The sequence below is a fragment of the Amphibalanus amphitrite genome, unplaced genomic scaffold, assembly GCF_019059575.1.
Source record: "Amphibalanus amphitrite isolate SeventyFive unplaced genomic scaffold, NRLGWU_Aamphi_draft 000679F_arrow, whole genome shotgun sequence".
NCBI lineage: Eukaryota > Metazoa > Arthropoda > Thecostraca > Balanomorpha > Balanidae > Amphibalanus > Amphibalanus amphitrite.
This window is the reverse complement of record NW_024882173.1, coordinates 25,661-308,506: the sequence shown is the minus strand read 5'-3', so window position 1 is coordinate 308,506 and position 282,846 is coordinate 25,661. Positions and strand designations below refer to the sequence as shown.

The 282,846-nt window shown below is 49.9% G+C and overlaps 16 protein-coding genes and 1 long non-coding RNA gene across 43 annotated transcripts in view; 8 read left to right on the top strand and 9 right to left on the bottom strand.

The window, feature by feature from the left end:
* LOC122364498 (collagen alpha-1(I) chain-like) overlaps window positions 1-14,714 on the bottom strand; it is a 15,841-nt gene extending 1,127 nt beyond the window's left edge. Inside the window, exons 1-3 of the mRNA XM_043334917.1 lie at window positions 14,619-14,714; window positions 13,183-13,291; window positions 1-2,855 (exon numbers count right to left, since the gene is read on the bottom strand). The exon at window positions 1-2,855 is cut by the window's left edge and continues 1,127 nt beyond it. Coding sequence (XP_043190852.1) covers window positions 10-2,855; window positions 13,183-13,291; window positions 14,619-14,621 — 2,958 coding nt within the window. The 5' untranslated portion in view covers window positions 14,622-14,714 and the 3' untranslated portion in view covers window positions 1-9. The remainder of the gene's footprint in view (window positions 2,856-13,182; window positions 13,292-14,618) is intronic.
* Window positions 14,715-16,605: 1,891 nt separating this feature from the next.
* LOC122364481 lies at window positions 16,606-56,153 on the bottom strand. 6 transcript variants are annotated; one of them, XM_043334878.1, is made up of 18 exons: window positions 55,857-56,042; window positions 33,592-33,691; window positions 33,095-33,227; window positions 32,126-32,262; window positions 29,671-29,792; window positions 28,403-28,547; window positions 26,170-26,282; window positions 25,602-25,827; window positions 24,528-24,647; window positions 22,581-22,688; window positions 22,029-22,265; window positions 21,469-21,644; window positions 20,806-20,939; window positions 20,064-20,141; window positions 18,851-18,990; window positions 18,392-18,618; window positions 17,949-18,210; window positions 16,606-17,632 (listed from the first exon to the last, which is right to left on the bottom strand). In XM_043334878.1, the coding sequence occupies exons 2-18, from the start codon at window positions 33,677-33,679 to the stop codon at window positions 17,463-17,465; spliced, it is 2,616 nt and encodes an 871-aa protein (XP_043190813.1). In that variant the 5' UTR covers window positions 33,680-33,691; window positions 55,857-56,042; the 3' UTR covers window positions 16,606-17,462. The 6 variants fall into 6 exon arrangements, with proteins under 6 accessions (XP_043190813.1, XP_043190811.1, XP_043190814.1 ...); XM_043334876.1 differs by lacking the exon at window positions 24,528-24,647 and adding an exon at window positions 23,389-24,054; XM_043334879.1 differs by lacking the exon at window positions 20,064-20,141.
* Window positions 40,863-48,708, top strand: LOC122364475. The gene is made up of 4 exons (XM_043334867.1): window positions 40,863-41,082; window positions 41,957-43,497; window positions 44,327-44,485; window positions 48,625-48,708. Exons 1-4 carry the CDS (start codon window positions 40,863-40,865, stop codon window positions 48,706-48,708), a joined length of 2,004 nt encoding a protein of 667 aa, XP_043190802.1.
* Window positions 56,154-68,626: 12,473 nt separating the features above from the next.
* Window positions 68,627-70,615, bottom strand: LOC122364483. Its single transcript, XR_006253554.1, has 2 exons — window positions 70,553-70,615; window positions 68,627-69,642 (listed from the first exon to the last, which is right to left on the bottom strand). It is a non-coding gene; the product is annotated as an uncharacterized LOC122364483 (long non-coding RNA).
* Window positions 70,616-88,329: 17,714 nt separating this feature from the next.
* Window positions 88,330-95,302, bottom strand: LOC122364479 (60S ribosomal protein L11-like). 3 transcript variants are annotated; one of them, XM_043334873.1, is made up of 5 exons: window positions 95,079-95,302; window positions 94,195-94,274; window positions 92,978-93,146; window positions 91,857-92,004; window positions 88,330-88,500 (listed from the first exon to the last, which is right to left on the bottom strand). In XM_043334873.1, the coding sequence occupies exons 1-5, from the start codon at window positions 95,082-95,084 to the stop codon at window positions 88,373-88,375; spliced, it is 531 nt and encodes a 176-aa protein (XP_043190808.1). In that variant the 5' UTR covers window positions 95,085-95,302; the 3' UTR covers window positions 88,330-88,372. The 3 variants fall into 3 exon arrangements, with proteins under 3 accessions (XP_043190808.1, XP_043190809.1, XP_043190806.1); XM_043334874.1 differs by lacking the exon at window positions 95,079-95,302 and adding an exon at window positions 94,700-94,896; XM_043334871.1 differs by lacking the exon at window positions 95,079-95,302 and adding an exon at window positions 94,778-94,804.
* Window positions 95,303-95,987: 685 nt separating this feature from the next.
* On the top strand, window positions 95,988-104,338 carry LOC122364478 (39S ribosomal protein L43, mitochondrial-like). The gene is made up of 4 exons (XM_043334870.1): window positions 95,988-96,328; window positions 103,091-103,197; window positions 103,466-103,668; window positions 104,040-104,338. Exons 1-4 carry the CDS (start codon window positions 96,192-96,194, stop codon window positions 104,154-104,156), a joined length of 564 nt encoding a protein of 187 aa, XP_043190805.1. The 5' UTR covers window positions 95,988-96,191; the 3' UTR covers window positions 104,157-104,338.
* Window positions 104,339-104,457: 119 nt separating this feature from the next.
* Window positions 104,458-119,679, bottom strand: LOC122364476. Of its 2 annotated transcripts, none has more exons than XM_043334869.1 (6): window positions 119,634-119,679; window positions 116,304-116,413; window positions 115,632-115,751; window positions 115,015-115,124; window positions 113,480-114,404; window positions 104,458-105,080 (listed from the first exon to the last, which is right to left on the bottom strand). In XM_043334869.1, exons 5-6 carry the CDS (start codon window positions 114,185-114,187, stop codon window positions 104,808-104,810), a joined length of 981 nt encoding a protein of 326 aa, XP_043190804.1. In that variant the 5' UTR covers window positions 114,188-114,404; window positions 115,015-115,124; window positions 115,632-115,751; window positions 116,304-116,413; window positions 119,634-119,679; the 3' UTR covers window positions 104,458-104,807. The 2 variants fall into 2 exon arrangements, with proteins under 2 accessions (XP_043190804.1, XP_043190803.1); XM_043334868.1 differs by lacking the exon at window positions 119,634-119,679 and adding an exon at window positions 118,408-118,595.
* A 40,644-nt stretch (window positions 119,680-160,323) lies between these two features.
* On the top strand, window positions 160,324-165,565 carry LOC122364494 (protein RFT1 homolog). Its single transcript, XM_043334912.1, has 8 exons — window positions 160,324-160,333; window positions 161,540-161,630; window positions 161,748-161,937; window positions 162,233-162,460; window positions 162,815-163,054; window positions 163,519-163,769; window positions 164,009-164,137; window positions 164,578-165,565. Exons 3-8 carry the CDS (start codon window positions 161,866-161,868, stop codon window positions 164,849-164,851), a joined length of 1,194 nt encoding a protein of 397 aa, XP_043190847.1. The 5' UTR covers window positions 160,324-160,333; window positions 161,540-161,630; window positions 161,748-161,865; the 3' UTR covers window positions 164,852-165,565.
* A 2,218-nt stretch (window positions 165,566-167,783) lies between these two features.
* On the bottom strand, window positions 167,784-183,049 carry LOC122364493 (WD40 repeat-containing protein SMU1-like). The gene is made up of 12 exons (XM_043334911.1): window positions 182,876-183,049; window positions 180,511-180,577; window positions 176,394-176,537; window positions 176,153-176,267; window positions 172,420-172,608; window positions 172,081-172,197; window positions 171,004-171,113; window positions 170,491-170,714; window positions 169,977-170,078; window positions 169,610-169,802; window positions 168,313-168,465; window positions 167,784-168,035 (listed from the first exon to the last, which is right to left on the bottom strand). The coding sequence occupies exons 1-12, from the start codon at window positions 182,899-182,901 to the stop codon at window positions 167,937-167,939; spliced, it is 1,539 nt and encodes a 512-aa protein (XP_043190846.1). The 5' UTR covers window positions 182,902-183,049; the 3' UTR covers window positions 167,784-167,936.
* A 1,615-nt stretch (window positions 183,050-184,664) lies between these two features.
* LOC122364485 (calcium-activated chloride channel regulator 4A-like) lies at window positions 184,665-211,148 on the top strand. The gene is made up of 10 exons (XM_043334885.1): window positions 184,665-185,430; window positions 202,348-202,645; window positions 202,938-203,097; window positions 204,057-204,162; window positions 206,062-206,652; window positions 206,859-207,272; window positions 207,957-208,139; window positions 208,373-208,478; window positions 208,816-209,193; window positions 209,514-211,148. Exons 1-10 carry the CDS (start codon window positions 185,257-185,259, stop codon window positions 210,527-210,529), a joined length of 3,426 nt encoding a protein of 1,141 aa, XP_043190820.1. The 5' UTR covers window positions 184,665-185,256; the 3' UTR covers window positions 210,530-211,148.
* A 107-nt stretch (window positions 211,149-211,255) lies between these two features.
* Window positions 211,256-214,416, bottom strand: LOC122364492 (UPF0587 protein v1g245604-like). Of its 6 annotated transcripts, none has more exons than XM_043334908.1 (3): window positions 214,366-214,380; window positions 213,986-214,036; window positions 211,256-212,084 (listed from the first exon to the last, which is right to left on the bottom strand). In XM_043334908.1, the coding sequence occupies exon 3, from the start codon at window positions 212,054-212,056 to the stop codon at window positions 211,568-211,570; it is 489 nt and encodes a 162-aa protein (XP_043190843.1). In that variant the 5' UTR covers window positions 212,057-212,084; window positions 213,986-214,036; window positions 214,366-214,380; the 3' UTR covers window positions 211,256-211,567. The 6 variants fall into 6 exon arrangements, with proteins under 6 accessions (XP_043190843.1, XP_043190842.1, XP_043190841.1 ...); XM_043334907.1 differs by lacking the exon at window positions 214,366-214,380 and adding an exon at window positions 214,335-214,357; XM_043334906.1 differs by lacking the exon at window positions 213,986-214,036 and having other exon boundaries at window positions 214,335-214,416.
* Window positions 214,417-214,607: 191 nt separating this feature from the next.
* LOC122364488 (trypsin-1-like) lies at window positions 214,608-215,997 on the top strand. Its single transcript, XM_043334898.1, has one exon. It carries the CDS (start codon window positions 214,950-214,952, stop codon window positions 215,949-215,951), a length of 1,002 nt encoding a protein of 333 aa, XP_043190833.1. The 5' UTR covers window positions 214,608-214,949; the 3' UTR covers window positions 215,952-215,997.
* Window positions 215,998-216,155: 158 nt separating this feature from the next.
* LOC122364487 (prefoldin subunit 3-like) lies at window positions 216,156-228,669 on the bottom strand. 5 transcript variants are annotated; one of them, XM_043334893.1, is made up of 5 exons: window positions 227,916-228,669; window positions 227,416-227,614; window positions 227,061-227,185; window positions 225,604-226,314; window positions 216,156-217,059 (listed from the first exon to the last, which is right to left on the bottom strand). In XM_043334893.1, exons 1-4 carry the CDS (start codon window positions 228,426-228,428, stop codon window positions 225,637-225,639), a joined length of 1,515 nt encoding a protein of 504 aa, XP_043190828.1. In that variant the 5' UTR covers window positions 228,429-228,669; the 3' UTR covers window positions 216,156-217,059; window positions 225,604-225,636. The 5 variants fall into 5 exon arrangements, with proteins under 5 accessions (XP_043190828.1, XP_043190830.1, XP_043190829.1 ...); XM_043334895.1 differs by lacking the exons at window positions 227,061-227,185; window positions 227,416-227,614; window positions 227,916-228,669 and having other exon boundaries at window positions 225,604-225,740; XM_043334894.1 differs by lacking the exons at window positions 225,604-226,314; window positions 227,061-227,185; window positions 227,416-227,614; window positions 227,916-228,669 and adding an exon at window positions 221,710-221,876.
* Window positions 223,243-225,368, top strand: LOC122364491 (coiled-coil domain-containing protein 42 homolog). The gene has a single exon (XM_043334903.1). It carries the CDS (start codon window positions 224,257-224,259, stop codon window positions 225,244-225,246), a length of 990 nt encoding a protein of 329 aa, XP_043190838.1. The 5' UTR covers window positions 223,243-224,256; the 3' UTR covers window positions 225,247-225,368.
* Window positions 228,670-228,972: 303 nt separating the features above from the next.
* LOC122364486 (arginyl-tRNA--protein transferase 1-like) lies at window positions 228,973-253,680 on the bottom strand. Of its 6 annotated transcripts, none has more exons than XM_043334892.1 (10): window positions 253,636-253,680; window positions 237,638-237,771; window positions 236,646-236,772; window positions 235,882-236,009; window positions 235,363-235,485; window positions 234,045-234,182; window positions 233,627-233,805; window positions 233,021-233,182; window positions 232,537-232,697; window positions 228,973-231,245 (listed from the first exon to the last, which is right to left on the bottom strand). In XM_043334892.1, exons 2-10 carry the CDS (start codon window positions 237,729-237,731, stop codon window positions 230,858-230,860), a joined length of 1,500 nt encoding a protein of 499 aa, XP_043190827.1. In that variant the 5' UTR covers window positions 237,732-237,771; window positions 253,636-253,680; the 3' UTR covers window positions 228,973-230,857. The 6 variants fall into 6 exon arrangements, with proteins under 6 accessions (XP_043190827.1, XP_043190821.1, XP_043190823.1 ...); XM_043334886.1 differs by lacking the exon at window positions 253,636-253,680 and adding an exon at window positions 253,502-253,579; XM_043334888.1 differs by lacking the exon at window positions 253,636-253,680 and adding an exon at window positions 253,485-253,570.
* On the top strand, window positions 245,388-250,758 carry LOC122364489 (protein RFT1 homolog). 4 transcript variants are annotated; one of them, XM_043334901.1, is made up of 8 exons: window positions 245,719-245,730; window positions 247,259-247,261; window positions 247,542-247,728; window positions 248,024-248,257; window positions 248,612-248,851; window positions 249,322-249,572; window positions 249,823-249,951; window positions 250,390-250,758. In XM_043334901.1, the coding sequence occupies exons 5-8, from the start codon at window positions 248,705-248,707 to the stop codon at window positions 250,661-250,663; spliced, it is 801 nt and encodes a 266-aa protein (XP_043190836.1). In that variant the 5' UTR covers window positions 245,719-245,730; window positions 247,259-247,261; window positions 247,542-247,728; window positions 248,024-248,257; window positions 248,612-248,704; the 3' UTR covers window positions 250,664-250,758. The 4 variants fall into 4 exon arrangements, with proteins under 4 accessions (XP_043190837.1, XP_043190834.1, XP_043190836.1 ...); XM_043334902.1 differs by lacking the exons at window positions 245,719-245,730; window positions 247,259-247,261; window positions 247,542-247,728 and adding exons at window positions 245,388-245,519; window positions 246,255-246,340; XM_043334900.1 differs by lacking the exon at window positions 245,719-245,730 and having other exon boundaries at window positions 247,045-247,261.
* Window positions 253,681-261,469: 7,789 nt separating the features above from the next.
* LOC122364497 (galactoside alpha-(1,2)-fucosyltransferase 1-like) lies at window positions 261,470-276,851 on the top strand. Of its 2 annotated transcripts, XR_006253555.1 has the most exons (9): window positions 261,470-261,695; window positions 268,319-268,497; window positions 271,221-271,449; window positions 271,994-272,098; window positions 272,381-272,472; window positions 273,099-273,191; window positions 273,523-273,685; window positions 274,766-275,777; window positions 276,278-276,851. XR_006253555.1 is itself a non-coding variant. In XM_043334916.1 (8 exons), the coding sequence occupies exons 1-8, from the start codon at window positions 261,551-261,553 to the stop codon at window positions 274,969-274,971; spliced, it is 1,212 nt and encodes a 403-aa protein (XP_043190851.1). In that variant the 5' UTR covers window positions 261,470-261,550; the 3' UTR covers window positions 274,972-276,851. The 2 variants fall into 2 exon arrangements, 1 of the variants encoding a protein (XP_043190851.1); XM_043334916.1 differs by having other exon boundaries at window positions 274,766-276,851.
* The last annotated feature ends 5,995 nt before the right edge of the window (window positions 276,852-282,846 follow it).

Here is a 282,846-nt window from a genome sequence, read left to right as displayed (position 1 = left end):
ACACACTCCTCAGACCATCATCCGGAGGAGGGTGGCCGTTAACAGCGCCAGAGAGGTGCCCGCCAGACTGGAGGCCGACGAAGCCTGTCTAAGACGCTCGTCACTGAGCGCCGCCTGACGACCCGGAGGCTCAAAGTACCGTACTTCCTCTTCAAAGTCCTGCGGGAAGTCTTCGGTGGCTCGCCTGCGACCGGGCATCGTCGGACCCGCGCGCGTCACGCCGCGGTCGAGGTCAGAGAAGCCAGACGGAGTGGATGGACGGAACCGGTTCGAGCGAGTGGGGACGGATTGAGAGGTGGGGAAGGCGCCACGAGAGGTGGAGCGACCGGAGGGCGTGAACAGTCCGCGCTGAGAGGACGGCGTCGTGGGGAAGAATCCGCGGTTGTTAGGAAGGCGGGTCGGGGATGTGAAGAAGTTTCCTCTGCCCTGCAGGGTTGGGTTGGTGGAGAACGGGTTGAGTGTTGTCGAAGGAGAGGTCAGTGACGGCAACAGACCGTTGGTGCTGCGGCCAGAGGGAGTTGTAGAGAATGGGTTCAGAGAGCCGGAAGGAGTAGACGCTGAGCCAAAGGCGTTATTAACTCCCCGGTTTGAGAATGTGGTCGGAAACACATTGAGGGGACTGGAAGGACTGGTCAATGACGGGAACAGACCGTTCCTGTTCGCAGCAGTTTGTGTCGCAGGGAACAGACCCCGCCTGGTGGAGGGTCCCGTAGGTGAGGAAAAGGCGCCGTTGCCGCCACGGCCCGCTGGGAACTGCCCGCGGTTGTTGAATGCGCCGGCGGTCGTGGGGAAGCCGTTGTTGCGACCGCCAATGCCGGAGGGTGAGTTGAACAAACTCCTGCCTCGGGTGCCAGCCGTCGGGAAGAGACCCTGATTCACTGCGCCCTGACCACGTCCCAGACCAAGCTGATTTTGGAACCCTCCTGTCGCACCAAACGCAGTTGGTTGCTGCGTGTTGCCAGTAAGGAATGCATCAGTTCCGAAAGCGGCAGCAAACTCCTGTTCCAGCGTCCTCCCCAGCCCCAGTCCTGAGTTGGGTTGGAAGCCGCGGCGGACACGAGGGTCGAACTGATTCTGGAACGGAGGTCGAACGGCACCGAATGTCTGCTGACTGCCGGCGGCCGGGGGGCTCTCAAAAGGCAGCGCTGGTCCCGCCACCCTGCCCTGACCGTGTCGGCTCGGTCTCAGACTGTCTCGCGACATGAAGTCGGGCAGACGAGGTCCTGCGGGAATGGGTGAGCGGGGTGGGCTGAGAGAAGTTTGACCGTTGAACGAGCGACCTCCTGCTCCCAGTTGTCTCTGCGTGGCCACAGGGGGGAACCCGAAGCCCTGAGAGCCACCACCGAAGGCGCTGGGGAACGAGAGCTGTCCGCTCGGAAGTGAGAACGCCGTGGGACCTTGTGTCAGAGCGGCGGTGGTGCCGAAAGGGCCGGCCGTGAACGGGGCAGCAGACGGTGAGGTGAACTGCAGGAGCGGGTGGGGAGTGGGCGGGCTGGCGGTCAGGGCCTGGGCGACGCCGAGTCCCGCCGGAGTGACGCTTTTGGAGCGTCCGGGGAGGAACGGTAGTCCGGTGGGTCCAGCGGTGACCGGGGGACGTCTCGAGGAGGGCATCTTCCTCGACCTGCCATGCGATGTCGTGGGGGACGGTCGTCTAGAGGTGCTGCTGCCACTGCTCGACCTTACAGACGCGCTAGGGCTGGTGCCCAGGAATCCAGGGGCCGTCGGACCGGCTGTGCGGATCTGGGAGACGATACCGTGACCTCCGGCAGGGGTTACGCTGATCGGCGGTCGACCTGGCAGACCGGGACCTCCCAGAGTGAGACTCAGGCTGTCTGTGAAGCGTACAGCACCGCTCGGCGCGATTGAAGAGATCTCTGCCGGCTCCATGGTTGATGCAGCGATCTGCAGCGGGGCTGGAGCGGACGGCGGAGTCGGAGGAAAGCCGAGCACGCCGGCGGCGAACCCGTTCAGCAGCCGGCCATGTCTCTGACCAGCTCCCGGCGGCCGCTGCACGCGCGACACGGTGTGCACGTTGGTCAGCTGCATGGTTCCGCCGTCCAGCGGGCCGCGCGCCGTCAGCCGGCCACCGGACACGGGCGTCTCGGAGACCCCGATCGGCCGCTCCGTGCGGTCAGAAACCTCCACCAGGGCCAGGTGCGGCCGCTCGCCGACGGCGTTCACCGCCACCTCCTCAGCCAGCAGGCCGCGACGGTTCGGGTTGTCGCGACCCTGAACGAAAAACGGGCCTTCCGGCTTGGGTCGGTACACCTCGCGCAGTCCGCCGTTGGGCGGGGGACGGTACGGCGGCCCGGTTACTGTCTCGGGGAACGGCGGGCTCGTCGGCGGGTTGTCGCGGATGACGAAGCCAGGACGCACCACGGGCCTTGGTCGGCTGGGGAACCGATTACCGGGCCGGCCACCAGACGGTCGGCCAAACGATCCTCCTCCGCTGAACGATCCTCCACTGCTGAACGAGTTGAACGAGCCTGGACCTGGTCCAAACACGTCTTCAGGTCGCTTGAAGCCGTTGATGGAACCCTGGAAGGGTCTCGATGGACTCGGGACGGGGTGTGGCAGCGCCGCCGAAGCCGCTCCCAGCGGCCTCTCCACCTGCGGCAGCGGGGCGTACGGGCGCGGGCTCACTTTGACCACAATCGGCTGCTTGCCGGCCGCGTAGTTGATCTGGGTGCGCACGCGCTCGCCGATGCGCGGCTCTCGTACGAGCTCCGCCAGCGCCACCTGTGTGGGGTCGGCGCCGAGCAGTCCGTCTGGGGTGAGCTCGGAGGAGGCCGGCGCGTGGCGCTCCAGTCGACCCAGGCGCCGCTCGAGCACCGGCGGCCCGAACACCAGCTCGCCTGGAACGGAGGACGGCGCTGTTAGAGAGCTGTACGCGCTTCCGGGCGCGAGAGTGAGGGGCTGGTGTAATGATGAGTGGTGAGTATATCGAGTAACGACAGTCCATATATTTAATAAACAAGACTTGGGTGGATTTAGAAACTTTATGCTCGCATACTTTTACACAGCGCTGCAGCGCGCTTGTCAGTCGATATTGTACGGTAAAGGAAATACATCAGAGATAAACACTTCAACAAATTTTCGTAGAAGTCATACATAGATCAAGCCCATATCTTTTGCGATTGGAGCAGGCCATTGGGTAACCGACAGAGTAAAAGTGGCTAAACAAGGAAGGAGACTAGCAAGGGAAATCTGATTTGTTGGAATTCATAGGCAGTGACGGGGTCATGAGGCCAGCACAGTCTATAAGTGTCGGACAACTTTTAACAATGGACACACTAAAAATACTATACGACGTACCTAACCAGATTTTGCTAACATATGGGGCGTTCCACGACAAATCGACAAGTGCCCTGCACCCTCATATTTTGTTTTTTGCTTAAAATTGGTCTAATGGGTTGTGATGGGCGGAGAAGCCAGCTGTGGCAAGGATTTTTTTCTTCGAACAACGGTTTCCGAGATATAGCCTCGGGCAATTCCTGGAGTTCGCGCTGCAGCCCTATGTTTGGCGGCCTATAACTCAGCAACTATTGGTTTTTTACGATACAAACTTGATATGGTTCAACTCACAATCAACCAACAAACATTTTGGCTATCTCGGATTTTAAATTTTTGAAAATTTTGATCACGTGACCTTTTGTCCTATTTTTCGAAGAGTGACCTTGATATTTTCCCCACTGAAAGTTGCAATTTTGTCTGATGACGATTAAAGCCTTATCAATTGTCATTCATATGCGATAATAAAAAAGTGGTTATCGCCCTGCGTTGACCTGACCATTTTCAGGTCAGGTCAAAGATGACGTCACAGGAGCTAAAAGGAAGTCAAAATAGCGGCACTATACATATATATGAAGTTTTTCTCGAATAACTTTCAAGGTATCCCACCTAAGAACAAACTAATAGCACCATCGTGATCCTCTCGTCGATCCGCATCGAAACATATGTATGTTGACCTTGAAAGATCGAAAGGTCAAAAGTTGACCTTAGATCACGTGACCTAGGGTCAACTTTTGACCTTTCGACCTTTCGAGGTCAACATACATATGTTTCGATGCGGATCGACGAGAGGATCACGATGGTGCTATCAGTTTGTTCCTAGCTGGGATACCTTGAAAGTTATTCGAGAAAAACCTCATATATATGTATAGTGCCGCTATTTTGACTTCCTTTTAGCTCCTGTGACGTCATCTTTGACCTGACCTGAAAATGACCTCAATAAAAATTATAGACCTTATCCGTGTGTACCCTTTACCGTTTACCGCTTGTCAAGTTATCTTGCTTTATTCTCGAGATCTCGCTGTCGCTCCCGCTCGTAATAATGGACAGGTCATAAAAATGACCTGACCTGAGGTCAACGCAGGGCGAAAACCACTTTTTTTTATTATGGCATATGAATGACAATTGATAAGGCTTTAATCATCATCAGACAAAATTGCAACTTTCAGTGGGGAAAATATCAAGGTCACTCTTCGAAAAATAGGACAAAAGGTCACGTGATCAAAATTTTCAAAAATTGAAAATCCGAGATAGCCAAAATGTTTGTTGATTGATTGTGTGTTGAACCATATGAAGTTTTTATCGTAAAAAAAACAATAGTTTCTGAGTTATAGGCCGCCAAACATAGGGCTGCAGCGCGAACTCCAGGAATTGCCCGAGGCTATATTTCGGAAACCGTTGTTCGAAGAAAAAAATCCTTGCCACAGCTGGCTTCCCCGCCCATCAAAACCCCTTACACCAGTTTTCAACGAAGAATAAAATATGAGGGTGCAAATTTAATTTTTTATTTGTCGATTTGTCGTGGAACGCCCCATATGTAAGGAATCGGCATTGCTGAAACATGTCGCATTTCATCCAAATCTCTTTTCTCAAAGAACAGCAAAGCGCAATAATTTTCAACGAACACGGTCTGCCACCGGTCGTGACTTGTCATTGAATGCCTGGTGTGTGTGGTGACAGTCTCTGTTCCTGATTTCTGACTGCATATTGCAAAACTGGGAAGTGTGCACAGTAGCAGATAAATCATATGGACGCACAAAGCCTGGTCTAATAACACAGTTCGGAGGAAATCTGGACCTGCGGCTTGCACCAGCCCACATTCCAGCATGCAGACCGGGATAATAAAACTGCACAAATTCGAAACCATTGTTATGTCGTCAGCATTAGCTTCTGTATAGGAGCTCACTATAACGAGCAGTATTCTACAGGGTGGACCAAAAAGGATGGAAACATTTTAAACTCGTATAAAACATGTATCATTGCATGCATGTGACTGGGAATGATACCAAACAAGAGTACATTTCGTGGAAATTCATAATGGCATCACTCTCATACGCTTTCTCTCGTTTTCAGTCTCTCACAGCAGATGTTCGAAGTGACCACCTTCGCGAGACAGGCACAGAGCGACCAGCCTGGCTGCTGACACGCATAGCCCGCTTGTATGGCTCACACAGCCTTGCTGATCGCTCTCTTCAGTTCAGAGGCTTTCTGGACCTTCCTTGTAGACCTGGCCCTTGAGATGACCCCACAGTAAAACATCCATAGGAGTCAGGTCGGATGAGCAGGTAGGCCAGTTCCGACTGGCACCGCGGGATATCAGCCGGTCACCGAAGTGGTTTTCGATGCACTTGGGCGTTGTTTTTGCGATGTGAGGAGTCGTACCGTCTTGCTGGAACCACATAAGGTCTATAATGAGGCTGCCATGCTTCGTTTGGACTCGCTCTCAGAACTTCCTCAGCGCCGCCTGGTATGCGCTGTTGATTGACGGTCACGGTGTCGCCGCTCCCTTCCTCGAACCAAAGTGGACCCACGATTCCTTTTCCGCTGAGGGCACACCATTTCGGTGACCTTGCTGCTGTACAGTGACTTCTTTATCATCTTATCTCAAGGGCCAGGTCTACAAGGAAGGTCTCTGTGACCTGAAGAGAGCGATCACCAAGACTGTGTGAGCCATACCAGCGAACATGTGTGGTCGGGCTATCGCGTCAGCCACCAGACCGGCCGCTCTGTGCCTGTCTCGCGAAGGCGGTCTCTTCGAACACTTCCTGTGAGAGACTGAAAACGAGAGAAAGCAGATGAGAGTGATGCCGTTATGAATTTCCACGAAATGTACCCTCGTTTGGTACCATTTTCAGTCACATGCATGCAATAATGCATGTTTTATGCGAGTTCAAAATGTTTCCATCCTTTTTGGTCCACCCTGTAGGTATGCGATTTACAATTTAGCTATATTCTTGGGAAAATATATATAGCTAAATGTCAAATTTTGTGTGCTGCTGTCAGAACAAAATAATCAATTTTAATTTAATTGACGACTTTGACGGCAACAATTCAATTAACCCTCGCCGGACCTATTGGTTTTCTACATACGCGCCGGCCGAGGGGGGGGGGGCGGGTACGACCCCCCCCCCCTCGCCGTTTCGCCCCTGGTGGAGCTAGCGCGTCGCGGAAAAAACGAGCGTGTGCGCCGTTACGAGACGCAGAGATTGGTACCCGATTTTAAGGTCCTAGGTCAACCGGTGACCTCTGAGGTCAGGTCAAGTGCCCCAAGGTACGGTTCCGTTTTTGGTGAATAACTTCGCAAAAAACGGCCGCAGAGCGCCGATTTTGGCAGCATCGTGTTCGCCTCGCTCAGGCGCGTCGAATGATATACTTTTTGTCTGGGTCAGGTCAACTTGGGGTGTTGACCTCAGGTCAAGGTCAGGTCAGCACCCCCAGGTCACGAGGTTGGTCGAAAGAGGTCATGTCGCATATCATTCGATTCGGCAAGTCTTTCTGAGTCCATTGGTGGCTTTCCCGACTCGCTAGCTCAATTTGATCAAGAGTTATTGACGAAAAACTAATATGACCTTGATGACGTCATAAATGACGTCACGAAAGGTCAACATTGCAAAAGTGACGCATCTAACCTTGCAAGGAGTGCATCAAATCACGATTCTGTGTGCTTGAGATAGTTGGAGATCGTTCCCGGCGCCAGAATAGCAGTTTTCATTTTTCCCCATTGACTTATAATGGTGAGGTCACGAAAATGACCTGACCTCATATGACCTTTAGGAAAAATCCGAGATATACAAGTTGTGGGACTCATAATGGATACTAGATCCTGCAAGTTTCATTTCCCTGTGACATCTCCTCTGGCAGTGAGGGCGTTGCGAAGTTGCGACATCTGAAGACCGTGCAGAGGTTCACTTATGACGTCATAGGTCAGTGACCTGACCTGACCCAAAAATGCGGTTGGTGTCAAAAGATGCGGCTTGGATCAAAGGTCAGGTATGCCAAGTTTCAGCTCTCTATCGCCAGCGTGTTCGGAGCTATCGCGAAAAAACCCTATGGGGGGGGGGCGGCACCCGCCCCCCCCTCGGCCGGCGAGGGTTAAACAACACTAAAGTCACTCCATTTGAATTCGTGTAGAACATAGTCGTTGACAAGCTGCCCGTTCAAAGGCTGTTTTGACATTTTTCAGTGCGCATAACGTTGCTAAGTGTGAATTTTGAGCGGTAGATTCATGAATCTTTTCTACTAATTTTGTCATGTAACGTCATACATGACCAAATTAATTTAATTAAATTGACGGCTTTGAGATGCATGTATGCAACGTCATGCATGAGGTTGCAAAAGTACTAGATATTGCTCTGTCTTTTTTTAGTAGTTTGTCATTCATCCATATTTTTTATTCCTTCTGGATTTATCAGTCCTACCCACTGTTAAACATAGTCGCACCATAAGCCGTTTTCACGACGGCCATCTGGTACACATTTGGTGCACATCTGGTGCAGATTAGGTGCAGATTTGGTCAAATCAGATTCAGCGTGTCTCTTAGTAGCTATCAGTTAGGGCTGCACTAATTGCTCATATGCCTGCTTTGTTATATTATCATAGAGCATCATCGATTAATACACTGAAATAAATTCCTAAAATAAAGATATTTGCCGTAAAAAGATTAGTTGCAGACTTGGTCAAATTAGGTGCACTCGCCGGATAGCCCGTCGTGAAAACGGCTATAGAGTGCCAATTCAACTCCTTCACAAATGGCCGGGCAGTGATTAATGGAATCTGAATAACGAGCTCAGGGCCAGTGCATATCAATTCCACAGCCGCCAATTGGCGTCCTACAACCGGAAGCCGCCACCGCGAACCGGTTTAGCGTCCGCTCGGTAATTTGGCCCGGGTCGCCGGGTCGCAGCGACCACCCGAGGCCCACTTTCCTGACCTGGGGCGGCCACTGCTCGGCACTCCGCGCGCCACGGCGCCACGCAGGCACTCATCAGCCACGTCGCTAGCGCGCGAAAGTTGACGAGAGACGTAATGCTGGGTGCCGAGAGGCCAGCAAGGCTCGCCCTTAGAAAGCCCGCGGTGATTAAGGCGCTTTTCCCACGCGTTTTCTCCGCAGGAATACGAGCCATGATATAATTCGGGTGGGTCTTATGTTTATAAGGAAGTTTACGTTCGGGTGTCTCCAATAAAGCATGATGGTCTCGTTGAATTTGAGTTCTCAGCTCTCACCAAGTAAGCGCGAACAATGACAATTGTAATTTGTTTGTGGCTGTTTCACCCCGTTTGTTTGATGCCAGTCATCCGGACTCTTCTCCTTTATACAACGAAGAAAGAAGAAAGTACTGGTGATTATCATGCTACGCTTGTGTTCATTTGCTTCACACTTCATCCATCAATTCAATAAAAACGAACTTCAACCCGTAGGCCAGGCCCAGCGCGAGCGGGAAGTTGGCCGCGGCGGGATCTTGCTCGCGTTTCCCGCCTCTGGCATGTGAAGATCAAATCACGGAACCCAACACCTCGTTACTGACACGGCCGTTCCCGCCCGGGGCGCACTCTCCCTTTCCTCTCTGCCAGGCAACTGTATCATGGGAAAGCCTTCCGCTTGAAAAGCGAAAGCGGCTCTGCCCACCACAACAAACACTACGAGCAATGGGGCGCGTTGAAAAAGCCGGCCAGGTCGGCTAGGAAGGCGAAACCGTGTCGGTTCGGTTAGCATTGTCGCGCAAACGGCCGTCGAGCACGCCTCATGGGCTCCGACTCTGTCGTGAGGGGTCGACATGGGGTTGACAGGCGCCAGGGGCTGTGTAAGCCAGGAGGTAAGCATAGGCTAATAAAATACAAAAACGATATGTTTGAAGCCGTTTCAATTTAAAAATAAGCCACCCCATTGTCTAAGGAGATATTTATTTACTGAAAGCATAGGAATTTTTATTCATTTTAGCAAATTGCTGGAATAATAAACAACAGAAGCGTTATGGCAAACAGCCATTCATGACACTTTATTGGCAAGCATACGAATTCCAAAGTAATACAGTTTTATATATAGCGAAAATACATTTTGAAGTTGACCTATGCAGCGGAGTTCGCGTGCCGTTTTTCAGTTTTCCTTGCTGTTTCCGCCACTGTAGTATTGCGATATTGTCGAGCTCTGCTATCAGCGCGTTTTCAGGAACAACTTGGGCTGTTTCTCAGAACATATAATCTGGTCTGAGCTACGACGTAAATGGATACAGCAAAGCCAAAGAGTTACATTTCCCCTCTAAATCACGAAGGCTAACAAGCGCTGAATGTAGGAAAATATACCAATCAACACTTTTTTGGTTAGATTTCTCGTTGCAACCAACCAGCACAAAACCGATTCAAGCAGCCACAGCTGCATTGTATCGGTGTTCAAATGCGGAGGGAGATACCAAGATGCGTGACTCATATCACTGTGAGCTGTAAAAAGTGACAAGACCATCAAGAACGGTTATTATCTATCATGGTGGCTATCACCCTGATAAACATGTTCATCATTCCCTCATATCTAAAGTTGCATTACTGCTAATGGTTGATCATTGCATTGGCTGATTTGATAATAAAATGCTATTGTTGACCATTGACCATTGACCATTGACGACAAATGAATTAAATTTCTTCTTTCTTTTATATCCTGTAGCCATTCATCAATGTAGTTCCAACAGGTAATGTGATATCCAATCCTACCGGCTACCACACTGCATTCAGCATTGATAACGGTTCTGCGACACCTGAGCGAGCGTCATTTCAGCGAACGACACTTGAGCGAAGCCTTTCCAGCGATTATCAATTTAAGCGATTGACTCTTTCAGCGATTGTCAAGTCGGCGAATTCAATCACAGCGATTATCAACTCAAGCGATGACCAGAATCAGCGAAACCAGATTGAGCGAATATGTGGAGGTCAATGGGGGACCAATTGAGCGAACACAGTTACAGCGAAACCGAACGCGACGGAAGTCAATCATTTGCTACTTTTCGGAAATTCTTGCCCTTGGAATACCCGCTTGGTATGTGTCATGCTTCAAGCTGCGCGCGGCAAATTAAAAATTTGCTTTTAAGAATGGAAACCACAAAAATATCTGGCCTCATTCTGCAACCTTGATCCACCTTGATCTGGAAATGTGGAACGTGATAGGACGATGTAAGGAATGCCAAGGACCAATAATAAACTCGAGAGACGGCACAGGGGGATCTAGTCTATGTTTCAGGGACCTCACCCAAATATCTGGAAATTCGTACGTTGCTTGGGGCAAGAACAAATTGTACAACATGGGGAACTGATCCAAATTCAAGTGGGGGAATTTCGCGAAAAACAGCACAAGCAATATGAATCTCTGAACATACGTTTGGTCATCATTTTTGGCAAACAGCAGGGGGGGCTGAAATCGAACCGCTGGAATTTTTGAGAAAAGATGTCGCTGAAACATAGCTTTCATTGGTAATCGCTATATTTGATAATCGCTTAATTTGATATTCGCTAAGCTGCCAGTCGCTGAAAATGGTTCTCTCAAATGACGTTCGCTCAACTATGAAACTCGCTAAAGTCGCTCGCATTGATTGATAACGTTGTACGTGACCTGTCCCCCCCCCCCCACGGCTGCGCATCGGCATTATACGAGTATGTGAACAACAGAAGGCGATCCGTTAACTTGTTTCCTGGTTCCCAGTTTCTACAAGTGACTCGAGCCTCACGCACCGAACTTGGGAAATAAAATCCCACGCTCTCACGATTTTGCGTCTTCCGATTGGTAAAAGTGTGTCAGATTTGATCTAAGAAATATCCCGCGCAGTGCTGTCATGATTTTGCAGTCGATCGCGAACAGTCGGGCAGATTTTCTCGCTGGCGTACACGCGGAACGGGAAGGAACAGGCCCTGGAAACTCGTGCTCTGCTTGTGAACAGGAGGTGGACCGGTGACACACCCTCCCAGGCATCCGCGCGCCCCGTCAGGACTGGTGCAGGGCTTGGCACTATGTGCCTCTCCCGCTACTGCAGAGATATCTCGGTCAGTGAGTCACTCAGTCACATAGCAGGTGTCTATGCAATCCGTATTCCGTATAGGTATAATATCTATAGACACACATAAGCTTCTTCTTAGTACCATTTCTCCGGTTGGAGGTGTCTTCTCAACTTCGCAAATGCGCGCATTCCACAGCGTCCGCTCATAAAAGGGGATATTTTCTAGGTTTCCCTGACTGGGAGAAACCAGTGCCCTTAGAGCTGTTGTCCAAAGCGGCGACAGACCAGCACCGTTTCGCCTGTAGAGCTGCAACAATGATGCGATCTGTGTGGCGCTTCTGCCGGCCCAGCCATTGTTGTGAAAGTCGCGACCACAAGCCACCGTGGTGGTGGGTCAGATAAGAGATTCTTGAGGTACAGTTCAGCCTTGAAACTCAAGGTCGAACCGCTTCTTTGCGGCATTACTTCTTTGATTGTTTTGTAGGTCTCTGATTGTTTTGATCCTCTTTGTCTTGACGATATCTGGCCCACATTTAGGAGGAAATGATATTGCGCAAATGTTGGCACGCAGGCCCTGACCGGTTTAAGTTAAGAGACTAAAAAGATCACCAATAAAAAACAGCCATTATGAACACTTCGATAATGGCACTTCGATTACAGGAACATGCCTATTACCTCGCCGCACTTTACAGTGGGATATTTTTGTGTTGACCAAATCGTGGTTCGTGTTTGACTGGGAAGTCATTTACAAAGCTCTTTCTGTTTTTTTTTTCTGCAATATCTTCTGAATCACTGGACCTATCGTTACCAACCTTTCATTGCCTTCTTATGATTTAACATCTTGCGTCGAATAAACGGTAGCTCAATAAGGTTGGCTTGAAAAGACGTCGAAGCTACCTCTCAATTCCCGCCACGGGTAATCATATGAATAATAACATGCGCAATTTAATGAACACTTGGAGACTAGGTACATAATCACAGCCTTTCAACCTTGTGAATCGCAATTCGGGCAAGAACGATCGGCTGCAAGTCAAAAGATGTCCCGTTATGTCAGGAAATGTATGTAGATTTCGGCGTGAGAAATTCAGCCTGCGATTCATTTCACTGCAGTTAATTCAGGGTTAGATCCTGACAACCCTCGGATTCATGACAACCATAATCACAGCCTTTCAACCTTGTGAATTGCGAATTGCGTGAGTATGATTTAGCCGCTGACGATGGTCTATCTGAGGTGCATTACCTTGAGATTTATCGGTTTGCAGATAGTGCCTCGAATCATCTTGCTTTGCTCAACAGGCTCAGTTGCTTGGTAACAGCAGCCATTGACCACATCCTCACCGCTCAAAAATATTTCGGTCTTAGCCCATATATATAGACCATGAATTGACCCAAAAACTCTGCTTGATCTAGATTCTGTATCCTACACATTCACTACAAATAATTAAGTATAGCAAGGAAACATAAAACTGATTAATATCCTCTGAAGGCTATTAAAACCAGCTGTTTTCAGTTCGTTCGTGCGGAGGTCACGGCAGGAGCTCGATAGGTCACCGGGTCACCGGATCTGACCGATACCCAGGACGGCTGCGTCACAGGACGCGCCGACGGGGTCGCCGGGGGGTCAGAGGTCACGTGTTCCGCTACCGACCTGCGTGTGTGAGGCGCCGCGTGCCGCGCGACCTGCACCGGTGGGCCAGTCTGCACAGGAAGGAGCAGGTGGTGTTGACAGGATGGAAGGATATGGGTGGAGTTTTTGTCACGTGATGTTGCAGCCCAGCAGCCAAGCATCGGCCGCTTCAGGGTCAGCAGAGAAGAACCCACTGCTCAGCATTGAAACAGTCAAGGTAGGTCGTATTTAGGTACGATTAAGGCATGATTAATGTGGATATGGCGTGATCCGTACCGGATAACTCACCATCAAGTGGCCTGCCGTCGAAGAAGACAGGCTCGAAGGGAGGTCCCGCGAAACAGGCCACCAGAGGCACCAAGCCAAACAGTGGCAGCACGCGAGTCCTCAGCATTATCTGGGGAAGAGAGATACATGTGTTGAATAACGCTTATATCACGTTTAGCACATTTATCTCGAGAGTTGAACGTTCCTCAGCCATAATATAATGTCATTATGCTATTTTTGTCTCATTTGGCGTTAACGTTTTTCTGATCTGTAGCATTCCCAACTTCTAAAGCATCGTGTCGCACTTGTCTGTCCCGTAGCTCAGTTGGTAGAGCATTGGACTCCCGGACCCGGTAGTGAGAGCCCTAGTTCGAGACGCTCCGGCGCTCGATATTTGAGACTCCTGACGGGGATGGTCTGCGTTTGGTGGGAGCAGCCGCAGCCAGTTGAAGCCAGTTGAGTGGGACAGGCCGTGTCCGGCTTTGGAGGGCACGTTAAACTCTGTCGGCTAAATTCCCCCGTTACCCGGAATTGCGTGATCGGATGGTAGGGGTCGGGTTCTACGCAACAAGCTCTGCTTAGCGTGGGCTCCGGCTCTGTCAATCCGTCCATTCAAACCTTCGAGCTAAATTTTTTTTTTTAAATCTTGTGTCTTTCGTTTTTGTTTGCTTTCAGTGACCATCTCAAGTTTTCGTTTTGTGCCTGAAACTCCAGTTTGTAATTTGTTTCCACACTGAAAGCACTGACGACGTTCTTTTGGAGCATCTATGATGAATTTAAAACATTATTGCATGATTTTGTATAGAAAGCCGATCCATCCACATAGTATTCGGTTTAGAATAAACAATAGGAACATCATGTATGATTTAAGCTTTTACGACTAGACATATTCATTCAACGTGCGCTTTCCGGCTACTAAATACTTGTTAATTGGTTTAGGTTTCGCTTCCAGAAACGGAAACAATTTACGAGTGGTGGCTGAAAAGCGTACGTTTAATTAAAAGTAACCCTATGTGCAAAAGTTCAAACGCTATTTCGTGGATTTGATCAGTTATGACAAAACCAAAACTTTCTGTTACGTCAATAGGAAGTCACATAGAAGTTCAGAAAAGGCACAAAATCATTCAAAAAAAAAAAAAAACAATAAAGAAAGAAAGGGGCAAACAAATACGAAAAGGATACGAACATGACAAATTGCATGTACCTAACAGTATGTAGAGTCACATTGCGGTGCCTATAAATTCGCAATACGATCCGTGTTACTCGTTGGTCCTTGCAAGTTGCAGTCTCGTATGCAATAATTGAAAAATTAAAGTGAATCAAAAGCATAACTATAATGACATGATAATTGCTTCAAATATTTTCTTTTTAACTGCTTTATCTTTATAGCCGCTGTTATATCGACAACTCATCGTTGGAATCAATCCCTCACAATATCTATTAGCAGCTGGACTTACCATTGTGGCTGATCAGTAGGGTGCCCAGAAGATCTACACTCGTCGGAGAGAGCGCAGAGAAAGCCGCCCTCCCTCGGCCGGCGCTGCCGACGCACTGCCTCCACCCCCGTCCGTCGCTACCGCCGTCACTGCCGGCCCCGCCTCACAATGTGCTGTCGGCCCCGTAACCAGCGCCGTGCACTAGCCGCAGCCTTTTCCGCATAGGAGGAGATACCTGAGATGTTCGCTATGCCAGTTATTTGTTAGGTACAGAAGGGCCAGCTCGCGTGTTTCGTCTAAACAGGACACTGTTATTCACCCCGTGTTCAGCATTGGTGCTGGTGTTATGTGAAAGGGACATGTTCATGTCTAACATGGCGAATGGAGTTGAGATAGCAGTTTTGCTCGTCATATGCTAAAACCACATAATCTGCAGCCATTCGTCTAAAAAATATAGATTGACAGCGCTAGAGAGCAATTTCGTTCACCTTCTCCTTCATCAATTGTCAAATTCTTGACGTCTTTTGTCAAATTCTTATGCAAATTTACTTTTTGAGATATCTCTATTTTATTGATGTAACTACATGTTTTTTCGTCAAAAATGGTATTTGTTGAAAAATTCACCAAAAATCAAGCTTTTACCTTCCAGGCGGTGGGGGGGGGGGGCATTTTTTGCCCCCCTCCCCTTTAGTTTTTTTTTTCGATATATCTCCAGAACCGCTTCGCCGATCGTCACCAAACTTTCAGTACCCTCCCGTGAATAGCTATTGCACATTGTGATCAAACATTTTTCCAAAGGCTATGATAGGTGGGCCGCTAATGACATCAGAGTGACGTCATTTCTGCTATTTTCGGCCCAAAAAAGGTTTTGCGGGAAGAGCTGTCAGGCCTACAGCTTTAGAGATACAGAAAAATGTTGTTGACATAAAAGGTGTAGAATTAAGAGGGCTACAAAACTGTAATCTCGGATTTTTGAAATTGTTGGCTTTGGACCCCAAAAATTAAAAAATAGTTTTTTTGAATAAAATAGCCGAAAAATTAAAAAAATTGAATTTCGGAAAAAACGAAATCTATGTGATAGTTCCCACCCCTTCTATCTACATACCAAATTTGAGATTGATACCTCTTTGTTGCCAAAGTTATAGCGAAAAAACTTCAAAATTGATGACGTCAAATTTTCAAACTCAATTTTTTAGCAATTCTAGACCTCGTGGCGCAAAACAAAGCTCACCATTAGACTCCCCGTGACGAGCTACATCGAATCAATACCCATTTTATGCAAAACTAACAACTTTGAAATTTGACCTTTTTTGACCTGACCTTGACCTGACCTCAACCAGGAAGTGACCTAAACCGTACCTGATGGTCTTATAACCAGCACCATCGAGTTGGAAATGAAAAATTGGCCATAAAACATGCATCGCACAACCTTAGTAAAGTTGGGTTCATGTGGTGACACCTGGTGACCTGACCTATGACCTGACCTGGTATGACCAGTGACCTCTACTAGCAACATATGTAGTAGACAACTGACGCCCTATCGCTGATTTCCGACAAAATGCGTTTTACTCGATGTTATAGCGCTTTCCCTAGAAGACACGTGAACGGTGAAACATTTTATCTTTGACCTGACCTCTGACGTCATCGGAGACCCCGAGGTCAATGAAATTTGGTTTCCCTCGACAAATTTGACAGGGCTATCGAACGCCGTTTGAATTTTCCGTATCCGTCCGGTAGTTTTGGAGATACGGGGGGGGGAATGCCCCCCCCCCCCACCGCGCGGATGTAGCCGGGAGGCCCACTGCCTGCCGGGTTAAAGAAAATTACAAATAAAGGACATGGATAGACGCAGCTTAATGAATTCTTCAAAAGGGCCGTCTCGGATTTCCCATAAAATACGTTTTTTTACGGTGGTGCTCATGCAGAGACGATGTTCGTTTGGTGCCCTTGATCATCTTCATGCAATCCGTGCCTTCAGCTGTACTCACATAATTCACAAACTATTTGGTTTTATTATAAATATCATTTATTGACCATGTTTCGTGATATCCTTACATCACACTTGCACTAGAAAGGCGAGCACAAAGAAACTCAGCCACTGCAGAATATAGACAAAAGTCGACACATCTGTAAAAGGCTGTCTGTTGAAAAAAAACGTCAAGATATCGTTTCTAGAGTATTTACTGAACATGTGATCACGCTATAGATGATTTCTGTTTTATGACACACCAATCTCAACAAAAACCTTGTTTGTTTCAAACCCCTTCCGATACAGGCATCTCAAACTAGTGCATGTTGAATAAAGAACATCACAAAAGGTCAAAATATCGACACTAGGTACTCATTAACAATCGACACTGGCATATGTTACACAAAGATGCAAAGACACACGTCTACATCCGATACGTATTCTCAAAACAACTGCTTATGCCCACAATAAATATCGCCCAGACTCGTGTGAGAAGAATGCCTTTGTTCAGTTACAGACGACAAATCGTCTCAGGTCTCAGAAACAACACTAAAAGAACCGCTCTCCAAGGAAGCTTCTTAACAATCACCAGATGCAAGTTACTGTCAAAGCTCTAAGGCACTCATCCATCGCATCATTCTTATAAAAAAAACGGAGACGCGGGACATCAACAATAACTTGCACCTAAATGCTCCCCTTGCGTCCTCTGTACATACAAATGCGATCACTGCGTAAAAGCACAGTTGTAATGCCACGAGAGCCCACCACTATTTGTCGGGATCAGGCTCGTTCGGACTGCCCTGGCCGCGGCGAGTCGGGTCGGCTCTTCTGCCGTCTTCTCGAATCGGTAGACGGCGAGTCAGACCGGCCGGCGATCGGCTGGCGCCGTCTCCATTCTATAGGACCTTGTTGTTGCGGGTCATCCACCGCTTCATGAAGAGGTAGAAGATGCTGCAGACGTAGATGAGCACCAGCAGAGCGCAGGTGACGGAGAGAGCCAGAACGGAGGTCTTCGTGGGGCACTTCTCCAGCATTTCGACACTCTCGTTCGTGAAGCTGAAGTGGTCTGGAAATTGGAAACAAACGTCAATGCCATGCCTGAAGTAAAAACAAATAAACGGAGTTGCAATGAAAATACGGCTTACATGTAACAGAGAAATGATACGGTAAATGTATGATAACTGTATCACGCATTTATCTGGCTCCATCTTAAAAAGTGGCCCACACAACTCTAATGACATTGTTGTTGTTTGAAATGCTGGTTTACTGCCGTTAATTCACATCGGTCAACTGCATCACGCCAGACAGAAAACGCGCAAAGAGCACCTCTACACACCACGTCCGACGTCAATAGTCGCTCCCCTCACGGGGTCACCACTCACCGGCGGCGCTGGCAGCGGCCGGGGCTCCGAAGGTGGCCTCCTGAGTGACATACGGCGGCAGCTGCACCTCCGGCCGACTGGTCTGCTGCTGCCGCTGCACACCCACGCCCTCCTCGTCTCCAAAGTCCAGCACCATGATCTCCTGGCTGAGAGTCATCGACTCGGGGTCGCGAGGATCCTCCGACAACATGGTGGGCTTCAGCGCGCGGCGCCGGCGGCGGCCCCACGACGGGAACTGCTTGCCATTGTAGTCACACTGTGCCTGAGGGGGGTGAGGGGGTGGGCGGGGGGTCAGTGAAGCACAGCCGAGAGGATCGCTGCAGCTATCGCGTTGTATTTTGTGCCAAGGGAGCAAGAAGGCATATTTGGTCAGGCATGCCACTTACACGTCACCGTAAGGAATCCTGGATAAGCAGCTTTTTGTGATCAACTACCCCACTCACCGGTTCGCACTCTCCGAGGCAGTATTTGACGTTGCACTGGAAGATGACGCCGTAGGATTCGGTGAAGCGGAACGCCTCGTACATCGACTCCAGGGAGTAGACCTTGGACGTGAACCGGGGGAAGATGTTGGGGTCCACCGGGCACCCGTTCTCGTCGATTATCTGGAAAGTGCTCTTGGCGTCCTTGGCCATAGCCACACAGTTGCGAGCGAAAATGCCGTAAGGCGCTGAAACAGAGCGGCAAGGTTTGTAAACACACGCCATTGTGAAGCACATGTGCCATCTTAGCATCATTTTTGATGACCCCATTGATCAGTAGTTAGGACGATGGGCGAGTACGTTATCATACAGTCAAAATAAGATGGTTTGGTGCTAGCATCGTCAGCGCCAAACAGCCAATCATTGTTCACAGGAGACCCTCCATTCGCCCCTGGCGCGTGCAGGCAGTGCCCGACTCACTGTTGGACGGAATCTCGATGCGGAAGGTGAGCTTGTCGCCAATTCGGACAGTCTCCACCACCTGACCGGTCTTGTCCAGAATGGAGATACGAGGCGGAGGCGCGGCTGGCGCAGACGTGATCGAAATCATGTCCGGGTCCCTGGGAAATGGACAAGGTCTCGTCATGGTATTGCACTTTGAGGTACTGTGAATTTATGGGAAGTCGTACTAGCGGTGCACTGTTGAGAGTGATGAGTGTTGGGTGTGATGCTGCAAGATCGGTGAATTAATATCGGAGGCATCACATAAGCGCGGCAATGGAAATGAGCCAGCATACCGTCAAGTATTATTTTCTTCTCATGATTTCAAACGATGAAAGACAGAAATTTACAGGCATGAAATTAATTGCTTTTTAATTTATCACTGTTGTTGTTTAAATCACAAATATACCTAAATTTGGAAGAACTATGGAGGTAAATGTGTTACCACATAAATTGCCAATTGTTTGTAAGTCAGAATAAAATGGATATTCGTTGCACGAGAAGCTATATTTTTAGATACGTCCAATCAGTATCAGGTGACATATTTATTTTGTCACTCAGTCTGTTTGATGAAATATACATTACTGATCCGGAGTTCGCATATATTTACAAGTATCATGCATTCAACGTTTTGATATAATACAGAAGGAAATATATGTGCATACAAAGCTAGTCCAATAATGAGCAATGATACGCTACTTTTTTCTGGAAGGGGCGCTTATTTTGTTAAGTACATATGCTACCTCTCAAGGTCGAGAATGGGGGGTAATATGTAGATTGTGGAATACAAAATATTTCCTCTTGTTGCTGGAATGGCAGCATACTCCCAAGAGCATAGTTCTTGAGGCACTTCAGTAATGGATTCATTACAGGTTTTTAGTAGAGAGGTACAAACACAGACACAGACGAGCGTCCATACTTTACCTCGAACATAAATTGTCAGTCAAGCGTTAGTCACAATGGTTCGATCTCAGCGTGCTCAGCTAGCTACCACCTCACCTCTCACGACATCTCCGTCTCACCACTGTTTCGACGCCTGAGTTTCTCTCCCTTTCCCCCCGTGCAGCGCGCACTCATATCATCGTCTCTTACTTCCCTCCCGCTCCCTTTCGCTCTCTCACCCGGTGCCCACAAAACGTGCGTGTCAGTCACAGCGGGGTTAACACACAGGGGTCACATGACCGGCTCTTACCGAATCAGCAGCTGCCCCATCGACTCAGCGTCAAAGTTAGGGTCATAAAACTCTGAGTTGGGATCTTGAGCCGCTTGACTGGAAGGGGAGACGTGTGGTGTAACTACACTACACTATAGCTAAGTGCCCGGGGGTCTAGTGCTACACTCACAATGGTCAGTCACAAAGGTCCACATGTTCTTCGTACATGAGAATAACATAAACGGCAGTAACGGCATATTAGCCGAATGTATACGTCGTTTGACTGTTGTTATTCTCATGTGAAAAGAACGTTACTGCTATTGTCTACGGCGGACTTTCTAAGCACACAAACTTTAAAACAAACAAAATTTTATGTTTTTAGTCACATACTATGCTTTCTAACAACCAGGATAGTCACTTCAAAGCATGGGGAGGCACAAAGAATGGTAGATAAGCTGAGTTATTCATCCATATCTAGGAACGCGAGGGCTGGCAAATTATCCTCTAGACGTTGCGTCAGAGTCGATTTTTTTCTGTATAGTTATTTTAGCTGGATATTCGTAAAGAACAACTTTAAACGGAAGGAAGACGCTAAGTGTTGTTCGAATTCTCGTTCAAATCATTTTCTTCCAAAGGTCCTCCCAGAATCTATATTTTTCTTCTCAATTTATGTCTGGGGTCACTGGATCACTGCATTCTCAAGGAAACATGACGAAGTTCAAACATGTTGAGTGCCTAAAGAAGATCATGGAGATGCTCCAACAATGCACTGGGGACTGACCTGATGGGCATCATGCCGAAGGTGATGTTGCGTGAGGACATGTCGTAGGTGCAGCGCACCTTGTAGATCTTGTCCGTCTTGGTCATCACCACCGAGTGGTGCTGAACCACCACTGTGTTGGAGTAGACGGTGCCCTGGGAAACGGCCGGGTGGTATTTAAGTAATAGCGTTATCATGACTTAACGAGTGTTTCTCGCCTAGCCCGCCACGAACCTTTTGCTGTAGCGTGTTAACATAACGTTCAATTACGCTTCACGTAAAAATTGCCATTGATAGTGTCGCACTGTAAAACTCACAGTTGACCAATTTTACAGTGTTGAACGGAATGTTGCGGCATTAAACTTACGAGGGACTGAGTGTTACAGCGTTAAACTCACGATAGACCGAGTGTTGTAACTTGTAGCGTTACACTCACGATGGACTGAGTGTTGTAGCATTACACTCACGATGGACCGAGCGTCACAACATTACACTCACGATAGAATGAGTGTTGTAGCGTTACACTCACGATGGACTGAGTGTTGTAGCGTTACACTCACGATGGACTGAGTGTTGTAGCGTTACACTCACGATGGACTGAGCGTTACGGAGTTAGACTTACGATGGACTGAGTGTCACAACGTTAGACTCACGATGGACTGAGCGTTACAGAGCTAGACTCACGATGGACTGAGTGTTGCAGTCCTGTCCGGAGAGGCTGAGGTCCAGTCGGAACCGATCAGAGTTCACCACGGCCACGTTGCAGGTCTCAGAGCGGCCCAGCGCGTAGATACGGCCGTTGAAGGGACGGTTGGTGCCCACTTGGACGACGATCCGGGTGTCCTTGCACTGTACAGACACTGGGAAAGTAGGCAGACTCTCTTAGAACAGCTACCTGAGACGCCTTACATGGTCTCTTAGTACAGCTGGCAGGGGCATTGCAAAAGTTCTCATCTAAACGTTATAGCTTAGCTGTCTGGGAACTTGTCATAATGATTCTTTAAATTTTAGTACCAAGCCACGGGCCACCGAAGCTAGTTTGAACTGCAATCAATACCACTGACACAGAGGATTTGAACCAGAGACTGCAACATGTCACATAACAGTATCCTTGAAGACTGCAGTCTCGCACATAACACTAACACGGCGACTGCAGCGCCGCACAGCAGCATAACACCACATAATACCGGGCAACACTGACATGGTTGATGAAATGGCACGCGGTGGAGCGACTGATTACTGACCATCATAGCAGGTGCCGCTGGAGTCACAGTTAAGATCGTTGCCCTCGCCGGCAGTCTGACTCGAGCCATCGCCTCCATCAGGAATGGCAGGGTTGCCGCCGTCTCCGCCGGTGGCGCCGCCTGCTGGGTCTCCGGTGGCGCCACCTGGACTGCTGCCGCCGCCGCCAGAGATTGGCAGGTCGGGAATGGTGACGATCTCGGCACCGTCATCGCCATCACCGCCGTCACCCTCACCGGCTGCGAATGGGAGGGGAAATGAACGTTAGAGAAGCTCAGCTAGAGGCGATGCAACGAGTAAAACTTGCCTACTAAGTCGTGGCGTAAGATTCCCTCAACGTAGAACTTGTCGTTTTATTTAGTTCGAGAATGTGTAGCTTGGCTTATTCCGCCCAGCTGATCCCCTTCTCATTCCTTTCCCCTAGTTCATCTAGGCCCTAATTCTCCAACCACGCCCATTTCCATCCGTCCCTGGTCCTCCCGTTTCCTTCCCGTCCCCTTCCCGTCCCCTCCCCGTTCCCTTCCCGTCTCCCTCCCGTTCTCTCCCCGGTATACCTGTGTCCGATCCGGCACCCTCCGTGTCTCCGGTGGGGAAGGGAATCTGAGGCTCGGTGGGGTCCACCGCCGGCAGTGGACCCGGCTCCGGGCCGCCGTCCAAAGATCCTGGTACACAAACAGACACAGTTAGAGAGGAACCCAGTCAGGTGCATTTTGAAAGCTCCGGTCAGAATATCATTTCACTTAGCTAGCAATAATTTTATTCAATCAAATTTGTTACCAAGTCAAATTTTAGATGAGGAAATAAAAAGGCAAAAATATACTCGACGTATATTTTGTACAAAGTGATGGACTGTAAAGAGCTTCGTAAAACATTTATTGCATTGATATATTCAGCTCTAAATAGCCATGATTGCAATCACCATTCGATCAAACGAAATACAAATGTGCGGCTATATTCAAAAGCAAGAACCAGCAACATCTCACGAAAATGACTCCGTTATATATACAGGTGAACACATAATCACACCATCAGTCAATCAGTGTGTTAGTCAGTCACCAGTTTCATTGGTCAGTCCAGTCCCAGTCTGTTTCCCAGCAGTCAGCAGAGGCGTCAGTCACAGCCGGGAAGCGTTGCCATGGAAACTAGTTCCCTCCGTCAGCCATCAACCATACTATGCAGAAACCATTGGTAATATGGTCCGACATAAGCTTTTTCTGCATGGCTGGTGGCTGACGAGATGCAACCGGCTTCCTCAGCAGCTAGTGTACAGGTTAGCGTTGCACCTGGGTGAGGCTCCTTTACCACATGCCCTGGAGCGCACAAGAAGCGACAGCTGGACTCCAACAGGACACAGAGGCGTACCTAGTTGTTCAGCGGACTCGCTGGTCGGGACGGCTGGGCTCCCGGGTTGACCAGGGGCGGACGGAAGGGGGCTGCTGGGTCCATTAGGGGCGGACGGGAGGGGGCTCACGGGCTTGCTAGGAGCCGACGGGAGGGGGCTGCCGGGTCTGTTAGGAACGGACGGCAGGGGACTATTGGATTCACTAGCCACGGACGGGAGAGGATTCTCTGGTTCGGTGGGGTTGGGGTCAGATGAGACAGAGGGAGGCGCGGGACTCCCGGGCTCAGTGAGGGCAGCTAGAGGAGATAACTGCGGGACAAAGCTCCCCACCGCCGGAGAGATGACCTCGACGGTGGAGCCTTCAGCTGAGGGAGGAGGATCGGACTCCGAGGTCTGTTCTGCCACACTGGGGGAGAACCCGGTGCTGGGCGGGATGTAGTAGCCCGGGGCGGAAGCACCAACCACAGTCGGCGCTCCGGAGCCCGTCAAAGGACCGGCGCTGAGTGGACCACTCGGGACCTCGGCAGGATCGCTGCTGGAGCCCGGGATAGTCTCGTCCGAGGAGGCCGCAATGGTGAGGGGGCTGGAGCTGGGGCCCTGGGAGAGGCTGGAAGAGATGAGCTCCGCGAGAGCGGCCGTTTGAGGCCCGTCAGAGAGAGCCGCACCAGCAGACACCACCGGTGATCCTGTGTGAGAAGGTGTGAATGTGTCACATGCGTGTGGTCATGCGTGCACTCGTGTCTCCAGTTGATGACCGCGACAGCCTGAGGGAATGTAAATTGTCATGCTAAGAAAAGGTCAGGCATGCTTGTCAGAAGAACATAATATCGTTCCGTAATCGTCGGGACACGGACAAGGTTGGTTAGCTGAACTCATTTGTCGTGCAAAGGTCTTTCTAGCCAGAGTGGGTAAAAGTCACATGTCATGCCATTCCTTCAGTAACGACAGACAATAGATGGAATGACAGTAAATAGCCATGTTCGCCTTCTGATTTAGGATGTTCGCCGATGAAGAAGTATGTTTCGCCAGTCAAAGAGACAGTTTAGGGACGTAAAAAGAATCTCCAAGAGTCTCCACTATTCATGCGTTAGCGGTTGGTTCGAAAGAGATAGGGCTCTGACGGAAACTTTATTTGTAATGTAGGTGTTTCGTCATTTACCTGCCCCGAAGTTAAACACTCCAGTCTGTCTACTTTTGGGTTTCTCATAGCACATGATTTGGGTGATGTAGCGTTTATTCTTGGTCACTACTTGGCGACAGATCATGTTGTCAGTCGGCTCTAAAACGTCAAGAGCGTCACAAATCAGTCATCAGTCGGGGCCGCGCATGGGAACAGGTGGAAGGGAGTGGCTGAATTCACGGGTTCCAACGAGGGCATGTCATCTTCCTTCTTGACGAGGTGGATTTTGTTGGACTATGGCTGTAGCATTTTTGTAAAAAAGAGATCACGGTCTTATAAAAACTATGCTTTGGGAAAGAGTGGTGTCTAATAAAACTACTTCAATCATCTTCCAAGAAACGGAAAGACAGTCTCCAATAGATAGGAAGTAGCAGGAATGAGTGTGTGCATATTCAAAGGCTCAGTAAAAGAGGCAAGGATACGAAGCACCTGGGTCTTAACTCAAACTGTCAAGTCTAGGAAGTCACACACACGTACACAGACACAACCTGAACACAAGGTGCACACAAGATGATGTCAAGTACCGGTGATCCAGCAGTTTATTCCAAGCTGTGAAAAGGCTGTGCCAGCTACACTCTCTAAGTTACTTGGAGGGTGAACAAGAGTGCATAGCGTGACTATAACTACAAACGTGACTATGTACCGGCCAAGTGCCTCGAACCGGGTGCACAAGCTACACATTAACGGCACGTTATTGGACAGTTCATGTGGCCTGCACATCTGTCAGACGCCACTTCTAGCTCGTCAAATTGTGGGATTTCCACTTGAAGTCGTTTGTTACACATGACTTGCTCTTATTCTTCTAAGCATGTTGCATGATAAAATGCTAGCGTTTATTGTTCCATTTATCAAAACGTAATTACAGCATGCCAATATTATTTTTCTTTAAAGCTACACAGCAATAAGATAAGTATTTTAGGAGACTCGAAACTTAGAAAGAAACGGATGAGTCATGACTCATGAGTGAATTATTACGAATTAAACCTAGAAATATCGTATTTGCTATGCGGCTTTGCATCATTTTAACATCACCTCCCCCGCGCTCTGACTCACTCTTGCAGACGTTCTCGTAGTAGATGCCCGGGTCGCTGCCGGTGTCGATCAGAGGCCGGTCCTTGTCCAGGAAGGTCTCGGCGCCGTCCGGCAGGGTGACGTGGTCCATGTGGAACAGCTGGCAGTTGTACGTGGTGCCGGTCGGGGGGCCGCGGTACAGGAATGACCGGCACAGGATCTCGTTCTCGATCTCACAGGCGCGCCGACAGGCCTCCACATTGTTAGCCTGGGGATGAAAGTGGCGTCAAACGGTGAGTTTTGATGTGTGCTGAACGTAGCGTCGCAGGAGCAAACGATACATATGTGAGGGCAGGAGTTTTGCGATATGATGAGTGCTCGAAACGTGATAGATAGCACTTGGTTAGGTCTGTTTCCTAGACTCCTTCGGGCATCGGTAGCTCTGAAGCTATCCATTGGCTAGGATCTTGAAAGAGCTACGTTAATCAGCTTAATTAATTAAATACATCACTTTAACGACACTGAAAACATAAATGTTCACCACATCAGCACAGTCCTTGGGTCTTGTGTTCCATCCTGCCACTGCACGCTCGCACAGCGCCCGGCTCACCATCAGCTCCAGGTCAACGTAGTAGTGTGTGTCCACGTAACGGTTGATGATGGCGTTCGGCACCCCGATCTCCGGCGTGGGGAACTCGCGGTCTCCCTTGCACGCCTGTGCACCTGCCGTGGCACATTCAGGTGTCAGCGCTAGCGGTCCGGGGCGTCGGCGCGGCGGTCGGTAATAGGAAATGGGCAGGTGAAGAGCGAAGCAAGAGGTTTCAGTTTGAGAGATATTCTATCTATGGCAGAGTTGCTGTAAGAGTTGGAGTTAGGGATGATGCTGGTACCTTGCTGTGGAGATCTGCAATTGCCGCGCGAACAAAGAACAGAGCACCAAATCGGTCCACTGATGAAACTAGCGCAGTTACGAATGGGCCGTTTGAGAGCAGGGACCAGCTATTCAATCAGAGCGTTCGTGGTAAGGCGAAATTGGTCACGAAACATCAGGTCATGCCGGGGTGCTCTGATGGCCGGGAAATGGAGTGTTTAAATGCTCCGGATAAATGTCTCTGCATTGTTCTCGGCAAACGAAACCGTTTAAACATAATGGCCGCAGCCGCGCTGCAAGGAGGCCGTTCCCGAGGAGATTGAGGCTCATTTCGGAGGGACATTGATCCCTCCCCGACGGATAAAAGAGCACTTGGCTGGTGCTGATGGAGCTCGCTGTAATTTACTGAAGGATGTAGCACGACGGTTAGTATGGCTAGAAAACGAATGAGTTTTTTTACGAAAGCCTCCCGGACATGAGTTTCAAATGCTCTTTACAATAGAAAAAAAGAAGACGAAACAATGAATGTTTAAGCTCGAGACTTCATAGCACCTTCGAGGGGTCATTTTTAACATGAAAGGGATAAATTAAGGCCGAAGTCAAGTCAATAAAGTTTTAAAGATTAATAAAAAGAAACAAATTAAGCTTCGTAAAAATGTCGTAAGAGTTCCAGGTAATTTGAGGATAATCTTTGGTCAAAATTGTAAACTCGCGTTTCATATCCACATATATTTTGATGCCCCTCAAAAACCAATCCAATGTTTTTGTTTTTAGTTGATTTTATTCCCCTTTTCTAGTAATATAACAGCATGTTTTTTATTTCACTTCGCCATTACATCTGTTCAGCTTCAAATTATCTGAGTAGACGAGAGGACCGCCAGTGTGGCTCAAACCCCACTACTGTGTCCGGTTGGGAGCGTTGGCAGAGCTGCCGACATATGGTAGTCCTCGCGCGGCAGACACCACGTGAGGCCGCGGTGAGCCGCGCACGGCACGCCACGAGGCTCACCATCTGGCGACAGGTGCCTGGCTCACCGGTGACAGACATTTCTTCATCCCACCGGCCCAGCGCCGCCGCTGTTCCTTCTAAGCTTGAGGGGAATAGCTGCGCTACTGAGAGCTATCGCACTGCACAGGCATAGCCGCATAGCTACTTGCCGTCTGATTGAATACTGCATGCCGCCAGGCCTTAGGCTGAGAGTAAATTGGCCCTAAAACGGGCACGATAGATGAGGTGTATGCTATTCCATCAGGCGAGAACATTCCATAGGGTAACGGGATCCAGCACCAGCCATGAGAGCTACCAATGATGGGTGGGATGTACCACAAACAACGGCATAAAATGCTAATTAGCCGTCCGGCACACACGGCGTGCGCCCCCGTCCACCCGAGGTCAGCCGAAATGAATCGAGATCAACCACCTCGTGGGCCATAACAGACCGCTATAGCCGGCTTATTGCAGCAAATAAGAGGTGTCGATGGCTGTAAACGTGACGCCTGCGTTTTGTCTCAGGATTCAGTTTATGGGCAGCGCAAGACGACTTGATAACCAAAGAAAGAATAATAACCGTCTAATTGGGATAGCTTACCTGCCAAGCCTTCTGTTCAAGATTGAAGGAATGTCTATCTATAAAATACCAGCATCCAGCTAGCTGCCCTTGATGTTATGAGCGTGATTCCGCATCGATGTCACTTCTAATCTGTAATCACCTTTGCCGTGATTATACAGATCCATGTCTCTCATAACTGAAATCATATGACGTTCTCACTTCCCATGGCTGTCCCCAGTCATTCCCACAATCACTGAGATCGATTTTGTTCTCTCTCCCTCACTCTCTCTCTCTCTCTCTCTCTCTCTCTCTCTCTCTCTCTCTCTCTCTCTCTCTCTCTCTCTCTCTCTCTCTCTATCTCTCTCTCTCCCCCCCCCTCTCTCTCTCTCTCTCTCTCTCTCTCTCTCTCTCTCTGCACTCACCGGAGAGGCAGAGGTTCTCGAAGTAGTCCACCTGGTCGGCCTCCACCATCTCTATGGTCTCGTCCACCGAGCGACGGTCGTGCTCGGAGAGATGACACTGCAGTGTCAGATAGCTGTACTCGGCAGAGCGACAGATGAAACGCTCCTGGAATAGAACGCACAGTGGTGAGACGCATGGAGATAAGATATAGAGACGGACGTCGGACGGACGGGGAGGGGCAATATGGTGGATGCTGACTTCATCCATGTCACTGCAGAGTCGTAACAAATGTAATGTGTTTCAGGATGCATTTTTACGACTCCATAATTGAGTTTGACACTAAACGTCAGTTTGAGATCGTAATGGATCGTTTGTGGCAGGTTATCGCCACGAGTATCGGTAATAAACGAACACCACAAAGACAGGAGCTTCTGTCAAACACGGTCATTTTTACGGAGATCCCGTCACCAGCGGCGCCGTGGCCGAACAAGCTCGTGACAAAGTGTTCCTATAGCCGCTCCGTCGACTCTAAAGCCCGGCTCCCACCGGGCGGTCCGGCCTTGCCCCGTCCCGCTATCATGGCGCGGGCTCTCACGGGCCGGTGTGAACACATGCCACCGGTAACGGGACTGGCGCTGGATTGGAGAGACGCGGCTTCCGTCGGAAACTGACGGGCGGCGACCGAGGGCTGGTCGGAGGGGCGCCCGGGGTCAGGGAGCTCGTGGGGATTCGAAGGGGTGGCTCCCGTCGGGAAACAAAATTAGCGTCCATTATGAGGCGCCTTTCAAGATGGAGCACTTATGTGTCAAGTAGCCCGTTATTAAGCGAATAAGAAGAAGTGAATAATTGATGCTCTTGGGCTTCAATTTTAAGGATCACTGAGGACGAGTAAAAGTCTTTTATAACTTTGAGAATGACAAGGCTTCTTGAAACGAGTCTAATTATCTGTTGGTTCGTTTCGGCATCAGACAAATAGTCGACAAACAATTGGATAGAGGGGGATACAAAGCTGCCTCGCGGTCGGAACAGAGGATGGACACCGGACACTGGGCAGTGACGTTGCGAAACGAGGGGTCGGTGACACTGGGATGTCCGACACCTGATACAGTTTTAATGGCCCGCGAAGAGATTATAAACAGTTATAATGTCATCACATACAGCTATTTGTAGGACATTAAGCTAGGGAAATTGGCAAAATGGAGCTAAATTAGGGATCATGAGAAAATTGTCCTCTTGCCGAATAAGACAGAGCCATTTTACGGTGCTTGTTCAAAGCAGACCTGCGTACCTCGTTCAGACATGCCGCCAGGCACGCTTCCTTGGTGGAGACAAACATGAGAGCATTGTCCAGCCCCCTCAGCATTTTCTTCGGTAGACGCTCAAACGTCCATGGCCGGTTACAGACCTTGTCTGAAAAAAACGGAGAAGAGTTAGAAATGTTAAAAGCTGCCTTTCTGCTCATGAACGAGCTGAAGATGTAAGGAACTGGTTAAATGCCAAATAAGCAATATGCTGACACGGTTAAACAAGCGGCTAAATAAACTGGTTAAATACACAAAATGCTAATAAACGTTAAATGCTAATAAACCCATCGGTGTTTTCGCGCATTGCTTTCAGCTGATAGATGTTCATCTTTTAAACACTGGCACTGATGTGACGCAATAATTATGTACACTTTGCAGACTACGTATCTGAAATATGGGCACGAATGTTATGATCATGAGTCGAGCCGTTTCCGGTTTCGTGGGAGCCGATGCCGGCATGCGTTTAGCCTGTGACCAATGTCTGTATTCTGACCGATGTCAGTCGGAGTCAATGACCTGACCACGTCTGACACGAAGTAAGTAATTTTAGGTCCTTGGACACGACACCTTGCTTGGCGTTATATCAGGCCGGCTGTAGGGCGGCGCCCCTGCATGGATATTGGACACCCTGCCCGGCGCCCCAGAACCTCCGTTCGAAGCCCCTGGACCACCGTCCGGCGCCCCGGCCGTCACGGGCCGACGGCACCCGGTCCGTTACCAATTCAGAGCCACAGCACCGCGGACAAAACCACCCAGCTGCCACGAGTATCTACCGCCACACCGAGCCACGGCAGTGGCCAGCGTGGCCGGCCAAACCACGGCCTGTGACTACATGCCGCACAGCCGCACGTTGGGGAGCGAGAGCGGCGGAAAACTGGGAGACTGCAGCTCAGCACACGAAGGTAACACCGGAGACTGCATTTCAGAACATAGCGCTGGCACGAGGTTTGACAAAGTGTGCGATATCAGCACCGGACATGAAAGTGGGTGTAACAAGACTAGCTGTACATCTACTTTGAACACTAATTTCTGATTACAGATATGTCATTAGGTATATAAGAGCAAAACATTTCACAATGTGTTATTTTACAGAAATATCTTTCCACCTCAGTTGTATAACACCCTAGTGAACAAAACGTCGCGTCTCAAAAGTCTCTTTTGCTCTCAGTTAGCGTTCATTTTCGTCACCACCCACAGAGACCGATTAATATTTACAGAGCGGTCTGCCATCTGCTGATGTGCCGCCACTGGGACCACCGCCGGTCATTGTTAACTGTATGTCGGCTCGGCGGTGCGCGGGGTGGGGCCGCGGGCGGAGTTCGGGTGGTACTGAGAGGCCACCTAGTGTAACAACGGCAGGCACATGCCGGCCAACGCTTAACGGCACCGCTTTACGACCCCTATTATAACGTGATGATGAGAGGCTTTCAGGACAGGCGTTTAACCGCTCACAAGCATGTCTTTCAGTATTTAAGCGGTCGTGTCTTTAGATGGGAGACATTTGACGATGAGTCGGCAGAAGACATCCGGCACGCACCGCGGCACAAAGTGAATCGCACAAAAATGACGCAGCCACCTGTGTCTTTTTACGATTGTACGCATGATTCACGTGTTTTCTGCAAGGCCTCCGGAGGGCAATGCCCCGGGGTGTTAGGCCGACGTGCGGCCGGTGGCTGGCCGCGAAGCCACGACGTCGAACTGTTCGTGAATCGAGAGAACCAGCGAGGGGCTCGGAACGGAAACGGGCCGGTCCGGAACATCTCCGAACCAAACGGACCGCACCGGCAGCCGAGTGCGGAGTCACGATCTGATTGGTCTCCAACGAGCTTGTGATTAGGAAGAACTGGTTTGTGATTGTAGGAAGTCGTGCGTGGTCTGTAGGAAAAACTTGTATTCTCCATGAGAATTCCAGTGTGACGACTCCCAATCTAGGTCAATGTATTCATGACCTGGGCCAAAATTGCATGTTCGAAGTCACGCAATCATTATGAATGATAGGTAGTAATGGTTGTGGTGAAAATGGAGCGTTTTGCGGGCACTAGCAATGTGCAATCATGTGAAACCCACAACCGTCAACCACGTAATTCATTCTTCTAGTCATAAGTCATTTCATTGAAGTGGTGTTTGTAGCTTCCCACCACAACAAGTCTAACCATTTCCATAACCTGCATTCTTCCGTTATTTGTGTATCTTATTTCAGCAGGCGTGTAGCTACAATGCCAACAGGTGCTGTACCATGCCAACATTATGCATAAAACCAGTCCCGGTACGAACTGAGCGATAAAAAACCTGCACTGTCACCCAACACGAGTCATATCTGATGAATTTCTTGCGGTGGCTCATTAGGCCACCGGGGAGTCACGATATCGCTCTGAAGTCCCACCCGTGACTGATAAAACGAGTGCAGCCCCCGTCTGTGATGATAACGGCCCCACTTACCTGAGTTGATGCGTAGTTTGATCATGTAGTAGGTACTGATGGCCGGCTTGGGCACCGCTGACGGGTTGTTGGCAGCCGTCTCGTTCTGTAGTAGACAGACCGTCTCCTGGACCGGCGTCAGCGGGTTGGAGACGAAACTGAAACGACAACGTCACGACACGGTCACGGTGGAGTCACGGCGGGTCATGAACGTTTCGTGAAGTGTCGCTGACACTGCTACCTTTCAGCTTCTGCCGTTACGGGAACGAAGAGCAGCGTGCAATGATAAGCCGGCGCATACATTTTTAAATTGCGGTCCAGGTGCAAAATTACTAAACCTGGCGTAACTGGAATAACAAATCAAAGAGAGCACACGGAAAAACAGCGGATAACTCATAATGATGTGTAATTGCTTCTGAACAAAACAAAACAACAATTATCGATTCGAATTAAAGTATCTGTGGTTTTTCCACTCGCGCCTGTGGGCGGGCCACCGCTGCGCGCCTCTGAGCGTGCCCTTGTCGGTACTGCTTTAGTGACGACTGTTCCGCAGTGCAGTGAACTCTGTGTCACGTGGACAGCACTGATAAATGACCGGCATGAACGCTTCCTGTCGTAACAGCCCGTCTGCCACACCAGCGCCAGAGTGGCTACAAATTCAGCGGACAGCTACTCCCAGCGAAGGGATTGGACGCTATTGTGAACGTGGAAAAATAATTACTGAAGAAATTAAGCCGTCACGCACTAGAAGAGCCTCCGTTCCCACATTTTAGCACGTCTTGAAGAAGACGTGTTAGCCTCCTATACGGCTTAACAGGTGCGTAATACTGCCACTTTGCTTGGTACGAGTTTCCACTTGTCAGTCAAAGTGACATCGAGCAAGATGAACAGATTACGATGAGTGAGTCTTCCTGTATTCTGTCAATCAACACACACGCGTGTAAAACGTCCAGTGTGTCGCCCTCGCGCCGCTGCCGTTCGGGCACTGACCTGAAGGAAGCCGCCTGACACTCGGGCTCCTCGCGGCACCAGCCTTGGCACTCGTACAGGGTCAGGTTACGGATCGTGTAGTACGTGGTGCCTCGGTAGTCCATATCTGTCAGCTTCTCAAAGGCTACCTCCGCTGTCGGATCATAGACATACGTCAGTTGATGTGGAGGTTAGTGGGAGGTTTATGACACACTTTCACGGTGAAACGTTCTTCCTCGTTTAAAAATGAACAAAGGTGCTTATGTGCTAATGTGTGCTAAAATGCATGCAGCTACATGTGGGTGTCATGCAAATATCATTATAGAAGCTATCCACAAATTCCCACATCTTATACCGAGAGGATATTTCGGGCGAAAGTTTTGCATAAATCTCACGTTGGTGACATGCCTGACTGGCCTGAAAGTGACCTACAAAGTTACTGGAGTTGTCTGAGCACCCCGATAATACACCGCCGAGAGTTGTGCCATTTCTGCGATCCTGTGAATTGTACTACTTACCAGAACATGCTGAGAACGAGGCCAATAGAAGAACACAAGTGAGGACAATATTCTGGAGCCGCAGGCCCCATAGTGTTTGCCGCTCCATCTTCTGAAGTATCTGTGAAATAAAAGAAAAAGGGCACTGTGTAAATAGACGTAGGTCAAAGCTTTAAGAGTGTTTTTCTGCTAGTGATGTTATCTTTGCCCCTATAAACACATCTAAGTATCTTGCGGTCAGATAAAATATATAAGATTGGTTTGGAAATGAAATAACATTCTATGCTTAGGTATTTGACGCATTACCTCTCAGCGCCAAATAGTCCGACAGGACAGCGGCATGGGCTGTAAGGTACCGATGCCGTGATCGGGCCAAATAAGCGGGTACGTTCGCGCAGACACCATGAAAAGTGTGGGAACCAGCGCTGTCCGGGGCGGGGTGGGACGCAGGACCAGTGGGTACTTATCGCGCCTGGATGGGGTGAGAGTCGTCCCAATCGGCACTGGAGCCGGATAATGCGGTCAAATTCGGACATGCTGGATAGCGCCGAAACTCGCATCTAATCATGACAAATTCGATGCAATCAGAGACGCGCTCAGTCGCTCTGAGTGTGAGAAGCTGTTTGAAAAGGCAAAATATAGCCATATTGCTAAGGAGTACGTTGCAGCAGTAAGCTGATATCGCATTCGCGAGTTTAGACGATGCTGGAGGCAGCGTTGAGCGTTTTTGTTTGGTTTCGGACGATATTTATGAGTTCCAAACTGAGGGTTGTCGCTGTCTGACGGCCCAATTTGGCGCGTCTCGCGCCGCTAATTGCCGTCGCCCGTCGACCTCAGCTCGCCGTGAGAACTCGTCCAGTGGCGCCACCGATCAGCTGCCGCGCGCGTGCAGTGGCGCATTACGCGCCGTTTTTGTCCTCACGCCGTCCCGCCCTCCTCGCTGGGACGTTCCCGGCCCGTCGGACCCACAATACACAGGGCGGCGCGGCCGATTTGTATCAGCTCAGTCCGTCCACCGCCAAACAATGCTCCAGACTGACCGGGTCGGCACGGACCGGTCCCGGCCTCTCTCAGGCCGTCCAGACCCGCCTCTAAGGCTGGTACGCGTGGCCAGAACGCACAGTCAGCCAGTGCCCGAGCGGCGTCTTTTGTCCGACGGAGGCTTTTTGCGCGTGAGTGCGGCAGACTTGGCGCGTTAATGTGCGTGTCTGCCGCACGTTTCTCGCGCCTGTCTCATGGTCCGGTGATGGGTGTGTTGGGAAAACGCTTGTGATAGATATCGCGCTCCGCGGCGCTTTTGTTGGAGGATATAGAGTGCTTCATGGTGTTAAATAAACCCTTTCAATGGCTGGATACACTGTGGTTCTCACGTGAGGGTAGGATGAAGAACGATCTTGTTGTTTGGCGCTATTTAGATGGAAGGCACGGATAAGAAGGCATGAATGCCGAACCAGGAAGACGCTGGTCAAAATGCCTTCTTCGTGGGAAGCTGATTAATCCCAGCGTGCCTTCGAACGCCGTGGGTGGAACCAGCTCCGATCTCCGATACCTCATCTCCAGCCGCGGGGCACCGTCGACCACCCAGCCGTCTCGGTTTCCGAGGCGCCGGGTCCCGCTGGCTCGAACGCGACCCCCGCCGCGCCGAGCTCACCCCCCGCGGCTCGGGCGTGCTGTCGGCTCACGGCGCGGCCGGGAGCTCTCGGCCTCCCTCCCAGAGACCGCCGTGTGCTCGGCTGACGGGACGCCGCGGGGAGCCGGCTTTTTACCCGGACTCCCCGACCACTGGAGGATTTACTGGCGCCGCCAAACGAACCGCCGCCGCCTGCCCGCGTCCGGTGCCTCCGCCGCACTCTGCGTGACTGTTACAATTACAGTGCTGATATCTCATGCCGGAGACCATTAGCTCCAGACGAACCGTTTGCCTTCGAGCGCCGAGCAAAAGCCCTAACTACTGCGGCAGTGATCTCAGATCGGGACCTCAGCAATCTCGCCCACTCCTGAAGCTCCTGAGCTCCTGAAGCTCCCATTGCTCCTGAGACTCGCATGTCTCCCATAGCTTCTCCACGGCTCCCGTGCCTCTCTCTGCCTCCGTCTGGCTCCCACTGCTCCGCGGCTCCCGTAGCTCCGATGGCTCCTGCGGGAGCGCCGGCGGCGGTGTCGCCAGGAAGCGGGCTGACGGTGCCGGACGGCTGCGCGCGCGGCGTTACCTAGTTCTGGAAATGTGCCACGCTCGGCGGCGTCTCTCATACAGCTGCTTTGCCGAGGAACGCTGGCTCCATGTGCCGACCACCATCTGACTGGATATTGCCATGGAGACACAGTTCTTGCTGACCAGGCTGCATGTAGATTGTTGAAGAAAAGCAAGCAAACATGGTTCCTAAAACTAAAATGTGATTTGACAATCTGCTTAGATGAATACTAAACAGTGTATGAAATGTTTGATGGGCAGAGTCGTACGATCATGCACGTCGTATCGACTGGTCACTGACATTCCCCCTCATTCCTTCAATCACTCATATATGGTACCGAAATCAGGTTTGATAAGAACGGTCACGGTGCATACGGGCTGCTCGCGTATCCGGGATTCATTGTCCGAGCCGGAAGCTCGAGTTGCGCCAACGATACATTCTTTTTGCAGCCGACAACGCACAGGCATGATTCCCAATGTGATCATCGTGCCAATTAATTATGCGCTGTGCAATATAATCGTCATTCCATTCAGTGGATCACCATTACAGTAATTATGTTCTGCGAAGTCAAAATATTATCTCATACAAGCAGCATTATTGTCGCCCTAAGCATTGCATTTTCCGGCCCGAAGCACCGCTAGTCGGTATGTCGGTATTCTTTCTGTGTCGGCGCGCTAATTAGCAGTTAGCAGATGCCTTTTTGGTGTTTATGGGTCTCCAAGTGTCCCAGTTTCTGGAGTGGCACGGCTCGCACCGGACTGGCGAACGGATGGACCGTAGCCGCCCGGTGGACTGGAACGGAGTCGCCGCTCCCCAGTCGGCCCAGCCGGAGCCGCGGCCGGCCGAGCGGCGGCCTGCGGAGTTCAATGAGCCACGCACGCCACAATTAGCCGTCACCAAACGCCGCCGTCGCCGCCCAGAGCCGTGTCGAGTCGTGGTCGGCGGCGGCGCGGCGGGGAACGTGACCGACGCACTGACAACAGGCACCCCCGAGCGACCCGCTCTGTTGCCATTCTCTGCCCTGACCGATGGCTACACGCCCATTGACTGATGTCGATTCGCTCGCTGATCGATACAGCGGCTCACGGAAGCTTGCGGCGTGGCAGCAGCGGCGTGGCAGTGGCAGCGGCAGCGCCGGCGGCGGCGGACGCGCTGCGTGTGAAGCGCACGCACAGTGCGTGCGGCCGGTGACCGCACAGGCTACGCTCCGCCACCGCCGCCGCGCCGTAACGGTCCCAGGAACGCACAGCGCGTGCGCCCCCGGCGGAGTCCTGATGGCCAGTACCACGAAAGACATTTTGAGTGCAGCGTATAACTACCGTGGCTTTGAGAGTCACTGTGCAATGAACTTTCGTTTCTCGTCGTTAACCCGCGCGGGGCTGGGGGGGGGTAAATTTTACCCCCCCTCGCGAATTTTTGCGATATCTCAAAAACGGCGGCGCGCAGCGCCGCCAAACTTTCAGTACCTTTTCTTACATCAATTTGACACATTCCCTGAAAATTTGAGCGAAATCCGTCGTAAAATTTTTGAGAAATTGACGTTTTAGTGACGTCATGTTCGCCATTTTCGCCTCAAAAACGGCAAAAGTTCAAACGCCGCTAACATCTTCATTTTTAAAGGAATCAAGACGTAACAAAAAAGTTTATACGTAATTTTACTTTGTCTATCAAATGGCTATCTCGGTTTTTTGAAAATTTTGGATTTTGGCCTAAATTTTTTCAAAAAACTGACTTTTTTGGGAAAATCATTATAAAATCCAAAATTTTGAGTCTATCGAAAAAACCGGAATATATGTCAGAGAAGTGGTCTATGTGCACCTACATACCAAATTTTAGAAGAATCGGTTCAAAAATGTGGGAGTTATTTAAAATTTTATGACGTCACGACACACAAATTTTTTGAAAAATGACTTTTTTGGAAGTTCTAGACCTCGTACGGAAACAAAAATAGCACCATTCGATTCGCCGTGAAAAACTGCATCAGATAGACACCTTTGTAGGCCTTAACAACCAACTTCAAAATTTGACCTCACTTGACCTGACCTTGACCTGACCTCGACCTGAAATTCATCCAGAGGTGGTCCATATCACTTATTGAGTGTGCCTATTGAATTCTATGAGTAAAATGACCCATAAAACATGTGTCGCACATGCCCTTTTCTATATTTTGTTTTTTGGTGACCTGACCTGACCTAACCTGACCTTGACCTTGACCTCTGAATGATATTGTATGCAACGAATATTGTCTTGGTAGCCTAAGAACACGTTTTGGGCGATCAGTCTCAGTCCATGACTCCATTCTTCGGCAACTACGGTGCAAGGCCGATACTGTAGAAACTTGCAATTTGTACCCTTGACCTGACCTTGACCTTGACCTCAAACTTTAAATTAAGTACATGTTTTTAGTAGTTCGTGATGAGAGCTTTCGATTGGCGTTTGAATTTTCCAAATCGGACCATTAGTTTGGGAGATAACAGGGGGGGGTAAAATTTACCCCCCCCAGCCCCGCGCGTTCGGCTGGAGACCCCAGCCCCGCGCGGGTTAAAATTTAAGGACTCATTTAGGACCGAGTAAAGCAATGACCTCATTAGTAGCACCGGTAGATGAGTTATTTTCAGAGTATGACACCTTTTCCTAAGGTTCCCATGTATAACATAATTTACCAAGTGAGTCACCATAGCTCCCTTTGTTTCAACTAGATAAAACCCTTATTCGAGAACAGGAGCTGAAGGTCAGCGCGATGCGATACCTGCGTGATCATCACCCGCACGACCCCATGGCCTCCACAAAGAGCTATGCGGGTCCTTCCTATACGTGCGCACGGTACCAGGAAATGTCACATGAAGACGAGGTCAGACTTGGACAACGATATTCACCACAATGAGCTCCATGATTAATGCACCAGCTAAAACAAAGCAAAGCGGATTCAGTTCAGTTGTGAGCTCGATCTTCTGCCGCTTATTTTCTGTGTGAGGCTGCCGGACGGTGAGAAAGAGTAATTGCTGCCTGATTGCCGTCTTGAGGGCCCGGTCCTGACCCGGTTCGATCCAGCTTTGGTCAATGAAAAACAGGCATCGGCTGGAGTTTTACCTGACCCAGTCTGGTCGCTAGAGGTAACGGTTGAAGTCCGAGTCAAAAATTGGCACGAGAGCCCATCGTGGCGACCTCTCGAGTCTCGGCGTTCAAATCGTGCATGACTCGAGTCACGTGCGTTCCAGAGCGGAGCGAGCCATTGCGCCTTCAGACTAGCAAGAGAGCATGAATGGTGACAGGTAGGTACTATTTTTATGTCGAAGCTGAATCAAAAAGCTACAACTGTCGACCAACACTCGTGAGAGTAAAGAGCGTTTGTTGCAAAGATGCGAGACAGGATTTATTCTTATTTGATAACTTGCTTCAACACCATACAGCAAAATAAAAATGGCTTTTCACCATTCCTATGCTCTCTGCGACACATGACAGAATCAGAGCAAGCATCTGACGGAAGTTCAAGAGTCAGCCCTTGCGTGGTGAGTGCGATAGTCCTTGCCAGGGATGCGGAGCCGGAGCCGGAGTCGGAGCCGGAGCCGCCGGAGCCGGCATATTTTGCCCGGAGCCGGAGCCGGAGCCGGAGCCGGAGCCGTGAAACAATATAGACCGGAGCCGGAGCCGGAGCCGGAGCCGCCAAAAAAGGGGGCGACTCCGGCTCCTTTTTATTTTTTGAAGAGGCAAAAAAAATAATTGACCTAGTTCGGTTTGACAGTACAAGGCAGTGAAACATATGGTATGTACTTACGTCATGGGCCATCAAGTGAATGAAAAAAGCCGAATATCCCCAGTATCCCACAGTACGCATCAACTTCCTGTCTGCTCCTCCCCCCCCCCCCACGTCTACTGCATCCCCAGAACATGAGGACCGGTCATCAGGTGACGGCCATTGTTTTCAAGCCAGTGCAGTGGACTGCGACTCCCAGCACCGTCTCTGCCGAGACGGGTGTCAGCTTACGATGGTTCAGTGAACTCCGATTCGCGGCGACTGCGTTTCCAATGCCATCGCTTCCTAGTCCTTTGTTCTGCCAGTTCTCTCCGAGGTGCGTTTGCGCGGGGACGCGGTCATGAGCCGGTCATGGCAAAGAGTAACGCGTATAACCAATCCAATTTTTCTTCCACCCGTATTTAATTGATTGCATAGGGGATGTACTGAGTCGGAGCCGGAGCCGCCGGAGCCGGACCATTTTACTCGGAGCCGGAGCCGGAGCCGGAGCCGCCATAACATTTCACCCGGAGCCGGAGCCGGAGCCGGAGCCGATTTTTTTCTCCGGAGCCGGAGCCGGAGCCGGAGCCGTCTGAAATTTCCACGGCTCCGCATCCCTGGTCCTTGCATTCCGAATGCTTGGACACGGTTCGCTCCGCTCAGTGATACCCGACCTTGAGTGCGCCCGATGGCGTCGACCGCAGGATATCTCCCACAGGAGCTCAAACCATGAGCACTGGGCGACTCGACTGCCTAAACATGGGCCCAGGCAGGCTCATCACCACCTCGCAAGGATCTGCAGTATATATGAGGTGTCACACTCCAACACAGACCGGGCCTACTCATGCGTTACGCAATAGTGTAAAGCTCAGGAGCCGAGTGCTTGTGCCTTTTATTTTGAGCAAACTCCTTGGAACTAACAATATTTGTTTGGAACTAAATTTCAGGTCTACGGCACCGGCCAATCCGCATGTAGTAAAATGTAGTGGTGCAGCGGAGCGAGCGCTGGCTGGCCGGACCTGGCCGCTGGACGCTGCCCTGGGTACGGGCGGCCGTCACGCGCCCGCCGACGGTGAACCTGACACCGCAGGGGAATGGGGTCGGTGAACTGACGCCGCAGGGGAGGGGGCGGAGGGCACGCCCGGCCATTGTTCGGGATTAAGAGGCTGAGTCAGTCGGGAGTCAGGGCTGAGACTGGAAGGTGTTGTTGAGCGTTCTGTGGTGTGGCCGAGGTGGTGCAGAAGACCGTGCTTTGTCTGACTTTGTAAGTTCGGAATACTCACTTTTTTCTTGAGACCTTTGGATTTGCCGGGCGGACGAACTGTGGTGATCAGAGACAACTCCTACAAGCTATTTCGGCACCTAATATCATGGCCAGTTTTGATGTCAAATTAATTCCGGAATTCGACGGCTCCGGTGACGTGCTCGACTGGCTGGAGAAGGTCGAGCTAGTGTGCGGGCTGCAGGAGCCGCCAGTGAGGCAGACGCTGGTGATACCCCTGCGGCTGAAAGGAGGAGCATCTGCTGTGTACCGGCAGCTGGTGGAGGCTGACAGGAAGGACGTGGTGAAGCTCAAGGATGCGCTGAAGCGTGCGTTTGCGGTGGATAAATACGCTGCGTATGAGCAGTTCAGCACCCGCCGTCTCCGCCCCGGGGAAACAGTTGATGTTTTCTTGGCGGAGCTGCAGCAGCTTGCGACGCTGTTCGGAGGAATGTCGGACGAGGGCCTGGGGTGTGCCTTTGTGGCAGGTCTGCCGGACTCTACCAGGCAGATACTGCGAGCTGGAGCGCGCATGGAGTCGTTAAAGCTCTCGGAGGTTGTGGACAGGGCTCGCGCCATCTTGCGAGAGGAGAACGGCGCATCGGAGGTGGCAGCCGCGCTGGTCAAAGACTCACCAGGCCACCAGGCGGTCGGGATCGCGGCCGAACCGTTAGTAGCGGCAGGAGAGAGCGCGGACCTTGCTTTACGTGCGGCCGCCTGGGGCATCTCGCCCGTGAATGTTCGGCCCGCACTGGCCCCCGCGAAATCCGGTGTTTCCGGTGCGACAAGACTGGTCACATCGCAGCTCGGTGTCCGGAAAACGCGGAGAGAGAGGAGGATCGTGTGCCGGCCTCCTCTCGGGATTAAGATGGAGCGGCGCACTACCAACGAGACACCTGAATGTGAACGGGGTGTTGTGTGAGGTGTTGATCGACACGGGATGTACCAGAACGGTGGTTCATTCGTCGCTCTGCGCCGAGTGGAAGAGGCATTCTGTGTCCATGGTGACAGTTAGTGGTCAGAGAGTGGACTGTGCGGGCACGGCTGAAACCGATGTTGGGGTACCTGGGGGTGATGCTGTGGTGCTTGATGCGTTGGTTGTAGCGGTGAAGCCGCTGGGTTTCGGTGCAATTTTAGGAATGGATGGTGTGAAAGCTCTTGGGGGTGTGACCGTGCGTTCTTCTACTGATGTGCGATTTGCAGGCGAGGGAGACGTGTGCGCCGGAGCAGGAGGCTCCGTGGACCTAGCGGTGGAAAAGGAGGACTTTCGAGTCGTGTTCGATGCGAGGGAAAGGCGCTGGACTGTCGAGTGGAAGTGGTCGGGAAAGAAACCGCCAGATCAACTGAAAAACGGAGTGAGCGAGTACCATGTGACGGATGAAGCGAGAGAGGACTATGAGAGAGAGCTGGAGACGTGGATCGAGAACGGGTGGCTGCTGGAGTACGACGAAGAAAAGCATGGCGCCCCCAAAGGGCTGATACCGTTAATGGCGGTGGTTCAAGAGAACAAGGCGAAAGTGCGGCCGGTCCTTGACTTCCGGGAAATGAACACTCACGTCGACACGTTCACGGCGGACGTTGACGTGTGCAGTGAGAAACTTCGTGAATGGCGCCGGACGGGTGAGAAAGTGGCACTCCTGGATCTGAAGAAGGCGTACCTTCAGATACATGTGGAGGAGTCACTGTGGCCCTATCAGACAATCGAGTTCAAAAACAAAAGGTACTGTCTGACGAGACTTGGGTATGGTCTTAATGTGGCACCCCGAGTCATGAAGACGGTTCTGGAGACAGTGGCGAAGCAGGACAAGAACGTGGAGAAGGCAGTATCGTCGTATGTCGATGACGTTCTGGTCAACGAGGAGGTAATGTCGGCCGAGAAGGTGGCCGAGCACCTTCAAGCCTTCGGTCTCGAGTGTAAGGACCCCGCTCGCGCACAGGAAGGCGCTCGGATTCTCGGCCTCCGAGTCTGGGGGGAGCAAGGCGCACTCATGTGGAAGAGAGACAACGATGTCCGAGAAGTTGCCGGACCGGTGACAAAGCGGAAAGTGTTCTCCCTCTGCGGGCAGCTGACGGGGCACCTTCCGGTGTGCGGCTGGCTGCGGCCGGCGACCTCGCTCCTCAAACGACGTGCGAACAGAGCAGCAAGTGGCTGGGACGACGAGATTGACGACCCGGACGTGGAGCGTCTGATGGACGAAATTATGAAGCGGGTCAGAGCAGAGGATCCTGCCAGGGGACGGTGGGATGTGAAGGGCGACAGAATCACAGTGTGGACGGATGCCAGTGCTCTGGCCATGGGAGTAGTTGTTGAAGTGGGTGACGAAGTAGTGGAAGACGGGAGCTGGCTTCGCCCCGACAATGGAGTACAACACATCAACATGGCAGAGCTAGACGCGGCCCTGAAAGGCGTGAACATGGCCATCCTGTGGGGCGCGGAAAGAGTCCGGTTGATGACTGACTCGCGGACGGTGTACCACTGGATGACCGACCTCCTCAGTGGCAGGGCCCGACTGAAGACGAAAGCTGCCTCTGAAATGTTGATAAGAAGAAGGCTAAGCACCCTCAGGATGCTCGTGGACGAGTACGAGCTGGACGTGAATGTTCAGTGTGTCTCGTCGGCTGAGAACAAAGCGGACGCACTGACGAGAGTGCCGGACGCCTGGCAACAGGTGCTTATGTGCAAAGAGGAGGCTGCAGCATGCGCTGTGGGAGACGGAGACGACCCCGACAGGCTGGTGAAAGAGGTGACCCAAATTCACCACGCTTCTGGTCATCCTGGTGTCCGGAGGACGCTATACTTCGCTAGGAGGGCGAACAAGCTCGCTACGAGACGACTTGCGCAGGCCGTGGTGTCGGCCTGTCAGACGTGCAAGTCTGTTGATCCCGCTCCTGAAAAGTGGCGCGAAGGCCGCCTGGAGGTCGACACCACGTGGGACAGAGTCGCCGTCGACGTGACTCACCATCATGGGTGTCTGTACCTAACAGTGGTGGATTGCGGCCCATCCAGGTTTGCGATCTGGCGTCTCCTGCGCTACGAGACCGCCGCATGCGTCATTGCGGAGCTGGCGGCGATATTCTGCGAGCGGGGACCGCCGGCAGAAATGTTGCTGGACAATGCCACCACCTTCCACAGCAGGGCGTTTAGAGCTTTCGCCAACGACTGGAACGTCGCAGTGCGATACAGGGCGGCGCATGTGCCGTCAGGGAACGGAGTCGTCGAAAGGAACCATCGCTCCATAAAGGTGATTGCGACGAGAGCGAAATGTGGGGTGGCAGAGGCAGTATACAGGTACAATACAACGCCGAAGGACGATGTCACTGAAGCTACGACACCTGCTGGTATGGTGTATCGGTACGACGTCCGAGTGAAAGACGTCGACCCCGTTCCGACAGTGAGGGACGATGGACAGCAGGAGAGCCGCTACCACGTCGGAGATGCTGTCTGGGTGAAATCACCGAGAGCACGCTGTGACGAGCAGTATGGCAGGGGAGTGGTGACTGGTGTGGTGTCACCGCAAACTGTCGAAGTTGACGGTGTACCAAGGCATGTCCGTCATCTGCGTCCGCGTGCAGACGAGGCAGAGCAACCAGTTTCCGCAGAGGCAGAGCAACCAGTTTCTGGGGATGAGGAGCCCTGCTTTGTACGGTGTCCCATCGACCGGCATGACCGAGACGACCAGCAAGACCAACAGGAGGAAGCTGCGAGTGACACAGAGGCTGGGCCGAGGCGAGGTACGCGGGCTCGGCCTGTCACGCAGTTGTACGGAGACCCCGTGCCGAGCGATGTCTTAGATACCTACGTATGAGCGTTGTTAGCGTGTGATGTGAGCACTAGCGTCTGTTGGTTGCGATCAGGATCGGGGGGGAGTGTAGTAAAATGTAGTGGTGCAGCGGAGCGAGCGCTGGCTGGCCGGACCTGGCCGCTGGACGCTGCCCTGGGTACGGGCGGCCGTCACGCGCCCGCCGACGGTGAACCTGACACCGCAGGGGAATGGGGTCGGTGAACTGACGCCGCAGGGGAGGGGGCGGAGGGCACGCCCGGCCATTGTTCGGGATTAAGAGGCTGAGTCAGTCGGGAGTCAGGGCTGAGACTGGAAGGTGTTGTTGAGCGTTCTGTGGTGTGGCCGAGGTGGTGCAGAAGACCGTGCTTTGTCTGACTTTGTAAGTTCGGAATACTCACTTTTTTCTTGAGACCTTTGGATTTGCCGGGCGGACGAACTGTGGTGATCAGAGACAACTCCTACACCGCACATCCGTGACATGGTTCTAGAATGGCGAACATAGCGAAGGTATTAATTTCGGACTGGCCGCATTCAGGGGCCGTTAAGAACAGCGATGATTCTATTCCACGCATGAGGATTTGCCCTCGATCAATGCAGAGTAATGTGGAGCATCGCGGCTTACTTGGCTTCGTCACAGTGGTGTAGTCAAATGGAGCACCATGTGTTGCAATCATGTCTCACGGTGGAATGAATGGGCTCTTATGTCACAGACAAAAGTGACGCTAATTCCAGAGGCTCTATTATAGTCTCCTGAGCATGATATACAGAATGATAAATAGTTTAGATTACCCGTGATATCCAGCCAGGATCACACTCTTTATCACGGCTTAGATATCAAGACAGTTTGATAATTAATTACTTCTATCGAACAACCAGACATAATAAAGTGCGGCGAAAAGGCGGGAGGAAGACGGAAACCCAGTGAGAGGGCGCACGCGGAGGCGGGGAGACGCGTGGTGACGACGCTAACCACCCAGTTCCGGTGGGAGCGGACCGACGAACGGCCGACACGATCCGGCGGAGACTCGCTCCGTTCCGGCCACTGACCGCCGAACGAACAGTGCTCGACACAAACGGATGACAGGCAGAAACAATGGTCTGAAAAATACCCGAGCAGCTGCTAAAGTCCCTGGTCGTGAGAAGTTGCTGAGATCCACAGCCGTGTACAGCTGCCTCATACCTCCAGTAAGCCGTACTGATTCGCATGTTGACCGTCACGACTCCCTGCACTAACCGATCATACGGATCGGTTCAGGCTCAGGTATACTCTGCATGGAAACCGATCATGCATTGTCGATGATATGGAAATCGCCCGGACCTGGGCAGGAACTAGCCGTTATTGATGACTATCATCCATTCCTTGGGTTTGCAGAAATTCAGTTTAGGACATCAAAGGTCGTTGACAGGAGTGACGCAACGCGTCCACAGTTTCAAGTCCAAGTTCAGAGGTGCTTTCCTGCACAGGGTGCACAGATTGTGAGGCGCCTGCAAACAGCGCGGGTGTGGGAGCTGGGACCGGCATGCGGCGTCCAGTCACCGTCAGTAATCAGAGATCAAATACGTCAGAGGGTTTGGCCGGAAATGGGCAGTCCCGTATGGCGTTATCTTCTCACGCTCACCGATAGTTCATGGCACGAACCGTAACCAGTCGCTGGTCACTAAACGGCAGTGGACCACCAGTGCTTTTGAGTCATCAGCAATCTGCATTGTTACCAATGACCAAGCACCAAATCCGAGCATCAGGTAGTACCCATAGCCATGTACCGTTCGCCGTTCATAGGTCACCAGGCTCCAGCTCATTTCCATAAACCCAGTGACCGGTGACATGTCACCAGTGACTTGATAGGTCAACAAGGGCGTCAAAGGTCGGCGGTCGGCATTCAAAGCTCCTGTTCGATATCACTGACCCACGCTGTACCCAACAAGAAGTGCTAGACCAGACTTCAATGGCCACCCGACTCGGCTTGTGCCAGGGAGGGTAATAGCCGCACTTGCGTTGAACGGTCCGTTACTTAATGTGCGTTCAATGGCGCCCCTCGGGCGGCCAGCGGCTAAGTACGAACCCTTCCACAACGGCGGCGATTAGTGGACCTAATGCCGGCCATTAGTTGCCGCGCCGGGCGAGCTTCGATGATATCTGGACAGTGCTGGAGGACTGATATGACCGGGGGCGCCGGACCGGCCGGCTGTACAGAGCCCCGCACTCAGAAATGATTGATGACACCCAGGAGGACAGCGTTGCACGCTTCAGAGAAGATAGCAAATGGGCGCTTCCGTTGCTTTTTTAAAGCGCTTTTGCTTCGCATCATGCACAAAACGGTAACTGGTGTCAGGGGTAGCTCTGAGAATAAATGGGTTGTGAGCCTTGAAACCATTTTGGCATTGCTGCATGGGTGTTTGTTACCTAACGGGATACCAGAACCGGCTCCATTGGCAAATGTTTGTGATTTAAATAACGGTGCCAAACAGCACTGTTTGGTGACTACTCTGTATTCACTCTAAATGTAGGTTTTCAAGCCAACAAGCTTGTTGACTTAATGCAATGCGATGACATTCTAGCTATTTCATGTAATTGGATGCTACAGGTTTTTCTAGTATGCATATCAGCGAAATAATGATTAGAAAACATGAGCCTTGTTTTCAGTCTGCCGTAAAAGAACTGCTATACTTGGTAACTAAGCCAATGTAACATCGACTTATTGACAAATATGAATTATGCACAAACATATGTGCCAAATAAGGCAAGTTCAAAAACCACAAAGCATCGCATGTCACGTCATGACCTTAATACGTGACCTCTTGACAAATAATGCCACAACCCTACCCCTCAGACCCAGCTCTCTCTTGGCACTCGGAGCAGAGCTGGCCACCCTGAGCTGCCCAAAAGCAGAGGGCCGATGACCCATGACTGGCGACTCGCTACTGACCGTGTCGGCCAACTCCGGTCATGGAGGCCGGTGTGGCGGCCGGGGGAGCACGCGGCGCCCCACCACCCACCGGGGCCGGTTCCGGCGGCAGATTACGGCCGCTGAGGTGCCGACCGGCCTTGCCAGCTCATCTGGCGCTGACCCAGAGAGCCGGCGGCGGCCTCGGAACAGGGACGCGCCGGCCCGCGTCAGCTGCAGCCGCGCGTCAGACATCTGCCGCCGCCGGCTGCCGGGGTAAACGGAGCACGTCCCGTACCGCGGCGGCCCCAAGGAGCACGTCCCGTACCGTGGCCCCAAGGAGCACGTCCCTACAACGGTCGTGCTGCCGCCGCTGCCGCCGCCGCTGCTGGCGCTGCTGATGACGACGATGATGACCGCGCCATGTTGCAGGCCTCGTCAGCCATCTGGCCCTCCAGAGGTCACGGACCGGACTGCTGTGAACGCGGAACTTCCACTGACGACCGTGCAAAAAGTGCTTCCGAGTCATGGTCATCGCGACAAAATTACCTGCAATTTATTATATGAAATACTTTTCTGCGCAAGACATGGAATATAGCAGTGGCAGGACTCTGATTTTTTAAACAAAACCCATTCCCTATTGTTTTGCAAGCTTTATATCCAGTGCAGTGCATCATGTCTCACGATTTATATTCACTTCTTCACACGCTCTTTGACTGCAAAACAAAATTTTACGACGCCCGCTCTTAGTCATGAGTCGTTTTGGCAGAAAACAAGGCGGAACGCCGGGATCCAGCGTCCCTAGGCGTGGGACGTTTGTGCAATAAGCCCATGGCAATGGCTTCTTGTTCCAGTCTCACCGTAACATTATGTAAGAGGATACAAGGTTTAATTCTCTTCCATCAAGACTTAAATGGGCACTGTGTGAATGTTTCTTAGGCTAGGTACCCAAACGCAATCGGGCTGCACGAAGAAGCACGAGGCATTCCATATCGCTCTCGATTGGCGGTAGCTGACGGCTGTCTCTGACCGAAGGCAGAGCCGGTGGCCTCTTTATAGCTGTGCCGTTGAATAAATCGGCAAACGTCTGACGTCAGGCGGTGCCAGGTGGTGTCTCTGAACGCCAGACGGTGGCCCGGAGAGGAGCGCGGCCGGCCGGGCGCCCGTTAGCCGGTCGGCGCCACCTTTCCGGTTCACTGCTCAGGCAGCGGTGCAGTCGAGGACCCGGCAGTACAGCTGTGCCGCCCCGAGGACCCGGCAGCACGCGGCGACCGGTGACCTGGACTGACCGCCGCAGTCGCCGACGGTTCAGTGGGAGCCGTCACTGTATACCGCCGGGAGATACTGGATAGATGATGATTCTTATGCTCAGAGGCACCATCCAACGCTCGCTGATAGTCACGGGTACTGGTGGCTACACTGTGCAGTCGGCACCGCCACTGAGCCTGCAAGGGCAGCACCGGCGTCCGCGCATATCGGCCGACATCGCTCCCGAGGCAGGCGCCTGGCCAGACCAGAGACCGGTCGGGGCAAGTTCAGGGCTGCTTGGTTAGTCCTGAGCTACCTCTGGTGCTAAGGTCGCTGAGGTTAGTGAACTATGCAGCGAGCAAGACGCCTTAGGAGGCAGCTTGCTTGCTACAGGCACTCATAAATGCGAAAGTTTGCCTCTGGTACAGCCTACGGGAGGCCATAAATGAGCCTCAACAAGATAGGATGGCCAACAGTCGCTTATCTAAATTGAAGTTCGGATATCGGGCCACATGAGGTGCCTCCGGACCGTGTTCGGTAAGCTCATGCAAGCTTATATGGTGTTGCTGGAGGATTTGACGGATACACATCAAAAAGTGCGTTGTTAACGTCGGATTTGAGGTGTAACCTGTCAATTATCGTAGAGCTATAAGATTACAACGGCGAGTCACTAAGCTATCTATGAATGGAATCCAGTTCTGCTCAACGTTGTGTTTTTGGTAGCACTGGCAGCATATGTGCTAAGGCTCTGAGGCTTCAAAAGAATAAATATGTTCCTACAACATAAAACATGTTGCATATCAAGTTGCAGAAAAAGATATGTACATTTTGGGCAACGGCAGTGCTCTGAAAAATCACGACGATGTTGCATTTGAGAAGTGGAGTTTCCAGCAAAATGCATTGGATGTAGGGTGGAAAGAAAAATATGTTCTGATTTTAACAGCCCGTGACATCAAATCGAGTAGTAATATCTCAAAATGAATTAGTGCATTTGAATCACCTTTTCTGGAAGTTTTATACCTGGTGTCATTCACACTCTTTCTCGCTCCTGGGCGTCCCCCACAGCACGTGTTCTGAGTAACCTCTTTTTCGCAGAATTTAGAGATATGTGTACCGCGCAACCTCCGAGATGAATTCAGCGCACAAATCGGGTGGATTCTACGTACGACCTTCCAAATCGTCTTCATCACGTTCGGGAGACTCGCTGGGCTCATGGCTGGCACCTGTGATTTCATTAAACCCCACAGATAAAAACCAGGGGCGTCGGGCCTGAGAAGAGGGCTGGCCATGAAATTTCGGCTTTTTTGACTGGTCACGTGCCCTCTAAAGTGTTCCTCCGGCCAGGAGAGGCCCGCTCTTTACGTGCTAGGTGGAGCCCCGTCTTTTTTTGGAAACAATTTACTCAGTTAAAACCTTCAGGGCTGCCACTATTTAACGCTAGAGCCTCTCCAGCACCCGAGCGTAGCGTTCCTTATTGACGGTGGCCGTGGTGCCTTTCGATGTTTCGAGGGAAACGGTCCGAATGAGCGGTAAAATCAACCCAGAACTGTCAAGTTTGGGCTTCATTCCCTCTGGGCACAACGTTATAGAGCCCTCTGCACAGTCTCACATTGACGTAATGATGTGTTATGTCCACCGCCTGTCTCATCGGACCGTTTTCCCTCGAAACACCGAAAGGCACCACGGTCACCGTCAACAAGGAACGCTACGCTCGGGTGCTGAGAAGGCTCGGGCGTTAGATAGTGACAGCTCTGGAGGGTGTAACTGAGTACACTGTTTCCAAAAAAGACGGGGCTCCATCTAGCACATAAAGAGCGAGGCTCTCCTGGCTGGAGGAACACTTTAGAGGGCACGTGACCAGTCAAAAAAGCCGAAATTTCATGGCCAGCCCTCTTCTCAGGCCCGACGCCCCTGGTTTTTATCTGTGGGGTTTAATGAAATCACAGGTGCCAGCCATGAGCCCAGAGAGTCTCCCGAACGTGATGAAGACGATTTGGAAGGTCGCACGTAGAATCCAACCGATTTGTGCGCTGAATTCATCTCGCGAGGTTGCGCGGTACACATATCTCTAAATTCTGCGAAAAAGGGGTTACTCAGAACACGCGCTATGGGGGACGCCCAGGAGCGAGAAAGAGTGTGAATGACACCAGGTATAAAACTTCCAGAAAAGGTGATTCAAATGCACTAATTCATTTTGAGCTATTACTACTCGCTTTGATGTCACGGGCTGTTAAAATCAAAACATATTTTTCTTTCCACCCTGTAAGCTTAATGAGTGCGTTTGCATGTTTGGCAAGAAACCCTTCTTTTTTATGCTTATGCATGTGGGCAAACTTTAGATATTAAATTTTCTCATGAAAATGACCCTCGATAGAGGAAAGATAAGAATAACTTGACAATTCCAGATATATGCTTTATGTTTACACCAAGGGAGCCGGGATTTCTAGTGTTTCTTCTATTGCCCGTGAATATCGCTTTTCCACTGGCCGCCCTCTTCACTCCACTCCTAGGCGCTCTGCCAACGACCCGTGACGCTCCAAGAGAATAACAACAGCCCTCACCTGGCGAAATTGTCCCGTAATGGAAGTAAATAAAGCCGCATTAGGGCGGACAGTTGCAGGTGACATTGTCTCTGGATAGTACCGAAATAATTGCCGAGTCTGTGCGGGGACGGTCACGGTACAGACGGCCGGGTTCGACCCACCGAGACCCACCTAACGGGACGGGGCGGGGGCGGGGGCGGGGCGGGGTGGCGCGTCCCCTCCCACCCTGACCGCCGGTCCCGCCGACCGACCCGCGGTCACAGGGCGCCACGCACCAATTACCGACCAGCAGTTCCCAGAGGGCACACAATTACTGTCGGGGCGGCCGGCGCGAATGTGACGAAATTGAGCCGTTCCACGGCACCGGGCGTCTGAGCCGTGACCGATCGCCCCGCGACGGTAGCCACTCCATTCCTGAGGCGAGGTGGGAATCCGAGATGGCTGATAGTTGGATTGGTATACAGCACATCTATGATTGGTATTATACGGCACACCTATCTTGGAACAGCGAACAAAGTTCACTGTCCGTGGCTTGCCGACATAATGAACGCAACAGGAGCTCGAGAATACTGATAGCCATGCGAAACCTATGACGAAAAGCTGTAATTTGTTATTACGCCCTCCATGTTCATACCATATCTATTTTGCTCTCCCTCATTTACCTCATGACGGTTAAAGGGACTATCCCACCTTCTAAAATGTTGTTAAAACCAGTTCAATTGTGCCCGACTTTATAGATTGGATGACCAGGAACACGGTTCTGGCATTTATTTTTCATTAAACATCTTAGGCTTCCCATATTCCAAACACAAACTTTCAAATATGTGACGTCACAGCCCAAAATTACCTCCTTCCCCAGGCCACATTACTGTCATAAAGCTAATTCTTTTTACTCTGTAGGCACCACAACAAAGTTTAGACCAAGTTTTAAGCGATTTTTCAACGAACAAACCCATTTAAATCAGAATGACTAAACGAGGTGACGTCACACTAACGGTCGCTCCATGTTGAAGATAGGGCCTTGTACAAGGTCCATTTTCAAATGAAGGGAACGAATTTCTTCAACACCAAGAGGCCGCGGGGGTTGCAACCTAGATAGATAGTGGTTTCTGAACCTCGCCGCAAACTTGGCTATCTCAACTCAAACCCCATGTTAAAGGTGGGATAGTCCCTTTAATGGGCCGCAGTATAGCAGTCTCTGATCTAAGAACCAATGTGGAGGTGTCCAGAAATCAAAGACCACTTCACCAGTGCCATTTGACATATTCCAACCGCCTCCAATACGGTCACCTCATTTGACTGTATGATACGCTCTATCGGGGATCAGCTGATGTCACGGGGAATATCCGTCTGGTGACTCTGCACCGGGGCCGGACCGCATGGCGCTCCCAGGATGTGCAGACCGGGTCTCTGACCGCCCCGTGGCAGTCGTGGGGGTAAGTCAGGTCAGCACAGCAGGCACTGGGACCCTCGTGAGGCGGTCGGGCGCCGCATGACTTGGCTCACCGGCAGCTGTATTGACTGTGTCTTTTTGTGACGCCGCTCTTTTGTCTTGTTTCCGAATGTTTTGCGGCACGTGTGCTGTGGCGTGTGACATGACATTTCTGGCTCCACTGGTCATCCGTAAAGCTTCTCAGGTCATCTGCTAGAGACATAATCGGCGGTGGGACAGCGCAGGCAGCGCTATGAAAAACGAACCGAATCCGTGGAAAACCAGGCCCGAACTATGGGTTTATCGAACGGCGAAGCTGGAATACGTTTGTTCGCCTCCCGCTCAAGCTATTAAGGTGTGTACTAAGCAACTTTGACTTCACTGCTCTCTGCTTCATGAACTGGCCGATGTAGGGGAAACATTGACCTTTTCCTAAATCATGGCATGATATTTTAGGGCTCAAAAGTCATAGTATAGGTATAACAATGCGCTCTCACCGCCTGATTCTAGCGCGTCCCAGAACTTACTCCCCGCTGATATACATAATTGCGGCCGCGATGGGTAATTAAATAGACTCACATGGCAGTGCAGCCTGTGAGACGGCAATTTAGCGATGTCTCGCTGACCGGAAGTGCCCAGCTAGGTGCCTTTGGCGCCGTCACGGTGGCTGTCGCGCTATAACTGGAGCCGGCGCGCCGGGGGCGGCTGCGTATTCCGTCAGCGTGCTGCAGTCGGCGCTCCTGCTCCCCACAGACCGACCACAGACGCCGGAAGTGAGCGGTGGTTCCAGCCTGATAGTCGGAGAGCCGCCCGTCGCGCCGGCGGAGACTCCGCTCTGAGTGTGCAGCGTCGCGCGCCGTCGGGCGGTAAGACGAGCCGGATCAGCCGCGCCGACTAGTGGGTCAGGGGTGACGCGCGGGGCGGCGGCCGTGACGCCGAGGTCGGTCACCGCCCCCGCCCCCGCCGCCGCCCCCGCCGCGCCGCCACGGGATCCTCGCAGACCTGACTCACCGCCAAGGGGAGGAGGGGAGGATGGGGGGGGAATAACTGGAGTGTTTCAGGAGCCAAATGTGTTTGGCCACCAGTCAAGTAACGGTGGATCAGCTCAAACCAAAATCATACCTTACACGTTTGGGTAACGGTCTTAATCCTGAAATTGCCCACACCATGGAGGCGATGAACGCAGAATTTCGATGGTGATTTGGCTGCGTTACCGTTTGATGATCCGTTTCGTAATCACTGTCGAACATTAATGTTATTTGCTGAAAGTATTTGAACTTTGTTTCTTTCAAAGATTTATGATTTTTACACTCAAATTTAACTTTTTCCTTCTTTTCGTGCTTGGGTATATCTATCCTGTCTAGAACTTCAATCTTAACAACATTTCTTTGATAAGAATATTCGCGCTTTCTACGCTATTTTGCCCTCAGTTTAAAGGGCAAAGCTGGGTATGTAATTACGTGACGCTGTTAAACGCGCAAGTTTTTAGCAGCTTTGTTCTTAATTTGCGCAGTACTTGACACTTAAAATAGTATTGGCAGAAAATGGTAGATTTGGTGGCTGACGTCGCGCTTATGTGAAACAGCCTTATACAGCAGAATTTGCTTACATAGCTAAAATTTGACAAAGATGGAGCTAGCTTTGAAGATGACAGACTAAATACACATTTGTACGGCCAAATATAGACATAGTTAGTGCACACAGCTCAGTAAAAGTGCAACCGATTTTGACTTCGACATATGCCGTACTTACTGTCGAATTCGTCTGCACTTTTACTGTGCATTGCCGCCTAAATTGGACGTAAAAATATGTAATGATTATATTACTTAACGTCGGTTAGACTTCATAGACAGCCTTCTAAGACCATCAGGCTAATGTTTCCCCTCTTTTCCTTTTGGGTACACGGATGTAGTTGTTACAAAAAAACACGTTGGTTTCATAGATTATCCTTGTTCACTGCACTGAATTTTCTCCTTGTTCCTCTCTGTAGCCTGAAGGAAGAAGCAGAAAAACATAATTTTACCTAGGAAGGATGTAATGATAATGCTTCGTCAGCATCTGATTATTTTGAACAAATTCTGGAGCTTGTTAGTAAGAATCTAACTATGCAAAACAAATTCTTATAGGACACTGTAAAAGTCCGCGACTGCAATGCTTTTTTTTCTTTTACTTGCATGGATTGAACGCATTGAAACAGTTGAGAGATCTCATATCGATATCGATAATCAAATAACAAGTCAATCGTATGACGTTCCCGCCAACGATTTCATGAGCATTATCATTACATTGATAGGTAGTTACATATGAATTTGAGGAATAAATGAAAAATGCAGCGCATACCGTCCAACATAACTGGTGCATGTATCCGAAGACTATCTATCGTTCTGCATTACAAACAAACGGGATTCGGATTGCAGAGGTCCCGCAATTCGTAGTGCTCACAGCTCTTCATTTCCCTGATAGGGCCTCAAACCGATCTCGAGGAGCCGTTCCCGTGCGAGCTCACTTGTCGTTCTCAGACGGCCCACACTTGTCGCTGAGGGCCCATGCTAGTTTAAAAGAATATCGTGCCGGTCGGAGAGGGCGCAAGAAAGTTATTAATTACCTGCATTTTAGTTGCTGCAGTGGGTTAAAGGGACCCTCCCACCTTAACATTAGTTTTGAGTTGAGATAGCCAAGTTTGCGGCCAGGCTCAGAAACCACCATTTATCCTGGTCGCAACCCCCGCAGCTTTATGGTGTTCAAGAAATTTCTTCCCTTTACTTGCAGGGTGGGACCAGCGTGGTCCCTATCTCTTAACCATTACGGGAATCTGATGACGTCATCAGGTTTTCGAACGTCCGTTAAATGTTTGACTAAAACGTTCTGTAGCACGCGGTGGTATATGCTGCTTTGCGCGCAACAAATGCCGCACTTTCAAATAAAGTCGCTAGGAACAGCGGAGATCCCAAAAAGTAAACAAAAGTAAAAGTCTAATATCTTGAAAACCGGTGAATATTTTTCGATGAAATTTGGTAGATATTCGTTTTTGCTCTTTCTGAACCGAGCGACATCACTTTCATGCCAATTCATTAACTTTTTTGAAGGTGGGATGGTCCCTTTAACGCTTACGGGGTCCAAATTCCCAATAACCCACAATATCTCCATTCCTGAAGTATCCTATTCAATGTCCACAGCCTCCGACCAGACGCCGGCGCTGCTCCACCAACTCACCTGTATCCCGGCGCGCCGGTCACAGGTCAGCCGAGTTCAGCTCAGGTGTCCGTCTGCCCGGGGCGGTCGCTGGAGGTGCCGCGAGCCGAGCCGGTGCCGAGACTGTGCTGGCCGCCGCTACCACCGTCGGGAGCGCCGCTCCAGAGCTCTTCACGGCCCGGGTCGCCGCCGCCGACTGCCGACGCGACGCCGCCAGTCCGGCAGTACACCGTGTGACCGGTCGGCGCGACAGGTGCCGTCGGCGCGACGACGTAAACGAACTCGACCGGCGCGGGCGGCGGGCGGGCGGCCGATCTGTCACGGCACCGGGGGGCCACGGGTCAATGTTCTGGGTCAACACGGAGACGGACTGGTCGGTGACGGCTTTTTTCGTGTTTGCAACATCTGCAACTTCTTTGTCCTCCGAAAGTATAGCGATGGTTCTCAGTGGTGCTGGAATGGCTGTCTTGGAACGCGACGGCTGGCCATGCGATTTCGGTGATGGTCGTTACCGATTCTGTAACTTCGTCGTAAAACAGTTTTCTGTTCTCAAGATGAATTTTGACGGGCAATGAACGTCATAACTGGTGTTTGGTTGATGTCATCAACATGCAATAATCCAAAACATTGCTTCTGATAGTGAAGTTATATGAATTCTCGGCCGCTGACCGGCAAATTGTGAACGACGTCCCCTCAATTTCTCCGGGCATTCCATGATGTCTCCACCAAATGATATCAAGCAAATAGGGAAAATGAAAAGAGAAAGGGAAGAAATGGTGAGAGGCGCACATGCAAGCATTTTCAAGTTGAGCTTGGCAATGGTAACCTTTTCCGTTCTTTATCTTTATCATCTGCAATTTGTGCGGAATCCCACGCATCAATGTTTGCATTGATCGAATAGAATTGATTTAGATAAAAAACGTTGTTTAAAAAGGAGATGTCGACAGAACCTTCTAATTTCGACTAAAACGAGAAGCCGACGTTTGAGCTGTTTGCCTACTCCCTTGCCATTTGCTCCTGACACAGAAATCCCTTTCAATCTGTAGCATGAATGATGTTTATGTCAGAAATACTCAGGTGGGATACTGACCACGTTTCCATGGGCACTCGTGATCCGGATCAGTAAATTTAAATCGTATAATATTTCTCGAACTCTTTGTTACGGGTTATAATTCAGAGTGGATTAGGCTTATATAATCAGTTAATCCCTTATTCTAATTTTCAATTATTGGCTAACTATAAAGGATTAGCTAATCCACTTTTGCTTATCCGGATCACAGATGCCCATGGAAACCGGGCTACTGATTACGCTATGCACTTGTAGATATGACCAACGTTTAACCCGCGCCCCGTTGGGCTCTGCCGAGCAACGCGCCCGGTTGGGGGGGGGGGCATTTTGGCCCCCCTAAGATCTCGAGAACCACGCAACCTAGCGACAAGCGGCAAACGGTTTTGGATAGCCCTATCAAGGAACTACCTTGTGACCCAATTTTATTGACCTAAGTCAAACCGATGACGCCACAGGTCAGGTCAAAGGTCCAATTTTCACCGTTTACAGGCATTTCAAGAAATGCGTTGTAAAATCGAGTAAAATGCATTTCATTGAAAATCATCGATGGGGAAATGTTCTTCAAACACATATTTTGCTATTTGAGGTCACTGATACCAGGTCAGGTCACAGAGGTCAGGCCACGGGGGGGGGGGGTCAAAATATGAAAGTGTCGTGTGATACATGTTTTATGGTCCATTTTACATGACAAATGCGATTATGTGGGTCAAGCAGCCTTTGGGGCCAGCTTAGGTCACGTTTTGGTCAAGGTCAGGTCAAGGTCAGGTCAAGGTCAGGTCAAATTAGGTCAAATTTCAAGGTTAATATTTTTGCATAAAATGGGTATCGAATCGATGCGGCTCGTCACGGGGAGTTCAATAGTGGTCTTTGTTTTACCGTACGTGGTCTAGAATCGCTAAAAATTGAGTTCAAAAATTTGACGTCATCATTTTTGAACAGTTTTTTCGCTATAACTTGGCCAAAAAATGAGATATCGATCTGAAATTTGGTATGTATATAGAAGAGCGCAGGGACTATCAGATATATACCGTTTTTTCGAAATTCGGAATACTTTTGGATTTTTTAGTTTTTCTAAAAAAAATCAATTTTTTTTGAATTTTTTTGGGTCAAAAACCCAAAATTTTGAAAATCCCAGATAGCAGTTTTGTAGCACCGCTTTTTGTCTACTAGACCATATAAAGAACTTTGAAATTGCTTGATAACTGTAGATTTGGTTAGCGTTTCAAGATTGCATGTTTTTTGCTCATTTTTGCTCGAACATGACCTCAGTTTGACCTCAATAACTCCTGACCTAAGGTGAGCTAAGACTTGAAATTTAGAGTGAAGGTGTCGAATTGATGCCCGGGAAGGTACTGAAAATTTGGCGGCGCTGCGCGCCGCCGTTTTCTTGCTATTCAGGAAAACCACAGGGGGGGGGGGGGGCAAAATGGCCCCCAACGGGGCGAGGGTTAACATGGTCTCACTTACGCTAAACGTCTAACGATGGATGAGTCTTCTAGCTGTCTTATTGCCGGTAATGACGGACGCCTGACCTCCAGCTCTTGACGGGTGGCCAGCCTGAGATTGCCACCTGCCTTGTCATGTAACCTTAGGCTTATCCGAGCTTACAGTGCTATAACATCGGTTTTATCCCTCATCTTTCAAATGTCGATCGCGCCAAATTTAAAAGTATGTTGTTACAGAGCAACATTACTCAAACCTAAGAACTTGTAGGGATTCCTTACAAAGCCATGTGTTATTATATCGAACTGGTAGGGCCAGCCCACTGAACAAGTGGCTAGTGAACTGGAAACCCGAATGTTGGTAACGGTATGATACCAATTACGCTGCCAAATCGGTCGGCGAGTGCAGTGACCCTCGAACTCCAGCTCTACGCAGCCAATGACTCATACCAACAGGGGCAGAACCTTATCGAGATGGTAAAGTGCTTATAAATATGAGTATACCTACTCGCAAAAATGTTTGAATATTTTTTACAGGCGGATGTACAGAATGAAATATGTATAGCGATGCATATTGATTAAATAGGCTCTGTAAAAATATGTTAATAAAGAAACCCTTGAAACCCGATCTTTGTTACAAGCAAGCTGTCTGTTGTTTTTTATCCATCAAATTGGAGCCAGCCCAATAAAATCCCTCTAACTAAACTATGATACCTCTGACCTTGAACAATTGATCATACGATCGATGTCTTTAAATATATAACTAAACATCTCCTTTATTTTGAGGTAGGTATGTCAGAGTCGTGAGGCACATCAAAGCGCGACAGAGCGAGCACATTGAGTCACTGCTCGGATGAATGATCAAGCCGTGTGCTGGAACTGGTGCATGTCTAATCCTATACCACAGAACAGCAGAGGAGCACACTGGGCGGTTGTTACGTGACGAGAGAGAGAGAGAGAGAGCGAGAGAGAGAGAGAGAGAGAGAGAGAGAGAGAGAGAGAGAGAGAGAGAGAGAGAGAGAGAGAGAGAGAGAGAGAGAGAGAGAGAGAGAGATAGAGAGAGAGGGAGAGAGAGAGAGAAAGAGAGAGAGAGAGAGAGAGAGAGAGAGAGAGAGAGAGAGAGAGAGAGAGAGAGAGAGAGAGAGAGAGAGAGAGAGAGAGAGAGAGAGAGAGAGAGAGAGAGAGAGAGAGAGAGAGAGAGAGAGAGAGAGAGAGAGAGAGAGAGAGAGAGAGAGAAGGAAGGAGAAAATGAGAGAAGAATTATAATACGCGGTATACCGAACTAAGTGCAAAGAAATAGAACAAAAGGTAAGGGAATTGTATACTCGTACGTACAACACATTTAACGTGCAACGTGCGAAGACAGCTGCAGAAACCCGAGAAGAATGGAAGCATAGAACAGCTGATAGTTCAGATCAGATTAGACAGAGACGCGAGTCTATAGACCGAAGGTGGGACGAGGCGGACTGTCAGTTGTAACATGATGGAGAGAAGCTCCCCAGTGCCGCTCTGAGCAGCGGTATACTGTCCAGAGTCCCACAGGCGAGAGCTAACGGGGCGTGGCTGTGGGAGCTGCATGGTCCGACCCAGTGAGGAGCCTCATCCGACCCAGTCCGCAGCTGTAGCCGAGTGCCGATCCAGTCTGCAGCTGTGTCCCACCTAGTCCGGAGCTGTGTCTGATTCAGTCAAGAATTGGGTCTGACGTAGTCAGGAGGAGAGTCACACCCAGTCCAGAGCTGTGTCACTTCCAGTCCAGAGAGCTGTGTCACTCCCGAGTCTGCAGAGCTGGAGCCATCCTCCTCCGACCCAGTCAAGAACTGTGTCCGACATTGTCCGAATCTAGAACCGAGGCCCAGTCCGGACAGCTGGATCCATCCTCGTCCGACCCAGTCCGGAGCTCAGCCGATATATACATAAATTCTGCACTAAGCCGACCAGCTGACAACTCAGTTCGGGACTAAGCCGGCCAGACGACGTGCTAGTCCAGGACTCAGCACACACGCACACACTAAAAAAATACGTCACGGCTTAGCGCAATGCAGATAATCAAATTAAATATATTGAGCGCTAATTATGTCTTCATTAACTTCATTTACCTTTAACGCGGAATTTGTTTGCCCCTGTTCCAAGGTAATACAAAGTCGACTAGCATACCAGTCATCAGAATGCGTTTCGCTGTTCATTATTTACTCTTTATCTCCAAGTTCAGTAGCTGCTGTAATTTGTTTATCGGATTGCGGTGCAAAGCTGGGTCAGCATAACGGCATTAGCACAACATATGCAGTTGCATTCATACGTCAGGGCGCATCAGGCAGGAACTTCTTCCGGCTCTGACGTGCCTGAGCGATAATCCTTCCTGATTCCCAGCACCGCCACTCATGGCTCCGAGCTAGGTCTGCACGCCGTTCTGGCTACCGGTTTTCTAGTCCAGCATTGTGACCGTCACTACCCCGTATCATCAGATAAGACAGCTAAGTGGAACTAAGGAAGCCGACAAGTTATGCCGGCGTCTAATTAAAACCCACCTCTGTGGGACCTGGCCGCCAGTGCAGCTTCACGGGCGCAGCCTTCTGTGGGACGGGGACACATCACTGGGAGAAGCCCCGGGGGCGGACACCCGCGGGGCAGGACGACGACCCCGACCGGCCTCGCTCTGACGTGAGACGGCGACCCAGGCCCATCGAGCAGGAAGCCGCCAAAGACGCGAGACCATATCTGGAGCTGCTGAGAGGTCGCTATCGGTGCGGTCATCTCGGTCGCCTGCAGAGTCAGTGACATGCAGGCAGCGATTTACCGGAAAACGTACATGGTCGTCTGCCAAACCCAACTGGCTAAACGGGTCGCGCTGAAGTGAACACAATTGAGAGGGTTGACGGGTGGCGCGTGTCGATACATTGGGTGGCCCTGCCAGAGCAGAGGACAGCTATTTCAAGGCGGATGGTTCCTTTGAACTACGAACAGGATGATCGCATGTATTTCGGCTGACTTGGCCTGAGTTCGGAGAATTACGTAATCGATTGGTGAGCGTTGAACTCAGCAGTTGTTAGGGCCCTGGATATTTTCTGTTGACATGTCACGTTCAATTACAAGTAATTTATATTCAAGCCACTGCAGGCAAAATATGTTAGCTTTGCAAGTATGAATGACATCAATAGTGTTTCAGGATTTTTCCATGTTCACGTACCTAGTTATTTGTTTCATTATTCGGGCTAAGAATACTAGTTTCGGCTAATTCGTCTCTCGGCCAAGGCTCTATTGATCTGGTGGTGCAGCGGCTATTGGGCAAACTGGCAGCAGGGCCAGAGACTAAACCCCAGATTCGTGCGGAAAAATTAGGCCCACAAACACAATGTGACTGAAAGGCTCATGCATTGCTTAGCTAGAATACGTGCAAATACGCCTCATTGTTTTCCACTATTTTTAAAAGAAATGCTTCATCAATCTTGCATTTATCTCTGTGTATGAATGCTTAATTGCTTAGATGCATGCATCGGTAATTGGATACGAGTATTTCTCGGTTTTATGACTGGCTTCCTTGCAAGCAATCCTTCAACCGGTTTCACCTATCGCACTCCTGGCACAATTCATTTCTGTTTTTCTTTAAGAAGTGTCCAAGTGGACACCACGACCAGCATTACAGAAGAAGTTAAATCTAATTATATAAAACTGCACTTGATTGTCGGTCGTCTTTCATACAGCTTTCAGCGTTCCTGCAAAATACCGCCTAATCAATCTTTAAATGTTTGTGATCTTCGGAACAATTTCAAGTGTTCGCTCTCTTGTGTTTTTCAGTCTGGACACAAAAGTCGGTCAGCAAGGTGCCACGTGTCGTCTTTCTTTGTAAGGGTGATTGACACAGGCTTACCTCCGCGCCACATGGTCGATGATGACTGTTTTTCCTGTAGGACAGGTTATAATGGATGCTGCTGGTAATCGGGTATGATATGATAGATTGTTTTATGGGACAGCCATCGTCTATCGAGTGACCAAAAGCGCACACCACAGTTCAATTTTAATGTTCTAACTGTCATGAAATGCAGTCACAGTATCATGGCAGTAATCTGTGCAGATGCATTACTATTCCTGATATCCGGTGGGTCACTGGCAACAAAAGAGTTATGCAGAGCTGCAAGTACCGGAGTTGCTTCATCAAGGACAGATTTCTCATAAAAAAATATATTTTTACGTTGTAGGATAATGGTGATAGAATCTGTAATCCCTAAATGATGTGGAGATTATGAGTGGTATATTACTGTTTTTGATGTTTTAAAGTCAGTGGTGAGATACATAGAAGATAGGAAGGTTAACTTGCCCATGATCTGTGCTTTATGCTGCGTGCTGAGTTATGGCAATTATGAGAAGCGTCGGTTTCTGTAAAGGAATGAATGGCTGGGAAAACAGGTGCCATGTTTTCGTTGAATTCACATATATTAATTGTAAACGTCGCTTTTGATTTTTTTCGCACTAAACAATCCAGTGTAGGTATTCAGGCAACGTTGATCTATTTCCGTCCTATGCGTAGCTTCTATTGATTGACGAGATACTAATGTGACTGAACAATTTTCTAAAACTTTACTGTCACCCAATTAACCTGTGAATTATAATCTACCGACGTATCGACTTATGCCGACTGCATCATTGTTTTACTGCCAGCATTATTCATCTATGACGCGTTTATCGTTTTGTTTCGCAACTGCGGCGATAATGGCGCTGAGCCGTGGCGTTTGCGTCGGTCGCCGACCTGCGTGGCTTTGTCCACGCGTGTATCGACGATAAAACTCAGCCGCAATGCTGTTCGGTGACTACACGTGCTCACGATTGGTCGTCAGTTACGCGCGCCGTAAATCGGATATGTGACCGAAGCGCGAGGAAGAAATAGCAATGCAGATTGGAATAGAAAATACTCAGCTTGGGCGTATCTGTTAAGACGTTTGCTGTAATATTTCCGCATATAAAGCTGCTTAAACCAAAACAATATCAACGGCATCAAAGCGATGCTCCAGTTCAACTCGTTTATATCGCTATTACTTTGAGATCCATTGATATTTGATAGCACCATGCGATGTGTGTTTAGAAGAGGCTATTTGTAGAGTCCTTGCTGCATGTACCCAACAGGCAAGTTAAAACAGAAACTTTTACTAGGGATACCTTGCCAGACTATTTTTAGCATCTGACGCAACTATTCGTAGGATTCACCTAAGTTGGACCTAAGGTGGATTCAGCCTATATCAATACAGTTGAGCAGTGAGCACTTATGACCAAGTGACCTAATAGCAAAAAAAAGAGCTGCACAAAGCTGCAGCCATTGGGAGGTGGCACACTAAGAATGCGTTTACATAGGAACTTCCCATAGTTATTGAATGAAAATAGGATGTAGTTTGTAGGTTCATCATTTCGTATTTGCGATGCATGTATCTGTAAATGGATAAATTCAAAAGTATTGCAATGAACGACTCTGAATATGTAACTTGATTAGATGGAAAATGAATGATTTACATAAATCGGTACTATTTCGCGTCGAATGCGTTCAAAGACATGTATGTCTTATTAGATGCATAAAGGAAGAACAATCGTGTAACTCTTGCCGTAACAGACGGCCGGAATCTATAGGTTCTGCTTTAGCAATGGTTATCTGATCAATGACCTCTCCAGCACGTCTTCCATTCAGGTCACTGAATCCTGGACTTCTCGTACGTCGGTGGTGTTCGGGCCTCCTTGTCAATGTCTGTGGTTTTTCGTGTTTCGGACAGGTTCTATCCAAGAAAGGCCGGCAGTCGGTCAGCAGAGTGGTTTGTATAAGTCTGATAGTTTGGGATGATCGCACAAGATACACTGACAAGTGCTGGCGCCTGTCCAAAGAGCTGGACAATCCCGCAGTCATTAGCAGGCTCTGCCACACGTCTCAGCTAAAGATACCCGAATACGGAGGGGACCGCGGACGGTTTCCATTGATAGCCTCTCTTACTTTTGTAAAAACGTCATTATATGATTGGTGGTTTCTTTTTCACGAACAAAAACGCCAGACTCGTCGGATAGTTAGGTGACAATACTGATTCGTCACGTCTTTTCTAAAAAGCTTCTTTTCCTGTACAGTTTTCCCGTTCTTTAGGTACTCGTCTTGATAATAAAACATATTCTACCTAGCCCGACTCTGCTATAGTCCTCATATCTGGTCAGTTCCCTCTTATGACATACTTGTTTTACTATAAAATGAAATGTAAAATATCTGTAATATAATAAAATATAAAATATAAAATATGTTATGGCTGCAAGTAGAATGACCATTGCAGTCAACCAGCCTATACCTTCAATTGAGAATTTTTTCATACCATAGCAATGTATTACTAATGACATAAACATTGACATTAATGTGTACGTTTGTGAGGCATCGGACTACGAAAAGTGGTTTTACATAGCTATGCAAATCACAGTTCAGATTTCTATCGCTTCCCAGAAACACACGGTACGGACGCAGCGTTGCTGGACCCAATCGCTCGAGCTCCATTCTATAACAAGATGGTTTGGTATACGGCGAGCGTCAACTGTAATACACAATTAAGGCCAAGCACCAGGGCATCAATGTCATCTGGATGAGATCTCGGTGCCTATCATATGCTATGCCTATCATATGCTATGGGCAAATGATCCTGATACTGAAAGTTTCACGATTCTTCTACGTAAATAAGGCTAAATTATACGCCTCCTTGAATTTTACTTGCCGTTACGTCATCGTCACCTTCATAGCAGGATAATGAATCATTGAACGTTAGTTTAATCCGCGCCCCGTAGGGATATCGGCGGACCCTACCACCCGTAGGGAGGGGGGAGCGTTTCGCCCCCTCCCCTAAATCTTGGAAATTTACCCCCCAGGGGGTCCTCGGAAATTTATCAGCCGATTTTCAACATTCAAACGGCGTTCGATAGCCTACCGGGGAACTACCCTGTGACCAAATTTCATTGAACTCGGTCCAACCGTTGACGTCACAGGTCAGGTCAAAGGTCGCATTTTCACCGTTCACAGGCATTTCAAGAAATGTGTTGTGAACTCGAGTAAATTGGTAAGTCATTGAAAATCATCAATGGTTAATTGTTCGTCAAGCATATATTTTGCTATCTAAGGTCACTGATACCAGGTCAGGTCACAGAGGTCAGGTCACTGAGGGTCACTGGAAGTGTCGTGTGATACATGTTTTATGGTCCATTTTACATGACAAATGCGATTATGTGGGTCAGGCAACCTTTGGGGCCAGCTAAGGTTACGTTCTGGTGAAGGTCAGGTCAAGGTCAGGAAAAATTAGATCAAATTTCAAAGTTGATATTTTGCGTGAAACGGGTATCGATTCGATGCAGCTCGTCACGGGGAGTCTGATGTGGTCTTTGTTTTGCGCTACGTGACCTAGAATTGCCAAAAAAAAAATGAGTTTGAAAATTTCAGGCCATCATTTTGAACAGTTTGTTCGCTATAAGCTGGCCAAAAAAAAAAGAGATATTGGTCTGAAATTTGGTATGCAGATAGAAGACGGTAGCTACTAGAACATCTGTTCCGTTTTTTGGAAATTCAAAGAACTTTTTTGGATATTTTGGCTAATAGGTACACCAAAAAAGATTGGGGTCAAAATCCTAAAATTTTAAAAATCCGAGATCCCAGTTTTGTAGCCCATTTAATTCTACATCTTTTATGCCCGATCATTTTTTTGTAGCTTCAAAGCTGCAGGCCTGACAGTTCTTCTCGCGAAACCTTTAATTGGGTCGAAAATGGCAGAACATGACGTCGACGTTATTTGTGGTCAACCTGTCATAGCCTCTGAAAATTGTTGGTCATAATTTGTAAAATTGATGTCAGGAGGGGTCCTGAAAGTTTGGTAGTGATATCTGCAGTCGTTTAGGAGCTACCCACGAAAAGGACAGGGGGGGGGGGCGTTTCGGCCCCACTTCGGGGCGCGGGTTAACCCGCGCCCCGAAGTGGGGCCGAAGTGGGAAGTGGGGCCCCGAAGTTAACCCGCGCACCGACGGGGGGCGGTTAACCGCTCACCCCCTGAGGCTCTTCGCAAATAGCGGAAAAACCACTACGCGTAGCGCCGCGAAATTTAGCATGACTTTTTCCTATCAGTTTTACACATTGTGTTCAAGTTTGAACCTCTTACGTTTCAAGGTCAGGTCACCAGGTCACTTCAAATGACCCAGCCTCAAAACACTTTTTCAACTTTGTCACCGTGTCAGAGCTACAGTAGATGACCGGGGGATTTGCAAGTCGCAGAATGTAATAAGGTCATTGATAGCTACAATTTGTATGTCTCGGAATTTTGATGCCTACGACCTAAGGTCACGTCAATTTCTTGACTTTCCCATTATAAGTCAAGGGGGAAATCGACGCCCTGTTTTTTTTTTTTTTTTTACTAAAACGCGTCGGAATGGCCCAATATACCATGCATGACTTCAGATACGATCAACCTTGTTTATTTTGAGGCCTTTTTGCTCTTGGGCAGCTGTATGGTCATGCGACGTCATCAAGGGTCACCAAAGGTTGTTTGCTAATACACGTAACAGGAACGAGATACAGTCTTGCGGATGGTCCTACTGTGTTCAGCTCGTCAAAGCACATTTGATGATATACATACATACATACATACATAAAGGTTTATTTGACCACGTGACAGTCAACGACTGGTAAAAAGGCCGTACATGAGGCGAGCTGTGCAATGGTGGCACCACATGAAGAAGTGAAAAGCATCACAAAAATTAAAAACACAGTGCATTTCAAAAGAGCTCCGAACATATCTACGTGGGGATCACATCTTGTTCATTAGATCTATGAGTACAGGCACAGTGGACTTTTTGTACCGCTCAGTTTTGGCCCGCGGTACGACAAACTTTCGCTGCCGGCGCAGAGGGCGCCTCACATTTGCCAGCTGCTCGCCCGGGTACAGTGGGTGGGCGGGGTTGGCGAGGATGTCGGTCGCCAGCTTGCAGAGGACAGAATCGCGACGCTCGCTCAGAGTCTCGAGGTTGAGGAGCTGGCAGGCAGAGGCGTAGTCGGTGTAGTTTTCGTATCCTATCATGATTTTGCAAGCTCTTTTCTGAACTTGCTCGATTGCTTGTGCTTGTTGCTGTGTCAGTCCCGTGTGCCACAGTTGAGAGCAGTATTCCAGACATGGACGAATGAAGCTGATGTAGACGGCGCGGATATCGCTCAGATCTGCATGGAACTGACGGAGGACTGTGAGCATGAACAGCCTGCGAGAGGCGTTTTTGTGATATGATTTGTATTTGCCGTCCACTTTAGGTCAGAAGTAATATGGACTCCGAGAAGTTTCATGGTAGAGACGACAGGTACTGGTTCGTTGTTAATGATTACTGCGCCGTCCATATCCGTGTTGTGAGAGAAGTTGCAGATGAGTATATGACACTTTTTTCCGTTGATCTTCATGAGATTGTTCTCTGACCATGTTTCCAGAGTGGATGCGGCCGTCTGGGCTTTCTGAAGGACAATGTTTGCATCTCTTGCAGGAGACAGGATGCCGATACTGAGGTCGTCCACATACTTCCATCGATGATCTTCGGTAACTGCGCAGTCATTTATATGAGCCAAAAATGCAATCGGGGCGATTTTTGTCCCTTGGGGCGTTCCACACGTGGTAGTGAGCTCTGATGAGACAGGATTCGAGCCACCAAGTCGAACGACCTGTTTCCGCTCGTTGAGGAAGCTGGCTACTGTAGGCACGATGGAGGGACGAACTTGCTGGTCCAGTAGTTTCCTGAGCACGACATCATGGCTAACCAGGTCGAAGGCCTTGGAAAAATCGATCGCCAGGATGGCCGCAGCGTTTGAAGAGCTGTCTGTGTTCTTAGCCAGGAAGTCATATAGCGAGATCAGGTAATGTACCGTAGAGTAGCCTGGCCTGTTTCCGAACTGGTGTGGGTCAAGTGATGGGGAATATACATTATGACCTTGAGTTCATGTGACATGAGGTCAACATTTGACCTTGACCTTTCGAGGTCAACACATATACGATTCGATGCAGATTGACGAGAGTTGATCACGATGGTGCCATTAGTTAGTTCCTAGCTTGGCTACTTCGAAAGTTATTCGAGAAAAACTCTTCATTTCTAGCGCCGCCATTTTGACTTTTTGACCCCTCTGACGTTATCTTTAACCTGACCTGAAAATGGCCTGTGTAAAAATTGTAGATCTTTCTTCGTTCTCGAGATCTCAGGGGGAGAGCGGTCAACCCCCCCCCCCCGTCGGTTCTAAGGTGGGGTGCGCCGGTTAAGATATGACATGCGACAGAATCAACAATTTTATTGCAAGACTTAACACTGAAAGAACAGCAGAGACACATGCATACTATAGAGTGCAAGCGCACGGCGCTTTAACTCACACACATACGCACAGTTCCGACAACAAAGTCGGCTGTAAATAAATTGCAGTCGACATATTGACGGGCAATATTTTCAAGTTATCCGGATGTTAGAATTATTACAAGCCATATCCTCCGCGCCTGCCTGTCAGCCCACCACGGAACAGGCCACCTGATCCGAAAACTCCGCCGATGCCTCCAAGGCGGTTGAAGCCTCCAACTCCTCCAAGCTGGCTGAAAGCTCCACCGCCTCCAAAGCGACGTCCGTATCCTCCTCCGAAAACTCCACCAATGCCTCCAAGGCGGTTGAAACCTCCAACTCCTCCAAGCTGGCTGAAAGCTCCACCGCCTCCGAAGCGACGTCCGTATCCTCCTCCGAAAACTCCACCAATGCCTCCAAGGCGGTTGAAACCTCCAACTCCTCCAAGCTGGCTGAAAGCTCCACCGCCTCCGAAGCGACGACCGTATCCTCCTCCGAAAACTCCACCAATGCCTCCAAGGCGGTTGAAACCTCCTACTCCTCCAAGGTGGTTAAAACCTCCAACTCCTCCAAGCTGGCTGAAAGCTCCACCGCCTCCAAAGCGACGTCCGTATCCTCCTCCGAAAACTCCACCAATGCCTCCAAGGCGGTTGAAACCTCCAACTCCTCCAAGCTGGCTGAAAGCTCCACCGCCTCCGAAGCGACGTCCGTATCCTCCTCCGAAAACTCCACCAATGCCTCCAAGGCGGCTGAAACCTCCAACTCCTCCAAGCTGGCTGAAAGCTCCACCGCCTCCGAAGCGACGTCCGTATCCTCCATAATGGCTGCCTCCGAAAGCTGAGCCGATGCCTCCGAGGCGGCTGAAGCCAGAGGCACCGAAGGCGCCTCCTCCGAAAGCTCCACCGATTCCTCCGCCGGAGGCAGCAGCCGCAGCCACCAGACAAGTGAGGAGAATCAGCTGCAAAAAAAACGCACGCAGGTGTTATGAGTTGACACCAAATAGTCGTTCACTCAAGTTATCAGAAATAATTTGGTTCTACTTTGTGAATGTTGTTGTTTGAAATGCAAAAAAATGCAAACAATGGTATTACATGGAAAGAGATTAATTAATTATCAGCTAAATATCTTATACATTAGATTCTGTAGATTCTGAGCTGTGACATAAAAGTTGTCGCAATCCTTTTGCCCAGTTGAAGTCAGCTTTTCACATTGGGTCGGTATGTTTTCAAATTTTGCATTAGCTTAGATAAAGCGCAAAATAAAATCACTACTTTTTGTGCATTTACCTAACTCATATAGTATCATATCCCTAGAAGACTTGAAGGTACCCAATATATATGTTAGGCTGGGTTAAAATATGTTTCAACAGCACTGAACTCCAAGCCAAAAAAGACGAAATCTCATAAAATTATATGCTCCTCTGAACAAAGATAAGCTGAAGATTTTTTCTAAGCAATAAGGTTAAATATAGGTACGTTAGACTCATCACTCACGAAACACATCCTGTAAACAATTTCTATTTTTTTAACCATAGCACTTATATGGGTGCTGCACAGGACGTCGGTACATACACATAACTAACGTTGGGTCATTTTGCTTGATTAGGCAATGGGTGCACTCTGTAGTATATCCGTATAACCCAGAAGCTTTTGATTACAGAAGGTTCAGTTTAATGATTCAGTATTTGACCTATTCTATGGTCAAACGGAATTGGTCAGATTATTCAATTGTTTACTACGTCAACTATGTATCACTTATCTAGCGATTTCTTTGCCATGAGATAAGTAAGTTCATGTATTTCCAGCCTTCGAATATCGTCACTAAGAAGTGGCACCAAAATCGGCTGTAATCAGCAAGGAAAGGCTTACCTTCATATCGGTGGCTTTGGAGTTCAGTTCACTGGAGGGAGCTCAGCTGAATGTGAGGTAGAGTCACACAACACTTTCCCTTAAGTATTGTTTGCAGTGAGCAATAAGCAAGGTCACAATTTGATCTCGCTGCAGTATCCCGTATGGCCCCGCCCTTCACTTCTGCGTAAATCCCCACTCGTCGATCACGAGTTGTCTAAAAATCGTGATGATAAATTTCAGATCGGATGTTGCAGGCATGACCTGGTGACACTGCTGCCAGTTTTATGCCGGCTCTGTTTCCAGTGGCAGCGCGGTCGGTGGAAGCCGCCTCACATGAACATGTCATAAGTCGGAGGGTGGGACCGCTGCCGAGTCGATGAGGGGGCGGGGAGGGACTGCAACGCCGCCGCGCTGGGTGCAAAGTGCCGCTGCTACCTCACAAAAAGTGAAGCAATACAATATCGTGCGGTAGCTCAAAGCTCTGCGGCCGGAACCATCGTTTGTCATATGTCTTTTTCGCCTTCTAGATGTGAAATTCAAAAATATATGCTGATAATTATCACGTAAGCCGCACACCATTTCGCAGAAAATGGACGCTTATGTGCGCCTTAACCTTTGCTGAAGTGTACCTGCCATGTTTTAAGAATAAAATATTTTGCCTGAGGTAAATTGTTAAGAAAAATGTGCAACAATATCGTACAATCTTTCAGCCGACCTAAATATGATATCACGCACTGGACTCTGTGACTGCCGTGTCGAAACTCGGACTGATTCATGTCGTCACCGCCCCCGTGTACCGAGACTGCCGGGAGCACGATCGGAGGAACTTCCTGCGCCGCCCGAGTCTGGCTAGCCGGGACCGGCTCTTATTCACACGGCGGCTGGCCGCTGTGACCGCTGGCCATGCGTCAGAGTCAATTGAGCATCGACTGGGTTGATAGAGGCGGTGCACGGAGCAGGAGGGCCCGGCGCAATTGCAGAGCAGCGGTGACGGGGAAGGGGGCTAGGGAGTGGGAGGTTAACACTAGAGACTGCGATAGGAAGTGGGAGGTTAACACTAGAGACTGCGATAGGGAGTGGGAGGTTAACACTAGAGACTGCGATAGGGAGTGGGAGGTTAACACTAGAGACTGCGATAGGGAGTGGGAGGTTATCACTAGAGACTGCGATAGGGAGTGGGAGGGTAACACTAGAGACTGCGATAGGGAGTGGGAGGGTAACACTAGAGACTGCGATAGGGAGTGGAAGGTTAACACTAGAGACTGCGATAGGGAGTGGGAGGTTAACACTATGTAGAGACTGCGATGGGGAGTGGGAGTTTAACACTAGAGACTGCGATAGGGAGTTCAGAGATAGCACTGAGGACTGCGATAGGAAATGTAGATGGTGGAGACAATGATTTGCATGTAGTGTTCCACTCCATAGTTCCGTTTGTCGTGAGAACAGTCGGCGACATTCAATTCAGAGCCAATGAGTCTCTGCTTTTGTCGTGCGAACAGGGCACCGGTTGGTCGTTCTTGCGCGTCAGACATCGAAACAAATGGAGACCGTAGCGGCCCTGTGGGAGCCCACTGGATGCATGCATTCAACAAAAAGCGACAATCACGTTAGGTGTCTCTGTTTTCGACCAGGACGGTCGTATCCATTGACTATTTCGACAGCCACCGACTCAACTGGATTGAGTCTCAACTAATGGAACTATATTAAATCGCTAGCTTAAATCAACATAGGTACTGAACTTAAACGCTTCCTACGTAAGCGCTTTTAGCACTACAGTACATATTTGACCTTTTTTACCCTTCTTCGAGCTTCTCCAAAACGATCACCCTCTCCAAGTACAGCCGAACTCCTTTTCAGTTTCGAGCAGTGCGTGGATTTTCCGTTGGCCGTCACAGCCGCTCGGCAGCTCCCACGCGTGGCGGACTGAGCGAGCGTCGTCCCAGCACACTGGCCCCCTTCTCGCGCCAGCGGCCCCAAAAGCCGCCACCGCACCGCGGATGCTGGACTAGCGGACCGCATCGGCCGCGATGGAGGTATGCATGGGACACTTGTCACCTATCCGACGGTGGAGTGGACGGTGGGGGTCTATCCGAATATAAGCCTGTAGCCTGTAGCCTGTAACCTTTCCGACGGTAGAGGTCTGTGGAGGTCCATACGGCCTCCCAGAGGGCTAAATTAATCAGGTTGTGACCGCCAAAACTGTCCTGTCGCCCGTCTCGCGAGCAGGATGGCGGGCGGCCGGTGGGTCAGCCGAGCGGGCCGCCGCGCCGTCCCCCCCCCCCCCCGCCCCAGTGGGGGTGTTTTGCGCGCACCTGTGTGTGCCGGACCTGACCCCTCTCGCGGCGACGCCCGTCGATAGCTTTGTTCACGGGGAACGTGGTCGGCGCGGCGGGCCCGGTTACGTTTGTTTAGCGCGCTGCGTCCGTCTCGGCGGCCGCTGGCGCGCTGCGTCGCGCCCTATCTCTTTCTTTATCTCCGGTTCGTCGCGTCCAGTTAGTTTGCCTAATACCGTTTGCTTTGCTCCCTCGCTATCTCCCCTGTGTGTGACCCCATTGCCAGTCATATTTAAACCTGCTGTAAACACCTCCCGCTCTCTGTTCTCTCCCAGTCTTCGCGCCGTGAGGTTGTTCGCTCCGCTCGGCTCAACCTCCACGCAGTGTGGTGGTTTTCTGCCGGCTCTTTGTTCATCGCAACATAGACTGTGAATCAGTGCAGTGGTGTGTCCAAGGAAGTGGTCACCTGGAGCGATTGAGCAAAAGACTTCAAGTTAGCGGCACAGTATACTCAAGTTTCTCTCTGTTCTCTCTCAGTCTTCGCGCCGTGCGGTTGTTCGCTCCGCTCGGCTCAGCCTCCACGCAGTGTGGTGGTTTCCTGCCGGCTCTTTGCTCATCGCAACATAGACTGTGAATAAGTGCAGTGGTGTGTCCAAGGAAGTGGTCACCTGGAGCGATTGAGCAAAAGACTTCAAGTTAGCGGCACAGTATACTCAAGTTACTCTCTGTTCTGCCTCAGTCGTCGAGCCGGGCGGTTGTTCGTTCCGCTCGTCGTAGCCTTCAAGCAGTGTAATTGGTTTGCCGGATCTTGCTCTTTGCAATACAGACTGTGAAATCAGTGCAGTGGTGTGACAAAGGAAGTGATCACCGAGAGCGAGGAGTGAGAGAATCAAGATAGCGGCACAGTATACATTCCAGTTACACTTCACTTCACTTACACTTCAAACGCAGAATTACCCTCCTCCCTATACCTCGCCCGATCGTGCCATCACGGTCTCTATTCCTCACCTCTGTTCACGCCATCGTGGACTCTGTCCTTACTAGCCCCTGTTGCGCCAGCGCGACTCTTTAACTTTCCCCGTGTCACGCCATCGTGGCCTCTATCCTTATCTCTTTTAAAGGTAGGTCGGCACAGCCCAAACCTCGCCCGATCGTGCCATCACGGTCTCTATTCCTCCCCTCCGTCCACGCCATCGTGTACTCTGTCCTTACTAGCCCTTGTTGCGCCAGCGCGACTCTTTAACCTTCCCCGTGTCACGCCATCGTGGCCTCTATCCTTATCTCTTTTAAAGGTAGGCCGGCACAGCCCCAACCTCGCCCGATCGTGCCATCACGGTCTCTATTCCTCACCTCTGTTCACGCCATCGTGGACTCTGTCCTACGAACCCCCGTTGCGCCAGCGCGACTCTTTAACCTCCCCTCGAGTCACGCCATCGTGGCCTCTATCCCTACTCATCCTTGTACCTGTTATGAGGGTCTGCGTTTCAGTCACCTAAATGCCATGGACCAGTAGCCAAGCCCAGTCACACAGAAACAAGATACAGTCCACTATACATAGAGCGCTCGTGACGCACAGGCACAAACGTCACCGAGTCGGCGCCGGCTGCTGCGTCTGCGACATTTAACTGGTCCTCCGGGCCGGATAGAGCCCGCATCATGTCAGAAACAGAAGGTACAGATCAGCCCGGCGCAGCCGAGCAAGAAGAGAGCGTCCAGGAAGAAGCTCGTCAGGAAGCAGCCAATGAAAACTTGAAACTGCTGCGCCGAAAACGGGGGCAAAAATTGGCAGCATTCTCACGGGCGTGTCACCGAGCGGAAGCGATCATCGCCGCTCGTGGGAGTCGGTCGCGCCTAGTAGGTTTGTTGGAAACCATTGACTCGTCCCTGGAAGGTGTCATCGCAGCAAATGAAGCTTTAGAAGCCTGCCTGACATCTCAAACTGAAAGGGCTGAGGCAGAAGCGTATTGCGCAAAAGCTGAGCACGACAGAGAGGAAATTGGGGAGAAAATCACTCAGCACCTCGCTGAGCGCAGAGATGAGGCGCCATCAGAAGCCGGCTCTCATGTATCTGTCGCCCAAAGAAGCAACACAAGTGACGCTTCGAAAGCTTTGCAAGTTGAAGCAGAAGTCGCTGCAAAGGTGAAGTCTTTACGCCTACAGCAGCTGAAGCGCAAGCAAGAAGAGGAGCGGCTTCAGGAGAAGCAAGAAGAGGAGAGACGACGAATTCAGGAGAAGCAAGAAGAGGAGAGACAGCGTCAAGAAAGGGAAGCTCAGAGGAGAAGACAGCTACAAGACGCTGAAGATGAAGCTGAAGCCGCCCAGCTAGAAGCCAACCTGCGCAAAGAGCTCAGCGATGACCTCCAAATGGAAAGAAGAAATGATTTTGAGGATGAGCTGTTCGGAGCCGAAGAAGTTGTGACAAGGAACCGTCAGCTTGAAGTGCAACCAGTGTGTGAAGGAGCGATCACCAGAGCGGTCCGTCGAGTGGGAGCGCATCTTGAAGAGCCAGTTGAAAGATCGGAATCACGCAAGGTGGGAAACGCGACGTCATGGATACAAGGACTGCAAGGCCCCCAGCAGGCGCCGCGCACAGATGGAGCGACCGCGTTTTCTGCCTTCACAAAGAGTATTCCAAGACTAACTCTCCCCACCTTCAGCGGAAAGGCATCAGAATGGCCGAGGTGGGTTGGGTTATTCAAGGCGCTGGTTCATGACCAGCCATCCCTCTCCGACACTGAGAAAATCGCCCACCTACAATCATCTGTAAGTGGTCTGGCACAGCAGACTATATCTGGCATGTTATACGACGGAACTCTCTACCACCAAGCTCTAAAGGCGCTTGAAGAGCGTTTCGGCCAGGACGATGACGTCATTCAGCACAACCTCAACAGCATCTTCGACGCTCCGGACCCACGTGAAGACGACACAGACTCACTGGAAATGTTTCAAGCAACCGTGCACTGTGCGGTCACTATTCTGCAGAACATAGGAGCGAACGCAGACCTGCACAGCAGCAATAGCTTGCAGCGAACAGTGGAGAAACTACCAAGAGAGCTGAGGCGCGAGTGGGGCAAGTTCTCTTTGGAGCTGAAACCTAGAAAACCGTCGCTATTGGATGTAGATGCGTGGCTGCAGACTCAAGTTAAGATAAGCAGAAGCTGCCCAAAGGGAAAACAGAGCTCTGAAGAAGCCAGCCGTAAGCACAGGAAGGAGAGCGCCGTTGAGACTGTCAGCAGACAGGCCTTTGCCACAGCTGCAAGGCCCATTCAGAAACAGGAATGTTCTCTCTGCGGAGAACATCACAATCTGGATCAGTGCAAGCTGTTCACTGCAAAATCTCCCGACGCCCGGTTGAAGCACGTGTTTGGTGAGCAACGATGTTTCCGGTGCCTGAAGAAGGGCCATCGCGTGAAAGACTGCCGGAAGGCAAAACGCTGTGGGAAGAACGGCTGCAAGTACCGGCACCACGCTCTCCTCCACGGCGGCCAGCCAGTCAGGCCTCAGCCACCCGAAGTGTCAACCGCGGAAACGATGAGAGAGACTGGTGAAGCAGTTTCGAGGACACGTCTCGCAACCAAGCAGAAGAGGGTCGTGACAGCCTCGGGACACCATCAAGAGGACGAAGGCAATGTTACGCTGCTGCAAGTAGTCTCAGTCCGAGTCTTTGGAAGGACAGGGACCAGAGACACGCTGGCTCTACTAGACCCTGGCGCCCAAACATCCCTATGCAGTCAGAAATTAGCAGACAAGCTGGGCATCTCAGGCGAGCCGCAGGAACTATGCATGCAGACGATTCAAGGTACCGGAAGGGGGCAAGTGGCCAGGAAGCTGGTAATGGAAGTGCAAGGTCTGTCCCCTGAGGCCAGCGAGAAGCGGATAACATTATCCGAGGTGTGGGCCGTACCGAAGATGAACATCTCTGTGCCACGAATCAGCGAACGGCACCGACAAACATGGCGTCACCTGGAGAACCTAGATGTGCCAGACTGCTCCAGAGGCGAAGTGCAGCTGCTTCTGGGTGCCAACGTTCTCGAAGCTGTGATCCAGCACGAGGTGAGAGCTGGACCACCAGGGCAGCCAGTCGCCATCCGAACCGACTTCGGCTGGGCCCTTACGGGGGCGGTGCATGCCCTCGTCCAAGAGCCCGCGCAACAGGAAGCATCAGCGGCAGCAGCAGCACCGGGGGCGGTGCATGCTCTCGTCCCAAAGTCTACGCGACAAGCAGCAGCAGCAGCAGCATCAGCGGCAGCAGCAGCACCGGGGGCGGTGCATACTCTCGTCCCAGAGTCAACGCGACAAGCAGCAGCAGCAGCACCGCGAGCGGTGCATGCCCTCGCCCAGCCACGCAACAGACGGAGGGGCACAAAGAGCGTGTTCGCCGGAGCTCCAGCGCTCCTCGCCGACTCCAACACACCGCCGGCTACGCGGCCGCTCGCCCGCATGACCCAGGCGTTCCCGGGACCAGATCGAAGAGTCCGTTCTGTCTAGATCAAGACAGCGGGAGGATAAGCGGGTAGATGGTCGTCGCCCAGATCGCGGTGATGGGAGAACAGTGAGCAAGTGCTGTGAACAGTAATGTAAATATGTGTAAATATGTGGGAACTGCCGATTGCTCGCCCGGTCCGGACTCCGCCCCGTCGAGGCCTTCTACCAGCCGATATATCAGTGGCGGTACAGAGTTTAGTGTTCTCATAGCGTCGAACACGGGGGGCGGGATGTGACCGCCAAAACTGTCCTGTCGCCCGTCTCGCGAGCAGGATGGCGGGCGGCCGGTGGGTCAGCCGAGCGGGCCGCCGCGCCGTCCCCCCCCCGCCCCAGTGGGGGTGTTTTGCGCGCACCTGTGTGTGCCGGACCTGACCCCTCTCGCGGCGACGCCCGTCGATAGCTTTGTTCACGGGGAACGTGGTCGGCGCGGCGGGCCCGGTTACGTTTGTTTAGCGCGCTGCGTCCGTCTCGGCGGCCGCTGGCGCGCTGCGTCGCGCCCTATCTCTTTCTTTATCTCCGGTTCGTCGCGTCCAGTTAGTTTGCCTAATACCGTTTGCTTTGCTCCCTCGCTATCTCCCCTGTGTGTGACCCCATTGCCAGTCATATTTAAACCTGCTGTAAACACCTCCCGCTCTCTGTTCTCTCCCAGTCTTCGCGCCGTGAGGTTGTTCGCTCCGCTCGGCTCAACCTCCACGCAGTGTGGTGGTTTTCTGCCGGCTCTTTGTTCATCGCAACATAGACTGTGAATCAGTGCAGTGGTGTGTCCAAGGAAGTGGTCACCTGGAGCGATTGAGCAAAAGACTTCAAGTTAGCGGCACAGTATACTCAAGTTTCTCTCTGTTCTCTCTCAGTCTTCGCGCCATGCGGTTGTTCGCTCCGCTCGGCTCAGCCTCCACGCAGTGTGGTGGTTTCCTGCCGGCTCTTTGCTCATCGCAACATAGACTGTGAATAAGTGCAGTGGTGTGTCCAAGGAAGTGGTCACCTGGAGCGATTGAGCAAAAGACTTCAAGTTAGCGGCACAGTATACTCAAGTTACTCTCTGTTCTGCCTCAGTCGTCGAGCCGGGCGGTTGTTCGTTCCGCTCGTCGTAGCCTTCAAGCAGTGTAATTGGTTTGCCGGATCTTGCTCTTTGCAATACAGACTGTGAAATCAGTGCAGTGGTGTGACAAAGGAAGTGATCACCGAGAGCGAGGAGTGAGAGAATCAAGATAGCGGCACAGTATACATTCCAGTTACACTTCACTTCACTTACACTTCAAACGCAGAATTACCCTCCTCCCTATACCTCGCCCGATCGTGCCATCACGGTCTCTATTCCTCACCTCTGTTCACGCCATCGTGGACTCTGTCCTTACTAGCCCCTGTTGCGCCAGCGCGACTCTTTAACTTTCCCCGTGTCACGCCATCGTGGCCTCTATCCTTATCTCTTTTAAAGGTAGGTCGGCACAGCCCAAACCTCGCCCGATCGTGCCATCACGGTCTCTATTCCTCCCCTCCGTCCACGCCATCGTGGACTCTGTCCTTACTAGCCCTTGTTGCGCCAGCGCGACTCTTTAACCTTCCCCGTGTCACGCCATCGTGGCCTCTATCCTTATCTCTTTTAAAGGTAGGCCGGCACAGCCCCAACCTCGCCCGATCGTGCCATCACGGTCTCTATTCCTCACCTCTGTTCACGCCATCGTGGACTCTGTCCTACGAACCCCCGTTGCGCCAGCGCGACTCTTTAACCTCCCCTCGAGTCACGCCATCGTGGCCTCTATCCCTACTCATCCTTGTACCTGTTATGAGGGTCTGCGTTTCAGTCACCTAAATGCCATGGACCAGTAGCCAAGCCCCGTCACACAGAAACAAGATACAGTCCACTATACATAGAGCGCTCGTGACGCACAGGCACAAACGTCACCGAGTCGGCGCCGGCTGCTGCGTCTGCGACACAGGTGCATCAGAAACTCATGCCGTTGAGCTTCCAAAACCGATAAAAAACCAGTACAAAATATTAAAAGCATAAAGAATCAATAATAAAATAAATGTATGCACTGACAGGGAAGCGCATTACGCCATTGGTGAATATTCAGGTATGTTGCTTTTCGACTTTTGGAACTTACGTACGTACCTCTTTAATCTTGCAAGCCTTGTTGGCCTTCCAGTGATAGTTCTCAATGAGCCTGTGGGCAGACGCCTGTGCTCATTACTATTGACCACGCCGTCGGCGGCCATCTGATGGAGTCATCTGATGCCACGCGGTACTGCGGCCCCTGCGGCTCTCAGTCTTCATGCAGGGACTGGGGCTATGATCCGTGACGGTCGGAGCATTGATCCCAGACGGCCATCCTGAGATCCGCGCCGTCTGCATGCAGCATACCGCGCAACACTGGCTGCTACACTGGCTGAGGTCGACACGACCTTGGGCTGGCTGAGCTATTTCATCGTCACTCTATTGATGACTTTATCAGCGCCGGTTTACGCTAACATTGTGTATGTATTTGCAAATTCGTTTGTGAAACTGTTGATCACTGATCAGGTGATGCTCGTGAATAGGTTTATATGGTCCGTATCCCTACCTATATCATTTTATTTACTGACTTTTAGGGAAAAGTAGCCCAGAGATATGTTCAGCCTTTAGTCCAGTGATACTAATGCTAGAGCTAAAATTTACCGACAGATGGCATGACTGTAAACATGTGAAAAAGGAAGCAGTGCTTTCCTAATGGCGACCCGTTTGCATGCAAGGCGTCCTACGCTCCTTCAGAATGTTAATTGCTAATGACGAAGAACGTTCATGCGTATATGATGACAAATGTCTGCAGTCCTTTTGCGTTTGTTATGAATCCTAGCAATGCCCAGGCACAATGTTATGTAACGACTCAAAATATTCATTGAGTTCATTACTATTGAGCAGTTTCTTCGAGTACTTTTTTGTCATCATCGGCCCTTCGATCATTTGGCTCTGCTTTGTTCAGGTAGGTTAATGCATCGCTTTCGTAGTGATTTTATAATCATGCCTTGATGATTGGCACGTTGATATTCAATATGATGATCGATCAAATCAATAGGTTTCCATTCAGTTTTCCCACTGGTCTACCGTTACCAAAAATGCCATCATAATTCAGCTGTTTTATGAAGTGTTGGATCTTGAATGAACCTATCCTGATGAAACTTTTCAGAAAGAGTTCAAGTCTTAAAACCTAAGATGTAACCTCTGTATCAGAAAATCTGATCACGACCACAACTGACATAAAAATAAGCGTTTATAACTCAAGAATCAGAGCACTTAGTGCCGTTTCATCACCCTAATAGTCCTATCATATTTTCGTTTTTAATCGAATGAGGATCGTTCTCCGAACCGGTATGGTGTGACAGGAAAGCACCTGCACGTGACGCGTGAGAAATGTTTGTGAAAATGACCTGGCTGTATCTCGGGATAGTCCAGGTCTTCTGAGATCTGACAATGTTATTATTAGGCGAAGACATTACATTGATGAAAGGTAAACTTCAAATAATATGAACAATATATTTCTACAGTCCCAGCCATGACAGTGCAATGGCAGTCGTGTTTGCCCGTGCCCTCGGGACCAGACGGTTGCTCGCCTGTCACGAAGCAGTATACGAGCCCGGCGCCACTGTCAGACGGCCGGTCCTGTTATTTTCTGGCCCCCATCACAGCGCCATGTCCGGTGCCGTGGGGTGCCGGCGGCAGTTCTGAGCGGCGTCCCCCACTCGCTCCCACCAGCACCACTGGAGTGCGGACATCAGGCCCGCCTCCGTGCCGTCACAGCCGCTCAACAATGTCCGGCCGGCAGCCCGACGCCTCCCCACCGGCGCCCAGAACGGTCCGCCCTCTGCAACACTGCGCGGAAGCGACGACCGCACACCGGAAAGACGGAATTTCTCGCGGTCCGAGTCTGAAATGGTGCGCTCTGGGTGCGCAGCGAAGCGCTGTGCGCGGTCAGAGCACCCCGGCAGAACCGTGTTCCCACCGCGCGCGCGCGTGTCGCGTACACGGCTCGTCCGTTCAGCAGCGTCTTCGCTGCCACCGGCGTCTCCCACGCACCGACCTGGGGCTCTGCACGAGGGAGTACTGACCCGTCCGCCCGCGCCACCGGGGCCGGGGCCGGGACGGGGGCGTCTGTCCACCCTGCAGCTGTCACCGCTGACCCATGGGTCACCGGCCGAGCTGCGGGGTCGATGACCTGACCTGCTCTGCAGACCGGCAGCCGTCACCGTGCATGCCATGTACGGGACGCTGATGATGGCTCCCACGCCAAGTCACGCGGATGTCACCGCCGCCGACCTGCCGCTGTCCATGTGTCACATTGTCGGCGATATAGATATATCTATTGTCGTCGTCTCTGCCACCATCATAGATGTCTCTGTCGTCTCTGTTGCCATCGTCTCTCGTCTCTAGTTGCGTCTCTAAAGCCGTCATATTGGCCACCAGTCATCACCATCTCTCATCCTACCGTCATCTCCATCGATATATCTACCACCATCTCCCGCCACCAACGAACCCTTCTGTGCGGCCATTTCAGACATTTCCGTTACCGCCCTCGAGTTTCTGTGAGCGGTACTTCGCTACCCAGCCATCTCAACTCTGCCGAGTGGGCTGGTCCGTGACTGAAAGACCGTGGGATGGCACACCGTCCACGTAGCGGCTGGCACATCTGTTTCGTCACTGACACGCCATTCTGCCGACAGAGTGGGTGACACGGTCTTCCCAAGAGTGTGCTATAAAATCGCGTGGCGTGCTGTTTTGTAGGTTTAACAGCAGATGGCGTATCGGTCAGATGCTTTTTGAAAGCAAGACGTTTGTGTGAACGATTCTGATCGGCGATCCTGTCTGAATGTGAAGCTATTGTAGATAAAATATTTGAGAAAATAAATTCATGAAATTTAATGCGCCAGTGCAGGTTACATCACGATCATTCATAGATTGGGAGATTCGGTTTCCAGTAGGCTTGCTGGGTTAGCGATAAGCGCCCGCAGTTGCCCACTGTCAATGACCAGATAACATCGGATTATGACGTTTCCAGACCACATAAGGCCTCCGAGCTCCGGACCACGTCTCATCGTGCGATCATCCGGACAGGTGAGATGTCATAACCAACAGATGTCGTCCGAGATTAGGCTGACCGGTGGCGGCCGGCTCTTTAGTAATCGCCGACAAAGCCGTGCCGCGTGTGCCCGAGGGCTGCTGCTGCTGCTGTTGTAAGAATTCTCCGCAATTTCGATTTTTTGCGAAGTGCTGTATCTGTTTACGAAATGCTGTCTTTACATGCGGACCTCATCATAGGCACATGTTTTCGAGAAGGCTGATGTAATATTGCCCGAAACATTTTTTTTTTTACTCGAGACGTTTTTCATCGCCTGTATGACGACCCGTCGGTGGAGACTTATCTCACATTTTTACATTTTCACTTGCCACTGGAGAGTCTCTTATAGATGGTGTGGCGTTGGAATTCTTGCCTCTCGGTGTGCGGTGCCGTGTTGGGTTCCTCCTAGTACCGGGCGGTGACGAGGCTGTGGGTAGACAACTGGCGTCAGCTGCCGCGTCGGCCGCAACAGCTGCCTCCGACCGAACTGAGACTGCCTGAGATGGAGCCGAGATACGCCGGGGAGGGATATTGGAACGGGCTGACTACAGGGACACTCAAAGTAGAAAGAATTCGGCACTATCCAAGCCTGCACCCTGCAAATGTAGTGCTTCAAAGGCAGATCATTGCAACGACGTTTATCAGAATGTATGCATGATGTCATGTATTGATTTTCCAAGTTTAGGAGACTATTCAGATTTTCAGTGACATAAGCCCCGTTTCCATAAACTGCACGGTACAAAAAGCTTGCTGACCATGCTCACTGCGATACACACTGTCACCGTCACCGGCGGCGCTACAGCGGATCACCTGACCGTCACACCACGACTCAGTCCCAGAGCTGCCGCTGGCGGTCACCGTCACAACTCCCGGCAGCGCGGCCCGGTCACGGCGGCTCCGTGAAAACGGTACCGGACAGCTCACCAGCCGACCGGCGACGGTTACGTCATCTGTGCCTGGGTCAAACGTCTCAGGCAGCCGGCGCTGATGTATCTGTCTCCGCTGCTTCGTCTGCGTTATCTCGCGTTATTAGTGCGTTATCTAGGTATAACATGGTGACAAAAACACAGACTGTGACAAAAACACATGATGGGTCATTGTAAGAACCTGAGACCGATCCCTCAGAAAAACCGTGCTGAACATTTATGACTGTTGAACTGCAGTAGAACGGCAAACCGCCTTCCGATTCCGAACAGTCTGTTTATGCTGTATCCGTCCTCAGACGGCAGGGAGACAGTCCGCCGTAGAGTCGACAAACTGTGTCGTAACAGCAACGGCATTTTACGCCAGAACTGCGTGCTGATGTATTGATAGATAAGCGGTACATTTAAAGCGTAAAAATAGAGACAGAGCGGAGCAATTACTCATCAGAACAATGCTTTGTGGTATGTCAACGCGCGCAGGTTCGAGCACATATGCTGTATTTATAAGTGAGTATTTAAAAAAGTAACGCTAAGTGATGTCATATCAGGGATCGTAAGACAATATGCAATGCTTGAATTATGACTACCTACCACAGCTACATAATACCTAAAAACGCCTCAATTTCAGTCGGACTCAAAACAAGGCAAACAGTAGGTAGATCAGATATCAAGGTATCATAATGCGTCTAATAAAGCTAAAGAAATCGGTGATCAGCAAGCACGAATCGCGTTCGACAGCGAAAACAACTTTATTGGCAAGCTTTCCGTAACAACAAAACTATCATGCTGTTTCGTCAAGAGGAATGAATGACCTTACATAAAAGTTCTTGCTTTTCGATGTAAAGTAAGTACATACCTGGTGCAATCCTGAAATGAATGAAATATGTTTTGTTAACAATTGAGGCTTCAATTTTACTTCCTTTGAGCGAGAGGTGTGAGTTCCTTATTCAAATGAGATAAAGACGTACACGCGAAGCGTGACGACTCGTGCTTCAGCTCTGGGAACCCAGCTCTAAAACGGCACGTTGCCAAATTGTTGGTAACTGATGACTTTGTGCCGTAGAAGAATACATCAAGCCATCGAGTCATGTCGGAACCGTCTGCCATCGTCATGTCATCAAACCATTCAGCATCAGCGACTTCCGTCCGGACAAAATAACGGCAAAAACTCATGGGATGTTTACCGTAACCGTCACGGCTTAGTATGGTGGAATCCAGCTTACAGAACAAAAACTGGAGCCTCTTTGCCTTCAGTCATAAAATATATCTAAATTAATAAGGACGATCCTTCACTGCAAACAATGGGTTTTCGTAAATGTATGAAATGTGTGATCAGCAGTGGGAGATCCGCAGTAGGTGGGGCCCGCCCTGAGCGTAGTCACTTTCCTACGCTGACCTCTGCAGATAATGGCTCCACGATGTGCCGATGGGCGCTGTGACCGGGCCACCACAGGTCAGCACACATGTGGCACGACAGGAGGCGCCCACTATTGGCCACCGGATCTGTTACGACACACTGCACGTATCTGATTGTAGTACTATGTCAGAGATCGGCAGACGGCCATTAGTGGTGGTCCGAGTTTGCAACAGATTGGGTGACGGGTCACGGGCGACTAGACGACGGTGGTCGGTGACAGAAACACGGCATATTCCGCTAAAAATCGACGATCCATTTGGCACCTGACATATGATCGTTTCGTGTAGCATGCCTTGACGGTGCTCCATCAAGAGTGATCAGTGTAGCACGCGATAGAAATAATTATAAACTGTTGAAAACATTATCGCGCTACTCGTTATGAGAAAAAGTGCAAAATGATATACCTACTCCCATGAGCATAGTGCCGTGTGCCCGTCGGCGCCGAACCGCTTCACTATTAGCGGTGCCCCGTCCCGTGGTATCACTGCTGAAGGTACTTAGGTAGCTGCGTCGCGCCCCAGGCCTATACGGTCGCTCAATGTCCGTCTGGTGACTATGGTCATCCGGCGGGGACCGGTGTCAGACGTGAGAACGATGACCGCAGGTCCCACGGGTCAAGGACAGATCGCGGACGGCTGGAAGAGCCCGACTGTCGTGAGAGCAGCGTCGGATCAGTTTTGTACTGGATGGGGTGCCGTGACTTGCTGGTTTGAGTCCCGGTGTGTCACATAATTCACGCGTTTCTGACACTATCTGAGAAGGATCCCGGGACTGTGCTGGACGGAGTGAGTGGAGACATTCCAGCGCCGTGGCCAGTGAACTGTATCGCTTGTGACTGGAGACTCTCCGGTAAGACGGCTCTGTCTGTTCATAAGAATCAGCCAGTCTTGGAGCCCCGAGGGACCGATTTACTATAGCATATGTGTTCGCAGTCAATTTAACGTAAAAACACGATTTAATTGATATCACACAAATGGCCACAGCCCTGAATACATGAAATTGCCTTCTCAGCAGTAAATCGGAGCGATGCAACTTGACGTGCGATAACCACACATGATGGAACATTTTATCAGCATCTCAATCTGTGGCCCCATGAAGGCTTCATGCAGCCACGCGGTTCCGACTCTCGAGCCGAGTGTATCTGTACTCTGTAGGCATTGGACATGCATCGCTGACCACTGAAAGCTGCACTGGAGGACAGGTGCGCTTCTAAATTGGAATTTATCCTTCTTTATTCTTATTACCCAAATCAACCGGTTTCGATCTGAGGCGTCGGAAAAAGTACTTCTGTCGCGTTGAGGGAATATTTACGAGTTATCACCTATGAATTTTCTTTGCGTACCAATTATCCGCTATTACGCAAAATCGCCAGGCCGGCTAAAAGCTCAAGCGCTTGTCGTTCCGATCATAGCAATCCTCAATTGATGCTATTTCCAAATGAGTTTGAAAAGACGATTCAGTCACCAATTGAATATCATTGCGCGTAACCACCCCGCGGCCCGTTCCTGGCTGGCCCACCCAGCCCCGTCCCGTGTCGGCGCTCCGGTCACGACCCAGTCGTCGTGTTCGGGCGCACAATCGACAATGCAGCCGCCGCGGCCCGCTAACACCGCCGCGTCTGTTGACTGAAGCAAACACACACTGCACCGTTAGCGCACGTATGTACCGCGCTCTGTGGGCCGCCCTGGTCGGGCCGGACGGGGTCCCGACCCCTGCGCCGCCGTGACGAATGGAATCACGTGCAGCGGGAGGCGACGTGCACGGCTCCTACATTGAGCCCACTGCGGCTAATGTCCCCGGCGGTACTCAGACGCTGATGGGTTGTGAGTTTGTCAGGGCTCGGCTCTGTTTCGCCAACAGCCGCCAGCGAGCGCGACGCATTCACTCGAGTTCCGGCATGTTTATACACTCTCTTTCAGAGCCCCGGCCCTGACCGTTAGGTTAAACGGAGTTCATTTACCAGGGTTGTTCGTAGAGCTGTTTCCGGTATGAAGACAAGCAGCGCCCTCCGACAATCACGTGCCGTAAGTGGGTGGTAATTTTGTGTCCGGCTGGGCTATCAGCCCCAAGTGAGGAGGAGCTCGGGGCGCTGCTACCGGCAATGCCGTCTGGGAGGCCGCCGAAACACAAACGTGAATCCGCAGACTCTGGGGGCAGCGGGGGTTGGAGAGTTGCGAGTTCCCGAAAGTGCCAGCATCACCACCGTTCCGCCGGAGGGCAGTGACCGAGCCCTGGGGAGAGCTGTGGGGCGGTAGCGGTTACACGGGAATTTCCTGAAATCATCAGTAGCAGAAAGGTAGCCGCACCAAGATTACTACTCAGCCGCACCGCCCGCAGCAATGTCGGGCGAAGGACCCGGAGTGCCCGGCGGGTCTGTTTGCAGCTAGACTTCTGCAGCGGGGTACCGTCCCAGCACCACCAGACGTCACCAGCGGCGGCACCATCACCAGACATCACCACCACCACCGGCTGCACCAGTGGCGGCCGCTGAGGCTCCTCAGGGACCATCGGCTGGGTCGGCGTCACGGCTCAGTGGCCAGGACGGCCCGGAGACGGACAGCGCCTCAGACAGGTCGGTGCACCCGGCCCCGCACCCCGTCCGGCAGGAGCGACTGTGGTGAGGACCTAACACGATTACCTGCGGTGTTAGAGGGAGGTGTGAGACTGTGGGATAACGAAACACGATGTCGGTACTGGCGGTGTGTGAACGGGAGGTGAATGATGGCAAACTGCGTGCGTTGATAATGACAATGACATCCAGACCTTTCGGCCGTCATAGCTACACTAGGGTTGAGCTGAGCCAAGACTACACGTTCCGCTTTTATATCCCAAAACTTATGCTGGGGAGCTGTGGTTTGTAGAGTATCGATTAGCGAGCCTCACCGACCGGTATGCCACAACTTAGTTAGGGCTAGTTCTCAGAAGCGTCACAGTAACATTTATTCTGAAATGAAACCGCTTCCGGGTGTTGCTTTCTCCAAATATCATTAGTAAATGATACCAGCCACTTGGACGAAACACGGTCTGCTGCGGGATCGAATGTCGCCATCCTGCAGCATCTCGTCGCCTAAGTTCAGCCTCATTCATTCCACCTACTTCTACACATAGGTGCACACTACAACCGTGAAAATAAGGCGGCTTGCGTCTGGATGTAATGCTAAGTGTCGGGAGACTCTTTAGTGCCCTAAACGTCTCCAGTAGTTAAGATTTTCAGGTGTGTATGCTGCCATCTAGGAGCTAACATCTTATCAGCAAAGCCCTTCACCCGAGTTGATAGGGGCGCCATCTACGAGCTAACGCCTTCTCCGCGACGGAGCTCTATACGCTCGCTCGAGTGGGGACCGAGGGCGCCCTCTGCTGTCTGGGAGTCACCGCCCCTCAGCAATACAGCTCCCCTCGTATTCCATATGACAGGGACGCTATCTTCCTGAAAGAAAGTCAGCAATCGGATCTCTACGTCCAGTGTTGCGCTAGCGGTAGTGGTAGAGTGCCTTCATAGTGCTTTAAAATCCAACTTCATGGTGAGTGGTGACGGTACCAATCGGTTTGCCCCAAGGCCCTAAAACTTTGCCCCATCCCACAGTAACACACCTTGTTCCTTTTTTGATGTATTTTTTTTTTGTTGATGGTCATCGCACTACATCGGGTGATCACTTCTTGGTGGGGAGGATGATTCCATCGTATTTCTGCTGGAACCACTTCATGGAGTCCTCCTTGGTCACCCGGTGCTGAATGCCGACGCGGCTCTTCCGACGCCGGCGGGTCGAGATGTTGAACCCTGCCGACGACACGCAAAGAATTGTCAGCGAGAGAGCCGAACGTCACGGTAGAGAGGATAATTCCCGGGGCGAAGCGCATGAGACACGAGGGATATTTAACAGTCATGAAACAAACTGCGATGAAAACAAAACAACACTTTTGCATGGCCTCAAACACAGAGTACTATCGATCACCAGCACGATCAAAACCGAATCAGGTCAAACTTGAACGCAAGTGAGCTTCAAAATGGCCTCTGCCGTCAACACAGTACACAGTAACAAAAACAAAAAGGTTCGGAACTTCGGGAGAATTCCGAAAAAAAAACTAATTACACACTACGGCGTAAAATGCAGATAAATCCAAAAAGCATGGTTAGGTACCAAAGACAGTCACAAATTCAGTACAATGGTTGGCAGTTGGGGCATTCCACGATAGATCGACCAAAGCCGTACACCCTCATATTTTATTTTTTGCTTAAAATTGGTCTAATGGGTTGTGATGGGCGGGGAAGCCAGCTGTGCCAAGGATTTTTTTCTTCGAACAACAGTTTCCGAGATATAGCCTCAGGCAATTCCTGGAGGTCACGCTGCAACCCTATGTTTGGCGGCTTATAACTCAGAAACTATTGGTTTTCTATGGTAAAAACTTTATATGGTTCAACTCGCAATCAACCAACAAACGTTTTGGCTATCTCGGATTTTTGATTTTTGAAAATTTTGATCACTTGACATCTTGACCTTTTTTTCGAAGAGTGACCTTGATATTTTCCCAACTGAAAGTCGCAATTATGTCTGATGACGATTAAAGCCTTATCAATTGTCATTCATATGCGCAAATAAAAAAAGTGGCTTTCGGCCTGCGTTGACCTCAGGTCAGCTCATTTTTATGACCTGTCCATTATTACGAGCGGGAGCGACGCGAGATCTCGAGAATAAAGCAAGATAGCGACAAGCGGTAAACGGTACAGGATTCACACGGATAAGGTCTACAATTTTTACGGAGGTCATTTTCAGGTCAGGTCAAAGATGACGTCACAGGGGTAAAAAGGAAGTCAAAATAGTTTTGGCTGTACCTTTTGATCTAATAAAGAAAGAGACGTGGAACAGGCACCATTGTGTTTGCTTTCGCCTAGCGCCAGTTCGTTTTGAATTTCAATACCGATGACCTAAGATCAGGTCAATTTCTTGACCACCCCATTATAAGTCAATTGGGGAAAAATCAGCTCCATTGTTTTTACACTAAAACGCGTCGGAATTGCCTAATATACCATGAGTGACTTCATATACGACTAACTTTGACTACCTTGAGACCTTTTTTGCTCTTGGTCAACTGTGACGTTGCTCTTGGTCATGTGACGTCATTAACCCTCGCCCGCACATGCCATTTTCCCATCCTAGAACGCACATGGGGGGGGGGGGGGTGGTTGCCACCCCCCCCGCGCCATTTCGTTCCTGTTGGAGATAGAGCTTAGCAGTACAGACCAAAAAGATTCTTTGGGAAGAGACGAATCCAATGATACCCAGTTTTACCTTCTCAGGTCAGTCATTGACCTTCCAGGTCAGGTCAAACTAAAAAATGTTGCTGTTTTGGGTCACCGTTGGATATCAAGTGCGCTGCTTAGCAAATACCGATGACGATGCTGTTTTCTGGTGCCAAGCCAGCTAGAACCTCTTTGTCACACTATCCGACCAGAATTTTGCTGCTGAGGTCATTTCAGGTCAAGTTAGGTCAAGGTCAATTATATGTGTTTGTATGTCTGTGTGTGTCTGTGTGTATACTGATGTGTGCACCGATTGTTTTTGGGTCTATATCACATGAAATCATGATCTGAGAAGCTCTTACCAAAAATGCAGTCAAAAAACTTCACAAAAAGTAAATTCAGCTTGCCTAAAACGCAATTATCTTAGATGACCTAGGTTGACCTTGACCCCTGTACATCGTCGAACAACATGTTCCATGATAGGTGGGAGGTAAGACTGGCAAAAAAGGCCGAAATCAGGGTGTCAAAAGCTCACAAGGCCCATGGCAAACGCAAGATGTTGAGAATTGGCCATTTGGGTTATGACATGACCTGAAAAACAAGGTCATATCTCCGAAACCAAAAATCACAGAAACTTGAAATTTTCAGTAGACATCGAGAAAGGATAGAAGAGCAGCTATACGAAAAATCAGCCTTCTAGCTCTAAAAATGTTGAGTGCAGAGCAGAAAGACTGCCTGGGGGGGGTGGCAACCACCCCCCCCCCCCCCATGTGCGGGCGAGGGTTAAAGGTCACCAAATGTTTTTTGCTAATAACTCCTTACAGGTTTGAGATACAGCCGCGCGGATAGGCTCATTGAGTTTAGCTCGTCAAGGCCCATCGAATGATATATATGATGACCTTAAGGTCACGTGACCTAAGGTCAACTTTTGACCTTGACCTTTCGAGGTCAACATATACATGTTTCGATGCGGATCGACGAGAGGATCACGATGGTGCTATTAGTTTGTTCATAGCTGGGATACTTTGAAAGTTATTCGAGAAAAACTTCATATATATGTAGTGCCGCCATATAGACTTTCTTTTTACCCCTGTGACGTCATCTTTGACCTGACCTGAAAATGACCTGAGTAAAAATTGTAGACCTTATCCATGTGTACTTTGTGCCGTTTACCACTTGTCGCTATCTTGCTTTGTTCTCGAGATCTCGCTGTCGCTCCCGCTCGTAATAATGGGAAGGTCATAAAAATGACCTGGCCTGAGGTCAACGCAGGCCGAAAGCCACTTTTTTATTTGCGCATATGAATGACAATTGATAAGGCTTTAATCGTCATCAGACATAATTGTGACTTTCAGTTGGGAAAATATCAAGGTCGCTCTTCGAAAAAAAGGTCAAGATGTCACGTGATCAAAATTTTCAAAAATCGAAAATCCGAGATAGCCAAAACGTTTGTTGGTTGATTGCGAGTTGAACCATATAAAGTTTTTACCATAGAAAACCAATAGTTTCTGAGTTATAAGCCGCCAAACATAGGGTTGCAGTGTGACCTCCAGGAACTGCCCGAGGCTATATCTCGGAAACCGTTGTTCGAAGAAAAAATCCTTGCCACAGCTGGGTTCCCCGCCCATCACAACCCATTAGACAAATTTTAAGCAAAAAATAAAATATGAGGGTGTAAATTTTATTTATTTTTGGTCGATCTATCGTGGAATGCCCCAGTTGAGAGCAAATGCCGACCAGTTGAAAGCATAGCTGAACAACAGACAACCTAATTGATGCAGCTATTACACTATCTACTGCGCTGCCGTGCGCAGTAGACACTAGCCAGCAGCAACTACTGCTGGTAAGCGCCAACCGCCCGTCCCAGTCTTTCAGACAGCCCCTCGCACACTCACCAGGCCGACCGAGCACGACGTAGAAGTCGAGGCCGTAGATACCGATGCTGGGGTCGTACTTGATGCCCAGGTCGATGTGCTCCTTGATGCCGAAGCCGAAGTTGCCAGTGTCGGAGAAGTTGCCCTTGCGCAGCTCGTACTCGCACACCTGTGTGGGGACGTCGGACGGCCGTCAGTGCCGGGGAGATGACACACCAGACGGGCGGACAACGGGCTAGGGCTGGACGCAGAGAGTACGAGATTGGACCATGAAACAGACATGTGCATGGATCCGAGAAAATGGATCTGAGGTCCGATCCCATGGATCTAGATCTGGGATCCACTCGGATCATAGATCCAGCCCCTCAATTTTGTCGAGAAATCCACATTCCACTCAAATCATAGATCCGCCTCTCCGATCCATGCACATGTCTGCCATGAAATCACACATTACAACATGAAGCTCTAACATGGGTGGGCATGTAAGCATAGCGTGCGGGAGAGATCTGAATTAGGATCCAATTACATCCTAAATGTGGTCACTTTATGGCTGATGCGCAATGAAAATCAAGCAAGCATTTTCGACAAATCGTATAAGACGGGAGCAAGTTACAAAAGGTGAGCAATATGCTGGAAACGCGAAATTTTTACCGGAAGACGGTGCCATCATCTGCCGCCATTTCAAAGACGGTTTAGTGACTCGTCCCGGTCACAAAGTCTACGCATGGGTGAAGTAATACTCATGGTGGTATCTCATCCATGGTTTATGCGAATCAAAGCGCGATAGTCCACAGCAAACGGGGTCGGAGGAGGAACTCCATTAACTCGGCATTGGTGCCTGGCGCAAAAAGATCGTTACACGCAACACGTTCTAACGAAACATGGCACAGGCACAAGACCTCGACTTTCTCCCTAGTCCTGACATAACCACTAAACAATAATGTCACCAAAGCAATAATTATCCAACAAACCATCCACCATAGCAATGATTTTTTGGTCCTCTCTAAATCACCTCACAGTTCACACCAGTCCAGTTATTACCTCAAATTGACAGCATCATCTTTTCTAGCCAAAATACGCAACAAATCTGGCTATTCAAATTGCCACCAATCTCCCCAGCAGCAGCAGCAGTGGCGACTCACCTTGAGGCCCTGCTCGAGGATCTCCTCGGCCTTGGGTCCGCGCACGGTGCAGTGGACGGCGATCTTCTCGTTACGGCGGATGCCGAAGCTGCGCACGGTGTAGCGCGCCTTGGAGAACACCGGCGACTGGCCGGTCAGCTGCTCCAGCACCTTGGCAGCGCGGGTCAGCCTGGAATAGAGGATAGGCATGTCACATTGGGCATGCCACGTGACTGCATATTCATGAAATAATTTATAGCTGTAGGATGAACTGAAATGAGTAATGATACTGACCAGATATCAACTTGGGATAGGATGATGATAATCTTTGTTTCAATGACAGTGTCACTCTCTTCATAGCACATTTTGACTAACAAGCATCTCAGAGGCTTAGCTTCAGCCAAGACACCTTATCTTTCCTGAGAAATCTATGTGCAGAAAACAAGTATGGCTGCTACACAAATACCTATCTTAGAATAAATTGACTTATATGACAACTTTTAACAGCCACTTCTAAGCATGCTACTCTCATTGTGCATTCAACTGTAAGAAAATTATCCTACATAAGATCCAGAGCAGAATCTACCATCAACTTACTGATAACCACATAAGCCCAGCATTGCATTGAATATTGCTCACTCTTGTATGCAACAAGTTACCCTAGAGTAGCAATCTTGAAATACAGCTTACAGGGTATCACTTTTTAGCAAATTTTCCACTAATGTAATGTAACAAACTGTCTTGGTGTGAGGGTTCACTGTTACCTTTCTAGAAACGGACCACTTTGTTTATATAAGGATCAACTATTTCCATACTACTGGACTGGCTTCATTGTTATACTAATTACACAAAATATCACAATACATAAGCATACAAATGCAACAAGCGATTTAATAACAGATTAGCCCATGGGAGCAAAGTTCAAAACAAAGATATAGTGCAATGCTAAAAAGAAAAAGAAATCATTGAACAGCAACTCAACCTGTCAGAAATTTTACAAACAGGTGACAATCTGTCACCTTCTGGCTGGCCCCACTCAGTGACCTATGCTAAATTGCAAGGCTTAACATGGAAAACTTTTGACTGAAAACAAAAGCAAAAGATAAGTGTGAGACAGATGGACTTAATGTCTTAAAATAAACATCCCACCATAAAGATACTATACACGAGGTACTATCTACTAAGTACAAAAATAACCTTTTTAAAATGCTGTAGAACTAATGAAAAATAGTACTTACTTGTCACCCGATTCACCAACACAGATGTTCAGGCATAGCTTAAGGATCCGAAGATCCCGCATGGGGTTCTTTGACTTGTCCTGAAAGAGACAAGCAGGTATGTCAAAAATGGTTCTACAAATCACGTAACATAAAATAACACAGGCTGCAACTAACAAGAGTCAATTAAAATATTTTACACAATGCCAGGACAATCCATGGCAATCATATGACAATGTCATGGCAATCATACAGCACGCCTCTCAGATGCTGCCACCAGTTTGTAAAAAGTGGCTACCCTCCAACTCTCGAGATATTTAAAAACTTTGCTGAAGGCTGCACATTAGTAAGTTGTAACTTTGTAGCTTGTAGGTTAGTGGGAATGGTTAGGTCAGCTTCCAGTGCGTTTTTTCTGTAAGACTATTTGATTGGAGACTTAAAACCAAAATTTGTGTACATGTATGAAGAAAACAAGTATGAGTGGCCGCATGTGAGATGCCTGCTACATGAATACCCAATCCCTCACCTTCATATGCTGTTTCAAGCCAAAATTGCTGGGTATTATTACAGAGCATAACATAACCTAAGCTGACAGTCTCACTGCCTGAATCATCATCTTGCCTTGTTTAAAAACCTGTTGTAATTCAAAGGTGAATCTGACCTATATTTGGCACAACATAAATTTATCCAGCTAAATTTGGCACAGTGAAACACTAAAAATAAAGACCTATGTAGCAACAAGAGCGAGATAATCATGGTTGTAAAATTTCGGCAGCACGCAGACTAATCTCACTAGGCGAAAAATAGCGTGTACAATTTCTTAACTCCTCTTCGATGACAAAAAACGTCCAGAAAAGTATTTATCGGCAAAAATGTAATTCGCCACAATCGCCCCATTCACTCACCGCCATGGTGAACCGGAAAGACCTTCCGCCGGCAACGCTGCCATGTCAATTATAACAAAATAAAAACATGAAATGTTTTCAAGTCTGTGTGGCTTTTGCTTTAAAAGAAGGCAATATTTTTGATAATTAGATATACAAAAGTGAAAACTGACTTCTTATTTAGCGAAATATGATGCCCCGAGCATTTTATTGGGTGTCAAAGTTGTTTTTCTTCGCTAATAAAGCGTGTGAAATCTCTTTTAAGCTTCACCAAAATATTGTAAATAAAAAAGTTGGCTGTTTATGATGTTGAGGGCCCATTTTAAATCATATTTATGAAAATTTTATTACTAAGGATCATCAGCTGCTCCATTTGTTTTGAAACATAAATGACACTTTTGAGACGATATGCGTCCCGTTTGCTGCTCCACGCTGATTGTTTTTTGAAGGTGCAAATTCTCAGAAAAATTGGAATCTTGTCACCTTTGAATCCAAAATTAAAAATAGCTTGTCAAACGTAACAAATGGAACGGACGAATCAAATACAGCTGTTAAACGTATTAAATGTATCATTCAAAATACTTATTTTGAGTATTTGGATTATGCAAACGTCAGGCCGATGATGTAAACAGCTTGTGCTAAAAGTTTCTCTTGCTTAGTTTCTACCGATGAAATAATTGGCAAAGATCTTCGTATTTTAGCCTGGATGTCACTAGAAGCTCTAAATAAAAGACAGCATGTCCGTTGACCCTCGTTATCAGCCAGCAAGTCTTGCAAGTTTGATGATGCAATTTCACTCCAAATTACATTGCATCAAAAGTTGCATCACCAATGGAGTCTCAGCTGTTTTTGATGCTGATTGGTCAGGTGGTGTTTACGTACGCAGGAAGTCTAATAAAGAAAACAAAATGACTTCACAACTTCGACCGACCGTCCGTTCCGGCCGTGTCGTCGCGGTGTCGTCTGTGTCTATTAGATGATTGTGCGGATGTTTGTTATAAGTTGAAGTACAAGAGGGTCATGCACAAATTTAAATAGCCTTTCAATTATTATTTGTGAGCTAGGCGATCAGGTTACCTTGCCTTGATCAGCCTTGATTGTTCCTGATCAGTGTCTTTGAAGAGTCTTACAGTCATGTCGTTCAAGCATTTATTTATGAAATCGACATTTGTGAAAGCCCCTATTCAAAATGGGATAGGGCGATATGTTGGTCAGTTACAGAGAATAACTGTGAAATTTTGTAAGGAACACAGTGACAGTAAAGGAGTGAGGTAGGTAACAGGTGCTCCCCACCTTCAATCCTGTACCTATCAATTTGAAAAAAATAAGGCTATACAAAAAGGCACTTGTTTTTGGTTAAAGCATTAGAAACCATACATATGATATTTTTCACAAATCAATTCTATGTCAAACTCTACTGCCGGCACCTCAGCCTTCTCTCGTGTTTTTATAATGTTTCCATGCTATTAGTTTTGAATAATACCTACCTAATGCAGTCACAATTTTCACAGAATATTATAACAATTTAATATGTTCTTAGCAATTCTCTGCACTAGTTTGAATTATCAAATCATAAAAACAAATTTGAACTCTACCCTAACTGACTTGCCCCAAAGAATCCTTGCATAACTATGGTCCAATTTTTGCCTTTTAATTGGTTCATGTTTTCAAGAACTTAAATGGGAATTTTTCAGATACACTAACAAGGGCTTGGTTATGATGCACGTGTTTTTTTATTTTGTCCGAACCTTTTGATGGGAAGGATTCACAAGGACAGAGCCACCGCTAAGCGAAGCTCGTTGTGGTGACCCTGCCCTCTACCCTCCGATCGCGCAATGCCGATTCTATGGCAGAATTTAGAGTCCAAAGTTTAACGTGCGCACAAAGCCGCGCACGGCCGGTCCCCTCGCTGACTTCGCCTGGCTACGGCCTGCCACCAACCGCAACCATACCTGTCAGGAGGCCCATAAATGTCGAGCGCCCGTCGCGCTTCGAACCCGGACTGTTATAACCGGGAGCGCGTGCTCTCACCACGCGGAGTCCAACGCTCTAACCAACTGAGCTACGGGACCGGCACCAGTGTACCAGTTCAACCAGGAATTCTTGATGCATGCTAGCTGGTAGTCAGTAGTAATCTTTGTGTGCTAAAACTTGATCATCATTTTTTATTTGATTGAAATTGAGTGGGACTGAAGGACTGAGACCTGTAGTGCATCGCCGCACGTTTCTCCGACGCGGCGCGGCACTACCGCCGCTGGCGACTGGCGAGCGCTCCGACGCGAGGCGGCGCCACCGTCGACCTCAACGTGGCGCTGCTGTCGCAACTGACGCGAGGCGCAGGTTCAGCGATATCCGCCAGATGGCTCTGCTCCACTTGTTCATTTTCTATGTCCGATTTATTAATGTTTTAGAAATGTATGTTTGTGTGTATGTATCATAATGTTCATCGTCGTGTGGGCATTCACGCACTCTTCTAGAAAGTATCTCTCGCTCTGATATACGTTTTCTCACTGCTTTGTACTGTCCTTAACTTTGCCAAAACGAACTATGGTTTCATCGTTGTGTTCACTACATAGCTTGCTCATGCTGTTTCAAATACATCGCTATCCTTGGCCGATCTAAGTGTTTGGGGGAGACGGCTCCACATCAGGGAACTTCCCAGCCCGTCGTTGTGTGGAATCCCAAGTTGCGAATCCCAAACACTGGAACGGCTTCATCCGGCTTAGAGCACGACTCGCCACGGCACCAGCCACAAATGGTGACCCCGACGTGATCGGTAGCTCAAGAAGTCATCGTCTCCGCCTCGGCAAGAAGAGGTCATCTTTGACCTGGCCTCCCCATCGCCTCGGCAAGAATGGGTGACCTTCACCCGGCTTCTGCTGCCGCGAACAGTAAATAGTGCGCTGGTGACGTGGCCTAGCCTCAGCGCAACGAGCGCCCAACGCAGTGCAGCGCAGCGAGCGCCAACGCAGTGCAGCGCAGCGAGCGCCAACGCAGTGCAGCGCAGCGAGCGCCAACGCAGTGCAGCGCAGCGAGCGCCAACGCAGTGCAGCGCAGCGAGCGCCAGCACAGTGAGCGCGGCGAGCGCCTAGTGATTACCGACAGTCTTTCAGTGTGCCTCTAGTGTTAGTGTTTGCTGTATATAGTGGCTATGCCGTCACCCATCGAGCCGGAGAGTGCCGCCCAGGACGCGCCGACGCGGCCATTCGCGTCGTTCCGGCTGCCGGCCTACGCACCTGAAGAAGCCGAGCTCTGGCTGGTGCAGGTCGAGTGTGCCTTCGCCGTCGCCGGCATCACGGATGACCACGACAAGTTCCGGCTGCTGGTGGCCAACCTGCCTGTGCATGTCGCTTCACAAGTTCGAGACGTGATAACAGCCGAGACCGGCTCGTTCTCAGAACTAAAAGGGGCCCTGAGCACGCGCCTGGCCCAGTCGCGCGCCTCACGCCTCGAGGCACTCCTCCGCGACCACCAGCTGGGCGACAGGAAGCCCACGCAGCTGTTGCGCAGCATGCAGCACATGCTGGGCAGCGCGGGCCACGACCTCGGCCTTCTCAGGACGCTGTTCCTGCAGCGCCTGCCGCCGACGACCCGCGCCGCCCTCGCGCTGCTGCCGGAGGACACTGGCATCGACGACCTGGCCAGCGCGGCCGACCGCTTCCAGGAGGCCTCTGGCGGCGCCGCCGTGACTGCTGTCTGCACGCCAACGGCCGGTGTCGCTGCCGCCTGTGGCCCGCCGGCCGGCCCTGGGGTCACGCTCGCCCCGCCGGCCAGCGCAGTGACCGCCGCCGGACCGCCCGCCGCCTGCGGGTGCGGTAACTCCGGCATGGCCGCTGCCGTCACCGCCCTCACCGCTGCGGTAGCACGCATCGAGGCCGTGTTCCAGCGGGGCGGTGCCGACGCTCCTCGGCGTGGCCGCTCCCGCTCCCGTCCGCGCCGACCCGCACCTGCCTCGTCTGGCAGTTCTCAACCGGCATCGGTGACACCTGATGAAGGGTACTGCTGGTACCACCAGAAGTACGGCGCGGAGGCCCACCGCTGCAGACCGCCGTGCTCCTGGTCGGGAAACTAGCCCGCCTGTCCGCGCTAGCGCCAGCGGAGACGGGCCGGCCAACACTGGCGCCCCTCTTCTATGTCACCGACCTTGCCCGGAACTGGCGGTTCCTCGTCGACACCGGCGCACAGGTGAGTGTCGTCCCACCACGAGCCGTGGCCGACGGCACCACTGTGCAGCAGCCCGACGCGCCTCGACTGGAAGCAGCCAACGGCACAGAGATCAAGCTCCATGGCGTTATTTCGACTTCGGTGCGTTTCGGAACAGTGGACTACCCGTGGACATTCATGGTCGCCGACGTGTCGATGCCGATCTTGGGAGCGGACTTTCTCGCCCATCATCGTCTGCTGGTGGACATGCGCCGTCAGCTCCTCCAGGCTGAACACGGCACAACGTGTGCCGTGGGCACCCCAGCCGACATCGGCTCCGTCGGAGTGCGAATGTGCGCGGCGCCCACTCTCGCAGACTTGTTTAAAGAGTTCCCTCGAGTGACAGCCACATCTGCGCAGCTCCTGCCCGTGCGCCATAACGTCACTCACCACATCGTGACACGTGGACCTCCTCGTGTAGGGCACCCTCGGCGTTTGCCGCCCGACCGCCTCCGCATCGCCCGTCAGGAGTTCGACAAGCTGATCAGCCTCGGGGTCGCCCGCCCATCCAAGAGCAGCTGGGCGTCGCCCCTCCACATGGAGCCTAAGAAGGAGCCCGGACAGTGGCGCCCGTGCGGCGACTACCGCGCCCTGAACGCCGCCACCGTCCCGGACCGGTATCCCATACCGTTCCTGCAGGACTTCTCCGCGAACCTGCACGGCTGTACCATCTTCTCGAAGATCGACCTCGTCCGCGCGTACCATCAGATCCCGGTCGAACCCGCTGACATCCCGAAGACGGCCATCGTCACACCGTTCGGGCTATTCGAGATGCAGCGGATGAGCTTCGGTCTTCGCAACGCCAGTCAGACATTCCAGCGCTTCATAGACGAGGTGATGCGCGGGCTGACGTGCTGCTACGTGTACATCGACGACATCCTCATCGCCAGCACGTCCGTCGAGCAGCACCGCCGTCACCTCCGTCAGGTACTGGAACGTCTCGACAAGTTCGGCGTCACGATCAACCCAAAGAAGTGCGTGCTGGGCGTCAACCGTATCAGCTTCCTCGGTCACGATGTGTCCCCGGACGGCATCGCCCCGCTGCCGGAGAAGGTCGCCGCAGTCCAGGAGTTTCCGCAGCCGACCACGCAACGCCAACTGCGTAGGTTCATCGGCCTGGTGACCTACTATCACCGGTTCCTGCCTGGTGCTGCCGGCCTCCTCCGACCGCTTCACCACCTGCTGGACCAGAAACGCAAACGCGCGGCGCCGGTGGAGTGGACGCCAACCGCTGAGGACGCCTTCCAACGCGTGAAGGCTGCCCTGGCTCAGGCCACGCAGCTCGCGCACCCCACTCCCGGCGCAGCGCTGAGTCTGCAGGTCGATGCCTCTGACACCGGCGTCGGCGCTGTCCTGCAGCAACACTCGCACGGGACCTGGACGCCGCTGGCTTTCTTCTCGAAGTCACTCCAACCAGCAGAGACACGCTACAGCACCTTCGGCCGCGAACTGCTCGGGGCGTATCTGGCGGTCAAGCACTTCCGGCACACTCTGGAAGGCCGCCAGTTCGCCATCTTCACCGACCACAAGGCCCTCGTGTCGGCAGTCTCGTCCGGGTCAGCCAGCTACTCGCCGAGGGAGATCCGGCACCTGGACTTCATCTCCCAGTTCACCACCGACATCAGGCACGTGCCTGGGAAAGAAAACGCAGCTGCGGACGCTCTGAGTCGAACAGTGGCGATGCTCTCAGCACCGTGCCCGCCAGTCGACGACTTCGACAAGCTCGCAGCCTGCCAGCTAGAGGACGAAGAGCTGGCGCGCTTCCGCTCGACAGAGCACGGGCTCAAACTCAGAGACGCCCGGCTCCCCAGCGGCCGCACGCTGGTCATCGACGAGTCCCAGGGTGTACCGCGGCCGTGGATCCCGGCACCGCTCCGGCGCGCCTACTTCCGGCACGTGCACGATCTGGCCCACCCGGGAGTGCGCGCCACCGTCGACCTGGTCACGCGGCGGTTCGTGTGGCCGTCGGTGAAGAAGGACGCCGCACTCTGGGCGCGCACCTGCGTCCCGTGCCAGCGCACCAAAGTCCACCGGCACACGACAGCGCCGCCCGCCTCGTTCCCGCCACCTGCCGACAGGTTTCGACAAGTGCACGCCGACCTGGTCGGCCCGCTGCCGCCGTCGGAGGGCTACTCGTATCTTCTGACGGTGGTGGACCGGTACAGCCGCTGGCCGGAGGCGATCCCGCTGCGTGGCATCACGGCGCGCGAGGTCGCCCGAGCGCTGATCTCCGGCTGGATCTCTCGGTTCGGCGTCCCGGACGAGATCATCACCGACCGGGGCAGCCAATTCGAGTCGGCGCTCTGGGCTGAGCTGTCCACTCTCCTGGGCTGCGCGCGGCGCCGGACCACCGCGTACCACCCCCAGGCCAACGGGATGGTGGAGCGCCTGCACCGGCAGCTTAAGGCCGCGCTGCGCGCCGCCGCGCCCGCCCGCTGGACGGAGGCTCTTCCTTTGGCGCTGCTCGGAATCCGCTCGGCGCTCAAACAAGACCTGGGCTGCAGCACTGCCGAGCTGGTGTACGGAGCGCCGCTCCGCCTACCTGGTGAACTCATCACCCCGTCCGCCACCGCGCCTCCTACGCCGGAATCATTCGCCGCCGAGCTTCAGCGCACCATGGCGGCACTGCGCCCGACGGCACCACGACCAGCACCAAGCGCGCCGTCGTACGTGCCGCGCGCGCTGGACCACGCCTCGCACGTGTTCGTGCGCCACGACGCAGTGAAGCCGCCGCTTGCCCCGCGTTATGACGGACCATACAAGGTGCTACACAGATCGGCGAAGACGGTCACTGTGGACCGAGGAGGTCGTTCAGACGTTATCTCTATCGACCGAGTCAAACCGGCGCACTTGGAACGGCCCCCGCCTGCTCCAACTCCGACAGCATCGCCGTCTGCGGTCCAGGACACGGCGCGTTCCGCCGACTCGGCAACACCGGCCTCCGGCCCAGAGCTCCTCCTGCCAGTGCCTCGCGCACCGAAGCCGCCGCTTCCGCCACCGCGTGGCGACCTGCCGCTACAGCCGCCGCCTCCGCCCGCGCCCCCACCGCCGTGCCTACGGACGACCCGCTCCGGCCGTGCTGTACGGCCACCAACGCGTTTTCTTAACGTCACGTTCGCAGTGCCGTCTCTAGGGGGAGGGTGATGTAGTGCATCGCCGCACGTTCTCCGACGCGGCGCGGCACTACCGCCGCTGGCGACTGGCGAGCGCTCCGACGCGAGGCGGCGCCACCGTCGACCTCAACGTGGCGCTGCTGTCGCAACTGACGCGAGGCGCAGGTTCAGCGATATCCGCCAGATGGCTCTGCTCCACTTGTTCATTTTCTATGTCCGATTTATTAATGTTTTAGAAATGTATGTTTGTGTGTATGTATCATAATGTTCATCGTCGTGTGGGCATTCACGCACTCTTCTAGAAAGTATCTCTCGCTCTGATATACGTTTTCTCACTGCTTTGTACTGTCCTTAACTTTGCCAAAACGAACTATGGTTTCATCGTTGTGTTCACTACATAGCTTGCTCATGCTGTTTCAAATACATCGCTATCCTTGGCCGATCTAAGTGTTTGGGGGAGACGGCTCCACATCAGGGAACTTCCCAGCCCGTCGTTGTGTGGAATCCCAAGTTGCGAATCCCAAACACTGGAACGGCTTCATCCGGCTTAGAGCACGACTCGCCACGGCACCAGCCACAGACCTTATCTATGAAGGCTTGTCAATTGAGTGGTAGGTTTTCTGTGGTGCGATTCAGATCACAAACTGGTGCTCTAAAACTAATGGATGCGTGGGTTTCAGGACACCAGCAGATATTGATGAGAACCCATGTTTTCAGGGATTTTATTGAAAACCAGGTGGTGGATTTTGCCAAACAGAATCCAGGCATCGTTGTATATCTTAAACCCAGACGCCATCGCGCTCCACATGTCAAGCTGGAATATTGTGAGTACTCACCACTTAATCATTCTCAATTCAGGCAGCACTGCTATAGTAATCAAGTGCATGCATCAGGGCTTTTATATAGTCAATTAACTATCCCATCAAAACAGTAGATATTTCAAATTGCATAAAAAGTTTAAATTATACTGTGTATCTGAAATTAAGCCATACCATTGCTATGAGCTTTGTTCATACATCTGAGCTGCTACATGTCAGCTCCCACTGCAGCACCACTCATGTCCATGGTTGACCCGTTCCCATGACACCACAGTGAACGGTGAGACGGAGATCCTCAGTGCCAAGTGCCTGTCTGAGCGGGAGCTGCGCCAGTGGCTGGAGGTGGCGCGCGGCAGCTCCGGCGAGCCGGTGGCGCGCCTCAGGAAGATGCAGCACACCGACCGGCCGTCCATCCAGGGCGTCTGGACGCCGTGGACCAGCGTGCCGCCGCAGACCAACCTCGAGACCTTCCCCAGCGTGAGTGCGCGCCGCGCCGCCGCGGGCGCCGGCTACCGGGACCGCTGTCGTCAATGTTCTGCTCTGTGCTTTTGCAACAAGCCCAGCCGATTGCCCCTGTTTCGTGGTCATTTGACAAAAGTACGGAATGAACGCGTTCAACAAGCATTCTTCTTTCATCGTTGCTCGTCTCACTGTTCTGATACCGAGCCCAGCCTATTGTCTCCGTTTCATGGTCATTTGACAAAAGTACGGGTTAACCGCGTTCAACAATCATTCTTCTTTCATCGCCGTCCGTCACACGCAACAGCGACAACAGTAATTTGCACATCGCGCGGCATCCTCCTGTAGGCACATTTATCATTCCGTAACCCTATCTCTTCCCCGGACAGGAGGAGGGCTACCGCGCGCCGCAGCGCGAACAGACCGCCACGGAGAAGCTGCGCGAGCTGTTCGCTCGCCAGCAGGAGCAGAAGCAGCTGACGGAGGAGACGACCGGCACCAGCTAGCATGGAGCCGGCGATGGAGGGGTAGTCAGCAGGGACGGTCTGTGCGGACGGGTGTTTGTATGTGCGCGTATTGATACGAGTGAGGTGTGGTGGAAGATCGTGTAGTTTATGCGAGGTTAAGTACGCATATTGATTCTTGTATAGGTGAAATCAGTGACAATATATGCTTGTTTCTCGTAGAACTCGCGCCATGTAAGCTGGAGATTACCGACCGTTTTCTGAGAGAATGGGTTTCTTCAGTAATGAGTACGTAGTACGTTGCACCTCTGTCATCACCAGTCATGATATTGACATCGCCACCTACGTCATTCATTGCATTATATTTACACCGATATCACACGAAAAGCAACCCCAGCACGGTACATAAACCCGAATAGTATACCGGTTACGAGCGAGAAGTCACGCCGATACACACCACTAGGGTCTCACTGGTAGCAGGTAGGGCACCACATATACATTGTATACAGAAACGGCCACACCGGCTGTCTACACCCCGCTCGAATTTCCACAGCACCGGGAGGGGTACGCACGAGTACACAGTGCACAGTGCACACAAACACAGCAAACCCTCCCCCTGACAGCCATTCCCACTCCCCGGCAGTGTCCATGTCACGCCACCGAGCGCGTCATATCACCGGTCACGATGTCACATCACTGCAGGAAGTCAATGACCTCACCCAGCTCTCGCTCGCGGGCCTGCTCCTGCGCCCAGCGCGCCTCTGCCAGCTGTGGCGACACCTTGTACTTCTCGTGGAAGATTCTCTTACCGCATAGCTCGCACTTTTTGCCGCCGTCGAACGGTGGCGTCTTCATGTACTGCACCAGACAGCCGAAGTGGTACAAGTGGCCGCAGTAGACGCGCTCCACGTGTAGGTCTGCGCCGCCGTCCTCTACCACGTCAGCCGGGTCCGCTGGCAGCGCCACCTGTGGACCAATCACGGAACTGTTCAGCACTGAAACATTGCCGAACTGCCCACATACCGTGCAACACAAACACTCGGCGATCATTGCAATAACGACTAAACACTCGCGATCATTTTGACAGATGCATGGAGTTAGAACTAACTTGAAGAGAAGACATAGATGCTGCTGATGGCACGGTGCTATAAAATGGTTGGCACACCAAACCTCTCCTGCCGCGCCCCGCGACGCATGAAATATGCTGAGCGAGCTAGTGCACCGCTCGCTGATGAGTCAGCGCGCGATGGATGAAACGCCCGGTTTTAAGCGCGCATCGCCCGCACACATGTGAACACGTGACACGCCACTTAGGGTCAGGAAGGATAGAACACCTCACTTCCGTCGGAACCTGCGCCGACTTTACCTGTTTTCCTGACTTCATAAGGAAAATTGAATGATAGCCGTCTCGGCAAATAGAGTTCACATCCAGGTATGGCTTAAAATTTGTCGGCAGTTCCAAAGCATGCATGTATACGGGATTAACATGTGTTCGCCTTTCGCAGCTTTGCAGGCACAGCTGTTCACCGGAATACAACAGGAAATGATTGTACAATGCTCGTAAGTGTACCTAAGGGTAAGAAATCTTCACCGGAAAGAAGTTGAGGGCGGGAGTTATATCAGCTTCGTTTTGGGCTTCGTGTTTTCTCGTAGGATACTATAGATCTTTGATAAAAATAGACTTCTGTTGGAATAATACGAACAATGAACCTAAAACACATACATTTCACGGACCTTGTGGATCCTTGCAGGTGATTATTTAATTGGTGAAATAGCCGGACAGGAAATGTAATGTCCTCTGGCGCGGATGGCCGCGAGGAAGCTCTGAGGCCAGAGCCCTTCAACGCACGGTAAGGGACGGAGCTAATCCAACCCAGCCTTGGAATATTGAGGGCACAGGCAGGCCTGATCCTTCCTTGAGATCCCCATAATCGGACTACAAACGCAGATATGTAATGGCTGAAACCTGAAAGCCATTACATAACCCACAACGCAGCTCCGCTTAGTGGGCACCTACAGACGTTGCAACGGATGAAACACTGGCATCAATGCCAACACGAATAAGTTCGGTCATATCACTCACTTGCTGTTATTCTAATCGATTCTGATCCATGCATTTAAACACGACTTTGACATCTAGCTCCGCGTCTAAGCAGATAAAGTCATCTGCAAGACACGGGAGGCATGTAAAATGTCACGTTCAATACCCTGCGTGACAGCACCATGACCACGAGTACCGTAGGCAGCCGGATTCATCCACCAACATGAAGATTACCACATCGGCACGGCCGCGCTGTCCGTCCGTCCGTCCGTCCGCCCGCTGTCCTGTACCGGGCGCCGCCCGAGTCCGGCCGGCACCTCGCCGCGACCACTGCGATTGGCCGGCGCTCTGGCAAAAATACCGGCCCGACGGGCGGCCGGGCGGCGGTGGCGGCGGCGGCCGACCGGCGCGGACAGTGTCTGCAGCGGCGCTGCTGGCTGGTCCATGGTCGGCCCTCGCGCAGAGCCGAGCGCTCGCCCCATGTCGGCATGGCGTCGCAGTGCTGCTGCTGTTTCGGCCTGCGCAGCGGCGCGGTGGTGATCGGCGCCTCGCTGCTGATCCTGCACACACTCGTGGCACTCATCCAGGTGACGGTGCTCTCCACGCTGCCCGACAAGGACCCCGAGCGGCAGCTGGAGTCGGCGCGCCGCCTGGCGCTGGCCGTGGTGCTCATCGCCCTCCTGCTGCACGTGGTGTTCAACAGCGCGCTGGTGCATGGCGCGCGCACGCGCCACCGCGGCCTGGTGCTCGCCTGGCTGGTGTACCATGCCGTCTCGTCGGCACTGCACAGCCTCGGTTTGTTGAGCGCATTCGTGGGCGCTGCCGCGTACGGCAACAGCCTGGCGCTAGTGGTGCTGCTCATCACCATGGGTCTGCTGGTGCCGCTCTGGTACTGGTTTGCCGTCGGCGTCCGCCTCTACTGCAAGCTCAGCCACAAGCCCGGCGTCGTGTACAGCGAGCCCTGCAGCAAGACGCCCGTCTGAGGAGTCGGCACCTGACAGCGATGGAGTCGGCCTCTGGCGGCGAGAGAGTCGAGTTCTGGCGGCGAGAGAGTCGAGTTCTGGTGGAGAGAGTCAAGTTCTGGTTGCAAGAGTCAAACATCTGGCGGCGAGTGAAGCTGTAGCGGTCGAGTCCTGGCAGCGAGGGAGTCGAGTTCTGGCGGCGAGATAATCGAGCTATCGCGCCGGGAGAGTCCGCTTCTAAAGCTAAAGGAGTCTGGATCCGACGCAACGATCGAGACTGACAGTGGTGCGAAAGAGGGTTGAATAACCCCTCCCTAATCGTCAAGGAAAACCCATCTGTGTCAACTTTTCCCGGAACCGAGCCGGTACAGGTGTGCCACAACTACCGGAATACATTCTGCTGAAACAATCACCACTGCCTCTTCTCAGTCGAGCAACAGAGCCATGAGCGCAATGGGCCCTAGAGTATTCTGCGATTAACAAATCGCTTCATATATCTGGCTATTTTATTAGCTGCTAGCTCTAAGTCACTATTTTGTGCCAATCGTTTCACTGTTTTTGACCATACGTACGTGAAGTATTCGTCGTCCCATGTTGCATTATTTGTCCATGTTCACTTCACATGTCGTGTCCCTGATGGAGCACCAGCCGATAAATGTGCAGAAGCTGATTGTTGGATGAGGTCTTCAGATATCTGTGGGTGAGTGGCTACATTATACTCTTTCTGTGTCGATGCTGAGTTTAGCTCCTGAGCAAGTTACCATATCAAAATGGCATATGTAGTTTGCCTTAAACTGTGAATTTAAAGGGTAGAAGACTGAATAATAAAGGGCGATGCCTTCCAGTGATAGTGAAGCTCGTTTGCGGCATGAACTCGCTGGAATGGCGGTGTCAGTGGCACGCGAGCAGTCCAGCTCCGGTCGTGAGGAGCTCCTCACGCAGGGGCGCCGATGGAGCGACCCGCAATGGGTCTCCGTAACAGGAAAACCTAAACAAGCCTCGACGAAACTGCGCAACTCTGGTCCATCACACGGGCAAGCTGCTGGTTATCATGGTAGCCCCATCGCCGGGCCACCTTTCCGTCGCTCCATCGTCCCTCCTCCATGGCGTGCGGAGTTTCTGTGGACCCCGCAGAGCCCGTGTGACGGCCGCGCAGCGCGGGCCTCCCGGCCGGCTCGGCGGCGCCCGGCGCCAAGGAAAGTGACGGACGCGCTGCGCCGCGACCTTGCGCCGGCGAGCGGGGCAGCCACATTTTCCCCAACGGACCGGCCGAGGAAGGGCCAGCGCCGCACCCGCGACGCTGCACCGCCGATCGGCCCCAGCTGGCCGTGGCACGACACGGACAGGGAACCTCACAGGCCGCAATACGACGGACCGAGCGACCGAGGCCGCACAAAACCACCCGCAGGAAGCCACTCCGCTGACCAGGGCTGCGGAGTCGGAGTCGGAGTCGGAGTCGGAGTCGGTCGGAGTCGACAGTTGTGACCGGAGTCGGAGTCGGAGTCGATTTTAGAAACTCGAGCCGGAGTCGGAGTCGGAGTCACCGAAAAGCTGTCGACTCCGCAGCCCTGCTAGGTCTGCGGAGTCGGAGTCGGGAGTTGGAGTCGGTCGGAGTCGACAATTCTGCCCGGAGTCGGAGTCGGAGTCGGAGCTGGTTTTTGAAAGCCGGAGTCGGAGTCGGAGTCGGAGTCGCCGAAAATCCATCGACTCCGCAGCCCTGCCGCTGACAATCAAAATTGATAGGTTCTATCGAAAACAATGAACGAAACAGTGGGAATTTGAAGGCTATCTGTTTGCAGGCTCATCGGGGAAAAATCCAATCAATATCGGACTCTTTCTGACCGAACCCCAGCGGTGTTCCTTAGTCTCTCCCACCTGGCTGTTCAGTTACTCAAAACAATGGGGGCGTTCCGACTGGATGCCACAACAGCGAGGTGCGCAGTAGTAACGGCTGTTCACAAGACAACAAAAAACAGCCGAGCGGCTCCTAATCGGGAGTGAGCAATGTCCTCGACGGTGCGATGTCACCAGCAGCCAGCAGAAGTGCTATGAGCTGAAAACGCCTTTCCCTCGGTCCTCTACGGCTGACGTGGGATGGGTGAGCAGCGTTCGTCTAAGCCTCTTCCAAGGGGCGTAGCCCAGCCGATAACACGCACTTTTCTGTTGAGGTATTATCGGATCGCATGGTCTGTCAGGTCCCCATACCTATGTAGGAGACCATTGTGGGATACTGAGTCATCCTGAGGAGTGAGGAAGGCTTGACCAGCCCCGCCCGTCCAGAACAACCCGCGCTGCCGCAGCAAAACGCGGTCGGATCTGTATTGCGCTGGGTCCGGCAGCACATACAGCTGTCAACACGCACGGCACGGAGTGAAAGGCGACGGGTTGGTTTGGTGTGTGGGCGGAAATATCGAGGGCACGGCGTGTGGACACGGGCTCAGTGTGCGCCGTGGAATGCAGCGTGAGCGTACGACACTTAACGCATACAAGGCAGTGTGAGCGACGGGCATGCGAGCCTGAGTGCGTCCAGTGCTAGAATACTGGACGGGAGGTGACGCTCCTAGTCGCACCGTCAGCCACCGTCACGGACACCGCCAACCGTGTGGGCGGTCGGTGGAAGCCCAGCCCACTGGGAATTTCGACAAGGAAGTCAGCGTCAGCTCGATCAACTAAATCACACTTGGCGACAACAAAACTAACAAAAGACGTCGGTATTACCCGTTATGGTAGCTAAAACCCACCAAAAGAGTCTAAACAAAGCGGTTGGCGTGAATCCCATCACCAAAGTTGGCTTTGTTCGTCAGTAACTAGCGGCGTGTCTTTACAGAAATTGAGCAGGACTGAAACACCGAAAACCGCTCCCGAAAACCGCTTCCCTCCCGTAGCTTATTTCGGGGAGCTCGTCCTTCAACCGGATTTCAAGAATGCCGCTTTCCGGTTTCGAGTGCGTTAAAAAATGACCAGTTCATTACATTCAGCGATACCGGTTTTGATCCGGTCTGCGCGAGCATGGTCGGTTGTGCCACATGGAACACCCCATGACGATCGCCCTTCAACTAGCTCAATCCACATCCGACTACATTCCAAATTAGTGGTCCACGGAACCTCACAAACGGCGGAAATATTTAAGCCAGCCAGCGGCGTATTTAGAAAATCGCGAAGGGGGGGGCCAAGGGTTTGGAGGGCGCCACCTCACCCAAGGAGGGCGCCATACGGTCGCGAGATAAAAAATCGCTCAGCGGGGTGGGGGGGGGGGGGGGTTGGTTGGGAGGCGTTTTTTACCATGCCACCAGTTTTTTTTTTGCGTAACCTCGTATAGGTCGTGCTGTATTGATTTTGCATCGTGTGTATTCTTTATACTCCAGGTCACAAAAGGTCAAGTGTTCTTGAAATGCTGCGCCGAAGGCGCGCGAAATTTTTGAAAACAACCTTTTCCTCCGCTTTTTAGGCACGCCTTTTATACGATCACCGTTCAAAGCTCCTCTCGCTCTTTTACCAAATTTGAAGGTGTAAAAAATACCTAAGGTTTGGTCGGGCCGCTGCCACACAAACTGTATAGAAAGCTTGGCTCATGGGTGTCGATGTATAAAAGTTTATTGGCGGTGGCATATCTACGCACCAGATCACCGTATCGGATTGATACCGGAGCGCGAGATGCGTAAACATCATCCAAATTACCTCAGACCAGCCTTCATAGCCTTTTCACAGATGCATACAGTGTACCCACATAACCAGTTTCAATCACCGAAACTTCAGATGCCTGCTGTTGCGGCCGAACCTGTTGACAATACTTAATCGTAATCCATATAGATGCCATGATGCACGTAAAGTAGGATCAATCCGTTAAGACCAAAGACGTGTTTTATGCATCGTAGAGCGTAGATAGTTTTGGTAGGTATAGGTACTTCATTCATTGTGCTGAATGCACGTTCATTTGTGGCAGTTTTCACAGGCAAGACATCAACTATGTGCAATAGAACGACTAAGTTGAAAAACATGCCAAAGGAGTAAATAAATGATAAGAGGGCAGCGATCAACGGATGTTGCCAATAGGTAGAAGGGCTGCGATCCACAGGAGGGCGCTAATAGGTAGGAGAGCCCCGATCAACATCCCGAGTTTCGATAGTAGGGCACCGATAGGTAGGAAGTTGGCGAGCAGCAGGAGGGCGCCAATGGATAGAAGGGCAGCGATCAACAGGAGGGCACCAATAGGTAGGAGGGCCCCGATCAACAATCAACAGGAGGGCGCCACCAGGTAAGAGGGTGGCGAGGAACAGGAGAGCACCAATAGGAGGGTGGCGATCAACAAGAGGTCGCCAATAGGTGGGAGGGCGGTCATCAACTGGAAGTCGTTAATGAGCGGAAGGGTGACGATTAAAATGGGGGTGGCAATGGTGAGGAGGGCGCCTTTGCTCAAGAGGATGACACGAACAGGAGGGCGTCTGTGCGGAGGGCGCTGGTCAACAGGAAGGTACCAGTGGATAGGAGGGCGGTGATCAACAGGAGGGTGCCAGTGGTAAGGAGGGCGGCGATCAACACGAGGGCGCCAATAAGAGAAGGGCCCCGATTAACATTCAACAGGAAGGACTAGGGAACCAATAGGTAGGAGGGCGGCACTGAACAATAGGGTGCCAAAAAGGAGAAAGGCGGCCTTGAAAATTTCACATGAGGGCGCAATAGGTAGGAGAGCGCCAATAATTATGAGGACGCCGATCAGCAGAAGGGCGGCAATATGTAGCAGGGTGGCGACCTACAGGAGGGCGCCTTCGGGTGAGAGGGCGCTTATTTACGGGACAGCGGCTTACATAGGCGACCACCGTTACGCTTAGAGAGCTACAGCCTACAAATGTGGTTGGAGGGCGCCCGAGGGAGCCCTCCAACCGTATTTGGGGGGCGTATTTGGAATGGGCGTCCTCCGAGGGCGCCCTCCATCCGTATTTTCCCTGTAAACACATTCGCGATTGGAGGGCGCCCTCCAGTCGCGATTGTTTTTCGATTCGATTATATCACAATTGCATTTGCGATTGGAGGGCGCCTTCGGCGCCCTCCAATCGCAAAGGGCGCCTTCGGCGCCCAAGGGGGGGGCCATGGCCCAGTGGCCCCCCCCCTGCCTACGCCCCTGAAGCCAGCTAACCCCACATTGTCAGGAAGTTCAGACACCAATCGCACCCGGTGAGGGATTCTATATCAATGTCACTGCTCGCTCCAGCTCCCATGCTTCCTGAAGTATTGGGCAGGCTGGCATTGGCCCCTAACGAACCTCCCACAGTGATACGATCACGCTGTGCCGTTAGCCCAGTCGGCCGCGGGGCGCTGTTCCGATCAATAAATCCCGTTCCCGTTAGCGCTAAACGGTCACCAGTAGTGCGACACTCAATGTCAAACCGTCAGCACTGACCAGCGCAGGTTTTGGCAATGAGGAGACCATCAGATGTAGCATCATATCCAAAACCTGGCGATTAGTTGAAGCTGAGGGGCGTCAATCGATTTATAGAACGCATAGAACGCAAAAGGAGGGTGTCTCATGACTCGTGGGCGGACACTGCGACGTGAGTAGAGGTTTGTATTGCGCCTAACGCCTAGTCAGTGACCACTTTGCACGCCATTGGTGTCCAGTGAAGGCCATGTTGCATCATAACATCGCCAGCCATCAAATTATCCTCATTCAATTGGACACCCACATTGCGTCCAAGCTTCGTCAGCTATCCCGAGTGATCGAACTTTGCACGAAATCAAGATTACTTTACCACGAAATGACATGCCTGAGTGATGATGAGTAACTGGTACCTACGCCATCGCCAGGCATGTGAAATACGCAAAACCATGTAGGGGTGCATCGTGCTCTGCCATTGTTCCCGCTGACGAACAGAGGAACACGTCGTGACTCGGATGGCTGTTAGCTGTGACGTCCACAGTCCACAGAGCATACCGCTCAGCCATCAAGACACGGTGAAAACCAAAACTACTTTCCTTTCCCCTTTGTTTGGGGTTGGAAGAACTGAAAACAGGGATTATGGAATCATAACGAGGTGGAGCTGACGTAACAGCGTCCATTGCTGCCGAGGCCAATGTTGGCGGAGCGCTGGGGCTCATTTCCCCGTTGCATCAAGCCGATTGCAAATTTGCACGGAAGACGGCGCAGAGAGGGCAGCACCCACGTCATTCGTGAGTCATGAGCACACAGCTGACAAATTACCTACGGTGGTCGCTCGCCCTACAGGGCTGACAAAGACCAATCGATCACGGCCATTTTCGATACTTAGAAAGGGACCCACTCTTTCACCTCTACACGGCCGGCAAATACCTTTCACTATTGGCTATTTCCAGTGCCGACTGTTGGTAAATGTGCCCCACTGACTCACCTTTTTACAGTGCTGGCAGAGGTCGGTGGGGAAGCGTTTGAAGTCCTCCACGAGGAAGGCCACCACGGGCTCGAGGGACGGCTGTGGCTGGAAGGGCGGCGCGTTGCGCGGCGGCCGCAGAGGTGGCTCCACGCACCGCCGAGCGATCTCGGTCGCCTGCCCGGTGAGCCAGCGGCACAGCGTGGCCGGCAGGTTGGACCAGCGCTCCTCCACGGTCACTCTCTGGAGTGGGTAGTCGCCCGGCACGAGCAGGTGCGCCCGGTACTGGTACTCGCCGCTGCGCAGCGACAGGGACACCGTGGACACCTTCTGTTTGAGCTTCAGCTCGTCACTGTCCGCGAGCAGCTGCCGCACGCGCGACAGCTCGGCCGAACAGCAGCTCAGCGGGTTCTCGTCCAGGAAGCGGCTCACAAACTTGGCCAGCGCCAGCAGCTGCGGCTTGCCGATCAGCTTCTTGGCCTCCGCCTCGCACAGCTTCACCAGGCCGGCCAGCAGCTTGTCCGACAGCGTCTTGCTCTTCAGCTCCAGCAGGATCACGCTGCGCGGATAGTCGGCAGGGAACTGGAAGCACGCCGCCAGCTGCTTGAAGTCAGTTTTTCGAATTTCGATTCGCACCATGGCGGGCACGCACGTGACTAGCTTGCTGCCCGGCACCACGTGCTCACACATTTTCCGCACTTCTGCGAGCTCATCATTGATCAGCCCCATATCAGCAGCTGGTGTTCACTGAGAGTCGCTCCGAGCGGCCCCCCGAGCACTGAGTATTGTCTGGGGCGGGGCGGGTCCACGGAGGGGACGGGCCCTTCGGCTAGATCTTCACGTCCACGAGGAAGTCGCTGGACACGATGTCAGACGTCTTCTCCTCCGTGGCTCTCAGGTCGTCACGAATCTGCTGCAGCTGAAGGCACACCTCCGACATTGAGGCCTGTAACGGAGCAGGCGAGCGCACGTCTCAGTTCCGCGTTTGTTTGTTTGTTTATTGGGGCTTAAGGGCGCACCGACTGCAAGGCCATTTTGCGCCCATTCATTTTGCGCTCATTCGTTGACAGCCCGAACGATAATCCGTGGTATATTTTGAATGTCACATCGTTGCACTGAATCAAAAATGATAAATGCAAGTGACAAAATCAAATACAATACCTTGACAATGAGTTAAAATCCCACAACAGATCTCACGACATCTCGATATCGCTAAAAGAATCGAAACACATCTTACCAATGATCGCAGCTAAAAATAAGCGAGTAGCGACGAGCATTACGATGGAAATCGTATATTTTAATGTGATTGATCTGATTACATATGTAATAGTTATGAAGCAAGACAGGTGTTGGCACACTGTTTTGTGAGCGAGGACACCATCAAAGAGCCACAGGAAAACGAAATATCACAATTTCAAGGTGGTAAAAAGAGCCAACAAAACAATCGCTGAGTCCAAGGGTAACAGCCATCTGGCATTACCTGTGCTGAACAAGAAGTCCATTTGAACCTTGATGAGCTCATTCATGCAATGCTACTTATAATAGGGACGACATACCTGGATCTTCGACAGGGAATATGTCAGGTTTTGTACATTCTTGGTAGCCTTAAGGTACGGCGCGGTGACCTGATGTTTGATCGAATTGCGTAGATTGATGTTTGCTTCGCCTGAAACAAAAGGTGAATCATTTTACAATCAGACAGATCATAGACCGTGAGCATTACTGAGCGAACCTATTCAACATACATTACACAAGGATAGAAACAATACGTGGGAAGTAGATATCTGATCGGGAAAACAGCCAATTCAGGCATTATAGCTAAACAGGGCGAGAGGAAAGTTGTTTTCAAAATGTGATTTATCATGTACTGTTAAATTAAGTACAACATTGAATTATAGCAATTGATTTGTGTAGGAAAAGACGTCATTAACACCTAGCGTAATAACCAACATTGTACCAGCAAGGTAGCTAATGCATAAATTCTAGACTCACGAAGCTTTTGTCATGTCATGTTCAGATAACTCTTGGTCAAAAAGGCAGGTTTTGAGCAGTCACCGGGTGGCCGGCAATACCTATGAGATAACGAAGGAGAATCATGCTTCTATTATGTCTAAGCGTGCACATCCCAGCCGTCCCAGTCCGGCCCTGTGAGGCCACCGCAGGGTTTACTGACGCAGTTTCTGGTGGAGCAGTGAGTCGGCGAAGCGGTCGGATCTGGGCGGCGGCGGCTTTCTCGGTACGGTGGCCGGCGGGCTGGTCGGCGCGCAGCTGGCAGCTGGAACCGCGGATGTGTCTGCGGGCGGGGGGGCGGTGAGAAGACAGGACATACAAGAGAAGCAGATCGATATGAACCGAGAACAAAACAGATGAGCACGAAATACGGCAGGGAAACGATCATGGTAACTGTATAAATATATTAATCAATGATATATGCGACAGCATTTTTTTTTTAATAAATTTAGTCCGAATGGTTCAATGGGCGGATTTGAGGAATCAGAGCCCGCACTAAGTATAGCTTGTTGTGCTGACCCTGACCCCACCACCCGATCGCGCAATTTCAGTTGTATGGCAGAATTTTGTCCGAATGTTTAACGTGCCCTCACGACTGGACACGGTCCTCTCCGCTCACTCAGGTTACCTGGCTTCTGTGCGGCCCCTGCCACAGACACGCACGCCATTACACGTAGGAGCTAAATGTGGCCGCCCGCGCCGGGGCTTGAACCGGGCTCTCACTATCGGCTAAGCATTTAACAATTACCTTCCTACTTCCTAGGGTTCAACATTTACCAGCACTAACTAGCGTTTTGTGCGCCAAATGCTCAGCAAAGCAGCCCGTCCAGCTCACCGATTTCGTCGTTGTCTGCCGATGTCAAAACCTCATTGTCCGAGTACGCTTCATCGGCAGAAGATTCAGATTCCTCGCCCGGATGGATCACACTCCTTGAGGCCATTCAGCTGCAATACAGAAGTCAAAACACTCAGCAAATGATACTAGGAACCAGTGCTGGAAATGAGGCCGCTTTCTGGTCGCGGCGTTTTATTCTCCGGGTGGATTACCCCCGTCCAGCGTTTAGCCTTTCGGGACCCACTCAGGGTCGCGGTTGTTTTGGCCGCTCGCCCTAGTCGAGATGCAAAGTTAATAGTCACACGAAGCTTATTTGGGGCCAGCCAAACCAGCTTAGTCTGGAGATACTGTTAAATGTATGCATGTAGATGAAAGAAAAATGTGTTATAAAGTCGATTAATTTCAAATTCGCATTTTCAGAGGCCCCAAATAAACTTCGTGTGACTATCAACTTTGCATCTCGAAAGGGCCGAGCGGCGAAAACAACCGCGGCTCTGAGCGGGTCCCGAAGGGCTAAGCGTTAGACGGGTTAACCCACCCGGAGAATAAAAGGCCGGGACCAGAAAGCGGCCTCATTTCCAGCACTGCTAGGAACCTTTTACAGCTTCTTGAATTGCGATAAAGTGAGTCGGATGGCAATTTCGGCGAGATTTCATCACTGGGGGCCCGATCAGCTAGTTCAGATTTTCCGCGGTGCCGTGCAGATTTCCGAAGAATTAGGCAGATTTGCACGCCAAAAGCAGTGTGGAACCAGCCATGTTGATTGGTGATGTGCTGAACTGTACTATGGCTCTAGCGACAGACTAGAGATGTTCTTTTTATAACACCATGACGCTATGCATTAAAGACTCGGGAGGAGATCGCCAGTTAGCACTTAGCAGTCACTTCTTTATCAGCATTATGTACCTTTTCAGTTGTTGGGGGTTGGAACTCAGCTTTTTAACTATCGGGGCCCCTTCTATTACACATTGATGCAGGTTTCCAGTCTGGTCAGTGGTCTGTGTCTTTTCCTCACTGCTGGCCGCTGGGCAAGGTGATTGACCTTTCTGTTATAATTTGCAGTCTGGACAAAGGTGAAAGGCATGATTGTTTTTATTATCAAATGAAAGGAACAGAGCTCATTATGTGTATGAGCTCACACCCTGCTAGTTGCTACAGAACAGCGAAACACACTGCAGGCTTCTGCCAAATGAAGTGGAGACAGTGCCATGGAGCAGCCCTATGGAGATATTCTAATGAAAGCTCATCCATTCAAAATGGCAAATTGCACAATAGTCCAAAGCTGATGCTAGGGAATACAGGATCTATGTTAGAGGATAGAGGATGACCTATACTTCTTGGCTGACCTATGCTTGTTGGCTGAAGTTTACTCTTACAAGAATAAGTGTTGGTAACTAAGCTGGCTCATTCTTGAGGTATGGCTGTCAGTCTCTCCTGTCTCCACAGAGACTGTCTCTGTAGCCATACCACTGGGCCAGTTTTGTATTCTCAGGTTCCTTTTTTTTTCTTTTTCACTCTCCTAGCAATTAACATCATGGCTTCATGACTTTTCTTTGAGAGACAGGGAAACTCAACAGGTAAAGATAGGTAAAGGTCTTAACTCTTAGGTATCACCAAATCGTACTCTTTCTTGTTCTGTAATAATACCGGCTCAGCACTGGCACTGGCTACAGCCAGTGGCAGCACTGGCACTGGGCACTGGCAGGCAGTGCTGACCAGTGCTGAGGGCAGGCAACACTGGCAGCAGCCAGTGCGGGAGCCATGGGATGATGGGAGCCCAATGGGTAGGGAGTGGTGGAACATCAATCTGCCCCCGAGTGTACCTACCTAGGCACTGATCCGTGATCTCGGAAACTTTATGGCACAAAACATACCCAACACAAAATTCATGTAACACAACACAATCAAAATGTGAGTCCAGGCAGCTGTCATACACTTGGCGGTTGGCTCAAAATAAACATATATCGACATCGAATAGGTAGGTACTTAAAAATGAGCTTAAAATGATTATAGAATCGGTACGTATAATCTGCACACATTTTGTGCTACCCACATTTTGTAGCAAAACCCAAACGATAGGTGTTGGGCTGTGCCAGATACTCACCATTTTATTTTAAACGTGCGACCTGTAATGCTACTTGACTTTTCTCAAATTTGTAAATTATTTTGGACGACGGTGAAAACAGGGCGCCTGGGGCGATTTGATCCTCAAGGTTCGTGAAATTTACACATGACGTTTGGGATATTGTTTGTTCCCGTCGCTCCTCTAACCTCCTCCAAGCTCCTCTAACCTCCTCTCGTTTCAAAAAATTGTTCCCGTCGCTCCTCCAAGCTCCTCCAAGCTCATCTTGATTTCACATCTCACCACCACTATTTGCCTCCTCCCTCATCCCAAACGAAAGTTGGTTTTTTGGAGGAGGCTCTTGCGTAGACATATTTGGCGCACGTAATACAAATGTGAATTGTTTATAAATGAGATTTGAGGGAAGTGGAAATGATTTTAGTGATTGATGACGATTGGATATCTTTAAATAGTAATGTTTGATATTAAAGGGACCCTCCCACCTTAACACCAGTATAACGCCTTTTGGGGCGACTAACGGAGCGAGCGAGAGGGTGGGCCTTGCACGTGCGAAATTGCGAGGGGTTACCCCCAACTGACTTGTGCACGGCACCCTACTAACCGGTCTCTAGCGATGTGCCAAATTTGAGCACAATCGGCCCAGCCGTTCTCGAGATCTGGAAGCGGCACCCTGCACGTGCGCACGTGCAAAATGGGTCCCAACTGACTTTTGCACGGCACTCTACTAATCGGTCCCTAACCGTGTACCAAATTTGAGCGCCATCGGTCCAGCCGTTCTCGAGATCTGGAATCGACCCCTGCACGTGCGCACGTGCAGCAGCACCCCAACTCTGGCACATGGATATGCATTGCCTAGTGGGTGCCTACCTACATGCCAACTTTCAGCGCAATCGGCCCAGTAGTTACCGAGATATTGCAACTATTAAAAAAGTGACACCTCTTCGTTTTGCACGTGGCACGTGCATAAGGGGTCACTCACATGCATCGGGAATAGTCCAATACTTGGTAGAAGGAATGCAGCTACCCTACAAAAATTACCGCATGTAAATCGGTCAAGTGGTTGCTGAGATATAAGCCTCGCAAAAGCGTGACCACGGCCGGCCGGCCGGCCGGCCGGCCGCTCATACTTAGAAATTTCCGTTAATCTAAGGAAAGACTACGCTCGCTTCGCTCGCTCCGTAATTAGATTTGAGTTGAGATAGCCAAAATGGGGTCCCTGGCTCACAATTACCGGTTTCGGCACTCACAACATCAGTAGCGGCGGAACACCTTCAATTAAGGGGGGCACTGCCGATTTTTGGTCCCATTCTTTCCATGCAAAGTCCATAGGGCTAATGTTAAAATGCCAAAACCAAAGGGGGGCACGGTGCCCCGGTGCCAGGGGGGTTCGCTCCCGTGCCTTCAGCATTACGAAAAATGGCAACAGCCCGTGAGCAGCATCAGCGCTCACGCACATGTTCAAGGAAAACAACGTGTAATTAGCTGCTGACGACGGCCCTCTCCACCAATCAGCGCTCGGTAACTCGAGCGCTGATTGGCTGGTAGCAAACGCGTCATATGTGGGTCTCTTTTTTTTGCTATCAGTGAACGCGTTATTTGATACACAGTGGCCTATGGAGAATGGCACGCGGAATTGAAGGTCAGTGTTTTATTGCTTCGTACATGCGAATGGGGGTATTTGAGTGGCATTTGACACCATTTTCGAAATCTACAGTGAATTTCTGATCGACTCATGTATATATTTTTATGAATTTGACAGTATTAAAGCTACATAGTCGGTGTTTTATGTTGGTGTTGTTTCTCTCGAACTTTGTCTTGGACTTAAATCATATATTTTCTCGAAAGTGCTTGCCATAACCAGGTCTAAACTGTATCTGTATAAAGGGAATATGTGTTGAATATGAGGGGAAAGTAGTAATGACCATTCTGCCTATCAAACTGCCAGAAGGTGTGCTTGTAAGGTGATTGAAACTGCAGTACGGGTTGCAGATGTGGGTTTGACATTAGCATTGTTGTTGTAACCCCACTTGCTCTAATAAAATGGCAACATGGGGTTATGTACACACTATTGCACAGCCTGGTATCAAGCTGGTTGATATGTGGAGGATAATGAAAGCATAAAAGAATAGGAGCGTTGCGTCTTGTGACTTATATCAAGTCATTTTAATCAAATGATTGTGATTGTAACTTTTACTTCAATTATTATTGCAAGTTTTGACCTTTTTAATCATCAATTTTTATGTGTATCAATTTCATATGCCTGTGTAATGTCTGTGCGGCTTTGTGCAGTGTGCGTGTCTTGAAACAAACCAATTTATTTTGTACCTTTTTGTACTTCAACAAATGTATGTCAAAGGACAAAAATGTCATGTCTATTATCATTGACACTACTACAGCTAACTTTGCCTGTATTCCTATATTTCAGAGGCATTCAATTCAATCTGCTTTCCAGTGCAGTACCAAGGAGGCTGCAACTGAAACTCGCACAAAGGCAATCAAGTGTCACTTCATCAGCCTACAGTAACAGCCCATCTGTAATCAAGATATGGATGAAGGGGCATAGAAGAACAACCAGTTTAAACATGAAAAGATTGTATTTTATTTTGGACTATTTCTTAGCATAACAGAACAGTACACTTGCTGCTTTTTATGTTTGCCCTGTGTGCAGTTTTGAATAATTTTAACCATGAGATGCTTTTGTCAACTATTCTCTTTACATAAGCTTCCTTTGTCATGCATGTGTAATTTTGAGTTTACATGCATAATGTAGGCACATTTCCCTTGGCTTCATAGAAGTTAAAACTACTTGCAAGCTTTGGTTATGGACATTGGTGCTATATATGATGCTTCAAATGTGTCCAGTAGTTGATGAAGGGAGAAGAGGAGTAGGACAGCTGATAGCTATTACCAAAAGTATGTGCTTGTCTGCACTTCGGGCTGTTTTACTTCCTTGAGTTAAAAAAACCTCATCTTTTGTTTCTTTCCTGTGTGCCCATTGTTTCCATGGTGCTATACATATAAACGTCAAGCTTGAAGCTGGTATCCAAGTGAGCAAAATGTGTATTATTTCAGTCCGTCTTGAATCATTCGTCTTGAATTATATCCCTAACTGACATCCTGTTATTTGTCCTGCAATGTCTGTGCCTGTGTCCGCCCTTACCTCCGGCTCCAGCCTCCAACCAGCCCTGCTGAGCTCTGTCGCCGGCGCGGTGTGTCGCAACGTGCTGTTTCTCCACTCCAGCCGACAGCTGCTAGGAATCGTCCTGTGCCATGCGCCATGCGACACAGCAATTGTAAGCTGCAGGTCACATTCGGACTGATTGGCTCCGCGTATGTGCATCCGGCCGGGAGCTAGTCTATATCAGGGACGTTGGTCGGACTGTTGTGGCGGCGTGCACTGTGCTGGTTGCAGTTGTATTTCTGTTAGTGAAAAGCATTAATACATAACCGTGGCCGCAGCCCAATGTTATTGTGGATTTCAGAGGGAGTGGCCAGTCAGGAGGGCGCCATGTGGGTATGGATCCAGTGTCCAGTGGGATTGGCTAAGATTTCCGGCGATTGATAAACGCTTCTACCTATGATAGTAAACCTATTGAGTTATGAGGGGAGGTCACGTGACGGACCTGACCTTACTAAACTCTTGTGAAAACACGACACATACGAACGGTAAGAAACCGACAACTCTTCTTTCTGCCAAGTGTCATCTTTCTGTGAAGGATTTCTTGGCACTGAGTGTTCAGAAATTGCGTTGTTTTTGGACCGTGCAGAGGCTCACGAGCGACAACATAGGTCAATAACCTGACCTACCTTAAATATGCGACTTGTACCATAAGATCCAGCTTGATCAAAAGATAGGACATGTCAAATTCCATCTCTTTATCTCAAAAGAATTTTGAGCTATCGTAAAAACCGCCAGTGTGGCACCATATCGCCTCCGCGCGCGGTCGGAAGGTAAAAGTTCGCCGGCTCTAACTAAACAAATAGTCGTATCGCAAATTCATTGACGGCGTTCGAAGCGTCGTTCAATTTACTTTCGAAACATATCCTAACATTACCATTTAACTGCCTAGCGCAATCACCAACAAGCAAAAGTTCCGCGCATCCCTCCTCGTACAGTGTTAGCGGCGGCCGGCCGCCGGCCGCTGACCCACATTCGCGTCATCAGGGAATGCCGCAACTAATTTATTGTTTCCAACTTTTTTCCCGGAGCGTTCTACCTGGTTTATATAGCCTTGCCCGGTGCCCTCCCCGTTCCGCCGCCTATGCACAACATCGAGAAATGCCTTAAATCGGAAATATTGAATTTCAAAATTGCAGCATTTTGATTCAGAGGGGCTAATGCTTAGGAATACCCCTCTGAATGTGTGACGTCAGCGCAGATATCTAACGATTTTTAAATGTTTGACTAAAACGTTTTGTAGCACGCGGTGTTATATGCTATTTGCGCGCAACATCTGCCGCAAACGCCGCACTTCTAAAATAAAGTCGCTAGAAACAGCGGAGCGACCCCCACCAAACACGATCTGGCAGCACTGTAAAGACGTCTGCTGGGCGTGAAGTTTTCCCTTCACCATAGGGTTTACACACAAACTGGTCAAAGTTTGAGCCAGGATATACTAGTCTAAAAATGCAAAAAACGAACAAATTTTGGCATCAATAGATTCAGCATTTCATCGTGTGCCTCAAATCGTCCATCATTTGGCCTCAAAGGAGGTAAAAATTGTTCAAAATCGAAGTTGAAAAGATGCTTTCTGAGCACATAATCTGGTAGCAATCACGTGACCTGCTATAAGCAGCTTATCGATAATTTACAAACATAATTATTAATATGCAAACACCCCCCCCCCCCGCGCCCTGCTGGGGGGGGTGTTTGAACACCCCCCCTGTGGTTTTTCGCGAATATCTCAAAAACGGCGGCGCGGAGCGCCGCCGTTTTTGGTACACCTTATCATACATCAATTCTACACATGTTGTGAAAATTTCAGACCAAGGTCATTCAAGGTCAGGTCACCAGGTCACTTGAAGTGACCTCACCTCATAAAAAGTTTCAATGTCTGTCATAGCTACACCGAGTGACCGATCGCTTTGAAACTTTCAGCGATTGCTAAGGGCAATAGCATGTACAAAATGTATATCTCAGAATTTTGATATCGATGACCTAAGGTCAGGTCAATTTTGCGACCTCCCCATTATAAGTCAATGGGAGAAAATTGAAATGCGCCTCTTTTGGACGAAAGACATTATAAACACTCCCAAACACTGAATTACAAGTGGTTTAGACACACTGTACATGAAAATGGTGTCCGTGACCCCTGTTTATGCCCTGAGGTCATCTTAGGTCACGAATGGTATCTAACAGTTTTTCGCAAATAACTTTTGATAGAGGCATGCTAGAGCGATGAAAACGCCTTAGATGTGTTCAGCTCAACGATACGGATCGACTGATATGCAACATGACCCTTTCCGGTCAGGTCATGACCTTGACCTGAGGTCAAATTTTCAAGTTGACCTTTCAAGGTCAAGTTATAGTTCATTCGATGCGTCTTGACGAGAGGAACACGATGCCGGTAAAAGTAAGCTCGTACAAGGCTTGAGTCAAAAGTTATTGCAGAAAAACTGTCTCCGAAAAAATCGGCTATTTTTGCAGTTTTTGCCCCCTGCAGGCAAAACCGTTGACGTTAGGTCAAATCTGAGAACATTACTCAGAAAGGGCGTTAATAGGGCTATCGAATGCGCTTTTCCGCGGCGCTGTAGCTCTATTGGTTCCCGAGTTATGCGTTGGCTTCTTGGAAATTGTCGACATTCGACCTGGAAATCGGCGAAATTTTGCCTTCAATGAACTCTGGTGACCTGACCTTTGACCTGACCAAAAAATTGACCGAAGTGATTTCCTCATTATTTTTGGCGCTCTTTCGAACGCCGCCTTCCGCGTATCGCTACGTGGCCCAGGAGCCGAGTTAGAAGGGGGGGTGTTCAAACACCCCCCCCCCCCCCAGCAGGGCGTGGAAATCCAGGACCCCCAGCAGGGCGCGGGTTAATCATTCATTTTGAGCTTTCAGTACTTTGAATAAGGTCAAAACATCGCAAAACACAAAAGTTAATACAATAGTCACGTGGGTGTCAGGAAATGTCACAGGTGCGTCAAATTTGTGACTGGGGCTTTACTTTCAAACATCGATGACGTGCCTGACGGGCAGTCGTTTATCATCCTGACTAGTCCTGATCGGTCCCTCCAGGGTCTGTCACCGTTTCGAATCAAACGAGAACTCGACACCTTAATCGGCCCGGTTGTCACCGCAAAGGTAGTCCGATCGGGATCTCTTCTAATCCGGGTTAAAAACAAGGCTCAGGCCTCGCTGGCCCTTTCGATCCAGACTTTCCTCGGCAACGAAGTCGCCGCCAGCCCTGCCACCAAACTGAACTCGGTGGCCGGCACTGTATTTGCCCCATCACTGAAAAACATGGACGAGACGGAGCTCCTACACGAACTGCGGCCGCAGGGGGTCACCCTCGTCACTCGACTCCGCTCGCGTGGCCCCACCCCAAACCCGAGGATCAAAATCCACTTTCTGGGCCTTACCTGCCCACCGGCTATATACGCGGGATATGAAATCTTGGAGGTCAGGGAATGGGAGCCCAGCCCCCGCCTCTGCCGACAGTGCGGCAGCTTCGGCCACAACCAGACGACCTGCAGGTCAAAGCGACTGAACTGCCTGAAGTGTGGCACATCCGGCCACAAGGTCGATGAGTGCGACCGGGATCTCTACAGGTGCGGCCACTGTGGTGGCCCGCACCCAGCCTGGGATCGGATGTGCCCCGCATGGGAGTACCAAAAAAATAAGCTCAAAGCCAAGCTGGCGCCACCACCCCCGCCCCCACCGTTCCCGCCGAGTTCCTACTCGGAGTCAGGTGCCTCTGAATATCCGGCGCTCTCGCCCTCTCCACGCAGGGCCTCACTCACGGACACCGTACCGAGTCGCGAAAACCCGCCGGTCCAGAGTCGCACCCCGAAAGCCCCTGAGCGCGCCCGAGGCTGTGGAGACCCCCGCGTCTGAGCCGGAGCGGGTGACTGAATCGCCCCTCAGCCCGGACGGAAAGCAGACGGAGACGTCGGCCGGTCCTCCGGCTGTCACCCCGGGACAGGCGCAGTGCGACCGCGGCGACGACGAATCGGTTCCAAACAGCACCGGCAACATGGTGATGGAGTCATGGGTCGACAGTATCGTGGACACAGGGGCGGACTCAGACGTTTCTGACACAGAGACCGTCTCTACAATCGTGGGTCCGGTGGCCTCTCCGCCCGCCGACTTAGAGACGGATGAGGCCGCCCCAGCGGCGAGCCAGCATGTAAACGCAGACACTCAGCATCCGCGAGCCACGACACGCGCCCCGTCCCCAACCCCGTCAGAGGGGATGAAGACCAGAGCCGCAGCGGCGGCTGCTCGTGAAAAATCTGTTTAACACTCAACACACATAAAACATGCATCGATCTGATGAATTCGTCCTCCAGTGGAACACTTCCTCTCTAGTGAGCCACTGGGGCGAATTCAAGAACTATATATTAAATAAAAAACCGTTGATAGCCGCCATTCAGGAGACCCATTTTCTGGACTCAGATTCCTTTAATTACAACTTTAACATACGTGGATATACTTTATATACAAATAACGTAAATGAAAAACCCCGCCGAGGCGGCTCGGCCCTTTATATTGCTAATAACCTCTTGCACCACGAAATTCAGCTCCGCACCACGCTTAACGCGGTCGCAGCTCAAGTCAAAATAGCGCAACATGACCTTGCCATCCTTTCCCTATACCTTTCCCCAAGCCACCGCTTTTCCTCCTCTGAACTCCGCCAATTGTTTGTCCAGCTTCCCCACCCCTGCCTAATACTAGGAGATTTTAATGCCCACCACAGATCCTGGGGCTCAACAACGAACAACGCGCGCGGAACACTAATTGATAAGATAATGGATTCACTTGATCTCATTTGCATTAACAACCGCACACCCACTTTCACCAGACGCAACCAAGGTCAAGTCATACACTCCGTCATCGACTTGGCCTTCACAGACACTAACACCGCGACACTTTTCACTCAACACGTCGGAGATGATACATTGTTTAGCGACCATTATCCCATTCACTATCAACTTAATGTCCCTTCAGGACAAGCCAATTTTACATTTCTTCCTCGTTGGAACTTTAACCCGCGCCCAGATGGGGTCTGCCGAGCAACGCGGTCTGATGGGGGGGGGGGGCATTTTGGCCCCCCCCCCTCAGATCTCGAGAACCACGCAACATAGCGACAAGCGGTAAACGGTGTTGGATAGCCCCAACAGGGAACTACCTTGTGACCCAATTTCATTGACCTCGGTCAAACCGATGACGTCACAGGTCAGGTCAAAGGTCGAATTTTCACCGTTTACAGGCATTTCAAGAAATGCGTTGTAAAATCGTGTAAAATGCATTTCATTGAAAATCATCGATGGGGAAATGTTCTTCAAACACATATTTTGCTATTTGAGGTCACTGATACCAGGTCAGGTCACAGAGGTCAGGTCACTGGGGGGTCACAATATGAAAGTGTCGTGTGATACATGTTTTATGGTCCATTTTACATGACAAATGCGATTATGTGGGTCAGACAGACTTTAGGGCCAGCTTAGGTCACGTTTTGGTCAAGGTCAGGTCAAGGTCAGGTCAAGGTCAGGTCAAATTTGGTCAAATTTCAAAGTTGATATTTTTGCATAAAATGGGTATCGATTCGATGCAGCTCGTCACGGGGAGTTCAATGGTGGTCTCCGTTTTGCGCTACGAGGTCTAGAATTGCTAAAAATTGAGTTCAAAAATTTGACGTCATCAATTTTTAACAGTTTTTTTCGCTATAACTTGGCCAAAAAAAGAGGTATCGATCTAAAATTTGGTATGTATATCGAAGAGCGCAGGGACTATCACATATATTCCGGTTTTTTCGAAATTCGAAAAAATTTTGGAAATTTTTTGAGTTTTTCTAAAAAAATCAATTTTTTTGATTTTTGGGGGTCAAAATCCAAAAATTTCAAAAATCCGAGATAGCAGTTTTGTAGCGCCGTCTTTTCTCTACACAACCACATAAAGAACTTTAAAATTGCTTGTGAACTGTAGAATTGGTGAGCGTTTCAAGATGTCATGTTTTTTGCTCATTTTTACTCGAACATGACCTCAGTTTGACCTCAATAACTCCTGACCTGAGGTGACCTGTGACTTGAAATTTTGTGTGAAGGTGTCAAATTGATGTCCGGTAAGGTACCCAAAATTTGGCGGCGCTGCGCGCCGCCGTTTTTTTCGCTATTTAAGAAAAACCACAGGGGGGGGGCCAAAATGGCCCCCCCCATCAGGGCGCGGGTTAAGAAAGCTGATTGGGCCTCCTTTCAAAAACATATAGATGAACACACTCCCACCCCTCCCCCTGACATCAACACCTTTTTAAACGTGATTCTCGCTGCTGCTCACCAAAATATTCCCCATACCCACCCCCCACGTGAAAACAAAGCTGCCCCTTGGTGGAACGCTGACTGCAATCGAGCTGTAGCTCTGCGGAAGCGTGCCTTACGAGTCTTTAACAAATGTATTTGCGATTACCATGAAAATGCCCTCCGGAAGGCCCGATATGATGCTTCTCGCACGACCAGGCCATTTCTCATAACACGAACGACCAGGGGGGGGGTTGTTACGACCCCCCCCCTGGCGTTTCGAAACGGAAGGTCGTAGAGCTTAGCGGAAAAGACCAACGGATTGCTCTCGCCGAGATCTCGCGATTGGTGGTATATTTTTTGGTCCTAGGTCAACATTTGACCTACTTTTGACCGGTCAAAGGTCAAATTTTCGGAAAAATAGACTTTTTTTAACTTTCGGCGGCGATTGCGGCAAAACGGTGGGAGATATCGACTTGAAACCTTCACTATCGTGTTCCTTGATCAATTCTCTATCGTTTGGTATGTATTTCGTTTCCCTAGCTCTAAAAATGGCGCGTTGGGAGCGCCGGAAGTCGGCAAGGTCACAGTCGGCGGCAGAAATTCGAAAAATCAAAACTTAAATTTTTGAAATCTGATTGTATTTTTGGATTTGGGAGGTCCATTTGCTCCCTGTAGAAGCTAATATTGCTGCATATTCCCATTGAGGTGACAAGAATTAGCAAAATAGTGGTTCGGGCGCTTTTCAAAAATAGTACCGGACGCTGTTCCTCTTGTGACGTCATAGCTCCGTGACCTGACCTGACCCGGTCAAATTTCTTATACCATATGATAGCCAATACTTGCCCCAACATGCATGGGAAGTTTCATCACGATCCATCAACCGATGTCCGTACCACCGGCAGGAAACCTCGGGCGTTGACACTCAGTTTGTGAAAATCCGGCCGGAGGCTGTACCTCTTATGACGTCATAACTCCGTGACCTGACATGACCCGATCAATTTTTTTTCGGCAAAAGATGCGCAAAGGTTGCCCCATAAGGTACCCAAAATTTGGCGGCGCCGCAGCGCCGCCGTTTTTGCACTATTTCCGAAAAACCTCAGGGGGGGGGTTGATACAACCCCCCCCTAGGCGTTCTATACTTAAAGCAAAACAAGAAGGATGGCACTCCTTCTCTAACAGCTTTAATAGATTTACTCCCCTTTCTAAAATCTGGTCGCTAATTAGAGTTTTTTCGACAAGGCGCAGCACAACTTACAAAATTCCTCATCTCTACATTAACAACACCCACTACACCACTCCCCTTCAAGTTGCGACACAATTCGCCCAACATTACGCACGAATATCTTCTGCTCAACAATACACACAAGTACAACATGACAGCTTTAACACAACACTCGACACCCTCTCCTTCGACTCAGCAAATACTGAAAATTATAACAAGCACTTTGACTTGTTCGAACTTAGACACGCCATATCTCGATGTGGTGAAACGTCGGTAGGGCCGGATCAGATAGCCTATCCTTTCTTCAAAAACCTTTCTGAATCCGGCCTTGAAAACCTTTTGATAGTAATCAATAATCTATGGGAAAACAATTTGTACCCCGAGAGCTGGAGAAACAGTACCATCGTCCCCATCCTTAAACCCTCCAAACCACCCTCCTCCCCCTCTAGTTATAGACCTATATCCCTAACCAGTTGCGCTGCTAAATTGACAGAACATATGGTCAATGGACGGATTAGGGCATATCTAGAAGGTAACTACCTCCTCTCTCCACATCAAACAGGATTTAGGTCCGGCCGCTCCACGGCAGACAATATAGTCCACCTCATTGATGACATCCAGAAGGGCTTCCAAAATGACATGTATACATTTGCAGTTTTCATTGATTTTCAAAACGCCTTTGATAAAGTAAATAAACAAGCCCTTCTGATCAAACTTCATAAGACAGGTATTCGCGGCCACATGGCCCATTATATCTCTAATTTCCTCAAAGATAGAACATTTAACGTACGATGCGGTAACACATTTTCTCCCAATCTTAATCAGGATCACGGCCTCCCTCAGGGCAGTGTCCTCTCCCCAACCCTCTTCTTATTATGATTAACGACCTTTTTCAAAACCCACCTAGTAGCCTTAAAGGGACCCTCCCACCTTAACATTAGTTTTGAGTTGAGATAGCCAAGTTTGCGGCCAGGCTCAGAAACCACCATTTATCCTGGTCGCAACCCCCGCAGCTTTATGGTGTTCAAGAAATCTCTTCCCTTTACTTGCAGGGTGGGACCAGCGTGGTCCCTATCTCTTAACCATTACGGGAATCTGATGACGTCATCAGGCTTTCGAATGTCCGTTTAATGTTTGACTAAAACGTTTTGTAGCACGCGGTGGTATATGCTGCTTTGCGCGCAACAAATGCCGCACTTTCAAATAAAGTCGCTAGGAACCGCGGAGATCCCAAAAAGTAAACAAAAGTAAAAGTCTAATATCTTGAAAACCGGTGAATATTTTTCGATGAAATTTGGTAGATATTCGTTTTTGCTCTTTCTGAACCGAGCGACATCACTTTCATGCCAATTCATTAACTTTTATGAAGGTGGGAGGGTCCCTTTAAGCATTCTATTTTTGCCGATGATGTGGCCATTTGGGTAACGCGAAGAAACATTGACTCGGCTTTTGCCTCCGTTCAAAACGCAATGGAGGATATTCATAGCTGGTGCGATAAATGGGGCCTAGTCTTGTCGCCCAGCAAAACAGTAGCACTTATATTCTCCCATAAGTCCCGTTTTAAATTTGATACCGAACTTAAAGTAAAGAACCAAACTATCAAATACGTTAAAACGTTCAAATACCTCGGCATCACACTAGATAGTAGACTCTCCTTTAAACATCACTTTGAAGACGTTAAAATGCGTTGCACTAGGCGCCTCAACATACTTAAGTGTATAGCAGGAAAGGATTGGGGTGCTGATCGCAGCACCCTCCTTAACCTATACACTTCCCTAATCCGTCCTATCCTGGATTACAACAGTTTTCTATTTGATGATATAGCTTCTAATCAGATCGGATCACTTCAAGTTATACAAAATAAGGCCCTGCGTATAGTTACAGGAGCCAAATGCACCACAAATATCAAGGCTCTCCACGCAGAATGTAATATTCCTCTTCTCTCTCACCGCCGTAAACTTCAACTCCTTCGCTTCTATGCGCGCACTTTCTTGTCCCCTTATTCGCCTTCGCACCGCATTGTCTCCAATCGATATACGGACGACCCTCCCACAACGGCCCAACTCAAATACCCGATAATCGCCTATCGCATAGAAAGGACACTCAGTGATTTCCAGTTGGATTTTCCATCTATTTTTCATCGGCCACCCATCTCTTCTTTCTTTCTGCCAGCCATAGAGAATATTGCATTCCTGTACGCAGAGGCAAAATCAAAAGTCACAAAAGAAGAAAGCATTCAACTTTTCTATGAGCATAAAGAAGAACATAAAGACTATGCATACATATATACAGATGGTTCAGTTTGCGACGGGAGGACGGCAGCCGCTGTCACATCTGACCATCATAACAAAACAAGTAGGCTACACGACGACCATAGCATATTTAGTGCTGAGTTGATAGCCATTCACTCAGCACTCAAATATGTCTCATCGAAAAACATAGAAAAGGCTGTGATCTGCACAGACTCAGCTTCATCGGTAAAGGCAATAGCTCACAGAAAAATGGAAAAAAAACGAAATCGTTTATAAAATAAAAAAGATGATTATTGGCTTTACCGATGAAAACAAACACGTCATTCTCCTGTGGATTCCGTCCCACGTTGGAATACAGGGGAATGAAAAAGCGGACAAGCTAGCCAAAGAAGGTCTTCATCTCCCATCTCGAAATCATCTCGCTCTCCCCCTTCCGGATTTTCTGTCTTCGCTCTTCCGTGCCTTCCAGAGATACCGCCAAAAATGCTGGATAGATGATCATACACCACATCTCTTCTCCATTAAACCGAAACTTTGCCATTTCTACTCTTCCCATCAAAACACAAGGATCAAAGAGAGAGTCCTAGCCAGGCTCCGGCTCGGCCACACACAACTCACCCACAACTACATCCTGGACAGAGCACCTCCACCCATATGTCACCACTGCCGCGACCACCCACGCTACACCATCTCACACTTCCTCCTCCACTGCCCACACCTACACCAACACCGCAGACATATAGTACAATACATTAACACACATGGACTCTCTCCAGGGACCGCGGATTCCGGGGGGCACACTGTAAAAAAAGTTTAGCATTTGGGGTACTAACGGCTGCTATTCGTAGCACCTTTTGGCGTCAAAAGAACCCTACGACGTATTTACAAAGAAGCATGGTGCTAATACTGTGCTAATGATAGCTAACATTCCCATCAAATATTATAAGTTTAGATCACCTATTCTTCTACTGAGCTTAACGTCTACTTCTGCTAGTACCCAGTCCATCAGTGAGTGCTCGTTCAAGCTGGATTTCTAATTAGAACCATTTTAAGTGTTTTAGAAGTTGGTAATGCTGAATATGGTGCTTACGTTAGTATCACAATAGAACCGGACATGCTTACAGAGGAAACAAATTTGAAATTGGCGCCAAAGAAAGTAGCTAAGCCCTGCTTTACAAATCTCTGGGAGTCTTATCACCAGCCCTTTAGCACGTTTTGACGGCGCAGAGCGTTATGCGCATGCGCGTGCCAGCTGTTTCCGGCCACGTGTTGCGCCATTTTAGTGGAGTCCGTTGGTCGTGCATGGGAGTGTGTGCATGTGCTCCGGTATATGAAGTGAAATGAAGTGAAGTGAAGTGCTCCGGGCACATGCCACCGAGTGATAGCTCTGGAATGATAGCTTAAATCAGCTATTATCGGTGGAATCCGTCGTGCGTGGCAAGGGAGTGCGTGCCCCTGCTCCGGGAGGCAGTGAGGTGGAGGGAAGTGCAGTGCAGCAGTGCAGTGAAGTGAAGTGAAGTGCTCCGGGGCCGGGTGGTACATGAGCATTTGCCACCGACACATGCCACCGACACCGACGTTGATCGACTTTGGTGAGTCTGGCACGTTGTATCTTTTGACATTATCTTATATTGTTTAAGTGCTTCATATTCCGACTTTGGCAAATCGCGCTTCTTGGTCTGAAGGAAAGTTGTGTTGTTTGCGAAAATAGCTCCCAACAGAAAAAAAAATCTTGGAACTGATCCATTTTTTTTTGCTCCAGGCATGGGGCCTGGTCAGTTCTTCCGTCGACTACCACTTACAATGGAGGACAACTACGACAACAACACGGGGTCTCCGGTTCCGTCTATCACTAAACGCCGTCTGGTCGTGGATGAGGTCGAACTTATGGCCATGAACGGAACGTCGGTTCAACGACCCCCCCCCCCGCCTCCCCCAGTCGATCTCGCGTTAATCGTCGGTCACTGCGAGTGTGCAGTATATGAGCGACCTTTCGTTATTTCCCGTGCGTTTGTTTGTGTATATATTTACATTTGTTTTTCATGCAGATGATATGAAGTGTTAATAAATGTTCCATTATTATTTTCTAATTTTATAATGTGTTGGATGCTTGAAAGATGCACTTACACGGGAATATTGCAGAATGCAAAACACAATCATTGAGACTTGTAGTTATCACTTATCTAGGATATAACCTTTTTTGCACGTCTTTTCGGCCTTACACAATTTCCTTTTTGGTAATTGATTAGTCCTTTTTGCAGTAACTAGTGAAAGTATGTGCTGCTAAAGAAAGCAGTTTTTGCGAACTTTTCATGCAGCAGCTTTAACTAGTATAGATATTCTACTTTCAGCCCCAATGCTTTCGTTAGCATTATTCTGCTTGCACGTGGGGTAACAATAGCGCTAAAACGGTTCATATGTGAGTACGGAAGGTACTAACTGCATGCTATTCTTAGCACCTTTTAAAGTTTAGCACCGCTAGGGTACTGAAAATTGGTCTAGCAGGTGTAGGGTACTACATTTAGTACACGGGTGCTAAACAAATATGGGTACTTATATTAGCACCTTGATACTAAACTAGATCTCAGTTAAGTACGAATAAAATGCTTAGCTTAGCACCGCTAGGGTACTGAAAATTAGTCAATTGAAAAGTACCTCTATGGTGCTAAACTTTTTTTACAGTGCAGAGTGTGCAATTGCACACCCTGAAAATCCTGAGGGTGTGCAAACACCTATTTTTGCACACCCACAGATCGTTGTGGGGGCCCATGCGGCCCTGGCGCTTGAGTGTCCCAAGCCGATTCTCGAGGGCCCCAGCGCGAGCCTGATGGTCCCGCACCGGTGCCTGAAGGCGTGAACACTGAACAGGTTCTAGTGTTATCTCAGGGGTTATCTCAGAACCCCACCCACGCCATTTTTAGCGCTCCCACCGGCTCTTGAGGGCCCAGGCCAGTGGCGGATCCAGGGGGGGGGGGCAAAATGGGCATTTGCCCCCCCCCCAAACGGCATGATTTTAACATTACGCCTATGGACGATGCATGGAAAGAATCGATAAATTTTTATGGTTTGCCCCCCCCCCCCAAACCTCTGAGCTGGATCCGCCTCTGGCCCAGGCCGATGCCCGAGGGCCCCAAGTCGATGTCTAAAGGTCCCACGCCGGTGTCTGAGTACCTACATGGCTAGCTCAGGGATCCACGCCAGTTTCTGAGGGCCCTAACCGGCTCTTGAGGGCCCCTGCCCCCTGCCCTCCTTAACACCCTCTTGGGGCCGATGCCTAAGGGTCCCGCATCAGCACCTGAAAGCCCACAGAGTTATCTCAGGGCCCCATACCAGTTTCTGAAGGCCCTCACCAGTCACCGGCTCTTGAGGGCCCCCAGACCGATATCCAAGGACCTCTGGCCAATGCCCGGGGGCGCAGGCCGATGCCCGAGGGCCCCAAGCCGTTACCCGAGGGCCTTACACAGCTATCTCAGGGTATAATGCCACTTTCCAAGGGCCCTAACCGGCTCTTGAGGGCCCCAGGCCGATTCCTGAGATCCCCAGGCTGATGTGAGAGGGCCGACCGACTGAGGCAGCCCCTACGTCAGTTTCTAAGAGCGTCCACGACCGCCGTCTGGTCAAAGCTGCTCTCTGAGGGCCCTAGGCAGGTTTTTAAGTGCACTCAGCTCTTGTTTAGGATCTCACACCAGCCTCTGAGATCGGATGGCTTATGCAATATGCATGCCGCAGAGGAGCCCTTACCGGCTCCTGAGGGCTCCGTGCTGATAGCTGAGGGCCCCATGCCAATACTCGAGAGTCCCATTCAGTAATCTCAGCGCCCTACACCAGTTTGAGGAACGCCGTTCGGCCAAGGCCGACCTCCGAGGAAAAGCCCTTTGCAAGCCTCGGAGTGCCCTCACTTTCTTTTTTAGGATCTCACACCAACCTCTAAAGTCGCAGGGCTAAAGGATGCTTCTGATAACCCTCACTAGCTCGGACCCAAATCGATGCATGATGACCCGACAGAAGTGCCTGAGTAGCCCACACAGTAATCTCAGGGCTCACACCAGTTTCTGAGGGCCTACACGAACGCTTTTTGGCCAAGGTCGATGTCTCGGGGGCCCTATTCAGGCATCGAGGCTACTCGGGCGCCAAGAGACGGTGGGGGACCTCCAGGCGAGCTTGCTTGGTAGTCATAGGCGGCGGAACGGGGAGGGCACCGGGGCACCGTGCCCCCCTTTGATTTGGGCATTTTAACATTAGCCCTATGGGCGTTGCATGGAAAGAATGGGACCAAAAGTCGGCAGTGCCCCCCCCCCCTTAATTGAAGGTGTTCCGCCGCTACTATTGGTAGTTGGTACCCCATGGAGCCGGCGAACGGTGTCAAAGAGCCCGGTGTGGGGGCCCAAGAAGCGGCATGGGCATCCATATTTTTATGTACAGCCCACCGCTAAAGTAATGTAGGGTTTTACCAATCTCAACGGTTGGCTTTGACTGGCGATTGTTTAATGCGGAGTGATCGAAAAGAAGATGTCAATAGCTTAAGTTGCAGCTGCAAGGGTGACGATACATATAAGCTACATTCAAAATTTCATTGTAGTCTGGTCAATCGTTCCTAAGCTTCAGAAGCAGAACATACCCATGACTGAAACCCCACATTACTTCTGCTGTGGACTGTACATGAGGTATTCCAGAGGCCGTTATGGGACCTTCAAAGACCGTGTGCGGTGCGCCGGTGACCCTTAGAATTGCCGGCGTTGGGTCTCAGGAGCTGGCGTGCGGCCTTTATGGGGCCGTAGAGCAATGGGGAAGCTAAGGGGGCCGGAGGCCAGACCCCCATAGGTCATAGGGGCCAAATCGATGGGCCCAAACATCCCGCCGGCCGTGTTTTATTGTTGTTTATTTAAGTTTTATTTTTAAACTAATTCATGTAATCCATGATAAAAAGAAGTGTGCCAACATCAACTGTGCAAAAGGGCTCTCTGAGACCCGTAGGGGCTCTTGAAGGTCACTGTAAGCCTTTAGGGGGCCTGCTTGGGAAAATCGGAGATCGATTTGGATCACGTTGCATGCATGCATGTGCATTTACTCTGCTCATGCATCTCCTGACCGTAAGATGCTCGCTCAGTCATCTTACGACCGTCAATTTTGAAGGTTTTCCCGCCCCGCTTCTTTAGAATCGGCTTATTCCGGAGCAGTGGCGGCGCTGACTTTTTGGAAGGGGCCCGGCGTGAGATGGGGGGCCCAATCGCCACATCTTGCACACCCTACGAGAATTTGAATCCGCGGTCCCTGACTCTCTCTCGACCTTCCGACTCTCCTGGGCGACACTCATCCGGATATCCACGACCTTCTGTTCGTCTTTCTCGCCGACGCTCGGATCATCAAGAGCCTTTAGCGTGTTAGGGCCGCGGCTGCCGCCCCTAAAACGCTAATCAGAGCCCTCGTCTCCCGGCTCACCGCCAAACTCACACATTAATTAATCGCGGTTACAGGGCTTTTTCCCTCGCGCCGTTTTGGCTTAGGTGCGAGGTTTTTGCCCTTTGCGTTAGGCGTCGGGTTTTTTATTATTTAGGACTTTTTCTCCCGACCATTACACCCCACAACAAGGCCCCGCCGGGGGGCTGGAGCCTAGAAGGTCTTATACCCTCTGTCAGTGCGATGAAAGCTTCCCGGCTCCATTACACTGACACCAGCTCACAAGTGTTCATGTCTATTATGTATTGTTAATAAAAGTGATTCCCACTGTTGTGTTTGCGACTCCAGACATCTCGGCTCTTTGGCTATACACGTAAGTACCTCCCTTAGCTTTGATTCCACATTAAGATAGGATCCCACGTTGTTTTTGCTACCGGGTTCACATAAACCGGTTTAACGTAAGACTTGCTGCCCGGCGAAAATTGCCGGAGTAACTGCCCCCTGCTCGGGTATGGCACTAGGCCGACCGAGCAAAAAAAAAAAAAAGGATCTACCTGTCTCTTATAGGTATCTTGCAGCGGAGATCCAAAAAAGTAAACAAAAGTATAAAAGTCTAATATCTTGAAAACCGGTGAATATTTTTCGGTGAAATTTGGTAGATATTCGTTTTCGCTCTTTCTGAACCGAGCGACATCACTTTCATGCCAATTCATAAACTTTTTTGTAGATGGGAGGGTCCCTTTAATCTAAGGTTATTTTATTAGAAAGCGATTATTATCTCTTGATTTATGTTTGCGCGCCATAAATCGCCGACCGTTACAGCCCACAAACAGCTGATTTCCTCGCGAAAATGTTCCCGTGGCTCCTCTGAAACGGCTCTCCTCCAAGCTCATCCAACCTCATCCGAGATTTTTTTGGGAGGAGCGACGGGAACAGACCCTTCGGGCCCTTGGAGCGGGAGAAGCTCCAAATGTCACGTGACTAATATGTAACACGGCGTTTTCTTGTGCCCAGGGCGGGGCGCGCCGGTGTTGTTGTCAGCCCTTTACCAGAAGAGATGCTCTGCCGGTCCAGGTGTATTGTCGAGCACAACACAGAGCGAGGTGGTCAGCTACAGTGTCGGTCGAGACCGATGCAGGTACACGTCCGGCCTCAGTGGCCGCCGGGGGTCTTCTCCCCTGGTCCTCCGTCCAGGAGGCCAGAGTAGAACTACTCTAACGTTAGGGCGTAGCCTTCTAACCTACGTGGCAGCTTACTATTGGCCAAGAGAGCATTTCATATATGGTTACACAGTTTGCGATTGGTCACTACCTCGTCGGAGGTGGGAGTTGCACTGCCCGAGGTTCACCCGGTACTGACTACTGTTAACGCCAGACCCCTTGAGACCCTAATTTTTCGCGATTACTTTTAAATGCGTGAAGGAATTTCAACCAAGCTCAGGACATGGCCGTTTCAAGACAGGCCGAAACTTTTACAATTTAGATATTTTATCGCCATTTCAATATTTCAGGCACTTGTCATTGACTCGTAATGTTAAATTTCGAGCAAGATTTTCATCCGGTGTGTAGAGGCTATCACCAGTCAGTCTGTGATACGTTATGACGTCACAGCTAAGCCCCGCCTCTGTGGTCTTGGCCTGCGGCGGTTTCGGGCCGGCGCGCGGTCACTCTCGCTGTGGCGGGGAGCGGGGACGGGCGACGGTCGAGCGGTGCCGAAAGCCGGCGGAGTTGTGCGTAGCGTCTTGGCTGACAGTGCCCAGAGAGCGACATGATGACTAAGGAGTCATAAATGCTCAATGCGCATTGCTTCTACAATGCTGATATGTTCGCTGATATATTTTTTTATATAAGCTGCAAATGACTGGCAGATGGCATACAACTGACATAAGGTTAGGAAATATTCACCTGTATTTAAAGCCTATGGCGTTGCAGATAATGCGATAATGGGATGTCGGATGTCACCAAAGCTGCCGATTTGTACATCGCTATGCAACCATCGAACAACGCAATAATAAGTTAATTGCCTGAGCTTCACATCATACGGCTCGCTCGTATTTCAAACAGATACCCTACATCGAAAATCGTATTTGTTAGGAATCGTTAACGTTTGTTCGAAGCACGACTGAGTAGTAGGTTGAGGAGTGATGGTCCTCTTGGTCCTATATACAAGAGTCAACAAGAGCCTAACATTTACTTGACCGTCTGCTGCAATTGACTCATAGCACGTGAAGCGTCAGCGAAATTCATAGTCCTTCACAGATGGCAGGGGTGTCGTTTGTACAGAGGTCGCTGATGGGCACGGGTCAATGCCGCAGTCGTGGGCGGAGCCTAATGTCATATGACGTAGAAAGCCTCTATCCAGGATGGAAAAACAGTTAACATTACGAGTCAATGACAAGTGCCTGAAATATTGAAATGGCGATAAAATATCTAAATTGTAAAAGTTTCGGCCTGTCTTGAAACGGCCATGTCCTGAGTTTGGTTGAAATTCCTTCACGCATTTAAAAGTAATCGCGAAAAATTAGGGTCTCAAGGGGTCTGGCGTTAACAGTAAGTGTGACTAAACTATGATGGACAAGTATGTAAACGGTAGATCTAAAGCTTTGTTAAGTACAGGGCAGAGCCGAGATAGTTGAATAGCGCGCGCCGCTAAATCCTCAGAAGATGGACATGCGTGACACCGTGACGAACCGGCTTTGGGCGGCGGCGCGGCGCCACGGCTGGGCGGCGGCGCGGCGGCACGACAGCGCAGCGGCGTTCGGCGAAGTCGGCAAAGTCGGCCCCATACGGCAGAGATAATGAACGTTAAAGATGTCTAATTGAAATAGGGCCACCACGCAGGTAAAATCGAACTACAAACTATTTAATCCTAAACCCACTAAAATAGAAGCGACGGTTAGCGTAGACAAACAACAATAAGCAATTAATCGAGAGAGACGCACGTTACACACCTCCCCCACCCAGGGCAAGAGCTTTGACCAGGACAAAGCAGAGTCCGACGCCTGAAGGGCGAAGGACGCAAGGCACACAACAGGCACGACGAGAACACAACACAGGGAGGGAGGGTGGGAAACGCGACGGACGAACGCGGAACGCGACGGACGAACGCGACGAATAGCACTTGTGCACTCGCTGCAGTGCACGGAAGCAGTGGTTGCAGTCCATGACGTGAGTCATCGTAGCCCACGGTGTTAGATGATGACCTGGATCGTGAGCCGGTGAGGCAACTGGTGACCCAGATTGCTGGTGCGCGGGACACGTCACTTGGTAGCGCACGGTTGCGCTCGGTGCGGTACACTGAGTAGTTCAGTGACCCGGATAGTTCCTTGGTCCATTGTGATGCAGGCGCGGCGCCGTGCATACACCATACACATACACTCGCACGCACACTGGGGGAAGGGGAGCAAAGAGGCCTCACACCTCTGGCGACAGCCGTAGAGACGGCGTCGGTCGGTGGCCATACGCGGCCCGTCGCGGCATATCCGTTGTGGCACTAGGCTGAGCGTTGAGTGATGCCGGTGCATCGTCTACAGGTTCCATTTGCAGGCTCTGCTGGCTGCCCGGTGGGGCTGCTGGCGGGCCGAGCACAGGATGACGCTCGTCGAGTTCAATGGCTGGCTCACGAAAGTCTCGAGTAGCAGAAGCGGGGACAAAGCGGGGTAAGCGGTAGGTAGCCATGGAGCGTGGGCAGCAGTGTTTAATGCAGAAGCACATGCAGCAAGCGGCAAGAACGCTGATGATGATAATTAGTAGCCAAGTATATGAGAATGCGGATGGTGTATCGTCAATAACCTGTTCAAGGGGAAGGGCTTCGACGCGATTAAAGTAGTCATCAGCCGGCATACCGTCTACATGAAGCTTGGGTATAACCGAGACGTTGGACTGCAGCGCGGTTGGGATAGCAGTGGCCCAGTGCGAACGCCAGATTGGGATCAGGGAAGAATCATTGGAGACTGTAAACAAATCATCAAAATCGGGGAAGTCGAGGTGAGTCTCACTAGCGTAATAAGGAGGAAGATATAGAGAGTCGCTAGAAGCGGAACATTCCATGGGCAAGGTTAGGAGGCGAACTGGCGACGAAATGGATAGCGTGGTACTATTGTACGGGCAGACGATGGTGATGGACAGAGGAGGGCGAGAGACTATTAGCCACGTGCCTCGGGAAAGGTAATGAGCTTTGGGAGCATCGTTCGTAGGGCGGACAATGGGAGCACAGAGACGAGAAATGGCGTGCTCGTCCTGACGGAAAAGAGCCACGACACACGAATCCGCGTTTGCCGTTGAGTAGGCAGGCTCGTGAAGAGGGCAGAAAGGTTGTTTGATCAGAAGACAAGCTTCGATCTCAGAGTCGACAGGCTGGATGTATTGCTGTCTGTTCTCTGATACAACCAAATAGCGGGGTTCGTTGGGAACGTAGAGAAGAGAAATGTTATGGCCGTGAAGCGGAACCTGGTAAGGGAAGAAGCGATAAACGTCAAACGCATGGAGCGTATGGAGCAGCGGAATGTAGAAAAGGACGTGAAAAGCATCATCGACTGGAATTAGCTTGGTTTTGACAATGCGAACGTAGTCGCGAGTAGCCGAAGGCGGGAAAGGCAGAGCAAAATGTGCCGGAAGGCTTTTGCTCACCTTACGAAGGACACGGTTGAGGTCACGTGAATGAATAAGGTCCGCGTGAAGGATTCCTACTTGGGCCAGAGCGAGTTTGCTAGAGAGCGATACCAACGAAGTATAAAGGTGATTGAGGCTTCTATAGTTCGTTTTTCTTAAGTTTGCCCCTCACTGTAAACGTCTTTTTGAACACAGCACGAGAATTGCTAGCTGAATTACTTAGAAAACTGGTTGGCGCACATTGATTTGACCAGATTTGACAGACGATCAATTTGATCAAATTTATTTACTATTTCACAGACTCGTAGCTCGTATTTGCCAATACCTACAGCCCCACAGGGATAGACGACTTCTCGGGAATTATGTCTGAACTAATAAATAAATTGCACGGCGCTTAACATAACGTTAAATCGTCGGTGTTCAAAGCTTATTTTGAAAATATTATTCATATCTACAATACAATGTGCGCCAACCAGTTTTCTCAGTAATTCAGCTAGCAATTCTCGTGCTGTGTTCAAAAAGACGTTTACAGTGAGGGGCAAACTTAAGAAAAACGAACTATAGTAACTTGTCCTACATTTTCAGCTAGGTCGGCTACTCGAAGCGATACTGTTATGAGTTTGTCTGCATTGTCGGCAGCCCTCATCAACTGTAAGTGTGATGCGCTCATTGAGCTCATCGCTGATTGTAGAGTACGAAGAGCTTTACGATTTTGCGTACTAGCGACTCTAGTAGAGTTGATGACGTGAAGGGTACCATTAAATGCGTGAGCCATAGCGACCTCCTTGGCATTGATAAGCTGAACATTATGATCCAAGTGTTTGATTTCCCTTTCAGTAGCAGTTCCAAACAAAGATGACATTACGCTTCCGATGCCATCAATCAGTCCTCGCTTAACACGTTTAGAGCGGCCAGTCCGACGAATGGAGTTGGTCGAGCGTGCAGAGCTGTGTGCCTCAGGAATGGACAGTAGGTCACGAAACGTGTCAACGAGATGGTTCTCCTCCGTCTGCAGGTGATGAATGGAGTGAGACAGATGCCTGAGCGATAGAGTTAGTGAGGCATGAGCGGGGTCAGCGGTGGTGGCGTTAGCAGGCGGTGGGTGATTAGCGATTAGCGTTCGCGCAGTGCGGAATATTTGGTCGGTAGCATCATTGATTCTACGGACATCTTGGCGATAGGGTTCCATGCTTATTGACAGGGTGATAGCCCATGAGCTATAACTTGGGTAAGTCTTTCCAAGCGAAATGAAGAGATGTCCGGGGTCAGTAGGGAGAGCGGCGCAATAAGCAATATCAATCACGTTTGTTACCGTGAGCAGCAGCAGCCATCGACTCAGCATCGTTGTGACAGCCATGGTCTGAAACACAACGACCGTTTATTACATTGAGCTGAGGAGAGCCATACTCAATGCATAAACTTTAAACAAAAGAGCGTTCGGATCCAACCTGATGATTCACTGCGATCATGGTGAGTCATCTCGGCAAATGGTTGCTGAACTTCAACATCATTTGGGCTGCTAGCTATCACTGCCAGGCAGTCAGTTCCCGATTGGACCTTAGGCCTTTTGTCTGGCGGGCACTCATCAAAACTGTCATTTCGTTTCCTTACGTAAGGTCTTCGTACGTACTCATACCCTTCTAGAGGCTCGTTCGTTTGAGCTCGAGACCGGAGGTTGTATCCATGTAGCCTCTGTGGTAGCGGCGGCAACTGACCAAGCTCTCCACTGTCCGGTAACGGTGGGGAGATTACAGTGGGGTCACCTAATGCTACTGAAGGGTTCTCAGGGAGAGGACCGTTGCCCTCTTCCTGGATATCTGGAGTGCCTTCTCTTGGTTCATCTGTGGGGTTTGGTGTGCTCATGGAAGCAAACCAGGGTTGGTCACCTAACGGTAACCGGGCGGCACGGAGTGGTTGCTGACGAATAGGCTCCTCTTCCGGACGGATACCTACCTGTAGGGGACGTTTCACTACATCGTAAACTCTATCCCAAACATCAGTTTCGTCTTTCCGACGTAGGTTCTCTGAATGTACTACTTTTGATTTGCCCGTTAACATGTTCTTGATGCAGTAGTTCTCCGGGCCTGATTTAGAAACTACTCGAAAATGGTTTTTCCATGGTAGCGTGAATTTAGGAGTATCGCCCGGTTGCACTGAAGGGTCAAAATAGTAAACAAGGTCACCGGGTGCAAAGTCTGAAGGGGTTGCGTTTTGTGCTATCTGAGCTTTGTTGCGATCTCTAGCTTCCTGCATGTTTTCAACAACATGTGCGTAAGCATTATGCAAATGCTCGAACATAACTGGGACGTAGTCCTCGCCAAAGTACCGTAATCTAGGTTGCAGGAGCGTGTCGACTGGTAGAACGGGATCTCTACCGTACATGATAAAGTAGGGCGAGTATTTAGTAGACTCATTCTTGCTCACCCTGTAAGCGCCTAAACATGGTTGCAAAACTTCATCCCATTTCGTTTGGTCTTCACTAATTTGTTTCCTAATCATGTCGTTCATACACCTATGGAATCGCTCAGTCTTTCCGTTTGACTGGGGGTGATAGCTGGACGTTCTGACTCGTGAAATTCCTAATTCGCGATTGACTAGATCCAGGAGCGCATTGCAATATTCTGTACCTTGATCACTAATGATAGTTCGTGGGCAGCCGTGCCTCGGGATAAACTCTTCCAAGAGTAATTTTGCAATGGTATTTGCCGACTTGTCCGGAATAGCCCATGCTTCTGGCCATCCGCTAAAGTGATCAACAATCGTGCATACATATTTGTTCCCTTTGTCTGAGACGGGAAATGGACCACACGTGTCTATACCGATGATTTCCATGGGAGCTGAAGGCATAGGCATGTCCTGCATTGGCCGTCTTTCTTTGTTGAGCCTTTTTCTGTTGCACGTGTCGCATGACGAGACATATTGCATGACGTCTTTCAGCATCGAGGGCCAATAGTATGATTTGAGCACTTTGTCAGTCGTTTTCTCGATTCCCAAATGGCCTCCAAAATAACCGTCATGAGCGCTCTGAAGGACTATTTTCCTAAACTCAGGTGGCAAAACAAGTTGGAGTTTAGTAAGTGGCCGGGTTTTCGTGCTTTTCTCTATGTGATAAAGGAGTCCGTCGTCTAAACAATACCTCTGGCTATTTGGGTCGCTTTCATCGTTTGACTGAAGGTCCGCTATAACTTGTTTCAATTCTGGGTCGTTCCGTTGTGCTTTTCGTAATGAATTTGCGTCGATACCGTGATAGTCTAGTGGTTTTTGGTTGACATCATTTTCATCTGCATCAATTTGTACCTGGTTGTCGACGACATTGACATTCATCGACTCTCCTTGCCAGTCGAGGTGCTCATTGTCGTTCAATTCACCTGCTACTGGGGTATTGTGCAATCGCGACAGCATGTCGGCTGCTACGTTCTGAGGGCCGGAAATGTACTCGATTTTGCAACCGTATTCACCGAGGATAATAGCCCATCTTTGGATACGAGGATTTTTCATTTCACTCGTGAACAAATGCTTGAGCGGCTTGTGATCTGTATAAACGGTTATATCGGTACCAATGATAATCGGTCGGAGTTTTTCCAAACTATAGACGATAGCAAACGCTTCGCGTTCGATAGTAGGCCATTTTAGTTTTTGCTCCGAAAACTGATGCGAAATGTATTGAATGACCCGGTTTTGGCCGTCATGTTCTTGCATCAAAACTGCGCCTAAGGCGTACTGAGAAGCATCAGTGTACAGTTTGAAAGGTCTGGTTATATCTGGGAAAGCCAAGATCGGGGCCTGGAGAAGTGCTTGTTTGATTGACTCGAATGCGCTTTGTGCTCCGGGCGTCCAGTGGAACCTGGCATGTTTCTTTGTCAGTGAATTTAAAGGTTTTGCTAATTTACTGAAATTTGGAACAAACTTTCTGTAGTATGACGCCATGCCTAGGAAACTTCTGACATCTCGCACATTCTGGGGAAGTTGCATGTTTTGCATCGCTGAGACTTTTTGGGGGTCGACCGAAATTCCATCATTTGAAATGATATGACCTAAATAGTTGAGCTTGTCCTTGATAAATTCACATTTCGAAATTTTTAATTTTAGGTTGGCTTTTCGCAGCCTGGCGAATACTTCATCTAGGTGCTTCAGATGATCCTCAAGTGTTTCACTGAATACTATGATGTCATCTACAAACGCTAGGGCAAAATGACGGATATCTCCTAGAACAGCATTCATGCAATTTTGAAAAACAGCTGGCGAGCCAGAAAGACCAAAAGCCATCCGATTATATTCGAAAATGCCTGCATCTGTGCCAAAAGCAGTCTTTTCTTTGTCCTCTTCTCTAATAGGGATTTGCCAAAAACCTTGCTTCATATCCAGACAAGTGCGGAACTTTGATTTTCCGAGCGCGAAGAATATGTCGTCAGCCGACGGGATGCTTGCAGCTGGCCTGACCGTAATAGCATTCAATTTTCGAAAGTCTACACAAAGTCTGAGAGAGCCATCCTTTTTGGGGACCAACAGAACAGGTGACATCCACGGTGAATTGCTCCGGCGGATGACATTGGCAGCTAGCATGTCCTGAATTTGTTTTTCTAACGCCTCTCGATAAGCGAGTGGCGGTCGCCTTGGGGCCTGGTATGTTGGTGGATGATCTTGCGTATTGATTCTCATTTCGGTCACATTGGTCATGGTCAATTCTGTATCTTTCTCAACAAATATGTCCATGTTACCAAGAAGAAGCGTTTTCAATTGGTCTCTTTGATCGTCTGGGATGTGATCTAACTTGAATGAACGAATTTTATCATCTGAGGTCTCTTTCACGTTCTCCTCTGATTTCGATATTGATGAAATGCTTGGTTCAAGTTCTGAATCGGCAATTTTTGTAGCTACTCCAATAACTTGTCCTTTTCTGAAATGCAAATACCTTCCCGTTTCGTTCACAATTGCCCAGGGGATATGGCGATTTTTCGAGAGCTTCACAACGGCGTTTGGTAGGAGAATACCTGGTTCGTTTTCGAAACACGGAGACGAGGGGAGCTGAGTAACGACGAAGCCTTCACCTGGTTTATTTTTCTTTGTGATCGCACATTTGACCTGTAAGTCCGAACGAGGGAAGACGTCTACGTCCTCCGCGAGTCTCACTAAATTTGTTTCTTTACTAGCGCTCTTTCCTTGTTTCGTTTTGAGCGGGTACACATACCTTCCTATGATCATGGTTTGGTTCTCAAAGTCTAGCAGCGCTTTCCTAGCGTTCAAGAAATCGATACCCAAAATCATATCATGGTTGAAGCCGTCTACTACAACAAAATCATGATACATGCGCACCTTTCCGAGAGTGATTCGTATTTTGACCGATCTGGTTGGTTTCAGTTTGTGTCCAGAAGCTGACACGAGGGTAACTTTTTGTTTTTCGGCTGGTCTCATCAGCGACGGTTCCAGTAATTCCACAAATTTTCCACTGACGAGCGAGAGTTGCGAGCCGGTATCCAAAAGTGTATGAAAGGGGTGCGTCCCAATAGAAATGTCGACATACGGGCAGTTCTCGTTAATTTTCAAAATTTGAGCGGTCTCTGTACCGCCTGTCGCTGAATCGGTGTGAGGCTTTACATGTTTCCCGGCTGCGGTTGACCTCTGTTAGGCCTACCTTGCTGTTGGTTTTGCGGTTGGTTTTGTGGACGCTGACCAGAAGCGTTCGCTGCCTGTCGCTTTCGGCAGACACGTTGTACATGGCCTATCAGGCCGCAGTAGTAGCAGATCGGCCGTTGGTCGGACGTCCATTGATAGACCGGTTTTGGCCTAGGGTTCTGTTTAAAATTACCAGGGTTCTGACGCTGTTGGCCCGGCTGAGTGGGCGGTCGTTGGAAGAACTGGCCCGGGGGCGGTTAATTGACTGGTGGTGGATATCCCTGATAAGGGCTCGGTTGTTGATAGCTCTGATGAACCTGCGGTCTGACTTGGAAAGAATCGTCACTGCGCCTGACTAGAACTTCTAGTAGATCTCTGACCTCAGACAGGTCGCTATTTTGCGCAGGGGGCTCGGGAGCAGGTGTCACAGCGTTGCAGTCCATTGGCTCTGGTTTTCCTTTCGAGTGATCACGGTAAGTAGCTAGTTCTGTCATTAGCTTAATCTGGTCCATGGCTATGTGATATGCTTCTTTCGGGCTTTTAGGTCGGCGAGTCGCTATGCGTTCTTGCAATTTTCTGTCTGTGATTCCGTTGATAAAAGTCCTAGTAATTGCCTCTACCACACCAGATTCATCTATCTTTTCCTTGTAGGCCTGACGGGAGAGCGCCTGGAGTCGCTCTGCGTAGTGAGGTATTGATTCATTCGGCCTCTGTACGAAATTCTGTAGTTTTTGTTTCGCTGTATCCGCATCGTCTAGGTAGTGGTAACGTTGGGTCATGAGAGTTTTGAATCGTGCCCAAGAATCAATAGACGGAGATACCTCATGGAAGTAATCAAGAGCTGTGCCTTTAAGTGTTTGACTAGCAGCCCAAAGAGTTTGTTCCTCGTCGCCTTTCAGTGCTAGGTATAAGTTGTCCATTTCAGCAAGCCATTTGATAAAATGCTCACCACTTGTGCCATCAAAATGATGTTTGCCCGACACCGACTGGTTAGTCATAAGTTGGTTCTTTAGAACACCGAAACCGTGCATCATTGCATTGATCATTTGGCTTGAGGAAGCAGAAGCGGGAGCATGCGAACGAGACGATTCGTTTTGAGCCATCCTTGAAGCGACAAAGAGCCAGAAATATCAAAGATAGAATGGATAAGCGTTACGTTGATATTAACAGAAAAAAAAAATCAAATGCCACTCGGGAGATGTCGAGACGTACCTTTGTTGGTGTCACCGAAGATGGGTCGTTCACTCGTTAACTATCACTCCACTATCACTTTCACTACGCACCGGGACGGATTGTTTCGATTACGCGCGAGAGAGTCTGGTTGTAGCGCTGGGTGTGGAGCGCCTTTGAAGTCACTCGATGAAGATGCCTCGAAGAAGAAGAGCGTCAGTTGACCTCTCTGATGACGTCAGTTGACCTCGTTGGAGAGCGCGAGTTGAACTCTCTTTCCTGTTAACTTCTGTCTCGATGACGAGAGACAGTCGGTTAAAGTTGTCAGCGGCTTAGGTCGTGCGCTGGTTGTGATAACTGCCGTATAACTCGGGCAGATTGGGGCCTGACTGGTACAGTTCTGATTTCCGAGCCCTTTATGACTGGTACTGGTACAGGTACTTGTACCTTAGACTGACACCGGTGAAGATAAACGATGTCGAGCTTTAGCGTACTCACTTTGGAGCAGTTTGTTCAGCGGCTCACTGTGAAGTATCGGCAGATGTAGTGGCCGTGAGAGCTGGCTGGTAGCAGCTGTCGTTCAGCAACGATGACCAGGTACTTGTCATCGGCAGAGTTCGGACTGAAGAATAGAATCGGCGCACGAAGAAGCAGATGGAAGTGAGAAGACGGCTTCTTCGGCAGGTTCGATCCGGGTCACGGCACCAATGTAACACGGCGTTTTCTTGTGCCCAGGGCGGGGCGCGCCGGTGTTGTTGTCAGCCCTTTACCAGAAGAGATGCTCTGCCGGTCCAGGTGTATTGTCGAGCACAACACAGAGCGAGGTGGTCAGCTACAGTGTCGGTCGAGACCGATGCAGGTACACGTCCGGCCTCAGTGGCCGCCGGGGGTCTTCTCCCCTGGTCCTCCGTCCAGGAGGCCAGAGTAGAACTACTCTAACGTTAGGGCGTAGCCTTCTAACCTACGTGGCAGCTTACTATTGGCCAAGAGAGCATTTCATATATGGTTACACAGTTTGCGATTGGTCACTACCTCGTCGGAGGTGGGAGTTGCACTGCCCGAGGTTCACCCGGTACTGACTAAGTGTGACTAAACTATGATGGACAAGTATGTAAACGGTAGATCTAAAGCTTTGTTAAGTACAGGGCAGAGCCGAGATAGTTGAATAGCGCGCGCCGCTAAATCCTCAGAAGATGGACATGCGTGACACCGTGACGAACCGGCTTTGGGCGGCGGCGCGGCGCCACGGCTGGGCGGCGGCGCGGCGGCACGACAGCGCAGCGGCGTTCGGCGAAGTCGGCAAAGTCGGCCCCATACGGCAGAGATAATGAACGTTAAAGATGTCTAATTGAAATAGGGCCACCACGCAGGTAAAATCGAACTACAAACTATTTAATCCTAAACCCACTAAAATAGAAGCGACGGTTAGCGTAGACAAACAACAATAAGCAATTAATCGAGAGAGACGCACGTTACAAATATGCCCTCCGGCGTTTTCACCGGCGTCCATTATTTTCTATTCATTCATTCGAATCCGAAGACGGTCTGTTCCCGTCGCTCCTCCCAAAAAATCTCGGATGAGGTTGGATGAGCTTGGAGGAGAGCCGTTTCAGAGGAGCCACGGGAACATTTTCGCGAGGAAATCAGCTGTTTGCGGACTGTAACGGTCGGCGATTTATGGCGCGCAAACATAAATCAAGAGATAATAATCGCTTTCTAATAAAATAACCTTAGATTAATATCAAACATTACTATTTAAAGATATCCAATCGTCATCAATCACTAAAATCATTTCCACTTCCCTCAAATCTCATTTATAAACAAATCACATTTGTATTACGTGCGCCAAATATGTCTACGCAGGAGCCTCCTCCAAAAAAACAACTTTCGTTTGGGATGAGGGAGGAGGCAAATAGTGGTGGTGAGATGTGAAATCAAGATGAGCTTGGAGGAGCTTGGAGGAGCGACGGGAACGATTTTTTTTTAAACGAGAGGAGGTTAGACAAGCTTGGAGGAGGTTAGAGGAGCGACGGGAACAAACCCAAAAAAGTAAATAAAATGCGCCAGTATTGTATTTCCGTCTTTATTTCTATGATGGGACCGTGTATATCACACCACGGTGAGATTTACACAATACCGGCCATTTGTGTAAATCACACCCACCCCGGTGTGATATACACAAAATCTACTACGTAGTGTAAATCACACCCGGGTGAGGAATACACAGAGAGGGCAGCTGTGTGTATATCTCACCACGATGTGACGTCATAGCAACGCTGAACGTCCATTGGTCAGAGCAGGGACTCTGCTCGCCCATTGGTCAGATCAGACTAAGCACTACGAATATTCCGGCGGGATTCCGGGCGTCCTCTCTCTCGGAATCAGCTGACCGCCTGGCCTAGTGGTGAAGGTGCTTGCACCATAATACGAATGTTGCGGGTTCGAGTCCCGTCGGTGCGGGCGCTTTTTCCCGCATTTTCGCTTTTCCTTGGTAGCGGTGGGTTCGCTGCCGACCGACAAGTTTAAAAGCACCAATACAATATGGAAAGCGACGTCTGAATGCTCGTGGCGAAGCGGTGCAGTGCCGAAGGCAGTGCCTTAGGAGAGATTACAGGCAATGGTAAGTCAAATATTTTTAGGTTAAGTGGTTGTGTATCTGGCTTCAGGCCGAAGGCCTGAAGCCTGATGCACAACCACTTAACCTAAAAATATTTGACTTACCATTGCTTGCAATCTCTATCTCTTCATGCGAGTACCTTCTTCCTCATCCACGGGTAGGCAAAAATCAGTAGGTCAGGTTAGGTTAGGTTAGGTTAGGTTAGGTTAGGTTAGGTTAGGTTAGGTTAGGTTAGGTCAGGTCAGGTCTAAGGTTTGGTTAAGTGTCTTGTTACCGTGCCTACTGTGTAAATCTCACCCAGGTGCTGCGTGGTTTGACACCCAGGTGTGATTTACCCACTACCGAGCACACAGTGTATATCACACCCTGGTGAGATTTACACATTGGCTAGGCCTACTGTGTAAATCACACCCAGGTGCTGCGTGGTTTGACACCCTGGTGTGATTTACACACTAGGAGCACATTGTGTAATGTGTATATCACACCACGGTGTGATTTACGCATTTGCCGGGCCTACTGTGTAAATCACACCCAGGTGCTGCGTGGTCTGACACCCGGGTGTGATTTACACACTAGGAGCACATTGTGTATATCACACCCCGGTGTGATTTACGCATTGCCGGCCCACTGTGTAAATCACACTCCGCGTGGTGTGATATACACAGGAGTAGTGTATTGTGTAAATCACACCCGGGTGAGGTTTACACTACAGTGCGATGCATTATGTAAATATCACCGTGGTGTGATATACGGGCCTTGGTAACAACTGGATTTCCATTACGTCATGGGTGATGATGTCACACCACGGGTGACGTTTCACTGCTGCTGCTGCTGTCCACGGAGGGCAGCGTTTGTGAGTGGAAAACAGTAGCAAAATTGTAAATGAAGGCAGTATTGGCGCTTATGCTACATATGAAATTTATAACATTGATAGGGTCTGCATGCAAAAGTTCTGTTATTTTAGAGTCAAGCTATTGTACTAAGGGATTTATTTTGGCAATTTAGTCATTTGTTAGGTTATAGGGCTGCAGAAACTTTTAGTTGAGGTTGGTATCCACTATCCAGTTGTAGCTATAATTGTGTCATATTTTGTATCATTTTCTGAACATGTAAACACCTACCTTTATGAATTCAAATATTGTGATTGTAGAAAAGCAGTTACCCTCACATTGCAACGGGGATTAGAACAATTAACCACACTTGTTATACAAAAAGCCTGTTTGCCATCAATTTCGGGAATTCAAATTGGGTATTGGTAAGGTAGATGTAGCACAAGCTGCCCGATGCACGAGAATGGGTATTTCTAACCAAACCTTACCTAACCTGACCTACAACCTACAGCCTTAAACCTAAAATTTACAACCTACGACCTAGTCCTACAGTATGGCATATCACAACAGCTTGTGCTACGTCTGCTACCATGACCCAACTTTGTTCCAATTCATACCAACTTGGGATGACAGTCACTGCAGATGTGTGCTGACCATGCAGGTCTTTGTTACAATTGCAATTCTATTGTGTTACAGGATCGGCGTTCTACAGCTGCGACCCGCCATGGCTGGGCCACCGCGGCGGCATCACCTTCAGGATGGACCTGACCGTGGCCACCCGCTGGTCGGACCCGCCTGCAGTCCGCAGGGAAGCTGCCCTGCGAGCTATTGCAGAGCTTCTGCACCCGGACGTCACTATCTGGTCGGACGGCTCGGCTCGCGGCGGGACGGAACAGGGCGGCGCAGGCGCTGATCCAGTTCCACCACCTCAACAGAGAAGAGACCGTGCGCGCTCTTACAGGGGCGGTCTGCTCCAGCCTAAGAGCAGAACTGACCGCCATGCGCGAGGCGTTCGCGGCTGTGGCCGGCCTGGAGGACGGGGAGTTGGTATCGACCAAGTCGGTCCGCCTCCTCACCGACTCAAGGTCTGGGCTCCAACTACTCGGCCGCGGCCCAGCTAACCAGACCATGGCCCTGGCCGCCGAGGTGTGGAGGCTGCTGAGTGCTGAGCACCCTCGCCGAGAACGGCACCGAGACGGTGCTCTAGTGGGTGCCAGGCCATGCCGGGCTGGACGGCAACGAAACCGCCGACCGCCTGGCTGGCGAGGCCACGGCGGGCGACCAAGACAGCGCACCGATCGACCTGTCGAGTGCGCGGGCCGCCGTCACGCGCCATGTCCGGGAGCTGTCGCGACAGAGGGCAACCGCTGCCCACCCGCACCCGGACCCCACACCTGGCCACGACTCCCTGGCGCGCTGGGGCTCGGTGACACTGTCCCAGCTGAGGACCGGCACATCACCGCTGACCCGTGACACGCTCCACAAGATTGGCCCGGCAGCCGACGACGAATGCCCCGCGTGCGGGGAGCCCGACAGCGCGGCTCACCTACTGACCGATTGTCCGGCCTATGAGGCGGCCCGCCGCCGCCGCTGGGGTGTCGACCCTCGCCTGGTCGACGTCCTCGGCGGCCCGGCGATGAAGGTCGTCGCCTTCATCGAGGATGTTGGGCGGACCGAGCCGCCGCTCGACCCGCCTGCGCCGCCGCCCCCCCCCCCCCCCCTGAGCGGGTTGGCGGTGGGATGCAGAAGAAGAAGAAGAAGCAACTGCCAGCGCGCCACGGCGGCGAAGCCGAGTTCCGCCGCTGGACCGCCCGCGCAATGGCCAGCACAGACAAGAGACAACCGAATCACAATACCTACAATTACGTTATTGTTATGGTATTGACATTGCTACAATTAGCCCTGCTCTTTCGAGCGTGGATGCACGCTGAAATTGTCGCATAATTCCATGCAGCTTCCACCCTTCTGCAATACAAAGTTTGAATACAAAGTAGTCTTGCAATAGGTTTAGAACTTATGTGCAGATTGTCGATGCTGGTTGACTTGATGATTGGAATTGTGTTTATCTGTTTCATCTGTTTTGACTTAAATATATGGCCATGGACTATGGCCTACCTTGGGAAGTGTCTCTGATTTCAACAAAACATTTTTCATCAGGGTACGCTGCAGGGTACATAGTACATACGTAGTGAAAATTTTGAGCATGTATGGGTGCGCATGTGGAGATGTAGACTGCGAATGAGACGGACTACGACGGTTTTTCAACCAATTAAACCTGATGGCTGATTGACAACATAATGTAGGACTAAAAACTGACTGTCAGAAGAATATTCACAGAATATTCACTTCACCCGGTACAACGAAAAGGGAAAGTCAGGGAACAGAGGCAGGGTACATCTCGAAGATCAATCAAATTGCAGGTACCGATTGGTTATGGATCATCGCAGCTCAATATACTGCCTTGTGCTGCTTTATTGTTAACTGAAATTGCTTCACCTTGTATTGAAAGAAGTCATTATAGAAGATTTTAAAAAGGTTCTTCAAAATTTCTAAATACTTTGAATTTACATTTCTGCAAAATTATACACCCGTATCATTCTTTACATGTCAATATTTGTATATTATCTAGCATATAAGAAAATAGTGGCCTCAAGTTTCTAGAAAATATCTGATTTTGCTCTCTGGGCCACTGCAGATCCCTTAAAAGTTAGGAGCCGTCTTCATTATTTAATTTATAAAACCAAATAAATTATCACTGCTCAAAAAAGGAAGAAATGACAAATGAAAAAAAGTTTTCCTACAGCGTTGCTATCCAGATTTTAAGATAGTGATGGGCGCACTTGAAAGCAAGTAAAAGGCACAGTGGTAAAAGGTATTGTAAAAGTAGGTACTCCACAAGGTAAAAGTAAGGAACAAGAATATCCTTATACTGTTTCAGAATTTGGTAACAAACATTTTTTATGTGTTTTAAATACCCGAACGAATCGATTCCAGAATCAGTCTTGATGATATTATATGGTTTTTGTATGGTGTTGGTGGTACTTGAATGACCAAAGTCAGTACATGTCCATCACCTTTCGATATTTCCGTGGTGCTCGCTCCCATTTCATAGCTGCTCACGGTGTTTTCTGCTGACGTCATAGGGTGCTGCTCCACTAGCGCCACCATACGGCGTCAGCTGGCGAATTATCCAGTTAATACCAGAGCCCTGATATACACGCGTCCTTCTATGATTTCCTCCGTACGTTCCTTCAAGGTCTTAAAAATGTTTTGAGCGGTCACAATCGTAGGTTCAAATGACGTCATTAAAATAGTCACGTCTCAACTCTTACTCTATAGATATGCAGCCGTGAAGCGATCTCGTATGGTTGGCATGCGAACGGAACTTTAATTTCCATGTGGATACCTGCTCAACAAGTCCAATTTCATTTAGCTTATTTCGGGCACCTAGGCTAAAATTGACCGTTCATATCCGGTCAATAACCCCTCGTAAGGCGCCGCGGGAATGGAAAGCGGGGAGTGGGATGCCGCTCTATTGAAAGGCTCGATTAAAGGAAGGGTGCCACCTTCCGAAATTTTTGTTCTATGAATCTATTTTACTTATTTGAATTTTTAGACGTGGTTAGCGCGTCCACAATATACAAAAAACCGAAACATTGCATTTAATACATTGGCCAAAAAAAAAGATCGTTGTTTATATCACCACTACAACACAAGGTCGTTTGATGTGGCAGCTAGGACGGCTGGCATATCCTGTTGTCATGGCAACATATCATTCTGCCATTTGCATTGATGGCGCAACTGAGACAAAAAGATGAACAAATAAAAAGGAAGAAGATAACATGATTTGAACTAAGTTGTAGGTAACCAAGTAGGTAACTGTTGGCCATATTTGCCAACAGTTAAAGAACATCAAATAAGTCGAGTAAAGGTTTTTCCTTTACAATGCTTAAGAGATCTATGGAACCCTTCACCCTTCATGCAACTTACTAGAAAAACTTCCCAATTAAAATTTTAAAACTTAAGTGTATACCATAAAGAAAAAATATACCCTTTCAAAATGATAAAACATGCTTCAAAAGTATAACTTTTATACATACCTTTGCTGATTTCATGTTTTATAAAATACCCTTAACACGACGAGGAAATAGTGCTGAAGATTTTTGCCTACCCGAATGCTGGCAGCTAAACTCACGTTTGTATAATTGCATGCAGATTGATATCAATCTCGTACATGCAGATTCCGGACCCTTTCAAATCGCCTCAAAATCGGCATGTAGACCAAACAGGACACGCTGATCACGAATCCGAAGTCCGTTCCGCGGCACATATGTAACTTTTCCCGTAATTGACGAATTACGGATCTGCATGCAGATTCCGGACCCTTTCAAATCGCCTCAAAATCGGCATGTAGACCAAACAGGGCACGCTGATCACGAATCCGAAGTCCGTTCCGCGGCACATATGAAACTTTTCCCGTAATTGACGAATTACGGATCTGCATGCAGATTCCGGACCCTTTCAAATCGCCTCAAAATCGGCATGTAGACCAAACAGGACACGCTGATCACGAATCTGAAGTCCGTTCCGCGGCACATATAAAACCTTTCCCGTAATTGACAAATTACGGATCTGCATGCAGATTCCGGACCCTTTCAAAACGCCTCAAAATCGGCATGTAGACCAAACAGGACACGCTGATCACGAATCCGAAGTCCGTTCCGCGGCACATATGAAACTTTTCCCGTAATTGACGAATTACGGATCTGCATGCAGATTCCGGACCCTTTCAAATCGCCTCAAAATCGGCATGTAGACCAAACAGGACACGCTGATCACGAATCCGAAGTCCGTTCCGCGGCACATATGAAACTTTTCCCGTAATTGACGAATTACGGATCTGCATGCAGATTCCGGACCCTTTCAAATCGCCTCAAAATCGGCATGTAGACCAAACAGGACACGCTGATCACGAACCTGAAGTCCGTTCCGCGGCACATATGAAACCTTTCCCGTAATTGACAAATTACGGATCTGCATGCAGATTCCGGACCCTTTCAAAACGCCTCAAAATCGGCATGTAGACCAAACAGGACACGCTGATCACGAATCCGAAGTCTGTTCCGTGGCACATATGAAACTTTTCCCGTAATTGACGAATTACGGATCTGCATGCAGATTCCGGACCCTTTCAAATCGCCTCAAAATCGGCATGTAGACCAAACAGGACACGCTGATCACGAATCTGAAGTCCGTTCCGCGGCACATATAAAACCTTTCCCGTAATTGACAAATTACGGATCTGCATGCAGATTCCGGACCCTTTCAAAACGCCTCAAAATCGGCATGTAGACCAAACAGGACACGCTGATCACGAATCCGAAGTCCGTTCCGCGGCACATATGAAACTTTTCCCGTAATTGACGAATTACGGATCTGCATGCCGATTCCGGGCCCTTTCAAATCGCCTCAAAATCGGCATGTAGACCAAACAGGACACGCTGATCACGAATCCGAAGTCCGTTCCGTGGCACATATGAAACTTTTCCCGTAATTGACGAATTACGGATCTGCATGCAGATTCCGGACCCTTTCAAATCGCCTCAAAATCGGCATGTAGACCAAACAGGACACGCTGATCACGAATCCGAAGTCCGTTCCGCGGCACATATGAAACTTTTCCCGTAATTGGCGAATTACGGATCTGCATGCAGATTCCGGACCCTTTCAAATCGCCTCAAAATCGGCATGTAGACCAAACAGGACACGCTGATCACGAATCCGAAGTCCGTTCCGCGGCACATATGAAACTTTTCCCGTAATTGACGAATTACGGATCTGCATGCAGATTCCGGACCCTTTCAAATCGCCTCAAAATCAGCATGTAGACCAAACCGGACACGCTGATCACGAATCTGAAGTCCGTTCCGCGGCACATATGAAACTTTTCCCGTAATTGACAAATTACGGATCTGCATGCAGATTCCGGACCCTTTCAAATCGCCTCGAAATCAGCATGTAGACCAAACAGGACAAGTTGATCACGAATCTGAAGTCCGTTCCGCGGCACATCTGAAACTTTTCCCGTATTTGACAAATTACGGATCTGCATGCAGATTCCGGACTCTTTCAAAACGCCTCAAAATCGGCATGTAGACCAAACAGGACACGCTGATCACGAATCCGAAGTCCGTTCCGCGGCACATATGAAACTTTTCCCGTAATTGACGAATTACGGATCTGCATGCAGATTCCGGACCCTTTCAAATCGCCTCAAAATCAGCATGTAGACCAAACAGGACACGCTGATCACGAATCTGAAGTCCGTTCCGCGGCACATATGAAACTTTTCCCGTAATTGACGAATTACGGATCTGCATGCAGATTCCGGACCCTTTCAAATCGCCTCAAAATCGGCATGTAGACCAAACAGGACACGCTGATCACGAATCCGAAGTCCGTTCCGCGGCACATATGAAACTTTTCCCGTAATTGACGAATTACGGATCTGCATGCAGATTCCGGACCCTTTCAAATTGCCTCAAAATTGGCATGTAGACCAAACAGGACACGCTGATCACGAATCTGAAGTCCGTTCCGCGGCACATATGAAACTTTTCCCGTAATTGACAAATTACGGATCTGCATGCAGATTCCGGACCCTTTCAAATCGCCTCAAAATCGGCATGTAGACCAAACAGGACACGCTGATCACGAATCCGAAGTCCGTTCCGCGGCACATATGAAACTTTTCCCGTAATTGACGAATTACGGATCTGCATGCAGATTCCGGACCCTTTCAAATCGCCTCAAAATCAGCATGTAGACCAAACCGGACACGCTGATCACGAATCTGAAGTCCGTTCCGCGGCACATATGAAACTTTTCCCGTAATTGACAAATTACGGATCTGCATGCAGATTCCGGACCCTTTCAAATCGCCTCGAAATCAGCATGTAGACCAAACAGGACAAGTTGATCACGAATCTGAAGTCCGTTCCGCGGCACATCTGAAACTTTTCCCGTATTTGACAAATTACGGATCTGCATGCAGATTCCGGACTCTTTCAAAACGCCTCAAAATCGGCATGTAGACCAAACAGGACACGCTGATCACGAATCCGAAGTCCGTTCCGCGGCACATATGAAACTTTTCCCGTAATTGACGAATTACGGATCTGCATGCAGATTCCGGACCCTTTCAAATCGCCTCAAAATCAGCATGTAGACCAAACAGGACACGCTGATCACGAATCTGAAGTCCGTTCCGCGCACATATGAAACTTTTCCCGTAATTGACGAATTACGGATCTGCATGCAGATTCCGGACCCTTTCAAAACGCCTCAAAATCGGCATGTAGACCAAACAGGGCACGCTGATCACGACTCCGAAGTCCGTCCGTTTCCGATTTTGAGGCGATTTGAAAGGGTCCGGTATCTGCATGCAGATCCGTAATTCGTCAATTACGGGAAAAGTTTCATATGTGCCGCGGAACGGACTTCAGATTCGTGATCAGCGTGTCCTGTTTGGTCTACATGCCGATTTTGAGGCGTTTTGAAAGGGTCCGGAATCTGCATGCAGATCCGTAATTTGTCAATTACGGGAAAAGTTTCAGATGTGCCGCGGAACGGACTTCAGATTCGTGATCAGCGTGTCCTGTTTGGTCTACATGCCGATTTTGAGGCGATTTGAAAGGGTCCGGAATCTGCATGCAGATCCGTTATTTGTCAATTACAGGAAAAGTTTCAGATGTGCCGCGGAACGGACTTCGGATTCGTGATCACCGTGTCCTGTTTGGTCTACATGCCGATTTTGAGGCGATTTGAAAGGGTCCGGAATCTGCATGCAGATCCGTAATTCGTCAATTACGGGAAAAGTTTCATATGTGCCTCGGAACGGACTTCGGATTTGTCATCAGCGTGTCCTGTTTGGTCTACATGCCGATTTTGAGGCGATTTGAAAGGGTCCGGAATCTGCATGCCGATCCGTAATTCGTCAATTACGGGAAAAGTTTCATATGTGCCGCGGAACGGACTTCGGACTCGTGATCAGCGTGTCCTGTTTGGTCTACATGCCGATTTTGAGGCGTTTTGAAAGGGTCCGGAATCTGCATGCAGATCCGTAATTTGTCAATTACGGGAAAAGTTTCAGATGTGCCGCGGAACGGACTTCAGATTCGTGATCAGCGTGTCCTGTTTGGTCTACATGCCGATTTTGAGGCGATTTGAAAGGGTCCGGAATCGGCATGCAGATCCGTAATTCGTCAATTACGGAAAAGTTTCATATGTGCCGCGGAACGGACTTCAGATTCGTGATCAGCGTGTCCTGTTTGGTCTACATGCCGATTTTGAGGCGTTTTGAAAGAGTCCGGAATCTGCATGCAGATCCGTAATTTGTCAATTACGGGAAAAGTTTCAGATGTGCCGCGGAACGGACTTCAGATTCGTGATCAGCGTGTCCTGTTTGGTCTACATGCCGATTTTGAGGCGATTTGAAAGGGTCCGGAATCTGCATGCAGATCCGTAATTCGTCAATTACGGGAAAAGTTTCATATGTGCCGCGGAACGGACTTCAGATTCGTGATCAGCGTGTCCTGTTTGGTCTACATGCCAATTTTGAGGCGATTTGAAAGGGTCCGGAATCTGCATGTACGAGATTGATATCAATCTGCATGCAATTATACGAACGTGCAAAACTCGCAAATGATAACTTCGCGTATATATCTTTCCCGAGCGAAAAAAACAAACATTCCAGTTTTTTGGCGCTTTTGTTTCAAATGTGGTGTTTCTGTTCGAAGGCCCATACAGATGGTGTATGCGCAAAATTTCTAACGGAAAATCACCGACTATTTAGTGTCGACAGCTGCATATTAACTTTTTGAACACGCCTCCATCACTGCTTGTTTATTGGCTGTCTGGTGGTGTGTGGTATAGGGTGTGTTGCTGTATATACCGTGTGTTGCTGGGTGATTGTGATAATATTTTCATGATTAACCTTTTTATTCAGCGGTAGAGACCCACAAGTTGACTCCATTATAAATACTGTCTCTTTATCATGAAACAGACTCAGAAACCTTGGCATGAATGCTCTCAGGCTCTCAAGAGAATGTTGAAATTCAGGTCTCAGTCTCAAAAGATTAAAATTGCATTAATGAAATGTTTCACCTACCTTCCAAGCCATAAACACTCATACTGGTACTGGATGGAACTTAAAATAAAAAACAGGGGTGGATAATTAGGGGTTTGTAGCACCCCTTAGGATTTTCGGTATTAGTATATATTAGGTCCGAGTGGACAATTGTGACGCTGTTGATACAAATATGTAACAGCAAAAAAATTAGGTTTTAGGTTAGGTTAGGTTGTAGGTTTGTAGGTTTGTAGGTTTTAGGTTGTAGGTTAGGTTAGGTTAGGTTGTAGGTTTGTAGGTTGATAGGTTGTAGGTAAATAGGTAAGGTTAGGTCAGGTTTGATTATGTTTTTTCTTTTTTCCAAGACATATAAGTATCATTTTTGGATTCAGGATGTCAAATAATGTAAGAATATGAAAACTTTATCTTTAAACAGTCACTCGGACTTAATGTATACTTTTACCGGATTTTCCACCAATGAAGTACCTATATGCTGCAGAGACCAGGGCCCTGTTTCACCGTTGATAGCAGCACGCTTCTATCAAATTGCGCGAGCTGACGTAATGTGATGAGGTCACACTAATGACGTTTCATGTAATCAGTGAGCTGCGTTTGGAACAGAGTTGCTGTTTTGTTGAATGCGATGTGTTTGATCGTACGGCCGTGAAGCTGTTGGCAGCAACATTTGATGACATCACACAGATTGACGGCGTCATGGTTTGCTGATGTTTCCATGGAAACCCAATTTGACACGTGTGATAGCAGCGTGCTGCTATCACCGGTGAAACAGGGCCCAGAATAGCATGGTCTGTGTTGCACATATTGATGCTGAAGCTATACCTATCAAATGTCTTTCAGATAACCTACCGAGTGTACTGTTCACATTCATCACAAATGCAGTCATTCTCCGGTATATTACATCTGATGTCCTGGGCATCATCAGTGTCAGGTATGCACCCTTTACTTTTTTCCATAAGTATGTAATGTTTTATTGCCAGTGAATTGAGTGTATTACAAAAGAGCAGTGTTGTAATTGCCTCTGACTGACGACCCGCTCCCCTGTTAGCGTGCCCGTGTCAGCGGCGGTGTCGGCGGCGCTGGCCGGCCTCTGGCTGCACGCGCTCAGCCAGCCGGCGCCTGAGGTCACCTCAGAGTACCGTCTGGGCGTGTGGGTCACCGCGGCCATGGTCGTACTGGAGACGGCCGCCCAGCCGCTGGTCATCCTGGCGCAGGCCATGCTCTTTGTCAAATTGAAGGTGAATGACGGCGGTGGGGTGACGCAGAAGAGAGGAACAGGGTGTCAGGGGAAAATATTTGAGGCGCGTCGGTTCCCCGATGACTCTGCTATATCAGTGAAATTATATCCGAAGCTCAAATCGCCTGCTGTGACAGTCGTTTGCGGATCGTCGATCGTTCACACCGCGTTGAAGTACTGTATTCTCCCTACCTTGCTGGCATATGTGGATTATCTCTGACTCTCTTATCGTCTTCTCGCCCCTCCCCATCTCCTCTCACCACTCTCTCACCCACCCGCTCTCCCTCTCTCCCAAGGTGGTAGCCGACATGGTCAGTCTGTGCAGTCGGGTGGCGCTCAAAGCCTGGCTGATCGCCCTGTACCCGTCCCACGCCATCTGGGCCTACTGTGTGGGCCACGCGGTCAGCTCCGCTCTCCTCGTGGTCATCTATTACGGCACCCTGCTCTGGCTCGTCCGCTCACCGGATAACTGTCTACCGGTGAAGTCGGCGAGCGAGCTGGGACCCAGACTGGTGCCGGGACAGGTGAGGCCAGTGAACTATTTGTAAAGGGGCGGGGTTTCAAATGTAGTCAAGCGTTTTCGCGGTCATAGTGGTTTCTTTTGGCCAAGTCGTCGCATTCTTCGTTTCATTTAGCTAGAACTTTAGGTCTAAGGCCTCTTAGATTGCAGTCAAACGGTATTAAGATCTACCTGTGTTACAGACAGCTCACGGCAGCGCTGGATCGAGTATCCTCAGAAATAGAGCCAAAGTTGTGCTGCCACGTTTTCCCAGCAACCGCGTCTGCCTCTAACATTTCCTGTCGCGACGGTGGCGATGTGACCCTTGCTGCCATCTCTCTTCACTGAACAGTAATACCTCTCTTCCCCTCCCCGTCAGCCGGCGCTGGACCGTGACCAGCTGGCCCTCACCTGGAGCTTCTTCAAACAAGGCCTGCTGAAGCAGTTGCTGACGGAGGGCGAGCGCTACCTGATGACCGCCTTCCACCTGCTCGACTTCTCCGAGCAGGGCCTGTACGACGTGGTGGCCAACCTGGGCAGCCTGGCGGCCCGATTCCTCTTTCAGCCAGTCGAGGAGAACGCCTACGTCTACTTCTCGCGCACAGTGGAACGGGGAAAGGTAGGTGGCAACGTGGCTGATTGTGTGGTAGGAGGTGTTTGATGTTAGTTTTTTTGTTTTTTTTTTTTACTGAGGAGTAGTGGCATTTGGTGAAAATATCAGTAACGTTGACCACAGTGTGTCGATGCCCGGTGAGGCGCCGAAAAAGCTGTAAGCACACACTCTGATATTAGCCAATTATACTCGTAGCTACTCTTCATCTCCGCTATAAGTCCTTACTGCCAGTCGTTGTGATCTTCATCTTGGTGTCTTTTTTGTCATTCGGTTTGTTTTGTTGCCCAGCTTCTATCCTTCTGGCCATCTCTCCCCTTCTCGCCAGTCACTGGAAGGGGACAGTTTGGCACCTCTCTTCCAGCCGGTGCCTGACAGCTCACTCCCCCTCCAGCCGGTGTCTGCGGTGGCGGGCCGGGTGCTACACGACCTACTCCGCGCTATGAGTCTGACCCTACCTCCTCTCCCTGCAGCCGGTGTCTGCCGCGGCGGGCCGGGTTCTGCACGACCTGCTGCGCGCCATGAGCCTGCTCGGTCTGGTTGCCGTCACGTTCGGCTGGAGCTACTCCCACCTGCTGCTGCGGCTGTACGGAGGCGCCCTGCTGACCGCCGGTCCGGCCGTCAGTCTGCTGCGCGCCCAGTGCGCCTACGTGCTCCTACTGGCGATGAACGGAGTGCTGGAGTGCTACACGTTCGCGGTGATGCGCCAGGAACAGATCAATGGGTAAGTGCCGTGGAGGGTTTATGGAAAGCAGTCGGGAAATGGTCGGTGGCTTAGTAAGGAGTGTCGGTAGAGGCTGAGCGGATTAGGAAATGACGTTCTCATGTTGGTTTTTGTTGTTAGACTGCCTTTTGCGGCTAAAGGCGAAGTGGAAAGGCTGGCCAGTCGTGTCGATAAAGTGAAGCTAGGAACGTTACTATCGGGCGCTTTGACAGGTGTTGTGACGTTTTCCGGTGTTTCAGGTATAACCGGAAGATGGTGCTGCTATCTGTGATATTCGTCATCTCGACAGGGATCTTTACTAGGCTATTCGGCGGGTTTGGATTTATCCTCGCCAACTGCGTCAATATGCTGACCAGGATATACGTTTGGTGAGTTTTTGTGTTTTTGAATAGATTTGATTTGTCCTAAGTGGTCTAATTATTTACATCATTATCCAATCTGTCATGGATAGTCAATATCACGCTTTATTCGCCGATCTCGATATACTTGGATCTCGTTACTTCACCCGTCCATCGACTGATACGAATGTCTGCTGTCCCCAATAGTGTCCTGTAGCCCTCTCAATTCTCATCCCGTCCCCTCCCCGTATGCTGCTGGTTCCCGATACAGTGTCCCGTGCCACTCTCAACCATCATGTCTTCGTCCCATTTTATGCTGCTGCTGCCCGCTCGCCCCGTCCAGTGTGTTGCTGGCGCTTGATGCAGTGTCCCGTACCCCTTTCACCCTGTCCCCACCCCGTGTGTCGCTGATGCCCGATACACTGTGTCCCGTACCTCTCTCACCCTGTCCCCGCCCCGTGTGTCGCCAGTTGCCGGTTCGTGGCCGGTCTGCCACTGGAGCCGGCGGTGTCCGTGCCGCCGCTGCTCGGTCTCCGCCCGCCGGCCGCCGTGGCTGCCGCGCTGGTGACCGCCGGCCTGCTGGCAGCCGGCTCCGAGAGCTGGCTGTACCCCGGCTCCGCCGCCGCCCATGTGGCTGTGGGCGCGCTCTGTGGGGCCGCCGTGGTGGCCGCGGCGGTGTACAGCGAGCCCCGCCTCCTCCAGGCGGTCAGGGAGCGGGTCGGGGATAAACTGAAGCGCAGCTAGCGGGGAGTGCTACTCACATGGTCACGCAGGGAATAGGTGTTGTTTTGTTGTGATATTTATGTGCATTTTGGGTTGAATATACACCGTGCCTGTCAGTAGAGTGGATCTATCAATTTTAAGACTGGTGCGACTGCAGGGGGCGTTGTGGCTATCGCCCATTTGAGAGCTGGACAGTGCTTGAAAGCAACTTCCTACCGATGAATTTTGGCATTCAGATCCTAATTATAGCCATTTGTGATGAACGATGGCGATGCAGGGGACGACGGCAGGGGAGGTGTGGGGATGGCACCTCCCTGGAGCTTATGGTAATCGCGGAAGCCCATTACCGTTTACCACCACTGCATAGCCAAAGTGGTAAGACCGGAGAGACGCGATCAGGCCGGATTGCCAGTTGTCGATTCCTCTATCGTTGTAGAGGTCGCCTGCAAAGTGAGATTACTGCTTTTCGTAGAGGGCGGTAAAATCGTGGCCGGTTAGCGTCTGGTGGGGCTTGTAGGCTAATGATGGGCACGACCGGGTGCTGTATGCTATAGGTATGTGGTGACAGCGGCGTTCCTGAGCGTAGGGTGTATCTCTTGCTCTGAAGTCCAGAAGTCCTTATCGTTCTTGTGCATTCACTTTGTCAGTGCCTGATGTCAGTGTCAGTGTTTGTCAGTGTTTCATTCTGTAGCAGACATGCAGTCATATTTGGTTAAATAGAACCTGGCAGTCTGAGGCAGTCTTTTCATTACAGTACCTCATTACAGCATCTCATTCATTACAGTTCAATATTTAGAAATGCAAGACATTACACATAAGGGCCGATCGGGCATAGAAATACAAAACAACAGTATACGCTCGCTGGCTATTATTCTGAGACTCAGCATTGAACCTGCCATCACTACAATACAGGAGGCGACAGGTGTAGAGGTGACATCATACTCATTTATCAAGTTCTGCTGACTTGACCCACAAGTTGACTCCATTATAAATATTGTCTCTTTATCATGAAACAGACTCAGAAACCTTGGCATGAATGCTCTCAGGCTCTCAAGAGAATGTTGAAATTCAGGTCTCAAAAGATTAAAATTACAATAATGAAATGTTTCACCTACCTTCCATTGCCATAAACACTCATACCTACTGGTACCGTAAACTGGGGTGACTTTGTATCACTTTTGACCAGTTTGGTACAATATCTTGTATATCACTTGAGATTTCACTCTGGAAACTGTTTCATCATACCAATTGAACAATTCTCTATCTAACTGAGTACAATAAATGCCTTGAAATTTATCATAAATATTTTATTTTTTTACCAAAAAATTGATCATTCTCACCCAGACGTCGGGGTGACTATGATCACTACATTAAAATCACCTTATGTGTGCCATAGGAGCCCTCAGAAGGGGCTTGTGTGATAAAATTACATGTTTTGAATAAAATCAAAGGCTTTGCTTGACAAAAACTCACACATTTTACAGTAAAAATATGAATCATTGAGGTATTAAAATAAAGTTGCATGCTCTGGGTCTAAACTGACATTACAGAGCTATAAGCAGCAAAATTAGCTACTTTAACCTCTGACTTCAAGATTAAGTAACTGTCACAGATGTCCTAAGCCACAGGCTACCTGTTCTACATCACACTTTGTCTGCTGGTGGCTGTGGGACCACTTGCCACACTATTCATGCCCCTCCCAGCTGATTTTCTTTTTCACTTCCCATTGACGCTCCAATTACCACTGAGATAGAGCAGCTCAATGCTCATCCTCCATCATCAGTATCTAAGCCTTTCCTTTCTCTTTCTTTATCTGGGTCTTTCTCATCTTTACCATTATTTTTGCTGGAGATGCTAGCGAATTTATACTTCATGCCAATGACAACAAAAAAACAAGCTGTGACATGAACATGATTATTCTAACTGGGACCCAAAGTGTCTGATATAATGCTTCATTGCTTTATTTAACTATTGGCATAGAAAATGCAGTTCACAGCAGCTAATTGCTCATTTGAGGCCCAAAATTGGTCTATGATCAAAGTCACCCCGGGTATCATTGTCACCCCGGTTTACGGTACTGGATGGAACTTAAAATAAAAAACAAGGGTGGATAATTAGGGGTTTGTAGGACCTCCTAGGATTTTCAGAATTCTGTACCGCTGAATAAAAAGGTTAATCATGAAAATATTATCACAATCACCCAGCAACACACGGTATATACAGCAACACACACAGCCCAATACCACAGACAGCCAATAAACAAGCAGTGATGGAGGCGTGTTCAAAAAGTTAATATGCAGCTGTCGACACTAAATAGTAGGTGATTTTCCGTTAGAAATTTTGCGCAAACACCATCTGTATGGGCCTCCGAACAGAACCACCACAATTGAAACAAAAGCGCCAAAAAACTGGAATGTTTGCTTTTTTCGCTCGGGAAAGATATATACGCGATAACTTCACGTGCGGATTCAATGCTGACCGTCTCGAGCATAGGTAAGTGAAGCCGGTTTTTAGGTTCATGTGAGGCTAATCTTGTAAAAACTGCGTTGTGTCCAAAAGATGGCACCCTTCCTTTAAAGTGAAAATCTGACTGCTGAAAATGGATGCATCTATCCAGCAGAGTATATAGAACTTATAGAGCATATATAGCTATTCAGCTTTTCCGTTCACAAATATTAAATCAACGCCAACGTCGAACACGCATCTTCAGCAACCCGTCGGTGCTTCCTTAGTCATTCAGATTCTGAATACTGCAAGCTGACGCAGCGAGTTTCTACTTTCTGCATCGTATTGCTTATCAACTGGTTTTGAGCACCATGGGCAAGTCAGATGCGGTTCAATCTACACTTCAATTTGTTTCCATTTCCAGGTTGTTCGCAGAATTCTTTCGAGCATCCTCACTTAGCCACAAACGCGCGAATACAGCTCAATCATCCATCATCAAAATAAAATCTTCAATGAAGCGACGATGTATTGACCACCATCCATTCACTGCGACGGCAGTGGACGCGGCCACCCCGCAGACACACACGAGCGGCCAGACTGCGCCGACGGATACATGAAGATGATGAAGCACGGAACGGCGAAAAGGTCGAGACCGAAGGTCTCACGGCTTCCAGAGCCGCAGCAGACCGTCCTCGCTGAACGTGCAGATCAGGTTCTGGTGCGGGTGGTGTGTCACGTTGATGACGTCCTTCTCGTGAACCTGCCCGCCGAGGAAAGGGATACGTCATTGGTCAGAATGTGGGCCGAAGAAACTGACTTCGGTTATTAGATATTTTGTCAGGCGCTGTTCGATGTTTTATGGATTGCTGTTCAATCGCCCAAATAACCTTTAAAACTATCATCGTTTTAGGTCATGATAGGACAGTGTTCATACTTCACACCTATAGCATACATTTCCAGGTCCGCGCATCTTTATATATTCACTACAGAGGCCTTCTGAACAACAACGTGCCTTCGGAATCAGTCCGTCTACTCACGTTCAGTGTTCGCTCCAGCTTGCCCGAGGTAGTGGACAGACAATAGAGCACAAGATCCTCTCCGACCGCGTAGATCCAGTCGCCGCGCGGGGAGACCACCGAACACACCAGGTCACCGCCCTCCCGCTTACCGGTACTGAAGGAGCGCACCGTCTGAAAATGGAGGGGGGGGGGGGGGCACAGTGAGCCCATATCTACGGCACATAAACAAAACGGTGATAATTTTAGGCAAGATCGGTAAAAGCAGTTGGAATCGTTCAGTTCTACTGATGAGTAGCTGAGTGATCCCTTAAAAGTGCGGAAAACTCTAAATGAATCGCTCGTAAGTTGATTAGCTACATGTCTGCGCCCAGCAACCGTAAAGGGCAGCAACCGTAAAACCCAGAAGCCCGCCAGCAATTCCCAAACAAGGAATGGACATTCTAACAATTAATGTGCGCTATTACACACAGAGTTTGCACAAAACCGGAACCCGTCACGCATTTCCGACGCTTATTTGGATATTAATGCTACCAGTCAGATAGGCAAAAGCCGTCACCCCTAACAAGAAACTGTATAAAGGCAGCACGCCGGCCTCAACTGACATTTCTATCGGTCACATGCCGTGCGTCAGAACATAGTGGGGTGTCACGCCGAAGGCACGTGAGCACGTGCCGGATGTCACGCACCGGCCGTGGCCGCGAGCATGTCGGTCACGTGTTGAAAACCCAGCCCTATTTGAACGCTGACAGCGCGAAATCCGTATATACGGTATAACTACCTTTTTACCTCGAGGCTCAGTGGAGACTAGGAATGGCAAATACCTCCGTAGTTCGAGTTGGCAACTCGTGCAGGATTTCCAAATGACGCAGTGCACAAACATCGATATTTATGGTAAAGGGACGAAGACGTCATTATCCGTCGCATATTTATAAGAGTATGCAGCCTTACTTTCCTTGCCCTTTCCTACCGTTTTAGAGCACTACTCATAGATCCGGTACCGCTAATAGGGACTGGCCAGTGTTGAGCTGGAAAAAGGCGTGTTCTAGTTTGACCGTTTTGTTGCTAAGGACACGTCACAGGCACGAATAACCAGCGTAGGTGAGTAAGGCAGGTATGATTTCAGTAGCACAAACATCTTTCCTACTAAGTGACTATTCATGCACTTGGTAACTTCAACAAGTCATAAGTAAACCCACCAAAACATCCAGTAAGCTCCACCGTACCGTAAAAAAAGACAACTAGGCCGAGTTTCTGGCTCCAGTCAGCGCCTAACGAAGGGACTCTCCTTCCGACCAGCAGCGTCGGGATAACCCACCTGTCCCGTCATGTTCATGATGACGATGGTGCTGGAGCGGTTGCAGACGACAAAGTGCTCCGGGTTCTTGGGCAGGAGTGAGACGTTGTTGACGTGGCACTCCTCGCCGCTGACGCCTCCCAGCGGTTTCAGCGTGTTGATGCACTCGGTGGTCTTCACGTTCCAGATTTTCACCGTGCCGTCCGAGGAGGCACTGCCGGAGAGCAGAAGAAACTCACATGACACATTGTATCGCACAAGTTGCCCTGGACAGCTTAGCGTAACGGGAAACCGGAAATAAGTCTACACGGCTATTCGTTTTCTGGCAATGCCGAAGCGTCCGGCTTCACAAACTGACAGCGCCGACATGCAGATAGTACGTCCTCACCTGATGATGCTGTGGCCGTCGACACTGAATGTGGCGCTGTTGACGAAGGAGGTGTGCCCCCGGAACTCCTTCAGAGTCTTACCCGACTTCAGACCGTGGATACTGCCGACGAAAACAAACAATGTAGTCGTGAGATGTCGGCAACGAATGCACGCGTGTGATTCATGAGTCAACGCTTTTGCTTGCAGTCCTTGTCACGAACTTAACATACTGCACGAAATGCACCAAAGGCGGCAACAATGAAAAGTCTTGTATGCTCAGAGCCCTTGCATTCATTGATTCATTTATCCATCCATTCATTCATTCATTCATTCATTCATTCATTCATTCATTCATTCATTCATTCATTCATTCATTCATTGAATGATTCATTCATTTATCCATTCATAAACATTAACGCAAAAATGCTTGCGCATTAGGTTACCTCGAAACGTTCAATACCAATCAAGCAGTCGGCGACCTCCCTGACCGACACCCTCCAGCTCCCAAAGCACCCCCTCCCCCCGTCACTAACCGTATGGTGTTATCGAAGGACGTGCTCAGCAGCTGGCTGTTGTCCCGCGAGAACTGCATGCTGGTGACGCCCTTGGTGTGGGCGCGCTCGAACTTGCGCAGACACTGGCCGGTGGTCACCTTCCACACCTTGATGCGTCCCTCCTGGCTGCCCGAGGCGAGCATCTCCGAGTCGCGGCTGAACGCCAGCGACAGACACGCTTCCTCCATCAGCATAAAGTTGTCCTGTCGATACGGACAGAGGCGGGTGGGGTCGGTGCCACGGGAAAATAATTACACTGCTTTAGTGAGTGGATCGAGACCGGAAATAGACCTCGGAAGAACCTGGCATAGCTAGACCAGAAAACGCTAGCAGATCAATGTTTTGAACTGTCAGAAACCGACGATAAAAAAGAACTGTGCGCCTCACAAAAGTCTCGCACATCATTTCTGCTCATCAGTCATGATGATGCTACGTTTCAGACACATTGTACACGACAAAGGCGCGCAGCGCGCAGTCCACCCGTCGACTCACCTGGGCCTGGTACTTGAGATCCTTCCTGATCTTTCCGGTGGTGAAGTTCCAGACCTCGATGAAGCCGTCCACTGTGCCGGTCACCAGGTACTGGCCGTCCGGCGAAAACGCTACCAGGAACACACATGTGACAGGAGGTGAGCCATGAGCATCCCTTCCCTAAGGCGGCCAAAGATTTAACACGCCGACCAAAGTGAGGCACGGAAGTACAGCAAAGTTTCCATCGGACACATTCCAAACGTGAATTTTATGCAAAGAAGACACACCTCCCCCCCCCAAAAAAACACACACACACGTGGACAAATCGGATAGCAACATAAAAGCAAAACACATCAAATAAGATACAAAACCATTCTTGACCATTACTATATGGTAGCCAAAAATTTCGGTCAAGTACGTACCAAGATACCTATAAGAAACAGGTAGGTCCGATGTTTTGAGTAAAGCCCACGTAAAGCCCTGGTGACGTCACTGACATTTCTTATATGGAGAATTTCGCCCATAATAAAAATATTTTACATACGAAAATTTGTATTTCATTCGGAAAAAATACATTCTATCAAATTCATCATGAAACTTATATAATTTAATTAAAAAACTTGAAATCCTTTGAGTGCTTGTCCCAACCCCTGCTAAACCTTTGGTCACGTGACTTCCATGATAAACTTTGCGTTTTGCAATGTTATGACTTAAACAGAAGCAATAAATGTTACAAGCATATTATTTATGATGTTTTAGGCAGCAATCGTGTAATAACATCCTTGAATTATATACATTCTGCTTAAAAGAGGTCACGTGGTGGTACCAGATTGTGCTCGGACAGCATCTTCTTAAACTTCGATTTTGAGTACTTTTTACCTTCATTGAGTCCTAATAACGGACGTTTTTAGTTATAAAATGAAGCAATGAATCTATTGAGGGCAAAATTTAATCATTTTTGCACTTTCAAGACGGGCTATCCTGGCATGAACTTCGGCCGGTTTGTGTGTGAAGCCTATGGTGAAGGGAAAACTTCACGCCCGGCTGACGTCACAGACCTCGGCTACCAAATCGTGTCCGGTGGGGGTCGGTACGTACCAGCGCACTCTGGGTGGTTCTTTCGGAACTTGATCTGTTTGGAGAGCTGTGTGGGGTAGGTTTCGTCTTCCTGTTCCCTGATTGCCGCCTTACCACGGAACAAATCGATCTGGGTACCTGGGAGCAAAACAGACGGGGTGAATGAGACATCTACTTACACGTTTGCGAAAAGCGTTTGTGACCGAGATTACGCAATAACAAAAACAATAAATCGACATTTTCACTAGCTGATGCTGACTGACGACATCAAAAACTGCCAACATTGAGCATGAGCCAGCGCGGATCTGCTCTCCTGCCATATGACACGACACAGTACGAATGCCGGGCCGACTCGCCTACCTGGAGGCAGAAGACCCTGGTGCTGCTGCCACTTGAGCGCCTGTCCGAGCAGCGCCAGCAGACGACTGGGCGGCACCACCGACACCTCGCCGGCCAGCGCCTGCGCGATCGCCGCCCGCCGGCGCTCCTTGCTCGAGCCGTCCGGGTACGCCTCGCGCGGGTCAAAGTAGGACCGAGCCAGCAGGTTCTCTGTGGAGTGTGGACAGGCGTGTACAGATTTCAGAGCCAGGCGGTAGGTGGCGCAAACGGTCACTACTCTACTGTCGCTAGATTTCAGGGTAAGTCGGTAGGTGACTGACTGCGTATAATCCAAGCTCTGTGAGTCTAGGAGTTCTCTGGGAGTGCAGGCCAGGGGTGGGAGGCAGGTGGCGCACACGGCCGCTGGGTGTCAGAGGAAGAGTTGTGTGGGATCAGATCACGGATGGGTGACAGGTGGTGCACAAGGTTACCAGGGCCCTGTTTCACCGGTGATAGCAGCACGCTTCTATTCCATTTCGCGAGCTGACGTCACACTTCTGGTAGTGTTGGAGGAACAGGCTTGTTGACGTCTCCATGGAAACCCAATTTGACACGTGTAATAGCAGCGTGCTGCTATCACCGGTGAAACAGGGCCCAGGTGTCAGCACAGGACAGGAGGGACACAGGTGGCACTCGTATCGCGCTACAGCACTTAACGCACGGGATCGGCATAACAGAGGCGTGATGAAATTGAAAGCCATTTGTTGGTGGAAATTCTGCTCATGATCAGTACCTAAAGCTCTTTGGAATAGGTCACGATATCCTATGGGCTATCATGGCCAAATAAAAATATCATTCTTTTGTTCAACATACAACATGAAACACGCTGGAAAAAATCAACACTATAGTTCGTTTTTTTTTTCAAAAGGACGCTGGCTCCAAGTTCCTTATCGAAGCTCTCACGTGAGTTTTGGCAGCTTCAGCGTCTGGTCAAGAATTTCTTACCGAAAAAATATTCGATTTCAAATTGTACACGGTAAGTACCCGGAAATTGTGTCTTGAAAAATTAGCAAACTATGATGACGTCACTGGTGGCAGCAGGCACCAATGTCCGTACGATGGGATAAAGTTTCGACGAATTTGGGGAAAACTTCGTTTTCCACTGTTGCCGAGGTTATAATCGAGTAAGCGGTTTCGTCCATGATAGTTATACGTTAAATATGTTGTTTTAAAGTCATTTTTTTCCCAGGAAATTAGTTATGTATGGTCACTTTTCGGATTATTCTCTGGGATAATAATATCTAACTCACAAGTCCATATATTTCGGATGATATTGCTCACCCTTGGTCACTGGACAAAATAAAAACAATTACATGTATGAAAAACCACACACCAAAATTATTCCCTAGACGGGTTACATTTTTCAAAAATATATCACTTGCCAAAAAACTGACACGGTCTTTTAGCTTGCATGTTCCTCTACATAACAAGTAGTGCAACCAATCTTCTAAGTTCTACATATACCTATGGATACCTACTACCTATACTTGTGTCTACAGAGATACATCGGACACAATAGATCAATTTGCACAACCGGGTGTATGTTTAGTTCCTATGGATGACATCTTATGCTCATGTCGACCTATTTCTAAGGGTGAAATCCCATATTGGACTAAGGCCAAATTTTCCTACATCTCGGTTCATGTATGGATCTTTTTCTTTTATTTCTATTGCTTCGCGCACGATTCTCTTTTTCCAGTTACTCTCACATGCCAAAGTTTTGCCTTCCATGGGGTGCATGTTTCTACCGCACTGCCTAGTGTGCCGAGCGGGTGCCGACTTTTGTACCCGCCCGTGCTCGATGTCTTTAGCATGCTCGTTGAGCCTGACATCTTTTGGGCGCCCTGTTTCTCCAATGTAAATTTCGCCACATTCACATTGCATTTCATAAATCGTACCCTTTTGCTTGGCCTTGGGAATCCTATCTTTCACGTTAACTAGTGACTTTTTTAGAGTTTTTGACGAATGCCCTACAATTACGTTGTGAGCGCGTAGAAAGCGGGAGATGGGCTCGCTTACTCCTTTCACATAAGGCATGGAGACATAACGAGGGCGGTTCGCTGGTCGCGGACGGCTGATCGGACCGGACGGCTGGTCCGACCCCGGCGGCGCTGGCTGACTGGTCCCGGGCGGCTGGTTCGATCCCGGCGGCGCTGGCTGACCGTTCCCGGATGGCTGGTCCGGCCCCGGCGGCGCTGGCTGACCGGTCCTGGACGGCTGGTCCGACCCCGGCGGCGCTGGCTGACCGGTTCTGGACGGCTGGTCCGACCCCGGCGGCGCTGGCTGACCGGTCCCGGACGGCTGGTCCGACCCCGGCGGCGCTGGCTGACCGGTCCTGGACGGCTGGTCCGACCCCGGCGGCGCTGCCTTGAACGGCTACCGAGGTGACTTCATTCGAAGATGTTCGGCTGATCAGCCAGCGCCGCCGGGGTCGGACCAGCCGTCCAGGACCGGTCAGCCAGCGCCGCCGGGGTCGGACCAGCCGTCCGGTCCGATCAGCCGTCCGCGACCAGCGAACCGCCCTCGTTATGTCTCCATGCCTTATGTGAAAGGAATAAGCGAGCCCATCTCCCGCTTTCTACGCGCTCACAACGTAATTGTAGGGCATTCGTCAAAAACTCTAAAAAAGTCACTAGTTAACGTGAAAGATAGGATTCCCAAGGCCAAGCAAAAGGGTACGATTTATGAAATGCAATGTGAATGTGGCGAAATTTACATTGGAGAAACAGGGCGCCCAAAAGATGTCAGGCTCAACGAGCATGCTAAAGACATCGAGCACGGGCGGGTACAAAAGTCGGCACCCGCTCGGCACACTAGGCAGTGCGGTAGAAACATGCACCCCATGGAAGGCAAAACTTTGGCATGTGAGAGTAACTGGAAAAAGAGAATCGTGCGCGAAGCAATAGAAATAAAAGAAAAAGATCCATACATGAACCGAGATGTAGGAAAATTTGGCCTTAGTCCAATATGGGATTTCACCCTTAGAAATAGGTCGACATGAGCATAAGATGTCATCCATAGGAACTAAACATACACCCGGTTGTGCAAATTGATCTATTGTGTCCGATGTATCTCTGTAGACACAAGTATAGGTAGTAGGTATCCATAGGTATATGTAGAACTTAGAAGATTGGTTGCACTACTTGTTATGTAGAGGAACATGCAAGCTAAAAGACCGTGTCAGTTTTTTGGCAAGTGATATATTTTTGAAAAATGTAACCCGTCTAGGGAATAATTTTGGTGTGTGGTTTTTCATACATGTAATTGTTTTTATTTTGTCCAGTGACCAAGGGTGAGCAATATCATCCGAAATATATGGACTTGTGAGTTAGATATTATTATCCCAGAGAATAATCCGAAAAGTGACCATACATAAGTTATACGTTACATTGCAATACAAGTTCGACAGCATGACGTCACCACTGTTCTCATATCTGGTTCCAAAATGCACGTATGGAAATTATTGGGAATACTTCACATGTTAAAATAAGGCGACGTTCGAGTTTCTCAGGTTCAGTTTTTGCTCGTTTTGCTCGCTAAAACGCGTGCTTTTACGAAAAACGTACTTGGAGCCAGAGTCCTTTTGAAAAAAAACGAACTATAACAAATATCATTGAGATATTGACGAAAGAAGTTAGCATGAGATGTTGGCGAAAGAAGTTAGCATGCCTTCAGTTGCAGTAGCACGCCACAGGAGCTAACCGCGGTCACCTACCGAGGTGGACGTATCGGTCAGCCTCCTGCTGCTTCAGCATGATCATGGGGTCGGTGTTCCGCAGCAGGGAGCGGGCGGCGCCCAGCTCGCGCAGTTCAATCAGCTCCAACACTACCTGAGGCAGGAGGGGTGGAGAACAGTCAGAACCGGAAGCTGGCAATCAGACTGTGATGCTGACAAGACAATCACAAACTGAACTTTAACATCGGCAAGGCGTTCACAATAGCAAGTGGTAGCAAACCTGTTCGTATAGATCGATGAGTTTCTTGTCTGGCAGTTTGAGCGACTGAATCGCTTTGAGCACAGTGTCCCAGTGGCCATTGTTGATGTCGGCGACAAAACTGTCCACCGAGTCGACGGTGTTGAGCGAGGTAGTGGTCTCTTCCTGTTGGAAAAGCACAAACAAAGTCAGCAAAGAAGCGTACACAAGGTAAAATAACCTTCGCCCCAGTGGGGGGGGGGGGCATATGTTACCACCCTGTCGCGTTTTTTGCGTATAAATAAAAAAACCGCGGCGCGTAGCGCCGCGCCGCTTGGCATAGCTTTTTGTACATCAATTTTGGACAATGTGTGAAATTTTTGACCCTAGGTCATGTCAGGTCAGGTCACCAGGTCAAGTTAACTGACCAGGCCTAAAAAAGTTTGCAATCATGTCCAGCCTGCAGTGTTTGTCAGAAAGGTTTTAAACTTGGTGGATTGCATGATATTATGGGCGCCTACAATTTGTATATCTCGGATTTTTTATATCCGTGACCTAAGGTCAGGTCAGTGGCGTGACCTTACCATTATAAGTCAATGGATAAAAATGAAAATGCCTCTAGATCCGTGTGTACGCATAGGAACAGTCCAAATATTTCAGAATCACAATGATTTGGACCACCCGTGATGACCAAGGTGTCATTTTTGCTGATAGCCTCTACAAAGGTCATCCGAGGTCATTTGAGGCTACAAAGGCTCTCGAGGCTCTCGACATCTTGATTGCAACTCTGCTCTCCATGAAACCGTCTGCCACAACCACAGATGATGGAATTAGCATTGTCATGCTGCAGAAATATTTCACGTGTTTCAGCGAAGTCCTACTAGATGTTGTCAATTCATGCCTGCACACCGCCCAGTTTCCTACGTCATGGAAACACGCTCATGTTATCCCGATTCCTAAAGTGAAAGCCCCCAAGACTCCTTCTGACACCCGCCCGATCTCTATCCTGCCCGCTATATCGAAATTGGTCGAAAAACTCGTACAAAGGCAACTGGTTGAGTACCTAGAGATCCATCACTTATTGTCAGAGCAACAACACGGTTACCGTAGACACCATTCGACAGAGACAGCTCTCAGTGTCATTACAGACAGGGTATTAAGGGCCATGGATCACGGAGAAGTATCGGTTCTCACCCTCCTAGATCAGTCGAAATGCTTCGACATTGTACCTCGTCCTCACCAGATTCTTTTGGACAAAATGAACACATACGGGATTGATACAGAATGGTTTCAGAACTACCTAGAGGGGCACACGCAGCAGGTTGTGATACGTCGCACTGACGGCGCAGTTCTCACATCGGCGTCCAAACCAAACAGACTTGGAGTCTATCAGGGCGGTTCACTAAGCTGTTTGCTCTACACGCTTTTCTCAAACGACCTGGGCCTGCATGTGCCGGATGGTGTTACCATTGTACAATACGCCGATGACGTGCAGATTTTGACGAGTGGCAAGAAGCAGGACATGGACGTGTTAAAGGCTCGCATGGAACAATCTCTTGGAACACTATACCACTGGTTTTGTCAACATAGGATGAAACTTAACGAGGCGAAAACACAAATGATAGTGATGGGAACTCCTGCAATGCTAAGAGGAATGGAGTCTTTCGTGTTGGAATTCAACGGAGCTCAGATCCAGGCGACAAGTGTTGTAAAAAATCTAGGTGTCACATTTGATTCGCATTTAAAATTCACTGAACACATTGGCTCGGTGGCAAAAAGATGCACGGGCATGTTGATGGCACTGAATCACGCGAAACACGCAATACCTAAGAGCGTACTGCCTTGTCTAGTGCAGGCTCTCGTCATTTCTGTCGTGCGCTACTGTATGTCTGTGTATGGTACGTGTAACGGCACGCAGCTCCACCGGATTCAGAAGCTTCTAAACTTCTGTGCTCGTGTGGTCAGCGGAAGGACAAGGCGAGAACATGTCTCGGATGTATTTCAACGCTTAGGGTGGATGGATGCCAAGCAGCTTGTCATGTACCACACTGCCTGTACTGTTCAGTCGACGATTACCACTGGACAACCAGAGGCTCTGCTCAGCACCATCGGGCGTCCATCAAACATGCACCATGACCATGCCACCAGAAATGCTGGTCGAATAACGTTACCACGTATCCGTACAGAAACCGGTAAACGTCGCCTGTGTTACCGCGGTGTGACTATCATCAATGAACTGGGGCTCGATCCCGGTATCACAAATTTTAAAAGACACCTAAAAAGTGTGATCATGTCTCAACCGCCTTGAAACGCTCGTTTTACGCGTCATTGTCTGGATGTCTATATGCTAGTCTGTATATGAATGCATGTGATGTGCTTGTCCCTGCTATATCCCTTGTCAATTGACGTGCAATGGTGAAAAGCCACCGTGCTGTGGACTTATTGCTAATAAACGAATCTGAATCTGAATCTGAATCAAACAGATTTTTGCCAATAACTCGCGATTGGAAAGGGATAGAACGCTGGGGATGGCTTCATTGTGTTTGTCTTGTTGAGACGCATCGAATAATATGCAACATGACCTTTTCTGGTCAGGTCATGACCTTAATTTGAGGTCAAATTTTCAAGTTGACCTTTCAAGATCAAATTATAGTTCATTCGACGCGTCTCGTCGAGAGGAACACGATTCTGGCAATAGAAATGTCGTGGATTTTTCTAGTCAAAAGTTATTATCGAAAAACACTTTGCGAAAAACAGCTATTTTTGGAGTTTTTGCCTTCTGGAGGCTAAACTGTTGACCTGAGGTCAATTTTGATGATGACCTTATCGAAAGAAGAGTTCAAAAGCTATCGATTGCTTTTCCATGCGTTTTTCTAGCTATCATAGTTCCTGAGATAAAAGCATGTTTTCTGAAAAATATAATGACATTTGGCAAATTTTGACCTTTGATGACCTCCAGTGACCCCAATATTGCTCCAAGATGAAAAATGACTGAAGTACTTTCAAACGTACGCATTGAGAGCTATCGACTGCTTTTTACCGCGTCTTTCTAGCCCTCTTAGTTTTTGAGTTAGACGTGGGTGGTAACATATGCCCCCCCTCCCCCCCCCCCCCCACTAGGGCGAAGTTGGCTGAGACCGCCACTGGGGCGCGGGATAAGTCAAATTAGCAAATCAAACATGTGAAACAAAACATGAAACATCCAGAAATAGCATAACCCGAGAGTTGCTGGGGGGGGGGGGCGTTAAACGCCCCCACTTTTTTCGCCGGGCCATAGGGAAAAAACGGCCCTGTAGGGAATTGATTGAAGTTTATTGTAACAAAGTTTCAAAAAAAATCGGTCGGAAAAATTTTGAGATATCGAGCTTTTAGTGACGTCATGATTTCTGAGTTTTCCACCAAAAATGGCATATGTTCAAAAAATCATATAAAATCACAGAATAGAGATAAAGACATGCCGTAAACGGCATTAGACTGCCAATACCATGAGCAAACAAATGGCTATCTTCGATTATTGATTATTGTTTCGCATTTTCCAAAATCTTGATCTGAATCTTGGCAATTTCTCGTGACTACCTCACGACCATGATACATGCATTTCTTAAATTGAACTTTTTGAGCCAAACACGTACACATATGATAAAATGAATGTCACCATCCTGTTCTCCGCCCCAAATTACCCATAAAACATGTGTCACAAGCTGCGAATATCAGTTTTGATTTTCGGGGATATGTGCCTACCCGGTTGACCTGACCTTGACCCTGACCTATGCTTGACTGACCCCTACATGAAGCTGAGACTCTTGTAGGCCTTATATGATGGATTATGCACCGTTTTGACAGAGTTTATGACGAGAGGCACCCATTGCGAAGTCCTGAAGTCCATGCTACTGAAAGCCCGATTTCAGGTGTTTGACCTGACCTTGACCCGACCTGTGACCTCAAAGTTCAACTTTAAAGTACTCATCTGAAGCGTCTCGTCGCGTTCTTTCGTTTGCCGCCTCGTGCGTTTCGCTGCGCCTATTGGTTCTCGAGTTATCGGCTGGGGGCGTTTAACGCCCCCCCCCCCCCAGCAAACGATGGGTGGCGAAATACACCAGCAACTGCCGGGATAAGATAGTGGCATGCAAAAAAAATGTTATTTGATACAAAAGCATACCTGTAGAGTTTGCAATGTTCTCATAAGATTGTTCTCCTTCAGGTATTGCTGAATCAACCGGACCACGCTGCAACAAAATCAACAATGGTCAGTCAATCCCTTGTCTAAACCATGATTTTTTTCTCCGGAGCCGGAACCGGAGCCGGAGCCGTCTGAAATTTTCACGGCTCCGCATCTCTGGTTATACTTATGTAGAGTGTTAAGTATAGTTTTGCAAACATGGGTCCTGTTCGGTCGCTGTTTTTATATCAGCGTGCTGTCGGTTTTCCCCATATAAGGAAGTTATTGCTGGCGCGGCTTGGCCTCTCATTGGTCTAACAAATAGACCACTTGAATTCGACCAATGAGGAGCCAAGAAGTAGCAGCATGGTCGCAGCCTGCTAATAAATAAACGGGGTGCGAACAGAGCTATGGTTCCTTTTTGTTTCATGCAGTTCCTGAAGCCTTTATCCTCAGATCTCATTATCAAAAATATAGGTAGCTTTGTGTGGTGTTGTGACCAGTTTCAATAAGACATCCTGATCACCCAACTGCTTGCCCATCAGATTTCATCCTCCAGGATACACTAAAAATGATCATTCTGGCATATTCTGCTTGCTTGCTATGAGTTTCCTAAGGGAAGGGATAAGTGCATCACAGGCAATGCAGATCCATGTCATCCTCATTGTCATACACAACTGGCACAGCCACTAGTCTGTGGGCCAATATCCACACTGTTTTCTGCATAGACATCACTGCAAGAGGTGTGTCACTGCAGCAAGACATCACAATCCTTTTGCAGTTTGGCTCTGATATCACAACAATAGGGCATGCATGATACAGTACACCTGACCCTGACAACAGTAGGGCATGCCTGATACAGTGCACCTGACATTGGCACAGAAACTTCATTTTTATGAGGATCCTTTGATTTCAGTAAGTGTTTAGCTACACAGATCAATCAGAGATGGCAACCTGACATTGACAAGCACTGCAAGATTGCATTCAAATATAGGCTGAAGGGTGCAAAACAGATGTGATGTGCTCATGGAAATAATCTAGTTCTGATTATAAATTGCAATTGTCCAGTCCAGACTCCAGAAAAAGCAAACATTTGGTGAAATCCTCCTTTTGTACACTAGGCTCAAAAATGATAAGAAACCACACCATATTGTCAAAAACCATAAATTAACCTGGAAAATCTTCAAATGATCATTTACTCCTTAAGAAGCAGCAGTGTCCCAAAATCATATTTTGGCTTGGGTGATAGAGGGGGATATTCCTCACTGCAAAGAGGGCTGAGAGTCAAAAATTGTGAGTCAAAATGGCATGCAAAAGAATGGAAAACAGGGATTATCAATATAAATGTGAGTGCTCTAGGATGGGGGGACTGGTTTATAAGATAGGTAATTGAAGGAAATATGAAAGTTGTTAAGCCAGCCAAAAGTACACACACAACTGCTTTTTTATGGGTAAAATTGGGAATGAAAAAATGTTCTGGAAAATTGAAGGTAAGAGTGGAAAAGAAGTTTCATTTGGATAGCATTTCTCAACCAAATTGGCAATTTTTGAGACACTGAGAAGCAGGTACACTACAAGCAGAAATGATGAGTACAAACATAATCTAGCCAGACCAAACCTTACCTAGCATACCCTCACCTTAACCTGAATCAATGGGTGGTTGATTGTAATTTATTATGTTTTTGTGCAAAAAGCATCAAAGTATTGATATGTGATCTCACTTTTTAAGCTTAGAAGGATGTGTCCTTTCCTTTCATGTTGTTATTTTGCCAAGTTGTTCAGTTTTCAGATGGTGCAAAAAGAGGAAATGACCATGACACTGACAACATGGAATAATTTTCAGAGAATGTTAAAAAGGATTCATGGGGTTGCCCTTTGGTCAAAATAGCATCAAACATCTGCTTCTTCTGCCAAGAAAATATAGTGTAACTCCCTCCTTTCAGGAAAGACATAAATAGGCCTAAGAATGCCTTTCCTAAAACAGGGACGCACAAACTCCTTTTTAGCTGGTTAGCAAATGTTTCACAATGGAATATTGACTTAAAATTTCCAGTACTCTCATATTGTTATTGGTAAGTGGGCATTATTTAATAATCACAAACATACGTTAGTTCCTAAAAGAAGTTATCAAAAATAAAATAAAACCCAATTTCAATGCTGAACGATAGCGCCATATTTTGGAACAAGAGCGCCGTACAAGCACCACTATCTCTACCGAAACAGCTGGATGCATTCTACTGCTACAAAAGAATCCGATTCAACCAATGAACATGCGATGCCGGGTTCTACGAGAATACAGCTCAATCGACTTCGGTAGAGTTGAAATAGCCCGAAATGAGCCGACAATCAGAATTGAAATACTCACTCAGCAGACTCAATTTCAATCGCCATTGCTGTCCCACTTAACCTTGTAGTTGCATATAAGGTTATAAAACAAACTTGATCAGTTATAAAAGGCAAATATCACTATGCCATTAGAAAATGCACCCACACACGCAACAACACAAACAACCAGCAGTTCCAATCAAGCCAAGGTAAATGAAATTCTTCTTTATATTTTCGAAAAAGAGCCACAGAGATCTACTGACGTCATCATTATTAACCTTCTCATTGGATGATTTGTTGAACGTCATTCTTATTTATCATACATTTCTATGCGTTTGAATACATTGCATACATAAGCGTTCTGCGTTTATGTTTTTTTTTTACTCAACTACAACCATCTGTAAGAATCTTGCTACAACATAGACGTACCGGCCAGGATATATGAATACCCACATTAATGCAAGATTATCTCTGTCTTTCTTTTTGGGCCGCACTGAGGAAAAAAGTAGTTAAAAAATACTTTGGCTGACCTTTGAAGCGCTTTTCTGTGGAAAAATGACGGGACCTAATTGTGTATGTATACGCAACCGAAGTGTGACGTCATGACTAGTGGCTGGGGCATAATCAGCTGACGGCCCTGTGTTAAAGCAATGGGACGAAATTTTATCAGCATTTTTAGAACAAACTGGACCTAGTTAGATAGTTTGGGGGCCAGTTTCTAGGTAAACTGAGTATATTCTATTTTTCTACGCCCAAAAAATGCTATGTTTCAAAGCGGAAAGGACCGAATTTCGCGAAATCGTTACGGGCGGCGAACTTGACGCACCAAATACATGACCTTGAGATGCGAACTGTGACCGCGTCGGGAGGATTTTGATGCGTAAGGTTTGACATATTTGAGTTTGAGCTGGATAAATATTTTTTATTTGTAAAAAGCAAAGGAGAAAATTCACCATATAAGTTATTTTGGAAATCTTTTTTATTTTAAATCCATTATTTTAAACCTCTTGATCTAAAATGTTTTGTATTTCTGCGTCAACTTCGCCGCCAATTAGGTTTTCACGAATTTTTGTGCTTTGCGTTGTTAGATTTAGCAATATTTTTTCATAGAAAAATAGATCATACATCGTTGTCCTAAATTCAGCTACTAAAACTATCTAACTAGGTCCAGTTTTCTTGGGAAAGATCGGCAAAATATTGCCCCATTGCTTTAGCACGGGGCCGTCAGCTGATTATGCCCCAGCCACTTATCGTGACGTCACGACTTCGGTTGCGTATAGCCTGGGCACTTTTGAAGGTGCTCTTTTAAAACTCTGTGTCTGCATGCAGACGGTCCTTTCTTCCGTCTAATGACCAAAATGACCTCTAAATCCACAAGCGGATTCACTGAAACGCTCCCATCCTCAGCCTTGCGCCCCAGCTCTCCCGCAATGACAATTTGTAGTTTTTTTTTCTAATAGACGAAAACTTTAGAACTTTTATCAAAGAGCAAGTTTCGTTCTTACACAACAGTACCTACATAAGGAATCAAAGCCCAAAGTTTTTTTTTTTTTTAATTTGAGAAATTTTTGGAATTCATACTAACCCCTCCCCCCCCCCCCCGCCTGCGCCTGTGGCAGTGTTCCTGGGTGCGGGGATCCCTTTTGCCTTATCTATCCCAGTCCAAGCGGTCAGTTATCCAAAAGGTAGACATTCCTCGACACACGATCCTCCCTACCCAGCTCCCGCCGCTGGGTCAGCAGAAACAGCCCCGAGGCATTTCAGAGCTCACGGTCCGACTCAGCACCTGCCGGCGCTGCGCGGCCGCGCGCTGGGGCAGGTGGCGCCGTCTCCCGGCCGGTCCTCGGCGGGCTCAGGTGCCGCCGCGCCGCTCCGCTCCGAGGGCTGAGAGACACGAGGTGAGGCCAGTGCCGCCTCTGAACGGCTGACGGGTGGACGTGAGGGTGTCACGGACCGCGCCGCGCCGCCTCTGCCACGATCGAAAGGTCACGAGTGCTCGAGCAGTGGTGGACACGAGCCCAACGGGACCGACAGCACTCGAGTTGACGGGACTTGTTACCGACGAACTCTGTTACCGAACAAGCTGGTGAATCTACCAACAGTGCCTGTAAAAGGGACTCGAAAGTTTGTTTTACATCACACAAGTGTCACCTTCCAAAAAGTGATCAAGACTGGCGTCGGGTACCGGCTGAAGACTCCGTGACTTGGAGACCTGTTGCCATCGATACTCGCGCAGCGTGTGACAAAGTATCGGCAATAACATCGAGAAACTCGTCGCCTCTGACGCCCTCCGTCGCATCCGACGTTCGGCGGCTGACGTCTGGTTTTATCCAGTCGCCATGGTGACAGCCATCCGCCGGTGACCCTCAGAGCAGACAGTGCAGAGACGGACAGTGCGGCGCGGGGACACGGCTGGCGGCAATGTCCACGGGACTGGCGATGGTGCCGCTTCTGGTGCCGCTGCTGGCGGCGGTGTTATCCGTCTCCGCAGCAGCGGACGTCAGGCTGGTGGAGAATGTGTACAAAGGATTGGTCATCGGCATCGACGACAGGCTGGAGGCTCATCGTTGTCGAGAGATCATCGATGGTGTCCAGGTATGTGTCCCATTATATCCTTCCGTGGTGTTATTACCTACACTCCTTCGGAAGCTTCACTCCGCAGTTTGCTTTTTGCATGAGCGCGGTCGTTTATCAAGCTCTGCTTTGATTGACGAAAGAGCCGTCTTTTTTCGGCACAGGGCACCAACTCAGCATGAGCTTGCTCCTGTCAACGCCTCTCCCATACGATGAAGTTAACCGCATCACGGGTCCACTGGAGCGGAACATTTGGGCGCCGAAATTCCGCCGAGCCGCACGTGCGTGTCTATCGGTGTGTCTGACACCCAGCCGCCGTCAGTCTCGGGAAACTGCTCGAGTGACGGGTGACTGGCTGGTATTGATCGGGGTTGGACAGCTCACGGCTCTGAGCGAGCTCACGGTTGAGCCGAATCGCCGCGTGCTCTGGCACTGAGTCAAGGTAAACGGCGCCTTGGCGGATACATTTGAGATCAGAATGTTACCTTTTGTAAACCGTATCGCTTATGAGGCCGATGACAGCTGAACAATAGAAGCATGCAGGCTGCTGACGGCTGTGATAGTTTCAATCAGCATATATTATGTAATTGGAGATTACCACTGTTGAGTGTTGATCTGACGGATAATTATATCTATTGACATCATTCAAAATATATGGATAGAACTATCGGTATTGAATCATGCACCAGTACCTAACAGTCGGTACGCCTACAAAGCCGCAATAAACAAACCAGTAGGACCACCATGCATCATTAGCCGACGGACCAAATTTCAGTACCTAGATAAATAAGGCAAATAACTATACTATTTACATTACATTATTTACATTACATCATTTAGCGCAGCTTATCCCTGATGAACATTACAGTGGAACTTGAGTTGCTTTTATCCTGCGGCATGCATAATCTCTCGATAGCAATATATCCGTTCATTTAATCACATTTTTTGCCGCCGATACGCTTTCATATTATTCGTCGCCGAATTTGCCTCTATATAAAGCCCTCTTTGCGATGTTTTGGCCAAAACCGTTTTAAAAGCAAGGGTTTTGTACACATTTCACCTCATTGCAGTTTATACGGGAGGATCGCTGAAAAAGATTTAATTGAGTCTGGTGCGCTTGCCGGTCATTATTTCTCCGTCTTATTGCAGTTATAACGTGGAAGCTGTTCTTCATGAGTCGGTGTAGGTATCATTTGTTGGTCAAAATGCAAGTCAACGTCTTGCCCGATCGCTGGATTGCCCGATTATTATTTCTTTAATCATCATATTTCCGACTGAAACGGTAATAAACTCTCTTAGACCAGAAAGCCAGATCCTCAACAATTATTTTGTCGGGACACTTGGTATTCGGAGCGCCGATGACCTCGCAAACCCTGGCGCCCTAGAATCACATATCACGTCACTTTTATTGGAATTTCTAATCCCTAATTATCCGGATCATCATTGGTTCATGTCCAATTAAACGAACATCTAGCTAAGCCAAAAACAAAGAATATTGTAATGAGCTCAATATTTGCATAATTGTGACATCTAATAACTCTTTGTCGGTCGTCATATTACCTACCTGTCACAGATGACATAATTGAAATGTTTTGCGATTCTGGCATTCTAAATTCTTTGCATACCACCACTTGCGGGATCAAGACAGGTTACCTTTTCATCAGCGATTAATTATTTCTCTTATATGGTTACTCTACACTTTACAGCGAACTGAAGTATCCGCAAGGATGCATGGTGCGATAATAACCTATACGTGTGTTACGGGTGCCGACTGAAACGCACTGCAAAACCGGCTGCCCTGCAATCTCGCGTGTCCATCGGCGATCCCCTTTCAGAGCCTCTGCTCTCGCTCAAACTTTTGCAAACTTTGGTGTCAAGAACTGCAGGTGAAAACTGTCCAGTGATTTATGCTATGTCAGTGTTTCACCGTCATCTCTCTGCGCTCTGCGTACATTAATCTTGTGCACAGCGACAGCGCAGTCCTTGGAATCCAGCGAGCATCATCTCATAGAACATGTCTCGGCGGCCGGTGTCTCATGGAGCATGTCTCGCGGACACGGTGTCTGGGAGGCGATGTCTGCTGGTAGGCCGCAGAGATGAATTGGGACAGGCCGGTCCTCTGGCACCTATTCAGGCGGGTGACACGCGGCCCCCCGAGCGAGCGGCGGAGGACGATTTAATCCGGCCGGGACAGCCGACGCTCTGTGCCGCTGCCACACGGGGACGCGTCCTCAGTGGCCGCGGGCTCATCCCGACCTTCAGAGGATTGTATTCGACGGGCTTTACTGCGGTAGGTTTGGGAGAACGCATGGCTTGTACTGGACCGTAAAATGGTGTGGTAATTGCTACTTGGCTCGCGTGTAATTGTACGTTTCTGGCTATCGGTGATCAATGGCGTGGTATTTCTGAGAGAGAATGTGGGCCTGCGCGAGCAGGGTGCTTTATGGAAAACAGGGCACAAACGGCGTGTGCACTCCAAGTATAGTGATTTGCGATGTTTTTGTTGACGCGTATGACCTTCAGTAGGTTGCGCGGATTCATATTTCGCACGTTTTGGGGCGGTGGAACCCGTTTTTTCAGAGCTCCCATGGAAATCACCAGACATGTGGCCACACCGGGCGTCTTACCCCGAAATGCTAATATTCCCATCCCATTGTTTCCAACCCTGAGGTTCGTTCACGAACGCTGCCACAAAACACACCGCATTACTGCCCGGTTGCAGTGCAGAAAACGCCGTCGCCGTCGCATGGCGGCCGTTTCGGCGTTTACACGGTTCTTATCCTCGCTGTGCCGGGGGCGCCGCACCGTCTGCGCGGCGTGTATGTACGGCGGTCGGCCGGCCCGGTACGCAGTGTGATTACCGGTCATTGAGGGGCGGCGCGATATCATCGCCGCAGCCCGTCCCATGTTCTGGCCGGTAACGAGCCGGCTTTGTCCGGCCCGCCGGACGCCGGCGGGCTCCCCGCCGCCGGCCCCGGGCTACGGCAGCGCAACTTACGGCATCCGCGCTCCGCCGAGCAGTGAGCGTTCCTGGCCGAGGTGTTTAAAAAAGTTCCCACAGTCAATTGCGTCCTTTAACTGAAACGCTGATTTCCTTTGTTGTCCGTTGCAGTATTTAAAAAAGCTGGATTGCATGAAATATGTGTGGGGAAGAATGCAAACAGCGAGAAGATACTTACTCGTGGAAGGTAGCCTGAACACACCGTCGAGTTGATTTGCTACGTTTGATTTGCCGTACACTGGTACCTTACTTTTTTATTAGATAGATAGGTACTACTCTAAGGTATGTGTGAGTTATCTAGAAGTGCTTTTTATTTTCAATACTAAGCGATTAAACCTAACTCGTAATTCCTAAACTTGACTTACCTACTTTATTCACAGGGGCATTAAAACACTTGAGTGTATCATTGATGCGTGTCGGCTACCGTGGACTAGGATTTATGATGCGTTTAATCGCTGCTCACAAACAATAGATTATGTGATTGTAACCCTGAAATGGGCACAGCCCATAACCATTGTTTCGCATGTCGTGTTCGGCATCGTTAATCCCTTAGATTGTAATTGACCGGCTGCTACAATCAATCGTACAATCGTTATATCATTACTTAATGCATGCTCTGTGTAACCCCACGCCACAGCGGGGAGTCGTCTACAAAACGTGAATTAAATGCGATGATTCGCCATGGCGGACGATGAAAAATGAACTTATAATAACCATTTACCTATGCGATATGCATACCTGTACCTTCGCAGTGCTTCTTCGCCCTGCAGATAACACTTCTGCAGGCCAGGTGACCCTGTTTGTGCGTTCTCGAGAGCGTTGCACCGCGCCGTCCACTCCCCTCCCCGTTCCTCCAATCATCTGGCAGTATATCTACGCCCGCCAACAGCCTTCCATTTAGCCGTTTTAACCGAGCGTTTTATCTTCCGTCTATCTGGCATCTGTTTGCTGATGCGGCTAGTTGACGCTGGGAATGTGCATTGTGTAAAGTCACCGACCTCGTTTTCGAAATGGGCCATTCATTTTCCGCACCCGTTTCTAATTCCCATCGGGGCGGCGGGCGCCCCCCGCCGGGCCGGCCGAGGCCGGGACCGGGCCCGCCGGCGCCGCCGTGCTATGACCGTCCTTGTGGCCGCCGTGTCCGGCCGCCGCCGCCGCAGTAATTGCAGAACCGGCGCGCGTTTCCCACAGGAACTGACTGGGCCTCGTCCGGCGCGCTGCCCGCCTGGGAATGATCGCGACCGGTGCCGCTGACGCTCGAACAGATCGCGATCTGCCTGATCACGGTCAGAGTGCTCTCGGCGCTCGCGTCTCTCCGTCTGCAGCGGCTCTATAGCGAGCGGCCTGCAGCGCCCGTCACGACGCACAGGGGAGGGGAGGGGCGGGATGACGGCTGCAGAGCGCCGCCGGATGATAGCAGAGCAAGGCGGAGATGGCAGCGGCGCTTAGGAGAGACGTGGAGCGCGGTGGGCGTAAGAGAGAGGCACCTCGCGAGCGTGGTCATGCCTGAGTTAGACGATAACCGTGTAAGGCGGAGTAAATATGGCGGTATGGAAAACTGATGAGACGCGCACCCCGAAGGACTTTGGAAAACGCCAAGAAAAAGCGTGGCGAGTGGGGAGTATGAAATGAAGCGGAGCAGGGGCGAGGCGACCGAGAGAAAACGCGCGTGGTCTCGGACGCTGGAGTGACAGCCGTGTAGGGAGAGAGTGAGGGAAGGGCAAAACTCCGGGGGCACGCTCACAGGGAATGACTCAAGAGTGGCAGCCGCGAATCACGGCCGTGGAGGGCGTGGTGGGATCCGGAGAGGGCGTGGTCGAGCACGGAGTCAGCGAGTGACAGGCGCCGGTCGGCCGGCGGCTCGGGAGGGACGCGATGAGGGGTGGGAGAGGGACCGAGAGACGGGGCGGGGCGCCAGAACGAGCGGGGAACGGGAGCAGGAGCGGGGCGGGGCCAGCTGCCACTGGGAAGGTACACGGAACGAACGACAGTCGTATGTCAGCGACGACAGGCAGACAGACGCAGCCGGGGCCGCGTCGTGGACGGCGTGTGACGCGGCTCACGACCGCTGGACCGGACAGATAACCTGCCGGGTTCCGGTGGCGGGCCTGTTGCGAAACTGGGCATTGTGCACGCTTGTTGGTCGGTGTCGTTTTGCTCTAGATGCTGAAGAGATAAGGATCGTGAACTTGTTTGGGGATGTGGCTTGCTCCCGTCAAGATAAATGCGTCAGTTTCGCCTTTTATATATTTTGGCCCACTTTGGCCAGAGCACACTTTATACATCGAAGTTTGGATTGGCTTTCAACGTATCGTGCAATGACTTACAATAGATAATACCTATGTTTTGTAATATCTCATTGTAGCTATAGCCTATAGGTATGAGAATAAGGAGCTAAGGCTTGGAAGGACCCCGTTTGTTTGGACTGGCGCTTATCAGAAGCTTACCTATTGCTTTTATTATGGTCAGGTCACATGATTTTGTAGCTTCCGCATTCTCTAAATATCAAACCTATACCTAGGGATGAGCAAGTTAAGTACACGGAGAAGGTCCCTGTCATTTCACATTTGTTTGATGTGAATCAGTTTTGTAGGTCATTCTCATGTCACGAGTTTAGAGTTACTCGATTTATCTGCAGACATTAGTGGTTGTGCCGTGTACTTAGGCACCGATCATATCAATCGGCTGTTCACTGATTAGTGATAACAATTGTCTTTTGGTTAATCCTCAAATGGGGTTACCAGTCGTCTATTAAAATATATTACAAGCACAACCAAAGTCACAGATCATGTACGTAATTTATCATGCAAGTTAGCCGGTTAACTCCTGCTGCACAAAAGTGCGCTCTCGATTCCGGTTGCGTTGTTCGGGAGCTCATCCTTCCCACCGTCTCTCTGTGTGTGAGAGTGGCACGGTCATTTTTGCCGTGTCGCCGGCGGCCGGCCGTGGAGCGACCGTTCGTGCCGGTCCCGGCGGCCGGTTCCCAGAGTCGCCGCACAGTGCCCCGATCGGTCACCTCACACGTCGCACCGCAACGGTGAGAAACGCTCGCTGCCGATCGCAACAAAGGCCTGCGCTGGTCGTGAGGTCGTCCGGTCCCATGCCAGGTGCATGCGGGGCTCGCAGGGCTCCGGTCTCACAGAGAACGTGTCCAGTTGACTGGTGTAGCTGACAGCAGCTGGGAAATTTTGCATGTCGATGTTAAAATCTGAGATCGTGGTCTATATCACTTCCACGTTGAGCAAAATCACTGGTGTATCACACGAGCACCTGTCTATAAGCCTATATCGCTAATTTATGAACGCAATAGAACCGCACTGTGTTGCAAACCAAGTTGTTTCAGAATTAGTGCGAGCGAGTGGGCTCAATGTCAGAGCAAATCATTTCACACGTAGGTATCTGCAGCCGCCGCTCCTTTTCCTGTAATTCGCTCTATAATCAGCTGTGAACTGGCCGACGGCCTGGCACCGCAGTTCAGCACTCTGTTGGTCTCTCACTCCTGCGGCGAGGCCATACACGGCCACCGAAATTCTCCCGCGGTAGGTATGGCTCGCTACGGTGAGACCGTGGTGACCGTTTCACCCGTGAACGGTGCAAAAAGTCAGCCGCTGTGACTGCGTGAGCCGCGCGCTAAAAATCGGCAGGCCCCGGCCATAGGACGCAGTGTTTTCTCACGAAGATCGCGGAAGCCGATACGACGCCGTGAGACCGCGCGTCGAGACATCTGTTGTAGTGTTCGGGGTAATGGGAATGATCAGACAGTATCGAGGGCGATCGACACTGTCCGGTCACTTCCAGCATGCACGTCGCGACGGTCCGGCTGCTGCCGAAAGCGGAGGTTCCATATAGCTGACCTGATTCACCTGCTTGGGCAGCCATGCTTACATTGTTTGGGCTATTCAAGGCAAAATGAGGATGTCCGTGCTATGCAGTTGATCACCCAAGCATCAAGCACTGGATAGTGGTGAGCGAGAAAGCTGCTTTTCGCTAACTTTGTCACCATTCTGATGAGCCAACTATAACCTGGGACCGTTTTTCTGGCTGAAGACGATAGTCATGTCCTGACAAAATCGACAGATCGGCGTGCCGTCCGCTAACGGGAGATGGAGGTCCGATTAGACTGACCAGCTATGTGGCGGTCCTCCGAGTCATTTGGGGCGGTACGAGCGCCGCTCCAGTGCAGTGGCCCCGACGTCCGATTAGTGTCCGTCAGACGGCGACGCGCTCCTCCGAGTCACCGATGGGCGTCGCCGCCGTCACACTCGCCGGTCGCCGGTGCCGTTACGGCTCTGTCCGGCTGCGCAGACCGCACGTCAAGATCACGGACGGCGTCGCGTCTCGGGACCCTCGGACGGCCGTCGCCCGTCGGCCGGCGATGACTGGACGGCGGCGGTGAGCGCACGCCTCGCCCCTCGGCCGGCCGGTCGTGCGCGCGGTGTGCGCGCTCGGCGCCGCTCGGCTGCGCTGCTCTGCTCTGCTCTCGGACGTCTGTTATCTGATGGGCCGAATCACCGGCGTCTGCAGTGGGCGCCGGCGCGACCTGCGCTCGTCATTACCGCGGCCCGCCCGGCATTTAGCCGTGCCGCTTATCACGCCGGCCGGCCGACATGACCGCAATCAGGGGTGATGTATCGGGCCGCCGATCGGCCCGGCATCTGACGGTGACCGCGCGCACTACGGCCCGACGACCCGGCGGCGCGGAGGGGAGGGGCGTGTTCGGCGCAGATCCGCATCCTCGGAAAACATCGTGACCTGCGCAGACGGCAGCGTCACTGCCTCGTCTCTTGTGCACACAGTTGGTCGGGCCGGAACAAAAGACACTCGGCACCAACAATACACACGATCGGAGCGTGGAACGGCCGCAGTTAGTTCGGATTCGGTCCGATTAGGCGGCGTATCTGATCCAGTTTGACCTGCTTGCGGCCGCCGCGGTGACGATGCACGTTTCGCCCCGATCACGTCCGAGTCCGTCGTGGACACAAGATCGGCCTGCGAGGCGAGCAAATTACAGACGTAAGGTGGCGGGCCGGCCGGGCACTTCTCACGTCACCCGGCCGGGCAATCATGCCGCGCGGACATTTTTGTTCCGGTGCCGGCCGTGACTGACAAATAACAGGCTTCCGCCGTCTCGGCCGGGCGCCGCTCGGCCGGCACCGGGGTAAAAATCACCTGTCGGCGACCAGAGCGGGCGCTAATACCGCCCTAATGGCTGCCTTTTCCACACCCGCCCGCCGCCGAAAAGTGATTTCGTGGTCCCGACGGACGAACGGGAGGGGGTTGTTCGGAGGAGGGGAGCCGGTCGTTCGGAGAAGGGGACGCCACGCTGCCTTGCTGGCGCTTCCGAAAGGGCGTGACCCCGACATTTCTGGGCCCCCGCTGATGTCGGCCAATCGCTTACCTGGGCAGGAGGACCACCACAACGACCGTCGACACGATGATTTACTCGGCGAGACGACCCTGAGCGTGGACCCGTCTAATGCTCACTCAGAGCCGGAATGCCGCTCCATTTACCGGTGGTCGGGGAACATGCCGCGATGACACTGAGATGAATTGTGATCGAGCCGCGCTCGGGCGGACAGTCGCCGGTCAGACTTCCAGCCGCTCGCCAGCTATGTCCGGCTCAATCAGATCGAGACGCTGATAATCTCTCAGCGAGCGTGCTGCGATCCGTGATGTGTTATTCATCGGGATTTCAGCGTATCGGGACAGACAAGAGGCGGTAGTGTCGTTACTAGACATCGCTCTCACACAGACCAGTGAGTCAGTTTCTGTGTCGCAAATGTCCGGACGCTTTGTGGGACATGTCCTGTCGCAGAATGGCGTAACCTGTTCTTTGTCGTGGGTCGTGCAGATTTTGCACAACAAATCTCAGGGCATGCACTGGCTTATGAGTACCTACTGTTCCCACGCGCTGCACCGTTTACGTATTAAGGCTATGATAAAGTGACATTTTTTCTTTTAGTTCTAAATGCATGAGCTGGTCGTAACTTTTTAATACAAGGCCCGTTATGGTTCCGTTGGACCTGCCAGTCTCTTGACTATTGACTATACAAATCATCAGTGCACTTGTAAGCTATGGGTGCATTTAAAATGCATGTTTCCATGATCAGTCTCGCGGGTTTTAGCGGTAGGTTTTGCACCTAGAAAATTAAGTGTCTTAATTTTTAATTTAGTACTTAATTTAGTGTCAGGCTATATCAGGGCATATTTTAGCAAATTTTTACTGCGTCCCAAAGTTGAGCAGAGGGCACGCGCTACGACTAAGGGCACAGGGCAAGGAACAGAGTAGGGCACTGAGGAGGGCAGAAAGTAGGGCACGGCAGGTTACAGGGCATGGCACAGGACATTTTAGAGGGAAGGGTACAGGTCAGGGCACACAACAGGGCACATGTCAGGGAACCGGACAGGGCACACAGCAGGGACGCAGCGGGTCAAATCAGCAGGGGCTACGTCCCAACGCGAGGGGCTGCGTCCCAGAATGGGACGCAGTAAGTGCCTTAAAATATGCCCTGGGCTATATCTTCATCGTCTTAAGCTGTTAAGTGTTGGGAGATGGGATCGACTTGTTGGGTAACAAGCCGGCCATGATCGTGTAAAATGGCTTCATCGTAGATCGATTAGTTTCTGAGATATTACCGGAAATGTAAAAGAGCAAAACCTACCGCTTAATCTCGCGAGAGCCGTACGTATGCTCATTTTTGCCACATTTGCAAAACATATGTAGGTACCTACCCAGTACCTGCACTCAACTCAGTAAATCACCCAATGTTTACCGCCACCTTCCGATCGGCGATCGGTACGAGCGGAGGTGCGTGCACGTTCTGCCGGCGTTCAAACAGCTCGCGCACGGAGCGGCGACCGGCGGCACCCCGCCTGGTGTTTGCCTCGGCCGTCGTGTTTGGCCGCCGAAAAAGCCTGCCGGCTGCTGGGTCACGCGCGTCCGCTGCCGCTCGTCTCCGGCGCGCCGTGTTCGCCGTTTTTGCGGCGTGACACGGCGTGGGAGCGGCGCTCTCTGCCGCGGGGAAGGCGGCCGGCAGGGCGACGGCGGGACCGCGACGGCTTCCGTCCCGCCCCGCCGGGCCCACACCGCCGTCTCCGGCGTCCCCGCCCAGTCTGACCCGGTCCGAACTAGGCCGAGACTGGGCCCGAGGTAGCGAGCTGACGTGGGATCTCGTTCAGGTCTGAAAGGGCCCTGAAATAGGCTTTGGCTCTTGCAGTCACACCTCCGAAAGATTGGGGTAAAGATAGTCACGGAAAACAAACTTCTTCAGAAAAATGCAATGTCGAGCCAAAAGCGAAAATCCATGAGAAACGAATGCGTTCGTATATAGCCCGCAAGAGAAAGTTATAGCTCGATTGTGATCACTTTTCATGTGTATCACATATACCAACGTCTACTTTCGAAGGGATAGCAGCTCATTGAATGAGGCTAAATATCAGATGCTCATGTGCATTGTGCAACATTCTGGCACTGCCGGTGCTGACCGTATTCGCGCGACCGGTGCCTTACCGCCGCTGACGGTGCCGCTCGACCTCACAGGACGTGACGTGACGTGACCCTGCACCCCCCCCCCCCCCTCCCGGGTCGTGACGGAGCATTTTGCGCTCCAGTTCCCGCAGCTGATGGCAGAGACAGCGGCGAGATCGGCGCCCATTTCTCCGAGCACCGACTGACTCACTGTCATCACAGAGAGTGAAGTCGGTGTCGTCGTCTCGGCCCGGAACGTCTTTACGATTCCATCATGATTCGGTGTATCATCGCATCACGATGTGACGATTCAGCACATCACCGCAGCGCGATGGCCCGAATCAGCAGCGTTTCGCGGAAATGGATCTCCAACTTCATCGTCACTCGCGCTTTTTGCGTCTGCGTTTCGGTCTAGCGACTAAGTTTGAGTTTGTTGCGACTTCGTGCATTCAATCGTCAATGCATTGGGGTGAAAGTTGATGGCCAATGTTTTGATCTTTAATCACCTTGATACGCCTACAATGTGGTTGACAAACAGCTGGAAGCAAACAATCGAATCAGATATGATCAGTCAGACGTGCCACGCTCCACATCTAACGGGTCTCCCGTCATAAAATGAGACAGGCTAGGTATTCCTCCTAGGTATAGGTAGGTACACGTGGATCTTCCGTTTAACGTCTATAATCGGTGAAGTTTACATCTTGTGGTTCTCCCTTCTGTAACCGAAGTGGGTTGCACTGCACACAGAAATGCGATAGGTAACCCTTCCGTCCAGCACCGAGGCAGGTCAGCCGGAGTCTCAGGTCAGTGCAGTTGCGCGGCGTGATCCGGTCTGATCGTGACCATCTTCCCGCCCACGCCGTCCCGTCAGCCGCGGGGCGCAGGGCACTCTCCGCCGGCTACACGCAGCGCTGCCCATCGGTCAGTGACGTCAGCACGCTCTGTGACGTCACTAGCTCCAGTGACGTCATCTCTAAGCTGTTGCATACCGGCTCGGGTCGTGAGCCTGATTAAGTGGCTCTATTGTGTTCCGGTGCCGGTTCGCGGCTGATTTGGCTCATGCGGGCCCCCTCCTCTCCCTCTCCCTCTCTCCCGGGGTCTCGGCTCGTTTCGATCGCCCTGTTTCCGATCACGGTCTAATTGAAGGTCATTCTGTGCCAATCATTCCGCTCCCGGGGCCGGGCTCGGCGAGCCGTGCACATCGCACGGCAGATCTGCCTCTCCGGCGCCGGTCACCGGCTAATTACACACTCCATCAGCCCACGTGATTAATCATGTCGCGCCCAATAATTAACGAAATCACTTTCCGATGCAGAACTGTGGGCCACCCGGAAACCTGGACCAACAACATTGATGCATATGCTTGCAGAATATGCACGATACGATTTAAAATGAAGCATTTAAACCGGTCTACTATACAGCGTCAGTCTCGCGTCAAACGCTAGGCGTTTTGGAATGGGGCTGATACGGCGCCCAGTTGACACCAATGGTCACGTCACGACGGCCGTCACGACGTGTCACGTGACCTGGTGCCGCTCCGTCACGTCAGCGGTCCGTGCGGCGTTTCCGCCGCAGGACGTGACCGGCGCGCGCCGCTTTTTACCCGGCGCCGGTGCGGCATTCGCGGCGCTCTCTCGCCGTCGCCACGTCGTGACTGGAAGCACCGTGACGCGTCACGGTCGCCGCTGCCACCGGTCGTCCGGCAGCGGCGGCGAGTGCCATCCGTTAAAGGGGCCGCTGATTGTAAAGGAGCTAGGGTTAGAGGTCTGCACCGGCCGGCTGCAGCCGCGGCTGGCTGCAGCCCCACGGCTGTGGGCCGGGGCGGCTGCAAATATCTCCAAGAACACGGCTACGGCTGTGGCCACGGCTGTGAGATTTCAAGCTCAATCTTAAGTACTCAAATATAAAATTTTAAATCCTTAATCTCACATTCTGATAAGCAGTCTAGCCTGTAAAAATCATGCAAAGGATGCCCAGCAACATTGAAAGTGGTAAAGCCTTTGAAAACCTGTAATGGTTTTACCATTTGTTGTAGGGGAGTTTGCACTCTGGTACAGAATACTAATTATAGGTACCAATTGTTCCTTCATCATCAAGAGCTTGACAGTTTCAGAAAATGCAGCATGTTGCATTGTCACATCCCTCTCAAATCAATCTCACCTGGTCATTAGGAGAGCACCTTACAGCTATTGAAGACGAGCGTTAAATAATTCTTTCAGGTAATAGAAAAAGAAATCACGCCTAGGTAAAGGCAGGTAAAGGCTTCATAAAATATTATCTAAAATAACTCTTAGATGTATTTCTGGATTTTCGGCAAGTCCAATTACATAATATAAAACTGGCGCTTTATGTTCTAACTGGTGTGTGAGTGACCGCTAACAGAAAATGCTGATCAACGAAGCCAATGGAATTATATTATAGTGAACATGAACCTTACTTACGGTTAATTCACATGATGGTGAAAACCCTGAACACAAAATTCACATGACGGTGAAAACCCTGAACACAATATTTCTTACGCGAGCTGTTGACTTTACTAATAAAATGACGCCTTCTTCTGAAAATGTAAAAATTTGATACTTACTCTTTATTTGAGAGCAATTTTTTGACTGTATAGCATTATTATTTCTTAATTTTAATTTTTATGGCTGTTTATAGTGAAACAAAACAATTTATTGCCACTTCTTTGCTATTGACGTCATTAAAAACTCAAGTAAAATTTTTGATTAAAAGAGGTAATTGTCGCACGTCCTTGGGGATTTGAGCGAAGATCATTATTTGGAAAATCAAAATAGAAGAATGTTTTTCTTTCTTGGATGCTCACTAGTGTTTTGATGCCTTGCATATCAAATTAGTTTGAGACTTGCCCAGAAGGCTGCTTCAAGTCTGGCATATCACACCCCAGAAAATATGCAAGGTAAGAAAGAAGCAAGAGTTTTTACTAGACAATCGGAGTTCTATAGCCTTGAGACAATCACTGTTTGACAGTCCATCAACTTGAGTTTCATTTTCCATACCTAACATTGATAATGAAAAGCATCAGGGTCTGTTGTTCTGTCCTACAACCATGCTTCAGGATTTGGCATTAGATGTCCACACTGCTAGTGCTTCTATTCTGGTTCGTTGTTTATGTTTTCTGTTGATGTAGGTACCTACCCATCTTTCTTAACCCCTTGCAAGGGCTTGTGTAGGCATGCGTTGCGCATCAGGCTTCAGGCCTTCGGCCTAAAGCCAGATACACAACCACTTAACCTATGATGCTTCATGAGCTTGAGAATCTATAGCCCATTGCAATGTGCTTTTGGCTATATGTTTCAACTAAAAACAACCTATTATATACTATTTGGTTGCATTTCATTGAAAGTATCCACGGCCGGCTGACGGCTGGCTGCCCACAGTTTGCCACGGCTGTGGGCGGCTGTGGCTGTGGAGCCACGGCTGCGGGGCGGCTAGGCTGTGGAAAATTGCAGCCGTGCAGAACTCTAGCTAGGGTTTCAAAAACATAACTAGAGGAACTAAAACCCACTTGTAATTACACATACCCTATACTCGGTGAAAACTTGTGCATCCGCTTGTCCCAGGCTTGAAACAAAAGTCAAACATAATTGATTCAGCCTCTCCAGAAACGGTTTAGTATTTCTCAGTCCTTGATACCGTCTACTGCTCGCGCCCTTCACCTCGCTGTCTCTCCCAGCGCGTCTGCCACCGACGGACGCTGGTGGTAACTGGGCCGCACGTGCCGACCGCCGGCGGTGTCACACGAGGTCACGCGCTCAGCCCGCGGCGACGTGACCTCTGTGCGCGCCGGTGGTTCGAGCGGCTGTTTGCGGACCGTTTTCGGTCTCACTTTCCCGACAATACCACCGAGCGAGGCCGGCACTCCGCGGCGCACGGCGGATGTAGCCTGGTGCAATGTGGCTCAAGATGTGCCGTGATTGCTGTTTATGGAGCGTTTTCTATCCGCCTTCGCCCCGCAGGGTATCCGTTCTGGTTTGATATTGCCAGTAGAAGACATAGTGGTTAGTATGAGTTAGACGTTGTAACAGGGGCGTATTAAAAGGGTATAAATTCGGTGAGCCGGAGCTAGCGAATGCAGCGGTGTCCACCGATGTTTGTTCATAAACCAACGTAACTATTGCTAGCTGTTACAGACATTACTTTGGGTTGGTTTGGTATGATAATTTCCGTCATGAATAAACTGCATTTAAAGGATCATTGCAATTTAATACAAATTGCGAATATGTCATGAGGCTCATGCTTACAGAGCAGAGCATGAATAGGTATTGTCTAGGGACCGACATATATTTCCCCAAAGCACGATTTTGCCGTTTATCCATATCTCAGGACCCAGCAACTTGGAAATGGTCGGTAATTGCAATGGAGCTAAAATGGTAAGGGTGAAAAATACTAAACCGGGCCTTTGCAGTGCACTGCTCACTGCACTAGGTCAGGGCGATGTTCTTCCTCATAAATAACCATTCTTTTATTCGTCTTCATGCAGTTCGCACACCGCCATCCGGCGCGATGGTGGGAGTCTCGCTCTCACCAGTTCTGGGACAGGTTGGTCTCACGCTGTTTCGCCATGCAGTGCACTGCGCACCGTGGCGCCCCGCGCGAGTCTCACCGGCCGATACAGCGAGAGACAGCGGAGCCACCCGCATCGAATCTCCTCTGCCGCGACAGGCCGAACATGAAAAACGCTGTTAAATCAATTGCGGTCTGTGATTGAGCGCGACCGCGGCTACCTCCGATTGATGACGTATTATCAGCTGGAACCGGTTCCAGGCGCGGGCCCATGATACACACCGCGCGCCGTCGCAATTAGCGGCGCCCGGCCGCTGGGTGTGCACTGTCACTGTTCGGGCCACTATCTCTGGCGATTCGGGCGGCGATTGTGACGCCTCCTGACGAGCTGAGACGAGCCGCTGCGGCCGTCACTCTGATCACCGATCGTCGGCGACCGCTGATGAATCGGACAGACGGCGGCCGGCGGCGGGTGGGGACTCCCACGCTCATCAGACGACGACCGCAGGGAGCGCGATCGGCATACATCACCCCAGCTGGAGGTAGTTATTGATCGCCGGCCTTTCACCGTTCATTTGGGTATACGACTGATAGTAAATGACCGGCCGGAACGGGAATGGAGCGGGCGAGGCCGAGAACTGGCTAGTGGCATGGTTGGGCGTTTTTAGGACCGAACTCTGTACATGTGAATATATGAGCACATTTGGAAATGAGAGTGATCGAACTCTTGGGAACTGTTTGAACGACTGATAAACGTTTGCGCAAATGAGAGAGCTGAACTCGATTGCAGAAATAGTACCCCTGTAAAAGGGAATTAGCGCATAGCGGGGCCTGGAACTATGTATTGTGCACGTTTCTGCACCGCGGTGTAGCGACCACCGACCAGCGTTAGGTATTGGCCTAAAATGCTTCAATATTTATGCGCACTCACTCGAAATCTCAGACGATCAGAAGTGACGGAGAAACGACAAAAAAAATAGTACCTATCACCACTGGTGATTGACACAACACCGCGAGAACGCTTCAATGTTCGATCTTGAGGCAGTCCCAATTGGACTCAAATAAACCAGTATAACGCCTTTTGGGGCGACTAACGGAGCGAGCGAGAGGGTGGGCCTTGCACCGGCACGTGCGAAATTGCGAGGGGGTACCTCCAACTGACTTGTGCACGGCACCCTACTAACTGGTCTCTAGCGATGTGCCAAATTTGGGCACAATCGGCCCAGCCGTTCTCGAGATCTGGAAGCGGCACCCTGCACGTGCGCACGTGCAAAATGGGTCCCAACTGACTTGTGCACGGCACGCTACTAACCGGTCCCTAACCGTGTACCAAATTTGAGCGCAATCGGTCCAGCCGTTCCCGAGATCTGGAAACGACCCCTGCACGTGCGCACGTGCAGCAGCACCCCAACTCTGGCACATGTATATGCAGTGCCTAGTGGGTGCCTACTGCCTACCTACATGCCAACTTTCAGCGCAATCGGCCAAGTAGTTACCGAGATATTGCAACAATTACAAAAGTGACACCTCTTCGTTTTGCACGTGGCACGTGCATAAGGGGTCACCCACATGCATCGGGAATAGTCCAATACTTGGTAGAAGGAATGAAGCTACCCTACAAAAATTACCGCGTGTAAATCGGTCAAGTGGTTGCTGAGATATAAGCCTCGCAAAAGCGTGACCACGGCCGGCCGGCCGGCCGGCCGGCCGCTCATACTCAGAAATTTCCGTTAATCTAAGGAAAGACTACGCTCGCTTCGCTCGCTCCGTAATCAGTTGACAATTGCCCCCATGCGGCATGCCTATATCACCATGGATGATCTGATCTCACTACATGCTGTGTGTGTGCAGTTGCCCATTCCCCTAGTCTTGTTAGCTCCCATCTCGTTCCGTCCGAATTCAACACCCGAACAAGACGGTAACCGTGTGTTATCTTTCTGTCCAGGCGTTGATGACTGAAGCCTCAGCCCAGCTGTACGCGGCGACCAATCAGCGGGCCGCGTTCGGTGACGTCACCCTGGTGCTGCCCGACTCGTGGCCGGACAGCTGCGCTGAAGGGGACCGTCCTCGAGTGACCCCGACCGAGAGCTACTTGACCTCTGACCTGCGGGTCAGCCTGGCACACCCGGCGCACGGCTCTGAGCCGTGGACCCACCAGACGGGACAGTGTGGTCAGCCGGGCGCCTTCGTACAAATGGACGCCGCCTTTGTCACATCGGAGGACGAAACTGTCACCGACAGAGGTAAATGGCAATGCTACTTATGAATTATGATAAATTTAATTCGATATAAATGCTCATAAGTGTGGTGGCATTGACTGCTAATGGCCGGCCTTTATAGAAAACGCCTACTTCTGAAGCCCGCAGTACTTCTGAAGCCCGCAGGCCGTAACCGAGCAGTGAGCTACGATTTCTCATTTCAACGCTTAGAAGTTCGGACCGCTTCATTAGGCTTAATCTTGCAGAGATGTTCCCCTCTCTACTACGAGTCTGCTGCTCCCGCTGACGTCTCGTTTTGTGCTCCTCCCGTCCACAGCGGTTCGAGTGGTGCAGCAGTGGGCCCGCTACCGCTGGGGTGTGTTCGAGGAGACTGGGTTCGCCGGCGACCCTCTGTACCCGTCCTACCATCGGCAGACGGGAGACCTGTGGCAGCCCACAGTCTGCTCCACAGGCTCCGTCCGCGGCACTGTGACTCCGTGAGTACCTACCCATAGACCTGAACTGTGGCAGCCCACAGTCTGCTCCACAGGCCCACAGGCTCCGTCCGCGGCACTGTGACTCCGTGAGTACCACCTGACCTGTGGCAGTCCATAGCCTGTTCCACACGATCTCCAGAGAGCACTGTGCTGTTGTCTGTGTAGCCATCGTCACTTTTCCGTCATCTGACTGATCTTGTGCATACCCGGGCTCAGATAGACATGGTGATATCGTTTTGATGAAAAAGGAGACCCACCCCACTCTTGTGGGATTACCTAGCGATAGCATATAGTATGCTGTCTTTATCTAGTGCTGTGTTCTTGTAATTATGATCTCTTTGATGAGTGATATCAATCAAAGTAAGAACCGGAATATTATATCATTTGTAAGTATTAAATGAGGCAAGGTAACGAGTTCCAGCCCACTAAGACGAGAACAATGCTCGCCATCCCGCGAAGGCTGGCGTCTCGGAACGCCGACCGCGCGCACAGCCGCCGCTCATGTCGGCTGCGCAGTACACCGCGATTAATCATGATTATTGGTGGCCCACACGGCCCCGCCGCTCGGCCCGGCCATGACTGCTGACTCTGCGACCAGCGCGGCGCCGGCCGACCAGCAGCGCTGAGCCTGCGCTGACGGGGCGTCGGCCGAGCCCCGGCCGCTCGGATCATATGTCGAGCACCTGCTCGCGGGGGCTCAGACACGGCCCTCGCACGGGCGCCCGCTGCAAGACCCCGGACGCTGCGTCATCTCCGACAAGCAGCCGAACCAAACCACCTCCCTTTTGTCTTCATCTGAACTCGACCACAATCATCACCTGGTCGGGTTCATTTGCTGACGCGACCACCCATGGGTTTCCATTGAGGACACGCCTATCACTGGGCTATGAGCATCCCTTCACAGAGCGACCCATCCCCGTGTTCCCAGCCCGACTGACCCTCGGCCCGTCACGTTACAGGCCCGGGTGCGACCGCGGCTCCAACACCTGCACGTTCGTGCCGACCGAGGAGGCCGCTAACGTCACCGACGGCACGTCGCTGCTGTCGCTGCTGCCGCCCGGACAGGTATGTCACGAACCCGTCACCGCTCCGTGATGTCAGCGTCGCACGGTCACATCACGAGCCGGGCACGAACACTTTACGTGCAGGCACGCCGGCCGTTATGGACGCTACCCTGACAGGCTTCGCCGATAGTTTGAAAAATGAAACACGTGAAACGTTACGCTTGAATAACAATTTACGCTTTTATTCTAACGCACGACACACGACGTAACATAAGCGACCAACAAAAATGTCCGATTTTACATCACATCGCAGCAAATCGCACCTCATTACATCACATCAGAGTGGTCGGGGACGCACAGTGATCCACATGCACCGCGGTGCGTGCGGCTCGGCGGTGACGGCGCGTCTTTGTCGAGGTTGGGCTGATGGCCGGGGACCTCCTCCGGGCGCGCGACGGTCTGAGTTGGGCGCCGCCGGCCGGCCGGTGAGGCAAACGGTGAATAATGATGCGTACATGCCAATAACGGGTTATTTGCGGTCATTTATTCTGCATGCTTATCGCTCGCAGCTCTGCTACAGGTATGTCCGCCGCTCAGATTGCCATCAAGAGCGTACTACAAAGCAATGCATAAGAAATCAAGGCCAACTCGAACAGACCAGAGCCGCTATAGCACATATGATTTGCACCTCTGCGATACTGACATATAGCATAATCTATCTAGCCGATATTTGACACCCTATAAGGCTCCAATAATAGGCATAATAGGACAGGCAAATTACGACATTAGTTCGGTTCCGATCTTTGAACAAACGGACACACCTACTATCGTTATCACGCGTTCGGATTTGCTTCCAGTATAAGTCACTTGACGGGGAGCCAGGAAGTCATGTTTATTTCACAAGAACGGGCGTAAAATGTCACACTCAGGCCACCTGCCGATATTGATCGGCTCTGAGGTAAAATGCTGGTGGAACAATGGAGCGTACGCGCACGCCGCCGGGCGCTGCGGGCCGCCGTCGTGTCCCTGGGATCGGCTCCGTGTGTCGCCGGCAGAAATCACTCAGCGCCTTCTGGGAACGGCCGGTGCCGAGAGCAGGAAAATTGGCGCAGGGGCAGTTATCCGCGGCGCAACATTTCCTCTTCTGCTCTCCCGCGGCATGATTTTACTGCCCAATCTGTCATAGGCGCGGGAGCCGGGGGGGCAGTGGGGGCAGCTTGCCCCCCCAACTCTGGGGCCGTGGGGGCGGTGCCCCCACAGCTTTGAGACGGAATACCACACTTTTTTTGCAAATGTTTTCTTTTTTTGTTGAAAAGGCCGAGGGGTGAAAAATAAGTGGCCTAAAACCGGTGAGAAAACTAGATTTGGGGGTACCCTAGGTTAATCTCTATTATGGTGTGCCCCCCCAGTCGGAAAGTAGTTCCCGCGCCCCTGCAATCTGTAGCCACTAGCGTCCAGCACCAGTTGGCTTTTGCAGAGCCAAGGCCAGCCGATCGGAGAGCGTGCATGATCTCATTTCGGCGTTTCGGACCGAAGGAGAAAACACCCGGCCAGTGTCACGGGGACGATGGTTAATTGGCCATTATTCAAAAGCGAATATAGTGTTTGTTGATAATGCAATTTCCGCACTGCCAATTGCCCTTTAATTGCAAGCAGCAGCTTGTTGCATTTAATCCAACATTCTTTTCGGATATGAATGTTTGCTGAGACTTGTCACGAACAGAACAATGCACCTGTATCGTTGATACCACGAACACAACGCTGTCGGCTGCAGCTTCTCCCGGACCTCGCCAACGACACAAAGATCCCCCATCATTCGGCGGAGTTTCGGCGAATCCTGCAGTGTCACGAACATCCGTCATAATTCGTTAGCAGAACCGATGCGGCAATCATCGCCGACCTGTCTCATTACTGTGACCCCCATTTCTCAGAGTCTGACCGTTCCTCTTCCGTCCTGCAGCCGGGCCATCTCTGCAACTCCAGTACCCACGACCGGGCGGCGCCCACCCGACACAACCTGCTCTGCGGCGAGCGCTCCGTCTGGGAGGTGATGGAGCAGCACGAGGACTTCCGCCTGGGTTCCAACCCACCGAGCCACCGACCAGCCGCTCCGCCGGTCACCGTGCGCACCGCCCGCGCCGCCCCCGACCGGCTCTTCTTCCTGCTGGAGAGCTCTGCAACAATGCGCGTCCGCCACCGCTGGGACCTGGTCAGCAGCTCGGTGCGCAAGTTCGTCAACTGGGACGCTCCTGCCGGCGCCCGGGTGGGCATCGGCCACTTTGGCGGCTCGTACCGCACGGACCGGCCGGTGACGGCGGTGCCCGAGTCGCTGATGGGCCGCGGCGAGCTGGTGAACCTGCCACCCGTCGCCGATGACGTCCCGGAGGAACAGAAGAGCTGGCGCCAGGCGGTGGACGGGGCGCTCACGGCGCTCGGCGAGGAGGCGGCCGGAGCCATCCTCTTCTGGGTGACCGGCAACGGCAACGACAGCAGCGTGGCGCCCTCCAGGGAGGACGTGCACTACATGATCCGGATACTCACCGAGAAACAGGTCAGTCGGTAGCTACACAATACCAGAAACATTTACATCTTAATACGCTATATTGTGTAGAAAATGTCACGATCTACATAGACGATATGTCACTTGTCCCCAAGTAAAATATGTTTGCCAGGATTCGTCGAGACCGTGAAACGTCCATTTCCCATGTTGAATGACATCACACAGCCGCTGACTGTTCTCCGTTTCCTCCCCGGCAGACTCGTCTGGTGGTGGTGTTCTACCCTCACCCGACACGCGGCCTGGCTCGGGTGGCCCGTGCCACCGGCGGCGCCGTGCTCTCCGTCTCGGACGTGGCTGCCGGCGCGCTGACCGGCATCGGCGTCTTCCACGAGCTGAGCGAGGCGTACCGGCTGGCACTGCGCAGACTCTCGCGGCGCCGCCGGCTGCCCGTGCGAGTCGAGGACAAGGAGTTTGTCGGCGGCGGGCCGCAGGTGCGAGGCAGCTTCCTGCTGGATGACACCGTCGGGGGCAACACCACGCTGGCGGTGATGTACAGCCAGAAGACCGACATCGGCTACGTCCGACTGCAGAGGCCAGGGGGAGAGATGGAGCCCGTGTATACCTACACGGATACGACGAACCACCTGCAGTATGCCCGAGTGGAACACGAGGTTAGTAGCCGACGACGGAATGCCGGATTGTTGTTGTACCTCGTGCACGTGCGCTGGACACTAGCGGGCACGCTATTTTCGTAGCAGGTGGTCGATTGATTTGCTAGTGCGCGGTAGATCACTGGAGCTTTGAGGAAAAGTACCTGCGGCATTCCGTGATGCTGATGATTTTTCGGAGAGCTTATCGCTTTCCTCACTCAGAGAGGAGAGGTAGTCATATAGAGCAAACGCAATTCAATACTATCGCCGAGAGCGGAAAATGTGGTTTATCTCGTGCGTGGAATGCGTCTGTTTCAAGGAAACTAGAAATCCTTTCACTACCTTCCCCCACGCAGAGTTGGACGAAGCTTTTCGCCAAAACGCTTCAGTGACGTATCATTGGCATTGGACGTCACAACACAACTCACCAGAAAGTCATTTCCACAGGCGATTCCGAGGGAAGAAAACAAAACAGACAAAACATAAACCAAATCTTATCTATGAGACACACCATCTTGTTGAGGCCCCTGGAAATGTATCCCATCTTCGAGCAGTTTCAGCCATAAGTCTCCCACTCTCGCAGCTGAACTGAATAACCCAGCACCAATAGCAGACTCTTGCCCCTCGTAAGTCCCCGCTGTATCAGCCTGTCACCATGCCATCAGGCATCAGCCACCCTGACACGGCGCCCCCCACCGCCCACAGCCCGGTCTCTGGACGTACGAGGTGGACAGCGCCGCACCCGCCGGCGGCACTGTGGTTGTGCAGGTGAACGCCGACCCAGCACCGAGCCCGAATGACGAGCTCCGACTGGAGGCCTGGACCAACGCCGCCGCCACGGGGGACGTGCTGAACGCTACACGCACGCCGCTCATCATATACGCGTCGGTGAGCTGCCGGGTGGTCCAGTGATGGGCGGGGTGACAGGGAGATACAAATGACCGTAAAGTGCGATTTGATGCACCAACGAGACGCAATCGTAATTAAATAGAGCAGAAAGAGAACAAACTAGAGTAACTGATACAGTCACAATTGGGATTAAATGCTCCGCATCCATGAGCAGGATGGATCAATATGTCTAACGAATACTTTTTATTATTAATTAACCCCTATGCCGGCAGCTGATGAAGGGCGACGCGGCCATTCTGAACGCCGAGGTTCACGCGGTGGTGGCGCGGCCGGACGGACAGCGGGTCCGAGTCAAACTGCTCGACAACGGACTTGGAGGTAGGTCTGACTGACCCACTGATTTAGACCCTATTCGGGTCTAGCAGATGTGAGAAAAGGCGATTGAGTACAGCTTCCCAAACGATTCCGGTTGGTCTTGGTGTCACAGGGACAAACGCCGCAGAGGCGACATCTACATACCGTCTGATAGCGACACCCCATGGGCTAAGACGGGCCCGGCACCATCAAGATCTCAACCAGAACCTTGTCGTTCGTCTTCGTACAGTGTGCTTATAAATATGACCTTTCCGTTAGTTCATTGACCTTACACCTCGGAGACCGAGATCTTCTATTCGAGCAAGACCTCGCCATGACAGCATTCGCTCCCGTTCGGCAGAACCGGACGTTCAGCGCGGAGACGGCGTCTACTCTCGCTACTTCACCGACTTCGGTTCCGTGCCGCGCACCCCGGACCGGCGGCTGACCATCCACGTGGAGGCGGGCGGCTCTCGGGCGCGCGTGGTGACCGGCCGGGACCAGACCGTGCCCTGCTGCGGCTCAGTTGTGCTCGGCGTGCGCACGGCACCCCTGCCGGAGCTGCGGCGAGCCGTGGCCGCCGGCGTGGTGCGGCTGGCGGGCATGCCGCAGTCCGGAGACGACCCGTTCCCGCCGGGTAGGATCACAGACCTGCGAGCGGAGGTCAACCCAGAGGAGAGGACGGTCACCCTGCGCTGGACCGCGCCCGGCGACGACTTTGACCGGTCCGACGGCAGAGGTGAGTGACGACAGAACGGGCAGAAAACAGCGAGCCAGAGAAAACTAGAGAGCTAGCCGCTGGCCGCGCGTAGCACGTTCACCCTATTTACCTCACTGATTCAGTTCTTGGTTGTTTTCATCAGTTAAGTCACAGTCTTTTGTATGCTGTATGCAGAGGACTATTGGTCCAATCGTTTAATGCCACCCGTCAGTATTGTTTTTAGAGATCAAAACCCAGTATAATTGAGTGAGCATCACCAGCTTCATTGAGCTCTCATCTCTCATTTTTTCCATATCATACTCCGTAGCAAGAATAACCAAATGCTCATCTCTCCGCAGTGTTCCGCTATGACGCCCGGTACTCCACGGACCGGGACCACCTGCGGGGCGACTTCAGCGGCGGCTCGCTGGTGCGGGGCTGGAGTAGCCCGGAACCGGCCGGCTCCCAGAGCTCGGCCACCGTCCGGCTCGACACCGTCGACGGCGAGCTGCTCTTCCTGGCCGTGCGCGGCCGGGACGCCGCCGGCAACCGCGGCGCGCCGTCCAACGTGGTGTCGTTCGTGGTGCCGCCGCCGCCGCCGACCACCCCGCCGCCGCCGGCGCCCACCACGGCCACGCCGGCGCCGACGCGCGCCCTGCTGCGCGGTCAGTCGCTGCTGATCGTGGCGGCCAGCACGGCCGGCGCCGCGCTGCTGGTGCTGGTCCTGCTGCTGGCCTGCTGCTGCTGCAGGAGGGGCCGGCGGGGTGGCAAGGCAGACAGAGAGACCGGCGGACCGCGGGCGAACGGAGACGCCAGCGGCGCGTACAAAACCTCCATGCCGCCCGTGACTATATCCAGCGAGGTAGACAAGAAGGGACCGGCCGGAGTGGTGGCGTCGGACGGATCTGTCTCACAGACGCCCGTCATGTGGACGGCATCGGACATCCTGCAACAGCCGGACGGCCGGCCGCCGGCGCCCGACAGCGGCTACGGCGGCCTGTCGGCCAGTCGCGCCGGCTCCGGCCGCGCGCGCTACAACAGCTACCAGACGCCGTACGGCGAGGACATGGTCTATGACGGCCGCTCGGTGGCCAGCTCACAGCCGTCCGACTCGTTCCCGTCCATCTCCAGCGAGGCGCGACACGCCGCCGCCCTGTCCGAGGCCGGCGCCGGCTGGCCCAGCGACCGCGACTCGCCGCTGCGGCCCGGTCTGCCCGGAGGACTCGCGCACTCCAGTGGCGACCTGGCGCCCGGTGAGACGACGCCCACCGAGCTGCCGCCAGGGATGAAGATGCTGCCCACGCACGGGGAGAGGAGCAGCGCGGCGCTCTCCTACGTGCAGGGCCGGAAACGGCGTAACATCACCCAGGTGTAGCCGGCAGAGCGGAGGTACAGGGGTTGCCGCTCAGAGGTCAGAGGCTGTGTGGCGTATGATGAGCGCGGCAAGTCTGCTCTGGACGCCATGCGCGATGGAGAAACGGACTCAAACGAGCCAAAGGTGATACTGCTGGAGTCGTGCGACTCAGGTGTGGTTGCTACGCCGCTAAATGTATAGCTCACGCTGGGACAGCTCATTGTGCACAGCGTTACCTACCGTTGCTGAGATATAACGATCGTATTTTTGGTCATTTGATAGCACTAGACACCGTTTTGTGTCCAGTGACGCATGTCGCGCAGGTGTGGCTTATTCGTGCTCAGACTTTGGCTAGACTTGCGATTGACTGTCGCATAGAGCACCCGAGATGTCGGTCTCCGCGCCGCCTGCTACGAGTAGAAGCCCCTTGAGTGAAGATCTCTGGTTCTGGTGACCCTTGCAAACGAACGAAAACGCGAACGCACGAAATATCGATAGCCTGTTATGTATTTTCTACTGTTGAATGTCTGATGAGTTGATGATGATGTGAGTGATGAAGTCATGTGTAAATGAGCCTATGCGGGATGGAGAAAGCGGATGGGGTCTAGTCAAGATGCCAATACATCGCTTTCGTACAAAACTGGGAGTTTGTTACGGGGATAAGAGGCGATTGCTCCTGAGGAAAGCTAAATCACAACATAATCGCAAGTCATATGTAGCGACGAGTCTCTGGCCATAATTCGTTGCTTCTTTACGAATGTATTTAAGTTACATTTACATTGACCACTCCTTGGGAGCACGTTATCATTTACTATATAGCCTTAATTGTAACACTGTAAAACGAGCTTTCTCACACCAACTTGCCCATACGTAAGTCAGCATCATCACAGCAAACGAAGCAACGGAACGATCCCCGCCAATTAGCGATGTATGCTCGCATAAGTTCTAACTACGAGCTGCGTCAAGCTAACTCGCAATGCCAAATCCGGCAAAAACCAGCAAGCCCCTCGTAAGTTTCTCCCATCCCAAACACCTGTGGATCAGCACTCCGTACCAGGTTTAGTTCTTCAGTTTGACAAACTGCGACTGCACATCATAGATACCCACCGACTCACCGGCCTTTTCGTCGTACTCGACCCACTCCTTTTCCGAGAGGTCGACGTCGGCGAACTTGGTGCCCGACTCTGCGCCACGGCACGTCCAACCGACGCGAGGCGAGAAATCGGTGAGCTCCACTCCCCGACAGTCGAACTCGACCACCGTCTGGAACTTCTCGCTCTCCGTCAGAGGCTTCACAGAGCCGGGCACGATGTCCACGTGGTTATCGCGGCCACAGAGCTTGCACTTCACGGCCATGTTGGCATGGCCTCGGCCGCCCTTGACGGGGACTTCCTCCGTGGCGCAGAGGTAGACAAAGTGGTCTGGTTGGTCGCCGCAGTGGTTGCAACGCAGCTTCACGTACCAGCGGAAGTCATCGTCGTCTGGCTGGGGCTGTATATCAGTCACATTCTCCAATGTAGCGCGAAGCTGCAGACCCAGGTGCACCATGTTTTTGACGTTGATATCCTGCCTGATCCTGGGCACAGACACATCCAAGGACCACTATCAGTCAGGGTTGCGAGGCATCATAAAACGTGCATAAAACAATACCATTGGGCGATATAATACAAATACACAGCAAGTTACCGTTTATCAAAATGTCACAGGGTGAGAAAGGGCAGCCTGTTATCCTTCAGCTCTCATAAGAAACCCGTTCATTGTCATTTATTCCCATGAAATATTAGCACCTGCCTCGCACTGGACTGAATTAAGCCAGACTGCTAAACTGGCTGAGTTCGGCAAAATCTCTGGCGTGAACGAGGCCTCTGCTAGTCTTACCCCGCGTTCGATGTCTCTCGGACGACGAAGATTCTACGCCGTCCGGCCAATCACGCTCCATAACCGCAGCCAAGCCCCCGCTGACCTTGGACAGGATTGGCCAGACGACGTAGAATCTTCGTCGTCCGAGAGACACCGAACGCGAGGTTATTCAGGCATAGATTTCCAAATATCAGGCGTGCAAAGCTCGGTTTAGACGTGCAGGCGTGCACTGACAAATCAGGGTGCTCACACTTCACATTGAGAGCTCCCACTCAAAGGGCAGAAACGAGACGAATGCAAAATGTGTGGAAACACAGTCATTTTGTGACGCCCACTCCCGGGCTCTGTTCGGTCGCTGTTTTTTATCAGCATGCTGTCGGTTTTACCCATATAAGAAAGTTATTGCTGGCGCTTCTTGGGCTCTCATTGGTCAAATGAATAAACCACGTGAATTAGACCAATGAGGAGCCAAGAAATAGCAGCATGCTCGCAGCCTGTTGCTAAAAAACTGCGACCGAACAGCGCCCTGCATTCTTCAGAGACTACTGTTCATTGGGGTGTTTATCAAATGTGTGGCAGTTCCCTAGTGCACACATTACACAAGTGGCACAAACCCCCAGGTGTTTGATCCGATTAGAAGCAAACCTTTGCAGAAAAATGAGGGTATTGGCCAAGACAAGAGAAAATCCATGGTACCCGATTTGAAGGGCCTAGACCATTGGTTGACCTTCCAGGTTAGCTGAATGACAATTAAACATCAGGGAAAGCAAGACCTGTTAAAACTCTTTGGAGAAAATGTTTCATATATAGTTTGGGGTAGGTAGGTAGGTACAAATTCTGACTTTTGCATTAGTTTTATTTGGCAAAGATGCATTTGTGCATTTGGGGTGGGTCTGGTGAGTTTCAGGTAAGGGACGACGGTGAAAACAGGGCGCCTGGGGTGATTTGAGCAAGGTTAGTGAAATTTACATGTGACGTTTGGCATGTAAAAGGCCCACGGAGGGGGAGAAGCTCCAAATGTCACATGACTAATATGCCCTCCGGCGCCCTGTTTTCACCGGCGTCCCAGGTAAGGACAATGACAATGTCAATTGTCAATGTGTCCCACTACCTTATACCTAGTTGTTCTTGGTCAGTATTTACCACCAATGGTGCCTCCACCAAAGGGTTTTAGGTTCGAAGGTTGGTTCTAAGGTAAGCGGTTCTAAGAATAACTCCCAAATGAGCGCTGTTCGGCGGCCGGCTAGCGCGCTAGCCCGCGCACACATACGTGCACGTTGCCCCGGCAACGGGCTATTGACCAATGAGAAGCGCGCTACGGGGGGCACAGGTATATGAAAAATCGCAGTGACGTTGCACTTTCCTCGCTTCTCATTGGTCAATAGCCCGTTGCCGGGGCAACCAGCACGTATATGAGCGCCGGCAAGAGTACTAGCCGGCCGCCGATCAGGGCCATGTTCAATTGAGTAATTACCTTGGTAGCTTTCAGTTCCAAAAACTGCTGTAAGAAGTAAGAAGAAGAAGTGCAAGATATGCTATCTATAAACATACTGATGCCTTCCAACCACACAAGCATTCTCATTAGCCAGGCATGCACTCCAATTGAAATGGACGCACCTCAGACGTACAGGTTGAGGTGCCGTACACCTGCCACTTTGCAGTCTCAGTCTGGGGAGTAGGCAGTTTGAGTTGGTAGTTGGCTTGGAGTTTGTCTTAAATCAATGCCAATTGCCAATCTTAAACCGCGTATATTCTATTCTGAGATGCCCTAATTTTACAGATTAAGTTCAGGGATTCAGATTCAGGGGGACTAGTTGAATACATTGACTTTTGAGTGGAGCTGCTAGTGCTGACTTTACTTTCATTGCCTACCTGAGCCCAAGTCAATCACTTTCTATGCAGCCTATCAATCAAGGCATCAATAACTGTATTCATTATTTACCAATCCGCCATCCGCCCTACTTACCACTTGTTTACCATCTATCCTTGTTATTTACCAGCACTTTGACGCCTTTGACCGCCTTTGACACTTGTATGAATTTGAAAAAGAAGCGCAGCTGCTGTCTCTCACTGCCGCTGCCATATCGCTGCCATTTTTTGTAATTCCCTTCACCTCGACCGACCCTCACCTACCCGAAGCACACAAATCGTGATGCAAGTGGGGGAGGATATCTTTTCAAATGATGGATTTACTCCCAGTAAACTGAATACTATAATGCTTCTACATTTTACTAACATCCGTTCCTTGATTTTTCCAGCGCATAAGTCACAGCTGATTCCAGCCAAGATCCCAGCGGCAACGTGGAATGTGGAGGTCATCGGTCGCTCACATGGCAGGACCACTTTTTGTGTAGATAGTCATCACATAGCCATCACCGTCCTGCCGGCCTCTTTAATCGGCGATCCGGATCGTTCCGCGCCCCACGGTGTTGCTGCTGGTGACGACAACAGTGTAGATCATTTACGATTAACGATCGTGATCGAATTCGGTCGCGTAGCTTCGACTCCGTAACTTTTTAACAATCGAGAGGCGGTTGTGTTTGTCTCGTGAGGTGCCGCGTTACCGTGTTGTGCGCCAGCCATGAGACGTTTGAGAGCCTGCTTGGCATTGCTGCTTGCATTTTGCAACCAGCTTTCGACCGCTGCTAGATCAAACACCACCCATCACAGGAATACCGCATCAGCGTACTCGCTGACGGTGAAGCTGCGCGAGTCACCGCTGTGGCCAAAGCCGCACTTCCTACGCCATCGGACGTCGGCGGAGCACACACGCTGGGGTCGACCGATCCCAGGTCTGGCCACCAAGAGCCGGTGCTGCGGCCGCACTAACCCCGTGCCGACCACGCGGGTGGCCGGAGGCGCCCCGGCGGGCCGCCACCAGTTCCCGTGGCTGGCGGCGCTCGTCGAGCCCGGCCACCACCGGCCCTTCTGCGGCGGCTCACTCATCAACGACCGCTACGTGCTGACGGCAGCGCACTGCCTGCTCCGCCGGCGGCCGCGCCACCTGCAGGTCGTCCTTGGCAAGCACGAGCTGCGCCGCGACTCGGGGGGCGACGTGCGCCTGAACGCGTCCGCGGTGCGCCGGCACCCGCTGTTCGGGCCGCTCTTCCTCGGCTTCGACGTGGGCCTGGTGCGCCTGGAGACACCGCTCAGCCTGCCGACGCCAGACAACCGCATCGCGCCCGTCTGTCTGCCCGAGCGGGGCCGCTACCGACGCGCCACAGTCACGGCCGCCGGCTGGGGCGCCCAGCGGGTGGGCGGTCCGCGCACCGACCGGCCGCACAGCGTCACCCTGCAGCAGGTGCCGGCGGCGCTCTGTCGCATCCTCAACAGTCCGGTGCCCGTCACGGGCAGCATGGTGTGCGCGGCCGGCAGCGTGTGGTCCGGCGGCCGCGACACGTGCCACGGCGACTCTGGCGGCCCGCTGACGGTCAGTGTGGACGACGAGGGCCGCCAGGCGCTGCTCGGGGTCACCAGCTGGGGACTCGGCTGCGCCCGACCCCTCTCGGCCGGCGTGTACGCCAGGGTGGCAGCCGCCCTCGACTGGATCCTCGCCAACACACAGGACGCCAACTACTGCTAGGGGTAGTAAAATGTCTGTGATACGCCAAAATACAAGGCACGGGCGAGTGTTGCGTCTGAAGTGAACACACACTGAGCTGATGTGATAACGAGTGAATAGGTAATAACGGCATCGAATTTGCTACAATAATCTGAGATCACTTCATCACAGATTACATTATCCTTTTTCCAAGATCTGCACAATACCTAACTTCAAAACGTACGATTTAATATAATCATTAGCAGCATTTATTTATTTTAACACATAGGTTGCACATATTCGAAACCGCCGAGAAAAGCAAATACCTATCTGTAAGGCAATGGCAGACATCTGTGTTAATAAACTAGTCAAAGACTTGCACATATCACTGCACAAGGCAAATGTCGCCAGAGGTTGAGTGAACGCAAAGCAAATGAACAACAGTGAATCACCGGATCGCGCAGTTCAACATCGCACCCCACCCTCATCATAGCGTCGCGCCGGCCGCCTTGGCCGCCTGTCGCTTCTTCACGTCCCAGTTATAGACGCGCGCCATGTTCACCTCGACGGTGGTGAACTGGTCACGCAGGAAGTCCAGGTCGTGCTCCACCTGGCCCAAGTTCTTGGAGGCGTTGCTGAGGTTGTCGGAGAGCAGTTTGTTGGCGTCGTCGAGCGAGTACTCGAGCATCACGTTGGCGCCCAGCCAGAGGCAGACGGTGTCCGACGGCGTCGACTCGGCCTTGGCGTATACCTGGTCCGAGAGCAGGAAGTGAGACGAAATGACACCCTCCTTGCCCTTCTGCTCCTGCATTTGTTTGACAATCTTCAGTGAGCCCTCAATGTCAGGGATTTGTGACTTCAGCCGCTTCCGCCTCGACATAAGGTTCAGTTCCATAAACTTGTATTTCTGGTGCTGCTCCTCAAGTCTCTTGAGGATCATCTCCACTGTGACTTCTGGGCCCTGTTCCTTCATGAAGCTGTCAACGTCCTCCAGGAACTGAGCCTCTGGTATACCAGCATATGACTGAGGTTTCTTCTTTTCTTCAGTCATTGTGATAGCCAATAGACTGGTAAACGTTTTAGAGCAGTCTTTTATAGGTATGGCAGAGCAGTTTTTTACAGGTATTCCAAACTGATATTGTAGCTGAACCTGGAAAAAAGAGTGAAATGAATGTGATGTATGCATTGATCTTAGATCTTCCACTTTTTGCTCAAGTCCAGACACCTGTCAGCTTCTTATTTATCCTAGCTTTCCTGCACTTCTCTAAACTAATAAGGGAAGTTAACTTTGTATCATTTATGACAATGAATATTTTATCCTAGATGTTTTTTTTTTTACTCTTTCAATCTTTCAAGATGACTCAAATTCTGAATCTTGATTGGAATATAAATCAAGAACTAGACATTACTACTGGCATTAAAGACAACTTTAAAAATCTTAACAACTTATGAATAACTTTGTATGAATCACTTTAGGAGGATTTTAAACTGAAACAGATCAGATTGATATTGAGATGATTGATGATTTTCTGATCAGTGATCATATTCAATCTGAAGTCACATGTATTGAATTATATTACCATTATTGAATATTGAATTAAGAACAAGAAAGGCTATCAATATCCTCAATAAAATTACATGCATCCTATGGCTTATATTTTATCAGATATGGCATGAAATTGGTAGACAAAGAACTTCCACGAATAGGAACTGCACTGATTCAGCTACAATGTTGATGTCAATGTGGGTCACAGACTCACAAACATTGAGTCAAGGAAATTGTGGACAGCATGGCAGATGTCCTTTTCCTGGAAATGTTGGAGTTAGGGTTGTCAGGATAATTAGCAGGCATGTATAGACTTCAACTTCAGAGCAGTAAGCACTGAAATTGTTTCTTTTTTAAGCAGAAGCTACATGCTTGTGTGAGATAACATTTGTTGGCACAATTAGTGGTGCACCACGTGAATCCAAGTTGTATATTTAGCAATTATTATTTTGTTTTTTTTTTCATATTTGATTACCCCTTCTATTACAATATCAACATGTTACGTAGCAAACATGTGGCAAAAATGCAAAGCTGCTGGCATAACACTAGTTTTCATGCCTAATTAAGCAAACAATAGTTCACAAAATTCCGGAAAATGCACAAACTGATATTGAGGAATTAAACCCCGACCACAAGCACGGAAATCCTGGTCCAACGCAGGCACACAAGTTAGTATAGCACAGCATGGCACACACAATAGTGCACGTTTAAATTAAGTACCTACTAAAAGAGCATGGTCTGGCGAAAAAAACAAAATTGATTAGGTTTGATTAGTTAAGTTGGGTTATTGCCAAGGCTGTTATTGGCTTGGCTGTTTCAGGAGGGCTCTGGTATTAACTGGATAATTCGCCAGCTGACGCCGTATGGTGGCGCTAGTGGAGCAGCACCATATGACGTCAGCAGAAAACACCGTGAGCAGCTATGAAATGGGAGCGAGAACCACGGAAATATCGAAAGGTGATGGACATGTACTGACTTTGGTCATTCAAGTACCCCCAACACCATACAAAACCATATAATATCATCAAGACTGATTCTGGAATCGATTCGTTCGGGTATTTAAAACACACGAAAAATGTTTGTTACCGAATTCTGAAACAGTATAAGGATATTCTTGTTCCTTACTTTTACCTTGTGGAGTACTTTTACTTGCTTTCTAGTGCGCCCATCACTATCTTGAAATCTGGATTGCAACGCTGTAGGAAAACTTTTTTTTTCATTTGTCATTTCTTCCACTTTTGAGCAGTGATAATTTATTTGGATTTATACATTAAATAATGAAGACGGCTCCTAACTTTTTAGGGATCTGCAGTAGCCCAAAGGCAAAATAAGATATTTTCTAGAAACTTGAGGCCACTATTTTCTTATATGCTAGATAATATACAAATATTGACATGTAAAGAATGATACGGGTGTATAATTCTGCAGAAATATAAATTCGAAGTATTTAAATTTTTTGAGAACCTTTTTAAATTCTTCCATAATGACTTCTTTCAATACAAGCTGGAAGCAATTTCAATCAATAAAGCAGCACAAGGCAGTACCTTGAGCTGCGATGATCCATAACCAATCGGCACCTGCAATTTGATTGATCTTCGAGATGTACCCTGCCTCTGTTCCCTGACTTTCCCTTTTCGTTGTACCGGGTGAAGTGAATATTCTGTGAATATTCTTCTGACAGTCAGTTTTTAGTCCTACATTATGTTGTCAATCAGATTCAATTGGTTCAAAACCGTCGTAGTCCGTCTCATTCGCAGTCTACATCTCCACATGCGCAACCATACATGCTCAAAATTTTCACTACGTATGTACTATGTACCCTGCAGCGTATCCTGATGAAAAATGTTTTGTTGAAATCAGAGACACTTCCCAAGGTAGGCCATAGTCCATGGCCATATATTGAAGTCAAAACAGATGAAACAGATAAACACAATTCCAATCATCAAGTCAACCAGCATCGACAATCTGCACATAAGTTCTAAACCTATTGTAAGACTACTTTGTATTCAAACTTTGTATTGCAGAAGGGTGGAAGCTGCATGGAATTATGCGACAATTTCAGCGTGCATCCACGCTCGAAAGAGCAGGGTTAATTGTAACAATGTCAATACCATAACAATAACGTAATTGTAGGTGTTGTGATTCGGTTGTCTCTTGTCTGTGCTGGCCATTGCGCGGGCGGTCCAGCGGCGGAACTCGGCTTCGCCGCCGTGGCGCGCTGGCAGTTGCTTCTTCTTCTTCTTCTGCATCCCACCGCCAACCCGCTCAGGGGGGCGGCGGCGCAGGCGGGTCGAGCGGCGGCTCGGTCCGCCCAACATCCTCGATGAAGGTGACGACCTTCGTCGCCGGGCCGCCGAGGACGTCGACCAGGCGAGGGTCGACACCCCAGCGGCGGCGGCGGGCCGCCTCATAGGCCGGACAATCGGTCAGTAGGTGCGCCGCGCTGTCGGGCTCCCCGCACGCGGGGCATTCGTCGTCGGCTTCCGGGCCAATCTTGTGGAGCGTGTCACGGGTCAGCGGTGATGTGCCGGTCCTCAGCTGGGACAGCGTCACCGACCCAAGCGCGCCAGGGAATCGTGGCCAGGCGTGGGGTCCGGGTGCGGGTGGGCAGCGGTTGCCCTCTGTCGCGACAGCTCCCGGACATGGCGCGTGACGGCGGCCCGCGCACTGGACAGGTCGATCGGTGCGCACTGCGCTGTCTTGGTCGCCCGCCGTGGCCTCGCCAGCCAGGCGGTCGGCGGTTTCGTTGCCGTCCAGCCCGGCATGGCCTGGCACCCACTGGAGCACCGTCTCGGTGCCGTTCTCGGCGAGGGTGCTCAGCACTCAGCAGCCTCCACACCTCGGCGGCCAGGGCCATGGTCTGGTTAGCTGGGCCGCGGCCGAGTAGTTGGAGCCCAGACCTTGAGTCGGTGAGGAGGCGGACCGACTTGGTCGATGCCAACTCCCCGTCCTCCAGGCCGGCCACAGCCGCGAACGCCTCGCGCATGGCGGTCAGTTCTGCTCTTAGGCTGGAGCAGACCGCCCCTGCAGGAGCGCGCACGGTCTCTTCTCTGTTGAGGTGGTGGAACTGGATCAGCGCCTGCGCCGCCCTGTTCCGTCCGCCGCGAGCCGAGCCGTCCGACCAGATAGTGACGTCCAGGTGCGGGAGCTCTGCAATGGCTCGCAGGGCAGCTTCCCTGCGGACTGCAGGCGGGTCCGACCGGCGGGTGGCCACGGGCAGGTCCACCCTGAAGGTGATGCCGCCGCGGTGGCCCAGCCATGGCGGGTCACAGCTGTAGAACGCCGAACCTGTAACACAATAGAATTGCAATTGTAACAAAGACCTGCATGGTCAGCACACATCTGCAGTGACTGTCATCCCAAGTTGGTATGAATTGGCACAAAGTTGGGTCATGGTAGCAGACGTAGCACAAGCCACAAGCTGTTGTGATATGCCATACCTACCGTAGGACTAGGTCGTAGGTTGTAAATTTTAGGTTTAAGGCTGTAGGTTGTAGGTCAGGTTAGGTAAGGTTTGGTTAGAAAGACCCATTCTCGTGCATCGCGCAGCTTGTGCTACATCTACCTTACCAATACCCAATTTGGATTCCCAAAATTGATGGCAAACAGGCTTTTTGTATAACAAGTGTGGTTAATTGTTCTAATCCCCGCTGCAATGTGAGGGTAACTGCTTTTCTACAATCACAATATTTGAATTCATATAGGTAGGTGTTTACATGTTCAGAAAATGATACAAAATATGACACAATTATAGCTGCAACTGGATAGTGGATACCATTGACCTAAAAAAGACTTCTAGAAGTCAATGGTGGATACCAACCTCAACTAAAAGTTTCTGCAGCCTTATAACCTAACAAATGACTAAATTGCCAAAATAAATCCCTTAGTACAATAGCTTGACTCTAAAATAACAGAAATTTTGCATGCAGACCCTGAAATGGAGGGTTTATGAAAAGCAACAAAAATAAACATTCACTAATACCAATATGTTGTTATAAATTTCATATGTAGCATAAGCGCCAATACTGCCTTCATTTACAATGTTGCTACTGTTTTCCACTCACAAACGCTGCCCTCCGTGGACAGCAGCAGCAGCAGTGAAACGTCACCCGTGGTGTGACATCATCACCCATGACGTAATGGAAATCCAGTTGTTACCAAGGCCCTTTCAGGACCACATTCTTTTTATACAAGTTTCAATAAACGCCATCAGCTGGCCTTGCAGTACTTGCAATAATGAGACAGAATGCTTACCGCAAGGCTATAGAACTCCGGTCAAATTTGACCGGCTTCCCGATCAAATTAATTATTCAGTAAGAAACTAGGTAGGTACCGCAAATACAAACAATATTATAAATTCAAATTGCTTATTATTCTACTTCGGTCCGACCCCCACCGGACACGATTTGGTAGCCGAGGTCTGTGACGTCAGCCGGGCGTGAAGTTTTCCCTTCACCATAGGCTTCACACACAAACCGGCCGAAGTTCATGCCAGGATAGCCCGGCTTGAAAGTGCAAAAATGATTAAATTTTGCCCTCAATAGATTCATTGCTTCATTTTATAACTAAAAACGTCCGTTATTAGGACTCAATGAAGGTAAAAAGTACTCAAAATCGAAGTTCAAGAAGATGCTGTCCGAGCACAATCTGGTAACATCACGTGACCTCTTTTAAGCAAAATGTATATAATTTAAGGATGTTATTACACGATTGCTGCCTAAAACATCATAAATAATACGCTTGTAACATATATTGCTTCTGTTTAAGTCATAACATTGCAAAATGCAAAGTTTATCATGGAAGTCACGTGACCAAAGGTATAGCAGGGGTTGGGACAAGCACTCAAAGGATTTCAAGTTTTTTAATTAAATTATATAAGTTTCATGATGAAATTGATAGAATGTATTTTTTCCGAATGAAATACAAATTTTCGTATGTAAAATATTTTTCTTATGGGCGAAATTCTCCATATAAGAAATGTCAGTGACGTCACCAGGGCTTTACGTGGGCTTTACTCAAAACATCGGACCTACCTGTTTCTTATAGGTATCTTGCTTCGGTCCAGCACGTCCAGCATTTATTTTACTTCGCCAGAAACTGCGCATATGCGACAATCTCTACCGCAGAATTCGACTATTGACTACTAATTTCTTTTTGGGGGAACTCCCATCGTACCTAGTTATTTCCAAAATTGTATTAAATGATAAATTCAATTAATTTGTGTATGTTCACATTCTCATAGCGAAAACAACATAATCGCAAAAATATTATATATGAATAGCACCTTGGCCATTACTATAAATCACCAAACCGAAGGCATAATACTTAATAGCCCACATCGCACACGAAATGGGGAGGCGAAACTGATAACGTGAATACTGACAAACCGAGGCTTTATTTTCTGAGCTTTCGCCACTGTTTCACGGTAGGCTGCTAGACACTAGCGTTTCCAATTTCTAGTTTTTATATACCTTGGGAAAGGTCAACAAATTGGATAGCCCACATTGCATTTTACATCAAGCAACAGTCAGTGTCAAGCCGCTTAGCCGCTAGTAGACGTAGAAACGTGCCGTGAAACAGGGCCCCGGAGACAGCAGCCCTATCTAGCGTACGATCCACTGCCGGATGTGACGCTTTTTCGATGACTCAGACTCAGGATTCTGAATCAGACTCCGGCTTTCGACTCCAACTCCAGCTCAGACTTCGGGTATCCCTGTTGAAGCTAGAAAAAAACTATGATATGACTAGACTAGATACTGACGCTCTTTGTCATGCCTGAGCATCTTTACTGGCACTTTCCAAAGATAGCCATGGCATTGATGTGAAGCTCTGGAATGCGTGTCACAGGTCCTCTACAAGATGCCAGAGCTCCAGGAGTGACAGCGTCAGTTGAGGGCGGCAGCTCGCTATAAAAGTCGCGGAGGCCGGCTAGCTCCATGTTTCACACCTAACATTCATTTCAGAGGCTTCTCTTCCGGTGAGAGGTCAGTCCCAGTCTCAACAACGGCCTCGGGGCCTCATGATACCGTGAGAAAATCTCCAAACTCCAAACGGTCTGAGAGGGCTCAAAAGGTTTCGGTGCTCACCTACATACTCGTATATAGGGCCCCCGAGTGATCATAGTCAGTGGGTCCACGGACCACGGAATTGTAGTGAGTGCGACCCTCCGCAAAAACTCCATATTTCATCCGAGCTGTACCGGACCAGCCACCCTAATTAATCAATACCAATCAATATGCACTGTATAACACGACCCGTCGAAAATGGGGTAAAACTTGATCCGACTATAGAGCTACGACTATAGAGACATGACTTAGGCCAAAGTCTAATTTTCCAACTCCCGTGTAGGAGACAGTCCAGTCAATAGGATTTTGACGACTCAAATTTCGGTCAGAATTGTTGACTCTGGTAGACTCGAAGTCTCGCACCAACTCCGCTCCGCTTCGTAACAATATCGGTCAGAATTGTTGACTCTGGCAGACTCGAAGTCTCGCACCAACTCCGCTTCGTAACTTGTTAACAAGTATATTCGGTGTCAGGTATCGGAAATGCAGCATCCCTCAGCCGAAGAGCACGTTTTTCACCTTGCATATTATCATATCGCATTTCCAATTCAGACACGACACCACACAGAAACTTGACAGAACGAAATGTTGTAGGAAGACATCTCCGAATAGGGTACGCCGGCATTGGGCTGGGTGGGCAAAGTAAAAATCGGGAAAGTCACTCTTCAAAGATTTGTCACTATCCAATAGCTGAAAAGTAAAATTTAGAAGCCGAAGGAAACGCAAAATCGCCATAATGAAGAAAACAGACATTATGAACAGAAACTTGGAAGACTATTTCAAAATCCAGTTCGAAAATAAGATCGCAGTGAGACCACGCCGCGAAGATTGTCACCTAGCAGCCGCCACGAAGATATTGGCCAAAAGAAATGAAGTCGAGGAAACTGACAAGGAATTGGAAATGCGTAAAGAATGGTTTAAAGAAAAAATGTCAGAAATCAGGACCGGTAGAGAGGCCCTTGCAGATCGTGAAAACGCTTTGAAACAAGAGATGCTCAGGTATGAAAAGTTCTTCCGAGAGAACACTTTAAAGCGACACAGAGGGGAGAGAAAATCTATGGAGGAGCGCGAATATCAAGCCAAGAAGGACTCTGAGATCGCTGCGTTAAAGGAAGAACTAAAGGAATTAGAGGAAAGAAAAGATGAAATGCAAAAGGCCGTAAACAGCAACTCTAAATTCCGCGACTTTCTTCTGAAGGCGACCGCCTTCAATCCAGACTACGAAGAGATTAACGACCTGCTGAGCCGATGCGACGTGTTGTGGGCGACGCAGAAGGAGCTGTTGGACCGGGAGCAGCACGACGCGCAGATACTCGACCAGGAGACGCTCAGCCTGATCGCCTCCTCCGAACACCTCAGCACCAACGTGCTGCGCCTCAACAACCTCATCTCTGAGCTCCACCTGCGCTACGAGCGCGCGCAGAACAACGTAGCCGCGTGGGAGAACAGCTGGACGCGCATTAAGAACACGGCCGCCAAGCAGACGCTGCAGCTGGGCCAGGTGAAGATGGCCATCCACAACCTGTACCAGCTGTGCCAGAGGTACCACAGAGAGCGCGCTCTCGAGCACGAGGAGGTGATCGAGTACACCGAGCCCGGCGACCAAATGAACACGGTGGCCGAGCTGATGCAGGACATCGGTGCCGTGTACAAGGAGTGCTGCCGACGCGCCCGACAGGCGGCCGCCAAGGCGTCGGCGCACGAGACCCCGCCGCTCTCTGACTGACAGCGCGGCACCGACTGGCGTGGGAAGGCTGTCTTTGCGTCTCTGTCCGGTGTGGCTGGCGAGCTTCAGTCATGTGTGTAACCAGCCGCCCATACTCAACGGTCAATACACTCGAAACGAAATATGAAGCGCTGTACCCGGGATTCTTTTCTTACGCATTTTATCATTTGATTTTACGTCAATTAAATAAACGAGTGACTAACTTTAAAGGTACACGCAAACAAAGTTTGTTTTGTAATTCAACAACAAGTTTTAAGTGCACACACACATCAATAGCAACGCAGCTATGCATGATATCTTCGTTTCAATTCATCATCTATGTGATGGCAGCTCGCCCTGACATCACCGCGCACATACCAGCAATCCGATGAGGCGCTCCGCATGACGGCGTCACCTGCGCGGCAGCTCGATGACACTGTCTCGCGCCGTGCGGCGGATCTGGGGCTCCACGTCCCGCAGCAGCCTCTCCAGAAACCGCTCGTGCTGTCGCCGGCGTGCCGACGTCCGCCGATCTCTGCGGTCATGAGAGCGCCGCCGGCGGCTGGCGGTGGCACCGTACCCCTCCCACGGGTTACGGTAGTGCCCGGCCGCGGCGGCTCCACTCTGACTGGCCCATGGGGAGTTGTAATATCCGTACACCGGCCAGCCAGCGGAGGCCACATCCGCAGCCCTCCTCCTCAGGAATGAGTTGTAATCACTCTCCGCTGGGGGCACGCCGTACTTGGCTGATACAATCCCTCCGTATCTAGCCGATACGCGGTTCATATCGATCACTGAACCGTAATCGCCAGGGTCGGGAGGCGAGAGGTCCTCGGTGGGCGCTGTGCCGCTGTCGTCGGCCCACAGGTCGGCACCAGTGTCTTCCCTGGGTGGAGGGACGGCGTAGTTGGCGGAGACCATGCTGTGGTAGCCGGCAGACCGGTCGGCCCCGGGCGGCGGTGTATCGTCAACGTCTCGCCGCTGTGGGACCGTGTCGGCTGGCTGTCCCGACCGCTGCAGCAGGGCCTCGATCCGCGAGACGGCCGGGCCGGCCACCTCGGCTGCCGTCGGCAGCGGGTGCTCGCACAGCTGTAGGAAGAAATCGGGAGTCAGAACTGACAGCAGTGGGCGCACGCAGTTTACAAATCTGTAGGGACACACAGAGGATGTTAGAGCTTCCAGCGGTGGGTGCTAGCAGTTTACAAAGCGGTAGGAATACAGCGGTGTCAGAGCTGCGAGCGGTGGGTGCCCACAGTGAACATAGAGGTAGGAACACAGGGGATGTCAGCTCTTACGGCGGTACGTGCTCGCAGTCTATTTAGCTAATAGCGGAACACGGGATGGAGCCAGCACGGTCGCACTGACGGTGTGACTCCATTAGAGGCCGCTGCATGGAGGAGAGGCGTGGCAGACATAAGAGAACGCAATGACGCAGGCCAATTGATACGTATAGAGAAACAACATGGGGTTACAAAATCGGAAACATGTAACCAATGCACGCACTCCGAACGTATTGACTTATGTGGTTCATCGATCCCAATTCTTCCTCGTCCTACTTTTCCGATTATGCAGCTTTGCAACGGAGTGGGTAACGTGAAACGTATCCTAGAGTCCGAGCAGCAATTATAATATTGAGAGTGGTCAACGGGCAGTGGCTGTATAAATCATAATGCAGACTACACTATGACACGCTCTGCGTTTTTTATGGATGCTCATCGTAATTCCTCCGACAAGTGCCACGATGTGAGCAGTGAGCAAGTCCAACGTTGCATCCTCAATCACAGTACCCGCGTTTATTCAGTACTTAAGGACGCTCGCAACCACTCGGTACTCACGTCTCCGGAGCTGCGCTCGCTGCAGACGCATACGAAGCCGCCCTCCTCCTGATGACAGGTGCCCCCGTTCTGGCACGGGTTACCCTCCGAGCAGTTGGTGATTCGGATACAGCGTGGATCGGACTCTGCCAAACGGACCGACGGTGGTGGCTTGTAAACGGATGATGACAAGCTAACGCTCGACGAGGGCCAAAGGCGTGTAAGACAGACACCCAGGTAAATACTTTTTAAAATTTGTAGATTTTCATGAAGTTTAGCACCCTACCCTCCTGATGCCAGTCCTCCCTGCTATGCGACAACTCCAGGGTAGACAGATAAGACACCCCTTCCCCTGTCTCGACCCAACGCCACTCACCCGACCGCCGCGCCCAGCCGAGCCGCCGGTGGCAGTCGCACGTGAAGCCGGCCAGTCGGTTCCGCTCGTCGCGGCGGCAGCGGAACATGGAGCCGCAGTCGAGCAGGCCGGCCGAGCACGGGTCGCGCCGCTCGTGGCAGAAGTCGCCGCCCCAGGCCGGCTGGCAGGCGCAGAAGAACACCGGCGCGCCGCCCTCGTCCTGAGCGACCGGAGATAGAAGCCGGCAGTCGGCGACAGGAGAGGCAGATGTCAGGCGGCTGGAGAGGGGCTGGGAGAGGGCTGGTGATGCCGCGTGATAATTTGAACACGGGAAAGAACAGCTAGAAAATCTGGCTGCGACCAATGTATTATAAACTGACGTGTCAAGCATCATGAACACGACGTAAAAATGGGAAGCAATTTGCAAACTGCTAACATTTCAACAAATTCATATACGACGCAAACATGAATATTGTGAGCACTATAGCAGATATTTTACAGCTGAAAACGGCGCTACTTACCCTGGACATGCATTCCCCTCCATGCTTGCACATTGTTACGCCATCCACCTTGCACATCCCGGGATCTTTTACAGATATCTCAACTGTTGTAGCTCGCTTGGGTAGATCATCAACCGTTGCTAACAGTTCATTTTGTCTTTCTTGAGTAACCTCGTGGGAAGTCATCACATCGTCTTCTCTGGATTGCCGTTTCGCATCAAGCATGCCGTTCTGCTGTAATAACGCATTTCTTTCGGCCTTTCGTAATTCCTTACGCAGATAACGGTTCATTTTATGCTGCTTTGCCTTCCTACGCTCCAGTTTCATTGCTTCACGGAGGGATGTTTTCCGATTGCTCCGTTTTGTTCGTATCATTACATTGCCGTCAGTCGTCTTCGTTAAATTGTGGTCACTAAACATCTGATTTTTAGATGGAAAGGAGTTCAATTTGAAATTTTCCGAATGCACGCTTTTAGACTGCTCGTGCAAAGACGCGACACTGGCGACCAAAAGCACGAATATCACATATCGCATGACCCAGAAACATCATGCAAAGTGCCAAACGAAATGTTCGAAAATAATCATTCTGGGAGCATGACTAGCCATGCTTGCCAACTCGCCAAACTGGTATACAGTAACATATTTTGGAATTTGGCGTGTACAGATACAAAACACCGTTGCAGTCGTCGTCGTTTGAACATCAATATCTTCTAGCACTGACGCGTTATTGATGTCACATTTGCAGAGAAGATCTCGCTCTGGGGTGGACCAAGGGTGGACGTCTGAATTTTAACTATCTGCATTCACGTGCTTCCCTGCATTTACATCCCGCTTGTAAATGTTGGCTCACGTAGCAAAGCATATTCGAACGAAAACAAGTCACTTGGTTTTATTCAAGGTCGAATATGGCCGTATACGGAAACATTTATACGGCTTTCTGTAAATAACACCGATATTCACATGCATGGAAGTGGCCAATTAGAAAATATTTCATGCAACTAAACGTTCGGTACGAATTCGCCGCTTAACAAAATAAGCTGCACTGTAGCCCCGGTAAAAATATTCCCTTACAAACATCCACGTTTAAAGATGTATTTGAATCACAACAACCAAGAAGGCAAGCGACGTCGAATATGAAAATGAATATCTAAGTTAAAACTGGTCAGTAACAATATCAATCCGTCCAAGCGCAAGCTGCAACACAAATCCGGTCGATTGTGTGGCAAAGGTTTCGCTAGAGCCGTCGCTGTCCCCTGGCCAGTATTATGCCATAAGCGCCGCGGCTCACATCATTTCTGCGTCGCCTGAGAAGACCGTCCCGCCTTGAGCAACCGACCCGCATTCGCCTGTCCGGCCGACCATCCCCGGTGATCGCTCCCGCGGCCGGCAGGCAGTGTCCGTATCACAGGCGGCGTCACCGACCACTAGCCCAGGGCGGGGCGACAGGCAACTGACCGCAGCACACACATACACACGCGCAGACGCACAGCGGCGCCTCGCTACAGCCGGCTCCCACCGGCGGTAAGTAGTTAGTATCGTAGGTTAATCTGAAACTGGTGATGGATACCTATAGTAGGTGTGCCTTGCTAAGGCAGATAATATAGTCTGATGAGAAATACGGAAATATACAACAAAGCAATCAGACTACTACAGCACAAAACTGTAAGCCACACAGGACATATCTAATGACGTAACAACAGCGTTGAACGCGTTTCAATTTTTCGAGACAATCATAAATCTAATTACCAGAGCGACTTTCATAAAATAAAGGCTGTATACCTATATTAGGTGCAAAGATCTCTGGAAAACAAAAGAGCCCACACATGATAGATGTAAGATATCTGCACATCATTTGTAAGTAAGGCTGCCGCCACAGCCAGTCGCACTCAGATCAGTCACCAGGCGGCCCCATTTGGCTGATCCTCTCCTGCCAGTATAGCCGCCGCGTAACGCTGCACCCCGCCGGCAGACGCATCACAACATCACAGGCACGTGAATGCCACACCAAAAACGCAAGGTGTCAAAACAAAACTACCGGCACGTTCCGGACTGCGCAGCCAGTGAACCCAATTCCTGCCTTGAAAACAACTCACGATTAGACTAACGCGCTTCCGGCAGTCGTCAGTGGTACCTAGTTGCGGTGGTATCAAAAGTTGACCCGCACGGCTTGGCTGGGCCTTCGGCCGACTGCCATTGTTTCAGGAGGGACGTTTAGCACCCCGCATATTATCTCCAAAACTCAGCATTGCAGCGAGATGCGCAAAGAACGTTGGAAAGGTCTCGTCTCACCGAGATAAACATTAAAAACACTACTTTTAATAAAATTTGACTTTTGAGAACACGCACTGGCAGATCCAAAGAACGGGCACTGTGGGCATATGGACATCATCATTGTCCGATATGGATGAAAATTTGCAGTTTTCCTATATAACTTTTGTGGAAACGAATGTACCTAATTTCTTTACAATTAGGGCTGTCGTGATCGCAGTGTTGATTATACCACCAAATTTGACCAGTTACTGACTGAAAAGTGAAGACATTTAAGGAGATGTTTCAGACTTGATGCAAACTCGATTTCGGAGGACAAAAATAATAATTTTAGCAAACCGACAGCCATCTGAGAATCAGTAATAACTGAGAAAATTTTAGACAAAATCAAGCGAAATCCATAACAATGCGAAATTTATGTAGAAATTACGGGAAGATTCACGTTAATCGCTGAATATGTTGAAGTTACAGGAAGATTCAAGTTCATCGCTCCATTCTAGAGTTATGACGAATTATCTGTATGGAGAGGCCAATCACCCTCATTTATTGGAGAAGTGGGAGAGGGGGATAATATAACTAATGTACCGATGGCGGATCGTGACCACACTTTAATCTAAAATTCAGGAGTGGGTGTCACGCTTGCACTATTTCCCTATGCGGGGCATGGAGACTTACCACGCGCCCGGCCGCCCACCTCACTCCCTGAACACCAGTGTCTGCGAGGCGACGGCTGGTCCGACGAGCCGCAGGTACTGGCCCATCTCCTGCTGGTCGCTGGCGCCGCGCAGCTGCTGGTAGCGCCGGTAGCGCATCGGCTGTCCGTCGTACAGCACCAGCGCCGCGCTCAGGTCGGGCGCCGGCAGCGGCGGCCCGGCCGGCGCGAACCGGGAGTACTTGTGTTTGTCGAGCAGCGGCTCGCAGGCGGACAGAGGGTGCCAGGTGTACGTCTCCGGGCAGAGCAGGTCGGACGGGCCGAGCCGGCCCTTGTAGCGCATCTTGGGGCACGTGTGGATGTAGTATCCCATGTAGTAGTAGCGCAGCTCTGGTCGGCTGCGCTGCAGCTGGCGAGTCAGCTCGAGCTCCCTGGTCGGAGATGGCGTGTCACCGGGCGGCAGCGATCGGGCGACGGGGCGAGGCAGGGCAGGAAACAGCAGCGGGGGAATGATATGGAGGAAGGCGGGGGAAGGTTAGGAATGTATTGGAGGGGTGATGTTAACGAAGAGACAGGAAGAAGGGAGAGAGGTGGAAGCGGGATCAAGAGAAACAGCTTCACAGGTACGCGGGAGGACATAAATGCCAAATAGGTGGAAAAATTAACCCTCGCATGTGTAGGGGGGGGGGGTCGGATGGACCCCCCCCATGGTTTTTCGCGAATAACTCGCGTAAAAAGCGGCCGATCGCGACGAAACTTTCAGTACCCTCACATTCATCAATTTTACACCAACCCTGAAAATTTCATGACCCTGACCCAAATGACCTTTGACCTGTGACCTCTTTTCCGAAACCATGTTTGGCCGGAATCGCGATTCTGCGTATGTCGGCTCGCATTAGCCGCGCGTTTGCAAGCTTTTCGTGGTTTCAAACGTTCAAACATGTGATTTGATGTTGCTTCCATGCATAAGGGTGGGTGTCAAGGTCACCTGAAGGTCAGGTCAGGTCATTGACCTTTGGTGACCTCGGGTGACCTCGGTTCACTTTTTCGAGCTGTACATGTTTCTAGGCTAGTTTTTGGAGCTGAATTCGAATTTAGCAACCATTTGAACATTTACGAAGTAGTTTTGGTGCCTTCGTAACATGTTACGAAGCTGTCAGAGGCGGTTGACACGTACTACGAATACCCGTCACGACGCCTACTGGTTGACCTGACCTGACCTGACCCGACCTGGTCTAAATTAAAGACATCATCTGTGATCAAAACTAACACGATATTCGTGATCAGCACCCCGAAAAACCCCTTAGAAGCCACACTTTACGACTTTCTAACAGGACAAGGTGGAACAGGCCACGGAGGATGAGGGAAAACACCTTAAATAATATAAAAAAGGTTGACAAGAAAGTGACAAAGGGACAATCTATGGGCATGATTTGGAAGACATTTTTTCATGAAAGCGAATGCATCAAGAGGGGCGCACGCCTGTGTCATGCAGCTCACAATATCATTAATGTGCAAAGACTACCACAGAGCTACTTTCCAAGCTACTGGGACTACATCAGCAGCAGATTATTGTAAATATTTTCAAAGCAGCCAAATACAAAGATAAAAGAATGGTAAGAAAAAGCGAGGAAGTTTTCCGAAAGTAAAGTGATCAAATACCTCTGCTGTGCGAGTAGCTACTCAAAGGTTTTCACAGACTGTCGCCGTCGCCGGCCTTACCTGAGGCTGCTGTACGTTCCCAGCGAGAGGAAGCCGAAGCGGGGCAGGTAGTAGAAGTACTTGGACGATACGCAGGAGGGCAGCACGTCCAGGACTCCGACGGCGATCAGCTCCCCGTCCAGCCAGTACTGGTGGTGGTAGGCGCCGTACGGTGGTGCCCCCTGAGCAGGCGGATACCGCGGTCAGTCAGGCCGGGCAGATAGGCGCTCACTTATACTAAACAGTGGCAGAGCCAAGCGCCACGAGACCACAGCTGCTGCACACGCATCCGGCATCACCATTTATCGTATAGCCGATGTCCTAGTTTGTTCAGATTCAAGGACAGCTTGGACAGCGTTACCGCTCGTCTGACACATCGCTAGTGTAAATAATCATCACCCACCGCGATAACAAAGCCCCACCCGCTTCGTCCAACCAACCACCATATTTTTTTAGATGTACGGGCAGTCGCCGTGCCTCCAAAACAGCCACATAATCACCGTACCTTGAGCGGGGTGGCGCAGAGGAAGCGCTCGAAAGTGCGCATGCAGCACTTGTCCTCGGTGTCCCCGTGGACGGCCATCTGGTACTGCTTGTACACCTGGTAGCTGGCCGCCTTGGTGGAGGCGAACTCGCGGTTGGACGGGGCCGTGGACACCAGCCGCAGCTGGCGAGAGCGGCGAGCACAGAGGTCAGCCGACGAGGAATGAAGGAGAAATCAAAAAGACATATTTATTCACTTCTCGCTGGCAACAAGCTTGTCATATGCCTGACGCTCATCAACTGCAACTTACGCAAACGAAAGCTAGTCGATTATAATAATCGATTATAATCGACTAGCTGGCGTAAAACAGCAGCTAGTCGATTATAATAATCGACAGCAACTCTCTGGCATCAACAGTAATACGACACTCACGCTCTACAAGCAACAACAGTCAACATCGATAACACACTAAAGTAAACTAGTAACAGTCTTATGATGGCTCAGAACAATTTATCATCATAAGATGATTGCAAGCAACACAAAAAACTTCAATCCCTGACGACAAAGATGAGCTAATGTTCCCCTACGTTCAGCGTCCCCTTTAATTTCAGCGCTGCGTCCTCCCACCTCCAGCGTGTGTTTGGCGTCCTCGGGCGGTTTGAGCAGCTCCTCCAGCGGAGTGGGCGCGCCGCCGCCGCCCGCGCCGGCGGCCGGCAGCGGCGCGTCACCGTGCTTCTTCCGCCAGCGCTCCCGGCGCAGGGCCTTCTGCTTCTTACAGGGCGGCCGGGATGGATCCATGCCCTCGCCTGCCGCCGACACCGGCCCCAGTCAGCACTCCATATGACTAGAAATATGCTCAAAATAGCTAAAAAAAAGACACAACCATTCAGTCTTAGTCACCTACGCAATGTAAGCATCTTGCAGCTAATTATCTGCAGCTTGCGTAACATTTAGCACAATAATGTAGCCAAGTTGGAACGGCACGGCACAGTGCAGCGTGATCTATCTATGCGGCGCGTGCGAACTCCACGAGTCTGACACCGACCTGGCTGGACCGACGTCTGCGACGCCGATGACGCAGGCCGCTCCGATGACTTGGTGGTGGCTGTCGTCTGCCCAGCCGACTCGCCGGTTTCTGAGGACGTCATGTCCGACAGCCCCTCTGCTTTCGTCCGGGGTGAATCTGTGCGGCAGAGCAAACAAAGTCAGGTCACTGCCGGCAGCATCCTATTTAAATGAATTAACCCTCGCCGGCCGAGGGGGGGGGGCGGGTGCCGCCCCCCCCCCCCCCCCATAGGGTTTTTTCGCGATAGCTCCGAACACCCTGGCGATAGAGAGCTGAAACTTGGCATACCTGACCTTTGATCCAAGCCGCATCTTTTGACACCAACCGCATTTTTGGGTCAGGTCAGGTCACTGACCTATGACGTCATAAGTGAACCTCTGCACGGTCTTCAGATGTCGCAACTTCGCAACGCCCTCACTGCCAGAGGAGATGTCACAGGGAAATGAAACTTGCAGGATCTAGTATCCATTATGAGTCTCACAACTTGTATATCTCGGATTTTTCCTAAAAGTCATATGAGGTCAGGTCATTTTCGTGACCTCACCATTATAAGTCAATGGGGAAAAATGAAAACTGCTATTCTGGCGCCGGGAACGATCTCCAACTATCTCAAGCACACAGAATCGTGATTTGATGCACTCCTTGCAAGGTTAGATGCGTCACTTTTGCATTGTTGACCTTGCGTGACGTCATTTATGACGTCATCAAGGTCATATTAGTTTTTCGTCAATAACTCTTGATCAAATTGAGCTAGCGAGTCGAGAAAGCCACCAATGGACTCAGGAAGACCTGCCGAATCGAATGATATGCAAGATGACCTCTTTCGACCAACTTCGTGACCTGGGGGTGCTGACCTGACCTTGACCTGAGGTCAACTCCCAAAGTTGACCTGACCCGGACAAAAAGTATATCATTCGACGCGCCTGAGCGAGGCGAACACGATGCTGCCAAAATCGCGGCTCTGCGGCCGTTTTTTTGCGAAGTTATTCACCAAAAACTGAACCGTACCCTGGGGCACTTGACCTGACCTCAGAGGTCACCGGTTGACCTAGGACCTTAAAATCGGGTACCAATCTCTGCGTCTCGTAACGGCGCACACGCTCGTTTTTTCCGCGACGCGCTAGCTCCACCAGGGGCGAAACGGCGAGGGGGGTCGTACCCCCCCCCCCCCCCTCGGCCGGCGCGTATGTAGAAAACCAATAGGTCCGGCGAGGGTTAAATAGGTACGTGATTTCGGCTCACTACGAAGCGTGTGATCGGTCTTAAATTACAAGTTGACCTGCGACCGGTCACTGACCTGTCAGGTCGCCGTTGAGCAGCGCAGCGCCCTGGGGCAGGTCGCCACTGGCCCTGGACGCCATCTTCTCCAGTGTTTCGGCATCAATTTCCAGGTCGACATGACCGTGCTCCACACTGCCATCTGGCGAGAAAATATCCAGTCACAACGTTCCGCAGCCGTGTAACCGCGGAAAACAACGGCAAACAGCTCTAGCTAGGCGTTCAACCAATGACTGGGACATTCATGAAAGCAATGGGTTTAATGTTAATAGATACAGTTACGTGCAATTTCCTGAAAACTACCTGCAACATATTTAATAGAGATAATTAGCCATTTATTCTATCATCATCGAAATTCAATCCTACAATATCGAGAAAAGGCGAAAATTTCAAAAGATGATATTATGGGATTCAAGTAATTGATGAAATTATTCGGTGGTGACAAGGGCCTTGGGAATAGCCTTTAGTTGTTTTATTCTAAGTAAAAGGATAAATATCGTTAAAAATCGGTAAGCAACCCGTGAAACACTCTTCTTACCCATAGTATCGTCGCCAGCTGACATCTCTTGTTGATTTAGCTTGGCGCTGCCGTTGCGAAGAAAACTGCGCATTCGTTTGGCAATCTTTTTCTGAGACTTGGTCAGCCTAACCCCAAGAGCATCACATCTGGTGAAAAAAAAAAAAAAAACACGTATTATTTTTCAAGACATTGTTTATTGTTCAGAGGATAGGCACAAAATGTTTCATTTATTCAGATATTTTGCGTACTCGTGGTACTTTCAGAAGTGAACTCCGGTGACTTCACCGGTGACTTCCGCACTTTGTCCATGAGGAAACCACGCGTACCGAAACATCTGAATAAATCTAACATTTTGTACCCATCTATCCTCTTGAACAACTCCGAAAAAAAATATTCAACATTAATTTCGCATCCCGAGGAAAGTTTTTTTTTATAACGACAATCAAGTCATGCCTTAATTTTCCAGCCATAGGAAACGTGTAAAGCATCATCCAAAGGACTTGGTGATGATGACACACCAATAACAGCATTTGGGGGAACTGATGCATTATCACACTTTTATAGTTTGATACAACATGTATGACTATGATGCCTGAAGATGAATCGCTAAATATTCGGCCACTAGACCGCCCATATACTCTGTCTCTTACCGCACGATAGTTCCCCAAGAATACATCGATATTCAAATAAACATTGCACATGAAATAAATCCTACAAATACACAAGCTTACTGGCAGTACCAGCACAATGTCTGCCATTCCGCCGAGTCACCGACTCCTGACCTAATGGTGTAGGGCGGACAGCAGATCTCGTGCATGACCGGCTTGTAGCAGTAACAGCCGCTGCGCCTCCAGCCGCGGTCCAGCAGTGCCTGGTACTCCTGCACATCGAGCGCGTGCGCCCACATACCTGAACCGGGACACGCGGGGCCATCGGTCAACGCGCCACAACTCACCGGTCACAGAATATGCAGATATGATCGCTTGATCGTTACGGCTCAAAATAAGGTCGGTTTTATTTGAGCATCCGCGATCTCGACATAGCTGGCTGCAAACTCTAGCAGTCCATCTGATACAATGGACTACGCACACTTCATTCATTTTAATGTTCACTGAATCTCAAGTCGACTGTCCCAGCTCGACCTTACTCCATACGTGGCGTGTTTAGCATCAGATTCGACTAGACTGACATCGTAAGTCTGTTTGCTTTGCATTCCCTTACAACCTCACTCGATCGCGACCAATTTTACACGTCCATGTAGCTTCAGTTGGGACGAATTGAAATGGAATGTTTTGTTGACAGCCACGCCTAGCAAACTCCCTAACGATACGAGATGACGCATGGCTCTGACCTGTTTACCAAGAACATCTTTTGAGAAGTGCGTATCAGCGTTTCCTAGCTCTCCGTTACTTGCGCAATTGAAACATTAGGATCGCGAGGGGCTTGGGATCGCGCAGGGAACGCATGCCTTGCAGTTCCGTCCGCACGATAGATATCAATGTCAGCATCAGGCATAGATTAGAGTCCAGCAGAAGAGAACAAAGAAGCAAATTTGGAGCGGGGCTAAAATGACCACAATGTCCTGAATTATACAGAAAACCATGACGTAATCTGACTTAGTGAAGTCTCGAGTCCTAGGCCCCATTAAAGATGTATTCCTACACCATTTACACCTTTGGAAATGTTGTTCATCTGATTGCCTTTCATAGTATTATGCATTGCTTCTTAGTTTTTCTGGTTGGTGATTTTCTCTACAGCCAGTAACCCAGCTTACCTTGAGCTATAAATCCTTTTTTAGACTTGCAGTAGCCACACTGGTGTCCTGGGCTGTCAGGAAACAGCTGGACAATCGAATAATTACGAGACATTGTAGCAAGCCTATGTCATTTGTCTTGATTGAGGCATAATCTGTGAAGAAAATGTGGTCACTAAAGGGAGACAATATTCCACCAATTCAACCTCAATACTTCATGAAATAAATTTTGATGTATGTAAACCATACCATAGATACAGGTACAGCCAATCTACTCAAAGGAGCATGAAAATAATTTAGCATTGGTAGCAGCAGTAGCAGTTAACCACATGACACATAAATGAGCTTGGCCTCGTAAGACTTGACTCCAGGTGAACGGGAGCTAGGAAAGCACAAGGGTTGACAGTACTGACACTCTTTTTACCTCTAACCATAAAATCACAAATTTGATTATAACCTTTTCATAAACAAAATTTCATCAACATGCAGCATTGTGGCAAGGATATATGCAGGGAAGAATTATGAGTCAGGGTAGGTTTTGATGAGAAAGGTATCAAGTGCTGCTATACTAGAGGCAAATTTTCTGGAAAAAATGACCAGCGACCATCCAAACAAAAAGCACATGTCACAAATAACAATATAAAGGAAGGCATTTTCAGCAAACTCTGTTCATAAAGGGTCCAACCGTCCCTAAGAGGATATATTTGAAATTCCTATGAGGCATTATTCCCCATCCTTCTGCATCAACTCCCTCAATAATTCTACCAAACACATTCTGTCATGAGTGTCCCATTCCCAACACATACCAATAACCCTGGACTGTGTACATGTTATTGTGTAACCTAACATTGCTTGCTTGTTTGCATGTTACCTATGCAATGTGCGCATACAGCAATGAATGAGATAGCAGCACCTTCAAAGCTTTCATTTTATCCGTAATCCGACCCATCAGACATAAAAATCTCACAAATACCAGAAAAAGAGTATGTCAATTTTCTGACAAACATCAAAAGCAGATGAAGGGTAAGCAGATGGTAAGTTTAAGTATGCAGGTCAGTAGTTGGGTAAACCTGAATGATCTGAATATTCTGCCAGCCTGCACCTCATCAGTCTCCTATTCGGTCCATCCAATACCTAGCTCAGTTGGGTAGCTAGGCTACAGCACTGGGCTCACAGTAGTAAGACCTTGGGTGTGAGCTGTGAGCCCTTGTGGTGCTCAATATAGACCAGGCCGTACGTAGGATTCTTTTATATTGTTTTATGATTCTTTCATAAGATTCTTGATGAAAAAGTATGATTTCTACGTCTAATGCTATTTCATAAATGTTTTTTTCAACTCCAGAAGTGTTCACACTTCACACCAAGACATCAGCAGGCCTATGCCTCGTATAGACTTCTGAAGGTGATTGGCTGTGGTCAGTGGTGGGTGGGAGCTGAAGGCCACAGGAGCTAGCTATGCCATCCAAAGGCAAAAAATGCAGAGCCTATTTTTAAGGGATTTTGACTGGGGGGGGGGCAACCTGGAAAATTGTCTTAAATAATCCATTAACCCTCGCCCGTATTGGTGTTTTCTAGCTGCGAACGTATGGGGGGGGGGGTCCGTTGGACCCTCCCCCTTTGCCGTTTCGCCCCTGATCGAGCTAGAGCTTCGCGGAAAAAACGACCGTGTTGCCCGTGATGAAAGGAAGCCGATGATACCCAATTTTAAGGTCCTAGGTCATCGGTTGACCTTCCAGGTCAGGTCAATGACCCAAAAGTCGGGAAAATCGGGACCTGTTAGAGCGTCGTAAAGGGTGGCTATGTTTTTTTCGGGGTGCTGGTCACGAATATCATGTTAGTTATGATCATAGATGATGTCGTCATGCATTTAGGCCAGGTCGGGTCAGGTCGGGTCAAGTCAACCAGTAAGGGTTTTGCCGGGTATTCGTAGTAGGTGGCAACCGCCTCTGACAGCTTTGTAACATGTTACGAAGGCACCAAAACTACTTCGTAAACGACCAAATGGTTGCTAAATTCGAATTCAGCTCCAAAACTAGCCTAGACACATAAAAAACTCGAAAATGTGAACCGAGGTCATCAAAGGTAAATCACCTGACCTGACCTTCCAGTGACCTTGACACCCACCCTAATGCATGGGAGCAGCATCATATCCCATGTTTGAACGTTTGAAACCACGAAAAGACTGCAAACGCGCGGCTAATGCGAGGCGACATACGCCGAATCGCGATCCCGAGCGCTGTTCGGCGGCCGGCTAGCGCGCTAGCCCACGCACACATACGTGCACGTTGCCCCGGCAACGGGCTATTGACCAATGAGAAGCGCACTACGGGGGGCACAGGTATATGAAAAATCGCAGTGACGTTGCACTTTCCTGGCTTCTCATTGGTCAATAGCCCGTTGCCGGGGCAACCAGCACGTGTGTGAGCGCCGGTAAGAGTACTAGCCGGCCGCTGATCAGGGCCCCGGCCAAACATGGTGCCATGGTGCTAGGCCGCCGGTGCATCTGAAAGAACAGCTGTGGTGCCCCTACCAAGCCTGAAGTTCCAACGACAGGCCCGTGGTGTCCCTGACAGGCCCATGATGCCCTTGCGAGGCCGGTGGTGTCCCTGCTAGGCCGGTGGTGCCTCTGCTAGGCCGCTGGTGCCCCTGGGCCCTGACAGGACTGTGGTGCTCCTGACAAGCCTGGAGTGTCCCTGACAGGCACGTGGTGCCACTAACAGGCCCAAGGTGTTCCTGCGAGGCCGGTGGTGCCCCTGGCAGGCCTGTGGTGTCCCTGGGCCCCAAGGGGGCGGGGGATCATGACCCATATGACCCACCCCTGGATCCACCACTGGTCATTACTTGCAGACTGACTCATTTGACATCCATTGCAAAACACGTCACAGTGGTAACTGGTACCTATGTTTGTCACCCTGTTCCTTTATGCCCATTTTTATAGTGGGCAACTCTTGATGACTGGGGGGGGGGGGGGTGGTCAATTCTGTTGAGTGCGGGGGCATTTGCCCCCCCCCCCCAGTCAACATGTTAAAATAGGCCCTGCAAAAATGATTTTGATAGGTCAGAGGTAAATGTGTCAGGCCAGAGGTCACTCAAACATATCCATTAATTTTGTCCTTGCATGGCAGACCAGTCTGAGTCATGCCAGTTGAATGGGAAAGGGTAGACCCTGTCCAGATTTAAAGGGCAACTTATGCTTTGGCATTTCCTTTTTTACTGCCTGGAATTGCAAGATCAGATGGCAGGGGTCAGGACCTGAGCATTGAGCAGCAAACACTACTTGGTGTCAGCTCTTGCTCTGTCAATCTGCCCCAGCCCCAAACAGTTGAGCTAAATCAAAAAGAAATAACAATAAGGCTGCATGATCAGGATGGTCAGTTAGTGACTTACCAGGGAAATAAGCCAAAACTAGAGCACTCTATTTAATGATCCTGCTCCATATTGAAGAGACATCCCTAAAAGAGTGATCATTGATCAGCCCTTATGCAGCAAGGCAACACTTCCCTGACCAGTGAATGGTATCAACAGAAAGAGAATTTGTCAAGTATTAGCATACACCAGTAAAAATAAAATGAAAATGTTTCTCAAGCAAAGAAATCAATCCTAAACATAGGCTAAATATTGATCCTACTTTGACATCAGCATTACAAATAGATCCCCCAATCACCTGATAAGCTAAACATATTGATGATCCTACTCCTCAGACAGAAATATTTTCTCACAATTGAATTTTGTAATTATTTATAAAACAAAAGATTGCGCAACAGAAAAATGATGAATTTATAGTTAGATGAAGAGCATGTACAAAAATTAATGATCATGGTATGGTAACTTAATCTGTATTGTCTAGTTGATTTACATATCCTCATAGTTTGGAGTCATATTTCAGCATGTTCTACAGGGAGTTGAGCATTATTTCAGGACCAATCTTTTCCTTGCTCATTTGTCCATCAATCATGACATTTTCAGGGTTGAGCAACTAGTTCTCAGGCGGTCAAAGGGTTTTCGTGAGAAGGGTACAAAAAACGGCGTCATTTTTAGATCCTTTATACAGGACCCTGTGGGAGGTAGTCCTGTCACAGGACCATAAAATAGAGTGCTGTAATTTTAGCTTATTTCCCTAGTAAATCAACAATTGTAGTGTTTCGTGAGACATAACAAATTCAGTTGGGGAAACTATGAGGTGAAGATCACAAAATGGATTGGTCAATAAATAGACTTTTGATGACCACTTATGGACATAAATGCAGCCCTCACTACTACGGGTGAAAAACTGTATACTGTGCCAGTACTTGTGGTATCGCGTCCACTTATCGGAGAGAAAAGGCTTCCATTTTCCACTAGGAATTAACGTGATTAGATTAAATTCCACAAATTCACTCAAAAATGTTGATAGGAAAACAGCTTTTCTGCAGGTTCTGGGTGTCACAATCAGCTGGCCATTCCATAAATGGTTCGGTGTTTTGAAAAAAAAATTGTTCAAAGTCTAAATTTAATTACAATAAAAGATATTTAATTCTAAAATCATAATTTAACCAAAATTGGAAAAACCATAAACTAAATAATAAAAATAATGAATTTTAAAACCACGGTGCTGCTTACATTTTATTGCACGTGTTGCAATCCACCATATTTGCCAATCACTGTTTGACCTTGTATTGTAACTCTGCAATTTAGAGCCGTCAGTGCATTGTGCAACGTGTGAACGTAGGCCTTGTGTGGTTAAAAAACATTATTATGCCTTATTTTTTCATTTGAATGCTAGAATGCATGGAAAAGATGAGGTTTTCTGATTTTAAGATCATATATGGTCATCGCCCCGCCCACTCCAGCCGTTAATTGGCTGATCAAATTTTAGTTTGGCGCCTCATGGTTTCCCCAACTGAATTCCTTGACAAAGCTGGAGGCAGGGCTGAGAATAAGCCTACAATTATCCTGGTTGCATTTTGAACCACTTTTTAAGTAAGGCACCTAGGTACTTATTAAATTAAAAAGCATTATTTTATCAGAACAAAAGATGAAAATACTATGAGAATGAGAAAGCTGTCACTCAAAATGATTGCCATGAGTGTTGAGACATGAATTTGAATTGTTTATGTCTAGGCCTCAGCCTTTGCCTGCGCTTTGCATGCACAAAGAGAAGAGAATGAGCCAGGTAGGTCTTTTACCCTTCCAATAACAAACCCAATCACATTAAAAATGAAAATTTCCATCACTTATCATTATCAACAATTAAAGGGACCCTCCCACCTTCAAAAAAGTTAATGAATTGGCATAAAAGTGATGTAGCGTGAATCACAAAGAGCGAAAATGAACATCTACCAAATTTTACCGGAAAATATTCACCCGTTTTCGAGATATAAGACTTTTATTTTTGTTTACTTTTTGGGAACTCCGCTGTTTCTATGACGTCACATAAAGGTTTTCTTTACGTCGGCATTTGGAAGCAATAGTTTGGTATCAAAGTGCGACAAATATTGCGCGAATGATGCGTTTATCTTATCAAGGTCAATATATGATGACCAATAAAGGATTCCAGGACAATTCTTCTTATGGCATTTCTTCGTATCGCAATTCTTCGTCTGCAAATCTTCGTCAGGGCATTTATTCGTATCGCATTACTTTGTCTCGCATCAGGGTATATGAAAATCGGCTCGCATTTCTTCTTCAACGCAAATATATGCAAGAGTAAGCATTGAGGGACAAATAAATGCACCGACGAAGATTTGTAGACGAAGAAATGCGGACGAAAAAATGTGCTACGAAGAAATGTCATGCGAGGATTCGTTCGGGTACCATGACATTTATGTGATTTCAAAGTCAAGGTTCACAGCTGATCTGCTAAATCAAGCCAAGAATCCAAACTATCAAAAAACTATAAATATTTGTTTGTCACAGAGGTCTCAAGCAATATAAGGTTGACATATGTTGAATCAAAAATCTACTGCCACAGCTCACATCTCCTGCCTTAGTTTATCATTGTTGTTTTAACTTGCTTTCAAGAGAAACAGAAGCCAGTGAGTTCAAATGGATATAAAAGCAAGATCAAGATGAAACAGGGATTATTGCTGTTAAAGTAGTTTGGCCATGATACAACAAGCACATAAATCATTAGCCAAATCAAAAACTGGTTGGTTTGTCAAGATGTTTGTTGTCTGTCGTCTGTCGAGCTGCTATGAACACTGAACGCTCTCACTCTTACTTTTAAAGAGAGCAGTTTAAGTTGAATGGTAGTGAGCTGTAATTAGACAAAGCAGCTATTCAGTGCTCACATCAAGCCAGGCTAGGAAATGGCATCAACTGTGGTGGGAGGAAGCAGGTTCGGCAGCCCTATGTTGTAAACTTCTGTTGTGTCTTGTGTTTGATCAACTGATGTTTTCTGCAGTGATAGTAGCAGGTAACTGCATGCTTGTCAAATTATGTGAATAAACGAATTCATAACATTGCATTTTTCTCTCCATGCAAGGAACAAGTAAGATGTTGTAGAAAATGTATTAGAGGGCTGCATTGCTGATTTTGCACTTTATCAGAGCTTTATTTAGAATTGCTTTCCTGAAAGCTACACACAGGCCACAGCACTGAAATTCACAATGTCATAGCTTTTGGCAGAAAAAAAGACTTACCTAGGTAAAATTGGCTGAAAGTATGGCAGAGCAGGTCTTGATGCGTATGCCCATCCGTGTGCTTGCCGAAGCCGAACTGACTGCAACACATTAACTCTGACCCACCATAGTGGCTGGCATATCCTGAACTTTCACCACTCTAAACAAGACAACTTTCAGCCCTCAGCATTGTATTAAAATAAAACACTGTACATGACACTCAAAATTTGTTTCAGTGCCATCCACAGACAACATCAGTCGCCATTCACCAGGCCAGTAAAAACAGAATAGATAATAGCCTCAAACCCATGTAGTCAGAGTTACTAGATCTGCACCTCAAAACAAAATCCAGGTGACATTCACCACGCCAGTAAAAAAACAGGTACTTAGGTAACGTAACAGCTTCAAATCTGGTAACATGTTGGTCGGACTTTACACTACCATATTTACATGGAATAATATGATACCAAACAATAGTGCAACCATTCTGGACAACAAAAGTGTATGATAAAATTAATTTAGAATACTTTGGCAGCATGATTTACGAGCACAGGCAGATGTTACCTACCAGCCTTCTCAATGCTCGTAAAACCAACATTGTAGTTTTGATTTTACCTTACATGATAACACACTTGGCTGCAATGACACATTTAATTTAATACTGTGAAAAGACCAGTTATAACCACTTCACAAGCACAATTGCACCTCATGCCGACATCCTTTTCCAAAGACAGTCAGCAGCGTCTTTCGTCAAAACTGGAAGATCAATCCCCTTTCAACTGTTAACATCAAAAATATTTCTTCATGGTGTGATCTCCATATGAAAGCCTTGCAGGAAAAGAATTAATGTCAATTGTCAGCTCTTCAAATTTCTTTGGACTTTAACTTGCAGTACCATATCCAGTTTGCTTTGATATTTTGTTTTTTATTCCATGTTAAAGTTCAACACCAAGCTCCAGATATAGCAGGCAGCTTGATCATCTTCGGCCTTGGTATAATATATATGGCCTTGGGTATAATATCAGTCCAAGTTCCAGTGGTGGGTATCTTCTAATATTCAAATTAAAATGAAAAGCAACAGGCTTTCTCAACGCCCGCGCCGACGGCGTATATATCTTTACCGAGCGAAAAAAACAAACATTCAAGTTTTTTGGCGCTTTTGTTTCAATTGTGGTGGTTCTATTCGAAGGCCCATACAGATGGTGTTTGCGCAAAATTTCTAACGGAAAATCACCGACTATTTAGTGTCGACAGCTGCATATTAACTTTTTGAACACGCCTACATCACTGCTTGTTTGTTGGCTGTCCGTGGTATTGGGCTGTGTTGTTGGGGCTGTGTTGCTGTATATGTGTGTCGCTGGGTGATTGTGATAATATTTTGATGATTAACCTTTTTATTCAGCGGTAGAGACCCACAAGTTGACTCCATTATAAGTATTGTCTCTTTATCATGAAACAGACTCCGAAACCTTGGCATGAATGCTCTCAGGCTCTCAAGAGAATGTTGAAATTCAGGTCTCAAAAGATTAAAATTACAATAATGAAATGTTTCACCTACCTTCCAAGCCATAAACACTCATACTGGTACTGGATGGAACTTAAAATAAAAAACGGGTGGATAATTAGGGGCTTGTAGCACCCCCTGGGATTTTCCACCAATGAAGCACCTATATGCTGCGGAGACCAGGGCCCTGTTTCACCGTTGATAGCAGCACGCTACTATCAAATTGCGCGAGCTGACGTAATGTTATGAGGTCACACTAATGACGTTTCGTGTAATCCGTGAGCTGCGTTTGGAACAGAGTTGCTGTTTCGTTGAATGCGATGTGTTTGATCGCACGGCCGTGATGCTGTTGGCAGCAATATTTGATGACATCACACAGATTGACGGCGGCATGGTTTGCTGATGTTTCCATGGAAATCCAATTTGACACGTGTGATAGCAGCATGCTGCTATCACCGGTGAAACAGGGCCCAGAACAGCATGGTCTGTGTTGCACATATTGATGCTGAAGCTATACCTATGAAATGTCTTTCAGATAACCTACCGAGTGTTCACATTCATCACAAATGCAGTCATTCTCCGGTATATCACATCTGATGTCCTGGGCATCATCAATGTCAGGTATGCACCCTTTACTTTTTTCCTATCATGCATCAGTGATGCATCCAATGTCTGAGTTCCTAAGTAGAACATATGCTATTTTCTCACCAGAACTGTAGTGTGTACTCCATAAGAAAAATGCTAATTTTTGGTATGTTTCTAGTTGAACAGAGTTTGTTCTTATTTTCTAGTTATTGTAGGTATAAAATGAAGTAATATACGGTTATCTTCATAAGCAATAGGTACATCGCTCCGGTCCGGAAATCAGTTTAACTTGAAATGGTCACAGCTGTTGGGAGAAGCTGCATATCGGCAGTTCCCAGCAAGAACATCCCAAGTGTCAAATTTTCGAAACTGTGATTTTCATAACCATTCGACTCAGCTCCACGAGCTGAGTCGAATGGTATAGAAATCTCAATTTCAAAAATTTGACACTTAGGATGTGCTTGCTGGGAACTGTCGATATAGGTACACTCGGGGGCAGAATGATGTTCCACCACTCCCTACCCATCGGGCGATCCCATGGCTCAGCACTGGCTGATGTCAGTGTTGCCTGCCCTCAGCACTGCTCAGCACTGCATGCCAGTGCCAGTGCTGCTAGTGCTGCCACTGGCAGCAGCCAGTGCTGAGCCATGGGAGCTCGATGGGTAGGGAGTCGTGGAACATCAATCTGCCCCCGAGTGTACCTACTTCAAAAACAGGTGTTGTTGTGGAATGTGGACTGTGGAGGCAGTCAATGGGTAGCAGCTAATCGGCACAGTTCTGTTGAGTAGTAGTGGTTTTAAAAGGTCATTGCCTCGATAAATGACGTTTATTTCTTCAGATGTGGGGATCGTCATAGGCACATAAGTATGTAATGTTTTATTGCCAGTGAATTGAGTGTATTACAAAAGAGCAGTGTTGTAATTGCCTCTGACTGACGCCCCGCTCCCCTGTTAGCGTGTATGTATGTATGTATGTATGTATGTATTGACGATCAAGAGCAATCCACAATCGGCGTGGCGATTACACTCCGAGTCCGAGCTGGTTGAAGATAACACAAGAAATACCTATACAAGAAAACGCACACACTTACGGATACGAAAATGCACAACGCGAACGCCGAACACGCACATACTTGGTGTAACCCGCACGAAGCCGCGTTCATAACTATACACACAGACTCGTTTGCCTTTCATAGTCCAAGAGTCATGAGGCTAGCTACTATGGCTACTCTGGCTAGGCCCGTGTCAGCGGCGGTGTCGGCGGCGCTGGCCGGCCTCTGGCTGCACGCGCTCAGCCAGCCGGCGCCCGAGGTGACCTCAGAGTACCGTCTGGGCGTGTGGGTCACCGCGGCCATGGTCGTACTGGAGACGGCCGCCCAGCCGCTGGTCATCCTGGCGCAGGCCATGCTCTTTGTCAAATTGAAGGTGAATGACGGCGGTGGGGTGACGCAGAGGAGAGGAACAGGGTGTCAGGGGAAAATATTTTAGGCGCTTCGGTTCCCCGATGACTCTGCTATATCAGTGAAATTATATCCGAAGCTCAAATCGCCTGCTGTGACAGTCGTTTGCGTATCGTCGATCGTTCACACCGCGTTGAAGTACTGTATTCTCCCTACCTTGCTGGCATATGTGGATTATCTCTGACTCTCTTATCGTCTTCTCGCCCCTCCCCATCTCCTCTCACCACTCTCTCACCCACCCGCTCTCCCTCTCTCCCAAGGTGGTAGCCGACATGGTCAGTCTGTGCAGTCGGGTGGCGCTCAAAGCCTGACTGATCGCCCTGTACCCGTCCCACGCCATCTGGGCCTACTGTGTGGGCCACGCGGTCAGCTCCGCTCTCCTCGTGGTCATCTATTACGGCACCCTGCTGCTGCTCTGGCACGTCCGCTCACCGGATAACTGTCTACCGGTGAAGTCGGCGAGCGAGCTGGGACCCAGACTGGTGCCGGGACAGGTGAGGCCAGTGAACTATTTGTAAAGGGGCGGGGTTTCAAATGTAGTCAAGCGTTTTCGCGGTCATAGTGGTTTCTTTTGGCCAAGTCGTCGCATTCTTCGTTTCATTTAGCTAGAACTTTAGGTCTAAGGCCTCTTAGGTTGCAGTCAAACGGTATTAAGACCTACCTGTGTTACAGACAGCTCACGGCAGCGCTGGATCGAGTATCCTTAGAAATAGAGCCAAAGTTGTGCTGCCACGTTTTCCCAGCAACCGCGTCTGCCTCTAACATTTCCTGTCGCGACGGTGGCGATGTGACCCTTGCTGCCATCTCTCTTCACTGATCAGTAATGCCTCTCCTCCCCTCCTCGTCAGCCGGCGCTGGACCGTGACCAGCTGGCCCTCACCTGGAGCTTCTTCAAACAAGGCCTGCTGAAGCAGTTGCTGACGGAGGGCGAGCGCTACCTGATGACCGCCTTCCACCTGCTCGACTTCTCCGAGCAGGGCCTGTACGACGTGGTGGCCAACCTGGGCAGCCTGGCGGCTCGCTTCCTCTTTCAGCCAGTCGAGGAGAACGCCTACGTCTACTTCTCGCGCACAGTGGAACGGGGAAAGGTAGGTGGCAACGTGGCTGATTGTGTGGTAGGAGGTGTTTGATGTTAGTTTTTTGTGTTATTTTTTTTTTTACTGAGGAGTAGTGGCATTTGGTGAAAATATCAGTAACGTTGACCACAGTGTGTCGATGCCCGGTGAGGCGCCGAAAAAGCTGTAAGCACACACTCCTCTGATATTAGCCAATTATACTCGTAGCTACTCTTCATCTCCGCTATAAGTCCTTACTGCCAGTCGTTGTGATCTTCATCTTGGTGTCTTTTTTGTCATTCGGTTTGTTTTGTTGCCCAGCTTCTATCCTTCTGGCCATCTCTCCCCTTCTCGCCAGTCACTGGAAGGGGACAGTTTGGCACCTCTCCTCCAGCCGGTGCCTGACAGCTCCCTCCCCCTCCAGCCGGTGTCTGCGGTGGCGGGCCGGGTGCTACACGACCTACTCCGCGCTATGAGTCTGACCCTACCCCCTCTCCCTGCAGCCGGTGTCTGCCGCGGCGGGCCGGGTTCTGCACGACCTGCTGCGCGCCATGAGCCTGCTCGGTCTGGTTGCCGTCACGTTCGGCTGGAGCTACTCCCACCTGCTGCTGCGGCTGTACGGAGGCGCCCTGCTGACCGCCGGTCCGGCCGTCAGTCTGCTGCGCGCCCAGTGCGCCTACGTGCTCCTACTGGCGGTGAACGGAGTGCTGGAGTGCTACACGTTCGCGGTGATGCGCCAGGAACAGATCAATGGGTAAGTGCCGTGGAGGGTTTATGGAAAGCAGTCGGGAAATGGTCGGTGGCTTAGTAAGGAGTGAGGTAAATTAGTCGGTAGAGGCTGAGCGGATTAGGAAATGACGTTCTCATGTTGGTTTTTGTTGTTAGACTGCCTTTTGCGGCTAAAGGCGAAGTGGAAAGGCTGGCCAGTCGTGTCGATAAAGTGAAGCTAGGAACGTTACTATCGGGCGCTTTGACAGGTGTTGTGGCGTTTTCCGGTGTTTCAGGTATAACCGGAAGATGGTGCTGCTATCTGTGATATTCGTCATCTCGACAGGGATCTTTACTAGGCTATTCGGCGGGGTTGGATTTATCCTCGCCAACTGCGTCAATATGCTGACCAGGATATACGTTTGGTGAGTTTTTGTGTTTTTGAATAGATTTGATTTGTCCTAATTGGTCTAATTATTTACATCATTATCCAATCTGTCATGGATAGTCAATATCACGCTTTATTCGCCGATCTCGATATACTTGGATCTCGTTACTTCACCCGTCTATCGACTGATACGAATGTCTGCTGTCCCCAATAGTGTCCTGTACCCCTCTCAATTATCATCCCGTCCCCTCCCCGTATGCTGCTGGTTCCCGATACAGTGTCCCGTGCCACTCTCAACCATCATGTCTTCGTCCCATTTTCTGCTGCTGCTGCCCGCTCGCCCCGTCCAGTGTGTTGCTGGCGCTTGATGCAGTGTCCCGTACCCCTTTCACCCTGTCCCCACCCCGTGTGTCGCTGATGCCCGATACAGTGTCCCGTACCTCTCTCACCCTGTCCCCGCCCCGTGTGTCGCCAGTTACCGGTTCGTGGCCGGCCTGCCGCTGGAGCCGGCGGTGTCCGTGCCGCCGCTGCTCGGTCTCCGCCCGCCGGCCGCCGTGGCTGCCGCGCTGGTGACCGCCGGCCTGCTCGCAGCCGGCTCCGAGAGCTGGCTGTACCCCAGCTCCGCCGCCGCCCATGTGGCTGTGGGCGCGCTCTGTGGGGCCGCCGTGGTGGCCGCGGCGGTGTACAGCGAGCCCCGCCTCCTCCAGGCGGTCAGGGAGCGGGTCGGGGATAAACTGAAGCGCAGCTAGCGGGGAGTGCTACTCACATGGTCACGCAGGGAATAGGGGTTGTTTTGTTGTGATATTTATGTGCATTTTGGGTTGAATATACACCGTGCCTGTCAGTAGAGTGGATCTATCAATTTTAAGACTGGTGCGACTGCAGGGGGCGTTGTGGCTATCGCCCATTTGAGAGCCGGACAGTGCTTGAAAGCAACTTCCTACCGATGAATTTTGGCATTCAGATCCTAATCTATATTACTATTTGAGGAGGGTGCGTCTGTCCGTTACCGAGGTCCCGACTTGGTGGTGCTTTGCGTGGACTACAGGCCAGACCGTTGCACCTAGCGCGCTGAAATTTGCACAACTTATAGATCAAGGATGCGCGACGTGCCTTTGAGGGGTCTCAGCTCGATCGGATTGATAGGGAGCGCGAGGCGCGTGCTCAAAAAGTGCAAATTCGCGTCATAGACTTTACATGTATAAATCGGCGTGCGAAATCGGGCGAAAACGGCTAATTTTGGCCGACACGGGTCCAGTTCCCGTGCAATATCTTGGTGACCAGGGGTCCGACCGGCACGGGGAAAACAGCATCGTGTACAGAATTGAACGGGCTATCGAATGGTGTGCGGTGCAGGGGATGGCACGCGCCACGTGCACCGGGGAGGGCACTTTTATTTGGAAAATTGACGTTTTGGACGGATTTGGGAATTTATATTATTTTCAGGTGACCGTCAGACGGAGCGAGTTGAATCAACTCCTATTTGCAAGAGAAAGGTACCGCCTCTCATATAAAAATTGTGAAAAGCTGATTGATCCAAATCAAGGTGGTGCAAATCACAGGAGAAAATGGTGTTTGTCAATTTTGTGCCACTTTATTAATCACACGGGGTTTGCTGCATAACCTGATACCTTTGGCAATTGAATATGGTACCATTGGATAGAGCATTCAATTCTGTCCAATATTCACTCTTCATTTTTGCATGATTAGCAACAGTATCCTTAAAAATGTAAATGTTCCAAACCATTACATCGTCATTTTTAGCGAAATTCATCGATGGCCCTCAAAAGACTTCACGCCAGTTTTCGAATCATCCTAAAGTAGAACGCATGGTAATACGACACGGGCACCTCGATGCGATGTATCTTTTTTATTACAAAATGCTTGGCCGTCAAAAAGCAATCGAAGGAAATGGATACCAACCAAATCGACACAGACCAACCCAATACCCACGGGTCAAACATAACCCTTCTTCGCGTTGCGGAGCACGCGGGTAACCCTAGTTATAGCCATTTGTGATGAACGATGGCGATGCAGAGGACGGCAGGGGAGGTGTGGGGATGGCACCTCCCTGGAGCTTATGGTAATTGCGGAAGCCCATTACCGTTTACCACCACTGCACAGCCAAAGTGGTAAGACCGGAGAGACGCGATCAGGTCGGATTGCCAGTTGTCGATTCCTCTATCGTTGTAGAGGTCGCTTGCAAAGTGAGATGACTGCTTTTCGTAGAGGGCGGTAAAATCGTGGCCGGTTAGCATCTGGTGGGGCTTGTAGGCTAATGATGGGCACGACCGGGTGCTGTATGCTATATGTGGTGACAGCGGCGTTCCTGAGCGTGGGGTGTATCTCTTGCTCTGAAGTCCAGAAGTCCTTATCGTTCTTGTGCATTCACTTTGTCAGTGCCTGATGTCAGTGTCAGTGTTTGTCAGTGTTTCATTCTGTAGCAGACATGCAGTCATATTTGGTTAAATAAAACCTTGCAGTCTGAGGCAGTCTTTTCATTACAGTACCTCATTACAGCGTCTCATTCATTACAGTTCAATATTTAGAAATGCAAGACATTACACATTAGGGCCGATCGGGCATAGAAATACAAAACAACAGTATACGCTCGCTGGCTATTATTCTGAGACTCAGCATTGAACCTGCCATCACTACAATACAGGAGGCGACAGGTGTAGAGGTGATGTCATACTCATTTATCAAGTTCTGCTGACTTGACCCACAAGTTGACTCCATTATAAATATTGTCTCTTTATCATGAAACAGACTCAGAAACCTTGGCATGAATGCTCTCAGGCTCTCAAGAGAATGTTGAAATTCAGGTCTCAAAAGATTAAAATTACAATAATGAAATGTTTCACCTACCTTCCATTGCCAAAAACACCCATACTGATACTGGTACTGGATGGAACTTAAAATAAAAAACAGGGGTGGATAATTAGGGGTTTGTAGCACCCCCTGGGTCCTGGGATTTTCAGAATTCTCCACCGCCGAATAAAAAGGTTAATCATCAAAATATTATCACAATCACCCAGCAACACACGGTATATACAGCAACACAGCCCAATACCACAGACAGCCAATAAACAAGCAGTGATGGAGGCGTGTTCAAAAAGTTAATATGCAGCTGTCGACACTAAATAGTCGGTGATTTTCCGTTAGAAATTTTGCGCAAACACCACCTGTATAAGCCTTCGAACAAAACAACCACAATTGAAACAAAAGCGCCAAAAAACTGGAATGTTTGTTTTTTTCGCTCGGGAAAGATATATACGCGCGCCGACGACGGATTTCACGTTGATAAAGAAGGGAGCTCAAGGTCAGCAAAATTCGGGTTCAAGGAATGGCGGGCGTTGAAATGACTGCTGACGTCATCAAAAAACCGCTAATGGTTAAGAGATAGGGACTAAGCTGGTCCCACCCTGCAAGTAAAGGGAAGAAATTTCTTGAACACCATAAAGCTGCGGGGTTTGCGACCAGGATAAATGGTGGTTTCTGAGCCTGGCCGCAAACTTGGCTATCTCAACTCAAAACTAATGTTAAGGTGGGATGGTCCCTTTAACCGACCAAATCAATCAAGTCACATTATGGTGGTGTTCGGCTCTCGCACTTCATCGGTGTCTTGCAAGCTCGCCCGCGTTTCTCGGTATCTCATTGGCGGAATTCACGTGGGTTACGCTGTTCACCAATAAGAGATCGAGAAACGTCAGCATTCAACCTCCATATATGGAAAACCGGTAGCACATAGATGAAAATGTCGACGAGACTGGACGAAACTGCGCTATGATTGCATTTATGTGGCAGCTACTTGTGTTTATTTTGCTACCAGATTCTGAAAGTTTTTTAGAGGAATCCTTTTATTGAAAAGTAGAAAACCTTCATTCCAACATTTCGCTTCAATCTTACATTATTGTTACGAGCGAGCGAGCGCAGCGAGCGAAGCGAGTCTTTTCAATATCACGGAAAAATCTCAGTATGAGCGGCCCGGCCCGGCCCGGCCCGGCCCGGCCTGTAACGCTTTTGAGAGGCTTATATCTCAGCAACCGCTGGACCGATTGGCCTGCGGTCTTTTTTTGCTGGGTAGCCCCATCCCTTCTCCCCGTAAATTGACTACTTTTGATACATCTCAGTGACCGCCGTGGCACGTGCCACGTGAAAAGTCAAGGGTGTTCAAGCTGTTTTGCAAAAGTAGTGATTTTGAGAGGCTCATATCTCAGCGGCCGCTTGGGCGATTGACTTGCGGTAATTTGTGTAGGGTAGCAGCATCCCTTCTACCAAAAATAGGATAAGGGAGAGTGGGGTGAGATGCCCAGGGTGGGAAAGACGCCCCACCCCCTTTGGCGGCGAAACAAAGAATCGAACCAGGAAATTAATGTTCTTAGCGTAAAGCGGAAGCCTGCCTTGTTAACTGCACAAAAATTTGCGAAGCTCAGCTGGGCAACAGCTGGCTGGTGATTGCATGTTTTTTTTTTGCTGCTTTCAAAAATATTTTGGTGTCATTGCATTGTAAATATCAAAGAAGGTAGATAATTTTTGCGTCCATTGCTATAGTCTCGTACATTAACATGCGTGTACTGTGTCCCAAACAGTTTGTTTCAGGGTGTAGTTTTATGGCTAACAAATTGTTAATGTTACTACTTACTTCGGTACCTTGGGGTAAGATGCCCCCCGCTGTCCTGATGGGGAAAGACGCCCCCCTAAATCCGTAGGCTGTCCTTCAAGCAGCCCGTCAAATCATTTGTTACATACTTTACTTGTGATGAGAGACAAAAGCCGATCTGGGACTATTGAGAGTCCAGTACGGTCGGGTGCTCCCCATGCCGGTCTCTCGGCCCACACAGCGACTTTTTGGGCGACATCTGACTCTGAGAGCCCTCACGACGGCCTCTGTGGGCCCCATTATTGGCTCCAGGGCCCCTCACGACAACCTTTGAGGGCTCCCACGTTGGCTCCACGGGCCGCGCTGCCATCTGAGGTCCCACGATGGACTCGAGGGCCCTCAAGCATCATGAAGACCTATAAGGGCCCCACAGTGGTCTCCGAACGCCACCACGGAGGCTTGTTTGGCCGCGCTGGACTATGATGGCCCTAACGATGACCTCTGAAGCCCCTATGTCCGTGAAGTTAGCGTCAGCAACAGCAACGAATACAGCGTCGGATTCAGAATCGCTTCAAAAACTGCCATCAGGTCAATTAGGGGACGGGGAACACGAATATGACATTTACTTTGCCCTAGCTCCCTTCCTTCATCCCTTAATCGTCCCTTAAAGGACGGGGCGCGTCAAAAGTGCCCCAAGGCTTCGTCTGATCGCCAAAATAATGGTCGCAATCGATTCCTCGATTCGATCGATTGCGACCATTATTTTGGCGAATCGATTCCTCGATTCGATCGATTGCGACCATTATTTTGGCGATCAGACGAAGCCTTGGGGCACTTTTGACGCGCCCCGTCCTCCCGCGACCGCCTGGGGGGTCGGATCCGACCCCCGCCTCCGTTTTTCTTAAATAACTCAAAAACCGCTAAAGCTATCAACTTGAAACTTGGCATACCTTCTCCCCCATCAATTTGACGTCTTCTGTGTAATTTTTAAGAAAAAATTTCCAAACATTTTTGAGATATATCGATTTTAGTGATGTAACTACACGGCGTTTTTGGTCAAAAAGTGGTAAATGTTTAAAAATCGCCAAAAATCAGGGTTTAAAGCAAATTGCAAATTAAGGACATAAAAAGACGCAGCTCAACGAGTTATTTAAAATGGCTATCTCGGATTTTCCTTAAAATGCGTTTTTCACCCCTAAAAATTCAAAAAACCACATTTTTTGGAAAACAGCTAATAAAATCCAAAATTTTGAGAATTTCCAAAAAACCGGAACATATGTTATAGAGCTCTATTAGAACATTAGATGTCCCAAATTTCAACTTTCTATCTTGATTTTTGACCCCCAAATTGTAAAAAATAGCTACAACATGCATAGGGCATGGTGACGTCATAAGCATTTTCGTGAATTAGAGGCACTTCTGAACATCGCATGTGAAAACAAATGGCACCACTAGATTCCTGGGACAAAGCTCGTCTAGAAAAGTGCATTTTTATGTCAAAAATAAAAAGTTGAAAAATTGACCTTTTTCTCAGCCCTCGTATGGTATAAACGATTTTTTATACTTTCAATGCACACTTATCACCAGCACAGTGACTTGGGGTCACATATAACCATTACCATCGGATTCGGCGTGGAAAATAAGCCATAAAACATGTGTCGCACGCCCATGTAGCAGAAAGTGAAAACCGTGACCTTTCGTGACCTGACCTGACCTTGACCCGTACTTAGTATGACCCCTAAACGCACATGGTACCTTCACTAGGCCTTTGAGGTCATTTGTGGTGAGTTTCGAGCAGCAGCTATCGATTCCGCTGTCCGTAAGCCTAATCATGCAAAACCCCAAAATTTGACCTTTGACCTGACCTTGACCCGAAAGTTGACCTCAATCTTAAAATCTTAGGAGTGCTTTGGGAAGGCCTCGTAGAGACCTTTCGAACGCCGCCTCGCGGGGCTCGATGCGGCCATTGGTTCTCGAGATAACAGGGGGGGGGGGGTCGGATCCGACCCCCCCAGGCTGTCGTGGGTACGGAAATAGCCCAGGCGGTGCCGGGTTAAGGGACGATTAAGGGATGAAGGAAGGGAGCTAGGGCAAAATAAATGTCATATTCGTGTTCCCCGTCCCCCAATTGACCTGATGGTAGTTTTTGAAGCGATTCTGAATCCGACGTTGTATTCGTTGCTGTTGCTGACGCTAACTTCACGGACATGAAGCTACGACTTCTTTTGAGGGCCCTTACGATGACGTTTGGTGTCTACTGCAGGCTCAAAGGAACTACTGATTCGTTCAGGCGATTCACGTGCCCATTTAAGTCACTTATAGTGCAGGGGGCATCTTTCCCAACGCCAGGGGGCGTCTTTCCCACCCTGTGGGGTAAGATGCCCCCTTTCACTTCTTCAGGAAAACGCTTAATAGCAAAAAAAGTTATCATATTTCAGGCACGAAAGTGTGATATTTTTGGTGAAAAATGATGTCGGCTTCCGTTGAAACTACAAGTTTTTGCTTTCCGATCGTCATTTTCGAATAATAGGTATATGACATAGTAAAACCTTGGGCATCTTTCCCCACTCTCCCCTACTCTCGATGCATGTGGGTCACCCCCAGTGCACGTGCAAAATACAACAATAAGAGGTGTCAAATTTGTTCCCATTTTAATAACTCGGTAATTAATGGGGCGATTTCGCTGAAACTTGGCATACAGGTAGGCACCCACCAGGCAATGCATTCTCATGTGTTGCGGTTAAGGTGCTACTGCACGTGCGCACGTGCAGGGGGCGCTTCCAGATCTTGAGAACGGCTGGGCCGATTGCGCTCAAATTTGGTACACGGTTGGGGACCAGTTAGTAGGGTGCCGGCGTGCAAAAGTCAGTTTGGACCCCGTTTGCACGTGCGCACGTGCAGAACGCCGCTTCCAGATCTCAGGAACGGCTGGGCCGATTGCGTTCAAATTTGGCACACCGCTAGCGACTGGCTAGAAGGGTGCTTTGCACAAGCCCGTTGGAAGTACCCTCTCGCCCTTCCGCACGTGCAGGGCTCACTATCTCGTTCGCTCGTTCTTCGCCCAAAAGGCGTTTTGCTGGTAGTAACTGGTTAGTAAGCACTAGCAGCACTAGGCGGCAGCAGGCGCGTAACCACCACTGGGGACACTGGGGACCGGTCCCCAGTAACTTTTGGGTTACTGGGGACCGTCCCCAGTAAAACCGATGACCTCCTCAGTTTGCTTAAATAGCCAAATATTGTCTCTAAATCGACGTGAAGAGTAATATGTAGTCAACGGAAGACAAAACAATGGATGTTTTGTTTAGCCAACGCTCGGGTGGGCCCCTCGGCCAATCTCGCCATGGGGGTTGGGGGCTTTTTGGCCACACCAGATTATCTCGGAAAGTAAGCAAGCTAGAAAGACGCGGTAAAAAGCAACAGAGAGCTCACTACAGTATCTTTTAAGAATTACATATGTCATGCCTTATCAGGTCATCGCTGAGGTCTCTGGAGGTCACTAAAGGTAAAATTTTCACGAACTTTTGTTCCCAATTTTGACAACTGTTCACACAAATCGGCGCATAAGTCAGGAACCAATAGAGATGCAGTGCTGCGGGAAAGCGCATTCGATAGCTGTTTCAAATGCTCTTAGCTTTGACCTAAGGTCAACGGCTTAGCTTCCAGGCTAGCGTTTCATTAATGCCGCATTTGCCGTTGTTGAAACTCGTTGGCTATTTTTCTGGCTGATATTTTTTCACGCCGGCGGATATTTTTCACCTGATTGGTGAAACTCGTCAGCGTTTTTTTATAGAAAAATTGCGCCAGGCGGCTATTTTTCTGTTGGTATAGCTGATCTCTGGTGACCTGACCATAGGTGACCTGGGGTAAAAATGTTCACAGACGATGCGAAATTGAGGTATCATAACCTATAGGTACCAAGTTTCGTGGCGGTGCTCTCCGCGGTTTTCCTTACACGCGCAAAAAACTGGCAGGTCTGGCCAAAAACGCCCCCCTCTCCCCCCCCTCAGGCGAATGCTGATCCTGAAATATAATATTTGGTCTTCGCGGCCCTCCATGTGGTCCCCAGTAACTTCAGACTCGTGGTTACGCGCCTGGGCGGCAGCAAAGCAGCTGGCAACCCAGCCCCCAGGTGGCAATGTAGGTAGCTATAGGGGATCAGCCGCAGCGCCAGAGGGTTTGTTAGCCACCGTCGGCTCAAGGCTGACGCAGCTTCGGGTTTTGTTTTTGTTTTGTTGGGTTAGGCCCTTTCGGTCCAATTAGACCATTTCAGAGCCGGAAGGATGATAGGAATTAGGGGGAGACATTGGTCTGGGCAGGCACCCTAGTGAGTCACCGGGGCTGAGCCCATCCCGAAGGACAGGCCGTCCAGACCCAAGGTACTCACTGCACCCGGCTACGGGGTGCGCTCCCTCGGGAGCAGCGGTGCCGCTCCAAGGGAGCAGCCCGCATGAGATAAAGTTGCCTGTCCAGCCCGGCGGGGGGTTGCGGCGTGGAGGAGAAGGATTTCTGCATCCTGAGGATAGAAGCATGGAACGGTTCAGCTTCGGGACTGAGAATGCCTGGTGATCGATTGATGAAACGGGCTCAGTCGGAAGTGGAACTCGGCCGGCCGACGGTTCATATTTGAAGTGAAGGCAAGGCCTTACACACAAGTATTACAGGAGGTAGAAACCCACCGTTCCAACATGTTATCTAGCGGGTGGCAAGTACCATCCCTAGTCGTCAAGATTGCCACCGTAGCTGTCAGCATTTGCCACCCTAGCTGCCTCCCACCTCACACACACTGCAGTCTGCAACTGGCGCCCTTCTGAGCATTGCCACCCCTTGTCTTTGACCACAGCAGACATTGACCAGTGGCCACAGACAATTCGTAGCTATTACGTGTCCTTAGTCAGATAGTAAGTAAATAGTAATGTCACGGTAAAAGACAGGTTAAAGTGAAACTCGCATACAGTCACACACGCATACCTACACACACACACACACATACAGACAAACGCCTCATCACTCTATCGCCGGAAAAATTACCTGGCGGCTCTTTTAAAACCCACCGGACCTAGTTCTAGAACATCTTCGCGCGATATTCAAATGAACGCTGTCCGGCTGCTGTTCGCATGAGTGGCGGGCGCAGGCGACGGTCCTGTCAGGTCCCCCGGTCACCATCCCGTGTCGAGTCACCCCTTCGGCCGCTGGCGCCTTTACCGGCTGATCCCCCCACCCAGCGACTGGCGTCTCCTAGAAGCTGGCGCACTTCTGGGCGGTGGTGTCTTTACCAAGTACATAAATACCTCCCTTCCGACTGCTGTCGTCCTCCTCCGGCCTCCCCCTCAACCAGGGCGTATTTTAACCCGCGCCCCGCTGGGCTATTCAGCCACACGCGCCCTGCTGGGGGGAGGGGGGGGGGCAGATTCTGCCCCCTGTCTAACGTCCGAACCGATGGTCGTAGAAAGACGGGAAAAACGGCAATCGAAAGCTCTCAACATGGCGGATCTTGAGAGCCCAATTTTTTTGCTTAAGTAGGTCAGAGGTCAGGGCAAGGTCAGGTCAAGGGTACAAAATGCAAGTTTCTACAGTATCGACCTTGCACCGTAGTTGCCGAAAAATGGACGGAGACTGATTGCCCAAAACGTGTTCCTAGGCTACCAAGACAATATTTGTTGCATAAAATATCATTCAAAGGTCAAGGTCAAGGTCAAGGTCAGGTCAGGGCAGGTCAGGTCACCAAATACAAAATATAGAAAAGGGCATGTGCGACGCATGTTTTATGGGTCATTTTATTCATAGAACTCAATAGGCACACTCAATAAGTGATATGGACCACATCTGGATGAATTTCAGGTCGAGGGCAGGTCAAGGTCGTCAAATGAGGTCAAATTTTGAAGTTGGTTGTTAAGGCCTAAAAAGGTGTCTATCTGATGCAGTTTTTCACGGCGAATCGAATGGTGCTATTTTTGTTTCCGTGCGAGGTCTATAACTTGCAATTTTTTTTTCAAAAATTGTGTGTGTCGTGACGTCATAAAAGTTTGAATAACTCCCACATTTTTGAACCGATTTTTCAAAAATTGGTAACCAAGAACGACGACCACCAAGAAACTCGAATTACGAATCGCTGACGGTTGAACGAACAAAGTGTCTACGAGTTTTAATCGCGTGTTTTATGGTGTTAAAGTTCAACGGGTGATATTGTCATGTTTTTAGGTTATCGGAATATCGGAACTTATTTTGTCTTTTCTTTGCTGAAGGTTTACATGCATACATTTTTTTAGTGCTTTGGACAGGCCCTGACGAAGGAAGATGGATGTCTTCCGAAAGCTACCATTACAAATAAATAAAGCTGGTGCTTGAACAATCTTTACAACGCAATATCACTGTCCCAGCTGAATAACTTCAACCTAACAAATTATAGGTGCCGATAACATCGTATACCTAATCACCAAGTTTTAAACCTCTTACAAACACTGCAGGCTGGACATGATTGCAAACTTTTTTAGGCCTGGTCAGTTAACTTGACCTGGTGACCTGACCTGACATGAACTGGGGTCAAAAATTTCACACATTGCATTGTCCAAAATTGATGTACAGAAAGATCCATGCGACAGGGTGGTAACATATGCCCCCCCCCACACACACACACACACACTGGGGCGAAGGTTAAGAATTTTGATCTCCGCTCACGCTCTCTCTCTCTCTCTCTCTCTCTCTCTCTCTCTCTCTCTCTCTCTCTCTCTCTCTCTTTCTCTCTCTTTCTCCCTCTCTCTCTCTCTCTCTCTCTCTCTCTCTCTCTCTCTCTCTCTCTCTCTCTCTCTCTCTCTCTCTCTCTCTCTCTCTCTCTCTCTCTCTCTCCAGTGACGCCTGACGGCCGCGGTCGTCCACAGTCGGCGCCTGCGGCTACCGCGCCGCGCCGGCTGTCCCGTTACGTCCGTGACGGAGACGGAGACCCACGGCCTGCTTTCGCCGCTCGGCGGAGCCGCCGCTCCCACACGCTGCGCGTCGCCCGTCGCTCCGCGGCGCAGTCGGCGCACACGTGTACACCATGAGACGCTGGCGGGTGCGCCTGCTGCGGCTGTGCCGTAACAAGGCCAAAGGGCCGCTGTTCACCGTGTTCGCTATGTGCTGTGTGCTGCTCACGCTGTCGATCGTGCAGAGCTGGCTGCAGGGGAGTCAACGATCCATCTCAGGTAAGATTGGCCCGGCGGCCGCACCGCCAGCCGACTGTAGGGCCCAGGGGAGTCACCGACCCGTCAGGTGAGGCCGGCCCGGCTGCCGCCAGTGCCGTCTGACCTAAAATTACTTGACCACTCGTCTGACCGACTCACAAGACCAACGGCCAACAAAACCTGTACTGATACCGTTTACATTACATGACCACATCCTATAACGTTATGCTATAGTCACTAGCAGAATGCAAGTTGTGAGACCTATGGAGGATACTAAGTCCTGTAAAGGCTGAAACAGACTCTTTCCCGCAGTCAGGAAATCGCATACAACCACTCCTGGTTGCCTGATCATGGGTAACGGACGATCTTAGAATGAGGGACATTCCAAGCCTACCTGTAAGTACCTATTTCTTGCTATTTCTTGTCCCTTGTTCCGTCCTTCCATCTTCAGGATAGTCAAATCCTTCTCCCCCACACCTCAGCCCCCTGTGGGCTGGACGGTCACCTTTATCCCATACGGGCAGCTCCCCCCAGGAGCAGGCCCGTAGCCGGGTTCGGTGACCGTTAGCGGGGCTGGGTGGCCTGTCCACGCGATTGGCTATAGCCTCGGCGGAGCACCATTGGGCCAACCCAGACCAATGTCTCCCCTAATTCACATAATCCTTTCGCCTCTGCAAATGTCTCGTTAGACCGAAAGAGCCAAACCGAACAAAACAAAGAAACGGATTTGTCGTCATCAAACATATTGTCGAAACACTATATATCCACTGGTTATCCAAAAAGTTTGGCAAAATCCGTTTTTCTACGGTTTGCGCCTTTACCGCCGATACCTATGAACGCCAGAACGGTGATCTTTTTGACATAGGTAGAAAGCACTAATTGGCACTCGAATCATTCACAAAGGCTGCCATGACACATGAATGACCTCGCTGACGGCATCTTTTGGATGACCCTGGGTCAGTCGCAGACATGGAGGTCACCAAACGGGTCGCGCACCCAGAGAATAATGCGCTGATGCGCTGTTGGATAACTAAACACCCGTGTGACCCAACAAGGATGTTCATCTAACACTTTAAAGTCAACTACACTGCTTTCTTTTGGTCGTGACGTCGCTTTTTCAAAAGAGATTCTTGACCAATAAAGGGCGCTTTGGTCGGCCATGCACCGTATCCCGTGTCTCTAAGATCGTTTGCGCCAAAGCTGCAGGTAGCAATGGATAACGCGTGAAGAGATTGGCACTGACTCTGAAGAAAAAATGTTGCCCGACGCGTGAGCCAGGTATATTACGCCTCATGACGCCTGTAAATCAATTTCGGTCATACAGAAGGCAAAAACAGCCAAAATTAAGCGAATAACAGAATATCAAAAGTGAAACGTATTACTATGGGTCACACAAATGGAGCTACGACAAATTAAAACTTATGGTTTAAAAAAAGAAATGGTTTTAAGAGTCTGTCTTTAACCCGCGCACCGACAGGGGTCTGCGCCAACTTACAACCGACGGTGGGAGGGCGTATGACCGCCCCCCTGAAATCTCGAAAACGAAGCAAGATAGCGACGAGCGGTAAATGGCATGGGGTATGCACGGACAAGCTCTACAATTTTTACAAAGGTCATTTTCAGGTCAGGTCAAAGATGACGTCACAGGGGTCAAAAAAGTCAAAATGGCGGCGCTAGATATGGATAGAGTTTTTCTCGAATAACGTTCGACTTCGTCAAGCTAGGAACAAACTAAGGGCACCATCGTGATCCTCTCGTCAATCCGCATCGAATCATATATATGTTGACCTCGAAAGGTGAAGGTCAAAGATTGACCTCAGGTCACGTGACCTCGATGTCATCGTGTATATCATTCGATGCGCCTTGATGAGCTGAACGTAATGAGACCATTCGCGCGGCTGCATCTCGTTCCTGTGAGGAGTTATTGGCAGAAAAACCTTTGGTGACCTTTGATGACGTCACATGATCTTACAGCTGCCCAACAGCAAAACAGACCTCAAGGTAGTGAGTTGATCGTATATGAAGTCATGTATGGTTTATGGGGCCATTCCGACCCGTTTTAATGGTAAAAACAGGGAGTTGATTTTTCTCCCATTGACTTATAATGGGGAGGTCGAGAAATTGACCTGACCTTATGTCATCGATATCAAAATTCCGAGATAAACAAATTAAAGCTATCAATGACCTAATAACATCCTGTGACTTTCAAGGGCCTCCGTCATCTACTGTAGCTCTGACACGGTAACAAAGTTGCAAAAAAGTGACTTGAGATTGGGTCATTCAAAGTGACCTGGTGACATGACCTTAAAAGTTAGGAGATTCAAACTTGCACATCACGTGTAAAATTAATGAGAGAATAGTCATCGCCGCGGTTTTCGGGCTATTAACGAAAAACCTCAGGGGCGGCGGATAACGGCCCCCCCCCCCCCCCCGCCGTCGTCGGTGCGCGGGCCGTTATTGCGCAACAAGTGCCGCACTTTCAGCTGCCTAACTATTGCGTCCAAATAAAGTGGCTAGGAACAGTGGAGATCTCAAAAAGTAAACAAAAGTAAAAGCCTTATATCTTCAAAACCGGTGAATATTTTTCGGTGGAGTTTGGTAGATATTCGTTTTCGCTCTTTCTAAACCAAGCAACATCAAGTTCATGTCAATTCATTTTTCGAAGGTGGGGAAGAGTCCCTTTAACGACTAGCGATTAGCGATTAACGATTTTATGGCGATTGTAAAGTATCTAACAATTAACGAAGGTCTTTGCTGCATTTGTGCTTTCAACATTTCTACTTTAATCAACATCCAAATGGTAGTATCATGAAATGCTCATTGGTCGACGATGTGTGAGTACCTACTCGTGTAGTTTGGACCGTTATAGCCAATGAACCATGGAGACGGTAGTGATTACTGTGATACACATGGTTTGTTACGGTCTGACAGACATGGGACACCGTCAGTCGCCATGTCAGGCGGCGCGCGGAGCTGGAGGCCTCTACTTCACCTCATATGAAGGCGTCACATGTCTGTGGCACCTTTACGCTGTGGAAGGTACAGCACGTCAGTCACACCACAAATTGTGGGATAATAGCCCGCCGCTTCCGGTAACAAAATAAGTCAAACTATCAAAAACACCAAACTTCCAGACCGTATTTCGAGTGATTTTTTTCCGGGAATGGGACAATAAGGTGCTAAAACGCTTTGGAATTTATACACACCTACATATTTCCAGGTTTAACAAAGCCCCACTGGACCCACGGTTGTTAATCCCATAGAGAGTCAGAGATTCAGATCACCAATCCTCAGTGTCACTGTCATACAGACAGCTACCGATTCCCTCACGCCACCGCCAGACGGCTCGTCGCTCCGTGGGTTTCGGCTCATGGTGGTTCGTGGTTCGTGGCGGTGGTCCCTGCCCCCTGGTGCATTATCAGCGATTTGTGGCATGTTGTTTCGGTGGTCCGTGGTCCTTGATCCGTGGTGTGTGGTCCGTAGTTTAATGGATTCTCGGGCTAGTTAATTTAGCTGAAATCATTTCATTTAGGCACAAGTAAAAACATTCGGGCGGTTCTGTGTTTCACACTATACCCTTTCAAGTCTTTCGTAGGTATACAGAGCACATATGTATGTCACAAGGATATAGGTGGTACGTCATGTGTGATGTAAACGGATACATAAATCTGCATTCAGTGTCTCACGGTCTAACGCCGTTGGCCTGAATCCTATATACTGTCTACACTCGGTCTGTGTCTCTTGGTCCGTGTCCAGTTCCGTCGCGGTACGCTCGGTCGGCCGCGGAACGGGAGTGGGTCACCGACCGCACCTGGCACCGCCACTGCCGCTGCGCTAGTCGCGCTGCCGCCGCCTCTGCACGACAGCGCCCCCGGCCGCGGATAGCACCGTGCACTGACCGCGACCACAGCGAACCTCACGCCCTTGCTGCACGAGCGGAAAGGGGTCACCGTGCCGCCGCTTGCCACGCAGAGCCACAATCCGGCACGTATGCCCACTGCCCGGTGTATGTAGTGCCGTGTCCATACCTTATACCGTCCCGTACTTCGAGATGTGAACAGAGTGGCGCGGTTGGAGACGGACACGGGACATTACCCACACTGATGTTTCATAGCCATTTATTAGGCCATTTTGTAGCTACATATCCCATGTCATATAGTTATATGGCCAGCATATTTTATGTTTTTAGGATATCGTGGCCCACTAACGTTTATTGCAATGAATTGTTTTACATACAATCTTCTCGGTGTGATGCAATTCACCATGGGAACCTCGTTATGCAGCCTTGGTCTTAAGTCATGCTGCTACCTTATAAAGCATTAGCATGACTTTACATCAGAGCTGTATGACTTTGCCGCGGTTATACCCGGTAAAGCATGACGGGGCGACGGGGCTATCGAATTCGATTCGCGCACATTGCTGATTTAATGAGAGCGCTAGTCGCTCATCACTAAGCGTTACGCAAGTTGCAAGTAATGGTTACCCACATGTAATTGACAGCCAAATATGCTTCTTGGAATCAGCTCTGGATACCTATACATTTTTCATAAGCTGCGCCCAGGTGTGGGTCTCAGCCAGCTTTGCTATGGTGGGAGTTGGGTGGGAGTAATGTTGGTCAACATTTTGGTCACACTTGGTTCTCTACAAAAAAGAGCTACGGGAAATAGACGTAGAAAACAATAGATAGGTAATTCCCTATAGCCCGTGTCTAATTATGTATGTCATAAAAGTACCGCGCAAAGAGACGGTGAATCCATCAAGCCTGACTAGGAAGGGCCTGCTCTAATTTGAAAGTCACCGGACCAATTGACCTGGGGAGTGGACGAGGACGTCAATTACATCGGTGACTCAAATTTAGCAGGCCATTGGCCTTGGTCAGGCTTGATGGATTCACCGTTACTTTGCGCGGTACTTTTAAGACAGACTGTATGTACAGTCTGTCTTAAAAGTACCGCGCAAAGTGACGGTGGATCCATCGAGCCTGACCGAGGAAGGGCCTGCTAAATTTGGGTCACCGAAGCAATTGACATCCTCGTCCATTCCCTATAAGGGCTGACGGCTGACCTTTAGGTACATGACTAGACCTAAAATTCATTCAGATAGGGGAAGCGGGGGGAGCACCGCCACCTTAAGCATTTCTGCTCACCGAGCTGATATGCGTAGTAAAAACGAAGCTCTTTTGCATTCATGTGAAAGAAGGAATGTTTTCCTACATGTTGGCATAGCTTCCAGCGCTCCATTATAAAATTTCGCTACTTTACAGACGTCGAAAACAAGTCCTGCATTTTTCGTCCTCCAAAAAATGTGCGGGTAGCACCGCCACTGATGGCGATGTTATCCACAGATCGGCCTTACGGTGACAGCCACCCTTGGAAGCGTTACTGCTGTCTGAAATAGTAACTCAAACTCATATAAGACACACAAGAGTTGGATGTTAGTTTGTCACAGATCAGACTGTTTGTTGCGGACAATATGCATACAAAGCATGACAAATTCGCGTTTATTTCGAAACATCCAGTGAAGTCAAACGTGAGGTTAAAAAACAGACGACGTTTGCGGCCTAACTAAAGCTCTTCTCCGAGCTGAGTGAATCATCATTGCGGCTTTATCCATTTTGCCACCCCTTGGGGTAGCACCGCCGAGCATGGCGGTGTTACCCCACTCACAGTCATGGACCGACAACGCCCCGACAGCAAAACAAGCCGGGACGCGATTCTTCTGTAATTCCTTTCTCAACAAAGAGCACTTCATGCCCTCAAATTTAACGTAAAAATCAAAGCATTTTGACTTGAAATGACCACTTACTTGCTGCTCAAACATGCCAAATGATTACAACGATGGTTTGAAATTCATAAAATGGGCAACTGCGATCTCAAAATCAAATAAATCTTAGCGAAACCTACCTCACGCGGCGTCCCGTTTCCGTTCGGACACCGAAATGGCGGGTGTTTACATTTACAATTCAGAGTTTTGCCGATAGAGAGGATGGCGGTGTTTCCCACATGGCGGTGCTACCCCCGCTTCCCCTATGTTTCATATCACTAATTGAGTATGCAAATTGCATTGTGTGAATAAAATGGCCCTTAAAACATGTTTCGCTCATATGCTATTCTATTTTTCGTCTTTGGTGACCTAACCTTGATCTCGATCTTTGCATGACATCCTATGCAACGCATCTTGTCTTGGTAGCCTAAGAACACGCTTTGGGTAATCAATCTTAGTCCGTTATTGGCCAACTGCGCTCCCAAACCGACAATGTAGAAACGTGCAGTTTTTACTCTTGACCTTATCCTTGCCTGACCTTTAGCCTAGTTGTGCAAAAAGGTCCATCGTGTTGAGTACTTTCCATTGCCGTTTTTCGTCTTTCTACGCCCATCCATTCGGAAATAAGACAGGAGGCAGAATCCGACCCCCAGCGGGGTGCGTGCCGCGTATTGACTGAAAAGTCTAGCGGGGCGCGAATGGTTACTGTGGAAAAACTGCTTGTGACCCTTTACGGCCTAACTTGACCCTTCAAACTTGAAATTTGTTGATGGTCATTGGTCACTAGCTGCATCGAGCGTAGGTAACGGATGTCAAAAACAAGACATACGAATGACCAGTGGAAGTCTCAGCCTCCCAGTGACGGTCTCTCCGGTTTGCAGACTCGGAGGCGCTTCAGTCCCTCTCAGATATGGCCGAGCTGCTGGAGGAGGGCGCCGGCCGTCCCGACCTGGCCGACCAGCTGCGCAACGATATCGCCGCCGACACCGGGCTCGAACCGCCCGAGGACGACGGCGAGAACGAACGAGAAGTCATGGAGTTCGAGGATGGTGTGAGCCAGGTTCGTTCTTAGAACGTGCTGTGAAAAGAAATTGGTCTTCGAGCCCCATGTCGGTGACCATCTGGAGGCTAAACGGTTGACCTGAGGTCAAATCTGAGTGGACTCCAGAAAGGGGGTTAAAAGGGTTATCACATGCGCTTTCCCGCGGCGCTGTAGCTCATTGGTTTCCGAGTTATGTGCCGCTGTTTCGGAAAATGTTGAAATAGGCAGCATTTGACCTTTGATGACCTCTGGTGACCTGATGATTAATCTGACTTAAAAAATGAAAAAGCGTTTTCGTCCTTATTTTGGACGTTCTTTTGAATGCCGCTTACCGGTTGTCGCCACGTGGTCCAGGAGCCAAGTTAGAGGAGATGCTGAAATACTCCCCCCCCCCTCCCAACAGTGCGTGGAACCCCAGCGGTGCGCGGGTTATAACAAAGCGAGCAAGGTTTTAATAAGTGTTACAATAGCCGTTTTCACGACGGCCATCTGGTACACATTTGGTGCGCTTCTGGTGCAGATCACAAGGGCGGATCTAGGGGGTCGTTTTGGGGGGGGTCACCAGTCGGCCGACATACCAGGTCTGGTGAATGAATTCTGACGACCGGGGGGGGGGGGGTAGGGAGCGAGTATGTCGAGATCAAAAAATGACATTTGATCTTCGTCGTTTATAAGATGAAGTTTTATCGTAAGTCACTCGGCTCAGTAGTTTTAGTTAGTGAAACCCACCTATATAGGAGCGTCGCCACGGATTTTTTACTGGGGGGGGGGGAGGCGGGTCGACCGACTTAAAAACCCAGAAGTAGATATAGTTACCTCACTTTTAGCCTAATGCATTAGTAAATAGTAGCATACAGTCACGATCTCTCTTATTGACCTGTGTATGAATCGGCGGCGCGAAGCGCCGCAAAAATTTGCAAAAAAAAGTTGTCAAAACACAGCTCTAAAACACAAATATTACAACCTTTTTAGCATGCTAGTACAAGCCGGAGTTCCTTCACAGTACACATATGAATTCCGATTCAATTTGACACGGTTGGTGTTATTACAGTCACTGTTATTTCTCTCTTATTGATTGGTGTATAAATCGGCGGCGCGAAGCGCCGAGAAAATTTGCAAAAGAATGTGTCGAAACACAGCTCCAAAACACAAATTTTACCACCCTTTTAGCATTGCAGTACAAGCCGGAGTTCCTTTACAGCACACATATGAATTCTGATTCAATTTGACACGGTTGGTTTATGTAATTACAGTCAAGATTTCGTATTGACCTGTACGTATGTACATAAATCGGCGGCGCGAAGCGCCGCGAAAAATTTGCAAAAACATTTGTCAAAACACAGAGGGGGCCTCCTCTCTACAGAGGACCACCGATCTCTACTGCGGGCCTCCTCTTTTCACAGGGCCTCTTAACTACAGAAGCTACAGGGCCTCCTCTCTACAGAGGGCTTCCTCTCTACTGAGGGTCTCTCCCTTTAAGAGGGCTTCCTTTACAGAGGGCCTCCTCTCTTCAAAGAGCCAGAGGACCTCATCTCTGCAAAGGGCCTCCTCTCTTCAGAGGGCCTCTTCTCTACAGAGGGCCTCCTTTCTTCAGAGGGCCTCTTCTCTACAGCGGGTCTCCACTCTTCAGAGGGCCTTCTGCATTCAGGCGGTCTCCTTTCCACAGAGGGCCTCCTCTCTACACAGGGCCTCCTCTCTACATAGAGCCTTCTCTCTACAGCAGGTCTCCTCTCTACAGAGGGCCTCCTCTTTAAAGGGGTCTCCTCTCTACAGGGGGCCTCCTCTCTACTGAGGGCCTCCTTTCTACAGAGGACCTCCTCTACAGAGGGCCTCCTACCTACTGAGGAGTCAGAGGGGCCCTAGCGGTCAGACACAGACACTAGCGGTTATTCACTGGAGGCCCCAGGAAGTAAGAAGGGCCCTAGCTGTCAGGCTGGTCAGAGGGCCCTGAATGTCCTGACGTGATTTTTGGGATTCCCGTGAATTTCTTTCGCCTCAGACGTGATTTTGACCTGCCAGGGCCCAGGGGCACTAAAAATAAAACAAACAAAATAAAAAATGAAAATAGGACATCACCAAAATTAAGTGACCGAAATCCGTTGAGTTTTTAATTTTGCGTATAGGTAGGGGCACCACGAATTAAATTCATGACCATCCCCTTGGAGTTTTCCTGGATCATCCCCTGGTGCTCGCACGGTTGAGACAAAAACGAGTAAGATTCTGGTCTTCAATACGCCTTTTCACGCAACACGATCCAGAAAAACAAAGGTATTAGCTCAGAAGTGTTTGACAGGTGATTTTGAGCATGCAAGACGGCGTCTATAGCGCATTTAGGTCTTCGGCTTTTGGGGGGGGTCAAATGACCCTCTCAGACCTTTTGGGGGGGGTCATGACCCCGTGGACCCCCCCCAGGATCCGCCAGTGGCAGATCAGGTGCAGATTTGGTCAAATCAGGTTCAGTGTGTCTCTTAGTAGCTATCAGCTAGAGTTGCACTATTTGCTTATATGCCTGCTTTGTCACATTATCAGAGAGTATCATCGATTAAAACACTGAAATAAATTCATAGAATAAAGAGATTTGCTGTAAAAGAGATTAGGTGCAGATTTGGTCAAATCAGGTGCACTCGCCGGATAGCCCGTCGTGAAAACGGCTAATGTAGACTTTAAAGAGAAAAAAAGATATCGCACGAAGTGTTTACTAAAATCCCCAATAATTATCGCCTTTTTTCAACACACGACAGGCGAACATCAGCAAGTCATCGAGAGACCCGGAGGCCGACATCGACCGGGATCTCAGCTGCACCACCCACATCATGTTCCTGGCCGACAGTCAGCTCGGCAACTTCATGGTCAAATACGCGGTGCTCTACGGATTCCAGCGGAAATACAGCGCCAAAGTCTACCTTTTCCCAAAACAATACCGATTCGCAAATAAAATATTCAAGAAGCTCTCCATCGATGTCGTACCAGGTATGTGCCATGCGTTGCATGGTGGAAGGATGCTATTGCCTTCAGTTCGAGCGTACGCGGCGTCAAAATTAATTGTGCCGTTTGCATTGTCAAAGGCGCACTGTTATATTTCTGCTCAGTCCAAATGCTATTTATCGTTCAGTCAGCTAAACACAAAGTTTTGAGAATACATCATATATAGGTACCATTAGACCCGCTCTAATTGAAACCCTAAGCGTGCATTGCTTGCATTTCGTAATTAATTAGATATCGAGGCGAACACGTTCATCAGATGTTTCCGTACTATTTGTAATGCATTTTATTGGATATTATTGGTAATGTATTTTATTTGCTTCATAAAATAATAAATCCAGCTTTTGCTACATAGCATTAGCGTTTGTTGAGCTCCGGGCATCTGCATGCTTATATGCAACTCATGTTATCGGGAGACATCGAATCTATACAGCCTTGCGTTTAAGCGGCCTTGTTCCGAACAATGCTATTGAAACGTGCCCGCTATCTGCTCATTCAGCTGCTCTGACCAGTAGTGTGTTCTGTCTGTCAGATGAGCTAAAGACGGCCGACTGGAGGCCGGTCAGCTACGAGGACATCATGTACATGCTGCCCTGCAACAAATACGTCACAGAAGAGGAGTTCTTCATCGTGACTGGTAACGAACGATCCCGCCTCCCGTAAAGAACGCTGCAAACTTAGCAACTCAATCAGCCCAGAGCAATCTAATCACCGATTAGCTCAAACTGCGTGTTTTGGCTCTCCATCATTCATTCACTGAATGAATGACAGTCGCTTATCATTCTGCAGATGACTGCAACCGCATGTGTAATGTATGTAACAAAGGGATAATAGTTCCATTCTTTAACTTAACGGCTATTTTGTGACTCTTATAGTGGCGTGTGGACATTCTAACAGTTAAAGTCTGTTTTATTTTTAGACTGGCCGGCGGACAACGGTCTTCAGCTCTATTCCCAATACGTGGACGAACTCCGAAAAGACTTCGAGTTCACACCTGCATTTAGAACTAGGGTACGTATTAGTGATGTCAATTATAGAAAATCGGAATACCGATACCAAACCAAATACCAACCAAAACCGTGAGAAAATACCGAAACCGAACCAGCCCAGGAACATGAGGCAAATACCAAATTTATACCAATTTATCAGCCTCATATATTAGTATGGGTTCATAATACCAACAAAATACCAAATATAGGGGGATTGAAATACCAAATACCAAGTTGGTATCGGTTTGGTATCGGTATACCAAAATGTTGGTATCCGATTGACATCTCTAGTACGTATGGTCATCATTGATTGGCAATTAGCATGGATAACTTCTGTTTTCACAAGGTGATAGAGGCCTATTGTCTGACTAAGTGCTAGACATTCCTAAATCCTAACCCAAATTCAGCACTGGCAATTTAGCTTCGTTCTTGTTAAGCGGGGAGTGTCATGAATGCAGTGATATCGTAATATTCTTGAGCGTTGCTCTAACTTTAAGGGACGCTCCATGGTGATCGTGGGCGTTGGATTACAAACAATAATTAGAAGACAAATGAACATGACTATGCATTATCACACGAAGCATCCACTGTGTCGTCATAACTAAGATTCCTCGCTTTGCGTTACAACGCTTTGTGTACTTATTTTAGGCTCGGAGGTACACCGAACGCTTCCGTGCCTCGCCCAACACGACGCTGGTTGGCATCCACGTCAGGCGGGGAGACCATATTCTGCACACATGGGTAAGCTACAACGGTGAACTGAATAATTCACTCTTCCCCAATGCTATGCTCATACGGTTATACTTACGTGAGTTACGTGGATATGGAGAGGCATCGCGATTTATTTACCTTGCGAAGTTATGTTATTAGATATTTGCGTTGCTTTGAGTGAGCCTATGAGCAGCAATGAATCGATAAAAAGATATGTAGGTAGACTAATTTACAGAAATGCTCTTTTGTGGTATCTCAGTACAAAATTTAAACATTCATTAGCGCAGCACCACTAGCAAGCCGTCTAAAGTCGGATGTGATTTAACATCTCCCCTGACAAACTGCGGTATTTGTTCGACAGTTGCGTCACCAGCGGAAGGTTCCCGACCTGGACTACTTCAACAAGTCCATGCAATATTACGCCGCCATGTTTCCCGACGTCCGCTTCGTGGCCTGTTCAGATGACAGGCGGTTTCTGCTGAACAAGCTGGTGCCCAACGCGCCCTTCCCCATCTATACAATCGGTGAGTGGGAACTGACACTGACAGTCTGACAGTCTGACAGTCTACCGGGTCGATTACCGAAAAAGTAGCTCAGTGTTTTATAGCCATGTGTCCCAGCTGAGTGTAACTCATTTCAATGCTTAGCTATTGCAATTTGCATGTCCCAACCATGAGACATTGTCATTCCTATAATATTGCGCTTATTTAAATTTATGATTTCTATATCCCATATTTGCTTAAAACATGGACTTTATAAGTCCTTTGGGCTTTGTACCTCGGTACAAAGGACGGTCAGCCGCCGCGGCTGACCGTCCCTAGAAACAATATCCCCACCCACAAAAAATAGCTCCGGTCGAAACTACCTACTTAGTTGTGTCGGGTAGTGGTGACCGTCCAGCCCGGAACAGGGGATCGTCACCTGTCCGTGCTTCTATCCTCAGGATACTGAAATCCTTCTCCTCCACGCCACAGCCCCCTTCCGGGCTGGGCAGGCAACTTTATCTCATGCGGGCTGCTCCCTTGGAGCGGCACCGCTGCTCCCGAGGGAGCGCACCCCGTAGCCGGGTGCAGTGAGTGCCTTGGGGCTGGGTGGCCTGTCCTCTGGACGGGCTCAGCCCCGGCGACTCACTAGGGTGCCTGCCCAGACCAATGTCTCCCCCTAATTCCTATCATCCTTCCGGCTCTGCAATGGTCTTGTCGACCGAAAGGGCCTAACCCAACAAAACAAAAAACAAAAACAGGGGATCGTTTTGTGTTGGTCCTGAGGTCAGATAAAAGGAATCGGAGGTTCTCTATTCCGTATTCCCTGGGAGTTTTGAATCAGGATTATATTCGCTCTGGAGTCTGGCTTATAAAATAACCTGAGCCTTCTGACGACTTTTACTCCAGCCCAGCGGCCCAGTGTGAACTGCCCTCTACCGTCCCAAGTGCAGTGTGATCTGACCTCTACCGGCCGCCCGCCGGAGTGTGGTGAGAGCTGACCTCAGTCAGCCCCAGTGCGGTGTGAACTGACCTCAGCCAGCCCCAGTGCGGTGTCAGCTGACCTCCGCCCGCCTAGTGCGACCCAGGTGTACTGACCTCTGCCGGCCATGCTCCCCACAGACAGTGTGAACCAGGTGCACGACATGGCGCTGCTGGCCGCCTGCGACCACACCGTCATCACCGTGGGCACTTTCGGCCTGTTCTCGGGAATGCTCACAGGGGGCAGCATCGTCGCCGCGTCGCGCCACACCGGCACTCGGGGCGACCCGTTCGACATTCAGGTCAACCCGCCCGGAGACATCGGCCAGGCGTTCCTGTGGAATTAGCGACTGTGCAGTGAGACATGGGTGGTGTCTCTGGTCTCACCGGTGATAGCAGTACGTTGCTATTCCGTTTCGCGAGCTGACGTCACACTTGTGGGGCAATAGGCTTGTTGACGTCATGGAGTAATCCAATTTGACACGTGCAATGGCAGCGTGCTGCTATCATCGGTGAAACACCACCGTGGACAGGAGTGTGCCTGGAAGCGTGTGGAACATGTGATCTTTGTGATGGGGTCCATAGTTTTCGATCTAGTTTGGGTATGAGCGTGGACGGCGAAAACAGGAGCCTGGAGGACATACGAGCCTGCCGACTCGTAGGTGACCATCTTAAGTCACGTCATAAACTACTCCATGTCACGGAATAATATTCGTAGATTGATAATACTCATAGACTCGTCTATGGTCACGTGATCAAAGATGAAGCTTTCCTTCTTCCGTATCATTTGCCTGTGCGATAGAGCTCAGGTCACGTGCTCAACGAGGCAGCTTTTAAGATGTCTAAAAACCTCCCGCGGGCACCTGTATTCACCGTTCACCGGTATCAGGAGGTATTAGTCGGGGCTGGCAGCGCCACCTGTCGATAAGTATTTAAAGTATTTTTGGCTGTCTGACTGAGCTGACATGACCGTTGACACCAATGACGGGCTTTTCATTTCTACACTTTGAGGCTTTGAGCATGAATTGGATTCCGAAGATGACATTAGCGTCATGACCTCTGACGTCACTGATATGCGGTCTGCTGGGCCACTGTAAACCCGATTATTAAGGGAATTTACCAAACTGCTGTTAACCTATGAATAGGTTATGGAAATAACGTTACGGTCCAAGGCGGACATGAGGACAGGTGGCGCCGCCGCCGCTCGCATAGCGGCGGGAATGTGAACTAACCTGTTTACCATAAAGGACTGTGCTAACGGCCGCTGCGGGCGCCGTTTCGGGTTAGTTTTGACTTTGTACCGCAACTAATGGTTTATTTATAATAAAAAATGGACTAGCGAGAGTCGTGCCGGAATCAGAATTCAATGTTCTACAAAACTAAGCCATTTTCATTGTGATCACGTCATAGACTTCACCGCCCAACCCAATAAAGCAGAAATATGTCGTGTGACCGGTGATTACATGCAAGAATTCTTTGGCATATAGCATAAAAACCAGAACACCTTTGACTGCAGCGACTATGCGGTACTACAGAAAATTGTATGGCCTGCCTAATGGTGCCCATTACTTAATAATTAAGTTGAGTATTTCGTCGACTAACTCTTGTAAAACCGTATGTCCGCTTGTCTATGGAGTTTGGACCGTAACGACGAATGTTTCTCGTCCAAGCGACCTATAACAGTCGGCAAATGTGGGTCTGGTATGTACTACTAACATCGTGTATCAATTCAATATGTCGCATATCGTTCCAGTGTGGTATATGTCATATGTATGTGCGTTATTGTTTGAACTTTGAACAATAAGTACTGTGTTCTGAAAACTGTCAATAGGTACTCTTTGATAGGTTCACGCTCTTACTGTACAGATGTGGTGCGCTGCGGGAACCTTTATTTTGTTACACATGGTCACTGCGCTGCATTGCATGCATGCTTAGTGACAGTTTTACTTTGTGTAATGTGCACCGAGATGTCGAATTGTATGGAATGTGGCAACATGACGTCTGCTATGAGTTGGTTTTGCGAATACATTTTGTAAATGGAAACTTAATATAAATCTTCATTAAGTTTCTCCATCAGTATTTCAAGTGTCGGATGTGTGTCATAACCTTTGCGATGAAAGTTAGTTTGGAATGAGTACGTAATTTAAGAATAAAACATTCAATGAATATTGAATAGCGTACAATATTGTATAAGGATGTGATATAATAAATAAATGGATACTGAATAGCGAAGGGAAATCGTTAAATAAAGCAGGCTGCGTTCGGCTGAATGCCCCAGCAGGACGCACGGGTCAAAGGGACCAGCCCTCCTTTTCAGAGGCGGCGAAACACCTTCAATTAACCCTATTAGTGGCAGGCTCCTGGCTACCCCTATTAGTGGCAGGGGGGCTGTTTACGACCCCCCCTGATATCTCGAGATCTAACGGGCCGATTTTCAAAATTCAAACGGCATTCGATTTCGCTCAACGTGATCTACATTTCTAAAAAATAAAAATTAAAAAATGTCAATAAGGGGGTAGAGGGGGGTAAAAACGGGCAAATTGCAGATACATTTTAGACTGTTTATCACGGCCAGGTTTCTGAACCAATCTTAACGCAACTTTTGCCGATCGATAGAGAATGAACCAGGAATTCACATGGATCCTAAAAATATGCATTTTCAAAAATCATAGGCGGATACAGATCATTGAGATTGGGGGTACACAAAAAGTAAAAGTAAAAGTAAAAAGTAAATGAGGTTTTTGTTGATACTGTTTCTAAAAAGGGTGGTAATGGTCTTGTTATGTTACAATTTTCTTATGAGAGAACGACTACAATTGTATTGGTCATGCATAGGCGGTGTCAGGGCACCTATGTTGGGAGGTAAAACATAACCCCCCTTTTTGGACGCCTGGATCCGCTTGTTATAGCAAAAACGTGTCAAAAGAGGATGCACAATAACTTTGTATGTGTTATCACATGATACCTTTCATTCACTGTTCGTAAAACTGGTGCATACAGTTATAATACATCAGCATCGTGATCTTCGCCCAAATGATTTGCTTCACGAATAGGACCCCCCAATTCTCAGTGCTCTGGAGCCGCCCCTGGTAAAGTTATGAAATTGAAATTTTCAGGGAATGTGCCCAATTTAGTTTTAGGAAAAGTCAGAAAATTTCAGCACCGTAGCTTCAGCGGTTTCGGAGATATTCCCGAAAAACCTGAGGGGTGGATGAAAACAACCCCCCCCCTGCCACTAATAGGGTTAAGGGGGGGGGGGGGGGGGCATGCCGACTTTTGGTCTCATTCTTTGCATGCAACGCCCATAGGGCTAACGTTAAAATGACAAAATCAAAGGGGGGCACGGTGCCCCGATTCACGGTGCCCCAGGGCCTCCTCTAAGGAATTTTCACTGGGGGGACCAGAGGCTCAGAAGCCAACTTTAGGGTACCTCCAAATCCGGTTTTCTCATCGGATTTAGGCCACTTATTTTTCGTCACAGTCCTGATGCCATGTTTTTTTTTATTTTGAAAAAAGAAATAGTAGGCCACCTGACCCTATACCGGTGGATCCAGACCGGCACGGGCAGGGTGATGTTCGATACACGCATTCTCGGGTAAACACCACGGCTCAGCTATCTAATGTATTGGTCTATGCACATCGGCTCATTACACGCTAATACCCTGGCTGCCCATCAGGCCGGACCTCTTGTCCGCTAGCCCATCCCAGAGCTCCTCTTGGCGAGCCAACCGCTCAGCCCCGAGCTCCACCCGCCGAGCCACCCGCTCAGCGACTGCCCGCCACCGGCGATGCGCCGCATTATATAGGGGGGCTGGGCGCCCGCCGACCAATCAGCGGCCGCCACGTCACCCACGTCACCAGCCGGCCGGGACTGCAGGTTGCAGCGCCGGCGCACGCTGCCGGCGGCCGATACGAACGGCCGCCGCTCCCCAACACACACCCCCCCCCCCCCTACACAAGAGAGGTGTACGACAGCTCACATTTTACAAGTATGTACAACACTTCGCAACAACACAGTGCACAATACACTACCGCGCCCGCGATTCGCGCAGTTCATAGACTCCCGCCTGACACTGTACAGGGGCAGCCGCGCCGCATTCGGTACGGCGCGGGCGGGCCGAGGGCGGTAGGAGGCGACTCAGGTCTCGCGCCGCGATCTGGGTGGTGCCGCGCGCACCACGCGGTGGCCACCTCTCGCGGCAAACCGCACGTCTGTCCATCGTACGCTTTCAGGTGGTCGTGGTGCCACATCTTGGGTCTACCGACGCCGTCCCGCACTCGGTAGGTGGCTCCTCTTCCTTCTCTTCTTCCGTGGCCCCACGGGCACTTGTGCCGTAGGCCGAACTTTGGCTGCCCTCCAGTTGCCGCTCGGAAGTCGCGCTCGTTACCGGCTACGCGCTCGAAGGGGCGTGTGGCCGGCTTTTTCTGCACCGAGGCCCTTGGAGGTGGGGTGGGTCTTTTCCGCCTCCCCGCTCGTTCATTCTTGCCTCTCAAGTCCAGGGCCCTGCCCCACTCTTCCGGCACCGAGGTGTTGCAAGGCGTCCGACGGCTGAGGCGCTGTCGGGCGTGATTGTGCGGTGGGCTCTCTTCTTGCGCCTTCTGCTTGCCGCTCCACTCCACCGGACTAGCATCCCCTGCGTCGCCGTCGACACCTGGACGGCTGGTGGCGCGTGCTTCTTCACCCGCCACATCGCCAGCCGAGTCGACCTCGCCGCTGGCCTGGGCGGTCTGCCGGTTAGGTTGGCCTGCGATGTCAATGCTGGGCGACCCGCCCTCGCATTGGCTCGTTCCGGACCCGTCGCGCTCGACCGGGTCCCCGCCTGGGGCCACTGGGGCTGGCCAGTGTCGCCACTTGTCCAACCCTGCTGACTTGAAGACGGCCCGAGCGGTACGAGGGCCGCTGCCCGCACGAGGGCCGCTGCCCGCGCGCAAACCTGTGAGCAGCGCCTCACCAAACGGGAGTTCACGGTTCCCGGCTGCTCGCGATGCCCGAGCTCCTCGAGCGGGGGTTGGGATCTTGGCGGAGCCTCGCTGCCCGCCGGCTCTGATCGTATCGTGCACACGAACGACGGTGTAGGAGGGCACCCTTGCTCCTGTCCAGTTGCGCTACAACCCCTCGAGTGTGTGGGCTGCCCTGCCGTAGGGGTACCGCTGAGGGCAGGTGGGTCAGCCACCCTCCGCTGCCACTCACGGTCGCACCCCGCTGCCTGTGTGCCTCCCCGCTGCCAGTGCCCCATGTGTGCCGTTGGGCCCTTCATCGACTGGATATCCGGCGTGCATACGGCCGCAGTCGCCGGGGCAGGCGGGCGTCCCGCCCATCGCTGGCCCCCACGGCCGCACTGGTGACAGAAAGGCGTCCATCCGCCGGCCTCCTCAGACGGACCACGGGGGCGCTCCGCCCACTCCAGGCCCGCCTGCTGATAACCGGGTGTGACGAACCGCCCCACCTGCTCGTTTGCGTGTGTGTGCCGCGCCGGACAGTCACGGACCAAGTGGTCGGGGCTGTTGCAACAGAAACAGCGGCGCCCGCTACCCTGCCTGTTCGGGTTTGGTGGCCCTCGTTGGGGGTTCCTCGCCCCTGTCCCGTGCCCTGTGCGGTAGGCATCCCGCCTTCCCGCCGTCTCAAGAGCCTGCAGTGCGCGCTGCAGCTCCCCAATCATCCTCTCCAGGGCGTCTAGCCGCGCAGTGCCGGGTGCGCCTCGGTCGTGAACCGCCAAAGCCTCGCCCTCGCTGGGCGGGCGCATTGCTCGGAGTGCGTCCTGCTGCTGTCGAAATTTATCGGCGACCTCCACGGCTTCCATGAGGCTGGCCGGGTCCTTCGTCAGCACACGCACTCGCAGCTGCTCCTCACGGAGGCCGCATATGAAGCGGCTGACGACGGTCGCTTCCACGGACGGGTCGCCGGCTTCCGCTCCTGGGTATGCCTCCTGGCCTACCTGACGCACCCTGTCGGCGAAGTCGCGCGTTGCTTCACCGGGCTGCTGCCGGATACTCGCCAGCTCGGCGTGCGCCTGTATCGCCTTCTTCGCTGTGCCGAAACGGGCCTCCAGTGCGGCCACAGTTTGCTTGAGGTTGCTCTGGACCTCCTCCGACAGCGAGGCGAAATAGTCCAGGGCGCCGTCTTGCAGCAGGCTGACCAGGCCCTGCAGCCGATTGTCTTCGGAGAACGCGATCGTTTTCGCCCGAAACCGTCGGTACCACCGACCCCATGATTGATTATTTACCCCCGTGAAATTTTCAAAGTTAGCTAAAAATAAAAGTTCTCTCTCCATGTTACGTTACTCTACTGAGCCGATTCAAAATAAAATAGAAATAAAAAATTTACTTTAACCCTCGCATGTGTAGGGGGGGGGGGGGGCGGATGGACCCCCCCATGGTTTTTCGCGAATAACTCGCGTAAAAAGCGGCCGATCGCGACGAAACTTTCAGTACCCTCGCATTGATCAATTTTACACCTACCCTGAAAATTTCATGACCCTGACCCAAATGACCTTTGACCTGTGACCTCTTTTCCGAGACCATGTTTGGCCGGAATCGCGATTTCGCGTATGTCGGCTCGCACTAGCCGCGTGTTTGCAAGCTTTTCGTGGTTTCAAACGTTCAAACATGTGATTTGATGTTACTCCCGTGTGTGTCAAGGTCACCTGAAGGTCAGGTCAGGTCATTGACCTTTGGTGACCTCGGGTGACCTCGGGTCACTTTTTCGAGTTTTACATGTTTCTAGGCTAGTTTTTTAGCTGAATTCGAATTTAGCAACCATTTGAACATTTACGAAGTAGTTTTGGTGACTTCGTAACATGTTACGAAGCTGTCAGAGGCGGTTGACACGTACTACGAATACCCGTCACGACGCCTACTGGTTGACCTGACCTGACCTGACCCGACCTGGTCTAAATGCTTCAAGACATCATCTGTGATCAAAACTAACACGATATTCGTGATCAGCACCCCGAAAAACCCCTTAGCAGCCACACTTTACGACTTTCTAACAGGTCCCGATTTTCCCGACTTTGGGTCATTGACCTGACCTGGAAGGTCAACCAATGACCTAGGACCTTAAAATTGGGTATCATCGGCTTCCTCTCGTCACGGGCAACACGCTCGTTTTTTTCCCGCGAATCGCTAGCTTGATCAGGGGCCAAACGGCACAGGGCCTCCTCTAAGGAATTTCCACTGGGGGCCAGAGGCTCAGAAGCCAAACCTAAGGTACCCCCAAATCCGGTTTTCTCATCGGATTTAGGCCACTTATTTTTCGTCACAGCCCTGATGCCATGATTTTTATTTTTATTTTGAAAAAAAGAAATAGTAGGCCACCTGACCCTATACCGGTGGATCCAGACCGGCACGGGCAGGGTGACATTTGGGGTAAATATCCCCCGCAGCGTCCGAAATCGACGAAAATTTCCGGCTTTCCAAAAAAATGAAACAAAGTGCCTTTATTAACAAAAAAGTATTAAACGGCACAGCAGTGCGTAAGGAATCTAACCGACCGCAGAAAGTGTGAGGGCTTAGGTATCGATTTCCCAAACGCTGCAAACTAACAGCTACCTGCCTGAAAACAGCTCAGCATCCTAAAAAGCTAGTTGCCTGAAAATGACTCAAGAAACAGCCCACAGGTCAATGAGAATGAGGGTCAGGGAACAGGGCGATTACATTTTCAGGAGTGTGTAGAATTGAAGTAATCACGAGAATACTTCTAAAACTTTTGCCACGCTGGGCCACTTTTTATGCGAGTTATTCGCAAAAAAAAAACTAGGGGTGGGGTCTATCATACCCCTCAATAAGTGAGAGGGCTTATCGCTGCTGGTCCCAAACACTGGATTTTTTATATCGAGCACTCAGCTCAGCCGCACTCTTATTTGACCGTAGAAAAATTTCCTCTTCAAGAATAAACCCGTCTCCCGAAAAAAAAACATAATACTTCTCCGTGTTGAACCGTTGACTGATGATTGAGACTATACACTGTAAAAAATGCTAACAAACCAGTTAGTTAATTCTTCAAGCAAAATCTAGTATTAAAACACACGTTGTTGCAAAAAACGGGTCAGATAACACATATGTTTGCAACCTAACACCACATCCATTTCATCGAAGCAGAAAAGCTAACATCATTGTAAGCCGACAAATATTATCCGTGCAAACCATGCCGTGTTATTTGACACACATGTTTGTTTATGCTTCCTTTGTCTTTTTTCTGGGATAACGTGTTAGCCAACAAATCA

Bases quoted from the DNA above. Each gene is read 5' to 3' on its own strand.
- LOC122364479 (XM_043334874.1), bottom strand. From the start codon at position 94,753: ATGTTATGCTCTGTAATAATACCCAGCAATTTTGGCTTGAAACAGCAT. The intron at 93,147-94,194 runs GTAAGTACTATT...CCTCTATTCCAG, and splicing joins GTTGGTGAATCGGGTGACAA to GCTGACCCGCGCTGCCAAGG. The intron at 92,005-92,977 runs GTGAGTCGCCAC...GTCCCCACACAG, and splicing joins TCCTCGAGCAGGGCCTCAAG to GTGTGCGAGTACGAGCTGCG.
- LOC122364481 (XM_043334876.1), bottom strand. From the start codon at position 33,679: ATGGAGCGGCAAACACTATGGGGCCTGCGGCTCCAGAATATTGTCCTC. The intron at 33,228-33,591 runs GTAAGTAGTACA...ATGATCCGACAG, and splicing joins CTCGTTCTCAGCATGTTCTG to CGGAGGTAGCCTTTGAGAAG. The intron at 32,263-33,094 runs GTCAGTGCCCGA...TTGTCGTTTCAG, and splicing joins TGTCAGGCGGCTTCCTTCAG to TTTCGTCTCCAACCCGCTGA.
- LOC122364486 (XM_043334892.1), bottom strand. From the start codon at position 237,731: ATGTCTCGTAATTATTCGATTGTCCAGCTGTTTCCTGACAGCCCAGGA. The intron at 236,010-236,645 runs GTCAGGAGTCGG...TTTTTTCACCAG, and splicing joins TGTCCGCCCTACACCATTAG to ATGTGATGCTCTTGGGGTTA. The intron at 235,486-235,881 runs GTAAGAAGAGTG...TTTTCTCGCCAG, and splicing joins AGCTGGCGACGATACTATGG to ATGGCAGTGTGGAGCACGGT.
- LOC122364494 (XM_043334912.1), top strand. From the start codon at position 161,866: ATGGTCGTACTGGAGACGGCCGCCCAGCCGCTGGTCATCCTGGCGCAG. The intron at 161,938-162,232 runs GTGAATGACGGC...CTCTCTCCCAAG, and splicing joins TGCTCTTTGTCAAATTGAAG to GTGGTAGCCGACATGGTCAG. The intron at 163,770-164,008 runs GTAAGTGCCGTG...CCGGTGTTTCAG, and splicing joins CGCCAGGAACAGATCAATGG to GTATAACCGGAAGATGGTGC.
- LOC122364478 (XM_043334870.1), top strand. From the start codon at position 96,192: ATGTCGTTCAAGCATTTATTTATGAAATCGACATTTGTGAAAGCCCCT. The intron at 103,198-103,465 runs GTGAGTACTCAC...ATGACACCACAG, and splicing joins ACATGTCAAGCTGGAATATT to TGAACGGTGAGACGGAGATC. The intron at 103,669-104,039 runs GTGAGTGCGCGC...TTCCCCGGACAG, and splicing joins ACCTCGAGACCTTCCCCAGC to GAGGAGGGCTACCGCGCGCC.
- LOC122364476 (XM_043334869.1), bottom strand. From the start codon at position 114,187: ATGGGGCTGATCAATGATGAGCTCGCAGAAGTGCGGAAAATGTGTGAG. The intron at 105,081-113,479 runs GTGAGTCAGTGG...ATTGGTCCACAG, and splicing joins TCTGCCAGCACTGTAAAAAG to GTGGCGCTGCCAGCGGACCC.
- LOC122364489 (XM_043334902.1), top strand. From the start codon at position 248,705: ATGACCGCCTTCCACCTGCTCGACTTCTCCGAGCAGGGCCTGTACGAC. The intron at 248,852-249,321 runs GTAGGTGGCAAC...CTCTCCCTGCAG, and splicing joins GCACAGTGGAACGGGGAAAG to CCGGTGTCTGCCGCGGCGGG. The intron at 249,573-249,822 runs GTAAGTGCCGTG...CCGGTGTTTCAG, and splicing joins CGCCAGGAACAGATCAATGG to GTATAACCGGAAGATGGTGC.
- LOC122364488 (XM_043334898.1), top strand. From the start codon at position 214,950: ATGAGACGTTTGAGAGCCTGCTTGGCATTGCTGCTTGCATTTTGCAAC.
- LOC122364493 (XM_043334911.1), bottom strand. From the start codon at position 182,901: ATGGCGATTGAAATTGAGTCTGCTGA. The intron at 176,538-180,510 runs GTATGCTTTTGT...CTTTTCCAACAG, and splicing joins GAACATTGCAAACTCTACAG to GAAGAGACCACTACCTCGCT. The intron at 169,803-169,976 runs GTGAGGACGTAC...GCTCTCCGGCAG, and splicing joins GACGGCCACAGCATCATCAG to TGCCTCCTCGGACGGCACGG.
- LOC122364491 (XM_043334903.1), top strand. From the start codon at position 224,257: ATGAAGAAAACAGACATTATGAACAGAAACTTGGAAGACTATTTCAAA.
- LOC122364485 (XM_043334885.1), top strand. From the start codon at position 185,257: ATGTCCACGGGACTGGCGATGGTGCCGCTTCTGGTGCCGCTGCTGGCG. The intron at 185,431-202,347 runs GTATGTGTCCCA...CTTTCTGTCCAG, and splicing joins AGATCATCGATGGTGTCCAG to GCGTTGATGACTGAAGCCTC. The intron at 202,646-202,937 runs GTAAATGGCAAT...TCCCGTCCACAG, and splicing joins CGAAACTGTCACCGACAGAG to CGGTTCGAGTGGTGCAGCAG.
- LOC122364487 (XM_043334893.1), bottom strand. From the start codon at position 228,428: ATGCGATATGTGATATTCGTGCTTTTGGTCGCCAGTGTCGCGTCTTTG. The intron at 227,615-227,915 runs GTAAGTAGCGCC...CCGGTCGCTCAG, and splicing joins GAGGGGAATGCATGTCCAGG to GACGAGGGCGGCGCGCCGGT. The intron at 227,186-227,415 runs GTGAGTGGCGTT...TCCGTTTGGCAG, and splicing joins CGGCTGGGCGCGGCGGTCGG to AGTCCGATCCACGCTGTATC.
- LOC122364475 (XM_043334867.1), top strand. From the start codon at position 40,863: ATGGCCAGTTTTGATGTCAAATTAATTCCGGAATTCGACGGCTCCGGT. The intron at 41,083-41,956 runs GTGCGTTTGCGG...TGCGATTTGCAG, and splicing joins GCTCAAGGATGCGCTGAAGC to GCGAGGGAGACGTGTGCGCC. The intron at 43,498-44,326 runs GTGACCCAAATT...GTCCGCGTGCAG, and splicing joins CCGACAGGCTGGTGAAAGAG to ACGAGGCAGAGCAACCAGTT.
- LOC122364497 (XM_043334916.1), top strand. From the start codon at position 261,551: ATGAGACGCTGGCGGGTGCGCCTGCTGCGGCTGTGCCGTAACAAGGCC. The intron at 272,473-273,098 runs GTACGTATTAGT...TACTTATTTTAG, and splicing joins CACCTGCATTTAGAACTAGG to GCTCGGAGGTACACCGAACG. The intron at 273,686-274,765 runs GTGAGTGGGAAC...TGCTCCCCACAG, and splicing joins CTTCCCCATCTATACAATCG to ACAGTGTGAACCAGGTGCAC.
- LOC122364492 (XM_043334905.1), bottom strand. From the start codon at position 212,689: ATGACTGTGTTTCCACACATTTTGCATTCGTCTCGTTTCTGCCCTTTG. The intron at 212,085-212,618 runs GTGAGCACCCTG...GTCTGTGCCCAG, and splicing joins GGGAGCTCTCAATGTGAAGT to GATCAGGCAGGATATCAACG.